The 288,358-nt window shown below is 39.6% G+C and overlaps 3 protein-coding genes across 5 annotated transcripts; 2 read left to right on the forward strand and 1 right to left on the reverse strand.

Annotated features, from left to right (window-relative positions):
* Positions 1–12,420: 12,420 nt before the first annotated feature.
* On the forward strand, positions 12,421–130,569 carry FAM184A (family with sequence similarity 184 member A). Its single transcript, XM_058566377.1, has 18 exons — positions 12,421–13,017; positions 66,382–67,236; positions 67,947–68,082; positions 69,494–69,675; positions 71,958–72,155; positions 75,576–75,698; positions 84,240–84,401; positions 87,511–87,629; positions 88,297–88,447; positions 108,070–108,282; positions 110,593–110,746; positions 114,883–115,010; positions 116,408–116,592; positions 117,033–117,179; positions 123,366–123,483; positions 125,784–125,888; positions 128,428–128,630; positions 130,221–130,569. The coding sequence occupies exons 1-18, from the start codon at positions 12,850–12,852 to the stop codon at positions 130,300–130,302; spliced, it is 3,429 nt and encodes a 1,142-aa protein (XP_058422360.1). The 5' UTR covers positions 12,421–12,849; the 3' UTR covers positions 130,303–130,569.
* Positions 130,570–151,720: 21,151 nt separating this feature from the next.
* MCM9 (minichromosome maintenance 9 homologous recombination repair factor) lies at positions 151,721–238,240 on the forward strand. Of its 3 annotated transcripts, XM_058566378.1 has the most exons (13): positions 151,721–151,960; positions 154,546–154,864; positions 159,009–159,325; positions 160,540–160,621; positions 165,929–166,129; positions 170,661–170,786; positions 172,250–172,369; positions 205,926–206,100; positions 227,281–227,483; positions 228,111–228,314; positions 229,708–229,790; positions 230,272–230,417; positions 234,638–238,240. In XM_058566378.1, exons 2-13 carry the CDS (start codon positions 154,561–154,563, stop codon positions 236,109–236,111), a joined length of 3,435 nt encoding a protein of 1,144 aa, XP_058422361.1. In that variant the 5' UTR covers positions 151,721–151,960; positions 154,546–154,560; the 3' UTR covers positions 236,112–238,240. The 3 variants fall into 3 exon arrangements, with proteins under 3 accessions (XP_058422361.1, XP_058422362.1, XP_058422363.1); XM_058566379.1 differs by lacking the exons at positions 227,281–227,483; positions 228,111–228,314; positions 229,708–229,790; positions 230,272–230,417; positions 234,638–238,240 and adding an exon at positions 212,542–212,923 and having other exon boundaries at positions 151,722–151,960; XM_058566380.1 differs by lacking the exons at positions 227,281–227,483; positions 228,111–228,314; positions 229,708–229,790; positions 230,272–230,417; positions 234,638–238,240 and adding an exon at positions 218,237–219,019 and having other exon boundaries at positions 151,723–151,960.
* ASF1A (anti-silencing function 1A histone chaperone) lies at positions 176,162–189,103 on the reverse strand. Its single transcript, XM_058566381.1, has 4 exons — positions 188,690–189,103; positions 182,370–182,485; positions 177,932–178,108; positions 176,162–176,622 (listed from the first exon to the last, which is right to left on the reverse strand). The coding sequence occupies exons 1-4, from the start codon at positions 188,796–188,798 to the stop codon at positions 176,410–176,412; spliced, it is 615 nt and encodes a 204-aa protein (XP_058422364.1). The 5' UTR covers positions 188,799–189,103; the 3' UTR covers positions 176,162–176,409.
* Positions 238,241–288,358: the final 50,118 nt, after the last annotated feature.

Below are 288,358 nucleotides of genomic sequence, written 5' to 3' on the forward strand. Positions count from 1 at the left end.
CCAAGAATAGGGTAGGACCTGAGAGGAGCAAGTGTAGGGCTGTAAGTGAAGGGGGCCAAAGGGGGGAGGGAGGAGATAGACATGTATCCAAACATTTATCCAAAGCACTGTCATTCCCACACTGAATCTCAGCCCAGTAAAAGATGACATTAATAATACTCTGTAGCATTGTCCTTTGCTTTCTTCCTGTTCTTCCCATTCTCTGGAGGGATGGAAGTTGTACCAGAAGTTCACAGAAGAATAGAAAAACCTTTATTATTTCTCATCTAGATATTTTAATATATTCTCTGGGACAGACCTTCCCAGAAAGCGCCATGAAAAGTAAAGCAAAGTTCTATCTCCTGAGCATCAGATTTTGGAGCCAGGATCGAGGGATTGGACAACTGAGAATTTGCTTCAGCTTTTCCCCCAATAACTTAACACAGGTTAAAACACACACACACACACACACACACACACACACACTCACCTGATAGAAAACACAAAAACACAACTCCTCTTCCTAGGATCTTTTCTAACTTCAGCACTAACTTTATAAAATTCCCGTGGATTGTTTCTTCTCTCACTCAGTGCATTTGAGGAGACAAAGGTTATTCCAGTAAGAATGGATAGGGTTTATAAATTAGGGTTCTTAACAGGGAAGAAATGGGAACATTTAATTAGAGGAGACCATTTACTGGGATATGGGACTGGCTTTGCTGATGAAGCAGATGCTCTTAGTAACCTGTGCTACATCCACTCAGCCACCTTGGATTTTTGCTGCAGCTATCGTGGGCTTTCCCACGCATGCCAACAGAGTCCCATTGCCAGTGCCCTCTTCATCTCTCTGACTTTCTTTCCCAAGTCCTTCTCTGAAGCAGTGGGAGCTTATACAGCTGTATGTAGGATAAGCCCAACGTGTAGGGAAGAAATACCTGCAGGCATCCCTCAACCAATGGAGCATGGGAGCCAGGGGATAAATTCTTCAGCCTCCCATTCTTTAGAGGGACGGTTCTGATGTGTGTTCTACATGGTTCCTCACAGGATCCTCAGGAGACTTGAGCCCCATTGCCCTCCACGGTAGTTAGCTCCATAACATACCTTTTACTGACTTTTCCATCTTCCTTCTCTCAATAAGCTCCCTTCCTCCCTCCCACCTTCCGGAGTCAACTTGCAACTAAGTTATGTAAACTCAAGTCCTTACCTCAGGTCTGCTTTTGAGAGGACCCAAACTAAGACAGTAATACCAGAAATAACCCTAAAAAAGTGGACCCTCAAGACAGTATTCTGGAAATGGTTTACTTATCAGTCAGATGGAAACAAAAACTCCATTGTTGGTAGTAATTGTAGTGTCCATACCTCTGGCATAAATACCAAACTCTCAACTGCAGTGGACAGGATGTGGGGGTAGGGGAAGCTTTGCTTATCCAGTATTTCTATTACTGGAATGAAAAGAGGCAATGATAATTATATGCGTAGTGGAATTGGCTGGCTTTTGTAAACTGCCTTAGAAACCTTGAAGAATGCCTTAGAGAGACAAGTTCAGTTCAGTCAACTATCAACTCAAGACATTCTGTGAAAGTCAGAAGTCCTCCATGACAGAAAGTAAGAGACCTTGTAGCAAAAGGGCAGGCTATGCTAAAAATCAGGTTCAGAATTTAATCTTAGGAGTAGCAGAATGGCAAAGGAGACTGAACACGCAGGTCTCCTATGTTAAACATCTATGCTCACGTCATGGCTTTAACAGAGAAAGACTGGGACTCCAAGACTTGGGATGAAAGCGTCTGTGAGGATATGTATGGGGACCTTAAACCATGGATGCTCTTGAATCATGGAGGCTGCAGAAGCCAGTCTCTCTCCCTCACTAGAGGACAGCTGTCTTCCCTCACCTGGAGAGGATGAACACCTCCCTGAGTTGAATGCCTTGCAAGATGACGCTTGTCCTCCTTGGGATCCCCTCCACTGACTCCCCTAATTGCTTGAAGATTGGTAATGAGAGTCAGGTCCTAGAATGGCACAAGAGGGGAGATACAGTCTCTGCTATGGGGAGAAATAACTTACTTAAAGAATTACAGGATCTGGTAGTACGTACTGACAGGAAAGAGGGAAAGATCTAGGGGAATAGATTTGAAGGTGTTAAATAGAATATGGTGAGTGGGATATAAGGCTGGATAAGGGGGGAGTTTATTAGAATACATAACATGACTCAGGGTTGAACATCCTGTCAAGGACACCTGACACCTGCAGCTTGTCCCAACACACTGCTAAGACGGTGCCTTGAAGCTTGGACATGACAATGATGTAGAGATGCCAGAACTGCCTTCTCAGAGTATTAAGGAACAGGTCAGAAGGCACAAGGAATTAGGAATATTAGAATGAGGTTTTTATGTGAGACCCACTGCCTGACTGTTTTCCCAGGATACTCCCTTCACTAGGTCAATAAGAAATGCACTAGCGTTTTTTAGAAGCACAGTGGCAATGTCTCTATGAACCAGGGTTCATAAGAAGAAAATGCTGCCATAGAATTGGGTTCCCTAGGATCACTGGGAATGAAAGGATTCCATGATACTAGAGGCCGGGTAGCTGCACTTAAACATCAAAGGCATAATTACGGTAATAGGCAACAAGACTGGAGGGGTAACCAGGGTGTCTGGACCCCAGGGGTTTGGAGTAATGGCTAGTAGGTCTTAGTGTTCTAGAGATAAGATGGACAGGCAGCCTGTGAAAGTATTATTTGATTTTCATAATCAGAAAAAAATCAAAAGCAGGTGAGCAGCAGGCTAGGGTCAGCAAGCACATAGGAAATCGCAAATCGCAATCCTTTGTTGAGTTTCCAGATCTGAGACAGTTCTCAGACTCAGGGCCCAGTGACTGAAAGGGAAGCTCGATCCCCTCCAGGAAAGACCATGCAACACCATCGTAAATGTATACATTAACTCTTCAATTCTTCCCCCAAAGGAACCTATAGCTATTTATCCAGACCTTTCAAGGGCTGTTAGATACAGAATCTAAGGTGACACTCACAACAGGGGACCCAAATGCCATCATGGCCCCATCAATAAAGTGGGGGCTTAAGGAGGTCAGGGGATAAATGGAGTCCTGGTACAAGGCATCTCCAGTGGGTTTGCAGGCCATCTTGAGATCACTGTCCCAAACCCAAGTGCATAACTAGGATGGATATACTTCATTATTGAACTTTGCATTCCTAACCTTTTGAAAGAAGTACACACAAATTTGGTCTCTTTATTTTTAGAGGAAGCAGATACCACACAAGGGATACTGCTCCAAACCATTTACTGAGTGACTCAAACATTTTCCAATTTCAAGTGGGGCCCAAAGCAAAACAAGACTCTGCAGCAGGTTCAGGCAATGGTACAAGCTTCATTGTTGCTAGGACTGTATGACCCAACAGATTCAGTGGTGCTAGAAGTATTCAACAGAGAGTGGCAACTCAAAGCTCCAGGATTCTGAGTCAAGGTATGCCTCTTGCTACAAAGAACCACCTACTGCTTGAAAAGCGGTTTCTGGTATACTACAGGGTCCTAGTAGAGACCGAGCACTTGACCATGTGGCATCAAGTGACTGCAACCAGGAGAGTATTGTCAAATCATCTAAGTTATAAGGTGAACTTGCACAACAGCAATCCATTGTATGATGGTAATGATATATGCAGGATCAGGTCTGAAAAAGTCCAGAGGGCACAAGTAAACTTTATAAACAGGTGACCAGACTCCCATGTCACCACCCTCTGTTACATTAGTGATTCTCTATCAGTCTACCCCATGGCCTCACGAGCTGTTCCCTGTGACCAATTGACAAAGGAGAAAAAAATTCAAGCCTGTTTTAAAGATGGCTTGGCTCAATGTGTTGGTAGAAGTGAAAATGATCTGCTGTTGCACTATATACCGTTCATAGGTAGCCCTAAAAGACAGTGGTAAGGAGAAACTCTCATAGTGGGCAGAGCTTGGAACAGGCACTTGGTGCATGGAGGAAGACCTAGTGTGATATAAGGACATATTTATGCTCTCCTGTGAGTGGTGAATTACTTGGCTGATTGGTCAGGGGCCTAGGATGAGTGAGATTATAATCAAGTATAAAGAGGTTTGAGGGAGAAGCATATGGAAATACCTATAGGATTAGAAACAAATATGCACATCTTAATATTTCACATCAATGTCTACCAGAGAGTATCCATCACTAAGGATGCTCTTAACAACCAGGTAGACAGGATTCTCCTTGGGTAAATGTCAGCCAGCCTCTATTACTGACACCCCATTGCTAATGCAATGGACCCATGCACACAGCAGCCTTGTTGGCAAGTATGAAGGCCATGCATGGCCCTAGTAGTATTAGCTCCTTCTCACCAAACTGACGTAGCTACTGCTTCTGTAGAAGTTCTGACTCAGCAGCAGCAAAGACATACTGAGCATTTGATATGGTACCAATCCTCAAGGACAACAGCCAGGCACTTAGTAGCAAGCTGGTTATGTCAGACCCTTCAACACCCTCCCCCCCACCTCTGGAGGAAAAAGTGATTCATCCTTACAGGAAGCATCTCCTATTCTGGGTATGTGCTTAGCTTCCTTGCCCATAGTATCTCCTTCAGGATTATTATCTGAGGGCTTACAGAATGATTTGTTTACTGACATGGTATCCTGCATAACATCACTTTGGACCAAAGGACCCATAATGAAGGAGATATAACAATAAGACAACAATGGACACAAGACCATAGGATCCACTGTTCCTACCACATACTACATTATCCAGAAGAAGCTGGTCTGATAGAATTTTGGAATGGACTGCTAAGGGCTCTGTTAGTTTGAGGACAACACCCTGCAAGGTTGGGAGTTGTCCTACAGTATGTGGTATATGCATTGAGCTAATGACAAATATACGGCTCAGAATACATGAGTCTGGAAACTAAGGTGGGAAAGTAGGAATGGGTCCTCTCACCGTCATACCCAGTGAACCGCTTGCAGAATTTGTGCTTCCTATTCCCATGTCCTTAGGCTCTGTTTGATTATAGGTTTTCGTTACCGTTGGCGGTGGGAGGGAGCAAATCACTTCTAGCAGGGGACACAGCAAGAGTCTCACAAAACTTACCGCTATGACTACCGCCTGCTCACTTTGGCTCTTTATGCTAGAGGACTTGCAGATAAAGAAAGGCATATTTTATACTGGCAAGGTAATTGATCAGATTATCATGAACATCTGGGAGAGTTGCTAAATAATGGAGGAAAAGAGGAGTATTTCTAGATCTCAAAAGATTCACTGGATTCCCCTTGTTTTTCCATGCCTGGTGATAGCATTGAAAAAAAATTGTAGCAACCTCAGCCTGACCAAGAGTCTAAGCCCTTGGTTGGCTTAGGCCCAAGAATGAAGGTCTGGGTCTCCCTACCAAGCAAATAACAGACTAGCTGAAATGCTTGCCAAGAGCAAGAAAAATCTAGAATGGGTGGTGGAGAAGGGACCTGATGAATATCAATTATGGTCTTTGGACGAGTTGCAGCAAGGGACATCTTCTTGCTACACTAACTGTCTTGCCTTAAGTCACTTTTAGAATTAGCAGCTGGCCATGACCTTAAAGAATTTATGACAGAATGAATCCTATATAGGGCAAAAATGGATCTGAAAAGTGAAAGCAATAGACTGTAGCAGATACTTTTGGTGTCCCATGTCACTTCCTCTGATTTCAGCTGCAGAGGTGTTGGACAGTTCCTATGCATGCCACAGCTCCCCCTCAAGTGCCCACTGCATCTCTCAGTCTTCCTGACTCACAGTTCTCTACGAAGCCATAGGAACTCACTAAACCTACACTGAATGACCAGACACACAGGGGATTTGATTCCCCTGGAAGCCACCATCAACCAATGAGTGAAGGGAGTCAGTGGATAAATGCATCAACCTTTCATAGTTGGGTGAGAAAATTCTAAGACACATTCTATACATTTCCTCAGAAAGTCCCTAGTGGGATTGAGTCCCAATTGATCAAAGTGGTAGCCAGCTCAATGAAGTATCCTCAAATGGCTTTTCCTTCTTTCTCTCTCAGTTTCTCTGCTTCCCACGTAAACTACCTCATTCAGTCTCTGCTTTCAGAGGAACCCAAACAAAGTAGATGGATAAACCAGTTAGCTGCTGGTTGGTGAGGATATTTATAGAAAGAGTTGGCTTTGTTAATAAAGGAAAAGCTAATAATAGTTTTGGCGGAGAAAGTGAAGTTAACTAAAATTTGGAAACAAACATTTATTGAGCATTTTTATGTATCAAGCATTTTAGAAGGTATCCAATACTATTTTCAATTGATTGATGTGACAGAGATGAGTTTTCTGAACTCATGGGGAAGGAACAAAAAAAAGAGGAACAAAAAAAAAGGAGCACATACCAAGACATCAGTGAATGACAGTCAAATTCTTTTACAGTGATGTCTACCATCTTGCAGCATTCTGGATTTATCATTTATCTAGACAGATCTACAACTTACTTGAGATTACACTGTGTACCATGCTTTGGGTGTTTTAGGAGGTGAAAGTCAGGGTTGGGACATGACTGATTTGTGGTATATCCAAATAAATATAACAAAATTATGTTCTAAAAATCTGAAATAATTCAACATTTAATACATGAGAAATATAGGAAACCCTCAAGATCATTTAGCCCAATGTCCTAGCTTTACACGTGAAGAAAAAGAGGTGGCTTAGTGATAGAATCGGGCCTGGAATATCAGGATTCTGATACTCTTTCCGTTATACTTAGAGACTTGCACCAAGGGAATAATTTTCATTTGGAAAATGTTTCTCACAAGATATTTTCTGTATTTGTGTGAAGTCTTACACAGATCTAGTGTGTTGATTGACTCCAGTGGAGTTCAGTTGCTTGTACAGAGTCTACTGATTCTGAGTCCCTTATGCTATTAAGCCTTGTTGCATGATCTTAGATTAAGTCTCATTCAAGTATTGAATGTTCCTAAGAGGCTTAACAGTGTGATGGAGAAGAGAGCTAGAAGGTTCCTTGGAGATCACCTGGCCAACCACACCGGTCAGGCATTTTTGTATGTATTTAGTATCATTCTCAATTGACTGTCTGATTTGAACCCTATGACTCTTCTGGCCCAAATGAGAAGGAGGGGAAAAGAAAAATGGAGAAAGAATGACATTTCCTCACCTCTTCCTTCTTTCAAACTTCATATCCAGATATCCTCTATAGTTAACCACAACCTGGAGCAGGAAATGACTGTTCAACCTCCACAAGGGAAGCATTCAACAAATACTTGTTGGTTGATGGAACAGCATTTTCCAATTATCTGTTCTCTGGAATGGTTTTCCTGTAAGTAGCGAGGGTATCTTTCATTGAAATCAGTGTCCATTTTTTTTTATTGTGGTAAAATATACATAACAAGAAATTCACCATTTTAACCATTTTTAAGAGTACAACTCAGTGCATTAAGTACAGTCACATTGCTGTACCTCCAGAAATTTTTCATCTTCCCAAACTGAAACTCCATGCCTATTAAATAATAATTCCTCTTTCCCACCTCCCTCCAAACCACCATCCTACTTTCTGTATCTGAATTTGACTACTCCAGGTTCCTCATATAAGTGGAATAATAAAGTATTTGTCCTTCTGTGACTGGTTTATTTCTTAGCATTTCTTAGACTTAGCATAACGTCTTCAAGGTTCATCCATGTTGTAGCATGTGTAAGAATTTCCTTTCCTTGTAAGACTGAATAATATGCTATTGTATGTATATACCACATTTTGTTTATCCATTCATCTGTTGATGGACACCTCGGTGACTTCTACATTTTGGCTATGTTGATAATGCTCCTATGAACATTGGTGTACAATATGTATAAATATCTCTTTTGAGTCTTTGCTTTCAATTCTTTTGAGTACATACCCAGAAGTGGGATTACTGGATCATATGGTAACACAATGTTTAATTTTTTGAGGAACTGCCATACGGTTTTCCACAGTGGTTATACCATTTTACTTTCCTACCAGCAATGTACAAGGGCCTCAATTTCTCCAGATAACACTTGTTATTTTCTGTTTCATTTAGTTTGTTTTTATAATAGCCATTCCGATGGGTATAAAGTAGTATCTCACTGTGGTTTTGATTTGCATTTCCCTAATGATTCATGATGTTGAGCATCTTTTCATGTGCTTATTGGCCATTTGTATATGCTCTTTGGAGAAATGTCTATTTAAGTCCTTTGCCCATTTTTTAATCTGATTGTTTTTTGGTTGGTGAGTTGTAACAGTTCTTTATAAATTCTGGATATTAATCTCTTAACAGATATATAATTTGCAAATATTTTCTCCCATTCCATGGGTTGCTTTTTCACTCTGTTGATAATGTCCTTCAATGCACAAAAGTTTTTAATTTTGATGAAGTTCAATTTATCTATTTTTTCTTTTGTTGCCTGTGCTCTTGGTCCACTAACTTTTGAGCTCACATTTCAATCCTAATTTTAATTCTTGACTTGAGGTACTGCTGCCTGGGGTTAATCTAGCTTTTTGGGGGCCTGAAGTATATACAATTTGGGAGGCTTAAGAGAAAAATACACACAACATTATTTTTATAAATCTTTACTAAATTTTATGACCATGTTATCACTAGTTAGGATGCCTCCTGGATGTGTAAGCTTCATTAGCTTCATCATTAATCATTCTTTACAGCCACCACGACCACTTTCTTCTTCCCTCCTCCTACCATTTCTAACAATTCAGAAAGCGTATAGGGAATCTGAGAGCCTGTGAGATATCATTCCAAATATAAATCATAATTGAAATATCAGTGTAAGAAAGTATTAGTATAAAAAATTTCTAGTCAAAGAATATCAGAACAGAGATTCTCCTATAAATAGCTTCAAACTATTGTTTAGTAAACCAGAAAGAACTGGGGTTTAAAATTGGTTTTGAAAATCTGTGCAGCTCAACCTCTCTGATCTTCAATATGTATAAAATAAGAGGTTTGGACTTGAAGTTCTGTTCCAGCTCCAATAGTCAATAATTCTTTTTACTTCCAGCTCATTCCTCTACCTGCTTTTAGTGACTATTCCTTGTACCAGCTTCTACCCCTGCTGTGCCAAAATTCTGCCTTAATATTTCTCAAGTATCATTCCCTTGGGCCTGATGCTTCCATCCATGGGTCATGACTCCTCCTCAGGGAGAAGTTCTAGGATGTCACAGATGACAAACTGCATGGACAGATGCTTCTTTTCACATACTGATAGCTTCTGGTCTCCTTTTGGAAGCAGTATTTACCTTCTCCTGTTGTATTCAGATTTGATGACTGTATTACCTCTCCTATTCTATGTTCAATGGCAACTGAACATCCCCACTTAGATGTCCCGCAGGTATCTCAAAGGTAACATGTTCTACACTGAACTTCCCACCTGCCCCTCCTCCTATAGTCCCTGTCTTGGGGGGAGCCCTTGACTGCTTTCTCTTCCTCAGCCTCAAAGTCCTATCTGTTTTACCTTATGGCTGTTTCAGATTCATCCATTTCTTTCTATTCTCACTGGCATATTTTAGGTCAGTGGTCCATCCTCTCTCACCTAATAAGTGTAATAGCCTCTTAACTAACTAGTCTCCTCATCTATAAAGTTGCCCCTGTAATCCATTTTTCCAGTCACAAGAATTATGTTTTAAGGTGCAAATCTGATTATTTCATTCACCTGCTTAAAGCCCTTCAGTGGCTCATCATTGCTTTCACAATAAAGTCCCAACCCCTTATCAAGACAAATAAGCATCCCTCCCCGTGAATAGTCTTGATACCTGCTCTACCTCATATTTTGACATCCCATCAAACTCTGCTCCAGCCACACTGTACCCCTTGCTGTTCCTTAAACGGGTTCTGTTCTCCCTCATCTTCAGGGCTTCCCCCTTGCTATCCTCAGAGCCTGTGGCCCACCTTCCCTACCCCTCTTTATCTGAAAATCTCATCCTTCAGAAGTCTGCTCAATTATTACCTCTTTTTGTGTGTGAAGTCTGACATTCCGAGGCTAGCTTAAGTGCCCCACTTGTGAGTTCCTTTAACAATTACCACACTGTGTTGCACCTTCTTCTTCTTCTTTTTTTTTTGTGAGGAAGATTAGCTCTGAGCTAACATCTGTTGCCAATCCTCCTATTTTTGCTGAGGAAGACTGACCCTGGGCTAACATCTGTGACTATCTTCCCCTACTTTATATGTGGGATGCCTGCCACAGCATGGCTTCACATGCGGTGCGTAGGTCCTTGCTCGGGATCCGAACCTGTGAACCCAGGGCTGCTGAAACGGAGCACGCGAACTTAACCACTATGCTACTGGGCCAGCCCCTGTTGCACCTTAATCTTTGTCTCTCTTTTCCACTGGACTGCTAACTTCTTGAGGACAGAGACTGACTCTTAGTCATCACTGCAGCCTCAGCACCTAACACAGCACCTGCCACACAACAGGCGTTAGATAAATATTTCTGCATAAACCATCTCATGAGAGAAACAGATACTAAATAAAGATTTCTTGCCTAACTAGCTTCTCCCGTTTTTCTCTCCTAGGGTCCACCTTCTTGACTGGATTTTTAAAAAGTGAGATTCTAGGTGATGGGATTATGGATGTATTATGTTATTCTTTACGTTTCTATGTATTATTTATAATTAAATCGAATTCTATATCAGATGACTTGTTTCATCCCATTGTGGTAGGGCAAAAATATTAAATTCATGGAATGACACTGGGTGTCTTTTGAGCATAGCATTTAGGAAAAGGCTCCTCTTGCGCTATGCTATATAGTGATGGCAGGAACTCATGTGACGGGGTTCAGAGTGAACCACCAGTGGACCAGAGCCACAGCCTCTAACTCTCAAGTTATGGTGGGAAGAGACTGGTAACACTGGCCCCTTTCAGAGGAGGCACCTGAGGGGTGAAGAGGTTCAGTGACTCAGCTGATGCTACACATTGGTGTCCTTATTTCCAGTCCTATACTTTTTTCACTAAGACAAAAACAAAAACACCTCCTTTGTCCTAGCAAGACGTAGCTACAAAAATTTGGGGAAACACACGGAGCCTTTTGAGCACCCACTTCTGCTTAGAATATAAAGGACGTGAGAGTTCTAAAATGATTGTGAATCTTCCATGCCTAGAATTTGATGAAATAACACTAGCTCCTAATTCTCTTTAATTTCATTTAATCATTAGAGCTTAAGAAAGGAGCATAATATTTGTTTCTGGCCATCTGCTCTATTCAGAACCTTGGAACTAGACAACTTATTTTCTGGAAGGTCTATAGTGGGGAATGGGGTAGGCTGAGTACCTAGCATCTGGGAAAAGATGTAGCCAATTTCAGGCTTCCTTTCTCGAATTCCAACAGTTCTGGAAGTATTTCAATTTCAAATTTCTATTCAGTCTTCTACCTTGTTGGTTTAGATTTTGTCACAATCAGGCATTTTATGTCAATTTGGCCCCCAATAGGATTTGTTAATAATCTCAGATTTATATGATGTTTAGCTGCATGCTAAAGAGAAATCACCTCTTATCATGGGGGGGAATTCAGTTCTCCAAAAATGCATGGAGAACAGATTTTTTTTAAATAGGCACAATTCTACATTTTTAAAGTTTGTGTTAAGATTGTCCTAAAATGACTTATTTACTTCAACACAGGATACACGTTAAAAAAAAAAAAATCATTTGACCTGCAGGAGTAGACATGTTAGGAGAAAATCAGGAAGAAATAACGCACTTAGGAAGGTGAAAATGCACAAGTAATGATACATTTTGCCCAACCCCAAATCCCTAAGGAACTCACATCTTGTTCCATCTTCTATATTTTCCCTTTACTTCCAGCCAACTAGATTTCATATATAAATGTCTGGCTCCATTAGACCAGGAAAAAGCAGTGCAGTGTTATCCCTATCGACTGATGACGTGTGCTCTCTCCACACACGGACACTTGGCGATGAAGGAGGGACAGTGCCTGGCACGTAGTAGGTCGACCTAAGACACTGTAACAATCCTATATGTGTGAGCTCGGAAGGAAGGGGCAAGGCAGGGCTTATCGGATTGCCTGCTCCTTCACTACTCAAGTCTCGGGTGCGGAGGCCAGCGTGGCTGCACGCGAGCTGGCCGCGCTTCTTGGGAAGAGCCACGGGGCCCAGCGCACGCGACGGTGCACGTGGCAAGGCTCAGTAAACCCGCAGGCGTTCTGCAAACCGAAGGCGACAGGGCCCCATCTCCCGCGGCCGGACTTTTGTCGTGGAGCCGCACGCGCCGCACACTGCTGACTCGCCCGGCCGGGACTCGGGCTGCGGCAGGACGGGAAGCACCTGCGGGGTCCCGCGCGCCCTTCGCGAGGCGCCCGCACGGGCCGCGGGGCGGCGGCGGGGCGGGGTTTGGCTGCGGGGAAATGACGTCGCCGTCCCCGCGCGCTCCGCGGGCCGCGCGCCCTGGTAACGGCGGCCCGGCGGCTCCCGCGTGCCCTCCGCGTCCCCGCCTCCTCCCGCGGCAGCCCGGCCGGTCGTCTTCCCTCCGCAGCCCCCGCGGCGGCCGGCTCGCTGGGGCCCTGGTGCCAGGTGGGAGCGGGACCTGCGGGCCGCGCTGCCCACGACGCCCCCGCCAGGCGCGAGCTGAAGGGCCGGCGAGAGCGGGCCGGGCCCCGGGCATCTGCCCCGCGTCGGTGTCGCCCGCGGCCTCGGGCCGGTGGGGCCGCCCGGTCCCCGGACGGGGGTGACCGGGGGGTCGCGGGCGCGAGGGCGCCTGCGGCCGCGGCTGCTGGGCGCCGGGTGTCGGGTCGGGAAGCGGCCGGCCCGGCTCTTGCCTCCCGGACGCCGTCGCTCCGCGGCCGCCCCCGCGCGCGGGGACAGGTGCCCCGGCCGGGGTCTGTCGGGAAGATGGCGACCCCGGGGATGAGCTGGCAGCAGCACTATTACGGCGGCTCGGCGGCCGGGGCGGCCAAATTCGCGCCCTCACCGGCCGCCGCGCAGCAGGCGGGGCACAGCCTGGACTACAGCCAGGACCTGCACCTGAAAATGAGCAAGAAAATCGCCCAGCTCACCAAGGTAAGGGCGCGGCCGGGGGGTCCCTGCGTGCGGGCTCCCCGGGGTCGCCTGCCTGGCGGGGAGCCTGTGCGCCCTGCGCCCGGGGCGAGTTGCAGGGGGCTGCTCTGGGGAAGCAACAGCCCGAGACTTACCTCGAAGAACCTTTGAAACTTCGGGGAACGCTGGCTAGGTTAATTTCAGCTAGACAGCTCCACAGCACGGCTGGGGTTATGGGACTTGCACCCTGCTGACCCTTAGGGGTAAGCCTGCGTAGAACAAATTTAAGGATCTACTTTCTTTATTGCACAATAAATAAATCCCTTTAGTTTTGCTCTCCTGCGCGTGCCAAGGCTCCACGAGGCATTACACTCCGGTACTGTATGAAGTACAGTACCGTATTTACCCAACGTGACCCGGAATCTTCGGAATTCATCAGTATCATTTATTGACTATGTAGTTAAGGGGAGAAGAAATCTTCTGAGCAGTGTAGGAGGGTAAAACATACCTGGCGTGCCATTTTGGGGATTTAATGAGTCATTCCTTATCCTGACAAAATATCAAACAAGGCTTATTAGATGAATAATGTGCCTGCGTTTAGTTGTGTTTCAGTCTATCAAAAGATAATTTTCAAAGTGCGAATAGTCTGCAAATTTGGCCAACTGTAGTTTAGGATGGTACTTGCGTGGTGAGCTTTTTTCTAGTTTGGGAAATGTTGATAATGAGAAAGAGTTGGTATCTCTGTGAAGCAAGAGCAATTCAGATGGATTATACTGCTCTGGTTAGATCTCAAGAGCAATCTTTCAATACTCATTAAGTGAGAAGAAGCGATTTGTGGTTTCTGAAAGTGAGTAGAGGTGATAGACCTTAATGTGTTTAAGCTGAGTGGGCTAACCACTTGTTAGTGTTGGTAGCTGAAGAGAGGTAGGTGTTGTGGGGGCTTACTACCAGATAACCTCTGAAGTCTGACTCTTTCAGCTCCAAAATTCCGGTTATATGATTTCATTACTAGTTGGCACTGTTGAGAGAGTGAAGTAAGACACAGTTGGAAGAGGAAAAGAAGGAAATGGGAGTGAAAAGGATGAAAAGAGGGTAAAAAGATTTTGGCGAAGAAATGTGATTGAGGATAGCAAGAAAAATAATATGAAAGGACTAAAGAATGAGGGGGCAAATGCAAGAATGGAGGAGAAGGTGTGAGTGCATTGACCGTAAACCTCAGCTGTGCCATGCGAGGCAGCATCTCGTGAAGTTCTGTTTTTGTTTTATGTCGGCAGTGTTTTGGAGGTTGCTATGGGTCTAGTTTTTACTGTTTCCTCTTGTGGCAGAGGGTCCCCAAATTCAGAGAATACAAGGTCTAAGAAGGAACACAGTAGTATGCCATCAGAGCATTTATACATTGGGAGCTAGAAGCCAGGCTTGCTGAAATCGTGTTTGTTCTTCAGAATGCTGATGTCCAGAATGAAGCCTGTTAGTATTTATTTATTCTGATTTTCTTTTATGGTCTGTCCACAACATCCGTTGTTCTTATTTTAGGTTGTAACCTTCTGGAGCCTTGCTCTAAGTAATAGAAACACTCAGTAAGTTGGTAGTGGAACTGTGTACAGTTTAATAAAAGAAATTTCTCATCTCTTCAGTAAACTACTTTTCCTTTTCCTTTTGCTTTTTCAATTTTCTGTTCTTGTGTCAGAAAAAAAAAAAAATCCAGCATAGCTGTTCTGGGTGGGAGTACTGAGTAGGAGTGGCTGTCGTTTTCTGTCTTTACTCCCACCTCAAATCTACTGAGGCGGGAGGCTGCCTCCACGCCTGAGCTCCCATTACGGCTTCAGTGCTACACCTACTCTTTCCTGAGTGTTACTTGGACTCATTGATTTAGTGTTTATAGTTACAATCTCTTAGCACTCGTGCCATCCCCTCTGCCAAGTGCCTCAGACATTTAATCCCTATACTAGGGTTTCTCAACCTCGGCACTGTTGACATTTTGGACTGGATAATTCCTTGTTGGGAATGGGGCGGGGCGGGGGGCTGTTCTGTGCATTACAGGATGTTTAGCAGCATCCCTGGTGCTACTTGTTAGGTTCCAGTAGCAACCCACCACACACACACGGTTGTGACAATGAACATGTCTCCAGACATTGCCTAATATTCCGTGGGTGGGAGTGGGGGGATCATCCCAGGTTGAGAACCACTGACTTTATACTGAAATATCTAGGGTTTCTCCCACCCCGGTCTCTTTCCTTTATTACTAAGATAAGGCCTGAGAATGAAACAGTCTGATAATAGGACTCTGTTGCAGCCAAAACCCTTCAGTTTCTGAAACTTACAATAAGACCTGCTTCCCTTATGTACCATTTTGGAAAGTGTCAAATTTTGTAGTCACATCCACTTATTGTAAATACCATACGGTAAGAATGACGTCGTGAGTAATATATTGACTGTTAGACGGAAACTTTACTGGTATCTGCTATTAGAATGTTCACTTATGAAGAGTTTATTAATAAATTCATATCAGCGGAGGTATGTTAATAGAACTATGGTGGGGACTTGACAAGAGGTTATATTTGAAAATTAGACATTATAAAGATAACCGTTAAAATAGCATTTTATTTCTTTTGGAATGAGTCAGTGGAACTTAACTCTTCGGCATTATAGTTAGCGTGGCGTGGGAATCGGACATACTGTCTTGAGTTAAAACTCCGGCTCTATCACTTACTGGCCCTATGACCTTGAGCAAGTTAACCTCTGAGTCTCAGATTCTTAATCTTTAAAATAGGGATGATGACACTGTAACTCTCTAAGATAGTAGGCTCCTAATTCAGGCTGTCACTGAAAAGAGATGTTATATGCCAACAAACAAAGTATTAGTAAAATACTAGATAATATATTTTTTAAATGATCCTCTCTTTTTAAAATAAACCATTCTGTATTTAATAGCATTATGTGATATTGGATTTCTCTTGAGGGTTTTCTGCTAAACTCTTTAAAGATGTATGTAGTGCTTCTTCTTCTTTTGAATGTCAGAGTTTAAAGTTTCACATTTGTTCTGCATTGTAGTAGTATATTGAAAATACAGTATGCGTAAAGATGAAAATAATCTATATTATAATTTTGCACATAGTAAGACTCTATATATTTTTAACTCAGTAAATAGTCTCCGCTGTGGACGTATTTGTTCAGATTCTGTTTCCTGAGAACCTGCCATAGCAGCCATCTCATGGGAAGAACAGCAGTTCTTAAGCATCTTGTATGTAAGGTGAGGGGCCCTTTGCTAAGGGTTAGCGATACAGCAGGGAGCAAGACAGAGCCTCTGCCTTTTAAAGTTAGTATTATATTTAGGTTGCTCATGTCAAATTTTAAGAATTACTTGATTCTTAATTCAGTAAGATTCTTGAGTCATGTTGTGGCAAATTTCTGGAATTATTAATGACTGAACCATCTCAGGATAGGCAGAGAAGCTGGGTGTGTTGAGTTACGTGTTATACGACCACTTTTGTGTCCTCCTCTACTCTTCACTGTGTTGACTCTTGAGTGCATTTGGTCGAAAAGCAGGACTTGTGGGATATAATTATAAAACAGCTTAATTTTTCTCACTCACCGTCTTTTTCGGTTTACCCTGTGAGACTGGCTCCTCCCCTGCCCTGGATAAAACTTGACTTTTCGGGTTGCTTTTTGCTAATGCAAGTTGTCCTTCAGTAACTAAGTCGCAAAAATCAACTTGATGATTAAAATGTCCAGTACCAAAAAATAAAAACCCCAAACCAAACTTGAGTTAAAGATGAAGCTTCTCTCCCGTGCTCTCTCCCTCGCTCTGCCTGTTGCACGGGGTGGGGAGCCTGAATCGGGGAAGGGGGCATCCTTGACTGTTTTCTTCTGATTTGGCTTTTCTGCTTCTGCTTTGTCTTGCCCATCCTGGTTTCAGACCCCAGCCAAGCTGGACAAGGAAGAAGGGAAGACAGGAAAGATGAGCTCCAGACTTTATTTGATTAGTGCGTGGTGATCTAGCTTCAGTGCTGTTGTCTACTTGGCAGATGTTTCAAGCTCGTTCTTTCACTTGTGGATCCTCCACCTTCCACCTCAGCTCAAGCTGCTTGACCATCAGAATGCATCTCTGTTCTGGCTGGTTGCCTGCTCCTTCCTCAGCCTCTGGGATCTGGCAGGACCTTCATGTCCTTTTGCTGAGTGAGGTCTGTTCAAGCTCCAGGTAACCCTCTCGGATGGACCCAGGTGACCCACACCAGCTTTGTCTCTGTCCCATAGGACCCTTCTTGGTCCATAGGGAACACTCATTCTTTTTCCAGACAGACTCTGGAAATGGTCCCAATTCAGCCATCTCTCTTTTGCTCTCATATGCCTCTTCGTCCATCCTTTAGATTTTCCAGGGATGAATCAGTTGCTGGTTCACTACGTTCTAAAGTGCTTAAGACACGTATCAAGCTCTTCAGGTTGTCCCATCAAAGCCTTTTCCGCTGGGCTTCAGGTGAGGGTCAAACATCCACCTCCACCTTCCCCCTTGAAGGCAAGGGCACTTGTTCCTGTAGCTCTTTCCAAGGAAACCTCCTCCAAACTCCCCTCTGTAACCCTCTTTGAGGCTTCTCTCACTAGTGTTGGGGATAGGAGGTAATATACCTCAACATTCCTCTCTGTAGACTGCCTCTTCTGGAAATTTTGAGAATATTCTGGCACCTTCTTTGGAATGTCGATTGTCTTTGGTTCTCGATAGAAACTTCCCTTTGAATATCCTGTTATATTGGCTGCTCATCCATTGCCTCCTTAGTTGATTGCACTTTTGATACAGTTCAGTCCCATTATTACTTACAGACATAACTAGTATAAGGTAGGGTATAATGTTCCAAAGAGCAGGAATAGTTTCTCCCTGTTCTCTGTGCTTAACATCAAGTCCTTAAACATCTTCTTTCAATACCCAGCTTATGTCCCTCCTCCCGAAAACTGCCCTGACCAACCTAGGCCTTACTAGGTTTGCCTTACTTTGATTTACTATAACATTTATTGTCTGTACTTCTTATTTGATACTTAATAATACAAATTTGCAAAATAATGTTTGTTGTGTTTATAAATATATCTTGTTTATCTAATTTGACTGTAAGTTCCTCAGCTGTGGAGACTGTATCTTATATTTCATGTAACCTTAATATGAATGTTTTATACATAGTATAAAAGCTTAATAAATATTTATTGAAGATGATGATGGTGGTGGTGGTGGTGATGATCCTGTACCAAGTAATTTTGTTATACAGTAGAAAAAGTCAGTAAATATTTCTGAGGAATTGTATCTGCGATTCTTCTGGGCTAATGCTAGATCATTTCATCTGCATTAAATTACTTTTAAATATTTATTGGCTTCCCCTTAAACTGCTTCAAAACACTATATTATTTCATAGTACACTTATTTTTGATGCAAAAATAAAAATATAAAGTACTCTGTCTAAAATATAAATATCTGTCATTTCAAAAGGTAGGTAATTGATATACCAGATTCTTACCAAATAAAAAAAATAGTCTTATGATCAGTCATTTAGTACTAACTCTGCCTTTACTCTATCCAAAACCAGACTATGTTTATCTAATACCAAAACCAGTGAAATTTTCAAACAATTCCGTTTTCTGTACATTAAATATAACTGATTTTTTACTAGCTGGTTTGTTTGAATTACCTAGATACTGTTTCATAATAATATTCAGTTTTGGTTATGACTGGTTTCAGCTTAGCACATACCATATGCTGCATCTTTTTTTCTTTACTCCTTTGTTACGTTGCAGCTTTGCCATTCTGTTATGCAGTAGCTTGGGTATAATCTTTTAGTTGTACAGGAGTGGTTTGAATTAATTTCTTGTATTTTACTAATGGTCACAAAAGCATGATCTACTATTTATCAATTGTCCAAGAACTTATAAAGGGGCTACCTTTAGAGTTAAAAGGGTTAGAGCTGGAAGAAACCATAGATTCTGGCCTAACCCTCTCATTTTATAGATGTGGAAGTTAAGGGCCCAAAGTCGTTTGAAGATGACATAGCTTGTCACTGGCAGAACACGAACAGGAACCTGGGTCTCGATGGTCTAGGAGAGGGGCAGCTGCTACTCATTCAGTTCCTAAGAGGCCACAGAGTTGCTGTTGGTGGTGGTTTTTTACCCCATGTTGGGCCGTGTTTTGCTTACCACCTGAAGCACAGACTTTTGGTGAGCATGAACCAATGTGCCTCTCCCATAGATTGTTGACCAACCTCTGCATTTATAGGTTGTATCGTTTGTAACTGTGGCTTTGGTAAATTTGTAACAGAGCTATTTTTTTTTTGTATCCTCAGATAAATGTCATAATATTTTCATGTTTTCATGAACAGCGTTAGTCATTCCAGACTTAAAAAATTTTTTAATTACTTCAATTTGGAGACTGTCCTACTTGGTGTCCAAGTTACTACTATGTGGTTGTTTGAACTGTTTTTCCTTTGACTGCCTGCTTTCTTAATTGCCTTGGTGCTGAGGCCTCATTCCTGAAGGCAGTAAGTGGGAAGTTTTTCAGTTTTTCTCCCCCTAGCCCTCTCTCTGTTTCGTTTGCGTGTTTGTTTATGAAAATCCTTTGCTGTCTTCTAATTGGCAGCCTCTTAAGAAGTGGTATGAAGGATAAAGGTTCAGCAAAATGTGATTGAAGCCATCTATTCATTTTGAGTTCATAAGTAAATTCCTATGCTTTAATTGTTAAAATTATGAGTATTTCTGAAAATTTTGTATCTCTTAAATTGGAGATGAGAATGAAGAGTACCCTGGATCTGTAAAGCCTATAAGCTTCTGAATGACACTAGGAAGTAGTGGGGGTGAGGAGGAGAGGTAAAATACTGATATTCTGCTCTTTCAGTTTATCTTATGAGACTTAAAAAATGTCTTATCTGTGAGCATTCACGTAAAATCGAATATTATGCTGTGAAATGGGATTTATATGAATAATGGAAATTCGTATTGCCACAGAAAGTTTCTATCCTGCAGACCACTTACGAGTGACAAGGACATTAAGTCTGTCAGAATTGGTGTCCACTAGCCCTTTTTGGAGATAAACACCTGAAGAGAGGCGGGAGACAATTGCTAACTGAACTCAGGATTTTTTTTTTTTGTAAATAAAAACAGTGTTATAAATGGTAGTTTTACGTGGAGGAAATATTACTATCAAATTTATGTTTTATATTTCAAGTGTGATCTGAGCCATAGAGGCTTTTTTAGATTGACCTGGGAACTTAATGGCCCTTTAAAATGTTATTGGAAAATAGTCTCTGACTGCCAGTCAATTAATATATAAAAATGAAGTTGAGAAACACCAGTCTTTGCAGGTTGGGGATCGACAGTTGTAGTCAGTATTTTGGTATACTTAACATTTGAGACCAAAGCAAATATTTTAGAAAATAAACCTTTTTGAATGAACTGTTTTTTTATTGAAGTATAATTGACATTACAAAATCCTATTAGTTTCACGTGTTCATCATAGTGATTTGATATTTATATACGTTACAAAAATGATCACCAGGATACGTCCAGTAATAACCATCTGTCACCATACAAGGAGGGATTGTGATTTTTTTAAAATTATTTTATTGAGGTCATATTGGCTTATAACATTGTGTAAATTTCAGGTGTACATTATTCAGTTTCTGTATAGACTGCATCACGTTCACCACCAGTAGTCTAGTTTTAATCCGTCACCGTACATATGTGCCCCTTTACCGCTTTCGCCCTCCCCTGACCGCATTCCTCTCTGGTAACCACCAATCTGTTCTCCTTATCCATATGTTTGTTTATCTTCCACATGTGAGTGAAATCACACCGTATTTGTCTTTCTCTGTCTGACTTATTTTGCTTAGCATAATACCCTCAAGGTCCATCCATGTTGTCGCAAATGGTATGATTTCATCCTTTTCACTGGCTGAGTAGCATTTCGTTGTGTGTGTGTGTATATATGTAATATCTTCTTTATCCGTTCATCTGTTAATGGACACTTGGGTTGCTTCCAAGTCTTGGCTGTTGTGAATAGTGCTGCGATGAACACAGGGGTGTATAAATCTTTTTGAATTGTTGATTTCATGTTCTTTGGATAAGTACCCACCAATGGGATATCTGGATCATATGGTATTTCTATTTTTCGTTTTTTGAGGAATCTCCATACTGTTTTCCATAGTGGCTGCACCCAGTTTGCATTCTCACCCGCAGTGTATGAGGGTGCCCTTTTTGCCACATCCTCTCCAACACTTGTTGTTTCTTGTCTCGTTAATCATAGCCATTCTGATGAGTGTGAGGTGATATCTCATTGTAATTTTGATCGGCATTTTCCTAATAATTAGTGATGTTGAACATCTTTTCATGTGGCTTTGGCCCTCTGCATATCTTCTTTGGAAAAATGTCTGTTCATTTCCTATGCCCATTTTTTGATCAGATTGTTCATTTTTTTTGTTGCTGAGTTGTATGAGTTCTTTATATATTTTAGAAATTAACCCCATGTCGGATATATGATTTGCAAATATTTTCCCCAGGTGGTGGGTTGTCTTTTCATTTTGTTCGTTTCCATTGCCTTATAGACAAGCTTTTTAGTTTGATGTCATCCCATTTGTTTATTTTTTCTTTTATTTCCCTTGCCTTAGTAGACATGGTATTGGAAAAGATACTGCTAAGACTGATGTCAAAGAGTGTACTGCCTATGTTTTCTTCTAGGAGTTTTATGGTTTCAGGTCTTACATTCAAGTCTTTAATCCATTTTGAGTTAATTTTTGTGTATGATGTTAGATAATGTCTACTTTCATTCTTTTGCATGTGGCTGTCCAGTTTTCCCAGCACCATTTATTGAAGAGACTTTCCTTTCTCCATTGTATGTTCTTGGCTCCTTTTTTGAAGATTATCTGTGCATAGATGTGTGGTTTTATTTCTGGACTCTCAATTCTTTTGCATCGATCTGCGTGTCTGTTCTTTTGTGCCAGTACCATGCTGTTTGATTATTATAGCTTTGTAGTATATTTTGAATTTGGAGAGTATGATACCTCCTGCTTTGTTCTGTTTTCTCAGGCTTGCTGTGGCTATTCAGGGTCTTTTGTCATTTCATATAAATTTTAGGATTCATTGTTCTATTTCTATGAAGAATGTCATTGGGATTCTGATTGGGATTGAGTCTGCAGATTACTTTAGGTAATGTGGACATTTTAATTATGTTTATTCTTCCAATCTATGAGCATTGAATATCTTTCCATTTCTTTATGTCTTCTTCAATTTCCTTCAGTAATGTCGTATAGTTTTCAGTGTATACGTCTTTCACCTCCTTGGTTAAATTGATTCCTAGATATTTTATTCTTTTTGTTGTGGTTGTAAATAGGATTGTATTCTTGACTTCTCTTTCTGCTAGTTCGTTCCCAGTGTATGGAAATACAATTGATTTTTGTATGTCTGTTTTGTACCCTGCAGCTCTACTGTATTCATTGATTATTTCTAATAGTTTTTTTGGTGGATTCTTTAGGGTTTTCTGTATATAGAATCATGTCATCTGCAGACAGTGACAGTTTTACTTCTTCCTTTCCAATTTGGATCCCTTTTATTTCTTTTTCTTGCCTATTTGCTCTGGCTAAAACTTCCAGTACTATGTTAAATAAGAGTGGTGAGAGTGGGCGTCCATGTCTTCTTCCTGTTCTCAGAGGAATAGCTTTCAGTTTTTCACTGTTGAGTATGATGCTGGCTGTGGGTTTGTCATATGTGGCCTTTATTATGTTGAGGTATTTTCCTTCTATACCCATTTTATTGAGTTTTTATCATAAATGGATGTTGGATTTTGTCAGATGCTTTCTCTGCATCTATTGAGATGATCATGTGATTTTTATTCTTCATTTTGTTAATGTGGTGTATCATGTTGATTGATTTGCGGATGTTGAACCATCCCTGCGTCCCTGGACTAAATCCCTCTTGATCATGGTGTATGATCCTTTTAATGTATTGTTGTCTTCGATTTGCTAATATTTTGTTGAGGATTTTTGCATCTCTGTTCATCAGTGATACTGGCCTGTAATTTTCCTTTTCTGTGTTGTCCCTATCTGGTTTTGGTATCAGGGTACTGTGGGCTCATAAAATGAGTTAGGAAGTGTTCTGTCCTTTCAATTTTTCAGAAGAGTTTGATAAGGATAGGTATTAAATCTTGTTTGAATGTTTGGTAGAGTTCACCAGAGAAGCTGTCTGGTCCTGGACTTTTGTTTTTTGGAGGTTTTTGGTTACTGTTTCAATCTCTTTACTTGTGGTTGGTCTATTCAGATTCTCTATTTCTTCTTGATTCAGTTTTGGGATATTGTAGGATTCTAAGAATTTATCTGTTTCTTCTAGGTTGTCAAGCTTGTTGGTGTATAGCTTTTCACAGTATTCTCTTATAATCCTTTGTATTTCTGTGGTATCTGTTGTGATTTCCCCCTTTCATTTCTAATTTTGAGTCTTCTCTCTTTTTCCTTAGTGAGTCTGGCTAAGAGTTTGTCAATTGGCTTATCCTCTCAAAGAACCAGCTCTTAGTTTCATTGATCCTTTCTATTGTTCTTTTAGTTTCTGTTATGTTTATTTCTGCTCTTATTTTTTTAAATTTCCTTTCTTCTCCTGACTTTGGGCTTTGTTTGTTCTTCTTTTTCTAGTTCTTTTGGGTATAGTGTAAAATTGTTTACTTGAAATTTTTCTTGTTTCTTGAGGTAGGCTTCTTTCAGTATATATTTCCCTCTTAGTACTGCTTTGCTGCATCCCATAAGTTTTGGTATGTCGTGTTATCATTTTCATTTGTCTGCGGGTATTTTTTGACTTCTCCTTTGATTTCTTCATTGATCCAATGGTTGTTCAGTAGCGTGTTGTTTAGTCTCCACATATTTGTGACTTTCCCAGCTTTTTTCTTGTAGTTGATTTCTAGTTTTATAGCATTGTGTTTGGAAAAGATGCTTGATTTGATTTAAATCTTATTAAATTTTTTGAGACTTGCTTTGTTTTCCTACACATGGTCTATCTTTGAGAATGTTCCACGTGCACTTGAGAAGAATGTATATATTCTGCTGTTTTTGGGTGGAAACTTCTATACATATCTATTAAGTTTTCTAGTCTAGTGTTTCATTTAATGCCACTATTTCCTCAGTGATTTTCTGTCTGGATGATCTATCCATTGGTGTAAGTGGGGTGTTAAGGTCCCCTACTATTAATGTGTTGCTGTCAGTTTCTCACTTTAGGTCTGTTATTAGATGCTTCATATACATTGGTGCTCCTGTGTTAGGTGCATATATATTCATAAGTGTTATGTCCTCTTGGTGGAATGTCCCTTTTGTCATTATATAATTCCCATCTTTGTCTCTTGTTATTTTTTTTGTCTTGAAGTCTGTTCGTCTGATATAAGTATGGCTACACTCACTTTCTTTTGCTGGCCATTTGCTTGGAGTATCCTCTTCCATTCCTTCACTCTGAGCCTGTGTTTGTTTTTAGAGCTAAGATGTGTTTCCTAGAGGCAGCATATTGTTGGGCCTTGTTTTTTAATCCATCCACCCACTCTGTGTCTTTTGATTGGTGAATTCAATCCATTTACATTTAGACTGATCATTGACACATGAAGGCTTAGTACTGCCATTTTATCTTTTGTTTTCCAGTTATTCTATATTTCCATTGTTTCTTTTTCCTTTATTTCTGTCTGCCACTTCAGTTTGGTGGTTTTCTGTTTTCTCTTTATTTGATTTGTGACTCTGCTCTGATTTTTTGTTTAGTGGTTACCATGAGGTTTGTATAAAAGACCTCATAGATGAGATAGTCCTTTTCCTGATAGCCTCTTATCTCCATTAGCCTGTGCTTTCCTTTTTCCTGTCTTCGTTTTTGTTGTCACAAATTATTCTGTTATGTGTTGTGAGTTTGTGACCAAATTGAAGTGTTTATAGTTATTTTTGATGCTTTCTTTCCCTTTATCTTTTATGTTGTAATTAAGTGTTTACTAACTTATTCTGATATAAAGCTGCTATTTTCTGGTTCTATTTGTCTTCTTGCTCAAGGCATTGTAAACCTTTGCATTTGTGTTTCAGGTAGGAGGACTCCTTTCAGCATTTCCTGTAAGGCACATCTGGTGGTGATGCACTCCCCCAGCATTTGTTTGTCTGGGAAAGCTTATATTTGTCCATCATATCTGAAGGATAATTTCACTGGAGAGATTATTCTTGGCTGAAAGTTTCTGTCTTTCAGTATTTTGAATATATCATTCCACTCTCTCCTAGCCTGTGGGGTTTCTGCTGAGAAATCCACTGAAAGCCTGATGAGGGTTCCTTTGTAGGTTATTTCTTCCCTTTGCTGTTCTTAATGTTGTTTCTTTGTCATTGACTTTTCACAGTTTTAATATTATATCCCTTGGAGAAGGTCTTTTTGCATTGAGGTGATTAGGAGTTCTATTAGCTTCTTGTACTTGCATCTCCAGTTCCTTAGTCAGGCTTGGGAAGTTCTTGGCTATTATTCCTTTGAGTTAGCTCTCTGCTCCTTTGTTCCTCTCTTCTCCTTCTGGGATACTGATTATCCTTATGTTACTTTACTTTTCCTAATTGACTCAGATATTTCTTGAAGAATTTCTTCATTTTTTAAAAATCTTAGTCTCCAGTGTTTCTGGGGTTCTATCTTCATGCTCACTAATTCTCTCCTCCATATCGTCTGCTCTGTTTTTAATGCTTTCTACATTATTTTTTTATCTCATTACTTGTGTTCTTCATCTCCATAATTTCCTTGTGGTTTTTTTTTTTTTTTTTAGAGTTTCAGTCTCTTTGTTGAAGTATTCCTTCTGTTAATTAATTTTATGCCTGAACTCATTGAACTGTCTCTCTGAGTTTTCTTGTAACTTGTTGAGTTTCTTTACGACAGCTATTTTGAATTCTCTGTCAGTTAGATTGTAGTATTCTGTGACTTCAAGTTTGGTTTCTGGAGAGTTGTCATTCTCTTTCTGTTCTGCCTTCTTATTGTAGTTCTTTATGGTAGTTGATGAGTTGATCCTCTGCCAGAGCATTTGTGGTAGTACCCTTTCTTATTTGATTAGTTTGGTTTTGAGCTGCTTCTGGTTGTATTTGAGAGCCTGCACTTTCCACCCTCCACTGCCTCTCCTAGAGGCATCATCAGTGCCCTCCTTGTGTTGCTTGTGCCTCTAAAGTTACTGGCACCTTGCTGCATATAATGTCATTGCAGTCTCTGGAGTTGCCACCAGACTGTGAACACTTCTGCTGCTTCCAGCGTCGCCTGGGTCTTTTGTTCCTTTGCTGGCTCTCCATGGGCTTGGACGCTGCACCTCCTGCTTGGGGTTGCTGGTTGCACTGCTGCCAGGGATGCTGGATTCATGGTTGTCGCTGTTGCTGCTGCGGGCCCGGGGATCCGGGGACTTGTATGCAGCCCCTGCTTCTGGTGGGGCTCATGTCAGGGGTGCTGCCACTGGGGACTGGGTCACTGGTTCTGCTGTGGTTCCTGAAGCCTCTGGTCTGAATTTCCACCTGCCGCTGCTGGAGGGGAGCAGGGCCTAAGCAGGGAGAGGTTGTTGTCACTGCTTGCTGTGCAGCCTCTGGTCTCTGCCACTGGCTAGTGTGTTTTGAAAACTCTGGTCAGGGCACCCCACCCCTGTTTGGAAAATCTCAGTTTTTTATACTGTCCCCACTGTTGGAAAGACCTGGCCACTTCTGGGGGAGGGGGTGCGCTTGCTGGATCCACTGGTAGACGGGCAGGGAGCAAGCTGCACCTGTTTTTTCGCCCCCCCCCCACTTGCACTTGTGCGAGCTGGGGCACCCTCTGTTTCTGCCCCACTCGCAGTCGCGGGAGCCACCTGCTGTTTCTGCCTCTCTCACAGTTGTGTGAGCCACAGCACCTGCTGTTTCTGTTTTGCTTGCAGCGACTGCTCGCAGGTGCATGCGTTGGCATGAGGGTCTGCACCCTGGATCACTGCTGCTGGGGGATGGGAGGGGGCTGCTCCCCTAGTTCCACTGCCTCCCAGGGGGCAAGTCCACCCCCCTTCAGATGTATACATGCATGGATCTTATGTGTCCTCTTGTGCTGTGTAGGGAACCCTCTGTTGGTCAGTGGATGTCCGATTGATTGTAACTTAGTGGGGGAGAGACAAAAGGAATAACTCACTCCGCGTAATGTCGATGTCCTAGAAAATAAACCTTTTATTCTTAGCTTTCTATTAGACTACAGCAGTGAGTACTATCATTTGTAGGCTTCTAACATTTCATTTATGATTATTCTTTGTTTCCTACCAAAATTTTAACAAGAATGTGTAAGAAGTAATAAAGTTGCATATGTACATTTTTTGTCCTGTATTTTTTACTGCTGTCATTTTGAGATATAAAGGGAGGTTGAAACTACCAAAGGACCTATAGTAGATGGAAAGACAGAATAAGTGATCAACCATAATACTTGGGATTTGGTTATTTCAGAGTCAGCTACTATGTGCCACCTTATTTATTACAAAGGAGATAGTATTTTTAATGACTTACAAAAATTACTAATTTGTATTTCCTTATTTATGTGTACCATCTCTATTTTGAGGTTTAAGATGGTTTGAAAATGAACATTTGGTTCATAAAGTACATTGCTAATAGTTAAATTATCAATAACATTGATAATTTTAGTAAAATATTAAGATAAATGCCTATTTATTTGAAATTGTTAGAGAACAAGTAATTTTAGTTAACTAGAAGTTTACCGTAGGGATTAATAATTTTCTGCCTTCCAAAATAATATACTTACATTTAAACCATACCGTTCATAAATTACATGGAGTCTTTTATTACCTCCAGATCACTGTTACGATCATTAGTATATGCACAGGTGATTAGGCTAAACCTATACTAATCCCATGGCAAATGCTGAAATTATATTTCTAAGTGAATTGTTACTTCTTTTTTTACTTGCCATGTCTCTCTTTCTTTTATAAAATGAAGTGCAAAGTTTGAATATGCACAAATTCTAGACATTGACTTTCTGGTTGGGAAGATTTATTCTGCTGAATGTGTGTCTGTGTGTTCACAGGTATTTGCATTTTTCATCCTGTTCCTCCTGAAGCACAGTCTTAACAGAATCTCATTTCTTTCAGGAAACATTTCATAACCAAAATGCTAAATAGTATTCCATTCTTATTCTTAGATGTTTTGCCTAGTAAAACACTATATAAACAAAATATGTGAAATTTTGAGGGGAAGTTTTGTGTGTGTCTGTGTGTGTTTAACGTAATGGTCTACTCAGAGTAACAAAAGAAGATATACTTAAATGTGACTAAAACAGAGCATATAGAGCCATATGGTTGGTAAACTTTTATTGAATGCTTAATCCATGGAAGGTACTATGCTAAGCACTATTAATTATTTAATGCTGTTAATTCACTGTTCCATTTTTATACTATTTTTTTTCTCATTTTTTCCAATAGACTTTTGAGAAAACGTGACCAGAGTAAAATAGGTGAACATTTTAATCAATGGATTAATTTAATCTGACAAATTTTAAATGTTTAATTATGGGCAACTTTTTCTGTTTGGCTAGTTTATTTTGGGCAGAATTTATATATCCAATTTTGTTAGATAAAGAAACTGCGCTAGTGCCTTCCAATTTCTTCTTTAGTAAGATTTCTAAGAATAATTTAAAGAATAATGTCGACACGTTTTCTGGTTACAAATCTCTGTAACATATTTGTCCAGCGGGTAGAGGAGGTAAAGGGAAATTTCAGTCTTCTGAAACCCAGGAGTTAATGGATCTGTGTTGGTTTAGGTCTCTCCTGGGCAAGCCAGAGAGCCGCAGTTCGAGAGCCATATATGCCCAGTGAGGCAGCAGTGCCCATCATACAGTCAGAGGTGTGGTTCAGTGGTCTAGACCCCAGTTTGAATTTCAGCTCCACCAGTTACTAGTGTGTGACCTTTAGTGCTTTAACCTCTCAGAGCTTCAGTCTCTCCTCATGTGTACAATGAAAATAACAAAGCCTATCTCCTAGAATTATTATAAAGATTAAAAGAGATAATTTGTGTGGGAGAGGAGGTCAGTAAATGTCAGTTTCTACCCACTCTCCAGGCCGCTCCCCCTTGGTTCACCCTCTGCTGACGTAGTCTCTAACAATTAAGTATGTTTTTGTATATATTGTGTCTTTTGATGGAGATTTATACTACATTATTAGGCACCACAGCTATCAAAAGTAAAGGTTCAAGGGGCCAGCCTGGTGGTGTAGTGTTTAAGTTCGCACGCTCCACTTCGGCAGCCCGGGATTTGTGGGTTCCAATCCTGGGCTCGGACCTACGCACTGCTCATGAAGCCATTCTGTGGCAGGCATCCCAGACATAAAGTAGAGGAAGATGGGCACGGATGTTAGCCCAGGGCCAATCTTCCTCAACAAAAAGAGGAGGATTGGCAACAGATGTTAGCTCAGGGCTAATCTTCCTCACCAAAAAACAAAAAAAACCAAAAAAGTAAAGGCTGAACAGCAAATAAAATGTAGTCGATTCTCATTTTTTGAAGCAGTTATGTTCTAGGGGAAATAAAGGGTTACGTTCCTGACACCTTCTGGTCACATTTTCATCATCTGATCGATACGTAACTTTGTTTTAGGTGTGTTTCTGTTTAACGATACCTTATATAACACCTATTGTTGATTCATTAACAGTGAACTCATGGCCAACAGTACTATAACTCACGCCTGAATGAAGCTTATCTAACTCACTGTGAGTGTTAGATTTTGAGATTACATATAAATTTTAGCAGATGGGCGAATTTGGAAATAAGGAATCTGTGAATAATGAGGATCTACTGTATCTAAAAATGGATGCCAAACTTTGCATCTGCTGTTTACTTAGCCCCTGCTCTGGGTTGTCAGCTGTTGTCATGGGCCTGTGTGACTGTGACTCTTATTACCACCCTAAACACCCTCACACGAGTGTGACTTAGACTCTTGTTATCTCCCTAAACACCCTCAGATGAGAGGAGTGGGAGGGATAATGGGGTCGGGAATACTCATCTTTTGTGTGAGTTGCCAATCGCCTGGCGCGGCCACTCTGCAGTCGTAAACATGGGATAAAATTACAGTCAGATTCTCTCCTTGTATGTAAATTGTAATCTTCATAATCTGAACTTGAATCTACCACGTTGCCCTAAGTCAGAAAAAGGAATAAAATGTATAAATTATTCCATGGCATGGAATGAAATCTTTAAAAATATAATGTTAACTTATTTTAATTTAATTTAAATAAAGTCTTATTTTTTATATTCATCATTTGCTTAAAGTATATTTGCAGTTACTTTCTTCCAGCACAGACTGTCAGTATGGGAGTTGGTTTTGTTAAAAACCTTTGTCTAGGTACCTAAAGATAACTAGAAATCATACTCTCTGAGACTACAGCACATTTGGTTGGATATTTCTGAATTAACTTTATGCAATATACAGAAAACTTTTAAAAAAACTATTCAAATATAGAAGGTCTTTGACATATAATTAGTCTTAGTGGTTTCCATCCTAATATAAACCTTCATTAAATGACCTAGAAGAATGTGCTCTTTTAAATGTTGTTAATTGTGGAGTATGTTCATATCTGTCCACACTTTGTCTCAATCTCCTGCTAATTATCAGAAGATACTGGTGAAAAAGGAGCCCAGATGAGAGCACTCTGTGGTCATGAAGGAATTAGCAAAATTAAGTGGCCTAGAAAAAAATAAGAATTTGATCTGAGGCCAAGCCTATCACTTTAATATTGCTCTCTTTAGGACCCTACATGTCTTTCACCTTCAGTCCTGAAGCACCCTTGCTATTTGTTTTCTCTATTGCTACTTCTGGATTGTGAAGCATTGCTAGAGAAAATTATGGGACTGGTCTGTGGCAGAATAATCCCCCCCAAGATGTCCACGCTCCTAATCCCTAGAACCTGTGAATATGTTACCTTACATTTGCAAGTATGGTTAGGTTAAGGATCTTGAGATGGAGAGATTATCCTTGATTATTTGGATGGGGCAGTATAATCACAAGGATCCTTCTGAGTGAAAGAGGGAGGCAGGAGAGTCAATATCAGAGTGATGGGATGTGAGAAAGACTAGCCCAGATATCACTGGCTCTGAAGATGGAAGGGACCGTGAACTAAGGAATGCAGGAGGTCTCTAGAAGCTGGAAAAGGCAAGGAAATGAATTCTCCCCAAGAGCCTCCAGATTTTAGCCCAAACTCTTTTTAGACTTCTGACCTCCAGAATTATAAGATTAATAGATTTGTGTTGCTTTAAGCCACTAACTTTGTGATAAATTGTTATAGTAGCAATGGGAAATGGATGCATGGACTTACATGGCTCTTTACAACATCGTGTAATGCAATTTTATCTGATCACTCAGTATTGCTGCACTGTCATGTTACTGTCTCTGAATTGTCCGCAGGTGTTTCCTCTCTTCTTTCTGTATACACATTGGGTAGGTAAACTACTTTCTATTTTACTAAAACTATCAAGACTATCAAGCTTAAGTTACTTGTCTACAAAGATTATAGGGTCATTCATTCCTTGGGAGAACTTTCTCCTGGTCTGCCACCTTAACTCTTATGTGTATGCTGTTTCTCTATGTCTTAAATAGATCACTCTTGACAGGGCAGGTGGGAATCAAGGAAAGTAATTGGGAGTCTATTGTAATATAGTATTGGTGAGAATTTTGAGGGCATGCATTAGGACTATGGTAGTAGAGGGAGAGAGAGCAGATTTGAGAAATCTCAAATCTGAGGGGCAGATTTGAGAAACATTTTGGGGATAAACTTGTGAAGACTTTGTGATAATTCATTGTAGGGAAGATTGAGAATAACAGGTCTCTGTCACATAGTAGGTACTCAAATATTGGTTAAATGAATGAATGAGTTACTAGGTGGACTTTAATGTCAACTGAGATAGGAATATAGGAAGGACATCCATTGTGTAACAAAATACCCCCAAATTGAGCAGCTTAAAATAACAAACATTTATTATCTCACCCAGTTTCTGAGGTTCAGGAACCCAGGTATCACTTAGCTGGGTGGTTCTAGCTCAGGACTTCTGATGAGGCTACAGTTAAGATGAGGACTTGACTGGGGCTGGAGGCTCCGCTGTTGAGTTTACTTATATGGCTGTTAGTGGGAGACTTTAGTTCTTCGCCACCTGGGCCTCTCTGTGGCAAGTGATTTGAGGGGGAGAGAGAGACCAAGAGTGAAGCCTTAGTCTTTTCATAACATAATCTTAGAGTGACATATCATCACCTTTGCTGTATTCTGTTGGTTACACAGACCAACCGTGGTAGGAATGATGAGGTGACTACACAAAGATTTGAATACCAGGAGACAGAGGTCATTGGGGGCCATTTTGGAGGCTGGTCACCCCAAGTGAGAAGCAGAATTGATAAGAGAGAGATAATGAACTCAAAGAGTTTGAGATGGCTATGTATAGCCAGGTATCCAAAATATTTAGCAAACGTTTGGATATGTATCTTAAAACCAAAGGGAGAGATCAACTAGAAATAAAAATTTAAAAGTCATTAGCATTTAGGTGGTTATTAAAATCGTGAGTGGTTGGGGCCTTAAGCAGAGTAGAGAACATTTAGAATAGTTGCTGGGGAAAGGAGGAGAAAATAGCTGACCAGAGACAAATGAAAGGATCAGTGAGACATGTGATGTCTCAAGAGGAAATTAGACATGATGTTTGTTATCAATTTGAATGCTTCACAGTTTTCTACAAAATCCTATACAGTCTTTTGGAGTGGACCGTTGTTCACCAAATGTAAGAGAGAAGACAGCATGTTATTAAAGCATTAATCTAGAGTCTGAGTTTTGCCTGAAGGTATAGCAGAAGAACTGGGGTTTGAGAGTTAAAAAACTTCGATAGAGAGTAGTTCGGTTAATCTACCATTAGTTATGTGCTGCATGGGGAAGGAAGTGAGGCTAGGATGGAGCTAATAGAGTAAGGAAGATTTAGGAATTGAGAGGACCATTGGTGTGTATATAGATAATGCTCAGAGGTTGAGGGATGACGGCAAGGAGCTGTAGCATGAGAAGGGGCTGTATTAAGACTTCTGAGGTGGAATAAGTTTTAACAAGATCCAGGGTACAGTCTTGAGAATGTTTATAAGGGAGTAAAGATTATTAGAATTAGGAATCCCAAAGAACTGTAAGTCTGGTTCATGCATCTTTGAAATCTCCAAAGATAATGGCAGGAATAGGAGGGAAATTTATGAATTCCAGGCCTAAACCTACACTGAATGTGGGCAGTGGCTTGGAGGCTGGTTTATTACTGTGATGAGGCAGGTTGAGTGATAAAGCTAAATAATAGGACAAGTCATAAAGCAAGAGGCATTTTTTATTATGGGTGAAGAATAGTGATTTGGAACAATAACAGTAAATACTATTTTTAAGCAACAATTACCTGCTGTTTTCTTATGATAGTTTATTCTTACCATAGCCCCATGAGGTTGATATTAGACTTTATGAGGGAGCTGAGTATTAAAGGGGTTAAATGCCTTGCTCTAGGCCTTGCTGCTAGAAGAGCTGGCATTTGAACCTTGGTTTGTCTGACTGTGCCACGTTGCCCTTTTTAGAAGACAACATTGGGCAGCTAGGTGAATGCCCACATCAATTCTAGATCCCATGATGAGTTTGGGGCTGTATAAACTATGGCTCCTGTTGGAAGAGAATCCATATCTTTGGCTGAGAGGGGTAGAAATGGGTTCTTAGGATGTAAGGAATTAATTTTATTTGTGTGGTTGGGGGTGGGTGTGGGTGTTTGGTTTGGCATTTAAATATTGGCTCAGGGATTGCAGAGAGTACAGTAAGAAGGAGGGGTCAATGGTGGAGGAACCAGAGGATGAAGATGGATATTGGAATTTAACTTGCAGCCATTCTGCAGTCATGTGGCTAAATAATGTGGAATATATATATGATCTTAGAATGCAGAATCTTACTATGCTTAAGTTTTTTTTAATAGCAACTAGAAAATTATAGGTATTTAATAAATGTTAAACAAGAGAATTTTTAAGAAAAATGAGATGTACTTACGTGATTTATTTGATCAAACTGTCTTTTCTAACTTGATTATTAATTTGTTTATACAAAATTTCTGCATAGTTTGTCATCCTAAAAATACTGAATAACAAATAAAAACAACAATATTCTCCTATTTAGTAGGTGTATGGGATTCTTTTTTTAGGTTGTCACCTTTTTGTTGGTTGGTACTTAATCTTAAATCTGAAAATGAGATTTTATAAAATCTAAACATCTTTTAGAAAACTAGCATAGAAGTTATTTAACAAAAGAAGAGCTATTGTGTCAAATATAGCCTCTGAAATTAACATCCCTGTGGAATGGAACTTTGCCTGTTTTACTGTATTCCTATATGGATAATCATTCAGCAGTCATTTTGAGTAGCTAATAAATAGTAGACACTGTGGGGGACACAAATAAGTTGAGGAGCGTGTCCCTCAGGAGCTTGCAATCTAACAAATGTACAAGACAGAAAATACCTGAGACAAAGCAGTGTTAGGTAAACCTCTTAATGTGTAGCGTTACCTGAGTGAAACTCGGGTCGGTTCAGTGAGAGCGTTCTGAGTCCTTTCATCGCCTCTGCTGAGCACAGCTGCTCTTACCACAGGAGGGGAGGCAGTGGAGCTACCAGGCTTGTCCCTTGTGTACCATATCAATAACAAAAACAATTAAACCAAAAAGTGTATTGTGCACTACCGAGTATCAGGCCTTGTGTCAGGCACTTCACATACATTATGTTGTTTCATCATCATAACTTTGTGAAGTAGATATTAGTCTCTTCACTTTACAGAAAAAACCTGAGGCTTAGAGATGTTTAAAGTAACTTTCTCATAGTTGTACAGTTGTAAGTAAGAAGGCTAACCCTGGTCACCTCTCTCTAAGGTGTATGGAATCCTGTGTAAAAGCCACAGTCTGCTATGTTCAAAATGGTAAGACCAGAAGCTTCCACATCTTGGAAGCTTTGGACCAGCTCATTCTGTCTCGCCTCCTGTCTCTGTCGTCGACCCCGGCTCCAAATGCAGGCCCCTGGGTCATGTAGCTTCTCCTCAGGCGGTCGTGTGCTTCCTTTTCCTGGACACTCATTGGGGTTTTACACTTGCTCTCTAGAACTCTTATCCCATGCTGAACAAATGTCTCTGCAGCCACATCTCTTCATAAAATACTCTGTCTGCTTACTGTAATTGAAAACCTGGCTCTCTCCCCAGGGTACTGCTTTTTCTGCTGCCTTTGCAGGTGACCCCTGCTCATTTTCACACATTTCATCAACCAAAGGTGCCAGAGATGATATCTCTTTCTTCTAGACCTCATTGCAACTTGTAATCCATCACTTCGAGACTCTTATGTAAATATAGTTCTTGAGGTTCAGGCCAACGGGCTCTTCTGCCTGCACCTTGCTCCTTCCCACACTCCACAGAGAGTCACTGTCCGTTGGTGGCCGCTCTGACATCCTGGTTTCATGGTTCGTGACCTTTTGGAATTCTGTGATCTTTACCTTTCCTCAAGCTACTTGCACACATTTTCCTCTCAGCCTTAACCTCCAGAATAACTATGGAAGATACTCGGTAAATATTTTTTGGTTAAATGAGTGAACTTCTTGACCTGTCAGCTCTCCCTTCCTTTTTCAGATTTTGCCCATTCTCCAGTCCCTTTGGATCTTTTTTCCCTTCACTCTCTCTCTGTCCATCAGCCCTCCCTTCTTCACTTCGTTCTTTGTCCGTCCTAGAAACCTTGGGCTATTACTCCAGCCACTGTCTTGCCAATGCCTTTAGCTGCCTTGCTCAGTTTTTTTCTACAACACCTTCCAGAACAAGCAAGAGGATAATATTGACCAGATGTACAGCTTGTTCACCCTTAATATATGTCACTAAAAAGCGGACTCTCCGTGCGACACCCCTGGAAGGGCACAGCTGAGCAGGGTGAAAGTAGAAGCGACACTAGGTGGGGAGATCCTTGGATGCGAGAGAGTTCCAGGAGGCAGCTCTGAATTATAACTGAGATGATGATATCTGATTTTAACTGAGTATCTTCTGAGAAGTCTAAACTTTCATTTAGAAGTGACTAAACAATTAGAAGCAACAGGATTAAGTTTTTCTCTGTCAAGTAGTTAACAGACTCGTAAAGAAAAGGAAGTTCTGTCAGGAGAATGAAGAGCTTGATTTTTTTATGCTATGATTTGTGAGGGACCAATTTATACCTATTGAATATAGTAGCAAGTTATAACATAGACTATATTTATAAAAATGCAATGGTTTGAAGAGTTTAAGATTATATATCAAACAAGAATAGTCGTTTTGTTGAAAACAGTAAAATGTGCTTTTCTGGCAAAATAATACTTGTGGATGAGAGTAGATATAAAAGTCAGTATAGTCAACTCTCATTAATAAAGCATTTATAATGATAGACATCTGAAGTACTGGTATAAAACTTTGTTTACAATAAGTGCTGAATAATTCTTATGCCTGACAGAATATTTACTTATCATGGTTATAGCTGGGTACACAGCTTCTTGCTTCAAGTAATTAAGTCTTTAGTCATGACCTAATTCAAACATAGATTGGAATAAAAGGGTGAAGAAAACTGAAATAATTCCAGTAAGTGGAGAGGGTATTAGAAAGAATCTTTTAAAACAAATAAGCTGGAAACCAAACCCCAGGAAATGGTTTTATTGGATGTGATTGTTTCTAAAGTTGAACTGTCGAAATAAATGTAGAAATTAACAGTAGACATTTGACATTGGCAAAAAAAAATTTATTTGGGAATGAATGTTTCAGTAAAGGAGAAGAAAAATGTGGAATATGGTCATTAAAGTGAGGGAATGGCCATGTTACCCAAATATACATTCCAGTCATCTATTGCTGCCTTTCACGACATCCGAAAATGTTGTATAAAACAGCAATGATTTTGTTCTCACAAATTCTTGAGTCAGGGATTCAGAGAAGAGACAGTGGAGATGGTTTGTCTGCTCCACGATGCCTGGGTTTTCAGATGGGTAGACTAGAATGGCTGCGTGTGACTCGATCAGCTGGGAGTTGAAACAGCGGGTTAGAGAATCTGTTTCCAATATAACTTCTTTACTCATTTGGTGCCTGGACTGGGATGGCTTGAAGGCTGGGCTCAGCTGGGGCAGTTGACTAGAGGACGTACGTGTCCTCTCCACGTAGCTTCAGCTTTTCACAGTATGAGGGCATCTGAAGACTGAGTCTTCCAGTGACTGAGAAAGAAGCAGCAAGGCTCGAAAGTCGTTTGGATTCAGCATCACTTTTGCCACATTCTGTTGGTTACAAGTGAATCATTAAGGCCGGCCTAGATCTGAGAGGAGGAGAATTGGACTCTACTTCTTGATGGGGAGTGGCAAGGTCACTTTGCAGAAGAGCATGTGGGGTGGGAAATATTGTGACCATTTTGGGAAAATACAGTCTGCCTAAACATACACTTTCTGAGAATAGGGAAAAAAATTAACCCACATTTACAGGTTTCCAGTGATTAGCCAGAAACTTTTGTGGGAAAACACCAACAACAAAAGAGATGGTAACCTAATATGCGTTATTAGGAAAGAGCTCTTCCTGCCATTTTAAACACAAGTATAGAATCTCCAGATTAGCAGAGATGCTTTCCCTCAGCATTTAACAAAGATATTATTAGATTTAAGGGAATATATGGTAATGAGAAAGGCTTTTTTATTATAAGCATAGCAGAAAAGTAGAACTCACACGTTGGAGATAGTCATCGCTTAGCCACTTGCCAGTCTTTTACCTATTGGGACAGTAAACAAGAGGACTGTAATTTCAAGGCCTTTGGAGATTACTTCCAAGATTTTTGATCTTTGCTTCGGGTGGTAATAGTGTATTGGTGCATATTTGGGCAGCCGCCTTTATTGGCTTCAAGTTATGCTACATTAATTTTTAACCATATTTTCGAAGAAATTTCTCCATCTGATTAAGCTCTTATTTCTATCCTCTCAGGCCCTTGGAGAGGGGGCAGATGGTGACATAAGTAGTGGTTGTGTCAGGAAGGAAGAAACCCAAATCTTCAGCACCCTGGTGAGTGCCCACCAGACCAGGCTTATATAGGACATAGTCCCATCTAGGGGGATTTACAGGGGTTAGTGATCTTGTGGTTGGAATATTGAATATTTATGATAGTTGAGCTCTTCCGATTTTGTCTCTTGGCTTCATTTTATCATAATGTAAATGCTCAGCATGTGTGAGTGCCCAAATTTATATCACTTTTGAAAGGATATAGTTCTTAGTTGATTATATGATAGCTTTAGTTTGGGAGATATTTGAATATTTTAGTGATGGAGCTGATAAACTAAATGCATGGTAGGACCGTGATTTAGTAGCCAGTTATTTTGATGCCCAATGCCAAGTGATGACCTTGAATAAGACAAGAGATATATTCTTGAGCATAAAATGGAGCAGTGGGATGGTAGAACTCTAAATTAATTTTAGGAAGCTTTTGTCCATTTCATCTTTTAAGACTGTCATCTGTACCTGGATGTCTGCCATCACCTCAAATCCCACATGTCTGAAATTGAATTAATCATCTTCTCCATCAGACATCTCCCACATGCCGAAGAATAAAGAAAGCAACCAAAAAAACCTAGTTTCCTGTCTCAACTCTAGCATTTCTGTCTGACCATACCCTCCTTTTATTTTTATTTATTTATTTATTTTTATAATTTTATTTTATTTTTTTCCCCCCAAAGCTCCAGTAGATAGTTGTATGTCATAGCTGCACATCATTCTAGTTGCTGTATGTGGGACGCGGCCTCAGCATGGCCGGAGAAGCGGTGCGTTGGTGTGCGCCCAGGATCCGAACCCAGGCTGCCAGCAGCGGAGCGCGCTCACTTAATCGCTAAGCCACGGGGCCGGCCCACCCTCCTTTTAGAGTGGAACTTTGGAATTAAATTTTCCTTGTCTCTCTTTTTTCTTTTAAATATTTTTGTTTCCTTCACATTTTCCTTTTCATTTGCATTCCCCCAGGTAGGAATTAATGTAGACCTTGTTTTTGTAGTCTCCTGACTTTCGTATTCTCCCTATTTTGATTTGTCTTGCTTAGTGCTATGGTACTATTAATAAATGTAATCCCCTGTGTAAGTTCTCATTCTCTCTTTGTTGTTCACTAGACCAAATCTAAACTCCTCTGCATGTTTTTTGCTTGTTTGCCTCTTTGTTTGTGGGGTTAAGGGGCTTCCAGAGCTTAAGCACCTATATTAGTCAGGGTTCTCCAGAGTAACAGAGCCAAAAGGAACTATGTCTGTGTGTGTGTGTGTGTGTATATGTATATGTAGATATGTAGATATGATATATATTTATGTATGTTAGATATATAATATATTTATGTATGTTAGATACATATTAGATATATATATTTTTAAATCAATTAAATGAAGAGGCCATTAGATGGAGGTGGCTCTAATGCCGTGGTGGCCTACAATGAGCAAACCAAAAATCTAACCCCGTAAATGCCTCAAGGTTACGAAATCTAAACCTGAGGACAGCCAATCACAAACAGCCAACCAGGCTTTAAGCTGTAGCCAATCAATAACTTTCTTTCTTTGCTTCCACCTCTTCTCTGTAAAAGTCTCTCCCCAGCTCCTGTTGGTGGAGTGCTCCCAACCACCTCCAGTTTGCACTGCCCAATTCAAATCGATTTTTACTCAAACTCTTAAAATTTTAAATATGCCTCAGTTTATCTTTAGTAATGTATAAGAGGATATATAAATATGATTTACCGTAAGGTATTGGCTCACATGATTATGGAGGCTGAGAAGTCCGAAGATCTGCAGTCAACAATCTGGAGAGCTGGGAGAGCTGATGGTGTAGTTCCAGTTCCAGGGCAGGAGAAGACCAGTGTTCCAGCTCAAGCAAGACAAAGAAGTTACCTCTTACTCCGCTTTTTGTTCTGTTTAGGTCTTCACTTGATTGGATGAGGCCCACCCACATTAGGGAAGGCAATCTGCTTTACTCGGTCTGCCAATTCAGATGTTCATCTTGTGCAGAAACACCATCACAGACACACCTAGAATAATGTTTGACCAAGTATCTGGGTACCACACTGGGGCCCAGCCCAGCTGACGCATAAAATGAACCATCACAGCACTGCAACTGCAAAGGTTTTCTTCCATCATTACCTTTACTTATTTATAAATCAAATGGCAGACAGACTCCAGATTATAGGGAGAAACTGGGGAGTAGAGAAAGAGAATGGCATAACACTTAATAATGCCAAGGAGAAAGGACAAGTGAAGGACTAGGTCTGTAGGGCTTGTAGCCTAAAGCGTATTAGGAGAGACGGACATGTAGAGGACCAGAGGGGCACATAAAGGAGGCTGGAGTTAAAGGGAGGGGTGGTTTGGAATGTGGAAAAATTAGGAAAGACTTTAGAAATGTGGAATATGAGACTGGGAAACAGAAGGGGGAATTGAGAGACAGAGAATAACTAAAGTCTACAGAGGTGGGGCTGACAGAGGCTACTGGGGTGAGACCAGGGCTGTGTGAGCTGAATATGTGTTGTCAGGGTGGGAGCAGGAACATGATAAAGACCAGGCCTCAGAGAAGAAGTGGAGACTACAGATTGTAGGAGGAAGAAGAGAGAAGGGTTATTAGGCAAAGGGTGTGGCTTTTGGCGAGGTAACCAAGACAGGAGCTGAAAGGGTAGAAGGAGCCCATAATAAGCCACACCCACTGCAGAGAGTAGCAGAGGGAAAAAAAGCATATCATAATGCCCAAAGAAATGCAATGTATGAGATTCGACACCAGAGATATGTATTGTCTGAACCATGCATACTTTCAAAGAATAAGGTTGCCATCGCTAGTCATTAGGTAAATGCAAGTCAAAACCACAATGAGATATCACTTCACACCCACTTGGGTGGCTATAATAAAAATAATGGACAATAGAGCGTTGGTGAAGATGTGGAGAAATTGAAACCTCATACTTTACTGGTGGGATTGTAAAATGATGTAGTCACTTTGGAAAATAGTTTTTCACTTTCTCATTAAGTTAACAGACATGGAGTTACCATCATTTCTACTCTTAGGTATATACTGAAGACAGTTGAAAATATTTCCACACAAAAACTTGTACATGAATGTTCATACCAGCATTACTTATAATAGCTAAAAAGTGGAAACAACCCAAATGTCCATCAACTGATGAATGGGTAAACAAAATGCAGTATATCCATATAATGGAATATTATTTAGCCAGTAAAAAGGAATGAAGTACTGATATGTGCTGAAGCAGGGATGAACCTTGAAAACAGAAGTGAAAGAAGCCTGACACAAAAGACCACATATCGTATGATTCCATTTCTCTGAAATGTACAGAATAGGCAAATCCATAGAGGTAGAAGGTAGATTAGCTGTTGCCAGGGGTTGGGGGAAGGAGGGGGCGGGAGTAACTACTAATGGTTATGGATTTCTTTTTAGAATGATGATGATGTTCTGGAATTAGATAGTGGTATTGGTTGTACAACCTTGTGAATACACTCAAAACCACTGACTTGCACACTTTTAAAAGGGTGAATTTTATGGTATGTGAATTATATCTCAAAGCTGTTATTTAAGGAAAAAAAAAAGAACTGTCACAATGTTCAGTTACTCAAGGCTCAAAACAAAAGCATTCCTGAGGATAGGGCCTATAAGACAAGGAGTCTGTGTGAATTCCTCTGCTTGCTTTAGTCTTATCCTAAACAATAATATATGATTTCACAGATTTGATGAGCCACTTGTGTTATTTCTAGTGACCTTTAAAATAAATATGTTGATTATTTAAAGTCATCTCCTGTGGCACATTTAGGAAAAAGCTGGATTATTGTATGTAATTGCCAAGCTAGCATGCTTTATTTTATTGTAATTTACTCGTTTACCTTGGCTTCCTTTTCAGGGTTGCATAAAGTATTTTCTTAAAACATTTTTGTAAAAAAAAGTGGAGATGGGATAGTAGAAAGAGGAATATTTGTGTGTTTTTTTTGTTTTTGTTCATTAAATTAAATACGAATTTTTTTCTCTAAAAAATTTGAATATTGACAACTTTAAAGCTCTTTCCTAAAATTTCATTACTTTTCTTATCATCAGATCCTTTCAGAATGGCACTGAGATTCTCTCAGTGGGAGAGCATTATAATATTCGTCTCATTAAACTGTATGTAGTTCCTGCTGAGAAGTAGATTGAGACCTGAAAATGTTTATCACCATAGGAAACAACAGAAAAAATATTTCAAAAACACAGTAACTTCTCTTAGAATTCAATTTGGGATACTACTGTTATATTTCAGAATTTTTATTATAAAATGAGATGGCATAGTATTTCATCTTTTTAATTACTGCATTAATTTTATAGGTCCTTGTCTTTGCATTTAGTAAAGCAGTAGGTGGTTCTCAATCTTTTTCCACTCAGTCACTCCCCTTGGTGGGTGTGAGGATGGCCATCAGAAAGGGGGAGGGGAATGAATGTCTAGTTTTGTAGAAGGCCAGTTGGTGATTCTGATACTATGTCTTACCCTTACATCAAAATGAGAATGTCTGCCATAGTGATCAAAAGCTATTAATGGGAGTATAATATCCCCTTGGTTGTTGGGCAGAAAAATGGGTAAGCACAATTAGCCTTAGAGAAGGCTAAAGAAATTTGTGGTGGTGTGTTTTTAGGAGTGCCTGCTCTGCTGGGAAGATAGAAGCTAAAAACAGAACTGTAGACCTGAGAGTCAGAGGGTCCTCAGTAATATCCCATTCCAGCCCAGGTCTATGTGAAACAGCAGGTCACCGGCAGGGGGACGACATGTGAGTAATCTCAGTTAGTAGGTGTACACATCCCCTGTAACGCATAAGGTATGAGCCCTGGTTGAAGATAGGATGAAATTTGTAGAGATACATAACCTCCTTGACAGACTGTACAACTGGGAGAGGCTCTCTGTCCTCCCACTTTGAGTAACCACCAGATTCCTTTCTGTGTATGGCCTCCTAGACAGCGCTTCCATCAGGTCTCATCGCCCCCCACCACGGTTTGTGTTAGGAACCTCAGGCTGTTTCCTAAGTTATTTTGATGCGCTTTGACTGTTCTTCAGTCTCACCCCATCCAGTGTATCCTCCACAACGCAACCAGAATTTTAATTTCTAAAATGCAAGTGGGATCAAGTTATTTCTCTGCTTAAAACCCTTAATTGGTTCTCCATTACCTGCAAAGAAAGGTGTGTTTGTTGAATTCCGTAAAAGATGTGGGTACCTTGACCTTTGATTGATTCATTATATCGGAGTACTTCCTTTAAGAAAACTCAATATATAGACATTCAGATGCCCCATGAGTGTCGCACAAAGCCTCTCTCAGCACAGCCTGTGTGCTCCTGTCCTCTCTGGTGGGATGTTTGTTGATTTGTTTGGTGGAAGTGGCTTTAAGCTTAGCTCAGGAGCAGGGACCAGATCAGGTACAATTTTAAAAGCCACAAAAAGTATTTTGGCTTTTTTTCCTGTATGCATGTGATGGAAAACTATTAGAGGGTTGTAAGCAAGGGTCATGTGATGATTTATATTTTGAGACGACCAGTTTGGCTGTTGCGTGAGGACTGGGTTGCAGCACAGCATAAGTGGAAGCAGGGAGACCAGTTGGGAGACCACCGCAGTGGTCCTGGCCCTAGAGCCAGAGGTGATGGTGGCTTGCTCTAGGGTAGTCGCAGTGGATATGGAGAGAAGTGCAGAGATTCGTGATACAATTTGGAAGGAGAACTGATAGTACCTAATAATGGCTTCATGTGGGGGGTGAGGAAAGAGTAGAAGGAAGAACTCTTAGATGACACATTTGTATATTTTCATTCTTTAACAGCATATTTAGGTGTAAAAGGAGGTAATGAGAAAATCAGAATATAGGTGTCTATTTCCAAAACAGATCATTAAAATTATTTTAAGTCCTTGAATTATGCTTGAGTTAGGTAGCTATTGTTAGGGGTTGGAGGGGAATATGTGACACGGAGAACATAAGGGCTAGTCAGGGGCTGACATAGTAGAGGCCACCATCTGCAAGACTGCAGTTGTACCTCAAGAGATGCTCAGGGAGTCCACCTCTCAGCTCAGGACCTGAGTCTCATGCTTAGATACTGGTATCTGGGGACTCAGGCCTCTAGTGGCCATTGGCTCTGAAGGCTCTGACTTTTCAAGGAGGGTATCTCACCAAATTCAACCAGATTCTACAGAGCTTAGTGTATGTTGCATAGAATAGACTTATCCCAGTCCTCTCTGACTCACCTCATTAAATTTTGCCGACATCCAAGCTCTTATTCAGAAGCCTATTTATTTGAGTCTGTGATCAGACAAGATAACACTTCATAGACCTCCCATTCTAACTCCACCTCTCAGTCAAATGGTGGGATATTCTTACCAATAAAGATTCTTAGTCTTGGGATCCTCTGATGTACCAGATAATTGTCGTAGTGACATTTGCTCTTCTTAATACCTGTTCTGCATTTGTGGCCATTCAGAGGCACAGTTTTGGGGTATGAAAGAGCAGGGCTGGGGTCTGATATGGCCTCTCCCAAATACTGGAGAAATGCCAGTCATAATGGCTTCACTTACTTTATATGGGGCACAGGGACTTCATGCTTTTGATGTACTTGCCTCTCGAAGTCAGAGGCAGGAAAGTCATAGAAGAATCGGCTCCCTGCGTGGGCCTGCTGAAAAGAAGGCACCAGTCAGCTGCTGGAACGTTACGTTGGCTCCACCTTCCTTCTTTCTGGTTGAGGACACTTTATTCTCCATCCTGTTTCAACAGCATAGGGTCTTTGGACTATTATTACCCTCCTATTTTGTTTATCTGATATAGAACCTTCTAAGGCATGAGTAAAAATGTTGGTTGACAATTCACTAATACTGCCCAATACATATTTACATGTAAGACATCTTATATATCCAGTTATTGCAAAGACACCAAATACAGGATATAACATATATATATATGTATATGTATATGGGAATGGAATGTGTTATGTCATGTTAAATAAGTACCATAGTAGAGATATTATAGGAACGCACATATGTGGGTCTCCGTAGGGTTCAAATGCTGGTTGGAATAGAGATGATGTTATAGTAGATTTTAAAAATATTTTTACGTGGTCTTACAGTTTCACTTTTGCAGTATTGATCAGTGTAATTATATATTATGCCTCTTTCTGGCTGAATTTCCTTTAAGAAGAAAAATAGAAATGGAGAATAGCAATAATACTGACAGGAAATTTGATGGGTATGATAAAAGGTAGGGTGCATATTTGGGTAGTTTTTTATTTGATGGGCATAACAATTACTACAAAATTGTCTGTTCATTTAAAGGATCAACATGGTGCAATTACCTTTCCAAAGTATACCTTTTCCATCATGGACACAACTGTTTTTCTGACTTCTCAGATTACAAATATTGGTGTGATTTTTAATTCTTCTTTGTACTTTGTTCTCTATATCCAATTATTAAATTCCATTATAATGAGAGAGGCAAAAGAAAAAGAATAACAGTTGTAATCAGGTAAAGGGTGACATACTTTTTCCTTTTTTGTTTTTATCTGTTTTCCAAAGTTTCTACAAAGAGCAAGGATTACTTTAGTAATCAGAAAATATGTACAACATACAACTCTTTTTGAAGATAGTTTTTGATAACTGAATATGACAAAAGGAGGACATTCCAGGGAGAACACTAGTATTGGCAAAGGTGCAGAGAAACAAAAAGCATAATTAGTTGTGAAATATTTATCTACTTCGCTAATCCAGATTTTTGCAGTATAAACGTTTTAAAAAACAATTGTCTTCATTGTATTTGAGAAGATAGTTTGTCTGAGTTGAACATGAAAATATAGGAAATCTTCATTATTGCAGCTTTGAATATTTGCCGCTCTCATTACTGAATTCCTTGTGGTGCCTTATGCATCAGCTGTGAGTGAGGATGGCAGGCGCCTTGTCTCTTGAGCCATTCTTGTAGCCTACTCCACGTTCCCTCTCCACTACTGTTCTGCCTCCTCCAACTCGGAGGTGCAGTCACCAAGAACAGAAGTCTCCTGTTTGGTTAAGTCACTGCTCCACTGTTGCTTTGTGGGTGATTCTTCTACTGAAGAGATAGGACATGGAGGGGAAGGGAGTATTGCCAGAGTGACTTTTTAAGGGGCCTGCATGTGGCCTGAGCCAGAGCCAGCCCTAGGAGATGCTCATGTCAGCTGCTCAGCAGCTAGGAGGAGGAGGGAAAACTAGAAGCCAGTAAGTGTTTAACAAAAAAAGACTAGCTCCTATTAGGGTCCCTCTCCTTGATATGATTAGAAGAATAGAATGACAAAAAGCAAAGAGGTTTTCAGAAACTCACGGGCAGTTATAGCATTTTGTTTCGGTGGGTGGGAAATAGGAACAAGTCTTCCTTTTCTCTTAATTTGTTTTTATCAACATAGCAAGAGTTTCCCAGCTTCTTTGTACTTAGGATTCTAATTCTAATTTTCTTTTCCAAAGGTCTTTGATATCGTTCTTTGACCATAAGGCCATGGACTAGATGAGTAGATGAAGGAAGGAATGTCACTTCTGGTGTCACTTCCCTTCTGCCTGAGAATATCAGCAATTCTTGGAATGGATGGAGGGGCAGGAATTGGTTGGAGAACCCACAGGGCTTTGAAAGCAAGCAGTTGTCGTCATAGTATTTCAGATTAGAAGAGATCGTTAGAATTGTGGTCCTCGTGAACCCCTCTTGTATCTCAGCATGCGTGATGGATGATGTTCACCTGTGTCAGGTACCTCAGTGTACAGAGAGCCAAGTTCAGATCAACCCCGTTAAATTTTGAGAGAAAATAAAGCATTTTAATTCCAAATCACTACACACATTAAAGATATCAGTGGCTGTCCCTCTCTAGAAATTGTAGCATAGATGAGATAAACTAAGAATTATACACAGTTCCCAGAGTATGGACCATAAAGCTTTCTTTTTCTTTACATTTGCAAACTTCAGACTCTCAACTGTTAATATTAAATGATTTGGGGCATGCAAGTCCCATCTCTAGGACCTATGTAAATGGGATTGTCTTCTTAATTTCCTTTTCAGATTGTTCATTGCTGGTTCACAACTGATTCTGTGTATTAATCTTATATTCTGCAGATTTGCTGAATTAATTTATTAGCTCTAATAGTTTTTTGTGGATTCTTTGGTACTTTTCTACCTATAGAATTGGGTCATTTGTGAACAATGGTAGTTTTACTTCTTCCTTTCCAAGTTAAATGCCTTATATTTCTTTTTCTTGCCTAATTGTTCTGGCTGGACTTCTAGTACAATGTTGAATAGCAGTGGTGAAAATGGACTTCCCTAAGGTTTGTCAATGTTGTTGATCATTTCAAAGAACCAACTTCTTTTTTTGTGAGGAAGATTGACCCTGGGCTAACATCCATTGCCAGTCTTCCTCTTTTTGCTGTGGAAGATTAGCCCTGAGCTAACATCTGTGCCCATCTTCCTCTCTTTTGTATGTGGGAGGCTGCCACAGCATGGCTTGATAAGTGGTGTGTAGGTCTGCACCCGGGATCCGAACCAGCAAACCCCAGGCCGCTGAAGCAGAGTGTGTGAACTTAACCACTACTCCACCAGGTCAGCCCCTCAAAGAACCAACTTTTGATTTTGTTGATCTTCTCTATTGTTTTCTATTCTCTATTTCATTTATCTCCACTCCAATATTTCCTTCCATCTGCTAGCTTTGGGTTTAGTTTGCATTCTTTTTCTGGTTCTTTCAGATGTGAATTTAGGTTATTGCTTTGAGATCTTTCTTCTTTTTCAATGTGGTTTATAGCAACTCCTCATCTCTACCGTTATAGTGCGAAAGCAGTTATAGACGATATGTAAATAAATGGGCATGGCTGAGTTTCTTTGTAAAAACAGGCTTCAAAACTAGTTTATCAACCCATTTCAGCTGCATCCCACAAGTTTTGATATGTTTCATTTTCATTTTCGTTCAGTGGCATCCTGCCCCTTCCCCAAAGGGCTTCCCTCTTTTTCTGTTCCCCTAGCCTCAATTGGTTATTACCTGTGCCCTGGTGGGATAGGGAGGTGGGGTGGGGTGGGAAACAAGGTTTGTTGCCCTTACCCCAGTAGTTATGGCTTTTGTTCCTTAGGTGAGAAGATCTGGGTAGAGTTTTGTGCTTTTTCTGTGAGGCTGGCTGGCCTGTCGCACTGAAGGAGGCTTTCTCTAGTCTCCTGCTCTGTCTCCCGTCTTTCTTGTGGTCACCCACTGAGGTCATGGCAAAGAGCCTGTGAGCATGCTCATTCCTCTATGTCTGCAGCAACCATGGGTTCTATATTTTCCATGCTTGCCCATTGTTGTGACTTTGTTAAATTGACATTTGTTAAGTAGAGCCTTGGGGTGATGGATAGTTCAGTAAAAGACCACAAGGGAACTGAAATAGAGTTGATTACTCACAGGTGCTGGAGGAGGTACACGGCACTTCTCAAGGTTGCCACAAAGGGAGGTCAAGGCAGGGAGCAGGCAAAGAGATTGAGGCAAGGCTTGGGGTGCATGCCTCTGTTAGGGTCTAGCAGTTCTTTGGGGTTCCCAGGCTAAGGCCAGATTGGTCAATTCCAACCAAAAAGAGCAGAGGTTTTGGTTGGCTTCTCGGGGGACTTATCTAAGGGGCACAAGGAGAAGGCCCTGGGAGGCGGGGGAGACTGATGATCACAGGGCAGTCAGGGGAGTCATATCAGGAACTTTTCATTTCCTTGTGACTCTGAGGACTATCATTTAGGGCATGCATGCTCCATGGAGGGGCTCGTGTCGGTTCAAGGCCCCTGCAGCCTACTTGGCCACACAAAACTGATGCTGAGGCAGCAGTTTTATGGGGTAGTTTAACTAAACGCATGCTCTACTTTTAACAGTTTGTTATAAATTTTAGCTGAATTCTTCTTACCCACTTGTATGACATCCTCATCTTCCTACTGTACTCTGCCATAGGTGAGCCAGTGCTTGTGTCCTGTGTCCTTGGAGGCTTGTCTTAGATTAAAAGATTGCGTTGTGATCCCACCTCTCTGACAGGTTCAAGAAAACATTGCTCCTTCCATCTTTCTACGTCCTAGGTGGGAACTGGAAGCCCATCAGCTGATTTTTTTAATTGATCATACCCAAATGTCAGTATGACTAGGTCTTTTCTTTGAGTGGTTCATTTCCTCCAGAGGAATCTTTAATTTGCTGTCAGGGATCTAGAAACCTGACTCCTGGCATTTGGAATCTGGGCAGGGGAGGGGATCTGGGAACTCATTGTTCAGGATGCAGATTTTTTTTTTAATAGACTGTATATTTTAGAGCAGTTTTAGGTTCACAGAAAAATTGAGCAGAAAGTGCAAAATTCCCATACACCCCAGCTCCCCAAAAGACACAGCCTCCCCTCCCCCACCATCAACATCCTGCACTAGAGAGGTACATTTGTTCCATTGATGAACCTACAATGACCCATCATAATCAACCAAAGTCCATAATTTACATTAGGGTTCACTCTTGGTGTTGTACATTCTATAGATTTTGACAAATGTGTAATGACATGTATCCACCATTAGAGTATCATACACATTACTTTCACTGACTTAAAAATCATTTGTCCTCCACCTGTTCATCCCTTCCTCCTCCCTGGCAGCCACTGATCTTTTTACTGTCTACATAGTTTTGCCTTTTCCAGATGTCTTATACATACAGTAGGTATCCTTTTCAGATTGGCTTCTTTTACTTAGCAGTATACATTTAAAGTTCTTCCATGTCTTTTCATGGTTGGATAGCTCATTTCCTTTCAGTGCTGAATAATATCCCATTGTCTGGACCCACCACAATTTATTTATTTATTCACCTACTGAAGGCCAACTTGGTTGCTTCGAAGTTTTGGCAATTATGAATAAAGCTGCTATAAACGTATGTGTGCAAGTTTTTGTGTGGACATAACTTTCCACCTCATTTGGGTAAATACCAAAGAGCAAGGTTGCTGGATCATATGGTAAGAGTGTATTTAGTTTTGTAAGAAACTGCTAAACTGTCTTTTAAAGTGGCTGTACCATTGTGCATTCCCACTAACAGTGAGTGAGAGTTCCTGTTGCTCCACATCCTCATCAGCATTTGTGAGTGTTCTGGATTTTTGCTATTCTACCAGGTATTTAGTGGTATCTCATTGTTTAATTTGCAATTCCCTAATGACAAGATTTTGAGCATCTTTTCATATGCTTATTTACTGTCTGCGTATCTTCTTTGGTGAGGCATCTGTTCAGATCTTTTGCCCATTTTTTAATGAGGTTATTCATTTTCTTATTGTTGAGTTTTAAGAGTTCTTTGTATATTTTGGATAACAATCCTTTATCAGATATGTTCTTTGCGAATATTGTCTCCCGATCTGTGGTTTGTTAGATTTTTCACTGAATCTTCTGCTCTTAGTCTCATGCCTCCTCCCTGCCTCTGTGCCCAGTGTCCCCTTGCCTAGATCTGCCCCAGCTCACTTTTTCCATCACTATTTTTTACCAGCATAAGGGAGAGTTAACTGTTTGTCAGCTTGATCCAGTGATGACCTGGTTGCTTACCTGTTCTTGACAAACGTGGAAACAGCCTCCTTATCATCAGCCTCTGATTTTACCCTGTGCTTTCCAGCGCTCTGCTAGACAAATCATTGCTTCTCAGTGGGATTTCTCTCTCTCAACTCTTAGGTTTTACAACTTCTACTCTGACAAAACAATTTATTCTAGTCTGACAAACGTTTGCTTTCTATCCTCTGGTCTCTCTGGTTTGAACTCTTCTCTGTAAGGACTGAATTTAGACATGTCCTTGCCCCTTCCTGCTGTAGACCACCTGGTCTCTTCTGTTCCTTGTGAGCAAGAGGTTCAGACAATTTTCTGTAGAGTTGAGAAATGATTATGTTCTACTTTAAACATAAAACACTTTACTCATCTTTTCTTCCTAATGGCCTCATAGCACTCTTGGTTCATAGTATAGTGGGTGATTTTTAAGATGCGTCATTATTTTATGTATCATAAGGGAAAAAAAATGCTGTCAAACTATGAAAGACAATTGATTGTAAGATTCATCCTGATTTAAGAAATGTTTAAATGTGAAAAAATGTATGTCTTAGAGTCGTTGTCCACCACCATTGTGAGCATACAAACAAAAAAATATGTAGAGATTCTAAATCCCCTAAAATTTCTAGAGAGACCCATTTCCGATTAAATTTCAGGGACAAAATTAATCCCTGGGATCTTTTCAACTTTAACTGGCTTTCCCTGGCACTTACCTTTCTCTCTGTTCAGAATTATCTGACCACACAAGCAACCAAAAACATTCCTGTCTTGTGCCTAAGCTCAGGTGGCTTTCCTCATAGTTCTCTATGACTGCCTTTGCCCTTTCAAGTCTGTTTACTGCAGTCTTGAAATCTAGTTCATCCTCTGAGAACTTGTTACACTGTATACAGTATTCTATACTCTACAGCTTGACATTTAATATATATTATCTAAAATTGTCTGCCATTGTTTTGTGTGTATTTTATTTTATTATTTTTGTGTGTGTGTGAGGAAGATCAGCCCTGAGCTAACATCCATGCCAATCCTCCTCTTTTTGCTGAGGAAGACTGGCCCTGAGCTAACACGCGTGTCAATCTTCCTCCACTTTATGTGGGATGCCACCACAGCATGGCCTGACAAGTGGTGTGTCGGTGCGTGCCCGGGATCCGAACCTGGGCTGCCAGCAGCAGAATGCTTGCACTTAACCGCCCCTGTGTATATTTTATTTTAAGCAGTTCTTTTGAAGTAAGATTAAGAAGAACATTTATACTTTTCTTTGCCAGAATGCCTATAAAAAAATACTGAGTGATCAGTGATGTCAGCATCATGGCAGAGTGAGTTGTTTCCTTTCTCTCTCTCCTCTAAATTAACCACCACACAGACATTCATTGACCAACAGAGGATTCCCTACACAGCATAGGAGGATACCTAAGAGATCCATACAGCTATACATCAGAAGGTGGGTAGACTGGGCCCCTAGGAAGCAGTGGAACTAGGGGAGCAGCCCCCTCCCCCTCCCCTGGTGGCAGTGATCCAGGGTGTGGATCCTCATGCAGCAGCCTGCATTACTGTGAGTGGAGACGAGGGCAGTGCAGCCCTGTACACACGTGAACGCCCACGGAGCAGTGGCAGAAGTGCGGTGGCCCTGCCTACATGATGGTTGGTGGAGCAGCGGCAGTGGTGGTGGTCGACCTGCACAACTGCAAGCAGATGGGGCAGGAGCAGAAAAAACAGAGCCTGCCCTCTCCACAGCGGTGGCAGGTGGAACCTGCAAGCAGAATCATTGGGAACCACAGTAGAACCAGTGACCCAACCCCCAGTGGTGGCACCCACAGTACCAGCCCACCAGCAGCAGGGGCTGCGTATAAGTTCCTGGGCCTCTGCCAGCAACAGCCGTTAACCCAGCAACCCTGGCAGCGGTGCACCAGCACTCCCAAATAACTTGGGAACAACAGCACAGGTGGCACACAGGACAGCAGCATCTGAGCCTGCAGAGACTCAGTGGAGGAACATGAGACCCAGGTGACCCCGGAAGCAGCAGAAGTGCTCGCAACCTAAGTGACCCTGGTGGCGTCACCTGAGATTGCAATGACATTTAAGCAGCAAGTCACCAACAACGCCAGAAGCACAAGTGGCACAAGGACAGCACTGACAACACTTCTGGCAGAGGCTGTGGAGTGTGGAAAGTGTAGGCTCTCAAATATAGTAAGAGTAGCTCAGAACCAGAGTAACCAAAGCCATACCCAAATAAGAAAAGGTGATTACTACCACAAATGCTGCAGCAGAGGATCAATTTTTCAAACACCATGAAGAACTACAGTAACAAAGCAGAAGGAAAATGATAAATCTCCAGAAACCAAACCTGAAGTCACAGAAGATTACAGTCTAACTGACAGAGAATTCAAAATAGCTGTCATAAAGAAACTCAGAAAGTTACAAGAAAACTCGGAAAGACAGTTCAGTGAGCTCAGGAATAAAATTAATGAATGGAAGGAATACTTCACCAAGGAGATTGAAGCTTTAAAGAAAAACCAAACAGAAATTCTGGATATGAAGAACACAGTTAATGAGATAAAAAATAAGGTAGAAAGCATTAAAAATAGAATTGGCGTATGGAGGAGAGAATTAGTGAGCTCAAAGATAGAAACATAGAAATGATTCAGGTGGAGGAGGAGAGAGAACTAAGATTTTTAAAAAGTGAAGAAATTCTTCAAGAAATATCTGATTCAATTGGGAAAAGTAACATAAGGATTATAGGTATCCCAGAGAGTGAAGAGAGGGAGAAAGGAGCAGAGAGCTTATTAAAACAAATAATAGTTGAGAACTTTCCAAACCTGAGGAAGGAACTGGACATGCCAGTACATGAAGCTAATAGAACTCCCAATTGCATCAATGCAAAAAGACCTTCTCCAAGGCATATAAAATTAAAACTGTCAAAAGTCAATGACAAAGAAAAAATGTTAAGAGAAGCAAGAGAGAAGAAAATAACCTACAAAGAAACCCCTATCAGGCTTTCAGTGGATTTCTCAGCAGAAACCTTACAGACTAAGAGAGAGTGGAATGATGTACTCAAAATACTGAAAGACAAAAACTATCAGCCAAGAATACTCTATCCAGTGAAATTATCCTTCAGATATGGTGGAGAAATTAAGCCTTTCTCAGACAAACAAAAGCTGAGGGAGTTCATCACCACTAGACCTACTCTACAAGAAATGTTGAAGGGAGCCCTCCTACCTGAAACAAAAAGGCAAAGGTTTACAGTGCTTTGAGCAAGGAGATAAATAGACAAAATCAGAAAATTGGAGCTCTCTATCAGAATAGGTTAGCAAAGAATTATACAGGATAAAGGGAAAGAAAGCTTCAAAAATAACTATAAATACTTCAATTTGGTCACAAACTCACAACAAAAAATAATTTGTGAGGACGAAAACATGGAAGGTGAGAGGAAAGAGATGGAACATGCATAGGCTAATGGAGATAAGAGGCTATCAGAAAATGGACTATCTTATATATGAGATCTTTTATACAAACCTCATGGTACCCATTACACAAAAAATCAGAGCAGAGTCACAAAGCATAAATAAAGAGAAAACTGAGAAAACCATCACAGAAAACCACCAAACTGAAGTGGCAGACAGAAATACAAGGAAAAAGAAACAATGGAAATATAGAACAACTGAAAAACAAAAGATAAAATGGCTTTATTAAACCCTCATATATCAATAATCACTCTAAATGTAAATGGATTGAATTCACCAATCGAAAGACAGAGTGGCTGGGTGGATTAAAAAACAAGACCCAACGTTATGCTGCCTCCAGGAAACACATGTCAGCTCTAAAGACAAACATAGGCTCAGAGCAAAGGGATGGAAGATGATACTCCAAGCAAATTGCAAGCAAAAGAAAGTGGGTATAGCCATTCTTATATCAGACAAAGCAGACTTTAAGATAAAAAAGATAGCAAGAGACAAAGATGGGCATTATATAATGATAAAAGGGACATTCCATCAAGAAGACATAAGATTTATTAATATATATGCACCTAACACAGGGGCACCAAAGTATATAAAGCAACTATTAACAGGCCTAAAGGGAGAAATTGACAGCAACACAAAAATAGTAGGGGACCTTAACACCTCACTTACATCAATGGATAGATTATTCAGACAAAAAGTCAACAAGGAAAGAGTGGCCTTAAATGAAACACTAGATCAGATGGTCTTATACATATATATAGAACTTCTGCCCAAAAACAGCAGAATACACATTCTTAAGTGCACGTAGAACATTCTCAAAGTTAGACCATATGTTGGGAAACAAAGCAAGCCTCAATAAATTTAAGATTGAAATTGTATCAAGTATCTTTTCCAATGACAATGCTAGGAAACTAGAAATCAATTATAAGAAAAAAGCTGGGAAAGTCACAAATATGTGAAGACTAAAGAACATGCTACTGAACAACTATTGGATCAATGGAGAAATCAAAGGAGAAATAAAAAAGTACTGGGAGACAAATGAAAATGAAAATACAACATACCAACTCTCATGGGATGCAGCAAAAGCGGTACTAAGAGGGAAATTTGTAGCAATATAGGCCTACCTCAACAAACAAGAAAAATTTCAAATAAACAAGCTTACACTATACCTGAAAGAATTGGAAAATGAAGAGCAAACAAAGCCCAAAGTCAGTAGAAGGAAGGAAATAATAAAAATCAGAGCAGAAATAAATAAAATGGAGACTAAGAAAACAATAGAAAGGATCAATGAAACTAAGAGCTAGTTCCTTGAGAAGATAAACAAAATTGACAAGCGCTTAGCCAGACTCACTAAGAAAAAAAGAGAGAAGTCTCAAATAAATGAAATCAGAAATGAAAGGGGAGACATGATACCATAGAAATACAAAGGATTATAAAGGAATACTTTGAAAAGCTATATGCCAACAAACTTGACAATCTAGAAGAAATGGATAAATTCTTAGAATCATACAACCTCCCAAAACTGAGTCAAGAAAGAGAGAATCTGAATAGACTAATCACAAGCAAAGAGATTGAAACAGTGACCAAAAACCTCCCCCCCCAAAAAAGTCCAGGACCAGACACCTTCCCTGGTGAATTCTATCAAACATTCAAACAACATTTAATACCTATCCTTCTCAAACTCTTCAGAAAAAGTGAAGAGGACGGGATGCTCCCTAACTCATTTTACAAGGCCAACGTTACCCTGATACCAAAACTAGACAAGGATGACACAAAAAAAGGAGAATTACAGACCAATATCACTGATGAACATAGATGCAAAAATCCTCAACAAAATATTAGCAAATCGAAGACAACAATATATTAAAAGGATCATACACCACGATCAAGTGGGATTTATTCTAGGGATGCAGGGATGGTTCAACATCTTCAAATCAATCAGTGTGATACACCACATTAACAAAATGAAGAATAAGAACCACATGATCATCTCAATAGATGCAGAGAAAGCATTTGACAAGATCCAATATCCATTTATGATAAAAACTCTCAATAAAATGGGTGTAGGAGGAAAATACCTCAACATAATAAAGGCCATATATGACAGACCCACAGCCAACATCATACTCAGTGGTGAAAAACCGAAAGCTATTCCTCTGAGAACAGGAAGAAGACAAGTGTCAGGGATCAGAATTGGCCATCCCAAAATGTGTCTCTTTGCCTTGATTATTTTTAAGAACAAAAGACTCTAAAAGAAACTTTGACCTTCCCCCTCACTGCCTAAAAGAATTTAAGATAAAAGGCCTGTCCTGAGGATAGGCCCATCACCATAGATAACTCTTAAGTATGGATAGACTGGGAGGGTCCTTGCTAAGTCCATTCTTACCAATCTCTGAAAACCAAGTAAAAGTAGAAGTTATCCTTTGTAAGAGACATTTTACGTTTGTAAGGAAAATCTCCATTTGTAAAGGTATCTCCCTCTCTGTACCAGGAAGAAGTGGGGATGTGGAAGGCAAGGACTTAAATCTGCCTGGTAACCTTACTCTTGTTCACTGTGCTTTTCTGGTAATCTCCCATAACTGACTCCCCTCACCGCCAGCATCCTCCTTGGTCTTTAGCTGAATATGGTATTTAACCTGGCAGCTCCACAATTTTGTCAAGTTGCTCAGTTTTTCCTGATTTTCTCCCATGTATAAATGTTATTAAACTTTGTTTTATTTTCTCCTGCTAATCTGCCTTTTAAATTATTTGACCAGCCATAAGAACCTTAAGGGAAGGGGTGAGGCGGCAGGGTGGGGATTCTCCCTCTTCCCCAACACAAGGATGCCCACTCTCACCACTCTTATTCTACATAGTACTGGAAGTTTTAGCTAGAGCAGTTAGGTGAGAAAAAGACATAAAAGGGATCCAAATTGGAAAGGAAGAAGTCAAACTGTCACTGTTTGCAGATGACATGATTCTATATATAGAAAACCCTAAAGAATCCACCAGAAAACTATTATAAATAATCAGCAACTACAGCCAAATTGCAGCGTAGAAAATCAGCTTAGAAAAATGAGTTGCATTTCTGTACAATAATAACAAACCAGCAGAAAGAGAAGTGAAGAATACAGTCCATTTACAATCTCAAGAAAAAGAGTAAAATATCTAGGAATAAATTTAACTAAGGAGGTGAAAGATTTATACACTGAAAACTATAAGACATTATTGAAAGTAATTGAAGAAGACATAAGGAAATGGAAAGATATTCCATGCTCATAGATTGGAAGAATAAACATAGTTAAAATGTCCGTATTACCTAAAGCAATCTACAGATCCAATGGAATCCCAATCAGAATCCCAAGGACATTTTTCACGGAAATAGAACAAAGAATCCTAAAATTTATATGGAACAACAAAAGACCCCAAATAGTCAAAGCAATCCTGAGAAAAAAGAACAAAGCTGGAAGTATCACACTCTTTGAATTCAAACTACACTGCAAAGCTATAGTAATCAAAACAGCATGGTCCTGGCAGAAAAATAGACATAGACATTGGTGGAACAGAATTGAGAATCCAGAAATAAAACCACACATCTGTGGACAGCTAATCTTCAACAAAGGAGCCAGGAATATACAATGGAGAAAGGAAAGTCTGCTTAATAAATGATCTTGGGAAAACTGGACAGCCATGGCCAAAGAATGAAAGTAGACCATTATCTTACTCCATACACAAAAATTAACTCAAAATGGATTAAAGACTTGAATGTAAGACCTGAAACCATAAAAGTCCTAGAAGAAAATATAGGCAATACACTCTTTGACATCGGTCTTAGCAGTATATTTTCAAATACTGTGTCTACTCAGGCAAGGGAAATAAAAGAAAAATATAAACAAATGGGAGTACGTCAGACTAAAAAGCTTCTGCACGCCAAGGGAAACCATCAACAAAATGAAAAGAGAAACCATCAACTGGGTTAAAATATTTGCAGATCGTATATCCAACAAGGGGTTAATTTCCAAAATATATAAAGAAGTCGTACAACTCAGCAACAAAAAATGAACAACCCGATCAAAAAATGGGCAGAGGATATGAACAGATATTTTTCCAAAGAAGATATACAGATGGCCAACAGGCACTTGAAAAGATGTTCAACATCACTAATTATTAGGGAAATGCAAATCAAAACGACAATGAGATATCACCTCACACCCATCAGAATGGCTATAATTAACAAGACAAGAAATAACAAGTGTGGGAGATGATGTGGAGAAAAGGGAACCAGCATACACTGCTGGTGAGAATGCAAACTGGTGCAGCCACTATGGAAAACAGTATGGAGACTTCTCAAAAAACTAAAAATAGAAATACCATATGATTCAGCTATCCTATTGGTGGGTATTTATCTAAGGAACATGAAATCAACAATTCAAAGAGATTTATTCATCCCTGTGTTCATCGCAGCATTGTTCACCATAGCCAAGATGTGGAAGCAACCCAAGTGTCCATCAACGGTTGAATGGATAAAGAAGATGTGGTGTATATATACAGTGGAATACTACTCAGCCATAAAAATAGACAAAATTGTGCCATTCGCGACAACATGGATGGACTTTGAAGGTATTATGCTAAGCAAAATAAGTCAGACAGAGAAAGACAAATATCGTATGATTTCACTCATATGTAGAAGATAAAAAAGCAAACCCATAGATAAGGAGAACAGATTGGTGGTTACCAGAGGGGAAGGAGGTAGAGAGAGGACAAGGAATAAATGGGCATATGTGTATGGTGATGGATAAAAACTAGACTGTTGGTGGTGAACACGACGCACTCTATACAGAAACCGAAATATAATAATGTACACCTGAAATTTACAGAATGCTATAAGCCAAAATGACCTCAATAAAAAAACAAAAGTACTGAGCACAAAGTAAGGCATTCACTAAAAGTTTGTAGATTGATTTTTTTGGTTAAAGTTTGGTAGCACAGATCCCGTTGCATAGATTCTAAATAATAAGCCTTATAATAAGACTTCTGTTTGCTATTTCAGAAGTCAAGTTAAATCTTCTGGGGAAACAGTTGTAGTCTCCATTACCGTAGAGGAAAATACCTCCAGTGTTATTAGACTTTATAAATATTTTTGAAATGACTTTTCCAACAATAATTATAGAAGCTCATAGAAAGCAAACATATCTTTAAAGGTGATTCTTTCCCAAAGCAATTGGAGTTTAAAGCTCTCTTTAAATTAGGGTTTTATAGTGCCCTTGGCTTAAATAAATCCAAATGAGCTTTTTTGTTAACTGCCTTGCAGATGGCTCATTTGGACATAAGTCTATTGCTGGAATTAATTTGATTATATAATGTATGAAGAACAGCCTTTGTTTTTTAATTTTTCTTTCTAACTTATAACAAAGGAACTGGACCAAGGAAAGAAAAAAATGGAAGTAATTTGTTGCCAGGATTAAACTACTCTATATGTGTGGCATCTGCTCCCCTTCCATTCACCTTGAACTACAGATCTTCAGAGCATCTCCCTAGTAGATCCACTTCTACAATTATTAATGGCAAGTGAATATGTGGCTGAATATTTTGTGAGAATATGGGTTAAAAGGGCTTCAAACATATTGCAAAAGACTGTAAAAATCCTGCTTAAATATCTAGCCTGTGAGTTGCCTTGTTTCTTCACCATTCTCACAGCTGCTCAAAAGAAATTCCCTCCGTAGTTATGAGCAGTTTAAGCCTGGCCTTTGGACAAGTAGCCCACAGGGACAGCTGTTACTGTTCAGGCCAGCCCCCTTGAAGATTTTACTTATAAGGCTGGTCTGGGAGGTACAGAGCTATGGTCTGTGCTGTTGCTCTAGAACAGATTGAATAGACCGTACATGGCAGGGTCAGTGACCCACCGTTTTTGAGCAATTTGAGAGACTCTTGAGTATTCTTTAACTTTGGTGCCTTAAGGCCGAAGTAACATTTTGGTAACTAGCTCAACTAGAAGAACTGAGGGTTGAACAATAAAAACAGAATAATAAAAACATATTCTTCATTTGTTTAAAATGTCCCACATCTTTTTTAAAAAAAATTATTGAACCAGAGATTGCTCCTTTATTACTTTGTAAGTTCCCTTGAGCCTCATGTAGAGCTTATGGGCTCTGAGGGTGAGTCCTCTCTCTCTCCCTTTCTCTCCACTGTTGGTCTGTCTGTCTGTCTGTCTCTGGCATTGATTAGAAAAGGAAAGTGAACAAACATCCAGAATTTTCAAATAAGCAAAAAATAAAGATTGAGAGTGGCAGGAAACACGTCACTGGAGGAGCAGGGGTGAGAAGGGTCTGCTCGTGGGTGCTGTGTGGTTGAGTCTGTTGTGAGTCAGTCATACTGGGAAGGCTGGGGCTGGCCTCACCAGGGTTAGTAGCATCGTTTATGGGCAGAGAGAAGCTGCTGATGGCTCCTGCAATCTAAGAAGACGAGCTCTTCTCCCTGTTGTGGAGGAGTATGAAGCAATCGGATAGGAGTTGCCCGTCTTCCTTCCCCACCTCAAAGCTCGTCTTCATCCTCGCTTTCTTGGGAGGAACTTTTCCCTACTCTGAGCCAACACCAGTCTTTCCACCTGTGTTAGGCAATCCTCGCCTCCAAATTTCTCCATGACTTTGGTGCAACAGTGAACCCTTCCTTGGATTACATTTTCAGTCCCCCTTAAAAAAAAAAAAGCTCTCCCTGGACTCTGCTGCCTCCTAAGCCATCATCCTAGTTGTTTCCTTCCTTTTACCAACCATTTCTTGGAGTTTTTCTCTACCAGCTGACTGCCTCTATTCACCCACCATCCACTGATCCACTTTTGTCACTTGTCCTCTAGCTTCTACGCTCACCACTCTGCTGAATGTGCTCTCAAAGGTGACTTCTGAGATTTAGATTCTGCATGCAGGGGCTTCGAGTCTTCATTTTTCTTGATATTCGTGCAGCCTTTGAGATGATCCACTGCCCATCCCTCGCATTTTGGACCTTGATGCCCCGCCTCCATTCCACTCTTGCTCATCTCTCTCAGCACGTTGCCTCTGTCTGTGGGTCCTCATACACCTCCCTGCCCCCAGCCCCCAGCCCGCTCCTCCTTTTTCACTCTTCCTCTGTAGTTTCTCCCTTCTAGATCTCGTCTAGCCCAGCAGCTACGAGTATCTCTGCGGTGTGGACCACGCCCACCTTTCTAGCTCCGGAGCCACCTTTCCCCTTACAGAGTCCTGAACTTTCCCATCTTTGTGCCTTTTGCTCTTACTGTTCTTTTAGACTGGCATTTTCGCTCTCTAGCTTTCCCCTTAACATTTCGACTAAGTTAAGAGATTCAATTAAGATAGAGTAAGCATTTTACTCAGAATAAGGGAAAACTAGTACAGTACCACCCTCTCTCTGACTCCCTGCAAAGACTCATTTTGTATTTGGATTGTGTTGTATACAGCATTGTGTGATTGCCTGCAAAGACTCCTTTGTAAGACTTATCAAAATTTTACTTTGACTAATTGAGTAAATATTTCTGTAAGTCTTCAGTCTCCACTAAGCTGTCTGAGAATAGACGCTACATCTATGCATCTAGTTCATTATTGGTTTTCGGTGCCAATTATAGGTGTTGGCATGTAGCAGGTGTGCAGTAAATTTTTGTTGAAGGGAAGAATGTATGAAGTAGGAATTGACCATTAAAGGTTTGCTAGTAAGCTATCAAATTTTATCTAGGTAATTGGATTTTTTACATTTTCCTCAAACTATATGTTCTTTCTTAAAAGTGTAATGATCAATATTCAATATTCTTGAAAAAGTTTAAGTATAATTTTTATAAATCAGTTATATTTCTTTTTAAGGAAACTTGCAGGGTATCTCTTGGTAATTCATGGATGTTCCTTTAATGTTCTCTCTCTAGTTTCATTGTTATATTTTTCTAAAGCTAAGGCATTTTGAGTATCGATTGATTCTCTTAGCACTGTTAATGTTAATCTTTTAAAGGGGTTTAATGTTTTCTGATTTTAACAGTAGCATATATTCCTTATAGAACGTTTAGAAATACTGAATATCCTCAGTTAAAATTTGGTTTATTTCTTTACACACTTTTAAATATGTATCTGCACACACATGCACATTCACTTTTCCCCTCTATGAGATTGGATCCTGTTGTATATAGCATAGTGTATTTGCTTTATATTACAAGCTTTTTCTTATATTACAAAATATTGTCCTAAATGAGATGTGCTTTTTAATAGTTTCATGGTATTGCATTGTGTGAGTGTACCATCATTTTATTCAGCTGTTCCCTTATCTTAGCAGTGTTAAACCTGTTGGTATAATATGCAACAGTTGAGGTCCACGTAAAATATTTTAAGCTAATATAACACATACTTTTCAGTCAATGTACTTTATTACTAATGAGTTAGATTTTAGTGGGAACATATTTATATTGCCAATGTATTAACTCAGTCTACCATAACAAAATACCATAGACCTTTTCACTGTGTCTCTTCTTATAAAGGCACTAATCCCATCATGAGGGCCCCACCCTCATGACCTTGTCCAAACTTAATTACCTCCCAAAGGCCCATCTCCACATACTATCATGTTGAGGGTTAGGGCTTCAATATATGAATTAGGTGATACAGGGGAGACACAATTCAGTCCATAGCAGCCAACAAAGAGAACTATTTCAGAAACTATTTGTTTTTACCTAAGTAGCATTTTTAAAACTAGAATCTAGAATTGTTCTCACTTTATCTATGGGAAAGATTATCTGAAAATCTTCATAGAAAAAATAAAAATTACTATTGCTTATTCATCATGGAATACATAGTTAAATTATGCATTATTGGCATGAAATGGAACTGTGAAATTGCATGAAATTGCTGAAATGATTGTACTATCCCATTCCATGAATGTTCATAGTTCTAGAAAAACTGCAAATGGCTCAGTCTTTTACAATAGTTGATGAAAAGAGACATTAGAGAGTTTCCTTTTTCTATGTGGAAAATAATAGCCAGTTTTGTGGATGATTATGATCACTTACTGAAGTTTCTTTTAAAATTAGCCTCATTCTCTCCGTAAATAAATGATACAACTGATAAGGAAGGCTTACCATCTTATAGGCTTTATATTTTTAAAAAATCTTTATATAACATCATTTTTAAAAATGTCAATGGTAGGTTGATCTTATAACAATGATGTCTCTAGGGGAGAATTAATATGATCTCTATTCAATATTGAGAAACCTGAAGCTTGGAGAAATTATTTTACCTAAGGTCAAAAATCCAGTTTGGTTCCATTCAGCTACTTCAAATCCTATCTTCTATGTGTTCAAAGAACAGAACATTTATATTACCCCAAGAAATAGTAATCAGAGAAAGATACTAATAAATGGTTATCTTTTGTAATTATGTGGAAAAGTGAATAGTTAGAGAATACTACATGTACTTAAAGTCAACTTAGAAATTCATATATAGCATTCTCATTTAAAAATAATATAATTAAATAGTGATGTATTTCAAATGGTCATTTATAAGAGCACTATTAATTTGTTACTATGCTTGGCATTCTTTTGTTGTTCCTTTTTAAGTTTTTAGAACTTTATTGTAACATTGCTTTCCTGGAAAATGATAATATATGGTCAGTATGCTATTGTATATTTTTGATATAATATACTTTCAGAATCATGTAATTGGTTTTCTCGGTGTGCAAGTTGTTGTGGTAAGAAGCCTGGACTATTTAGTAGAGAGTAAACGAAACTAGTGCAGATTCAGATACTTTTTGTCTTTGGCTGCCGATTTTGGCTGATTGAGATGGCTTGTCTACAGATTAGAACAGGAGTCAGTAATAAGGTCTGTAAAACAACTACTCAGCTCTCTTGCTGTCGTGGGAAAGCAGCTGTAGACAGTACATAAATGAACCGGCATAGCTGCGCTCCAATAAAACTTTCTTTACAAAGGCAAGCAGCAGCCATATTTGGCCTGCAGGCTGTGGTTAGCTGCCCCCTGGATTAGAACTGTAAGGTGAAGTGCAGCTCCTCACCACAACATTTGCCTATTATTTGTCAGATGTTTTGTTTACTTTTCTTAAATTCTATTCTTTCTAACTTTGCTTTAATTTCTACCTCTGTCCCCTTTAATTTCACCTCTTTATTCACATTTTTGTGTGCTACTGTGCTTTTATATCTTATGCTGGTTTTCTAGGCTCTCTAACATTCTCACACAGCCTTCCAACCTTGTTGACAAGACCTCCAAAATTTAATCGGTCTAACATTTACTGAGTTTCAGGAATGAGTGGTGTTAAGGAAATGGAGGTACTGGGTATAAAGACAAGATAGACTCCCATGAATTTGGGTGGTCTTGGAAAACTTATCAAAGGAGGCAGAACTTGAGCTGACTCTTCAAAGAATGGAGGGAAATTAAATATTAGAAAAAAGAGGAGAATATTTGAACAAATTATTGATGAGGGGAAGCTCACGCATTGCTTCCTTCCCGCCAAATCATCCCCAATTGTATGGAATCCCACTGTGGACAGGTCCTTTGCAAGAGCGTTTCCTGAGCAAAGTGCTAAAGATGTGACTTATTTTTCTCTGGGGATTCCATCTCTTTGGATTATCTCTTTTCCTCCGGTGCTTAGTAAGATAAAGATGAGATGCACGCAGACCTGCCCTGGGAAGGCCTGAGACCTGTGGCCTAGACCGGCTCTGCTCTAGGCACTCTAGCAAATGGGCCTCTCTCCTGCTGCTTGGCACGTTTTTCCTTAGTGCCCTTCCAGTCTTTTCTGGCCACCCACATGGTAGGCAGGTATGATCCGAGGAGAAGAGAACAGGAAGCCACCCAGTTTTCTTGGGTTATAAGCTACCTTTAAACTTAAATGTGCAAATGAAAGGAATCCTCCATGGGAAATCTGTGTAGCTCAGTAGGGCCATAACTTGAGATTTGGGATTAGGGTTATTTTAAAAAAAGAGAGAGAGACTGTGAATAAGCATTTATTTCCCTTCTGTGCACATATTTTCCTTTGGACCTTGTGAGAGAAGGGATGGCTGTCTCAAGACAGTTGGGGTCCTGCCATCTCTGTCTTTTTTCCTTTGATATGATTACATCTCACAAATAGTTACAGCAGACCAAGCACGTATATGGACAGGGGACTGGGTCTGGAACGCAAAGCCCTGTGTGGGGAGAGAAGCCCCTGCAGGCTCCTAGGCCTCCAATGTGTATTCTTCCTTCTGCAAGTGGGGCTGCAGGCTTAGCCGAGACAACGTAGATTTGGCAGTAGGCTCTGGAATTACCCGGATATCTCTGGATATGCGGAGAGCCAGGTAGTCTGTCTCAATTGCCTCAGGCTGCATAAACAAGTTCTCTACAAAAACGGCAACTTTTGCATCTTAATTGCAGTTTTCTAATGTTTGGGGCGGGAATTTATTTCTAAAGCCAAAATAAGATCACATTAAATGAGCAAAGTTCCAGGACACTGATTTTTAGCTTCTGGATTGTTGGATTGTATAGTGTTCACTTCTTTTTACTTCTGAAGAAAATGGGCGCATCTCTAAGCCTTAAGTAACAGTCATGAATATTGCACTGTTTGACCACAGTGGTGTGATGGAGGGTGTCAAGGAACATAAAAGAAGGGGAGTGTTACTATAAAAGGAATGGTTGTCAGGTGGAATTAAGGTTGGGGAATCTCAGTGGGATCATTAAAACTCAAGGACTAAAATGAAAATAAAGACTTGTCCCCAGGACACTCTGGGTCTAAGAATCCAGCCTGCTTGGAGGTAGAGGACAAATTAGGCAATGAGTAAAACTACAGCATTTGATGTGTGAGGAGAAAGTACTAACTGGATTTTGTAAGAAGACCATTAGGAACTTAGGAGAGAAGAGGATCAGCTTTACAGACAGACCACAGGGGAATTAGAAAAGGAAATTTCTAAATTTAAAATAGACTGGACATTAAACAGATGAAAGAGGCCTTTGAGAAGACTTAGGGCCTAGAGCTTCCACGCATGCAAAGCCTCTCTTATCCCTTTGATACCAGTGTAGGGCAGACTGACTGTGAGGCTTTCCTCCTGATCCCCACCGCAGCCCCCAGTGAGCTAGACTGGACCATATGGAAGACTCCTTTCTTGTAGGCCAAGTGGCCTCCTCTGTCTCTTTCTTCCTATTTCATTTGTAGTAAAACATTCTTAATTCTGAATGCTTTAAAACCTTAATTAAAAAGTCTTCAAATGCAAATTTTGAGATTATGCTAAGGTACAAACTTGCTAAGTAAATCAATCTCTGAATACGAAAACAACACATGAAGTTTCAATATTTAATATTTACCATAGCCAGTATTATGTACATAGAAAACTGTCAATCCAAATGAAAGAATGACCTTCAAGTTGGAAAAGAGTATGGTGTACTGAATTCTTCTCCCTTCTTTAAAATCATGCAGGTAATCTATGCTTTGAACACTAAAAATGATGAGCATGAATCTGCAATTCAGGCCCTCAAAGATGCTCATGAAGAAGAAATCCAACAAATTCTTGCAGAAACAAGAGAAAAAATATTGCAGTATAAAAGCAAAGTAACAGAGGAGTTAGACCTCAAGAGAAAGATTCAAGTTTTGGAAGCGTCGTTAGAAGATCACATAAAAATGAAGCAGCAGGCTTTGACAGAATTTGAAGCTTATAAGCACCGAGTTGAGGACATGCAACTTTGTGCAGAAGCCCAGCATGTCCAACGCATAGTAACCATGTCGAGAGAGGTTGAAGAGATTAGAAGGAAATTTGAGGAAAGATTACGGAGTTTTGGACAACTCCAAGTACAGTTTGAAAAGGACAAAAGGTTGGCATTGGAAGATTTGCGAACTGCTCACAGACGGGAGATCCAAGAGCTGTTGAAGTCACAGCAGGATCACAGTGCCTCGGTCAACAAAGGGCAGGAGAAGGCGGAGGAGCTGCACCGAAGGGAGGTGGAGACCTTAAACAAAACGCTTGAGGAGCTGAGACTGGAGCGCAAGCAGCTCATTGAGGATTATGAAGGCAGGTTGAACAAAGCTCAGTGCTTTTATGAACACGAGCTGGATACTTTGAAAAGGTCGCAGCTTTTTACAGCGGAAAGCCTACAGGCTAGCAAAGACAAGGAAGCTGATCTCAGAAGAGAATTTCAGGGACAAGAAGCAATTTTACGAAAAACCATAGGAAAACTAAAGACCGAGTTACAGATGGTACAGGATGAAGCTGGAAGTCTTCGTGACAAATGCCAGAAGCTTCAGATAGCGCTTGTTACAGCAGAGAACACTGTTCAGGTAAGTCAAGAAGGTTACATTCAACACATGGGTGTTTTTTTCAGTTTTCTCTTTTTCTTTTCAGTTAGGTCACTTTAACTTTTTTTGTCCCCCATTTTGCTTTTTCCTACTTCGTAAGAAAATCAGTGAAGGGGTAGTTTTTACTACTCTAGTTGTTATTTCCTACCAGAATTTCGGATATTAAAGCCCCCAAAAGATAACTTAAAATCTTGCTCACTGTTTATGAAAGGGTTTTATTTAAATAACATGTTAATATTTTCCATAGGTGGTTTGGGAGGGTTAAAATATCGGGCTTTGGGTTTAATTTTGTTTTTTCCTTTCCTTTCATTAATAATGTCTGCCTGTCAGTTGATATCCAGACAATGAACAAAAGATCGATTGCTTTATAAACCTGTGAATTAAATAGGGAAATGGCACAAGTTTGAAAACAAGTCCCTACAAGTTTTGTTTTATTGGCATAGAAAATTTCATAGCTGGGTTTTTAATATCTGTGCAGCATTTGAGTGGATTAGAAAGGATAAAATAGCCTTTCATGGTTGGGTCATATGTTTTAGGAAGGTAACATAAGTTACAAGTGTCACCAAAACAGATTTGACTAGGTATTGTTAAGTGACTTTTGAATAAGAGAACGTTGATGCTTGTAATTTAAATGGATTATTTAGCTTAGCATCATTCTTGCATATTAAGAATGGCTGTTTGATCTTTCTTAGGTTCTTCAAAAACAGCTTGATGATGCCAAGGAGGGCGAGATGGTCTTGTTAAGCAAGCACAAGGAAGTGGAGAGCGAGCTGGCAGCGGCCAGGGAGCGGTTACAACAGCAGGCTTCAGATCTCGTCCTCAAAGCAAGTATGTCTGACCACAGTTCTTGCTATATTCCTTAGCTAACACCAATGCTAAATGTTAACTCGACAAAATTTCTCTTTTCTTCTCATATTTTAAAATTATTTAGACTCTAATGTCAAAGGACGCTAATATCTTATCAGTTAATCATAAGATAAGCCAATGATAACTTATTTTTAGGAGCATAGTCTCATAGAAAATTTAAGAGTTATAGATAATATAGCACCAATAAATCATTCACTGCAAGAAGACCCAGTCACTCTTTCTAGGAGGCTTTGTCCTGTAAAGACGTGCATTTTAAAGTATGTAAATTAGTGGAAGTGTGTGTAAATTATAGCACCTCATTGCATTTGGCTTGTTTTTAAGGAACGTTTTACATTAAAAGCTCACCCTGACCTGGCTGACGAGCTCATTTCATAGCCCATACCAGAGTAGGTAGGAGACCCATGTCAGTTCTCAAGTTCCATTTTGCCTGAGTGCTTAGTGTGCCAGGTGAAGCCATTTGAACTAGTTCTTTGAGGGTGTCATCTGATTTGGTTGGCTCACCAGTGAATGCCAAATTACCTTTCCCCTAAAATAGTAGTTTTTTGCCTTTAGTGTGTATGAGAATCACCTGGAGGGCTTGTGCAACCACAGATGCTGGGCCCCAGCCCCAGAGCTTCTGATTCAGGAGGTCTGGGGGAGCTTCATTGCCAACTAGAGTTCCCAGGCGCTGCTGTTCCAGGGCGCTCTGAGAACCACTGCCCTGACGCACACTTTCTGAGACCTTGTTCTCACATTCACTTTTCATCTCTGTCTCCCTTCATTCCCACCCCCCCTCCTTTTTTGCTATTTTCATTTATTTTATTCTTTAATAACCTGCTGTCCTTATCTGTCTGTTACCCCACCTTTGTTCTTTATCAGGTCTCTTGTGTAAAACAAATACAGTTTCGACCAAACTGCTGCTTGCCATCTTTACTCCCTGCATACAGATTTCTTCTTTATGTTAGAATTTGAAGGAAAAGAGATTAGAAAAGAACAAATTACTTATTTTTGCACCATATATTAGTCAGTGCATTCTCTCTTACTTTGTTTTACGCCCAGGACTTTTATCCACACCCCTAAGGAGTTGCTTCTACTTCAACTTGTATAGCTTGCCATCTTTAAAAAAAAAACTAGAATGGTCCTGGGTTCGGGGAGCAACATCAGTGATGTGAAAATGGACTTCTTTCTAATTTAAATTATTCTACTTGGGTAAGGAGTATTCCCATGGTGAATGTTTCTGTTTTATACAGTGAGGAAACCAAAGAACTATTTGTACATGCAGACCATTTATTTTACTGAGGTGTTACGTACACTTGTGTCATTAAATATAAACTGTTTTAGACCACAGTGCAACAAATTTTAAATTGAAGTGGTTTTCTTTTCGGGGGGGTAGGTCACATTGGAATGCTTCAAGCAACTCAAATGACCCAGGAGGTGACAATTCAAGATCTAGAGTCAGAAAAATCAAGGGCCAATGAGAGATTATCTCAGCTTGAAGAAGAAAGAGCTTTTTTGCAAAGCAAAACTCAGAGTCTGGATGAAGAGCAGAAGCAGCAGATTCTGGAACTGGAGAAGGTGAAAAGCAGTGGAGGACCCCTTCCCCACCCCCACCAGGAGAGGAAAGGAAGAAAAGTGCAGTTTTCTTCTTTTTCAGATTGTATTTAGAGTGTTTATTCCTATTCCACAGTAACAGTCTATTTCTTAACTCTAATTTTTTGTTTTTATTTTGAGGAAAAAAGATATAAAGCCAGATTATCCCATAGTGTGTATATATATCTTCAAAATATTGTTGATAACAATTTATAATGTAAAAACTTAAGACATTTCAACTTATTTCAAGCCAGAAACTGAATAACCTTTTATTTCAATGGAATGTACATTTATAGCTACTCAGGTTTGTTTTTCTGTTGATGAAATGTATTATTGCATATACACCTAGGAAATTTCTATAAAACTGAAAAAGATGACAAGCATCAAGCTCTTAAAATTCATACACCAACATACTGAATTTCTAGATTGAACAAATAAGACATATCATTTGTAGAGTAATTGCTGAATATTCCAATTTTTCAGATATCTGCAATACCAAGTGGGAGTTGTGGACACCCTTTCTCCTTCCCTCAGCAACCAAGCTGGTTGAAAAATGTCTCTTCTCCTTGCCCCTTGCTCACCTCCCATTCGCTCCTTACCCAGGTGCATTCTGGGTTCCCTTACCACCACTCCACAGGATCGGCGTTTGCCTCAGCCGCCAGTGATGTCCTGGTTGCTGAGCTTGGTGGATCTTGTCTCCCTGTGGTACTTACTCCTCTCTGATTTACAACGTCTCTCTTTTGGTATTTCACGTTCTCTCCTGTTTTCGTCCTGTCTCCCCGGCCTCGCAGTCTTGTTTGTGAGTTTCCCTCCTCCACCTGTTCCCTCACCATTGATGTTCCCCAGCGTTTTCATCTCGTTGCACACACTCCTCCAGTGCAGTAACGTGAGCTGTCGCTTGTTCGGTAATAGCTCCCAAATCTGTCAGTCTAGGCCAGATCTTTTCCCTGAACTTGAGTCCTATGTATCTAACTCCCAGTAGATACCTCTTTCTCACAAGAATGTCTAATCAGCATGCCTAGAACTTTCTCTCCTCAAAAGTACTGTATTTCCATTACTCCTTTTTCAACCAGTAGCGCTACAGTCTGTGTAGTTTGGTAAATCAATGGGAGTCCTTCTTGATTTCTGTTTCTTTAACCCCTTTATCTGTTACCAAGTGCTATTGGTTGTCTGCTCTGTTAATATATTTTTATTCCATCCCCTCCTCTCCATACCCCTTCACAGATCCTAGGTTTAGGAACCTGTCATTTTTTGCCTGGATTACAGTTACAACTCCCTAACTGCTCTGTTTGCCTTCGGTCCACTCACTACCCTACTGCCAAGATGATTGTTTTTAAAAATATGTCATTTACTTAAATTTCAGTGATTTCTCATTCCCATCAGGATAAAATCCAGACTCCTTAGCATAAAAACCCCTTCTCATCATTTGACTCCTGCCTACCTCTGAGCCTCATCCCTCACCACTCCCAACCTGTATCTTATGTTCTGTCCACACTGCTTAGCTGCATGGACTTCCTGTTTACCTAAACTTCGCCACTGGTTAACTACCTCTCATCCTTCAAAATGCTGGAAATAGTTATGAGTGCAGGCTTTTGACATCAGATCTAGGTTTGAAATGTTCTCATCTCTCATTTCTTGAAGGACTTGTGAGAATTAAATGAGAGAATGTGTCAGCAGCAGCAGCTCAGATGTTTTCTCTTCTGGAAAGCCTTCTCTGAGCTCTCTCTCTCCCTCTCTTACACACACACACACACACACACACACACACACACACACACACATCCTTTCCCACCCCATCCAGGTTAGGCTCCTTTCCTGTATACACTACTTTCAAAGAACTTATAAAATTATATTGCCACTCTCTTTTGAGTTTTTTTCATCATTAGACTGTGTATGCTTAAAAAGTGTATAATTGGCACTCAGTAAAATTGTATGGAGTCATACCATTTGCAGGGGTAAACTGGTCAGCTGTTTTGTGTGTCCCTTTGATGTCCAGGAAGCTGTACTTCGTTAAGCTCGCAGATGCGCTCACACTTGGTTCTAATGTAATCATAGTCTATTTTATCACTTGCTTTAAGATTACTCATTTTGCCTGTGCCACCCTGTCATTTTCTGAGAATACCAATAATGTATTCTCGTGTTCCATAGTCTAAATCCCCTAGCACTCAGTTCATTTGAGTTTATGTATTTACTGAGTATTCAAAATACTAATAGCAGTAATGGAAAACCAGGTGCCAATTATTGAACTTTATTTGTTTTAATTTTAGAAAGTAAGTGAAGCAAAGAAAGCTCAGCAAGAATATTATGAGATGGAGCTAAAAAACCTGCAAAATCGATTGGAAGGGGAGGTGGCTCAATTAAATGAGGCCCATTCTAAGACTTTGGAAGAATTAGCTTGGAAGCACCATATGGCAATTGAAGCTATCCACAGTAACGCAATTAGGGATAAGAAAAAACTGCAAATGGTGAGTAAAAATCCACTTAGCGTTGCACTGTAAATTGGTTGGGTTTCTGTAATGATCTAGTGTGACCTATGTTGTGGAGTAATGACTTGCTTCATTTTCATGGCTGCTGTCTTGTAATCACCTTAAATCGTGGTTCAAAGAGTAACATACATAGAAGTTCTTGATATGGGATGTAGTTTATTAAATTACACGAGCCATTTCTCCTCTCTATAAGCCATAAAGGAAACACTGCCTTGATCTCGAGCCATCTCTTTGTGAGACAACAGCATAGGTGCGCCCGTCGGGAGTCCTCGCCTGGGTGAAGCACTTATTCTCCTGTAGACAGTTTCCTTCCCTGAGAAAATGATTTGTTTGTGGTGTTTTTTCCCCCTCAATTAAGTAATCAGCTTGCTAATAGTAATATGTGACAGACAGTATTGCATAGTAGAAACAGCAAAGCATCGGACAGATTTGGGCCCTGCCTTGAGCTCTTTGCTTGCTAGCTGCCTAATCTTCGGCCCCAAAAGCTATGCCTCACATTCCTCACGTGACTGACGAAGATAAGATCCATCTTGTAAAGTTCCTGTGAGGGTTAAGTGAGAGGAAGTGTTGAGAACCCAGACATGCCCTAGCATATAGTGATAAATAATTGTTAGTTATTAGTATTTCTTACTGTGTGCCAGACATTGCAGTGATGTTTCACATTTATTTTTTCATTTAATCCTTATAACACTGCTATTGGTTTGATTGTTATACCCATTTTACTGAAGACGAGATGGAAACACAGAGAGGTTAAACACTTGGTCAGGCACATGCAACTAGTAAGCATTGGTCAGGCCTTGAACTCAGGTCTTAGATTATCAAACCTCAAGGCGTCTAACCACCACATCATGTAGGCATGTATTAATGATGGCTGTCCTATGTTTTATATAATAGCACTTTACAGTTTACTAAAAATTTTTTTTATATATTCCTTGTTACCTAAGATTTGGAGATTACTGTCATTTTTATTATATAGATGATGAAATAGGTTTAGTAAACCTAAAGGATTTACTCAGCCACAAACCTAGTAAATAGAAGAGGTAGGATGTGAATTGAGATCTTCTGCCTCTGTGCCCCTTCCTTTTGTGACACAACTAGTTGGAAAAAATATTCAATACCTAAACTTAATTAAAAATTCAAACAAAACTTCCTGTTAGAATGTTATTTCTGTCTAAACTTACTCTTGTATGTTTATGTAGCCAGAAACAGAACTTAATGACGTTATTTCTCAAAATTGTGGTTGTCGTTTTCTCTGTGCCTGCTGACTTTTCCAGGACCCATCTGTACAGCTTTAATTACGTGGTGCATGTGTGTGCTTACCAACTCTGGATGTCTGTATCGCGTGTTCCAGGCCTTATAGTAAAGTATTTAGTGGTAGCTGCTTCAGTAATCTCTTGAATAGCTATTTTTTGTTATACTTTTCATTTCTACATCCGTTTTTCACCTTAGCCTTCTCCTCTCTTATTGGAATATTTAAATTGCAGGTGTCCTGCCTTTTGCCTCTCTGTATTCCTCTATATAAAGCTCTAAGTGCCAGAATCAAGGCATCTTTCATCAGTACAATTTTTGCCTCATTACTTACCTCCCAGTCATCCCCTCACCCACTGAATTTCAGTTTCTGAGCCACCTAAAAATCTGCTTTAAGCCACTTACATTTCTTACAATCTTTCTTTAAAGCATAGTTGCCATTAGACAGATGATATGAATTTCCTGGATGTGAACGTAGTCAGAACCTCTTATGATAGCCTTATCTGTACCCTTCTCTTCTCTCAAAAGAACTTGTTTGTCACTTGTTGCTTTTCCTTTCTTGCCTGGCTAGCTCATGTCTGAGCCTGAGCTAAAACCAGCCTCCTTCCAGAACAGTCTTTCTCCAATGTCAAATTATCTTTTAAAGAACATTTAGCTAAAAGTGACTTCTCCATTCCTTATTACTTAGTTATCAAAAAGGATTATATTTTCCTTCATAACTCAAGCTCACTCACTGCATTTGAAAGTGGATACACAGAGAATCCGTGCAGAAAACAGTTAACATAGCAGGCCTGAAACTGCCTTCCTTAGCAAAGCATGGTGCAAAGTTGGCTCTTGACTCTTACCTGGGAACTTGAATGTCGGGAGGGTTCCCACCTTTCCGTGATAAGAATGACTCACTGTGCTAAACTGTTAATGTAAACAATATGGTTTTTGCTGAACATCTGCTTTCCTTCTTGGAGTCTGGAATTTTGGTACATTCTAGTCAGGGGGGTACCTGCATGACCAGCCCCCAATAAAAGACCTGCGCACTGTGTCTCTCATGAGCATTCCTAGTAGACAGCGTTTCACATGTGCTGTCACAGCTTGCTGGAGAGTCCTGTGTCAGAGGACTCCTGGGAGCCCGAGCCTGGTTTCCTGCAGACTTGGCCCCACGCGCCTTTTCCCTTGGCTGATTGTGCCTTGTTTCCTTTGCTGTAATAAGTCATTGCTGTGAGCATGACTGTCTGCTGAGTCCTATGAGTCAGCCCAGCAAATCATCACACCTGGAGTTTGTCCTGGGGACTCCCAACACAGAACCCTATTCATTACTCTTCTCACCTTACACCATGTATAAAAATATTGAACTTCTTGTAACATGCCATGCTTTTTTGTACCGCCAGGTTTTTTTTGCACATGCTTTTTCTTCTGCCTAGAATGTTGTATTTCCCTCTTGCTTCACCATCTTTTCTTACTGGTGCACTCCTTCAAACTATACCCAGGAATTGCTTCTCTGTGAAGGTTTCTCTACCAAGCTAGAACTACCAGTTCCTCGTCCGTCAACTCCTGTACTCCCCATGTGCATCTGATTTTAATCACAAATTCTTGAATTGCTTGATACCCTGAGCTTATTAAGGGCAGGCACCGTGTCTTATTGCCTTTGTATCCCAAGTACTAAGTAGCGTACCTGGGAAATAGTAGGTGTTCTTCACTAAGTATCAGTTTTACTGGTATTGCTCTTTAGATGCCTTAATTTTGTACTTGTTAATTCTTGACTGTGTTCTAGTGCTAGACCACTGAGTTCCAGAAGTTTACGGGATTTTGTTTTTTTATAGAATTCTGACTTAAGAGATAGTTAGAATTTTGCTTTATCTCACCAGATTATCATTGGTATCACACATTTCTGTGTTTTGACTACAGGTTGATCTAGACCAAATATTCTTACCACTTAAAAAAATTGTGTAACCACTACATCGTAAGTGATTCAGAATGATAGAATCTCAGCTGCTAGGATTAATTAGATTTGCTGTTAACACTGATATTATTAATTAAGGGTAAGGCTAATTTAAGAGCAAAGTATCAAAATATAAAACAGAATAGTCTTTTTCTTGGAGCCTTCAAAGTATACAATGTTTGCAATTTTGTTAATTTTTAAAAATTTCTTTTCCTTAGGAATTGGAGGAACAATATGAAAAGGAGAAACTAAGCCTGGAAGAGGATAAAAATCAGCTTCAACAAGAACTAGAAAACCTGAAGGAAGAATTGGAAGACAAGCTGAATACAGCCAATCAAGAGGCAAGAATTCTTAAGCCTATCACCTATGTCATTTATGTCTTAATGATGACATCTGATTTGGTAACCTTGTATAAGTAGGTGAGCCTCAGTGAAGGTAACATATCTAGAGTAAAAATAATCAATAAACTTTCATTGATGCTGAATTTTTCATAATATGTTGGTTATATCTCACCAGGTAAACATTAACCACCAAAAACATCAGACCAAGGTGCTTTTGTGGGGAAAAGCAAAACCAAGGAGAAGATCACCATATAGGAAAGAAAACAAAAGCGATTTCTCTATCCTTTTGCAAAACATTAACTTAGTATTGTCTACACTGTATCTCCACTTAAGAAAGAGAGACTGGGGGCCGGCCCGGTGGCGTAGTGGTTAAGTTCACATGTTCTGCCTCAGCAGCCCGGGGTTCACAGGTTTGAATCCCAGGCATGGACCTACACACCACTTATCAAGCCATGCTGTGACAGGCACCCCACATATAAAGTAGAGGAAGATGGGCATGGACGTTAGCCCAGGGCCAATCTTCCTCAGCAAAAAGAGGAGGATTGGCAACAGATGTCAGCTCGGCTAATCTTCCTCACAAAAAAAACAAAGAGAGGCTGTACAGGTCCTAGATAGTGACATCTAAAATAATTTTAAAATTCTATATGAAAATAGTACTGTTTAGCCTGGAAAAGAAAATACTAAGAATAGAATAGAAAAAAAGTGTCATAAATCAAAGAGTTGTGAATAAAATAAATGTAAAGACAATTTAAAAACCCTAATACTGTTTTTCCATCCCTTTCTCTCTTTTGCCCTGGTTCAGCTCTGCCCTAGAACAGCCTCCCCGCTGTCCTCTTTTCCTTCCAATCCTTCCATCCTTCCTGTGACTTGTAGAGTGATCTTCCTAAAACAGGCTCGTCTTGACACTTGTCATCTTGTCAGCTGTTCCTACCTCACGAGCGTCATCTTCCCCAACAGTCTCTAAGTCCTGCTCTCTCGTCACTCTGCTGCTCACAGAAACCACACCAAAACACACGAGTGCACCTGGGCAGGCTAACAATTTGCACTCAGTATTCAATTTCCATTGTCTTTAAACTTTTATCCAGAGAAGGTACGATGCTCTACATTTGAGAATGATAGAGAATTAAGATTGTTATTGGTATTAGCTCAGCCTCTCTTCTGTTGTCCAAGATAATCTGTCCCTGGCTCCAAATTTGCACACCTCTCTCGGCAGAACACGATCCTTATAGTTACGGTGTCCTGCTCTCATTAGAGGGAAGTTTAGTGACCGTCTGTGTCTCACGCCACTCCCCTGGGGTTCTACTTTCAGTTCTGTATGGTTTAAGTATTCTTCCTACCTATGTGCTGTAATCTCACTGAGAAGAGTTCCAATAAATATGTAATTGATTTTCCTTCTGGATACATTCTCAGTTACGTTTTCCCACCCTGGTAATGTTTTGGTTCCACATCAGAATGGCTCCCTAGGAATCTGCCTGGCTCATCCTCTGTATGCACCTGCCTTCCCCTTAGCCTGGGACATCTTTTTTCTTGTCCTGCTTTCTGGCTAGGCTCTCCAGAGATAATAAGCATTCTTGTTTTGGTTCCTGCTCTTAAAATGAAGGATGTCAACATATCACAGTTAATTATGATGCTTCCTAAAATTTTGTTTTGTAAGTCCTCTTTATCAGGTTTAGGAAATTCTCTTGTAATTCTAGTTTCCTAATTTTAAAAAAATCACAAATTGATGTTGATTTTTCTGTGTCTATTGAGATCATACTTTTTTTTCCTAAATTTGTTAATGTGGTACCTTATGTTAATCAATTTTCTAATATTAAATCAACCTTGGTTTTCTAGACTAAGTCCTAGTTAGTCGTGATAGGTTATGTGTATATATATATATATATATATATATATATATATAAAATCTTTTTTATATAATACTAGATTCAGTTTGCTAATACTCATTTTAGGGTTTCTGAGCCTAGGTTTGTGTAAGATTGCTTTGTACTTTTCCTTTTTTATCCCATCCTTTTCTGATTTTGGAATCAAGGTTATACTAGCCTCATAAAGTGAAATAGGACTTATTTCCTTTTCTGTTCTCTGGAAGAGTTGTGTGAGAGTGAAATGCTTTTTTAACCTTAGAGTCATCATGGTTAGAACTTGTGGTTTGCATGAAAACAGTTTTTGAAACTTGTTCAGACTAGCGTTGTGACCTAGCGCATGAAAGAAATTTAATGTTCTGGGTGCATCCAGTTGTTTAATGTAATGTAGTCTATATGCTTGTCCATTAAATCAAGATTTTAAGCTGTTTTGTTCAAATATTCTGCATTCTTTTTGACTTTTATCTTCTTCATCTATCAGTTACTAAAAACTGATACTATGATGGTTGATTTGCTTCTTCTTACATTCTGTCAATTTTATTTGGAGGCTTTGTTATGTTCTTATAGATATAAAACTGGTTTAGCTACTTAATGAATCATACTTTTTGGCTTAGTCTGTATTGTCTGACATTGTATATCCAGCTTTCTTTTAGTTTGATATGACTGGTATATCTTTTCCCATCCACTGACTTTCTGTTTTTCTGCATCTTTATGTTAATGTGTGCCTCTTGCCAACCACATATAGCTGCATTTTTTAAAATATCTAGTGTGAAGTTTTTGCCTTTTAAATAGAGAGTTTATTCTGTTTACATTTATTGGATGGAAAATAGATACGTCTATGGAAAAACAGGAAGAAAGAATTAGAGAATACTTCATAAAGACTGAAAATGATTGTTTTAGAAAAAATTAAAGAATGTACTGTGTTTTAAAGTTGATAGATCTTGATACCCTTACAAGTGAGATAGCCTAAAAATATGACTAGGTCAACTGTAGATTTAGATGATAAATTCGTGAATGCCAGAATCATAATGGGATATTAAGGGAAGCTTGTGAGCCTAAGATCTCAGGTGGAGGGTAACCCTGTTATCCTATGAAATGTTATTTGGGCTCACCTTCAAAGATAAAATGCTAGGCTAAATGGTCAATATATCGGACTATTATGGTCTTTTTAAATGTTCTTGTAACATTTAAGTTGTAGATTTTCTTCTGGACATAAGCTTTTTAAGCATATATATAGTTCAGTATTTTGTTAAAATGAAAATCATTTGCATTTGTTTGTTACAAAATGTTATATCACAGTTTATGTACTGCCTGACACGTGGTAGGAGATTAGTAAACATTTGTGAATGGAGTATTTGTTGAATGATTAAAACTCATCATTGAAAATTAAATCAACTTCCTATAAATAAGAGTATTGGTTTTCTATTGCTGTGTAACAAATTACCACAGAACTTACTGGCTTAAAACAACACATGTTTATTATCTCACAGTTTTGTGGGTCAGGAGTCCAAGTATGGATCCTCTGCTCAGCATCTCACAAGACTGAAATCAAGGCAACGTCCAAGACATTGCAGCATCTCTAGGATTCTGTGTGAGATGCAGGGTCTTCTCTCAAGCTTACTGGTTGTTGTCAGAATTCATTTCCTTGTGGGCTGTATGACTCAGGTCCTCACTTTTTTGCTAACTGTTGGCCAGAAACGGCTCTTAACTCCTAGAGCCCCCCAGAGCCAGAGTCTTTACTACATGTCCGCATCCTCTCATAACATAGCAGTTTACTCTTTCAAGGCTCCCAGGTAAACTTCTGTGGCTTCTAATTTTTCTGACTTTTAAGGACTTATCTGATTAGGTCAGGCCCACCTAGAATAGTCTACCTTTTGATTACGTTAAAGTGAACTACTCAAGGATCTGTAAGATCTCTTTCGGTAAATAACGTAACACAATCATGGGAGTGCAATCTCATCGTATTCATAGGTTCCAGGGAAAGTGAGGGTCGCACAGGGATTATTTTAGAATTCTGCCCACTACAGCAAGCAAACAACTCATTTCTCTGGCTCCTTTAGTGGGTGTGTACCTACAGGAGGGTGGAAGTGCCTCACAATGTCAGAGTGATTAGGAGTCAGAATATGAGGCCTGAAAAGGTTAGGCAATCAAGAGTTCTCTGAGGACCTTTCTACAATTTCAGTATAAATGTAGGATAGAAGCTAGAGTTCACAGGTTTCGTCTGAATCATAGTTGTTGACACTGCTCTTTTAAGACTATATGTAAATGGAAAAGGAGAGAAAAATGAAGTTAGATTCCTTCTTCAACCTCGTACCAAAAAACTTCCAGATGGGGCTAAGGGTTAGAAAAAAAGTGACAAACCTTAGGACAAAGAAGGCCTTTTGAAACATGATGACAATGTCATGAATTAAAAGCACAAGATATTTGTACAGTTAAAGCTAAAATTTCTGTATATCAAAACACAATGTAAGTAAAATTATGAGAGAGGAGAAACTGAGAGGGGTGGAATAAATGGTTGGCAAATTGTATGAGTAACAAAAATTCATGTCTTTAACAACTTAAGAGTGTTTACAAAACAATGAGAAATATACAGACACCCTAATTTTTTTTAATGGGCTGAAGAAGAACATGAAAAACAATTTTAACATCACTGTAACTTAAAAACTGGAAATTAAATCAATGAGATGCCATTTCCATTACCATAAAATTAATGATGATAAAAAATTAAGTGAGCCCATGCCATGTTGATAAGGGTAAAGAAATAAGCACTCAAAAGCTGCTGATGGGAATATAGAACCGTCTCATTTTCCTGGAAAGGAATTTAGCAGCAGGTATAAAAGCCTTCAAGATGGGCATGTCCTTTGACTCATACATTTCTCTGTATTTAACCTAAGCAAATAATTAAGGATTATTGACAGAATTTTGGTGCCGTTTATCGTAGAATAAATTTAGAAGTAACTTAAGTTGCCACAGAACACTATCTGCTTGAAGAAGGGGGGTCTTTTTCTAATTCACACAGAAGCGTTTTTTGTTCCTCTTTCCATGTTCTGGAGCTGCTTCCAGAGCTGTGGGGGGATTGCCTTTTTCTGCTTAGAAGTGTCACATGGCCTAGCAGCCACCCTGGTACAATACGAGGTACCAGGCATTGAGGGTCCTTTTAGGAGTTAAATACCTACAGCTTGAGATGGTAAAGAGATTTTATTTATTCTTAATTGCTAGTAAGTATATGTGAACTTTTTCTGTTCTTAACTCATTCATTTATTCAATAAATGAATGTCTTTTGGCACCAAAAGCACTGTGTTAGGCACTGTGGGGACAGTGGTGGATAAGTCAGATATGGTCCCTACCAGCATCGAGAAACAGATACAGACACAAGTAATTACAAGTGTGACCCATACTGCAAAATGGTGGTAAACAATTAACAGGTTTGCCAGAAGAATAAACTGAGGAAAGCTTATGCAAAGGCCCTCAGGCATGAGAAGTTTCTAGGAATTGGAGGGATACCAGTATAGGTGGAATGTGATAGCAACAATAATAATAATTAATATTTATTTAGTTCTTACTGGGTCCCAGGCATTGTTTTATATAGTCTCTCCTTCATACTGTTCAGTCCTTTCATTTTCACAATAACCCTATGCAGTAAATATTAGTTACTGAGTCACACAAAGTTTATGTAACTTGCCCAAGTCACTTAGTAAGTGGGTAACACCAGAATTTCAATCCAGGAGGTATGACTTCAGAACTCAGTTCTTCACCACAGTACCACTCGTCTTCCCAATGAGTATAAAGACCAAGGAGGAGAGTTGCCGCGCTGAGGCTGGAGAGTTAGGCAGGGGCTCTGCCGTGGAGGCCTTGTAAACCGCATGAAAGATTTTGGATGTTATCTTGAGGGAAACAGGAAGCATTTGGAAGATTCTAAGTACAAATATGTGGATGCCTGGATGGGGGCGGGATCTACACTGGTGTCCATGTTTGTAATTTACAAAAAATTGACTCGGGTTGCAAGGAGAATGGACTAGAGAAGAGCAAGCATGGATAGATATTCCAGAAAGGAGGTTTCTACTTAACGGTGTTCCCTCAATAATGCATGCTATCAACAAGAATCTGAGTTGATCTCTATTGCAAATGACAGAAATCCCAACTCAGACTGTCCTAAGGAAATTATTGCATCATGTGACTAAAAAGTCCAGGGTAATGTTCGCATCAGACCTGACCAGATTCAGAATTGAAATTGGTGATGCTGGAACTCAGTTTCTCTTTTTCTGTTGAGTTGGATTTGCTCTCTTTGTGTTGACTTCATGCTTTAGTTATATATTCCCTTAGTACATGTGCAACTGGAAAAGAAACTTTTTTAGGAACTCCTTAAGAAGTCCTGAGATCATTGTGAGTAGATAAGCTTAAACTGTGTGCATGCCCTGATCCAGTTCCCACGGATGACAAAATGAGACGACCTTATTGGTTCACACTTCGATGAAGCGCTTCAGTCCTGAAGTTCGGGTTGAAGCCCTGGTGAGACCACGTGGACTGATAGGGAAGAAGGGGAGATTCCCCAGATGACTAAAGGAGATTTTGATATTGGCAGACAACAGATGTCTTACACATGTATACATTTTTATTATATTTTAGAAAACAAACTTTAATTGCTATGTTTATCACTTTTTTGCTTATTATATTTAATTGTGCAGAATTTTAAAGTTTTTGCCTGTTAAAACGTATTCCTTCTGTTTCTAGAGTCTTAGTTTCTTGAACAGATCCTTTCTTTTAATTCTTTATGTAGTAACTAGAATATCGTTCTAATTTTTTTCATGTATAGCATTTGTATATGTAACTCTTATTCATCTGAAAATTTTCTGGATTGTGGAAGAAAATTCTCTATGTTGATAAATATGGTTATCCCTTTCTTATTGATTGGTACCTGATATTTGTATGTTCCTTTCTAGTTAAAGAATCTTTTCCCATATATCCTTGAAATTAATTATTATAATAACTCTGTGAGGTAGGTATTATTACTCCTATTTTATAGTGGCAGACCAGGAACCTAAAACTAGATTTTCTGCTAAGTTCAGTACTCTTTCAGCTCTGTTACAGCTGCTTTTGGTTACATTCATTCATTCATTCATCACTATAGTACACATTTATGGCAAGCCAGATCAACACAAAAAGTAGAGAAGATACAAGTAAGCAATATAGAATAGCGATAGGGGACATAAATACAGTGACAGAGAAAATTATAAACATTTTAAATGAATACTATATACAAATACACCAGTACATTTTAAAAATTAGAAAAAAGATATCTTCGTATGAAAATTTAAATTTCTAAAATGACTTGAAGTACTTGAAAAACCTGACCAAACCAATTATAACCATGAAAGAAATTAAACAGTCCAACATGTATCTAGAAATGCACTAGGCCCACAGGTTTTTAATGGATGAATTTTACTAAACTTTCAAGAAACTGATAAATCTTTTGCTATGAAAATATTTCTATGCACAGAAAAAATGGGGGGCTCCCGACTCATTTTGTAAGGTTAATTTAGCATCCCTTTAAAGATACTAACAAGATAAGTGCTACCATTATCAGACTTGATCAGCATATACCTGCATGGAGAGGGGATAGGAAGGTCCTGGTGGGGGCTGGGGGAGGATTGTGGGTCAGAGAGGGGGTTGGAGAATTTGCATAGTTTTCTTGGTGATGTCTGTATTTACAATGAGAAATATTCAGATTTTTTTTTTTTTAATTTTTATTTATTTATTTTTTCCCCCAAAGCCCCAGTAGATAGTTGTATGTCATAGTTGCACAGCCTTCTAGTTGCTGTATGTGGGACGCGGCCTCAGCATGGCCAGAGAAGCAGTGCGTCGGCAGTGCGCACCCGGGATCCGAACCCGGGCCGCCAGCAGCGCAGCGCATGCACTTAACCGCTAAGCCACGGGGCCGGCCCCAGATATTATTTTTAAATTAACAGTTTTCATTTTGTAGAGTTTTGATAGGCTTGGCCATTTTATAAAAATGAGATTTGTACTTCATAGCGTTTTCCTAGATAATTTAAAGTATTTCATTTATAGATTTTAGTTCTCATAATTTGAGGATGTGGATCTGCTTAATCAACAAATTGTCTATTAGCTTCTAATTTCAAGAGTGTATAAATTTAACTCTTAACAATTTCATGAAACAAATTTTATGGAAACACAGAAATCACAACTTTAATTTATGATGCATTTACCAGTTTATCAATATTGGCTGAAATTTATCACCTTTATAAATAGCAGGAGGACTGGGCTCAAATGACATATAAGTAATTCACTTAAAGAACAGTTTTAAAAATATTTTTACTTAAAAAATACATTTTTTCCTCGGTCTTTGATGTAATCTTTACCTTGCTTCAGTTCCTTTTTATAGGTATTTGATGATATGATAGAACTAGGAATTCTCTTTGTTAAATGGGGAGCTTGAGGTATATCTATTTATTTACATGGTTGTCATGAAAAAGGAAAATCATAAATATGGAGGTTTTTTTCAAAAAGCAACAGATGAAGGCTATCACGAGTGAATGCTTCTTCCAAATTCATCAAGAAAGATCCATTCAGTAAAATTACAACTAAAGAAAAGACTTTAAGAAGAAAAACGTGACTGTTCGCTGGTCAGTTAACGAGGTGTGTTAAGTCCTCTACTTACTTACAGATTGGCCGCCTCCAGGATCTGGTGAGGAAGAGCGAACAAGGTCTTGGCTCTGCGGAAGGACTCATTGCTAGTCTTCAGGACTCCCAGGAAAGACTTCAGAATGAGCTTGACTTGACTAAAGGCAGGCTGAAGGAGACCAAGGATGCTCTCTTAAATGTTGAGGTAATTTCATAATTCTGCTACAATCTAAACAGCAGCAGGGTAAAAATATAATGTAGTCACTTTGCTTGAAGGTGATTGTAATCACCACATTGTGTATAATTAATGTATTATTTTCCTAGGGCTTCCATAACAAAGTACTACAAAGTAGGTGGCTTAAAACATCAGGAATTTATTTTCTCACAGTTCTGAAGGCTGAAGGTCCAAGATCAAGGTGTTGTCAGGGCCATTCTCCCTCTTAAACCTCTGAGGATCCTTCCTGGCCTTTTCCAGCTCATGGTAGACCCCAGCATTCCTTGGCTTGTGGCAGCATAACTTCCCTCTCTCCCTCTGTCTTTTCATGGCATCCTTTCTGTGTCTTCACATCTTCTTATAAGGACACCAGTCACATTGGATTAAGGGCTCACTCTACTCCAGGATGACTTCCTCTTAACTAATCACAGCTGCTCTGACCCTATTTCCAAATAAGGTCACATTCTGAGGTACTAGGGGGTTGGGACTTCCACATGTATTTTGAGGGACACAGTTCAGCCCATAACAATTAGTATGCACAATTCTTTTATTGGTAAGAGCTGCTCATATATGGCAACTAAGTGATTCTCTGAGACCTACAAATTTCAGAAAGGCTCTGTCTTTCCCTTTCCCTTCTCATGGAGCAGAGCAAATATTTCGACTGCCTTAGACAGTAGAGAAAAGAATCCGTAAAAACGGGAGTAGTAGCCAGGAGTTCTTACTTTTTCTTTCAGACAGGTGATTATAACGTGGGCTCTGAAGTCAGACTGGTTGGGTGTGCATTCTGGATCCACAACTTGGTGTGTAACTATTCATCTGAACAATGCAGGAGGGGTGGGGGATAATAATACACTTTATACCACAATTGTAATAATTCAGTGAGATAAAACATTTCAGCACAGTGCTAGCAAAATAAACACTCAGTATTTGTTGCCTTTTATTTTTAATATTATTTTAAATTTTATTTTTTTAGCTTAGAATTGACATTTCAAAAGCATGTAAACAAGGGCACTTTAGTGGAGGTACCTTGTGTGTATGGTGCATATATAATGCCACTTATATTTTAGCTAAGATATAATTATATTCTCTCTCTCTCTATATATATATACACCTTGAATACTAATTACATTGTTTTTAAATTCTGTAACAAAAGAAACAGATTATTTCATTCTCTTTGAATCTTCTTTTCCTTCTGTGTACCTGTCTCTAGTTGCTATGTGATATGACAATGTTAATATGTAACAAGGAATAGGTTGGAATTTAGAACTGGTATAATACACAACTTGATATATTTAATTTATGTGATGCCAAACACATCGACTATAATCTCAGTGTTAGCATTCTGTGGCATGAAGGTGAACTATATGACTAAACTGTGTTAAGAGGTGTTTTTTCCATTGTCCAAAATAACAGGAAAATGATATTTTAAGGTAGAAAAATGTATTTAAAAATAAGCAGTTGAGGGCCGGCTTGGTGGCGCAAGCGGTTGAGTGCGCGCGCTCCGCTGCAGTGGCCCGGGGTTCGCCAGTTCAGATCCCGGGCGTGCACCAATGCACCGCTTGTCGGGCCATGCTGTGGCGGCGTCCCATATGGAGTGGAGGAGGATGGGCACGGGTGTTGGCCCAGGGCCAGTCTTCCTCAGCAAAAAGAGGAGGATTGACAGATGTTAGCTTGGGGCTGATCTTCCTCACAAAAAACAAAAAAAACAGTTGAGATGTTTCTAGCGAATGTTGGTAGAATATAGGTGGTTGTGATATGGTGTCCTGGAGGGAGGGTCTGCATCCCTCACCGGGGTGCATACCCACCTCCTGCCTTCAGGTGTTTTATCCAGGTTGCTGCCACCCCACCCCATCCTGGCACTGAGAATTAGACTTATGGATTCAGTTTCATTTCTTCAAGATCCATGCTCGTATTTACATTGTTCTTCTGTCAAATAGCAGAACGTAATAAAAATTTGAAGCCAAACCTTATAACTGTTCATTTTCTGTTCTGCTAGACAGTTTTAATTGAGAAAGTATGGGTGCTGCGTCACAGTTTACCCCAACTTTGGGTAAGCTCCTTAAGAGCACGTGTTTTCTTTACGTTTTCCTGCCCCAATAATGTCTAATAAAGGGCTTGGCATTCAGTAAAAGAAGTACTTTTTAAGTAATTCTACTCCATTTAATGTTGCCTTTGGTGGAAAACGTAATTCCTAGTGGCAGAATACTTAGAGAAAAGGACAGTTGGCTAAGATGGTTGAATTCAGTTTTCGGTACTTACTGCCTAATGGCTGGGTCAGCCATGTAGGATGACAGTTTCAACACTGCCTTGCTTCTTCTCCACTAACCTGGATACGCCCCTCGGCAACTGCTACAACACCTGCTGTTAGCAGGGGAGTGAGCCAGGAAGGTCACCGGGTGACAGAAGGATGGACCATCATCTGTTCCTCTTCTCTTGTACCCGCAGAGCTGCTGTGCTGCTGGCAGGGACCGATGGTTGTCAGTGCTGCCCAAACAGGTCACCTCTAGCCCCAGGCTCCATAGAGCCACTTGATTTATGCCAATTTACAGGGATTTCATATGTATCATATGATATTACTATAACAATAAACATATGGACCACTGATTTGAAGTTACATAATACAAATAGACTAAATTTCTTATAATTATTTCAATCATGTCAGTGGGGTACAGCTATACAGCTTAAGCTCTGAATAAATAGCATACTTTTAAATAAGAATATGAATGAAATTGCATAACATATCTGTCTATGAAATGTGTGTACCTGTGAAGATAATTGAATAATCAATATATTGTTAGATACCTGTGATATGGAAGGTTTAGTTAAGATGATTAATTATGCTGACTTCAAACTATATTTTATTAAGGCTTATAATTTTACAAATTATTTTAAATAGTTTAGACAAAGACATTTAAAATATAAAATGTGTTCCATGTATTTTATGGTCAGAAAATCTCAAGCAATTGTCATTCCCAGCACTATTAATTATTGTGCTGTAAGAATTTAAACGTTAAAATGCAAGCATTCTACTTATTTGAAATAACCAGCAGTGACTTTGCTTTTGATGATTAGTCTTCATTGAAAAGTTTTTGTTCTTCAGGGTGAGCTAGAACAAGAAAGGCAACAGCATGAAGAAACACTTGCTGCCATGAAAGAAGAGAAGCTCAGAGTGGACAGAATGGCCCACGACTTAGAAATAAAGTGGACTGAAAATCTTAGGTACGTTTTTCACTCTGTAGTGTAATCTTACCAATAGAGATATGCAACAAATGTTGTTCTGTTATATGGCTCATATTGTCTTATTATTAAAGCAGATTAGCAAAAGTTCATTAAATATAATGAATTTTTCCTGTGATTAGATGCAGAGAAATTAGAACTCTTTTAGTCTGCTTAAATATAGATTTACTTTTTTCTGATTTCGTTTCCTTGACTATAAAATAGGCCAAGTAGTAACCTGAAGTGAGAAGACTTATTTGTTCTAGTACCTATTCTGCCATTGATAAATTGATAAATCAGTGATCTTGGGTTAGTTACCAATTTACCTTATAGTCCTTAACTATAAAATAATCTACTCTTACTCGGAGTCACAGACTTTTGAGGAGGGTTAATTAAATGCTTAGAATACGTGCCTAACAACAGGGATATGTTCTGAAAAATGCGTCATTAGGTGATTTCGTCATTGTGGGAACAGCATAGAGGGTACTTACACAAACCTAGATGGTATAGCCTACTACACATCTAGTCTCCATGGCACTAATCTTATGGGACCACTGTCGTCTATGTGTACCGTCGTTAACCAAAACATTGTTACATGGTGCGTGACTGTATTACAATTATTGAGAGGAATAATTCTCTTTACAAAGTAAATGCATTTGTTTTATTTTAGACAAGAGTGTTCTAAACTTCGTGAAGAGTTAAGACTTCAACATGAAGAGGATAAGAAGTCAGCAATGTCTCAACTTTTGCAGTTAAAAGAGCGAGAGAAAAATGCAGCCAGGGATTCATGGCAGAAGAAAGTGGAAGATCTCTTAAACCAGGTAATTACTAGTCAGTACTTTATGAAGGTTCATTTTCCTTGACATTTCTAGCTAGGGAAATATTGTGAAACACTGTATGTTAATTCACTGTATTTGGTATTTTTCATAGGGCAAACTTAAAATTTTAAAATGTATAAAATCAAGGAGACATATTTATAAACTTAGGAAACATTGTGCTAAATAATTATGTTACATATGCAGTCCTAAATACTGAGAAGAATTTACAGTTTTTTAGTTTAATATTTGAACTGAGCACATTAGAGGTTTTAAATGGAAATGTTACCTATTTTTTGAAAGTATAAAATCTTTTTTCAAGCCATTAGATACCATTTTGGCAATGGAAGGCAAAATTTATTAAATGTATCATGATTGCCTAAAACCACTTATGAGAAATGAGCAATTTACTTCTTTTTCACCAATAGGATGTTACCTGTTATGCTTCAGAATGATATAAACGAAAGGGGGTGGTAGTCCTAATCTGTCTTCTTATGTCATGCTCCCTTATTTCCATAGCATTTATAACTATAATTAAAAGAATATGCACATTTTCACAACTTCTAAATTTATGCATTCTCAGCATTCTCCTTCCAAGCCAGTAATTAAATAGGACTGACTGCGTGAGTCACCAGTTGATAAGCAAGCGCAGAACTCAGCTAAGAAGCAGCTCAGTAATTTAGTGCTCGGAATCCGCTGTTATCTTTGTATTTGTGATCACGGTGAATTTCAAAATAAACAGGATAGGCTTTTTGTAAGATGATTTGTTACATAGGTACATACATGCAGTGACTTTTAAGAGTACTTGGGGCCTGCCAATTTGTGTCTGGTATTTCATAATTTATAATGTAACTCTGAAAGGGGAGTATACATACATGTATATATGAGTTTTTGTGAATAAATTTGAAACCTTTGAAACTCTGACAAAAATAAGAACAAGGAAACAATGCTAACCATGTTAGCATTGCTTATTAGTTACCTTCTGTATACTTATTTTACATTCCTACTTAGGGACCTAGAATGACAGACTTCACTGGGTGGAGTGGTGCTACTCCTCTAGGATATTTTGTACTTAGAAAGATTTAATTAGGTCGATTATATGATAAAAACGAAAAACATCCCTAAAAGTCTGCTTTGTTTTTCAGTAAGACAGTATTGAACATAGATAATTTTTGGCTAGATTCAGCAGTGTAAAGAGAGCCCACCACTTCTCCCACTTATTTTCTGTTAAATTATTTTATTCGTTATTCATTTAATCTCTCTTGTATTAAATTGTCAGATGTCATCCATGCTTCTCTGTTATTCTTTTCTTTCTTTTTTTGGATGTCTATTCTGCATTGTTCATTCCTGAGAGAACGTAATGCTTTACATCTTGTAGTTCTATGTATTATAAAATAATTTATTACATATTGGGTCCAATTTCTGCCAGCTTTTTAATCAGTTTTCAAAGCAGTTTAACCATAAATATCAAGATAACCAGGAATTAACTGCCTCCAAAGGTAAAACTATCTGTGATGCTTTGGGCCATCAGGCCATTTCCAAAATTACAGTATCTTCCTTTCTCCCCACTTCTAAGGTGTATAGAGCTTACACATTACTGTACATAAGCTGGCAAATGGAGGTTGCACTCCTAGATGATCTGTGCCCAAAAAAAGTTAGGAAAACTAAACAAAGGATTCCATATTAAAGTGAAAGTGGGTATTATGTTATCAAGGTTTCACTCTTTCCAGACATATGAGATGACAAGAAGTTATAGCAGGCCCAGCGGACTTTGTAATGGCACTTTGTCCTGGACACGGGACGCCTCCGTATTGGCCCTTTGGGTCTTGTTCTCTGGACTCTTTGGGATGGACTCCTAGAGCCTGTGCTCTGACGCCCATGCCACCACCCTCCACTTGCCTGACTCCTGCTGAGCCCAGTTCCTCATGGCCTCTGCCCCCCACCCTGACCCTACAACATTTCACTCTCCTTACTGCTGCTGGCCTCGCGCATCCCCCGACCAGCACAGCCAGCCCCCTCCGCACTGGGGGAAAACAGACCTGGCTTGGGGTTTGTGATATTAAAGGAGTAAGGGGGGGGATGGAATTGGAACAGCCAGGGTTTAGGCAGAAGCATATATTATGAAAAGTGTCAAAGGATCTGTGTTTTCACATATTTTAACTATTTCTGAGTGAACTGAACACGAGTTTATTTTTGTGCCTTAGCTCCCTTGTATTTCATCCTACTTAGAGCAAAGACAAAATAAAATTTGTCTTCATGTGAATTTAAACTCTTGCGAGTTAAATTTGATTTAAACTAGCCCTCATGGCCTACCTATCAAAAAATGGGCATAGAAAATCATAAGAATTTTACTTTTCTTGAATCAGATGTTGTTCACCTTAAGAAATTTTCCAGGGGCCGGCCCCGTGGCTTAGCGGTTAAGTGCACGCGCTCCACTACTGGCGGCCCAGGTTCGGATCCCGGGCGCGCACCGACGCACCACTTCTCCGGCCATGCTGAGGCCGCGTCCCACATACAGCAACTAGAAGGATGTGCAACTATGACATAACAACCATCTAATGGGGCTTTGGGGGGAAAAAAAAAGGAGGAAGATTGGCAATAGATGTTAGCTCAGAGCCGATCTTCCTCAGCAAAAAGAGGAGGATTAGCATATTTTCATTATCTGCTCCAATCAGAGTCTGATTTCATACTTTTTAATTTTCTTTGACTATCTCATTGTATTCTTTTATCTTTCCAATGATTACACTTTAGTCCAAGACTAATTATTCTTCCTGAGCTAATCGAATTCCTTTATAGCAAAAGAACTACCCTCTTATTCTTCAATTCTGTCTAAAGAAGAGTGATCATATGGAATCCTCTGTGATCATATTTTTTATTTGTGATCCTAAAATGCCATCATATATTCCTTTACTTCACCTTTTTCAAGGCACATTTTATTTTGGGTCCAATATGACTTCATATTCCAATGCCCTCATTCAGAGCAGTGGACTGAGAAATTTGGGAGACACACAGATCATTCAGACATAGAACTGTGGAATTTTATAGTTTGGGTCTGACTCTCCATTTTGAACTTGGAGGCCCCAAGGACATGTAGCTGGTTATAGCCATGTGTATGACACAATTTTTACCCTCCACAAATCTAAAATCTAATAGGAGGAAGATTTGTATACAGATGTCTACAATAAAAGTCAGTGTGTAGTAAGTGACTTTGTAAATGGTCTGGACAGTTGCACTGTAGGAGCAATGGTGTACTGGAACTGCCTCCTACCAGGTCACAACCGCTGATTGTGCGCATGTCTCCCCAACTGCATATTCAGGGACATCATGTTGGTGACTTGCAATCATCCATGGTGGAAGTCTTTACACCACAGATATCAGCAAATGCTACAAACCAGGGCTTTATTTTTCAGAGAGCTGTCAAACATTCACCAACATTCCACTGGTAGGAGTATGGAGTGGAGAAAGAGTAATATAGCCAGTGTGATTGGGAAAGATTTCACTGAAGAGGTCAGCTTTAGTGTGACTCTTGAATAGGGTGAAGGATGAACACAAATATTTTTATTCACTCAACAAACATTTTATTGAATATTCTCTTACTTCCCAGGCACTATGAGGAATACAGAAAAACAAGAGGTGGAGACAGTTGGGGAGAGAGGTCATTGTGAAAAACTTTGACTTCCAGGCTTAGGAGTTCAGAGTTTACTCAGTAAGCTGTGAGATTGTGTCAAAGGGTTATGGATAGGGGAGTAACATGCTGATAGTTTTATTTTAAGAAGCTTAATATGGCTGTGATACTGAAGTGACAATGAAATGGAGACATCTCAATATAAATATCTAAATTCAAATGTTAGAACTCCTGAATACACACCACACCCCTCCATCACCCCTCAACCTAAGCCAGACTGTTCCTCCCAGATGCTGCCACCGTTTACTGCTCAGCTGTCTGACTCCTCTCTCTCTCACTGCACAGCCAGTCCATCAGCATTTCCTACTGCTCTCTTCAGAGTACATCCAGGATCTGCTCATTTCTCACCACTTCCTCCACTACCACCCTAGTCCACGCCACTTGCGGTTCTCTCCTGTACTGCAGCTGGAACCTACATTTGGTCTCCCTGCCTCTATTCATGCCCACCTACAAATTATTTTCCAACCAGCCAAAGTGATGTTCTTAAAATATTAAGTTGGATCATGTTACTCTCCTGCTTCAGACCCTCCAGTGGCTTTCTATCACCTTTAGAATACAATCCACACTCTTACTGTGGTCTGCAGGAGCCTCATGATTTGGCCTCTGGGTGCATTGCCAACATAATCTCCTGCCACTCTCTCCCTTCCTTTTTTACAGTGATACTGGACTATTGGAGTTCCTGGAACACACACGCCAAGCTTAATCCATCTCAGGGCTTTTGCATCTGCCAATCTCTGCCCATGGAACCCACTCGCCCCAGATCTACATGGCTTGTTCCTTCACTTTGTTCAGTTCTCTGCTCAGATCTTAACTCTTCAAAAAAATCTTTCTTGACCACTTTCTCTAAATAGCACCCTCCATCACTCTCTGTCCCCTTATGCTGTTTTGTGTTTCTTCAAAACATGTATTACTACATGGCATCACGTTGATTCTCTTCCCTATTAGAATGTAGTTCCATGAGAGCTGGATCTTTATCTGTGGTGTTCAGTGTTGCGTCCCCAGCAGTTTAAGTAGGCACTCAATAGTTGTTGAATAGAGTGAACAAAAAGTGAGGTGCAGCAACCAAAGAGGAAGTTGTCAAATATATGAAGTACAAATAATTCTGCCCAATTAGGACCTGAATTAAGTTTATTTCTCTGAGAATACAAGAGAAACCATAAAGGAACAAATCATGTAATTTGATGGAATACTTTGGTAAAGGAGAAGGAAATGTTAACGTTGCCTCGAGATTTAAAGCCAGGATAATGAAAAGCAGATCATCATCTGAGACAGGAAAGTCACAGTGAGCCTCTTAATTGAGGGGGTGAGATGGTAAGTTTGGTTTTAGATGTATTGATTTTGCAATCACAAGATATTTTAGAAATTTTCACACTCAGTAGGACAGAGCAAGGACATGAGTAAGAAATAGAGCATTAAAATAAATGCTCTCCATTGACAGCAGGTGAAAAGCCAGTTTCTTAAGGCTGTTGTGGACCACTTTCTGATCTCTAGACCAGTGCTGTCTAATATGGTAGCTCCTAGCCACATATGACTATTGAGCACTTGAAATGAGGTTCATCCAAATTGAGATGTCAGTGTAAGATATACACTGGGTTTCAAAAACTTAGTACCAAAAAAGAATATGGAATGTCTCACTAGTATTTTTTATATATTTACATGTTGAGATGATAATGTTTTGGATATATTGGGTTAAATATATGACTAAAAATAATTTTACCTTTCCTTTTTTTTTTTAATACGGCTACTAAAACATTTAAAATTACACATGTGGCTCTCAGTTACAGCTCAGTTAGACAGCACTGGTCTAGACTGTTTAGATCACAAAGCTTCTGAGTAAATTTGGCACTAGAGCCCAGCACTCATTCTGCCACCTCCACCTCTTAACTCCTAAATTAGGAAGTTTTATGTCAGTAAGGAAGGAATTCTCTCTCTTTACAAACTGTATTGCTGCCTGTTAAAAAAAGATTATATTTTCATCAGTTTTTATGCCTGTTTTAAGTGAATAACAATACTACCTTTTAATGGAAGAATAGATGGGAGCGGATTCTGAGGTAAAGGGAATAGAAAGGGACCTGCAATAATCATCTCTTCCCGGCTCAGACAGAGACCTTGACAGAAGCTCTGAGCCGCGACAGCTCAGTGAAGCTGACCCTGAAGGTGCGAATCCTCTCTCTAGAAATGAGGAGGACACGACACTATGTCGAACAGACATCAGAGACCCAGCCTTAACCCTGGCAAAAAGATGACTAGAGTAAGGAAAAGGGAAGTCAAAGGAAGAAGGAGAAAGAGTGAGGGGTAATAACATGAAGAAAAGGGAAAAGCCAGCGAAAACAGAGAGTGGGAATAGCAGGTGTAACGCAACTTTGCTTTCTCAGAAGATGCAGAAGAGAATTCAAGTCTACCAAAAACCAACCAATGTCCGTTATTCTTCATTCTTCCTACTTCAGTTCCTGGATTCAAAGTTAATTTGCAGTATTTGCCTTGGTAAATAGGGAAGTTTGTTTTTAATTTCTCTTCAGTCAAAAAAATTAATGACATTATTACTTTAACTATATTATATTCTCTTTTATCAGACTTACGTTGTTAGTATTCTTCCTCTTGAGATTTTTTTTCTTCTAAGATAAACAGTACTAAATTGTTTCCTGAATTAATTTGCAAATCTAAAAATATTTAATTTTCTTTTCCTTACCAAAACCTCCCTTTTTAGAATTTAAGTCTATCCAGTTCTTAAATTGGCACCTTTAGGAGAAGAGAGTGAAGAGATGGAACTATGATATCTATACCTAGCTTTGAAAGAGATGTTTAAAATACTGGGTAGTTATTAATGTGTGCTGAGCATGTATCTGTTCTGCAAAATCCTATAGTAAGACCTGTGATGAAATACAGACAACAGTGTGTGCCTTCAGAGGTACTAGGGCCCAGAACACACCTGAAAAATACTTAAGAACATGTAGATAGCATTGTAGTAACAAATCAACTAATCCATTCCTGTTTCATATGACAAGATCCTAAAAATAAAGGATTTTAGGTCTGAAAGTGTTCAAGGGATGTATGATTATAAAGTTATTTAAGACTGAATCTCGGAGAAAAGTGATAAGAATTACTTAACACATTAGCTTGTTTCCACCTGAAATTCATTTATATGCCTATTATTACTACTTTAGTTTAGATATTGAACAATTGTTCATGACTTTTTCTTCTATTTTTTGCTTCAGGAGAATTATTAAAGCTGTGACTCTTACTTCTAAATCTTAAGTTTGTTAGTTGATTTTCTCTAGATATTAATATACTTGAAATTAATATTAGAAGAAGACTTTATATAATTTGCTTTAAGAAATTACAGTATTATATATTAAATATTGAATTTTAGAATATTTTATTAAGCTTCAACATTTTTTACTTCAATTGCAATGTAAGATTAGTGTAGATATTGTTTCAAGGAAGTTAGAAATTTAATAAATGATGTTTCTTTTGTTAGCAATGAGAATTTTATTCTATCTGTTGATATTTGACATTTTGACATCTGTCAGAAACTTAGTGCTTCTGATATGCCAGGCACTGTGCCAGACCAGTAATGGGTCACAATGATCTCTGCCTTCCTAGTGCTTACAATCGAGAAAGGAAGGCAAATAGAAATAACAGTGTGACACATTAGTTCATTACAGCCATGGTACACAAGTGTGTGCAGTCTGGGTGACTTAGTCTGGGAACTTGGAGAAGGCTTCTCTGAGTCTGGGATCCTTTACCTGAGACCTGGAAGAGAAGCAGGAGTCAGGCCAAGAGGGGAAGGAAAACAGCATTCTGAGCAGAGGGGGCAGTATGTGCAAAGGCCCTCAGGCAGCCCCCAAACACCTATGTTCTGGAGAGTAGAGAGCTAGGAAGCTGGGGAGGGAGGCAGGGCCAGATCCTGTGGGGCCTTGTTTGCCTTGTTGGGACTTTATTTAAAGAGCCATGAGGAGCTACTGAAAGGTTTTAATCAGGAGTGTGAAATATTCAAGTATTGTAATTTCAAAACTCTGGCTGCAGCATGGAGAATAAGATAGAGTGGGACAAGATAGGTGCCGGTCAATGAATATTGCTTCCCTCCTGGCAGTCTTTCTTTGTTCAGATTGATATTTTCTGGACAAATATTTAGTGTATTTAGTATACTCATTAGTTCATTTTTCTGAGAGGATACATTTCTAAGTCTTAGAATCTGTTGGCTTTGAGAAGATTTTTGCACAATATGTATATTTTTTCTAAATAGCTTTTTTCTTTTTTAGTTATCTAGAATTTTCTCTTTACTGCTTCTGTTATTGTGGGAGAAGTAAGGTAGAGAGTAGCAAAAACTAACTCGATAATAAAAGTCCGTATCATTCATTTAGTCTTTTAATAAATATTTATTGATCATTTACTCTTTGCCAGGTACCAAATTAGGCACTTTGGATATAAAATATGACTAAGACAGGGTCTTCATCCTCTAAAAGCTTAAAAGTCAGTGGATTTCAATATTTATATTCCAATACGTTTGCAAATTGCAAATCCATAAAACTTTGTGCTATTTTCTAAATGAATAAACTGAGGTTTAGAACAATGAGATTACGCCTAAGAGCATAGTTTCTTATGTACAAAGCTCTAAATTTCTAATTAAGTGCAGCAACTTTTTTAGTTTTAGCTTGTCTGAAAGTCTAATTATATTTATCCTTCAAGAACAGAAATCTGAAATACATTCAGTAAGCCTTCTGTGTTGAAGAATCTGAGTGTTCCCAGTCAGTTGAAGAGGATCTCATGAGGCCCTTTCCAATCATCGCAAAAATTAACAAAAAACTTAAGATGCTTTGAAACAAATTGACTGTTATATAGGGCATCAGTTTTTATTAACATGGATCTTGCTCATGTAGAATGCTTGCCAAACAATATTTTTGCATACAAATTTTAGTTCATCCAATGTTCTTTCAAGCAGACACTTACTTGGGTGATCTCATTCAGTCTTGTGGCTTAAACACCATCCATATGCCAGTGACTTCCAGAGTTACATCTCCAGCCTTGCTGTCTTCACCCGAACTCACAGTCACTTGGTTGGCTATAGGCATCTCAAACTTAGCATGTCTGACTCAGAAGTATTGATTCCCAATCCTCACCCCCATCATATCATCTTCATTTCTTGGCACTGCTTATTGCTCAAAACAAAAACGGAAGAGTCATCCTTTGATTTCTCTCTTTCCTTTCTCTCTCGTGTAATCTGTCAGTCCTGTTTATTCCACCTCCAAAACATACCCCAGCTCCGTCTGCTTCCATCTCCCCTAGTAAACACTAGTCCAGGCCACCATTACAATAGCCTCCTATCTGGCCTCCTAATTTCACTGCCCTTCACAGCACTCTCAGTGATCTTCTACGATGTAAATCAGATCATGCCATTCCCCTGCTTCACATTCTCTCAGGGCACCCCATCGAATTAAAGCTCTTGTTCTGACTCCTTCATTGTCCTCCAAGACCTTAAGCCATCTGGCCCCTGCAGAGATATCTCCCATCTCATTTCAGCCTCAAAAACACCCCCCATACACACTACACGCAGTCACTCCTAGCTCACTTGCACCTCAGGGCCTTTGTGCAAGCTGATCCATTTGCCCGTGCACTCTCCCCCCAAGATCATCTCATTTCGTGGCTGGCTTCTTCATTGAGTCAAAGTTTAAATGTCACTTCTTCTAAAAGATCTTTCCTTACCATCAACCCAGTATAACCTCCAATCATTTCCTATCACAGCAGCCTTTTGTTTTATCATAATATTTATCATGAACTCTTTCTAATTTTTTATTTGTTTTTTGTATGTTTGTTTTACTATCTTATTCAATTCCGTGTCTCACTCTGTACTTAATAATTCCTGGAATGTAGTCGTACTCTAATAAATATTTTTTAAATGGAAAAATAAACCTTACTTCATTTATGTGGTAACCAATAAGGGCATTGCTACTCAGCAGCACTGGTTGTGCCTATCCTGGTTGCGTAGCCAGGTCTGTGACGTAAGCCACCCCAGGTCACAGCTTAGCGACCATGCCTTTTGGTTTAGATATTTCCATGGCCTGACAAAGGTATGTTGACAGAGGTAGTGACCATATGAGATTAGATTCCAAATGTTCAAATGTACTTCTGTCGTATAAAATCTAAATCTAGAATTCCTAAGGGAAGACCTAGCAGGCCACTGTCTGATCTGTTATATTGGTCTAGTTTATTAATTAGTTCAGGAATCCTAAATAACATAGGTATTTTTGTTTGATGATACCTTAAAGAGTGAAAAGTAAAATCAACTTCACTTTTTATTTCATTAATTTTTTATTGAGGTAACACTGGTTTATAACATTATATAAATTTCAGGTGTACATCATGTTTCAGCTTCTGTGTAGACTACATCATGTTCACCACCAAAAGTCCAGTTGCCATCCGTCACTGAACACGTGTGCTCTTTTACCCTTCCCTCCCTCCCCACTACACATTTTAGATTAACTTCTGGTACTAGGACAGCAGTTCTGAGAAATACAAAGAGGTTAAAAAAAAACTACAGCTAAAAATTCCTCAGATTTTCACAAGTTTTCTGAAGTCTAGAGAAGTTAATTGTCTCATTAGTATATAAAGAATATTGTGTATGAGAACGCATAAAGAAAAAAGTAAAAAGTAAAATTAACTAATATATATAAAAGTATGAGAAAGTTTAAACTGAGAAGTTATGGAATAATCAAATAGAAAGTTAATCTTTTTTCCCTCAGCTTGTTTTTTCAACTCTAGTAAACTGTATCCTAAACTATATCCTTTATTAGTCTAAGTTATTAGTAAAAAATTGTTTACCAAATAAAAACTAGCTTTAGTTTATGACATGCCAAGGAATAATCACATCATGAAAAAAAAGATAATTATGTTCTGTCTGAAAATTTGATTAGAGTTCAAAGTAAAAACCATTTTACAGGAACTTTCCTATTCAAATTAATAATACAAATTTAAAATACTTTTTTATATTTTTGGAAGACAAAAAAGTGAGGCAATTGAAAATGAAATCATGTTTTTCCCCATATTTGAGGGGAGGAAGTGTGTAGGTTTTTGCAATGGCAATTTCCAATGGAAATAGGATTGAAAAGATATGAAGGCACTTCTTCTTCCTTTCCCCCAAGTACAAAACCAGGTTATTATTAAATCCTCACATTTTCAGTGATTATCTCATTTTTATTTCTGGCCCCCAAATTAGGAGTCAATCAAGTTAGTGTTTCAGTTCTCATCTGCTGATTTCTCCTCAGAGAAATCCTTCATGAACCTACACCAGTACGGAGTGTAATGCTTTGAAGCATTATAGTGTAGGTTTCTGGGCGGAACGTAGAACGGTAATATTCTTCTAGGTCCTTCAATAACCGTTATCTTTTAACTGAACTCTGATTTATATGTTCTAGCCTTTGGTATTTTGCATAGGTAAGTCTGCCAGCCCTCAAACATTGGACCCTGTATTAAGGGACTACAGATAATTTAGACTGTGTGTCTTAAGTTTCTTTTTGTCTGATTTCTTTCTCAGAACTGTTTTCAACTTATTTTTTCTTAAAGATATTATAATTAATGTTCTGTGTTTTACTCTCCTTTTTATCCTCTTTCTTTCACCAAGTTGATTTCTGAATGTTTCCCTTTATTCTTGTGATTCTGTCTTCATAGCGGCACTCTCTGGGGGAAGCTTTGCATAAATCTATCAACAATGTAAGTGAGCGGCACTTACAGTTCATACAAGGGCATGTTGCACTTTTGATTTTGCATAAACATCATCACCGCTTTAAAGCTTTAACTTTTGCCATAAAAAACACACTCTGGCGTTCAATAAGCTATATTTTGTGTATGGGTAACAAAAGCTTCTAACTTTCAGCCATTCATTTGTGTATGTGCATACGTCTACCATGTTGCTATTATAAAGCTAAACAAGATTTTACTTCTCAAACATAAAATTCATTGTTTTAATGTTTCCTTTGAAAGATAGTGATATTTTTGAAAAACTATTAATTAGTTGACAGTCATAAACTTGGAAATAAGTGTAAATGTATTTCTTCTTTTGTTAAACTAGTTTATTTTTTGAAAAAGTAGTATCAATAGACTTATTTAAAAGTATTAGATAGTTGTGAAGGTTCATGAGATTCAGGACATATTTTATATTTTAATGTTATAATTTTTAAAAGATTTAAAGAGAAATGGAGTAAATTCCTTTCCTAAGAATTGGTAAAGCTCTTGTTTTTCCTTAAGTACGCTCAAGTATGCAGAAATTAAGCTTCAAAGTATTATTCCATTTAAACATTCATTTAAAAATTTTTTCTTTATATGTGAAGAGAAAAAATGAGATTTATTTTCATATCAAACCCATACCCAACTTGTTCTTTAAAATAAGATAACAGGGAGCTGAACATCTTTGAATATTTTTCTCGATATCCTAGGGCAGAGGTCAGCAAACTTTTCCTGTTAAGAGCCAGATAGTAAATACGTTTGGCTTTGGGGGCCGGGCAGTTTCGGTGGCAGCTACTGGACTCTGCCGTTGCAGTGCGACAGCAGCCCCAGACGATACGTGAACGAGTCCATGTGCTGCGTGCCCGTAAAGCAATTTACAGAAACACGCTGCACTTTGCCTTTCCTGTCCTAGAGGAATCAAAGCTTGAGTCTAGAGATGTCCTGTGAAATTTTGATACTTCTAGAGTGAAACTATTTCCTCATAACTCCCTAATTTCTATTATTCAAGAAAAGAAAAATTTCATCTACCTTTCGTATTCAACTGTGCTTTCTACATAAAAAATAATTAGAAATACATGAATACATTTAACATCATTTTCTTTAATATATTTAAAAGTAAGCAACAAAGATATTAAGCTCAATGTTGGTGAAATAAAGCTACATGTAGAAATTCTTTTAAGAGTCATGTGGAACATAGTAAGAATTTGGGCATGGTCACTATATTAATCCAGACTTTTTGACATATGAACTAATTGGGATAGAAATAAGAACCAAATAAGATATGATTATTATTAAAATTAATTGACTTGTACTTCAAAATACTTTTGACAACATAGTTACTTTTTCCTAAATAGTTATAAATGAAAACGTGTTTATTAAAATAAAAACAACATTACTGAACTTAAATCTATTAGTAAGTGGAATGGGAATGCCTTGATTCATTCCCTACAAAAAAAAGTACAAGTGGTTGGTAACACGATGAAATCCCCATTAATTCTCTTTGTAACATCACAGTCATTGAGGATCAACTCTTCACTCTGTCACCTCCAAACAAAATATGACCTTGTCAGAGTGTTGCTCAGCAGGGTGAGCATCTACCCAGCCCCTCCTCACATTGTCTTTACCCAGCCTTCCATGCAAGAAGTTTTCCACTATACACCATCTTGTTCTACAAAACATGTGACTATTGATACCTCTGTCCTTTACAAAAGCTTTCTAATATTTTTCAACTAAGAATGAGAATACTATTGGGGATATATTCCATAAATATCTTAAGGACATTAAATATCTTAAGGACATAAAATAATTTGTGGTTCTTAATAAACTCAGTTTTAGGTCTTCTTAGGAAATAACCAAAAAATTATGAACAATTCAGAATTTTTTCAGAATGGTCATAATTTCACAAGCTTAAATTTACTTTTCTTAGGTAGACTCTTCAAAAATAGCAAATTAGTGGTTAAGAAAATAAAGCTAAAAAAGCCATAGAAAGAATTAAAATATTCAAGCACTTGCAAACATTATGAGTATTTACATAAGTTGTTGACATAGTAATAAATTATCCTTACTCTCGTCTACTAAGCCTTCATTAGCAATTTTAATGTTGCTTTATATATTTGAAAGTATTGAACTGAATATTAATATCATATAATTTAGATTATAAAATAGCACATCCTATTTTCCAAATTTTTTCTTACTAATTTTTTTGTTTTTACAAAAATGAATGAACCTTCTCATTCAAAACCCCTATCCTAAAAAGCAAATCATTTTATAAAAATCATGATTTACGTACAGCCTTCTTCAAAAAACATACTGTATCCTATTTGCCTTCAGATTTACTCACAGAAGCACAGTGATAAACAGTTCACCAATATCTTGATAAACAGATAAAAGCCATGGTAGGAGAGGCCATAGGTGATATTACTTGAGGAAAATTATATTTCATTTTGTTTCCCTCTTTGATCTCATAAGATGAACTGAGAGCAGAGGACAAGTAAAAGGCGAGGGCTTCAAAGACTTTTCTAGACATTGCCTTTAAGATTATCATTAAAGATGTTGACTACTTCTCTTGTATTATGAATTCCAGCAATTTATCATGGTGTAGAGTGGTGGTTCTCGACTGTGACTGTGTGTTAAAGTCATCTATGAAACTTTTTAAAAAGAGATGTGTGCAGCCTTCCCAATAGACTCACATGTGTGCACGTTCAGACCTTTTGTTTTTTGTTTTGTGATTTTTTTTTGCAATGTTTGTAATAGCAAAACTAGGTGAGACAATCTAAATTTCCATTAGGAAGGATTAAAGTAATTATAGTGCATTTATATTTTGGAATTATTTCTGTTAGGATGCATTTGGCTATAAGCAACAGAATACCCACCCAGTTAACAGTGGCTTAAGCTGTCAAGATACTTAATTAAGTACTCAGGTACTTTCTGTACTTCTTCTTTGCCATGCGCAACGTGTTACCGTTTTGACCTTAGGTTTGTCATGTCATAGTTGCAACATGGCTGCCACAGCTCCAGCTATCATGTTCTTGAATAACTATGCTAATGCAAGAGGCTCTCCCTTAAGCATTTTTGCTTTTGTCAGGAAGTAAAATCTTTTCCCCTAATTTCCTCACATACTTCCTTTTAGCTTATTAACTAACACAGGATGACATGTCCTTAGACTAGATTACTGTGACTTTCTTATCCCTGTCATAATTCATCCCATGGTGCTAGGAGAAGAGGCTACCTTATCTAGGATAGGGATTTCCATTCAGTCCCTGAACAAACTCAAGAGTTCAGCTAACTGGGAAGAAGGGAAAGGGAGAGATCGGCTATTGGGGAGCAAGGAACAGTGCCTGTGTTAGGAAGTCTATGTAGTCATAGAAAAGAATGGGGCGTACCTAAATATCATGGATATGTGCACCCTATAAATACCACTATGAAGGGAAAAACAAACCTATAAAAAACACAAACTCATTGGCCTCCCCAATGGAAAAATCATTAACCATCGTGAAGTAAATCCATGGGTATACTCATCTTGGAGGAAGCTACATGGAGTTGTGTGAGTGAAAAGCTACTCCATCCCATATCAACAGGGATGTCAGGACACCCTCATGGTTTCATGTTTGAAGTGGGGTTTATCCCTCTGTCCGAGACATAAGGAATGTCTGTCCCAGTCAGCAGCCCCATGGGTCCTTGTTTCAGCTCCTTTGGACATTAAGCACTGATCTGAGGTGCATCCTGGGGCCCCCAAGAAACTTGTGTGTGTAAGACACGGCCAACATTTGGTAGATCGTGGCAGATGTACTCTCTGCTGAAAATCGTTCAGCCATTTACACATGGCTGTAGTAAAAAAAACAAAAGAAAACAAAACAGGCAATTATATTGAGAGAGATAAGTCATAAGAGTCTGAGGAGATACCAGGGTGTTATACCACGTACCCTGAGGGATTGGGATTTGGCAAGGAAAGGGAATGAAGGAAACTTTCCCTTTTATTTTATAAACCCCTATAATTTAAAAAAAATTTCACAATGAACACTTATTGGTTTGGTAATTTGAAATAAAAATATATTAAGTGGCCTGGGCCCAATTCCAGATGTATTAAATCAGAATATCAAGGGATCAGGGCCTGGGCAAGTATATTTATTAAAATCTACAGAGATGATTCTGATATACAGCCAGGTTTGAGAACCACAGATTGCATTTATTATCTCAAGAAATGCTTTGTTTTGAGGACAAATGATGTTTATACTTTTCATATTCTTTCATTTCTGTAACAAGACTCTGATATTTTGGCAGAGGGGGACACCAACAGTGTATCAAAAACCAAAGGTTGTAGGTACACAATCAATACATGTCCCATGTTGACATGCTGTCATATCCAGTACCTTAGATCTGAGGTTTCAGTTTCTATTTTGAGGGAGTTCTTCTTCAAGCATCATGGTCGAGGTATAGGATCCTTGTGAAACAGCTCTGTAGGAAATAGGTAAAGCTTTCCTTTTCTTCAGAAAAATGTATCCATATGTTTTTAATTTTCTCCTTTTGAAATTTTTACACTTTATTTTCAAAAAGACAATAGTATTTTAAGTGATAGAGATCAGAAGGTGGCAATTACTATCAGTGCAGTTTGGCCTTTAAAATTGTTTTCAAAGTATCTGGTATCTATTGATCAGTAGAATATATTATATAATTCATATCTAAAGTGCTGGGGTAAGAATTTTTTAAATGAAGGTTAAAATTTTTTTCTGAAATAAGAACTCTCTTTGGTTTATTTAAAATCAACAAAATAAAAAGCATTAAAATTTAAAATTTACAAATGTATAGGAACTAATACCATAGACTACATAATTTGAATATAATATATAATTTGAAGCAACCACTGTTTCTCATTTATTTATTCAACAAATGCCCTTCTGTAATTCTGTAATAAAAGTACTGATCAAAGTTGCCCAAACTATTTAATGCAATGTCTATCTTTATTCTCTTTTATTTTGAATTAATGAAGTTTTATATTAATAGGTATTTCCATAAAGTATACTAAACTCAGCTGCTTAAATTACAGCTATAACACATTAGTTGATTTTACATTGCTTTGCTCATTATTTCTGTCTTTTAAAGTGCCATGTAATTTTCATGCTGAATAAAAGCTGACAATTTAATGCAATTCTACTAATTAATTTATAAAAGGAAAAAATAAGTTTTAATGCTGCATTGCATGATAAAGGCTTTCTGCATATAATTCATGTTACTTGTCTTGAGCATGAATCCAAAGATTTTAGATAGCCTTAATATTATTTTGCTGTGCTTTCAAAGTTAAGAATAGAAAATATCTAAACTATGTATATTTGAACACTAAATTGCATGATAATGTCTTCTTGCATATACTTTATATTTTCTTGAGTACAGATACAAAGATTAATCATATATCCTAAAATGAAAAATATTACTTTGGAGTTCTTTCAAGGTAAAGTATATTATGATGTAAAATATTTAAGTGTATTTTATTTAAGCTGGAGAGGTTTGAAAGTGTGCTTAGATTTTAAGTGTATAACTATTATATCACTGTGGTACTTTATTCATTTTAAATGTTATATTTCTTCATAAGTTTCATCCTTAAACAGTTCAAATGTGAGTCAAACTGTAGTCAAATTAACATATGGGAGCTCTTTGGATGCAGTGGACTTTTGAAGCAGATATTGCAGAAATAAGATACACTGCTGAACTGATTGGCTTCTTACTAACCTAAGTGCACACTTAACTGGAGGAGGGGATCCAGGTCCACTGCTAGCCCATATGGTGCCTGCATGCAAATCAGAAACACACGCCCGTTTTCTTTGGGTGGCCACAGATGCGTACTGGGGCAGACAGCTTCATGAGCAGTTCATTTGCTGAATGGATTTTAGTCCTCACTTGGCCAGGGGCCAAATAATAGCTTTGACAATGTCAATCATTATTCTACATGTAACACAGTCTTTTCCTAATGTTTCCATGTATGTTCTAACAAATTGTCACTGGAGACAAGACAGTCACATGAATCCCCATGCTGGGTCTGGAACTAGGGTCTTGGGTAGAGAGTGTGTAGGTGCCTTCCCTACTTCAAGAACCAGCTATCTGGGGAGAAAATGACTGTACCAATTACACATCAGTATTCACAAAGACAGAATTTTGTGGCCTGTTACCCTTTATGACCTATTTTTTCTTTATGGGCTGTCCTTAATATTCATTTCATCCTAATTTGCTGTGCCTAGATGATGAGAAGTCACATGCTGTAATTCGTCTTGGGCTCCTACTCCACAATTACTGCCCTAGCTGTTGCTGTGACATTCTCCTGCAATTTTCACCCTTGCAGGGTTTCTTTCAGTGCATAAAGCATGGGTGCTGCTGCCATTTAGAGGGGTGGGGAGTTGCATTGCCTGGAGTCAGAGCGTTGCAGTTCACCGTGCCTTCAAACATATAAAATAACCTCTGAAACCGTAGGTTTTGTGTAGAAATTAATAAGCAGAACTCATGTCACTTTCAATAGGTAGAGTCACTTTTTTGGAAATACATTAAAACAGATTGAACATCTGTGTCACTTGTATCATTTTTCAGCTGTGCTTGACTGTCTCCATTAAGGCGTGTGCTAACCTTTACAGCTAATCCTGATTTATAGCTGTCCAGAACCCTTCTACACAGCTAGCCATCCACCCTAACCTCAGTGCAGTCTCTGACTGTGTCCTGCTGCTTGCCTCTCACCTTTCCTGTCTGCCCGCTCCTCCTTTCTTATTTTTCTTTCTTATTTTGCATTTCTGCTGATTCTCCACCCTTTGTCTTTCTTTCCCAGGTACCTTCCTTTGTGAGACTTTTGAGGCAGCCTATATCTGCCTTCCAACAATCAAAAAAAAAAGTCTTTTCCCGTTTACAAAAACTCACTTTCAAGTTTTCTTTTTCCATTAGCTTTCTTGGCCACATACACTTTCTTAATTTGCTTAATAGAACACATTTGACAACTTTTTTACCTGGTTCCCATTAGAAGATGGTTGAGTTATCCAGTTTCAAGATACAGTTTCCTGTATATGAGAAGACAAGTGGATCAAATTAAATGGTTTCATCAAATGTATATATGAATATATATGTACATGTACACGTGTTTTGTGCTTTTTTTCTTAGAAAAGGACTTAATTTTAAAACACCTAGAAACAATGCAGACATAGTAAGGGTGACATTGTCTGTTTTCAGAAGGAGTGACAAATCAGTTGTCCATAGTGAAAGTACAAGGAACACTCCTGTCATTATTATAAGAATATAACTAGAGGATTGTGGGAGGTTTGTGATTTTTAAAAAGCTTAAAGGTTTGCAAGTCCTTTGAATTAAATCAGAATTTAAAAATATCTTTATTTATTTATTTATTTATTTTTTGCTGAGGAAGATTGGCGCTGGGCTAACATCTGTGCCCGTCTTCCTCTACTTTTTTGGAGCGCGGCCACAGTATGGCTTTGATAAGCAGCGTGTAGGTCCGCACCCGGGATCCAAACCCACGAACCCCAGGCTGCCAAAGCAGAGCATGTGAACTTAACCACTACGCCACTGGGCCAGCCCCTAAAATATCTTTTTTTTAGCTCAAGGATTCTAAATTATAAGCTGATAAATCTTTTAAAGAATAGTTTTTAATCCTCAAATAATCTTAGCTAACATTTATTGAGCACTTACTGTATGCCAGGGGTTGTTCTGAGTGAACTACGTGTAGTAACACATTTCATTCTCACACAGCTGGATGAGGAGTTGATTCCGGCAGGTGGCAGAGCTAGGATTCTAACTCGGAGCCCACAGTCTTAACTACTCAACTTTATTGCCCCACAGATAAGCGGTTTAACTTTTCATACTGTCTCCTTAAAGTGACTATAACCTAATAAACACATTAGTTGTCTTCTGTTTTTATTTCATATTATGAATTTTTATTGCAATGCAACAAAGGTGTTCATTGTATTTCTAAATGTGGGCTGCAGTGTTCTTTAGAGAGTCTACAAACTTAATGCCACCAAAGCACTCTTTTTTTAGGGTAATTACTGAAAATAGAATTAAAAATGGTAATATCTAAAGATTATATATCTGTGATATATTGTAAAACATTTTAAGTGGATACTTTCTTACAGCAATTATTTTGCTATAGTTAATATCTTTGAAATGCTTTTTTTCCTTAGATTGGCAATTTGTGAAATATGCCTTGTATTTATTCTTCATTGTGTACCGTTCTGTGGCATAGATTTCCTTGCTGAAACAGAATCTGGAGATGCAGCTTTCCCAGTCTCAGACTTCTTTGCAGCAGCTGCAAGCCCAGTTTACAGAAGAACGACAGCGACTTACACAAGAGCTTGAAGAATTAGAGGAACAGCATCAACAAAGACATAAATCTTTAAAAGAAGCACATGTTCTTGCATTTCAGACTATGGAAGAAGAAAAGGAAAAAGAACAAAGAGTAAGTTTAACGTGACATATTCAAATGTAATGCAACAGCCTAATCCTTCAAATTCTTAAGAATGTATTTTTTGGCTCCAAAAAATTATGTATTGCTTTATTTTAGTGTGTTTTCTAGGATATGACTTCTTGCATGGGTCACAGTGATTAAACATATACACTAGTTACACGCTATAGCAGACAAACTGGTCCAGGCCAACATCTTATTTCTGTTTCCCATATAATGCCAAGTTCATGATGAGACTAATACACCATCTGGTTTGTCCTTTAGTTAACAGTGATTAGTAAACTTAGCATGGTCCTACTGAGGAGTACCCACTGTAATTACTTAATACTACCTTGAACTTATAATAGTCTTTCATCAAATTGTTAATTTTTTCTTTCAGGCTAGATCTACAAAAGATACATGTATCCAAGGAATTTATATATTTTCTAATCCCACTTTTTTTCTCACATTTCTTTTCTTATGTATAGAATTCACAATGAAATGAAATTGGAGGCATTTTAAAATAGTACAGTTCCCTATATGTAGCCCCAAAGGCTATATGAAAAGTAGTGATAGAACAAATCCCTCGGAAGAGACTTAAATCAAATAGATACATTATTGGATTAATCATATTATATGCCAGAATCTTCCCATATCCATTACTTAGTTCTGTGTTAAAATGTTAGTTTGACATAATCTTGGTGTGATTAATTTGGGTTTATTTCATTTCTTAACACTGTATTTTTTAATTTCTTCTAAGGACCTTATAAGATAAAGATTTGATAGAAAAACAGTTTTACTAACAATAATTTTCACCATATATAGTCTTTACAGATATAGCTTGTTTTTAATCCTTTATTTGGGTGCAGACACTATTTTAAGAAGTGGTATGTTATAAAGAAATTGTTAAAACAAAAAAGGCATATTCCTTTAAAGGCAGTTAACTTGCCTATACAATAAGTTGTACTCTATTGATCCTGTCCAGAAAGTCAAGGAAGTTCCTTTGGTTAAAAACTAGGCCTGATTGCATTGCTAAACAATCTATTCATTGGATACCATTTGTGAATTGGAATAACACATGAGCTGTCATATCAGTACTTTAATTTTACACATTTGATCTTTCTGGAACTTCAATCAATTTTCAGAGGAAATCAGAACCTGGAATTTTATTGTCCATCATTAAGTCGCCAAGCTACCTAAGTAATGTTGTCTAAAGGAAAAGTCTCTTATTTCACCTATATTCAAAGAAATCTACGCTTTATTTTTCAGAAATAAAACACTTTTAAAACAGTGAACATAAGTAGCCGAATACTAATTTTCAAAAACAGCAGTTTAAAGAAATAAAGCCCGCATTAATCTTTCTCAGAAACCTTTCGGGTTATAGATTATAGTAAGAAAAACCCTTCCCAGCACAGTTCAGTCTCTAAGCGTGAAGTAGCCCGGGCTCTCTTTTTTCTCCTGTGGCCACGTATCTTCTCTTAGTCTCAGCCATATGTAGTCTGTTCTCTCTGGCTAGGCTTTTTTTTTTGTGAGGAAGATCAGCTCTGAGCTAACATCTGCCAATCCTCCTCCTTTTTTGCTGAGGAAGACTGGCCCTGGGCTAACATCCGTGCCCATCTTCCTCCACTTTATATGGGACGCCGTCACAGCATGGCTTGCCAAGCAGTGCATCGGTGTGCGCCTGGGATCTGAACCGGCGAACCCCGGGCCGCCCCAGCGGAGTGCTCGCACTTAACCACTAGGCTTTTAAAATAATCACACACACAAAAACCTAATCATGTGAGAGGCCTGTTGACTTTTCCAGCTACCTACTCACAGAGCTTTTGCTTCTGTTCACAAATGCAGGAGCAAAAAAAAAAGAATGCCTGTAGAAAGTAGCTACAAAATATTCGATGGGGTTGGAGTTGTAAAAGCCCTAGTCTCTCTTCCCTAATCTCTTTTCCTAATTCTTGTTAATGCCCTCCTCCTTTCTTTCCTAAGTCTGTGCACACAGAGGAATTATTCATTAATTTAGGTGGTTTCCACCCCTTAGCAATTTTAGAAAATGACTTTATTTGAAAACTGCCTTAGGTAGAGGGTCCATATCCCAATTCACACACAATATATTGCATCAAACTGGTTTCATGATGATTCGTTTATTCTCTTGAAGTGACCCTACTGATTTATTTTCTAATAGTGATTATGTTATATCTAATTTTCTTGAAAATGAATGGAAAACATCTTGTTTTTCTTAAATAATAACTCAGTTTTAGTAATTTCTATTTTGTTTGCATTTTCCTTCTTCTGTTCTAGCATAATAATTTGAATATATTTCTCCTGTTCTAGGCTCTTGAAAATCATTTACAACAAAAACATTCTGCAGAGCTTCAGTCATTAAAAGATGCCCACAGAGAGTCAATGGAGGGCTTCAGGATAGAAATGGAGCAGGAACTTCAGACTCTTCGGTTTGAGTTAGAAGATGAAGGAAAGGCTATGCTTGGTATTTTGGAAGGATTATAATCTTGTCATATTTATTTGTACATTCTTCTCTAAAATTCAACATAAAATCACCAAGTTTTATTTTTAATTTTTGAAACATCAAAATGAATATCTCAGTGTTTTGCATATTTGATTTGAAGTCACCAGATGAAGAGGCGAGCGTGGTGGAGTAGAATGGGTAGGACACCAACAGTAAAGTAAGGTCCTCTCAGCTCTCTCCTTACTCTGCTCTGTGAGCAGCAGCCACTGGTGCTTCCCTCTGTCATCCAGAGACTAGATGGAGTCGGGACATTCAGGCTCCCACTCTCCAGTGACTGAAAGGCATAGACAGGCAGGGAGCCACGCGCCCTTAGACTAGAGAGTCATATTGGTGTTTTTTCACTTCAGGATTTTGTTTTAATGAGAAAAGTCATGTTTAGGTCTGACTTTCTGTGTAGGTATTTTTCAGGTTTTTTTAATGGGATTTTTATCTTTGAGGTGTTGAAATCACTACTCTTTTTATGAGGGGATCAGTTGAGTTTTGAAGAAAAACTGGATATATATTTAAAGGGTTTTTTTTTAGTGTCATTCAATAATTTTTAATCCGTACCATCTTGTTTTCCTTCTATTTGTTTTTTTCCCAAATTCTCCTAATATTTTTAATGTGTATTGCCACGCTTCAATGGTACCTTCCTTCCAAGTAGAAATTGGGAACAGAAGACCAAAGGGTTGTGAATATTTTGGGCCTCAAAGGGAAAGCCATTTCATCCAGTTTGTCATCTCTACTATTGTTGGGAGTCCTAGGCCAAGTCTCTATAGCTCTCTCCTCTTCCTCCTGAAAAAGCCACTGTGGTAGCTAGGATGAAAATCACATTAAGCGTGAACATTTATGAGACATTTGTGGAATACCTATTTACGTGCTAGAGACTCTGCTAAGCAAGGAGAATTCAAAAATGAACTGCTGCTGTCTTTGCATTCAAGTAGCTTACAGTCAGATGCAGAGGTAGCCTTTGTAGAATCATGGCTCAAGGGGAGCACACACTTTTCACAGCTGTGTAAAGAGAGGTAAAAATGGGCCATTAGCTGTTGGAACTATTGCTTTTTAATCCATTGAAACATGATTTAAATATCTCTTTGTTGACAAAAGGACTTTTTGTGATTTTTTAAAATTAAACATTTTATTTTGAGATAATGGTAGATTCACATGAGGTTGTAAGAAGTGATACAGAGAGATCCTCTGAACTCTTTACCCAGTTTCCCCCAATGGTAACATCTTTTACAACTGGAGTTCATATCTCAGCCAAGATATTGACATTGATACTGTCAAGACACAGAACATTCCCATCACCATGAGACTCCCTGTTGCCCATTTATAGCCACACCTACTTCCCTCTCCTCCCTATGTTTAATTCCTGGCAACCATTAATCTTTTCTCCATTTATATAATTTTAAAAGTATTATAAATGGAATCATACAATATGTAAACTTTGGGAATTGGCTTTTTTTCACTTAGCTTAATTCTTTGGAGATTCATCCAGGCTGTTGTATCAATAGTTGGTCTCTTGATTGCTGAGTAGTATTCCATGGTGTTGATGTACCATGCTTATTGTCCTTCACCCGCTGAAGGACATCGGGGTGTTTGCAGTTTTGTGTAAACATAAGTTTTCATTTCTCTGGGATAAATGCCCAGGAGTGGAGTTGCTGGGTCATATGATAATTGTATGTTTCATGTTTTTTTTAAGAAACTGCCAAACTGTTTTCCAGAGTAGCTGTACCATTTTATGTCTACACCAGCAATGTATGAGTGACTCAGTTTCTTTACATTATCACCAGCATTTGATGTGGTCACCATCTTGTAGTTTAGCCATTCTGATAGGAATGTAGTGATATCTCATTGTGAATTTTACTTTGCATTTCCCTAATGGTTAATGATTTTGAACATTTTTTCATGTGTTCATTTGCCATCTGTATATTTTCTTTTCTAATTGGGTTATTTTTATTTTTACTGTTGAGTTTTCAGAGTTCTTCATATATTCTAGATACTAGTCATTTGTCAGGATTCCTCACCTCTACATTTTGCCTCTATTATTTCATTGAAATTACTCTCCCTGAGGTCACTATTAAACTTTGAAATTCCAAATCCAAAGTATTCTCACTTACCAGCTCTCATCTTATTTGACCCTGTCTGTATCATTTGACCCCTTTGACCTTCTTGAATCTTTTTTCCTCTTGGTTCCCATGATAATATACTGTACTCACTGTACTCCTACTTTTCTGGCCTCTGCTCTTTAATCTCCTTCACCAGTCCTGTTTTTCTGTGCATCAGTTAAACATTGCTCTTTCCCAAGATTCAGTCCCCAGCCTTCCAGTCTGATTCTTAGTATTCAGGCTTTTTCTGGTTGATCAGATTCACATCCGTGGCTTCACTTACCATCTATTGTGCTAATGACTCCAAATATGTATTTCTAGACCAAATGGCTTTCCTTGTGAATTGGATTTATATTTCTTTTTGCCTATTGGAGAGTTAGATTCTAACTTATACTCTACAGTTTTAAAAATGAGCTCACTGTCTCCCTCAGGTCCAAAATGTGTTTCCATTCCTGTACCTCCCACTTTAATTAAAGGTATCCCTGTTTCCCTAGTTGCCAAAACCAGGAATCTGGGAAACACAGTCAACATTTTTTCTTTTGCTTCCACATCCTGTTAGTTCCTCCTCTTAAATACTCCCTGTATTTTTCCCTCTTCTTTAGTCCTTCCACCATACTCATACCATTTCTCACCTAGATTACTGCTGTAAACTTCGCAGTGATCTCCCTTCGCGCAGTCCATTCTCCAGACTCCAGGGAGGTTAATCTTCGTAAGGCTCCAATCTCACCATGTGACTCCCCAACTTTAAATCCTTCCGTGATTCCCCTTGTCCTCCCTCAGTGCCTGTCAAGTTTTCCACTGAAGAGAGTGAAGACCACACTAGAGGAGACTGAACTTACACCCTACCTGGAGGACTCAGGAGGAGCCTAAATTGACTAGCTATAAGCACAGCATTTCTTTGAAGTCTCACATTTTCGCTTTAAAATGTATAATTTGTATTTTACTCACATATCTTTTGTATTAATATAAAAATAATGGCTTTACCAGAAATCTTCAGGTAAAATTCATGTCTCAGAAGATGATCGTGTGGACTCTACAAGTCCTCAAGCATACTGCCACACATGATATTTGAGAACTATGAGTCTAAGCATAAAGTTAAAGCATTTTGTACTAAAACGTTCTCAGATTGGGCTCCATTTTCTTGCCAATATGACCGCATGCACTGTGGGCTCCCGCCACACCAAACCTGTTAAAGTTGGCAGATGGATCAGGCTCTTTCTGCTTTTGCATGTTATCCCTTTTTCCCGAACACTCTTCTCTTCCTCCACTTGGAGAAAGACTGAGTTACTGTGACAATTCCTCTGTGATAACATCTCCAATTTCCCTCTTCTAGGAAATTTCGGTGTTTCCACCACTATGCCTTCATTATACCTAATATTCATCTCTGATATCCCACTTAATTTCCTGGCATGATGCTGTCCCTTCTAGCCTGTGCAGTTATAAAGACAGGGTCCTATTTTATTTTCCCTTAGTATAGGACCTGGCATTCAATAAAGGTGGATTGTATGAAATAATCAATCTTAAATTCAGATGAAAATGATGACTTCCACATCACCCTCCACCGCATTCACCGCATCATCACCGCATTCACCCTCCAGTGCTTAATATTTTTCAGGGATATTTTGGAAAAATTCTTACCTGGGTGGCAAGTTGCCTCCTATAAATATATGTTATGGTAGCATTTAACTCTAAAATTTTTATGATTCTAATAGTGAATGAGAAGAGTTAAAAACATTTCATCTCCTTTAGCACCTTACTTGCAAACTAAAATCATGTATAGAAATACCTTGATCTGTTTGAGCAGCTGAAAATTCTTATCCTCATCAAAGCTAGAAGACTTCTAAATTCATGATATTCTATGATAGTCTGTAATATTTTAAGGATGATATATTAATGGGTATATCCAAGTGTCCTAATTTAAAAAACCATATTCTGTGACTTACAATTTTTACCTAAAGTGTTGATAATAGTTTTTAAATATGGTTAACCTCTTTTTCCCTTGGATTCCAGCTTCCTTACGCTCAGAACTAAATCATCAACATGCAGCTGCAATTGATGTGTTACGGCATAACCATCATCAAGAATTGGCAGCTGCTAAAATGGAATTAGAGAGAAGTATAGACATCAGCAGAAGACAGGTAAAGAAGAACATTCTGTTCTTTGATGATTTCTTCAATGTGAACAGATTTGAATGTTCACAATTTTCTCAAAATTATTTTGTAATAACTAGTGTTCTCACTAGTTATTACTCACTACTTATACTAAAGAATTTTATTTTTAAAGGGAAAAAGGTAATTTGACTTTAGTATACTGGTCATAACATTAAATTTTATTTTATGAAATTTTAATTGAATATTTTGAATTTTACTTCCGTCTTGAGAAAGTGAACAATGAAATATAAATAATATAAAGAGTGAAGACAGAATATTATAAAACAGCACTGTTCAGTAGAACTTTCCATGATGGTGGACCTGTTCTATATCCGTGCTATCCATATGGTAGTCAATAGCCACATGGGCCAAATATGTCTAGTCCTAATGACGACCTAAATTTTCAGTTTTATTTAATTTTAATGAATTACAACAGCTATATTAGATAGCATAGCTATAGACATAGCAGGTCCTCGAGAAGAAAAAAGATAATTTATATTTGCACATCACTAGCACAGCTACTATTTACGCTTTTTAAATTTTGATCTTTGGCCAAGTGTACTTCTTTTAATGAGACAGTTTGTGATCTTGAATTTATGTATGTCTGGATGGATGGATTTTTAGGCATAGTGCAATGAAGGCTATTATTTATTAGTTTATTAGACTTATGACTTTCACTTTGTTAGTCTTCAGCTGTATTAAATGATCAGTCCAAATTTTCTCTTCATTACTAAGAAGTTTTAAATGAGCCACCTTATAACCATGGAAGGAAGTTATATTCTTTTCAAGTAGGGTGACACTGAAATTGACAATGTCTAGGCCTGCAGAACTTGAAGAAATCAGTGACTTCTAGGAAGATGGAAGGGAGCACATCTGTCAAACAAGATAACTGCTAGACCAGCGCTAAGCATGAAGCCTACTTTCTAAGCCCTGGGATGTATGTGTGTGTTGGGATGGCCTCCAGAGATGCAGGTCCTTTTTAGATGAAAGGAAATGGTGCCAGCATTTTATTGCAAGACCATATAACTTACTGAGTATGTAAGAGCCCTATGTTCTAATCCCAGCTCTGCCATTGACTTATAGGTCATCCTTGGACAGATCATCTCTTGGGTATTAGTCTCCTCCTCTGTAAAATGAGAGAGATGTGCTTTTATGGTCTTTTGGGTCCCTTGTAGCCGTGACATTATTGAAGCTATATCAGTATAAACTCTTCTTAGATATATGGAAAGAGAAGAGGCCTTGAGGTTTTCTCATTTCAGCAGTTTGCTTTTGAAGCCATGTCAGAGTTATTCCATTTGACATTCCAGTATGTCATTTTCTTTCCCTTGGATTAACACAGAAAGCAAATTTGTAGAAAACTGTTAAGCATGATTTGTATTTTGCAGAGTAAGGAGCACATGTGTAGAATAACAGATCTACAAGAGGAGTTAAGGCACCGAGAGCATCACATCTCAGACTTGGATAAGGAGGTACAGCACCTTCATGAAAATATAAGTGCCCTAACCAAAGAATTGGAATTTAAGGGGAAAGAAATTCTCAGAATACGAAGTGAATCTAACCAACAGATGAGGTACGCCATTAACTACAACAGGAGGAATATGCAGTGTTATCTGAAAGACTGTTGCAATGGTATTTAGCAATATGTGCCTTTTTTGATGACCAGACTGCCTTCTAATAAGATATTGAAGACCACTTTTTACTTTATTTGTTGACTATGTTATAATCTAGAACGTAGAGGAGATGTTTATATTTTGAATGATGTATATGCATGCATTAACTTTGGAAATTGTGTATAATTAAAATCTTCTAGAAATGTTATTTTAAAAAGCATTAAAGGAGACAACTTTAACAAGCTCAAAGATTAGAGCAAAGTAAGTAACTTATTTTAGGCTGTTTCCATTAATTTTCTATATATTATACCTAAAACCATTTCAAATCTGGTAGAATATAGAAAGTTTTGAAAGCTTGAATTCAGAATAACATTTTCTTAACTGAAAATAAATTAAACAGGTTGCATGAACAAGATTTAAACAAGAGACTTGAAAAAGAGCTGGATGTCATGACAGCAGACCACCTCAGAGAGAAAAATGTCATGCGGGCAGATTTTAATAAGACTAACGAGCTACTCAAGGAAATAAATGCAGCTTTACAAGTGTCGTAAGTCATATTATATTAAAGAAAATTCATATGTAGATGATAAACGGGGGAGCACTGTGTCTAACCTCAGATTAGCTACTCTTTTGAATCTAATTAAATGATACTTAAAAAAGAAAACTTAAGTGCTTTATTACAGATGGTAATTGTAATGTGATATATTCTTTAATTAGGATAAGGCAGTTGAATGATTATGTTTCATCAGCTGCTACTGCCATAGCTCTACTAGGACAATACTTGTCCACAGACTGTCCCTAAGGATCATGAAGGATCATGCCATGGTGAAACCTCAAAAGATGTCCGTTATATAATGTTAAGTAAAAAGAGCATATTGTGACCAATAAGAATATTATGATCCTATACATACGCTAATAATACATATTTTATAAAAATATCAAAAGGTCTTAAAAAACAAATACAAAATTTTAATGATAGTAGTTCCCTCTAGGGAGTGGATTAGGAGGTATTGGGGGTGGGAAAGAGCAAAGACTTCCTTTTTATTTTATATACTCTACTTAGATATTGTTTGCATTCCTACAACAGGCATTTAATTGTTTTGTGATTTTAAAAATCAATAAAGGTAAAACATCACAAATAAAGTTACCATTCATGCATAGTAACTTCAATATTGTTAAAACCAAAACTTCTAGTTGTTTAATGTTTTAAAACAATATTTAATAGCCCTTCTCTTTCCTAGACACACACCTGTAAACTGCTGTAGCCAACACAGCTAGCATTCACTTCATCTCTGTGGCCTAAACCCTAGTCCAATTTAAGTTATCTGAAACTTAATCTACTCTAAGCCACTACAAATGGTTTATTCACCTTCTGTCTCTCCTCTTGCAAATTAAAAAAGCTTCATGAAAAATATATAACTCTTTAAAAAGCCTCATAAAAAATATCTAACTGTCTTCACATACTTCAATAAAGTCACAATTGCGACCAATCTCATTACCCTCAGTCTCAAAGTCAAACTGAAACTCTTAGCTCCAGTGTCTGTGCCATATCCTGCCTCATCAAACAGCCACCTTATCTGCTGTCTGCTGCCTCTGTGTCAGCTACACTGGCCTTGGTTTCCTTCTAAGATTGTCCAGTGTTGTCCTCTACAGTCTAGAGTAACCTCTTAACATCATTACTATCTAATTACCTTCCCCCCATCTAAAATTCATCTCCTCACATTTCATCCCATTAATCAATTAGGTCTCACAGTAAGTATTGTTACATATGTTCACTTAAGCTGAAGCAAAAAACAGACCCCCAGTCATTAGCATTTACTTCAGTGGCCTCTGAGGTGAGGTGCTCTTTCTAATGGACATATACACAATTTTTTGGAAGGAATTTTTTGAGGATTCTCTATAATATTTACCACTTCATCAAGTTAGCCTTGAAATGGTGAGGAGACTCATGAGATCATCTCCCCAGTCACAGCGATTTTTGGTGTTTGCAGGTAATTTTTAAATCCTTTGAGCCACGGTAAGAGCTCAGGTAACTGCCATGTGGTGGAAGGGCTCATAACCTCGGGCATTTTGTAAAAATGAGTTACAATAAACCCCAGTGCCTTGGCTTTGTCGTCTCCTGGCCTCAGTTTTATTCATTGGGCAGAGGCTGAAATCCTGGCATCCTCCACTTCATACTCTAAAAACACATGCTCACAAAAAGAATAACCCCTGTCTGTCCTGTGTCCTGTCTCTTTAGGAAAGTTAATTTACAAAGAGTAAAGGTTATGTCTTTGTTTTTACTTTATTCTGTTTTATATGGTTTTAGACATTATGAATTTTCAATAGATAGTAAATAATAACTTAGTTTTTCTATATTATGATCATTTTTAACAATTGAAGAATTAGTATTACTCATAAGTCAAATATTTTATCGCTTTTCTAGATCTACCATTTGTTTTATACTTCACTTGGGTCAACGCTAACCAACTGTATTTCTTTTTCACCAGAAACCTGCTGCCGTCATATAATTAGCCTCTAGCTTTAGGCATTTACTCTTTTAGTTAAAAACAAATACACATACAAATGTATTTTAAACCAGTGCTGTCCAGTAGGTTTTTCTGTGATAACGAAAGTGTCCTATATCTTCTCTGTCCAGTACAGTCACTACTAGCCACAGTAGCACTTGAACTGTGGCTAGTGTGACCAAGGAATTGAATTTTTACTTTCATTTAATTTTAATTAATTTAAATATAAATACCCACATGTGGGCTAGTAGCTACCATATTGGAAAGCACAGTTTTAGACTATTGGATATTTCTGGCCCATATCTTTAAATGCAGCTTGCTTGGATCTGCTGAATGAAATGGATTTAGACAGGTGGTAAGCAAGGAGAGTCCATTCCAGCTTCAGGAGCTGGGGAGGGGAACATTTGAACTATTCTCAGCCTGTTCCAAAGGCCTGAGGGTACCCTATTGAAGTTCCTATTCAACTACATGGTGATTTTAAAGCTTCAAAATCAGAAAAACGCTGTGGATTCTTGGAAGTGGGTGGCAGCGAGGGACTGGAGAAACATGGGTCAGCCTGCCAGGCTGAAGCCTAGAGCCAAGGGGCCTCTGGAACAGCTGGAAGCTTCTTGCTTCTGTTCCTGCCCCAAATCCTGTTGGACTTCAGGGAAGAAGGGGCAAGAAATTTAAAGGATGGAAAGTACCCTCTAAACATTGTAGAAATGCTGGGAAGAGTTCTGTATCTCCTATGAGATGATTACTAGAAATTCTCTTCCCTAGTGCTGGGTGTTGAAGTCTTCTTAGATTTTCAGATATTCTATAGAAATTTTATTTTCTTGAGTGATATAGTGTCTTAGTAAAAAACCTTGTATCTAATAAAAATGTCATGGTTTTTTTTTGCTTTAGAAACAAATGAGAGAATGGGCCATTTTAAAGAACTTTGTTTAAGCTCAAGGTAAACATACACTAGAACTTGGGGTCATGGCAGATCTTTATTATGCAAAAAAGGTGGTTCAGAGATTATTGTTTAGGTTTACTTTACATTAACTTCTCACTGTACTGAAGCAAAAAGATAATTTCTTATTGAGGGAAATACTGAGTTTCTGTTCTTGGACTGTAACTGGGTCAGTAATCCCTCATTGAAAAGAAGCACTTCAGCACACCAGAATTACTTATTCTTTACAAGTTGTTTGAGTTCTTTTATATGTAATACCCTAATCATTTTTTGTTGTTGTCATTTGATTTTTAGATTACCATTCAGGTTATTTTCATACACTTTGTGAGATAAGGATGTAGTAGCCCTATTGTCCCAAGTCAGGGTCTATACCCATAATTTATGGGGAAAAAAAGTTCAACATTAAACTGCTTCAGTTACTCTATGTCCTTTCTTTAGGCTGTAGAGAAGGATGATATAATAGAGTTCTTGCCTCTTTATACAATTAAAATTCTAAAATATATGTGTGTCTAATAATACTGTTGTTTGGCTCTAAAATTTCAATTTACTGATTTTGTTTTGTCAGTTATTTTAAAAAAACAGCATAGGAGGACTGTCTACTTGGAAACTTTTTAATACAGATTTTTAGGCATTCGTATTTTAGATTTGTGTTGTCCATGAATCATAGACATTGACCTATATACTCTGAGAGCCAAAAAATGTCAGAGCATGCATGCCTGGGAAGAATCCAACAGTGACCCTGATTAGTAATTTTATATGTTCTACTTCTCTCTTTGCATTACTTTTTATCCAAATCTGTATTTTGAGTCAAAGGCTATCTGTCCTTTTGTGGTTCCCTCAAGGCAGTGCATCCCAGGCTTTAATTCCTATACACCTTTGGGAATTTCGTCATTTCTGGCTACCTATGACATTATTTTCTTAATATTTTTAATTGACTCATTTTAACTTAAAAATTTAACAGAAAACTCTATTGTCTCTGCAGTAAAACCATTATCACTACTGAAAAATCTTATCAATTATTCTAACTGGAACATCAGCTGTAATTATATAAATGTAGATTCTGTGAAAATAAAACAATATTAGAGTCTAGCTAACATTGATGCTCAAGGCCTGCCCGAGTGCTGTGAAATAGGGTAATAAGCATATGTTATGAAGGCCATTTAAGATACAGAGAACCAAACTGAGACTTTCCCCTTCTTGTGATGAGAAAGATTAAAGGAGAAGAAACTAAAAATCGTCTCCTGTATCACTGATGGTTCCCGGTAGCCTTTGGCAAGCAGTGCTGGCTTAGAGAGCTGTGTGGGGCAACCCAAGAAAGGGAAAGTTGACTAGTGTTGGCCAGAAGTGGTTTGGAATAGTACTAAGTGCTCTTCCTGTGAGAATTTCAGAAGACTAATAATCCTGGAAATATATTTACAAGTTAAATCTATATCATATCACTTGTTCTCTCCTTTAATGCTTTCCCATTTGTGTTTACATGGATTCTGTTTCTTCAACTTCATCAATTATTTTTTTCCCTTTAATATCCAGGTATCCTTTTTGTTAAATTTTTTTGGTGATGTAAAGATATTTTGTGGAGAGGATTAACTGGTAATAATTTTGTAGGTAAAGAATGTTTAAGCTAAATGAAAACATACATGATAATTTAGGTTCAGAGCAGACCTTTATTGTGCAAAAAGGCTGTTCAGGGATTGTAACTGATTATTTTAGACTCATCTTACCTTCTTATTGTGCTAGACCAAAAAGATAGAAATAATGATTTTACACAAAGCTATAAATTTAGTTTTCTAACAACCATTTACTACCAAGTATTCTTGTTCCTGCAGGAACCAGTTCAAAAATCTTGTGCCTTGCTTTTAATGATAAAGTACTACTCCAGTGACACCTTGTGGCTACTCCAGAACTGAACCCAGATGCCTTTTCCTTGACTACAACACGATTTCTCAAGCTTCTTAAAACCTTTGCCCATAAAATAAAGCTTTGCCCAAAAAATGCCATATAGTTATAAAATGCAAGGTCACTTGATCTGTCTGAGCTCAATGAATCACATTATTTTTCACTCCATCTGCATTGTCACAAAAGAACAAAAGTAAGGATAGTGACACCAACCCTACACTGAACTGACAAAGTCCCAACTGATCTGAGACAGTCACTTCCTAACGCCACACTTCTGGTCACCTCATACCTCCCTACCCCCAGATTAGAACTCTAGCCATGGGACTGGGTAGGGAGCCAAATATGTTACCTCCAGATCTTTAGCTTGGGCTGAGTTAGTGGAGCAGTTTACTAAAATTACTGAAATACACAGAGATTCTGGTACCTCTCTGGGATTGAGGGGTGGGCATGGATCACTGATTCCTAGAAGATAGATCATTTAGAAGTTACACAAAATTTGTTGAGTGAATAAGTTTTTCTGTGAATCTTCATTAACCATAATTTTATTGAGCTTTAGTTCTTTCCTTTATATTCTAAAAACAAAAAGATTTTTTTAATTGTCATAATTATTTAAATTTTCTAAAATTGAAAATGCATTTTTTTTCAAACTAAGCCAGCATTTTCCATCTGCATCCTCTTCATTCTGCACTGTCCTATATTCTTAGACTCTGCAGGGTCCATGTCACCTCTGCTCATACAAAGTGACTTTTGTCTGGAGTCTTCAGTGGCATTCAGTCCTATCACCTTCTCATCTCATTCAGGGTAGAATAGGCCTAGAAAGAAATATACTTCTCTCTTACCTGATGAACTTTTTTTTTTTCCAATTTATATGTATTAGCTGATAATAGAGAATTTTTAAACTGCATTTCCCATAAACCAGGAAAGAATGATGTCATATATGTGTGTCCTTTGTTCTCCTTTCCTTTCTTTTCTTGTCCCTTTTATATATGTTACCAAGCCTTATGTCATCAGTTTTGTATTTGCGGTAAGTTCTCCTAATAGTAAGCCAACATTTCCAGATCAGACCTGTGTTTGCTGGGTTAGTATCATTCCGCATATCATTTCTCCTACAGAGCTTACCTCACCTCATCCCCATATGCTCTTGAGTGGCATAAAAGGAGTGAATTCTTCAAAAAGTAATCTACAAAGCCTTTTAATAACATCATCTATCCCTGGAGAGCCTTCAATAACACTACAGCTCTTGAGGCAATCACATCATTATGCTCAAAAGTTTTCAGGAAAAAAGTTTGGTTTTAAATTTTTGTGTATGTTCAACTGGACTAATTTGAAAAATGTAGGTATTACAAGAGAATGTGTCTGAATCATATCAGTGAGCTAAAGATTTTCTTGTTTTCAGACTAGAAGAAATGGAAGAAAAATATCTAATGAGAGAATCAAAACCAGAAGATATACAGATGATTGCAGAATTAAAAGCCATGCTTACAGAAAGAGACCAGGTCATAAAGAAGCTAATTGTAAGATATTTTGTTTTTGGTGTAACCATGTAGTAATCAATAGATGTTGGTTGGGAAAATATTTTTAACTAATGCTAAACGAAAATTGAAATTACAAAGTATGTGCATTGTGACTGAAAGTTTATTAAAATGTTTTTGAATGAGGATAAGAAATACAAAGTAATTTAAAATTTTAAATTTGGTATTAGGGTAAGGGAATTGTGCCTCTTTTTTAGTATTTTTTAAAAGGAAAGTCTTTTAACAAAATCGTCCCATTTGCAACAACATGGATGGGCCTGGAGCGTATTATGTTAAGTGAAATAAGCCAGAAAGAGAAAGACAAACACTGTATGATCTCACTCATATGTGGAATATAAACCAACACATGGACAGAGAAAACTGGACTGTGGTTACCAGGGCAGTGGGGGTGGGGGGTGGGCACAAGGGGTGAAGGGAGTCATATATGTGGTGATGGACAAACAAAAATGTACAACCCAAAATTTCACAATGTTAGAAACCATTAAAACATCAATTAAAAAAAAAAAAGAAATACATATTGAATGTTTAATAATATGTCATTGCCATTGTACAGTTAATATACTATTAAAGTGTGTGTATCGTCCATGTAGAATTAGAGTGGGATAGGAAAGAACAGTCAGCACGTGCATGCATTAGCCTGCATCATACACTTCCAGGGTAGTCATGTGAATTTCCTGAAGCTTGTTCCATGGAACCCTGATCCAAAGAGATACTCCAGGGAGAAAGGGTTCCATGATCTAGCCTAAGGCAAGCTACAGGCTCTCTCTTGGAGAGTCTCAGTCCACACTGAGGTATTAGGGGCTCTGAGAAGTCCATCCAGGAAGAAAATACAGATTTAACAATAAATACATTGCCTTCATTAAAGCCATTATTCTTCAAGAATAAAAAACACACAAATGTTTTAAAATTCATAAGATATTTCAAGGTCTTCTAAAATTCTATGTCGTGATCGATAATTAAAACATTGCATTTTACTGCCACTATCAAATGAAAATCTTTCAGAGTAAAACTAGAAATAGAATGCTAATCACTCTATTTGCTCCCTGATTTTTTTCAACTGAAAACTTTGGCCATTAGCATGCAAAGAGAGCCTTTATAAGAACATTTATTTCTGAAGTCCTTTTTCCTTAACGTATCTCTTTTAGCATTTAGGAAAGCCATCCTGTTGTTTGGGGCTTGAAGTTCCTGCCGAAAGCAATAGGTAGTAGATTGGAGTTCATAGATGGAACCCAGGAGCATTGGAAAGATAGTGTGTGCTGCTTCAGTCTACTGACCACACAGTTTTCCAAGCACTGCGAACATGAGCACGGGCCTCATAGATTGCTCTATCTGATAGCAGTGGACTCGTGGAAAATTACCTTAGATCCCACACATGAAATTAGCAAATGCATTATGGTCCATAGAAATAGCTAGTGATTTTCTAGTTTTTACTAAGCAGGTGTTAGAGATATATAATTGTATTTTTTCCTTATATCAGGATAGGTATTAGACTTCAAAGAGTGATGTAACTTTCCAAAGCAACACAGGTAATAAGTGATAGGGCCAAGAATCTAGCCAACGGTTGTTCCACACTTTTTCCACTACGCCGATTCTGTGGAATGTGAGGCACATGGGCTGAGATTAAGGGTGCAAATTATAGTCAATGGTAACTAAGAGGGGGGTGAAGAATCTCATTCTACTAGAGCATAACTGTGCATTGCACACACTGTTCCATTTACTTATATGTTTACTTCCTATAGTCTGGTTATTCAGTGAGCACATGTTGTTGGTGAAGCCAAAGGCAAAGAGTTTATCCCTGCATGGGGTATTCAGTTTTTCTCTGTTCTGTGATTATCATTGCTGTAATACATTGATGTCTCAGAGAGAAGATTAGGCAAGGTCAAATATATTTCTAGTACTCGAGAATAATGATATATCATAGTGTCATCTTCATACATGGAAACAACTCAGCCATGCACACAGCCCATGAATGCAAGTTAAGCCTGCTCAAACTGTACGGTCTGCCCTTTGGAGCAGAGATGGAACCAAATAAAACATTTAGATCCAGTCTCAAAGGGAAAAGGTAGAGAAGGGTCCCAGAGCAAAGGGTTTGAAAGTGTTGAAAACTTACCCACCAGTGGTCTTTAAGACACTGGCAGTCAGGTCTAGAAATCTTTGAACAAGGTATATCAGTCGTCATTCAGGTTTTATATTAAATTTTGAATGAAATTGCATTTATACAATTAAGTTTTTAAATATTCAATAGAAAATGTTTAAGAGATGTTTGTAATTCTTTTGCATAGGAGGATAATAAATTTTATCAGCTGGAATTAGTCAATCGAGAAACTAACTTCAACAAAGTGTTTAACTCAAGCCCTACTGTTGGTGTTATTAATCCATTGGCTAAGGTATGTGCTGTAAACACTGTAAAATAGGGATGTGGTTTAAAACTCGATTAAAATTTTTATAAAATATTTAGAGCAGCATAGAATAAAGCTTCCAAAAAATGTTTTCTTAAATTTAGTAATCTAGGACTAAAATCTATGAATTCCTTATTCATTTTCAGAATGAGACTCTGATAATATTCATTTGTTAATTCGTACTCCTTAAAATAATATTTTATTAATATTACAAAACCTTGGTTCTACCATTTTGTTTTTCACATATGTAAAGAAAACTAACTTCTAAGTCTCCTCAAGATAATTCCTTGTCATTTCTAGTATTCACTATCCTCCATGGGGTCCTGAAGGACACTCCAGCCCTGCATACCCAACAGCTCTCCCTAGCTTAAGGCCTGCCATCTTAACGGACCTTGGGTTGAACATGTATTTTGTCGCCGACCAGTCTTCAGAGAAGGGCTTTACTTCTCTCAGTCTTATGACCTTTCTTGACAATTAAAACTGAACATGACCTCTTCTGATACTTTGCTACTCTCTTAGGACAGATAGAAGAGCCTTGTAGACAAATGAAAGGGACATGGTTAAGTCTTCTACATCTTTGTACCCCAGCTTCCTGGGGCTGCCATCACAGTGCCTTGGGTATAGTGGGTATTCAATAAATATTTGTTCAGTTGCAAAATTTCATCAGATTTTCTATAAGCCACCACATATTATTCTAGTGAATAAAGCAAGTAATAAATAATTATGTATATTGGCTTCATAGGGATTACATATCTTTTGGCAGAAATCAGTAGTAAAGATAAAAGTGCTAGTGCTAAAGCTGTTTTTTTTAATTCAGATTTAATTAATTTGCACATCATGCCTAATTTCTATTAGGCCTTTAGTCAGAAATTTTTGCTTTCAAAGCTTATAAAACTTCTCTGTTAAGAACATGAAATCTATTTTTCTTTCACAGGTTCAAGTGCTGCAAACTTTAAACTAATTATTTTATAAAGTAGAATGACTAAAGTAGGCAGGCCCACTGCTGTATCTCCAGAGCCTGCAGTACTGCCGGGCACATAGAAGGCTCTCAATAAACAATTGGTGAATGAATGAATATAGTTTTAGTTTTTAAATTCATAATTTACAGTGAAATAAGCTTTTAATTATAAAGCAAGATTATGAGACTTATTGAAACAAAATATACTATAAATATTTTCCTTTTATTTATTATTTATTTTATTGGAATTACATTTTTAGCTACAAAACCATTACTTTAGAACTTTACCAAAGATACTCTGATTTCTTACAATAGAAGCCTTAAGTAAGTTTAATTATGCCCTCTGGTGACTAGAACAAGAAAATGCAAAAGATACACCTCTGTAAGAACTTTCAAACTACTTTTGACTCCTGATAGTGACTTCAATTTTCACAAATAGTTTTGAAGAACACCTTATTCTTCCTTTCTTTTTTCAGTAATACTAAAATAGGCTCCTTGTCAGAGACTCCCTGATTCACAGACTATGACATAGAAGACAACGTCTGGATAGTGAGATCGTTACTTTATAAGGAAAGGAAAAGGGCCATCTTGTCTATTAATAGTATTTTTTTCCAAACTCTGGAGTCATTTTGCAAAAAATTATTTCATAAATTTAATTACCATATGTTTGAATAGTAAAATATGAGAATATTCAAAATATTTACATGTTAATTTTTATTCTTCATAGCAAGATTGATGCTCATTGAATCTAGAGGTGTGAATAAAATAGACTAAAGTTAATGATTTGCAAGCTGATAGATTTTGATAATCTGCAATTGTATTTTTCTTCTCATCTATTCATTTTAAAGACCAATTAAAAAATAAAAAACATTGACCACCTTTGTTTTAAAACCTTTAAATTTTTTAAAACATTGTGAGCCAATTAATGATACTACCAATTAATTGGGAAATGAGACTTCATTATGCAGATTTAATTTTCTCTCTTCAGAAAGATGGTACAGTGAATTTAAAACCAAATTATTTCTGTAAGTCAGCTTTATGTCTTAAGTAGAAATGTGAGATTTGTGTCAAACTACTTTGCCAAGCATTTTCTCATTCCTTTTTTTTCCAGGCAAGGACTGCCTCCCTTTGACAGACGGCTAAAGTTCACGGACCTCTCTTTTAAAATTATATTTAACTTTATGCCTTCGCCTAATTTTAGCCTAAATCCATTTAACCTAGTGGTATCTGCAAGATCTACTCTTTCCCCCTCTTTTCCCTTTTCCTTCCATTATTCTTTACCTGTTGGCATTCTTTTCACCTCCTCCTCCCCTCCCCATGAGCCATTCCTAAACGTTTCTTCCTCATTCTATCCGTCCTAGCAGCATGTCTGTGAGGATTCCATGTAGATAAAGAACACCTCCAAAGATCCCCAGACCACACTTTGGGTAACACTGGTTCATTTTAACATCCCAGCTTAACAGAAAGCTTCCAAAATTTTCCCATGCCAAATTTATATCTTCCACTATTCCTATTTTCTCATGTGTCCTCATGCAAGGACTGTCCTCACATGTATTATTTTTAATGCAGCAAAAGAAGAAGAATGATAAATCACCAACAAACAGGTTTGTGAGTGTTCCCAATCTGAGTGCTCTGGAATCTGGTGGAGTGGGCAATGGACATCCCAACCGCCTGGAGCCCATCCCTAATTCTCCAGTCCACGACGTTGAGTTCAACAGCAGCAAACCGCTTCCACAGCCAGTGCCACTCAAAGAGCCCAAGACCTTTTTGAGGTGAGCCCTGTCTCACCAGGCATTTTTTTCCTTTTCTCTTCTTTTTTAACTTGAGAAATTACCTTCTTACATTACAGAAATCCACTACTTTAAGAACAGACTAGGAAAAGAAATATTACTGTGAAATATTTTCAAAATATATTTATCACCTCTAGAGAACTCCTTTTTGACTATTAAAAAGATTTTTTAAAATTTCTTATCAATTTTCTAAATGCTTAAAGAGGTGCTAATGTAATTCATATGCTTAGAATTTTAATATTTATGGACTGTTGCTTCATTTTTATTATTGTCACCAATTTTTCATTAATAATCCATCCTCATTACAGAACTTAAAAAAAATTTTAATTAAGTAGCTTTTGTTTCTGTTTCTTATATGTTTATTTTTTTCTCTTTCTTATTTACCATGCTTATTGCCAAAATAAAAATATGTAATCTCTGGGAACTTAATGATATATATAAACAAAAAATAAATTTAGAAAAAATAATTTTATAATTGACATTTCAATTTTAAGTTATCTCAGAGTTGATTAAATGTATTAAGTAAAATTTGAATGAAAGCCAGTTTAAATAAAGTCAGAAAATATTGTCCTTATGCTTACCTTACTGTTTTGTGCTGCTTTAAGTTTATTTATTTTTAATTTATTCTTACTGAATCTCTAGTCACTAGTAATCGTCTTACAGGTAGACTATCTTTTTCTAGGCTCAGTGGTTAATGACATATTTAATGACTAATTATTTCAAGTAGAAATAGATAGCAAGAATGGAAAATAGTCACATACACCTTTGAATGTGTCTCCTGCTAAATCTTTTGTGTTGCTTGTCTTCCCTTGTGCATGGGTACGTTCAGGTATCAGTAGGATGCATGTGCATGAGCTCAAGGAACGTGACTACTGGAGTTCCCATTACACATTGTTGCGTGCCTTGTAATTTCCCCCAGAGACGGTAGGGATTCTCTTATTTTTTCAACTAGCCCAAAGAATCTTTAGTTAGAATTAAATACATATAAATTGCATAACTTTGAAGATGGAGGGGAAATTGGCTTTTTAATGTACTCCTTTTCCCCTAGAGTATTTGCTTATGGAATTACAAAAGTTTACTGTAAATATACATATGGTAAAATACTGTACCATGGTTTAGTTACTTAATTTAGTTATAGTTAAGGACATATCTGAAAGAATCAAATGCTTGTGTCAGATTCTGAAATTTTAATTAACTGCAAGAGAAAAGGTGCTAAAAGAGGAATGATGTCTTGTTCTCTCCTATTTCCCACAATTCCTCCTAAATTTTTTTATTCAAAGAAAGTGACATTATTTTTCTCAACTGTTTGATTTTGTTTTTTGTAACTGTTGCAATGTGGCTTCTCCTTAATTGACTTCATCTGAGCTGCTGATGCGCTCTTGTGCTCTCATGGAGTGCGTGCTCTCATGGAGTGGAGAACCAAACCGAGCGCAGAGGAAGTAGCAAAGCTTTAGAACACATCTTCTAGTATAGGGAACCAGTTGCGGCCCTCCACGCTGATGTTTTATGTGCTTTGCCCTTCTGCAAAACAGCTTAATGCTGGGTTACATGTCTCTCTCTTTATGAATTCAGTCCCCCTCAGAGTGAAGCTTCCCCGGTGGCTTCTCCAGATCCCCAGCGCCAGGAGTGGTTTGCCCGGTACTTCACATTCTGAAAGAATTGTGTTGGCACAGCTCTGTGTGGACTGGTACTAAGAGCATGACCTATACAGATCATTATGTGAACAGGCTTTCCTATGTCAAACACTGTGAATGAGAAAGTATTTGTCTCTCCAATTTGAAAATGCACTGTATTTCCTGTGATATTTATTGGAATCACTCTAGAAGGTACTATATTATGTGTGTAATCATAACAGTTATTTTTATTTGAGATAGAAGAGTCTTTAACCTTTGTAATTACTGCATAATAAATTTTGTTAGAACAAAAATAATGCTTTTCATTTTTTTCTAGTAAGTTTTTTTAAATTTTGAAATACTTTTTAATTCCAGGTAAGACTTGCCAAGAAAGTTTTATTGCATAATAATCATAAAATATCAAATAATTTGACTTCAGTAATCATAAGAAAATAAGCATAGAAAAATACATTATAATCTATTAATTTGTTCCATTACCATGTGTAACTATAACTAAACTGTGTTCTTTAAATTTACAAGGCTAGCATGAAAACCCTTGTGGAAATTGTGAACTTGCAAGTATATAAAATACTGCTGATTTATTATTGTGTTTTTTTAATTATTCTGATAATTGAGGATGAACTTCTAGTACAGTTAGTTATCTATGATTAATATTATGCTTTATGGCCAAAAGTTATTGGGTGAAGAGACAGTCAGTTCTATCTTAATTTATTTTAATAGCAAGTTAGTTTTCTAAGTAGGCAATTTAGTATTGACACATGAACATGGACTCAACTAATCACTACCACATGTTAATAAGACCTTGTATTCCTTTAAGCTTTCGGTCCATCTTGGCAGGCTACTATTCTGTGGCCTGAAAGAGTGCATCCATTTCTGTTGCACCAAATTTAGTTGATTTAGTAATGTAGATTTTAGAGGAATCTGGGTGAACAAGATAAATGAAAATACATGATCTATGAATAATTATAATAATGTTAAAGATCAACTTTTTAAGTGGTTATTATGGGTCAGTCACTGTGCTAAGGGGGCAAGAGAAAGATGATCTCATTGAATCCTCACAAAATCTTCAAGGAATAAACCACTGCATATGAGTATGCACAGTTGGTAGCATGTTCTTTAAGTTATCCTGAAAAAAAGTTTCTACAAAATACTTGTTCTGAATTTTTTTCCTTTAACTAAGAGATTGAAATTTTCAAGAAAAATGAGTAATGCTTATTTCAGAAAATACAGTTATAAGCACATTTTTTTTTGCCCCTAGTTTATACATATCTCATAATTTGGACATTTACCTACCAAGTATCTGATGATTAGTACTCACGCAGGTGATGGTTTTAGATACGGGTGTATGAAGATGACGAACACCTGTCCTCAAGGAGCTCACCATATATTTGCTGAAATAGTCCAGAACCAAACTTTTTTTTTTTTCAGCAATAACAGAAGAGCCACAAATAATATTTATGGAGTGTACAGTGAGAGCAGAGAGGAGTAAGTGATAAGTGTGGCTACCTACCTAAGGTGTCAAGCCACCTAAGCTTGACATGGAAGTGCTACCCAAGTATAATATTGAAAGATGAGTAGGAATTAACCAGACAGGCCGAAGGCGGGGCTGTTCCAGGCACAAGCTGAAACAAGAATCAGGATAGAGCAGGCCAGCTGCCTCCAGAGAACTCAGTGCAGGCCTGCAGGACCAATGTGGCATAAGAGAGCAGCCATTTCTTGAGTAGCTGCCTTGTTTTAGATAGCACAATTTTAACATTTTTAACCCTTCCACAATTCAGATGAAGAAACTGAACACTCCCTCAACACACACACACAATCATACAACTGGTAAAGGTTGAAGCCTGTGCTCTTCCCATTATGTTACAAACGGCCTGGAATGCTTAGTAAGGAATTCAACTTGATCCTCTAGAATTTTGAGCAGGGAATACGTCATGATTATATTAAAAAAATTTTAATTACTAAATTGGCTACAGTTTGTTCAGAAAAGATGGAGACCGTCATGACTAACAGCAAGACCAGTTTGAGACTTACAGAATTCATTCAGATGAGGAGTGAACCGAAGAATTGTTAATGGGAATGGAGATGAGGGGATAAAGAGTGAAAATGTAGAATTGGTGAGAGTTGGTGACAAATATGTGTGGAACATGAAAGAAAATGAAGTATGGGCAAAAGATGAAGTTTGACTTGAGATATGTTGAAATTAAAGTTTCTCTGGCATAATAGGCAGTTAAATGCAAGGATCTGGAGCATGGCATATATGAGATCGATAAAGCCAAGGGTGTGGATGCAAACAACAGGGAATGGGGTTCTGGATAGAACTTTGGGGGACACCAACATTTGAGGGGCAGGCAGGGCTTGAATGAGAATGAGAAGTAGAGTTACAGGTCCACAGAAGCATGATGTTGTGCAAGAAGAACATTTCAAAGAGAGAAGCCAACTGAGAATGTCAGGTGCTGTAGGGATCAGGCAAGGGAAATAATGAAAATGTCCACTGGCTTTGACAACTAGAAAATGGTCTTAGCAAAAGCAGACTCGGGGTAATGGCAGCAGCCAACACTAGATCCCAGAGAAGTGAGGTGGGAGGAAGTTGAGACAGTGAGCAAAAACCCCTCTTTGAAGGAACTTGGCTATACATGGAAGGGGAAAGAGAAGGTGAAGGTGATTGTTAGTGAGACTGAGATGCAAGGTCAAAGTGGGTTTTGTTTGTGTTTTACCATATTTCTGTGGTGAGGAGAGAGACAAGGAGATGGATTAAGAGAAAGAGAAGAGACCAGCAAAAATTTTACACAACAGCCTTGAACTGTCACTGGGTTATATGTAATAACATTACAGAGACGGTCAAAAATGTTGTATATAAGTGGTTAACATTGTGATTGAAGAAAAAATGAAGTTTCAGCAAGCCATTTATATTGGTAGAATATAAAAAGCAAGATGGAATCTTAGAGGCTTTAAAGGCCGTCTTTTCTAATCTCCCACAGAAAGCTTGAATCGCTTCTATCCCATCCCTGACTGAACTTGAATACTGCAGTGATAAGAAGCTCACTTCCTCTGAGACTCCCTAGTACTGGCTCTGCCACCAAGTATCATAACCTCTGTGACTCAGTCTCCTGGGCCATGTAATGAAAGGACACCCTTTACCCTACCTTCCCACAAAGATAATATGAGATAGTTTAGGAAAAGTATAAGTTACTATAGGTGGGTAAACAGTTGTCTTGGAAAGTAGAAGAGCAAATATCCCAGAGGAGTGTAAAAGGATGTCAGGCAGTGATTGAGATCTGAGGACATATATTGAAACCCATCAGCATGACTGTGCTCTTTGGCCATCTTCAGCTACTCGGATGCAGGTTTATAGGAAAGGATGGTTATATTTAACCAGGATTAGGATTTTGTTAGGTAAGTACAACAGAAGGAGGGAGGTCAGCAGAGCAAGAGTGTTTGCAGCGAAGTGATGATAATGGTAAAAATGCTATATATCATTTTTAACACCTTTGTTATTTTTATGCTAGGATTTTAGAAGTAAAACCATGGTAGACAGACACTATCAATTGCCTTACGAAAGGGTCTGATCACCAATTTCCAGTGTGTGTCAGGGGAAGCGGGATCCCCACAGCACTAAGCAATTCTCAGATACCAGCTGGGTGTCCTACAATTTCTGACACTGTCTACTGGGAGATAGCATCAGATCCCACAGGTTAAGGGCTCAGTCCTACCAGACTTCCCTCCAGATGCCATTCACAAGCCCAGGTTGTTACCTGTGCTTTTGACTACCTGGCTATAAATCAGAGATTACCACGACCTCCTCCTTGGGTTTGATTAATGTGCTAGAGTGGCTCACAGAACTCAGGAAACCCTTTTACTCACTAGATTACCAATTTATTACAAAGGATATTACAAAAGACATTAAAGGGTACAAATCAATGACCAGATGAAAACATAGATGGGTGGGGTCCCAAACAAAGGAGCTTCTTTCCTTGTGGAGTTTGGGGCTCGGCACAGTGGCACGTGAAAGCGTTCTGCTTCCCCAACCTGGAAGCTCTCCGAACCCAGCCCTTTTGGGTTTTTATGGAGGCTTCATTACGTAGGCATGAATAAATCATTGGCCATTGGTGATTGAACTCAGTCTCCAGCCCCTGTCCCCTTCCTTACGCATCCTTAGGTGGGGTCCAAAAATCACCTCATTAACATAACAAAAGACACCTTTATCACTTAGGAAATTCCAATGGTTTTAGGAGAAGCCCTGTGCCAGAAACTGCAGGAAGACCAAATATATATTACTTACTATAAATCACAGTATCACTCTTACCTTAGAAGATGTCAAACTGATTTTTACATCTAGGTCAAGATGTTTTGTTCTTACCTCATTCTGTCACCTTCATAACCAGTCATATGTAGGTATGATTAAAACTCTAGTAGTTTTTATTCTTAACACCATATCAAAATATTTACTTAAGGCCTTTCATCATCATCAAACAGTAAGTTTCTCACTTGTAGCTTTTCCCCAAACACTGTGATTTTAAATCTAGGATGAAGAGATGGGTCCTAAGGGGAGAACTGTAGGGAATATTTTCTTTGCATATATGGCACTGTGAACTAGAGCTAGGACAGAAAAAGTGCTTCTTGAACAGCTGAACCATGATTGGTTTGTTTTGCTGCATCTTTCATCATGTATCAATATGGATTAGGGGGTGGAGAAGGAAAAATTTATAACATGCTTGGAAATGCTTCATTCATGTCCACAGGAACCATATGCAAAAGTTTGTCAAAAAGCAATACAGGGGCCGGCCCCGTGGCGTAGTGGTTAAGTTCCATGCACTCTGCTTCAGCGGCCCAGGTTTCACAGATTTGGATCCCAGGCATGGACCTACACCATTCATCAAGCCATGCTGTGGTGGTGACCCACATACAAAATAGAGGAAGATTGGCACGGTTGTTAGTTCAGGGCTAATCTTCCTCAAGCAAAAAAAAAGAGGAAGATTGGCAACAGATGTTAGCTCAGAGCGAATCTTCCTCACCAAAAAAAAAGAAAAAAGCAATACAAATGAGATATTTGGAAATATAACCGAAACAAGTTTCTTAGTTAAGTATTCAGATTCCAAAAATGTATTAATGATAAAAGCATATGAAAATATTTTGAGAGCAGTATCTTGCTTTGGACCCAGCTAAAAATCCATATGAAGTCTCTTAAGTATTAATTTATTTTCATATGTGAGATGGAGAACATATCTTTCTAATAAAAGATCAACAACATAATTGATAGAATTATATTCCAGGAATATAACATCTCTGTAATTTTCTGAATGTAGCTATATTTAATTTTAACAATAATTTTAATTTACTTTTATTAGTAGTCAGAATCTGTTTGAAATAGAATAGATAGCCCAGAAATTAACTCTCACATATATGGTCAAATGATTTTTGACAAGGGTGCCAAGATCATTCAATTGGGAAAGGACAGTCTTTTCAACAAATGGTGCTAGGAAACTGGATATCCACATGCAAAAGAATGAAGGTGGACCCTCAGCTTAGACCATATACAAAAACTAACTCAAAATGGATCAAAGATCTAAACATAAGAGCTAAAACTATAAAACTCTTAGAAGAAAAGGTAAACCTTCATGCTATTGGATTTAGCAATGATTTCTTGGCTATGACACCACAAGCACAGACAACAAAGAACAAATAGATAAATTGGACTTCGTCAAAATTAAAAACCTTCGTGCATTAAAGGACACTATCAACAGAGTGAAAAGGCAACTCCCGAAAAATGGGAGACAATGTTTACAAAGCACATATCTGACAAGGGATTGATATCCAGAATATATAAAAAACTACTAAAACGCAACAACAACAAAAAAACCAATTCAAAACTGGGCAAAGGACTTAGACATTTCTCCAAAGAAGATATATAAATGGCCAATAAGCACATGAAAAGATGCTCAACATCACTAGTCATTAGAAAAAAGTAAGTCAAAACCACAATGAGTTACCACTTCACACCCATTAGGATGGCTTTTATTAAAAAAACAAACAAAAAACTGGGAAATAACAAGTGCTGGCAAGGATGTGGAAAGATTGGAGCCCTTGTGTACCGCTGGTGGGAATGTAAAATGGTACAGCCACTGTGGAAAACAGTTTGGCAGTTCCTCAAAAAGTTAAACATAGAATTACCATATGATCCAGCAATTCCACTCCTAGGTATATAACCAGAACAGAATTCAAAGCAGGAACTCGAACAGATGGTTGTACACCAATGGCCATAGCAGCATTATTCACAATAGCCAAAAGGTAGAAACAATCCAAATGTCCACCAACAGATGAATGGATAAACAAAATGAAAAACCCAGTCTTTCCCTCCTGTTGTAGGGGAAAACCTCAGTTCAGTCTTATCTCCTGTGTGTCTCCTTTACTCCTCATACAGAACACTTCATTTCTGACACTCTGGTCACCAAATGTGTGAGGGTTTCTCCCCACAACAACAAGCAGGTCCTCGACACCAGCTGGGTGTCCTACAATCTAACTCAATTCTGGCACTATCTACGTGAAGATGGCATCAGATCCCACAGATTAAGGGCTCAGTCCCACAAGACTGCCCCTCACACACACCCATACTTCAGATGCCAGTCACAAGCCCAGCTTATCACCTGTGCTTCTGAACTGGCTATAGACCAGAGGTTCTAATGATCCCCTCCTTGGGCTCAATTAATTTGCTAGAGCGGCTCACAGAACTCAAGGAAACACTTATGTCTACCAGTTTATTCAAAGATATGATAAAGGATACAGATGAATAGTCACAAGAAGAAATACATAGGGTGAAGTCTGGGAGGGTCCCGAGCACAGGAACCTCTGTTCTCATGGAGTCGGGGTGTGTTACCCTTCCAATGTGGATGGGTTTGCCAACCTGGAAGCTCCCCAAACCCTGTATTTTTGGGATTTAATGGAGGCTTCCTCACATAGGCATGACTGATCATTAACTCCATTTTCAGCCCTTCTCCCTTCTCAAGAGAATTGGGGGTGGGGCTGAAAATTCCAAGCTTCTACTCATGGCTTGCTCTTTCTGGTGACCAGTCCCCATCCAGGAGCCACCCAGAGTCTCCTCAATAGAACAAAAGATGCTCCTAGTGCTCTTATGGCTTAGGAATTTACAAGGATTTTAGGAACCCTGTGTCAGGGACAGGGTCAAAGACAAATATGAGAACAAAATTGCTCCTAGTGTACTTATCACTTAGAAAATTACAAGAGTTTGGAGCTTTGTGCCAGGAACTGGGAGCAGAGACCAATATATATATTTTTTATTATCTCACAATAACAATGTGGTATGTACATACAAATGGAACATTTAATTCAACCTTAAAAGGAATGAAATTCTGATATAGGCTACAACATGGATGAATCCGGAAAATATGCTAAGTGAAATACGCCAGACAAGAGAACAAATACTGCACGATTTCACTTGTGTGAGGTACCTAGAATAGACAAATTCAAAAGACAGAAGAATAGAGGTTGGCAGGAACTGAGGGAAGGAAGTAAAGGGGAATCCTTGTTTAATGGATACAGAGTTTCTGTTTCGGATGATAAAAAATTCCGGAGATGGATAATGGTGATGGTTGCACAACACTGTGAATGTACTTAATGCCACTGAATTGTACACTTAAAAATGGTTAAAATGATAAATTTTATGTTACATTTTACCACAATAAAAAAAAAGCAACAAAAGCAAAAATAAGCTAGTGGAACTACATCAAACTAAAAAGCTTCTGCCCAGCAAAAGAAACCATCAAGAAATGAAAAGGCAAACTACTTAATGGGAGAAAATATTTGCAAATCATATATCTGATAAAGGATTAATATCCAGAATATATAAAGAACTCATACAACCCAATAGTAAAAAACCAAACAATTCAATTAAAAAATGGGAGAGGATCTGAATACACATTTTTCCAAAAAGACATACAAATGGCCAACAGGCATGTGAAAAGATGCTCAACATCACTAATAATCAGGGAAATGCAAATCAAAACCATAGTGAGAGATCACCTCAGACCTGTTAGAATGGCTATTATCAAAAAGACAAGAAATAAGTGTTGGTGAGGATGTGGAGAAAAGGGAACCCTTTGCACCATTGGTGGCAATGTAAATTGGTGCAGCCAGTATGGAAAACAGTATGGAGTTTCCTCAAAAAATCAAAAATAGAGCTACCCTATGATCCAGCAATACCACTTCTGGGTATTTATCCAAAGAAAACGAAAACACTAACTCAGAAAGATATCTGTACCCCCATGGTAATTGTAGCATTATTTACAATAGCCAAGACATGGAAACAACCTAAATGCCCATCAACAGATGAATGGATAAAGAAAATATGGTGTATATATACAATGAAATATTACTCAGCCATAAAAAAAGAAGGAAATCTTGCCATTTGCAACAACATGGATCGACCTTGAAGGCATAATGCTAAGTGAAATAAGTCAGATAGAGAAAGACAAATACCGTATGATCTTATTTATATGTGGAATCTTAAAAAAACCAAGCTTATAAATACAGAGAACAGATGAGTGGTTGCCAGAGGTGGGGTGTAGCGGGTGGGAGAAATGGGTGAAGGGGATAAAAAGGTACAAACTTCCAGTTATAAAATAAATAAGTCATGGGAATTTAATGTACAGCATGGTGACTATAGTTAATAATACTGTACTGCATATTTGAAAGTTGCCAAAAGAGTACATCTTAAAAGTTCTCATCACAAGAAAAAAAAATTTTTTTTGTAACTATTTAAGGTGACAAATGTTAGTTAGACTTACTGTGGTGATCATTTTGCAATGTATACAAAACTGAATCATTAGGTTGTACACCTGCAACTAATATAATGTTATATGTCAATTATATCTCAATTTAAAAAATAAACTAATTTTTAAAAAAAGCAAGACTAAGTAGCAGAGTTCTATCCCAGTGACTGCATTGTTTTCTGAATAAAAATATTTAAATTATATTATAAATTACTATATTTGCAGATTATTTAAGGTGAAATCTCTTCTGATTAACAAGATTCGTTCCTTTTGCTTTTTTTTACATGCCATTTTCTACATGAATGTTCTGCTATTTGGTACCTCAGCATACGTTTAAGTCTCAGTATCTGAACAGAAGATGCTTGGAGTATACAGTCAGAGATATGGAGAGGAATGACTGAAGATTACCTCAGGTGCTAGGAGAATGCCACGTGCAGACCAACTCATGGGTTCCACCTTGAGTATTACCAAGGCATTTACCCTTCTGATCTCTGAGTTTTCTGGGTTTATGCATGAAATACCTTTCTGTTGCCACCTCGTATACTCGCTTGTCATCTCTGTGAAGGCTTTTTCCACACCCTCACACTGAATTAGACATTCCTTTCTAGGTGCACCTATAGCACTTATATTACAATTATTCAGTCACTCAACAAATATTTATTGAGTGCCTACTATGTGCTAGGTATTACTGAAGGTGGCTGGGATAAATATGTCATTGAGCAAAACAGACAAATATCCTTGTCTTCATGGAACTTAGACTAGAAGCAGAAGAGACAATAAAAAATAAACATAATAAATACATTGAATGTTAGAAAGTGATAAGTGCTGTAGAAAAAAGAAAAACGATGGTAGGGTAAGAGTGCAGGGGTGAGAGGGATGGGCATGATGCAGCATTAAATAGAATGGTCCACGTTAGCCTCATTAAAAGGTGATACAGGAGCAAAGATTTGTTTTCTGTCTCCCCAAATGGTCTGAAAGTCAATTACCACATACAGATGGTCCCTGATTTTCTATGGCTCAACTTACAATTTTTCAACTTTACAATGGTGCAAAAGTGATACTCATTCAGTAGAAACTGTAATCTGAATTCTAAATTTTGATCTTTTCCTGGGCTAGCAATATGTGGTAGGATACTCTTTGGATAGTTGTTCACAATGCTGGGCAGTGGCAGCGAGCTACGGCTCTCACTCAGCCACGTGATCAGGAGGGTGAACGACCAATACACTTACACCCATTCTGTACCCATACAACCATTCTGTTTTTCACTTTCAGTATAGTAGTCAATAAATTATATGAGATATTCAACACTTTATTATAAAATGGGCTCTGAGTTAGATGATTTTGCCCAACTGTAGGCTAATGTTAAGTGTTCTGAGCACGTTTAAAGCAGCTAGCCTAAGCTATAATGTTCGTGGGTAGAAGTATTAAATGCATTTTCAACTTATGATATTTTCAACTTATGATGGGTTTATCAGGACGCAACCCTATCATAAGTTGAGAAAATCTGTAATTTATCTTTCAGCTTTCCCTTCTAGTACAATGTCTGACTCCTAGTAGGTTATTGGATGAACTGAATGAAATAGATCTGTAGCTTTAAGAGAAACTGACTCCATGTGTGTCCATATGTTCACGCACCTGTGAGTGTATGATTGTGCACATACATACAAATTCTTTTGCATTCTAAATTCACTGCCATTTTATATTTATATATATACATTAATATATACACATTGCTTCATTCAAAAAGCATGAGAAGTGATGACAAAGAAGACATACAATAAAAATATATATTCTTTATTGAAGCTACTAATTAATAGTAGTGGAAAATTAGGACTACTTGAAAGGAGAATACAAACATGTAATTGAAGGCCAACATAACTGGGTTTAAACTTCCGCGTCTGCCCAATGCCTCTTTGAGCTAGGGTGAAAAGATGCATGCTTACATGATTCTTAATATCAGAAAAGAGGAAGCCTTCTCAGGAGGAGAAAAAGCTTTCCTAGCCCTGAATTCTAGAAGGAATTCCTCATAGAACTTCATTATAGGAGACAATTGGATAGAGTACTGAATGGTGTTCTCAATTATTTTTACGAAACAGGTGAATTTCACAAAGCTTTTTTCTTGAAGTAACCTTTGATAAAAAGGGAAGTTATAGCATTTAAGAATAACTCAGTGTAAGAAATTCTGCAAAAAATGCCAGAATACTAAGTAGTAGCTGTCTAGTGTCTAACCTGACCCTAGGACAGAAATGAGAATAAAGGAGTGAAAACGCCCTTGGACAGCCTTTCTTAAATATCATTTCTCAGCCAGGCTCTTCGCTATAGCTCTGATGAGCTACTAATGGCAAGACCTCGAATGCTGCTATTTTATGTTTTGAACCAATGATAGAACCATATGCTTTGGAAATGGCAGAATTGACATCAAATTATGAAATCTGAGATAACCTATGTTATGGCCATCTCCTCTGACCATTGCATTTCAAGCAAAATGAAAATTTTCTCAGAAAGCTGCGTTTAATTGAATCTATTTTAGTTTTTAAGATCACTCTTGACTAGAGTCCCAGAGCTGCATGTCATAAAGCAGAGCTGAAATTATTTGGGCTGGAACACTTTCAGAGCAGCTGTTGCTATCACCCCCAATGGCCCAAGAACAGCCTCGGTCATGCATCCTTAAAGCATCTCTTTAGAGCTGCGTGACTTCCTGGTGTATGACTTAGCTGCAAAATGTCCTTCCAAAAAACTAAAGTTAAATTTTCTGAGTAGCAATATTACAAACCAATTACATATTGTAGAAAAGTCACTGAATAGCCAGTCACTGAATAGCCATTATGTGCCAGTTACTGTTCAAAATACATTTGTAGTTATGTTAAGCCACTTTTTTCTACTAATAATTTTAAAATAGGACCACATGGGCCGGCCCCGTGGCTTGGCGGTTGGGTACGCGTGCTCTGCTGCTGGCGGCCCGGGTTCAGAACCCCGGGCCCGCACCGACGGACCGCTTCTCCGGCCATGCTGGGGCCGCGTCCCACGTGCATCAACTGGAAGGATGTGCAGCTATGACATACAACTATCTACTGGGGCTTTGGGGGGAAAAAATAAATAAATAAAATCTTTAAAAATAAATAAATAAATAAAATAAAATAAAATAGGACCACAATTCATGTTTCTTAAAGAAACGTTATCAGCAATAGGGGAAATTTGTCCTTCTATCTATTGACTATGACAGCTAGGCATGTATCAGGTTAATATCCATCCACAAAGATAATCTAGCAATCAGAACAGGCTTTAAAGTGTCCTGGTAATAAAAGATCTTTACTCTGTAATTTACTCAAGTTAGATGTTTAATAAAATTAGTTATGGCAAGAGGAGTTCTGGGCCCCAGTACTGGGTGGGTTTGTAGGCCCCACAAAATTACAGGCATTTGGGGCCTCCTGAGAATTAACAGGGGTCTGTGCCCAGTGAATGAATCAGCAACACTTCTGTTTTCTCTAAAAACTCCCCCTAACAAACACCCCTTGATCCACTGGGCTGGTCCCTGGCAGTCGTGTTTAACTATATGACCTGGCTGACCTGGCTACAGCTAATTGGACCAAAGATCAGCACAGAGCTCTAACTGGGCACATCTGATTCTCCCACTAAGCATTTGGAATTGGGTGCAAAGTAAGTTGAGTCAGTTTCACCATATAGCTGTACCTGTAACATGTAAGCCTTGGAGCTGCGAGTTCACCTAAACTGAAGAGATGGCAACCCACAGAAAGAAAACTATGGAGCACATAAGTGTAGAAGAAGAGACCAAAGATGCAGAGATCCCCGATGGCTTTCGGTTCCTTGGTTAAGCCCTTCCCTGAGGCTTGGCTACATCCCTCCTCTTTAGCTCCATAAGATACTCAGCATCCTTACGGCGATGTTGCTTAAGCTATTTTGAGTTAGTTTCCGTTACTTGCAACCAGGAACTCCTTAAAAACACATACACTGGGAAATATTATCCACAGATTTATTTTTATTAATCCAGCCAAGTCTGTGTTCTCTTAATGGCATTTATTTTACTTGTTATGCTGAAGCTAAGAAGTTTGTATTAAGATTTAAACTTACATTCATGAATAATCTCTATCAAATTCACTTTTGTATATTGTCTTGCTGACTTAGCCAGGTGTCTTTTCATTTCCCAGCGGTTTTAGGTAACCTAGAAGCTAAAACAATGTGATATTCCCATTTGCACAAGCATATGACAAACAGATTGATTTCTTTCTGTCAACATTTTAGTAGGAGATGAAGAGGGAAATTTTTTCATGGGAAATTGGGAGTGTTCAAAAAGAGCTACAGACAGTGGCCTTCATGTTAGTTTTTTATAATACCCTAATTTCACCAATATAGTTACCAATGGGCTCAGGAATTGTTATGTTGAAAGTTAAGATTGAGGGGAAATAATTCAACACCATCTAACAGTGGTTCTTAAATTTTGGTGTGCATGAGTCACCTAGGTTGCTTGTTTAAAATACTGACTTCTGGGTCCCCCCCCAAGAGATTCGTATTCTGTGGGTCTCAGCTGAGCCAAGGAATCAGCCTTTAATAAGTACCCCCTGGAGAGTTTGATTCACACAGTCGACTACAAAGATGGTAGAAAATAAGGAGAGGCTAACTTTTCCATAGATTTTCACCCTAGTCCCTAGAGCAATGTTTTTTATCACACACTCATAGTAAAATGTTTGTGAGCACACAACCCCAATATATATATATATATATATAATAATATATAGATGCATATATTATTGTACTAATAGAAACATTATATACAAAAAGAAACCATCGCTATGGTGATGGCATTTATACTTCGCCGCATTAGGCATAGTTCATGGCTAATGATAGTGGATGATGATATAATAATTAAATTTAGAAATACATAATCTGTAGAGTGACTTAATAATAAATATCTGAATAATATAATTATACATTAATAATATATTAATGTTCTATTAATTAGTAATTATAATAATGTTATCTGGATAATACATAATCTATAGGGACAATATACAAACTGCAAAATATTCATGACAGAAAACAAAGAAATTGAGTTATAGTGTTACTGCCTGACCCTCCAACTGTAGACCACCCACTCTCCCCTCAGGAGAACTCAAGAACTGTACCTGTCAAGCATCTGTCTGACACAGACATAATAAGGAGCTAGTGGCAATTTTTACAATAAATCCTTAAATGTATTATTTTTAGACTCAAAAATAAATAGAATAAATATAAATAGCAGTTCTAATAAATGTCTCTGCATCACAGAGGTTCCTCATGCACACCCCCTGAGGTTGAACACTGCTGCCTCAGAGTACAAATAAAAGTTTCCCCAGGACTTCTACTATAACTTGTTCTTCCAAATAATAGATTATAAATTATTGGAGCCTGAAATTTTCTCTTTGATTCATTGAAGAGTGATCCATGGAAAAATAATTCTTCCAAACCATATTGTCTCTATGAAGGATTTAGCAACACCATCACCTAAACTGGCACTGAGATTGTCAGAGAAAAATGTGTATTTCATGTGTTGAATTCAGAGCAGGCATCAAAACAATGTGCTCTCTGGAAGGAAGGACATAAACATTAGGAATATTAAATATCCTTGTTAGGAAGCCAAATCTAGACAGAATGAGTCTGTGCGTTCAGCATGCTCCTCTTAACACTCCCTGAGCTTAATGAGGCCTATCCATTTCTGAGGAGGGGACTGGAATCTATTAGGGGGCACAGTTTGAGTTTACAGAGCAGGAAACACTGAAAAGAGGTCCTGTGAATCTTGCGAACTAGTTTCACAATAAAAAATGTAAAAAGTCAAAGGGTGAAGTAAACTTTTAAAAACTTACAGTCATGTAAAGACAGTAATATTTCCAACATTTATTGCACACCTACAATGTGTCAAGGACTGTGTTAGGACTAGGGATATGACAGTGGGAAAAAAAAAACCCACAAAAATCCCTGCTCTGTGTGCTCTGTGGAGCTTATATTCTTGTAGGAGGATAAAAAATTCATACACATATATATATATATACACACACACACACAATAGATAAAAATAAGTAAAAAGCACAGATACGTATTGTCAGACAGTGGTAGTGATAAATACAATGGAGAAAAATAAGGGAGGGAAGACGAGGAGTAAAAAGCAGGGAGTGGGTGAGGAGGAGGCTATGAGGGGAATGAATCAGGTAGATAACTGGGGCATGAGCATTCCAGGCAGCAGTGACAGCCAATGCAAAGTGCTAAGGCCAAAGAGAACCAGGAATGTCAGAGGAACAGCACTGTTGCTGTACTGGAGTGAGCAGAGGAAGAGAGAAATGGGATATGCAATAAATTGATGAGAGTTTTAAAAGCTTAAAAAGATATTTAAAAACTAAAAATCATAAAAACATTTTAGTGATATGACAGAAATTAAATTCAACAAACATTACTTGGCATCTGCTTTGTGAAGTGCACTCTTTTAGGAGCTTCAAAACCAACAAAAATTCCTGCTCACATTTTAGCAGAATGTAAATTGTGAGGTAAAATAGAATAAAAGAATACAAAATAGGATGAAAATAGAAATTAATTATTCTAATACAGTAAAACAATTTTAAACTACACAACTAAAAATTTATAGAAATAAAACAAGATAAATGATTCAAAACTACATAATTAACAATATGAAAGATTAAGTGGTAGAGGAACATGTTAAGTACAGACATGATAGAAAAGATTTTTTTTAAAAGACCCAAATCTAACTTCAAGATATGAAAACTATAGTGGCTGAGATGTAACATATGCTGAATAGGATTAATAGCAGATTAGACACTGCAGAAGAAAAGATTAGTAAATTTGTAGACATAGCAATAAAAACTATCCAAAATGAAACAGAGAAAGTGCAAAAAATTCAACAGAATATCAGTAAATTCTGTAAGACAATGTCAAGTAGCATAATATATGTTTAGTTGGAGTCCCCAAAGGACAGGGGTGAGGGAAGCAGAAAAAATAAAAGCCAAAATATTTTCCAAATTTGATGAAAACTACAAACCCATAGACCCAAGAAACTCAATGAATCCAAAGCACACGAATTATAAGGAAAAATATATCAAGGCAAATCATAAACTGTTCAGACCAGTGATAAAGAGAAACATGTGCATGGAAGAGTACTGGAAATTGCAACTACATGAGTAAACATTCATGATTATTTTCTTATTTAAATCTCTTTAAAAGATAATTGAGGCTTCCAGTTTCCGGCACGTAAGAAGCCTGAAAGTCACTGCTCCATTACAACAACAAGTAAAAACCAGAAACACTAAAAAATCAACAACTCTTCTTAGATCCATAAGGGAAGTGAGGTCACAGGGCAAACTACTGCCCCCCAGTTGGGAAGACAACAGGCTAAGACAGAGAATCACAACTTACCAGAGCAGAAACTCATGAGCTGAAAACTTCCACAGGAACTGGTGCCGGGATAGGGAAGCCAGAACTGTAATTGACAAATTAATGGAGGCTCTCAGTGTGGGCAAGTCTGAAAAGATGAACTCCAGAGTGACCAGTCACACTTTTGTGTCTTACCTCCAGGAGCTCACCACGTCCTCACAGTGAATATTGGAGAAAAATGCCTTTGTGCCTCTGGCAGGGCTTAGGGAAAGGGAACCATTTTGAAATACACCAAGGCATTCTTAACATGTTCTTAACATGTTCTTCTTAACATGGTCTGCCCTCAGGTGAAACTATTTAAGCAGAGTCTAACCTGCTGGGGTTTTATCAGAGCCTAACTGACCTGGGGGAAGGGAAATATCCAACTCCAGCTTGTTCTAGCCTCACACATGAAGGAAGGGAAATAAACAACTCCAACTTCCTTTAGCCTTCCACGTGGGAGAAGACAAATATCCAATTCCAGCCCACTCTAACCATCCTGTCGCACCTAAGGGGGACAGGGACTGAGAAAAACGTGAGGTTCACAGTCTAGAGCAAAGACTCACTAAAAGACAGAGACATAATCATAGGACTACAGAACACTTCCCCTCCCCCGACATCCTACCACCACATTACTAAAGGCCTATTTACACCACTTTGACCCAGTACATCATGTCCATCTTTCAACAAAAAATTACAAGACATACTAAAAGGAAAAAAAAATAAAGTTTGAAGAAACAGAGCAAACATCAGAACCAGACTCAGATATGGCAGGAATGTTGGAATTATCAGACTGAGAATTTAAAACAGCTGTGATTAATATGCTAAAGGCTCTAATGGATAAAATAGACAGCATGCAAGAACAGATGGGCAATGTACGTAAGAATGGAAATTCTAAGAAAGAACAAAAAATAAATACTAGAGACTAAAAACACTAACAGAAATGAAGAATGCCTTTTGTGGGCTCATTAGTAGAGTGCACACAGCTGAGGAAAGAATCTCTGAGCTTGAGGATATATAGCAGAAACCTCCAAAACTGAAAAGAGAAAAAAGACTAAAAATTTTTTAAAAAGAACAGAATATCCAAGAACTGTGGGGTAATTACAAAAGGTATAACATACACATAATGGGACTACAGAAAGGAGGAGAAACAGACAAAAAAACAGAAGAAATATTTAAAGCAATAATGACTGAGAACTCCCACAAATTAATGTCAGACACTAAAGGAAGGATCCAGAAAGCTCAGAGAACACCAAGCAAGATAAATGCCAAAAAACTACACCTAGGCATATCAGTTTCAAACTACAGAAAATCAAAGATAAAGAAAAAATCCTGAAAGAAGTTAGAGGGGAATAAACACCTATACAGGAGCAAAGATGAGAATTATATTTGACTTCCCCTCAGAAACCAAGCAAGGCAGAAGAGAGTGGAGTGATATATTTAAAGCAGTGAGAGAAAAAACCCACCAACCTAGAATTCTGTACCCTGCAAAATTATCCTTCAAAAGTGAAGTAGACATAAAGACTTTCCAGACAAACAAAAATTGAGAGAATTTGTTGCCAGCAGACCTGCCTTGCAATAAATGTTAAAAGAAGTTCTTGGGAGAGAAGGAAAATGATGAAGGCCAGAAACTCAAATCTACATAAAATAAGGAAGCGCACCGAAGCAGGCCTAAGTGAAGGTAAAATAAAAACTTTTATTTTTCTTTTCTTTTTTTTTGTTTTTTTTTTTTGTGTGTGAGGAGATCAGCCCTGTGCTAACATCCGCCAATCCTCCTCTTTTTTTGCTGAGGAAGACGGCCCTGGGCTAACATCCGTGCCCATCTTCCTCGACTTTATATGGGACGCCGCCACAGCATGGCTCGCCAAGCAGCGCGTCGGTGCGCGCCCGGGATCCGAACCAGCGAACCCCGGGCCGCCGCAGCGGAGCGCGCGCACCTAACTGCTTGCGCCACCGGGCCGGCCCCCTTTTATTTTTCTTATTCTTGATCCAACAGACAAAAGTTTCTTCAAAATAATAATAGCAACCATATATTCATTACGTATGCTTATGTCTTACAAGCTTATATAAGCACAATGAATGACAGCAATGATACAAGGAACGGGAGGGAAGAATTAGGGTTACTTTGTTACTATAAGGTACTTGCACTACCCTGAAGTAGTATAGTGTTATTTGAAAATGAACTTGGATAGCTATAAACATATCTTGCAAACTCTAGAGCAACCAATAAAAAAAGTAAAAAACAAAAGAAGCATAATTTATATGTTAAGAAAGGAGAGAAAATGGAATCATATAAGATGCTCAGAACCATACAAGGCAGAAAAAGTATGGAAGACAAAAATAGGAACAAAGAACAAGGGCAACAAATTATAAAAGACTAACAAATATAGTAAATACTAACCCAACTATATTAATAATCACTTTGAATGTCAATGGTCTTAGTACTCCAATTAAAAGACAGAGATTGTCACAATGGATAAAAAAACAAGACCACCACAACTATATGTTATCTACAAGAAACTCACTTTAAATATAAAGATATATAGATTAAAAGTAAAGTAATGGAGAAAGATATTCCATACTAACATTAATCCAAAAAAAGCAGGAGAAGCTATATTAATTTCAGACAGAACAGACTTCAAAGCAAGGAAAATTATCAGGGGCATCACATAATGATAAAGGGGTCAACACTCCAAGAAGACAGTACAATCCTTAATGTGCCTCAGAATACGTGAGGCAAAAACTGATGGAACTGCAGGGAGAAACAGATGTACCCACTATTATAGTTGGAGACTTAAGCACCCCTCTACAGAAATGGACAGATCCAGCCAGCAGCAAATGAGTAAGGCCAAGTTGAACTCAACACCACCAACAATCAACTGGATGTAACAGACATCTGTAGACTACTACATCCAACAACAGCAGATTACATTCTTCTCAAACTCCCATGGAACATTCACCAAGACTGACCACATTCTGGACAATAAAACACATCTTAACAAATTTAAAAGAAAAGAAATCATACAATGTCTGCTCTCAGACCACAAGAAAGTGAACTAGAAATCAGTAACAGAAGGAAGGCTGGAAAATCACGAAATACTTGGAAATGTTCAACACACTTCTAAATAACACCAGTCAAAGAAGAAATCTCAAGGGAAATTTTTAAAATATTTTGAACTAAATGAACATAAAAGCACAACTAATCAAAATGTGTGGGATGCAGCAAAAACAGTGCTTTGAGAAAAATTTATAGCACTGAATGCATATATTAGAAAAGAAGAATGATCTAAAATCAATCATCTAAGCTTTCACCTTAGGTCACTAGAAAAAGAAGAGCAAATTAAGTCCAAAGCAAATGACAGAAAATAAATCATAAGAATTAAAGCAGAAATCAATGAAACTGAAAAGAGGAAATCAACAAAGAAAATCAACAAAACCAAAAGCTGGTTCTTGGAAAGATCAGTAAAATTGACAAGCCTCTAGCCAGGCTAACTAAGAAAAAAAGAGAGAAGACACAGATTGCTAATATCAGAAATGAAAGAGGGGGTATCACTATAGATTCCATAGACATTAAAAGGATAATAAGGAAATCCTCTCTGTTTTTAGCAGCTTTATCTATAACTGGCAAAACGTGGAAGCAACAAAGATGTCCCTCAGTAGGTGAATGGATAATTAAAGTGTGGTACATCCAGATAATGGAATATTATTCAGCACCAAAATGAAATGAGCTATCAAGCCATGAAAAGACATGGAAGAACCTTAAATGTATATTACTAAGTGAAAGAAGCCAATCTGAAAAGGCTACATAACATATGATTTCAACTATATGACATTCTGGAAAAGGCAAAACTATGGAGACAATAAAAAGATCAGTTGTTAAGAGTTAGCTGGGAGGGACGGATGAATAGACAGAGCACAGAAGATTTTTAGGGCAGTGAAACTATTCTTTATGATATTACAATGGTAGATACAGGTTAATTACACATCTGTCAAAACCCGTAGAATGTACAACACCAGGAGTGAACCCTACTGTAAACCATGGGCTTTGGGTGATGATGATGTGTTAACGTAGGTTCATCAATTGTAACAAATGCACCACCACTCTGGTAAGGGGATGCTGATAGTGGGGGAGGTTGGGAGTGTGTGGGGACAGGAGGTATATGGGAACTCTGTACTTTCTGCTCCATTTTTCTGTGAACCTAAAACTGCTCTAAAAAAATAAAATTTAAAAACTCAATTGTATTTCTACATACTAGAAAGAAACAATCAGAAACTGAAATTGAAAATATCACTTACATAGCATCAAAAAGTATGATTCCACCCTCCCCCATGATTTTAGGGATAAATCTGAGTTACAGATGGATTTGACAAAAGATCAAACACTGTTGAGAGAAATAGTTCAATATTTAAATAAATGGTGAGGTTTACTTTGTTCAAGGGTCATATGACTCAACATATTAACACATAAATTCTTCCCATATTGATTTATAGAGTCTATGCAACCCCAACAAAAATCGCAGCTTTTTAACAGAAAGTGACAAACCGATTTTGAAATTCATGTGGGAACACAAGAGTCCAAACAACTTTGAAAGAACAAAATTGGATGCCAAACATTATCTGATTTCAAGACTCATTATAAAGCTACAGTAATCAAGATACTGTGGTATTTCTGTAAAGACAACAAATAGATCTGGCAACAGAACAGAAAGTCTTAGACCTACACACATAAGGACAACTGATTTTTTTTTAAGGACAACTGATTTTTGACATAAGCGCAAAGGCTATTAAGTGGAAAAAGGGCAGCTCTTTCAGCAAACGATGCTAGATATCTTTACTCAAAAAAAGTTACCTAAGATCCACACTTCGCACCACATACAAAAATTAGCTCAAAATGGATCAAAGACCTAAACATAAAATCTTCGTTCTAAAACTCCTAGAAGAAAACATAAGAGAAAATCCTTGCGGCCTTGGGGTTGGCAGAGTTCCTAAACCAAAACCAGGATCCCTACAAGCCCTCTGAGCCACCACACAGCCGCCCCCTTCCCTTTCCACCTGGGGCCGCCTGCTGCGCCCGGCCCCGCCCTGGGACTCTTCGCGCGGCCCGGACTCTCCGCCCCGCCCCGCCCCTCGCGTCCCGCGGCGCCTGGCGGGGCGCGCGCCCGCCAGCTTCTCCACCCGGAAGAGCCGTCCGAGCCGCCAAGTTGAGGCGCTGCGCGGCCCGGCGTCCGTCGGGAGCGCGGGCCGGGCCGAGCCGCCCGCCTGGCGCCTATTTCGCCCTGGCGCAAGGCGGGCCCGCCGAGCCTGCGCGCCCCCGCGGCCGACGGCGCCTCCGACGGCCCCGCGCCAGCGCCCCGCCCCGCCCCCACCGGCCTCCTCGTGCCCCTGGGGCCGCAGCGCGCCCCCGCCGCCCGGCCCGAGCTCTCCGCGCCCCTCGGCCTCGGGAGCAGCGCGCCCCCGGTGACTTGACACTGCGCCTCCGCCAGTAAGTGACAGCCGCTGCCACGTTTCACTGCTATTTATTTTACTCTCCCGCCATTCGTCCCAAGTCTCGCCCACATCGGGTCAGTTCAAAAACTGTTCCACTGCGGGACCGGCCCGGCGCCGGAGCCGCCCGGGGGCCTAGCCCGGGCAGTGTCAGAGACCTGCGGGGTGTGAGGGCAGGGCCTGCGTCCAGAGTCGGAAGTTTGGAAAGCAGTCCTCCGAGCGCGCCTGGCTCCTGCTGTGCCAGCGCCCGCGGGGGACCGACCGGGCGGGAGGGGCGCCGAGGGGACGCGGCGGCGGGCGAGAGGGGCGGGGCAGGGGCGGGGCTTGCACGGGGCGCCCCTGGGCCGCCAGGAGGGGGCGGGGCTCCTGGCTGGTGCGGCGGCGGCTGGGCGCGAGGCGACTCCCTGGGGTGCAGCTGGAACTCCTCGCTCATCCACCCTCCTCCCTTTTCTTGTGGGCGTTTCAGTTTGATCTCAAGTAGCTCCAAGTGATTTTATTTTGACCTCAGCTATTCAATAAGAAAAAGGAAGGGGCGCTTGAAAGTTATAGGGTTAGGTTAGCAAACTGCTCAGAAGCAGTTGATCAGTTTTGCGCAGATATTCAAAGTGAATTCTGTTTTTAAAAAAGATGCTATTTCAGCTAAGACCAGGTCAAATTTAATTTGACCTTGATTTGAACCATGAATTCTGCAGCTGCCCCTTTCCTGCCCTGTGTGGAGCTGACTTTTAAATTGCTGAACTTGTGGCTCCAAATTTAATATGCATTTATGGAATCTTAGAGCTTCTCTTGTAGCCGCTCTTGCTTGGGAGTGCAATTTTTTTTTTTTTTTTAGCAAAGGCCACGTTGTGGAAATACTGTATGATTAGTTTCATCCCAAGTGCTTTTTCTGCTTTACACTTGGCTGAACTTGTATTACTTAACCAAAACAAATCACTTAACGTGCAGTGGCCATAGTGATGTTCGCTCATTCTCACCGATATACAGATACACACTGGCATCCTGTAGTTGTCAGGACTCTCGGCCTCACTGTGGTATACCCCAGTTACTCCTTTCACACCTTCCGGAATAGTCATTCCCAGAGAAGGCAAATTGTTGCTAATAAATAGTATGCGTGACACACATTTAGGATGCTAACTGGGAGCTGCATAACAGACTTCTTTAATCATCTTTCTGTTTGTCAAGCCTAGTGCAATGAATGTTGGTTGAATGAAATAAGTCAGATTAAAGTACACTTGTCCTCCAGTGCCCTCTCTGTTTCCAAACCAAGTAAGAGTTTCTTAGATGATGGATTTGGACAGTTTGTTGTAACTGCCCATTGCCATCTCTGGGATGGTCACCCCATTTAAATGTAATCCTCTCCTTTGTGGTCCTATTCGTATTGCATTTTACCACTGATGGAGCTCTATTTCATTTCATCTGTCCTTGATTTCTCTGAAGGCATAGAGGACTTTTTATTGTGCTTTTCATTTCCCAACATAATACCTTTTATGTGTTATCTGCGGGTATATGTGAAGAAGAATGAGGGTAGGCCCTTTTAATCTGTAGATACAAATTTTTAAAAAAATATTGCCAGGGGAATGAGATAGGTGAAGTAATATATACTGTACTTATTTTTGATCCTAGTTATTTATCATTTGAAGCCCAATTTTCCTTTCCTCCCCTCAGTTTAATTATCTGTTTTCTTCACACTCTTGACAGCTGTTTTTGCTGAAGCCAATAGTTTTCCTAGGTTAGGAAGAGAAAGTAGGAAACAAATTCCCCTCCAAATGTAGATTTCTAAAGCCAGTCTTAACTATTTAAGTCAGAACTGGCTAACTATCTGAAACTAGTAGTGTGCGTTCCATTTATGTAGCAGAATACACAGGAATATGTGTGTGTGTAACAAGAAAGAATGAATGGAGAGAAAGATTTGTTCTTTATGTGAATAAAACCTAGAACCAGGGCACTTGCAAAGAACTCTACCAGGAGAAACTTTAGCCAAAAGACTGGCATTTAAGATTTTATACTTGATAGCATGTGTGTGTATGGAAATGTGGTTATAGAGAAGGCAAGGGCCTTTTACATACTATATCATATGGTTAATGAGGACGAAATTTTGGGAAAAGATATGGGAAAGGCATTGGACCATTTTGGATTTCAATAGTCAGTACCAACATAATTCTTTGACTGAGATTTAACCTCACTCACTTAAAAAATACATTTACTGGGGACAGCCTGGTGGTGTAGTGGTTAAGTTTGTGTGCTCCACTTTGATGGCTTGGGGTTCACAGGTTCAGATCCCGGGTGCGGACCTACACACTGCTTATCCAGCCATGCTGTGGCAGTGTCCCATATATAAAGTAGAGGAAGATGGGCATGGATGTTAGCCCAGGGCCAATCTTCCTCAGCAAAAAAAACCAAATGCATTTACTAGGTGACTATAACAGATAATTCAGATCTAATTAAGATTTGAATTCAGATAATATTTTGAGATTATAGTGTGACTCAAAGTCAGGATGATTTGCAACTAAACAGTCTTTTTTGTTAACTTCTGTCTAAGTCTACAATACCAAAGGTGTAATATGGTCCTTTCTTTTTCTTTAGTTACCTGGATTCAAGATGAATGTTGATCAAGTTACACTGGTTGGTCAAGTGTTTGAGTCGTATGTTTCGGAGTACCATAAGAATGATATTCTTCTAATCTTGAAGGAAAGAGATGAAGATGCTCATTACCCAGTTGTGGTTAACGCAATGACACTTTTTGAGACGAACATGGAAATTGGGGAATATTTCAACGCATTCCCCAATGAAGTACTAACTGTTTTTGACAGTGCTCTGCAGAGATCAGCCCTGACAGTTCTCCAGTCCCTTTCTCAGCCTGAGGGTGTCTCTATGAAGCAGAATCTTCATGCCAGGATATCAGGTGAATCACTTAAGGATTTTACTGCCATAGTATTCTCTAGGAGAATTTTGAGACATCCTAATACATATTGAATTCTGAGCACTAAGAAATAATTGACAATGACACTTAAAAATATACCCGTTGTGTAGTTGATGGTCACTGTTAGAGCAGAAGAGTGATTTTATACTTTTTTCTCTGGACATTTGGAAGGCTGGGGTACCAGCCGTGCCAGCTGAGGGGAGGGAGAATGTGTGGAGACAACTGTATATTTGTGTGCACATATACCCACATGTAGGTATAAAATTGTAATTCAAAGCAGCTTTATGAGCTTTTGTGACTACTAGAATTGATAATACAAAGAACTAGAAAAGTGGTAGATGCTACCCAGTCATCTTCAAAACTATTGTAGGAAATTCATTATTTTTATATCTCAAGTTTAGCATTGTGCTGGCCACCTATTAGGCACTCAATAACTTTTTGTTGAATGAATGACAGATCAGGCATCTTAATTTTTAAGAAACTGCAGTGGAGCAATCAACTTGTGGTGGCAAAGCTGTGTCTTTGAATTTCTGCAGTCTGTAATTAAGTTGGAGAACACATGTACCATTTTGTTTAAAAATAAATATCTTATAGTACATTTCAGAATGGTGGGGATTTGTTATTAACAAAACACTTGCTATGATTCTGCAGGGGAGGAAAAAATTTTCCTCTACCCTTCTTGGTTCTTTGGCTGGCCTAATAATTAAATTGACATAAGGCAGATTAACAGGAGAAAAACAAATTTAATTACATACGTACAGGAGCCCCTTAAGAAGATGAGACCCAAGGACCTGAAGTAATTGATATGGACATATCTCTATTTCAAAAATTTCTTTGTTCTTTTATCCGTGAATGAATCAGAAAATGATAAAGATTTTGTGTTCAGCGCTAATGGTGGCTTAGTGTCTGATGTACCTCGTGCTTCACTGGGATAGTTGAAGAACATACTAGTAATATGTATAGTAAGACAGAAAGGTTAAAATAAACTGACATTTCTATCAAAACTCTTTCTCTTAGCCTTTTTTAGTACTCGGATTTCGATTGTATATGGTCAGTTTTGCTTAACATTATGTTGCCTTTATCTTTGTCTTATGAGTTTATTTAAAAATCCTAGGGGCTGGCCCGGTGGCACAAGCAGTTAAGTGCATGAGCTCCGCTGTGGCAGCCCGGGATTCGCCTGTTTGGATCCTGGGCGCACACCGACGCATTGCTTGTCGAGCCATGCTGTGGCAGTGTCCCATATAAAATAGAGCAAGATGGGCATGGATGTTAGCTCAGGGCCAGTCTTCCTCAGAAAAAAGAGGAGGATTGGCATCAGATGTTAGCTCAGGGCTGATGTTCCTCACACACACACACAAAAATCCTAATAATATGAAATGAAAAAAAGAATCTGAAGATCCAGAAATGTACTCACCTCTATTAACCTTTTCTTAAAATAATATAGTTACTTTACTATACAAAATAAACCACTTTTTCTGTCATGTTTTAGACTAATTTGCTCAATGCTAAAAAAAAATTTATCCTAACAGGTACCACATACATGAGTCAGGAAGATGTAAACTGCTCTTTTGTTTCTAATTTGAGAACATTAAGGATGACATATTGCCCTGTTCCGTAAAAGTATAGAAGATAATTAAAAGCTAATTTTCTTAGGAAAATTGGTTGTAATTGCATTAGACATAGGACCCTTGCTGGGAGTGAGCAGCAGGGAATTCACTCGTCCTGGCCATACTTCTAGAGGAACAGTGAGGGGTGGTGAGCATTTGAGGGACCTTGGAACTGAGTCGTGCCTTCTTCCGCCTGCCACTGGCCTTCTTCCCAAGAGAGTAATCTCTCTCCAGCACATCTCCGTATGCAGATTGAAATAAAACCAGTTTTATGTAGACTTGTCATGAGCCAGCATACATAGGCCTGGGTCATCATTTGCAAGGAAACAAAGGTGTCCCTGGAACCAAGGAGTGCCTTTTTACTCTTCCTGGCAGAAGATTCCTCCAGATATAAAAGGCATCATTTATGCAATGGTGCATTCATTTGACCATTTTGCTTAGCTATTCCATTTGTTTATGTGTGTGGGTGCTAGCCTGGACTTAGGGAAGTTTTCTTGCAGAAGGGAAAACTTGAGTGCGCTCTTCCTGGCCGAGTGAACTGAGGAGAGTTCTCCAGACAAAGCAGAGAGAGTGCCTAAGGAGAGGTACAGAGATGAGGAGCCCCATGACATGCACAGAAAAATTCAAGCATTTTGTTCTGGACTGGGAGATTGGAGGCCAGATATGGTAAAGGTGAGGCTAGAGAGAGAGGGAAAGCCCATTCCCCCTTATCTTTTATTCACTAATTTTCTCCTTATCTGAAAGTGCTTAATAAAACACTGGGCTGGGCACAGAGGGGCATGAGAAGGATTTCAAGAAGTGACCCTACCCTCCAGATATAAAATGGTTAAGGAGCAATGCAAAGCAATATATGACTAAGGCCCTAGATGAGTGATATAGGCAGAAAGTGATTATGAATGTCCCTGTCATGTTATCATAGCATTGGAGGAGGTCTTGTGGCATGTGATCTAAGACCAGAGGCATGAGTCAGCGATAAGAGAGTTTAGGGCATTACTATTAAATGAGAGGAGGGCATGGGAGATTTGGCGACTGCTCCCAAAATGTAAGTCCCTTCTATTCTTAGAGGTGATGATATACAAATCAATAGAACTATGGGACTGAGGATTAAATAAGTGGTTCTTCTGGGTTATATGTTGGGAAAGTTATGGTATGCAGAAAATGCAGGTATGTGTATATACATAAATTTTTGCCTGAATTTCAAGAGGTTTGGGGCTTTCCTAAAGCCCAGCCAAGGCCTCTAATCAAGAACCTTGATTTAGATGAAACATTAACCTGCATCCTGAGGTCAGTGAGGATGGAGTAAGTGTCCAGGTAGGGAGATGGGTAAGCCATGAACTGAGTGAGGTAGTCAATCAGTGAATGTCTGTTGAAAGAATAAATAAGGAAATACCATTTTCAGATGGAGAGGGGCAGAGAGAGTGGAGGGAAATCATGACGACACTTTTTGATACACTAAGTTTGCAAGAAGATATCTAGTTTGAGACATGTGATAGACAAGAGGATATTTAGCTATAGAGCTTGAGAGACAGATTCTGGCTAAAAAAAAAAAAAAACAGAGTTGGCACTTGTTGCTGTATATGTGGCAGCTGAAGCCTAGGATGGAGGCCACCCCATCAGGAAGAGAATGCGGGATCCAGGAGAAGAAACTTAAAGTATAATCATACCAATTATGGTTATTTCTCATGAGCTTGGCAAATCTGATAGATTTGTCTTCAGCGTGCACACTTATCAGGTTTCGGAGCTACTAAATTCTAAGGACAATACAATAGACCATGGGACATGAACCAGCGTAACAAACGCTACCTCTATAAACCTGTTAGGAGGCAGCCTGTGACCATTCCAGCCGGCATCTCTCTACTCTAGTGGTGCATTGTAGCCAAACATGAAAAAGAGGGCATTTCTGCATAAGAATTTTGCTTGGCATTTTGCACCTTTTAAGTTGCCTCTTTATTAACTGTGAAAAACACAAGGTTTTTAAAGGATCAAGTGATGCTTTGGGTAAACCTCTAGGTAATTCAAGGCTTGAAAACACTGTCAGATTTATGTATTAATAAATCCTGAACCTACCAAAAAAAGCACTAGCCTTCTAGCACTGTGGGACTCTATGGTCATTATGCTACCATCTCTTTATCACTCAGCTTTGTGGTTTACTCAAAGAGACATCAATTGATTTTATGTGTGGCACATGGCAGTATGTTCTTCAGTGTGGTTACAATTATATACTGTATTTCGATCCTACTGAGATAGACCTCTTATGAGAATCAATCCTTTTTTTAATCCTGATCATTATATCATCTAGATATGTACTTTTAAAAAGAGTCCATTGATAATTGTTATTCAAAATAATTCTTTTCTGTTTTCTTAATTGAGTTGATCTGATTTTTTCCAAAGTAAAACACAAAGATTTTTTTTCCTGAAATTATACTTTCTCCCCCAGGAAATATGAAAAGAATATATTCCATAGAGTCAAATCCCAGGGTATAAGTTGATGTGGTTTTTTTTTGTTTTTTCTCCATCAGGTTTGCCCGTCTGTCCTGAGCTGGTGAGGGAGCACATCCCTAAAACCAAGGATGTGGGACACTTTTTATCTGTCACTGGGACAGTGATTCGAACAAGTCTGGTGAAGGTGCTGGAGTTTGAGCGGGATTACATGTGTAACAAGTGCAAGCACGTGTTTGTGGTCAAGGCTGACTTTGAGCAGTATTATACCTTCTGCCGGCCGTCCTCATGCCCCAGCTTGGAGAGCTGTGATTCTTCAAAATTCACTTGCCTCTCAGGCTTGTCTTCATCTCCAACCAGGTGTAGAGATTATCAGGAAATCAAAATTCAGGAACAGGTATATAAATCAAATAAATTAGAAAATTAACAAATTTGAAGAAGTGTTTTTCAGCTATGGGGAAATTGCGTAGGACTAGGGAACACAAAACGGCTTACAGATGGAACTTGTGTTATCACTTTGTGGAAGATCACACGTGAAACTGTTGCACATATATCAGTATAGTTTTTAGAGACCATGAAATAATCATCTTTTTATATAGAGCATTGGCAAGAGGGTTGTGGAATAACAATAATTATGTGAAAATTAGAGAAATGAATATTTAAGTAGTTCAAAGTAGCTGTTCTTAATTAATGGATAGGAGAAAATTAAGCAGGTTTAACTGGTTGTTAAACATTGGAGTGGGCAGGATTTGGGGTTTTGGCCCAATTTTATTTGCTGTGTCAAATGAGGTATACGTAAACACTTCAACAAATGAGAGTGAGCCTGATTGCCTTTACTTGCAGCTTAAACACAAAGGTTTACTCTTTCATCTAAAATAAGTAGGAGATACGCAGTCCAAGGCTAGCGTGTAGGTTCCTCAGTGTTGAGGACTCAGACTCCTTCTGTCTTTCTACACCATTCTGAACCCATGGCTTCTATTCTTATGGTTGTCTGTGGTCCAGGATGATAGCTCCAACTGCATCACATCTATCCCAGTCAGAGAACAGGAAAAAGGGATGCCATCTAACCCAAGTCTCTGTTTAAGCACTCTCCCTCGAAGTCTCCTACAGCATGTCTGCTTATATCTCATTGGCCAAAACTTAGTCATATGACCACACCTAGCTGCAAGGGAGCCTGGGAGAGATAGTCTTTTTACTTGGCACATGTCCACATGGAATAAAACCAGGGTTCTGTTACTAAGGAATATCAAAGGAACTGAGTGATTTGTTCTGGGTATTGTGACTAGAGATCAGGAAAGAACTGCCTCTCTTTTCTAGGTAAGTAACTTTGTTATCGTGTTTAGTATTTGGAGCATTTGTTTATTTTGACCATCCACAGGTAGATTATATTTGGGAATATTTTCCATATTGATGTTTCTATTGTACTCTAGTTTTAGTGAATTCTTAAATTGATAATAGGCACAATTTTTAAGAAAATTCCATAAATCCCCATCATAATTAAATTGTATGATAATACCAGAGAAATGGAAACTAATTTTAAGAACTGCTAGGCTTCGGAATACTTAGCATGTATTTAAGCATACTCAGTATTTGTTTTCTTTTCCTTGCTAGGTTCAAAGGCTCTCTGTTGGAAGTATTCCACGATCTATGAAGGTTATCCTGGAAGATGACTTAGTGGATAGTTGCAAATCTGGTAAGAATGAACTTTTGTTAGCTTCTGTAGGAGGTCCTAAAGTATTTCTTAGGAAAAGCCACTTTTGCTTGTGTTATAGATGAAGGACCTGACTTGCCCAAGGTCACTTGGAGAGTTAAGTGGCAGAACGGGAACCTGAACCCAGATCCACTGACTTCTCGTCCATGACCCTCGTCAGTGCACCATAGCTTAACAGCATTGTATAAAATGCATCAGAGGATGTGCTTCTGTCAAATGCTACTGCATTCTGATTGGTGTCTAGAAGACAGGAGGTGATTGTTTCTCTCTGCTCTGTGCCGGTGACACCACTGCAGGAGTCACATTGATTTGGGGTCCTCAGTGTTTCCATTGGCAAATTGCCTGAATTGGGAGGGAACTTGAAACCATACTGAAAGAACTGTGGGTTTTTAGCATGGAGAAGCCTCAGGAAGGAAATGACAGAAAACTTTCATTAGTTGGAAGATTGTGATATAGACGTGGAATTGTAATTACAGAAGATACTGTTGGGTTTCAGTGGGCTGAAGCTACAGTAAGAGATCTTGACTTAGTATCTAATAATCAGAGGCATCCAACATGGGCCTTGCATGATGGTGAGTTTCTTTTCTTGGAGACAGTCAAGCAGGGGATGTACAGCACCTTGTTAGTGATTTAGTCCTCATGATGGCAGTTGCTCTGGATGATCTACAATGTTCCAGGCAAATCAAAGACTCTCTGAGCCTCAGAGCTGTTCTGGAAATCTGAGGGCTCCAGAAGCCTGGTTGTTGCGATGTCATTCTGAGTTATGCTTTGATCTTTAGGCCAACCAGGCACCTCCTAAGCTCTCCTCTGCCCCTCTGAACTTACCTTATCCCCTCTTACTCTTCATGAGGGAGCCTGGGAACAAATCAAACTTGGAAGTATTTGTTGAAGGGTAAGGATTAGTATCAGCCCACATCTATAGAATGGAAGTGTTCTACACTGAATTTTAAAATTATTGTTTTTACAAAGAAAACAGTAGGGAAATATTTTGTTTAAAAAATTAAGATATTAGGAGGTTTTGTAAATCAGCAGTGTAGCCCAAGAGGGTAAATACTATTCTCTCTTCTGCAGTAACCACATTTAAATGTAAGAGATTTTCTTTTTTCTTTTTTTTTTTTTTTTGTGAGGAAGATCAGCCCTGAGCTAACATCCGTGCTAATCCTCCTCTTTTTGCTGAGGAAGACCGGCTCTGAGCTAACATCTATTGCCAATCCTCCTCCTTTTTTTCCCCCCCCAAAGCCCCAGTAGATAGTTGTATGTCATAGTTGCACATCCTTCTAGTTGCTGTATGTGGGACGCGGCCTCAGCATGGCCGGAGAAGCGGTGCGTCGGTGCGCGCCCAGGATCTGAACCCGGGCCGCCAGCAGCAGAACGCACGCACTTAACCGCTAAGCTACCGGGCTGGCCCTTTAAGAGATTTTCTTAATAAAATTTGGTATGTTTTTGAAATGGATCTGTTGGTGATATTTGCATATATAATGCAAAATGAAAGAGAATGAGAGAATAAAGGGTGCTTTCTTCAGCTGTTGGTAGAGGGTAGGGCTATAAAATTTACATGCACTGGTCAGCTAAGGGTGACGATCTCAGACAGAAGCAGACTGCCTTCAAAGTGATCATCTAAAAGTTTTAATCAAAAATTTTTTTTCTGGGGTCCGCCTGGTGGTGTAGTGGTTAAGTTCACATGCTCCCCTTCGGCAGCCCGGGTTCGCAGGTTCAGATCCCGGGCATGGACCTACACCACTGATCAAGCCATGCTGTGGTGGTGACCCACATACAAAATAGAGGAAGACGGGCACAGATGTTAGTTCAGGGACACTCTTCCTCAAGAAAAAAGAGGAAGATTGGCAACAGGTATTAGCTCAGGGCCACTTTTCCTCACCAAAAAAAAAAATTTTTTTTCTATCCAAAGTACTTGACGTTTTCCACATTTCAACACAGGTATCCTCATCCATCCTTCGTCTCCCTCACTGTAGTCTTAATAGAACTGACAGGCAGTGAAGACTCTAGTATAGAGTTTAACAATCTTTTGGATTTACAGACTTTCAATCTCAAACAAGGTTGTCCTCAGAGCTGCAAAACTTTCATCAGCTTCTCTGACACTACTATTTCCAGCCCAAGAAAAGGTGAATGGAAACTTGTTCCCCTAAAGCCAGCATCTCCTGCTCCCTACACATATTCCCAGGCCTTGACCAGACCTTTGTCTCCGAGGAGGATATAAGAGATTATCCTTTCTCTTTCCTCCTCTTATTCCAAATAACTTAAAAACTCTTCTTTTACCATTTGCCTAGCAATTTCCACTTGCTATCCAACATTTAAGTTAAATAGAAGGTGGGTCAGAAAATGGAAATGATTGCTAAACCTTAGCTGAATTTGTCAAGAGCTGCCTTTCAGTTCACCTCAACATCCCCTGCTTTAAATATTTTCCCTTCTCACTCAAACACCCTTAATCTCTATAAAAAACAGACAGCACAAGTGTGTCCCCTGGGCAGTAACAGGTATGTCTGATCTCTTATTCCACATCCCAGTTGTCCCCTCCTGGGCAGATCAAAAGTACTTTATTTCTGCAAATTTTGTCATTTCCCTTTTGTTAACCCTAGACTTTTCCAAATGCCTCAGTTATAAAATATTTACTGAGCTGACATTTCAAAAAACGATGAGGCAAACACTCTATGGAAATAAAAGAGTTCAGTATCTAGAGTCAAGAATAATTCTTTATCAAAGGACTCCCCGTATCCACCCAAGAATCTCCAACCCATAGTTTGAAATTTATGTCAAATACATTAACAGTTTATAGTTGTCAAAACAGTGCACCAGGAACTAACACCTTTGATCATGGATTGCCTGCTAAATGGACAAGGCTATGTCAGAGTACTTGTTCGTATAGCACTCTAGATTTTAACCCAAATCTGTCATATCTGGATCAGCAAAGCAGTGCTTGTATGATCTTAGCCCGAACATGAAAATATCATTTGATAAAGAATAAGATGTTTTCATGCAGTTCATCTAACCTAAATTTTTTCTGCACTGAAAAAAAATCTTAAGCTATTTTTCTTTCACGTGTCACTAATAATAAAGAATGGGTGGATGCAGTCTGTCAACAGCTATTTTTCATTTATCCATAGCTACAAATCTCTGTGGGAATCAAAAGACATAAATGGCATAATCCTGCCCTTCGGGAATTTACAGTCTAGTTAGGAACTCCAGTCTGACGTGCAGAGTAATAAAGTTGGGGGTTGTGTGCTGATAACTCTCAGTGCAGCAGGAGCTCAGAGATGGGTCTAACTGGGGATGGCTGCAGTGGTAAATATGCTTACGAAGATAGAGCAGCACAAGAAACTGGATTGTATAAAAGTAAGAATTTTAGCTTCCTGGAAATAACATTGTCTGTAATCACTTTTACTATAGAATTTGGACTACCATATATACCTCACAGTTATTCTGATGATCACATGAATCTGCCATTCAGTAAATATTTGAGTAAATAAAAACCTGTATGTATTAAAAGCTTTTTAAAGGTATTAGTTGCTCTACAAATGTAAGGTAGGTTTAGTATAATAGCTAATATTTATTGAGCACTTATTAAATTCTAGATACTGTATTAAGTAATTTATAAACATTACCTGAGTTAATTCTCACTATAGTCCTATGATGTAAGTATAATTATTCGCATTTTGTAGGTCAAGACATAGCCCTAGTAAAGTTCGATAACTTGCCCAAGGTCACAGAGCCAGTGAGTGGGGGAGCTGGGATTTGAATCCAAATCTGATGAGTCCATGTTCTTGGCCGTTCTTCAGTCCTCTGCGTTTTCCAATTATCACTGCTTATTGAAGTCAGATTCCTACTAGTGGGTACTATATCTAAAAGTTAAGTTCCTCCTTTGACTAATTTAGAAACAACCTAAATATAACCCATTAAAATGGCCATACTAGAGGACTGTTCCAAGAGCTCATAGAGAGTTGCCCCAGTCATTTTCGTCTAAAAAACTGGGGGCAGACAGTATAGTAAATGCTCATTATTCTTGATTGGGTTTGAAAACCATCCAAGCAGTGGCTTAGGAAGGACCTTGAAAACATGTGTAAAGCAACTTTTTAAGCTGTTTGTCGTCATTTACGATGAAGTTGCCTTGGGCTAGAAATATGCTTTCTGTTCTGTGAATTGCTGCCACTTCCATGCATTTAGCATTTACAGAACACTTTTCTTGAAAATCAAAAGCTTTGCAGATTACGCATTACACACTGAAATTTAGAGAGTGAAAAGCATTTTGCATCAGCAAATATATATTTGACACAGGCTTGGAAATGAAGATTTGCTTGTTCAGTTCAGAGACAATATTTTTTGTGCAAAATATAAATACCAGGATTGGGTTTGGGGTATGTCCAACATCCTTTGTTCAACAAGATTGAAATCTTTGGGGACTAGGATTATGTCTTTTCTCTTTTGGCCCCCCTTTTCTCCAGTAAAATATTGAATGCCAAGCATCCATAATACTTGTTAATTGATGCATTAAATTGTATGTAATAATAAGCATAGATGTCAGCGTTTGGAGAATGTGCCTATAAACTACCCAAGGCCTCTTAGGAAAATCTGTAAAAGTTTAATATTCTGCCCACCAGGAATGGGAGAGTTTCCTCAGGTGGGAAGGAACCGACCAAGAAGAAACAAACAAGAGTTGTATCTTGTGCTTTCATAGTTTATGGAAGGAGCTTTGAACTAGAACAGGTATTCAGTGATTTCTTAGTTTGTTCATTCTTTTGTTCATTAAAAAAGGCAGCGAGTAAAATGTTAATTAATTATATTAATTAATATATAAGAAAATTAATATATAAGAAACTAAAACTAGCATCAGTCATCACAAGATATTCTCTTTTCCTGACACCAAATTGATTATAGTTTAACCTTCTGGCTGCAATTCCCACCTCTTATTTAAATGAGAACTATATGGTTAGAGATTCTGAGAGGACGAACATTTCACCCAATATAACAACAATGAATAAACCATCCAGTAAACCATTTTCCCAGGGAACGGTGATAATTTGGTGTGATTATCAAGTGGCAGATAAAGAAAAATAAAAATGCTGACTTTCGCGTTTAGCTGTGCAGATACAAGTGCCTTTAAAAAAAAAAGTTGGGAATTATTCTTTTGCCCCCAGATTGCTTTCTGGATGAGTGTAGACCACTCTAAACCCTGATGTGAGAGTGGTTTATTTCTCATTTCTGGTCCCTTGTCATGTGAGTCTGTGCCCAGCAGGCAGAATGCTACCGCTGGACTCACTTGGTGCTTTTTCCCAGGCGATGACCTCACTATTTATGGGGTCGTAATGCAACGGTGGAAGCCCTTCCAGCAAGATGTGCGCTGTGAAGTGGAGATAGTCCTGAAAGCCAATTATGTCCAAGTAAATAATGAGCAATCTGCAGGGATCATCATGGATGAGGAGGTCCGAAAGGAATTTGAAGATTTTTGGGAATACCATAAGACCGATCCTTTTGCAGGTTTGTGACTAAAGGTATAAAACTGATAGTTAATGGCATTTCATTCAATAATAGTTAAATATGATGTCTGTGATTGGGGGCAGCTTACATGCTGCATAACTCAGTGACTGAGGTCAAAGGGTAGTAGCATTAGACAGTACCTAGCCATAGTCTCCCTTTGAGGCCCTTTTCTGGCATACTCTTTTCTGTTTAGAGATCTTACTGGAAACTTAGGCTGAATGTCAAGAGATTTTCCATTTCTAACTTTTTTTTTTTTTTGTGAGGAAGACTAGCCCTGAGCTAACATCTGATGCCAGTCCTCCTCTTTGCTGAGGAAGATTGGCCCTGGGCTAACATCCGTGCCCATCTTCCTCTACTTTATATGGGATGCCGCCACAGCATGGCTTGACAAGCGGTGCGTTGGTGAGCGCCTGGGATCCGAACCTGTGAACTCTGGGCCACCGAAGCGGAGCGCGTGCACTTAACCGCTGCGCCACTGGGCTGGCCCCTCTAAGTATTATTTTAACATCTCTAATACTGCAAAAATAGTTTCAGAGTTTTCTACCTTCTTTACCAGTCAAATATACAGTTCCTCCTTATATAAGCAAAACTCATCCTATTATGAAACGTCATCCTGTTAAAGCCATATGTCTTTTCTGGTAGACCTTAGATAATAAAGACAGCTTCACACTATTTTAGCTGAAGATTTAAAAATATGGAATAAGTAGGAAAGAGATGATGAGAGTTACAAAGATGCAAAAAATAAGCTTTGTTATTGCAGCAAAAATTTTTGAGTGACACTAAGAGATAATGTCACAGATTAAAACATCACAGCCTTTGGGTTCAGAGTATTTTTATTTAAAAATCCCAATTGTATAAACACCAATTAAATCTTTAAATGTCTGTTTTCATTCTTCCTTGGAGGCATCTTCTGAGAAGAATGAACTGAAGCTAGTAATAGACTATTTCTAATAAACTTCACCTCAAATCTAATACATAGTGATTACTTATTTTTAAATCACATGCTGAACTGGACAGATACCATTTCACAAAATAAGGCTTTCACTTGCCTAAATGTAGGTAGTTTGCTTTTGCTTTGTAGAATGATTTTCTTTTTGCTTATGTGTGTAGCACATATGTAGTGGTTCCTGATCATTCTTTTATCTGATCTATACAGAAAGAACCAAAGATCTCTACATTGTGACTTTATTAAGCAAGCCCTTTAAAAATCACATATATATAGGGGCTGGCCCAGTGGTGCAGTGGTTAAGTGCGTTCCGCTTCGGTGGCCTGGGGTTCGCAGGTTCGGATCCTGGGTACACACTGATGCACCGCGTGTCAAGCCATGCTGTGGCAGCATCCCATATAAAGTAGAGGAAGATGGGCACAGATGTTAGCCCAGGGCCGGTTCCTCAGCAAAAAAGAGGAGGATTGGCATCGGATGTTAGCTCAGGGCTGATCTTCCTCACAAAAAAATAAAATAAAATAAATCATATATATATATATATTTTTTTTTTTGCTGAGTAAGAGTCACCCTGAGCTAATATCCGTGCCAACTCTCTTCTATTTTTTTGTACATGGGACACCTCCACAGCATGGCTGGTGAGTGGAGTAAGTCTGCACCTGGGATCTGAACCTGGGCCCCCGAAGTGGAGTGCACAGAACTCGAACCACTTAGCCATGGGGCCAGGCCTGAAAAATCATAAATATTTTTAAATGAATTTTTTTACCTAAAATTGTTTCATAGGATCAGGTCCTTACAAAAATCTATAACTCTTCCTTGGACCATGGTCATTCCTTATTAATTGCAGTGCCACAGCCCAACTCTGCCTACTAACAGCGAAGGAAGGGCGTCATACAGTGCTGTAAGCAGACCATCAGAAGTGCTTTGTGCTGGCGATGAGAGAGTCCATCTTGTTTTAATTAGAAGGCTATAGCTGTACAACTCATTTACTGGATAATAGGAAGAAACAAATATAATAACCGTGTGAGAAATATAAGTAGGAAGACAGGCAGAAAACGAGGCAACATTTTTCTTTTTAGTATGAAAGGATTCTGCTTTCTTAGTTTCCTAAGTACCCAGTACTTAGTGTGTGTGTGTGTGTGTTAGGGATGGGGTGAGGCGGGTGAAGGTAGGGAGCTGTATCCAACAAGTTGTCTTACTTTTGCTAGTGTAAAGACAGAGATGACTTCACTGCTCAGCTCTTGGAGGCTGACCTGCATCATTAAGACCTGATACTGTGGGTACTGACTAGGAGGAGCCACAGGTTTTATTCTGATCTACAGTGACCTCAGGGATCCCTTGACCCTGGTGCTTAGATGCTGGATAGAAACCCAGACGTAGGAGTTGGGGTCTGTTGGGCCATCTGAATGAACTCTGGGGTGACTCAGTTATCTTAGATCTAAGAAGTTCTCTTCATTGGGTAACTGAGGGCTGTGCCACAAGAATGGATTACTGGGCCATAGCCACACTATTAACATGGTCTAGAACCAGAAATTTGGGAGGGAGGGAAGGATGGGGGGAGTAGTCACTCTAATGCATTCTCTTCCCCAGTATAGCCAAGGGAACTTCTATTGCCACGACCCAAGGAACTTGAGTTTCTCAATTTTAGAAAACAAATTTAGGGGAATGGCCGTTCCCCTTTGCTTTTCTCTCATACCTTAGACCTGCCTTCATAGTATATCTTTTGTGTTGATTACAATGTGTGGAAATTGAGATCAGAAATAAGCACAAGTAATATAGGTAATGTAATAGTTAACATTTACGTAGCTCCTACTGTGTGCCAGGTATTGTATGTTCTGTGTGCTGTACACTTATTAACTCCTTGATCCTCAACAATTCTATGCGATACCATTATCATCTCCATTTTACAGATAAGGAAATAGAGACAGAGAGGTTAAGAAACTTGCCCTCAGTCAGACAGCTATTAAGTAGTAGCACTGGGACTTGAATCCAGGCCACTGACACGCGCCTGTGGTCTTTACCACTGAGATATGCTTCCTGTCAGCACATTAGTCACTGAATCCACCTTTACTCAACAATGCTAGCTCTGGAAGTTTTGGCTTGGACGTCTCCCAGGTCAGTTTGCCTACTGGTAAACCTACTTGTTGAGGCTATACCTTCTTTCTTTGTATGTGTAAGCTCTAGATTCTGATCAGAATTTACCCACCTGCTATCAGGTCTTCTTATCTGCTTAGATCCTAGAACTTTCTTCATCTTTTTCCTCTGAGTTTTCTATCTCAGGAAAGGGAAGGATTCCCTCTGGCAGTTAATGACCTGCCTTCCAGGATTTACTAATTCTTCTTGATGGTCCCCTTTGTACTAAAATGTTTTCTTTCCCCACCATTTCTGCCATCCCAGATCACAGCACCATGGTTTAGTTGCCACTCAGTCAATTTTGATTCATTACAAAAAGTAGCCTTTGTGTATAGAGCCATAAATTGTGGAGGAAGGCCCTTTGCTTTCAAGCCCTTGATGGTTTGCCAGAAAAGCTTCTAGAACTGAAATCATCAGCTAAAGTAGTATTTGTACAATTATTTTCCTCCTGAAAAGAGTTGTCCCTGAAACATGAGTACCGACTCAGAGATAAATCTAAGTCTTGAACCATACAACTTAGTTACCAGCATGTGGATGTTAATTTCTGGTAATAGCAATGTAGACATACAGAGTACCATCAGAGTAGTGAATTGCATATAAGTTAAGACTTGTTATGGGAGGGAAGGCTTGTTAGAACCTCATAGGTTCTGAGAGCCTCTGTTGGTTGATTAGGCCAGTGACTGAATGAAACACCTACTTTTGTCATGGATGAGATAGGCAGATTCTCAGATTTGGTGTTTTGACATTTCTGAAAACAGAACCTAAAATACTGATATTCTCTTATTTAAAGCACATGATCAGAAGAATCTAGACCTCTAGCTTGGATTGCTAGAGTTGTAGTTTATAATGATCTTCTTAATACCCTGATACCCTGGTAACTTATTCTAATAAAAGAGAGTTTACCAAACTGCTCAGAGCAAATGCTGAATTGCCTCGCAAAGGGTGTTGACCTTATTTCTCTTACACCTCTGGAGAAGCTCCATGAGCTCCAAGTACCTCTTGTGTTAACGGTTACTGGCTCCTACAGTCTGACTTGTTTCTGAGATCAAGCACTTTCCTTTTATTTAGGCAGTGGAGTACTTTTACTGAAATTACTGTATAAAGTACAGCCTCTGTACTTTATAAAAAAAAAAAAATTATTTTTGAGGGATAATGTGGGCCTAATGAGGGAGACAAGGAGATTCCTTTCTGTTCCTTCTGAAGTATGATAAACTTATAGAAACTTAAGCAGGTAGCACCCGTGAATAAAAAACAGACTTTTCATCTCATGGCATTAATAAGAAAAGGACTTTTAGGAGCAAACTAAAGTTATTTACTCCTTTTAGTCATTTGGAAATGGTCCTATTGATCATTTTAGGTGGCAGTGTGTTTATAGGAAGATAGGATAAGAAGGGACGTTTCAGTTAGGATTTCTTGAAAATTATTGCTAACTTCTGATCTTTCTGCCCTTCCTAGGAAGGAATGAAATATTGGCCAGCTTGTGCCCTCAAGTTTTTGGGATGTATCTGGTCAAGCTTGCTGTGGCCATGGTGCTGGCTGGTGGGATTCAAAGGACTGATGCTACAGGAACACGGGTCAGAGGTTAGTACCTCTTTAAAAATTTTGAGAAATATTAACACATACAAGGAGAGAAGCTAGAATTCTTCTTTCCTGAATAAAAATTGCTTAGTGAGCTTTAGTCTCCAAATGTAATCTTTTAAAGCTGAAAGTTGTCTGACTATCTAATACTTAGTCCAGCATCAGGAGCTATTTTCTAGAATTGCAGTCTTTCCAAAGACTGAAAGAAATCCTAAGTTTTTCAGTGAGTATGTATTTGTGCTCCAGCATATAAAGGTGCCACAAAATACAATCTTTACATTTCTATTGCTGTCTGTGTTTTTCATTGGATCCCCAGTCTCTCTTCAAGAGGAAAAGATTAGAAATAGTGCTTTTTAATGTCTCCAAGTCAGCGTCTCTCCATCTGTGACTGTCAGTGTGTCTCTCTCAGACGGCTGCTCTGTTACCTGCCTGCTGGTTACCGTTCTGCTGGTAGGTAGCAAATGTGCCATCTGCCATGAGGTGCGGCCGTAGGTCATGCATTCAAGCAAAGATTACACTAAGTGTGTAATTATGTCCAACTGGCAGAAAGCTTTTTTGCGGCTAACACACAACTGACCTGAATCTGGCATAACGTAGGTTTATTATGGCCCTCATGTGGCCTATGATAACCAAAGTCTAAACCAAAAGACTAAAAGAACATTACTGTAAATCAGGCTGTTAGGAGAGACTTTAAAACCAAAATATAGTACAGTATAGAATAGTAAGTATAATAAAGTTTATGCGTATTGTATGTTTTGATCACCTACTGCTTGCAAGGCACTCTGCTAAATGTTGAGCTTAAAGAGGTGTTTCCTATTAATATATTTAGAAGATACTCAAATATTACTTAAGAAATTTGTTTGATCAGTGAGATAATACATACCACAGGATATTCATGTGTTCATTTATGTTACATTTGAAAATTAAGAGTACTTTAAGATAGATATTTCATTAAACTACAAAAGTTTCATAAAATGAAAAGGTGTTCACTTAACTGTTGGAATCATAAGTGATTTGATATTTATAAAGCACTTAAAAAATCCCGAACACTTAAAAGTGCTTAAATAAAAATATAATAAAATACTTATATGTCTTGTATGGAAAGATATAATCACAGTAGTTTGGTATTGAAAAATATATTAAAGTCAGGAACTTTATAAGCGAAAATTTTTTAAAATGTTAAACATAGGCCCAAACATCTGGAAATAGCAAAAAAATCTATTAAAAGAATTTAGATTTTAAATGTCACATTCAGAAATCAATTGAAGATTGTTATTTATGATGACAGTTAACTTTTCTAAAGATATTCTAGTTAAATCCTTCCTCAAATGACCTTAAGCAAAAGCAGTATATAAATATAAATTGTGTTGGCCTTCCAAGTGGACCATTTTCTTTTTGATTAATTACACTTATTCATGAGTCTTTTCATAGAAATTTCAAACTTTACATTATTTACTTTTTTCTAGGTGAATCTCATCTTCTATTGGTTGGGGATCCTGGCACAGGGAAATCTCAATTCCTCAAATATGCAGCAAAGATCACACCAAGATCTGTGCTCACCACAGGAATTGGATCTACTAGTGCAGGTATTTGATGTGACAATTTCAATTAAGTTAACATTACTACAGAAGCTAACACAATGTTTTTTTCTTATGAAAAAGTACCTATGATAGGATAAATTTCAGCTGGTTTTTGAGTTACTGCCAAAAATTGAAGGGAATATGTAGCATTACTTTTGTAGCTCTAAGAAAATATTTTAAAAGCTCCACAAAGTTATTTTCCAAAAACTTATCCCATATATCTGTTGCATCTATTTGCATCTTGAACAATCCTATTCGATTTTCTCATTCTCCAGTGATTGATTACCTTCATACATACGTATGCAGGAAAAAGTATTAATCATCTGGCATTTTATGAAGAGCCAGCAAACAGAACGTCGAAAGAAATTAAATAGGGGGAAAATCTCACTTTACAAAAGTAGATAGAAAGTGTAGAGCTTAAAGCTTTTTCATGCTCACAGATGGCATGGGCAACAGTAGCTCCTACTGAAAATTCTTAGGTAGAAAGTTTGTCTCAGTATGTGGAAGGTGTACTTTCATCCTCGCAATATGGAGCTTCATTCATACATTATAATGATTCTTCAGTAAGTACATTTGAAAGCCTTTGCAGATAGAACGTCAAGATTTGATTAAGAAGTGATTTTGGGAAAAAATTATTTAAAAAAACATGTTTTGATGCCATTTTGTATTTTTACATCGTTTTGATTGGGGAAATATTTCTCCTGGTCTTCTCTACTAGGCCTTTGGTTTCACACATGTAAAACGTTATTTGCTACTTGTTAGGGATGCCTAACGTCCACGGCCTGTGCTCAGATTTCTTATGAGAAGCTTATAGTTTAAAACTTATCAGAAAGCGTCAAATGTTCCATTAATGGTCCTACATGATGAGAAGCCCTGTTGTAAGGGGTTGTCACGTTTTGAAGTATAACTAAACAGTACATTAAGCACTGACGAGAAGGGATTTATGGATTGAGAGGAGTGAACAAGCTTTAGGATACTGGAAGGGAAGTAGGCAAGAACATATATAAGAATACTTCATGTGCATTTTAAAATTCTTATGACCCACTGTTAGAGTTCTGTATAAAAATGATAACAACAAATAAAGGTTCCCAAGTAATTATGTGAAATGCTTCCTAAGTTAATTATATGGAGTGCCAGGAAATGACTCCTAGCTAATTTGTGGGTTACTAGTAATTTCAGAATACTTGGACAGTTTTAAAGTGAATGGCTGCTGATTCACTGTATTAGCACTTTTCTCTCTTTTTTAATGCCAAGATCATAATCCAGATATGAGAGAAAAGACAGGTAGAGGGAGTATAAATTTTATAACTGTAGAAAAGTTATTGCTACTTCTCGTCTACCCAAACGGCCAGACTTTCTTCAAACTGTGTTTTACAACCCATCAGAATCATAAAAGTCAATTCAGTGAGTCAAAACCAGCACTTTCAAAGAAAATACAATAAAAGATATCAGAATATAGTGCATACAGTAAAGATGCACTATAAGGTGCATTTTCATGAAAATTGTTAATATAAATAATTATTTGCGTTAAGGGGTCATACTTTACTTTTTAAAAAAAATTTTTTTTCTATGGATTACGGTAAAAAGTTTTGAAAACTGCTGCTGTAGACTTTCTTGATAAAACTAGAAACCCCAAATCTTAAAACCAGAGGGTAAGACTGCATGGAAGCCTAGGGTTATATAAGGTTATAAATGAATAAATGCATGCATGCTTCTCAGACTTCCTGCACGTGTTCTCAGCTCAAATGACATCCTCACTTCCTCGACCTACTCACCTATCCTTCCGTGGTCTGAGTAATTTGTTCATGTTTACTTCTCAGAACACAGCTATTTACTATGGTCAAAAAGGGGAAAAACAGTTTTAAACCCTTTAGCTGTAATTCAGATAGTGTCTGTAAATGAGGATAAACAGGAAAAAAGAAAAATATGTGCTACAATTTCTTAGTTCGTGATGTTTGAATTCTACATCTTTCTATTTTAATTTTAAATTTTAAAAATTATCTTATAGAGGGGCTGGCCTGGTGGTGTAGTGATTAAGTTAGCAAGCTCCACTTTGGTGGCTCAGGGTTTGCAGGTTCAGATCCCAGGGGCAGACCTACACACCGCTTATCAAGCCATGCTGTGGCAGGCGTCCCACATATAAAGTAGAGGAAGATGAGCATGGATGTTAGCCCAGGGCCAATCTTCCTCAGCAAAGAGAGGAGGATAGGTAACAGATGTTAGCTCAGGGCTAATTTTCCTCACCAAAAAAAATAAATAATCTTATAGAAGCATAAAAATTTAAAATGAGATAACAGTTTTTAAGTCTCAAACGTCTGTGAAAATTGGCTGTCCATTTACAAATTGATGGAAAAACCTAATCCTTTGATGTCAATACAAACCAATCATTGTAATTAATCAGAATAAAACTCAGCAGTGAATTGCTTTATTTGGTAATTTGGCTTATATATGCTTTATTTCTAACAAGCACATATCTTGTTCCTATTATATAATCACTGAGCTCTTTGTTGGAAAGTTTTATTTTCATTTTAATATTTTAACATTTCTTTTAAATGCAATTAGACAAAAATGAAATTTTCTTCGTATAGTTTTAACAGTCGTACGTATTTTACTTTTAAAGTCAATGAACTAGTTAGTGGACAGTATTTTAATAATCTGGTATATTAAATTTCCAAGTTGAACATTTAGCAAAATTTTGCTTCACAAATTCACTTTTTTAGAATGACAGGAAATATATACAACTTAGAATCCATATTCAGACAAATGCCCTTTTCCTTTCCTCAAAATAAAAGCTTTAAAAAGTGCAGTATAAAAGTTTTAGATATGAAGGCACTGCATAACTCTGCATCATATGGCTGATGTCTTGCTTAGCAGCAAGAGTAATGAGAATATTCTACACCTAATTTAACAGAGCATAAGAAACTTTTTGAGGAAGGACCTAGCTCTCATCAAAGAAAAAGAACCTTTTGGTCCATTTAGTTAAATGCATTCCTTTCCAAGATTGCTTTCAAAAAACATACCTGGAAAGGCTAGCTAGAATATGTCAACCACAAATATGCTTAATCTTATTTTGCATGAGTGTCACGGGATATGGAGAAAAGTACATGTGTGAAAATATATCTATTTCCAAAATAGTAACTTATCTATTATGAGAAAGCTAAATATCTTTCCAAATACACTGTTTTTATATAAATTCTGCCAACAACAGATGATCTGTCAAAACAGTTTTAAAGAGTTAAGTTCATAGTGTTTTATATAAATCTAATGAACAGATCTAAGTCATTATAATCTCCTATTCTAAACTTAGGGACTTTGAATCTGCTCTTGACCTGTTGAATTCACTGGGTAATAATGATGTATGATTTAGGGAGTGTTCTGATGTCCTAAACTGTTATAAAAACAAAAACCATAGCCAGAGGACCTTATAAACAAGTAACCACATTTGTTATTATCTTAGAAACCAAAGTGAATGCTAACATTACAGGAACTGTAATAGCAGCCATAAGAGGCTTCAAGGTGGCCTGGAAAATCAGATCCTGAAGTTCTTGGTAGCATACAGTTGACTTCAAATCCCTTCTTTAGGGAAATGCCAAAAGAATGGAAATTTACCCCTTAAATTAGACCAAACTATATGTTGTCACAGGAGGAAACATGATAGTTGAAGTGAAGTTTGTTCTTTCAAAGGCCAGTAGTGGTCCAACGATTATTGTCCAAGAGGCTAAGACATCTTGACAACCTGGTCTAATGATTCATATTTTTCTTTATAAGTGCTTTAATTACATATAAAGGAGAAGAAAATAATATATATGTTTTAATCAGAGTAGTTTTGAACAAATAAAATAACACATTAGAGAAAAAAATTACTTAAAAATAGTTGTATTTATATTCCACAATTTGCTCAAATACTGGTTTTCTTATAAACTTTCTACAGGATGTTTTTTTAAACAAATTCTTCACATTGTGTCTTGACTATGTACTTACGGAATTTCAGGGAAATAGTTCTGGTGTTTTTATAGCTTAATTTGTACTAAAGGGATGGCAGGTGGTCACATGCAGTCCATGTGGGATTCTAACATGACATTGAGTGAGTTTTCTGATGTGGACCATCCCTTTGATGCTGAAGGTAATGCATCTGTTGAAAGAAGTGATTGTAGATTTGGATTACTGCTCTCTGCATCTTCCAGTTTTTCTGTGTTATCTTCCCAATTAATGTGGAATCTTGTGACTCTGGGATTAGATGCCAGAATGTTCCTTTGAAGCTAGAGGAAGAAGGAAATATATAAATGGTAAACACTAAGCAAGTTAGATCACCATATACAAATAGGAGCTTCATAGAGTAGTTCTTTATATTAGTACTCCTAAAGGGCTACATTCATTTACAAAGGTATAATAAGTCAACTAAAGCACCTTAATCATAACTAATAAACAAGGACTAGGGCTGCAGCAAAGAAATTATTTTAGCCTAATGGAAACAAGATATGGAGAATCGGAGGGAATTCAACCAGATCTTTTACTAACCAACAAAATACACCTAACTCCTCTATATTTCTATTTCCTAAAAGGGAGAGAATCTCTTCTTTTTTGAAAGTCAGTGCTTCAGAGGATACTTTATTTAACAAACCACTATGCTCTTTAGATTGATGTGGTGTCTCTTCAGTAATATTTTCAAGGAAAATGAAAAATTTCCCCCAATATAACCTCTCATTATTAGTGGTTTCCTACCTTTTATTATGTCATTCTTAGAAAGAGTATTCTAGTTTCTTCTCTTTTCACTATACAAGGTGTGCCATACAGGTAAATGGTAAATTGGATCAATGGACGATCCCACACCAGAAAAAAAAACATTCCAGCCTTATTATCAGAAAGGAGAACATTCCATTCTACTCTCATGTAAATTTTCTTTCATGGCAGATAGAGTACTGTGTTCATCTCACAAAAATCACTAGTTACTAAACTGTTACAGTTCCCAATGGAAAATCATAAACTACTAAGTATTTTTGAGAATACTGAATCATGGATGTCAGCTTCTCATTCAGGAGCTAAGCTGTTTTCCATCACCAGAAGTATTCAAGACCGTTAGTTTAACCTCTAAGAATAGCAGATAAGGCAAGGTATACAGGTGTTCTGAGACAACAATGTTCATATGAAAAACAAACACAAAACCTCCCCCTACAATTTGGGGAAGAGTTATAGACAAAAATATTATTGAATAATCAGTACAACAAACATGAATTTGAAATCCTAACGGATGAAGTGAACAGAATCACGATGTGTGGGAAATGCCATACAGATAGCCATAAGCAAAGGCCTGTTGCTTACAAGAGGTGCTTACAATTTTCTAAATCACTGCCGACTCCCAAGGTGCCTGACCCACATTAATTACTAATGACTCACCTGAAGTTAGGGTTTGAGGTCATCCACGGTGACAGAACGATTAGTTTGCCCAGTGGGCACAAGGAGCTCAAATTTATTTTGTCTCAAAGCCATTTTCGTAGTATACCATGAAACGGCAATTGCTTAAAAAACTATATAGTAAAAATAATGAAAAAGGAACAGTCAGAACATTACCTTAGAAAAGTCTGGTTTTACTGGCGGATTTTCCCTTAATTCTGTCTCGGTATATTCATTATTTACATAGTAGCCAACTCTAATAAATTCTTGACCTCGATAGGTGCATGTAATTAGCACAACTGTTACACCTACGGCATCTGCATCTGGAATGAGTCCTGGATTAGGTGCATCGGCCTAGAATAATTTAGAAAGAAAAGAAACATCACAAAAGGCTGTTAACAGCAAGTAAGACTGACATTTTGGCTACCTTGAGCACCATCAGTTAAGGGCACAGCAACAAAATTTGGAAATCATACTGAGAAGGCAAATGCTCATTTTTGAGACTGACTTATAGGCAGAAAATATAGTTCCTGTGTTTCTCCACAGTATACCCACGTACCTTGGGCACTTGAAAGCATCCCTGCTTCTAGAGAAAAATAAATCTGCCTACAGCATGTGGTAGTTCATGAGCGAGTTTGCAATATTCAATTATAAAACCTTTTTATAAAATATAGTAAACAATTAAATCAGTAATCTTATTGATTCTAACCTTTTCCAGTCATAATTTCCAGACCTAAATTAGTAAATATTCAATTATTTTCACATAGCCTGTTGGCAGCAGATGTTTACTATACCAGTTTCCCTCTTCTGCCCAGGACACACATTCTCATACCCAGTCACCCACCCTTCACAGATATTCTAATAGTAAATTAATACAACTAAAAATGGAATGGAAATAGCTATACAGATTTCCAAAAAATATTAACAATCCTCTGTTGTGAATAATGACTTTGCTAGGCACTAAAATACAGTGTGCTGTTTAAACCACACATACTATGCAAAGTCAATGAAGGTAAAGATTGTTTTAGGCAGATGTAATCAATGACTTGGTTTTGAATCAGCTGCTGTAAGCTGAACCTTGAGGAATGCAGAAAGCAAAGCAAGTGAGCTAGAGGAGGCTGAGTGTGAGCGAAGGCTAGGGCCCTGTCCACGGCAGTGTGCAGCACAGTACGGAGACTGGCTGGAAGGAGTCATGGACTGAGAGGATGGGCGGTGATGGTGAGGCATCTGAGTGTGACCTGAGGCAGCCATTCTGAGTGATAAGTGGATGAAGTCCCAGCGGATTAGCTTACTCCTGCCAGGACACTAAGGAACGTCCCTGGGCCTGGGGGAACACTTCAGCCAATGCCTTAGCTTGGGAATACCCCTGGCTGGCATTCTCAGTCAGGCCATTATCATCAAAGACTAATGAATACTGTATACCTACCACATGTAGATGACACGAAAAGGCATAAAATATCTACCTACCTCATCACCTAGGCTAAAAACCTCAGTCACCCTCAGCTTCCCTACCTCGCACATCTAGTCAGTCTCAGCATTTCTCATCTCTGAAGGCTGAATTTGTGTCTTCATCTCTTATCTGGAACATTGCTAAAACTTTTTAACTGGTCTCCCTCAGCTCTAGCCTGTTATTTGCACTGCTGCCAGCCTAAGCTATCTAAGCACAGATCCAGTCCTATCCCTTCACCAGGTTTTAAAACTTCAGATGATTACTACATTGCTACGAGATAAAAATCTCAGTTCTTTAACTTCATTTATAAGGCCCTTCACAATTTGTTTCCAACCAACATCTCCATTCAATCCCTTTGACTCCACACCTCTCACTCTTGTTCAGCAATTACACAGGTTCTTTAAAACGTAGTGATAATCTTTCATGTCTCTGTGCCTTGCATACACTGTCCCCTTGGCCTGAAAGGTCCTTCCCTAACATCCTCAAAATTTGTCTTTTGAAGTTTGCATCACATGTATCCCCTTCTTAGAAGCCCTTTCTAATTCAGAAAGTAGAATTGATAGCACTCTTTTTTTATTGATAGCACTCTATTTTATAGCACTCATATTACTTGACACAAATCCTCTACTAGTGTATGTCCACCAATGTAAATAAATATTTACCCTTAGTCTTCCCTGCAGTTCTAAGCTTCATCCTTGGCAAGAATCCCATCCAGTTTATCTTTATAATCTCATGCCTGGCACAGCTCTGGGCACACAGTATATACTTAGTATTTTGAAATTCATTCATAACTTAGTTCCTGCCTTGAAGTGGTTTATGATCTCTTTGGAGAGATACTAGAATGGGGACAGAGGGCCTGTCCTGAGAATATGCTATTTGTCTTAGAGATCCTGTGCACCCCTCCCCAGAGGGGTCAGGTTACCTCCAGGGTACCCAAAAGGATTCTAATGTACCCTGCAGTGGGTGGAGAGAGGAAATAGAGGTATTCAGTACTGCTGTGGGAACTTTTCCCCTATATTGCTTCCCATCCCCTCAGCAAATTGACTATAGACGTGTTTGTGTTTTAAAATTTGTTTGCCAAAGGATTCAGCTTGAGCAAATTCAGGCAGAGAAACCTCCAGGCCTCAGATCATTTAGGATGGAAAAGTGATAGACAGAGATCTGACTCCAACCAGCAATACTTGGCAGATGTCTCAACATCTTCCTGCTAGCCCTTGACACACTCATGAGAAAGCCATGTTTATTCTGAGGCAAAATCATGGCAGACCAGGAGAATACTATGGCAGTTTGTTTAAAGCACAAAACAAAAACTGTATTGTAGTTTCTCTCTACTGATAATGTGAATTTTGTGAACTGCAGAGGCTGACCATAAGTTCTAAATGGCACTGTGCTTCCTCTGTGCTCTTTGGCAATACAGGCACTGACACCAAGGTAAAACCACTGGAAAATCACTAGAGAGAAATATCTTTGAATAAAATTTTTCCTACAACACTCTAAGCCAAAAGCTTAGGAGTGTTCTTAACAACACAAACAAATAGAAAACTTTTAAAGTTTTTATAGTAGCATAAAAAGGTACATCACTACATGTCAAACCAAGGTTCTTACTACATCATGAATTATCATCAGTGAAGTTCTCCAGGCTTGTGAGTCAAAGCAAATACTACCTTCTCATAAAACAATTTGGAGAAGCTAAGAGAATAAAACTTAAAAGTTCTAATTACAGAAATAGAGCACTGTTTGTCAGTGATTGTACTCAACTGCTTTATTCCTCACGACTCTCTTATGAGGTGGGATGTTATCCACATTTCACAGATGACTAGAGTGACTGAGGGAGGTTAGGGAGCCTGTCTAAGGTGGCACGTGCCTAATAAGCAGTGGAGCGGGATCTGAACCAGGTCTCCACACGCAGTCTCCGGTACCCACGTCTCTCACCAAGGTTATGCACACAAAACTCAGGGAAACAGCACTTTTAATTAACATATTTGAGCTTTTCTTAACCATTGGTTTAGATATAGTAAATTATTTGTTGCTTTTTAGTAAAAAGCACTAAGGCTAGGAGACCAAGACTCTGAATTCTCTATTTAAGAGAGAAGGAGGGACAGGTAGCGGCTCTAGAGACACCACATGTGTGAGTGATTCTTGGCCCACCTCTGATGGGATTATCTGACCAACAGGATTCACTTAAATTGGTCCCATCGGTGAGATGAGGAGAAGGGGAGATCAAGGATAGGAAGAGTTAATTTTCTTTCTGGACGAAGTCTTTTCAGTGGATTCTACTTAACTGATGGGACTTTGTTGTGTAGAAATACTTGTAATGAAATTAATAATAGTTTTTTAAAAATCAATGGCTACTTACTCTTTGGACTATTATAAGTATCTCCCTCTAATAAGCATGGATAATTGGGAAGTGACTGAATAGTTTTATACAACAATTTAACATGGATTAAAAGAAGTAACACTTTTGAATACAGAAGACAATGTCTGAAGCCTTGGCACAGACCCAAAGACTGTCTGTAGTATCCGAGCATGTCATTTATATTAGTAGAATTTCCCCTCACAAATAATAGAGTACTAGATTTGTAACAGTAATCTTCTATAAAATGTGTAGATTAGATGCTTTAGTAAACCACTGGACTTCAATTCCAGTGACCCCAAGATCATGCAGTAGATCTCTATCTACACACGTGCCTGTTAACCTAGTTCAATTACTGATTATGCTGTAGTAGTTGTTGGTATATCATCATCACTCCCAGCCGCTGAAACCATCAACTGAAGGTGCATATTACTAACTATATCAGTTAGTAGTATGCATTTTGAATCCGTCTTTTGGGCTGCTGGACAGCCACCATGAAAGTCTGATACTAAGGGACCATTCACAGGAAGAGCCCAAAATTAACCACCATGTATACCATGACCCAGTGTAAGGTTTACTGCACACACACTGTGCAAACCCTGAAGTAAACATCACATTAACATCTCTCAGCACACAAAATCAAGGTGGCGTTCCTTTATGACACGAAGATTTCATAAAACATAATAGAAGCAGATAAAAAGTGAACGCAGCAGAAGCAGAGTGACTTAACCCAAAGGAAAGGGATATGGACCATGAGATATAGTCTATTTAGAAACATATTTGGCATACATATTTACCAAGAATAATCTTACCTGAAATACAAACATATGCCTTCCTGCAGGAACAGGGCCCACTAAAACAGAGTCTAAAACTTGATCATATTCTTCACTTTCTGCAGAGCCCACATAGATAATTTTCCATTCCAAGTCTAGGGTTAGAAACCAAAACATTATTTCACATTCAGTAATTACATTACGAGATGACATCAAAGACCCTTTTAATGTCCGCTTAACCGTTTACTGGCTTCTAAAATTGGCTTCTCATAGTGGAAAATCCAGAAAGGCACTAAAGTGCTCCTTGTAAAATTCTTACATTTCATACCAGAGTTTCTCAAAATGCCCTTTTGTCCAACACTGGTCCCTAGGCAGGGCTCCTCACAAACAAACCAAAAACTGGGGAAATGCTACATTCTTGTCTTGAGGATTCATGAAGCACACTGGCAGAGTCAGTGTTCTGAGACATCCTTCAGTAAAGGACACCGGTGACGATAATCCAGCGTTTCCCAAATTTACTTAGCTATAGAATCCCTCCACCGTTTTTTCATATGTCATCTTTTAACAACCTACCACACACACTTTGGAAGGGCTGCCCCATACTATGTTGCACAGATCTAAATCATCAGAGAGCTCCAAAATGGAAAAATCATTATTAGCAAACTTCCTTCCTGCCTCAGAAGTCAGGGGCTTCAGCTCATCCACTGTTCAAGGACCACAGTCAGGTTTTTTCCTCATCGCACTGCTTCATGTCATACAATCTTTAAATCAGGAAGGGGAAACCAAGGATCCTTATACCACTTGACAGAACAGAGTATATACAGTGGGAACAGGCACAGGGAGGAACAAGACACTCTAAACTGCAACCCAAGACCTTCTGTGTAATTCAGTCATTCTGTATAATTCAGATTTTATTGAGCACCTTTTACTTGTGCTCTTCAAAATGAACCAGAGGTGAGGAAAATGACTGCTCTTGTGAAGGAGCCTTCTCTTTAGTAGGGGAGGAAGACAACTCCACAAATACAAATCATCTCTGAGACCTCCTGGGCCCCTTAGAGTATTGAGCACTGTGTGGCCTGCCTCTTGGATTCACTTCCCTGAGACTACATCCACACTCCTAGGGGGGTGTTTCTGGGTCACTCGTTGAGAAGCTACTTAGTGCCACCATGTGTTGCCATTTTTGTGTAATTGTGTAGATATTTTTGTTCTCTAAATAGATAATAGAAATAGTATAGGTACTTCTTATTCATACTATATTCTAAACTGCAATTTATTGAACTAAAAGATCCTTTAGGTTTATACTTTCTCTTATTAAGCCAGTAGTCATTTTCTGAGGACCCAATATGTATGTCATGGCTCTGTCCCAGACCACTCATATTTCCAGCTTCTAACATATTTCCAGATGCAGGGTCTTGCATTTGACATCTCACGAGATCATCTATTTGTTGATGAAGATTGAGAGGAAAGAAGCAGTCTGAATGTCTAATCAGAAGGAACAGCAAATGCAAGGTCTCAGAGGTAGGAGCATGCTTGGCATGCTCAAGAAAAAGCAAGGAGGCCACGGCTGGTGCAGACTGAGCAAAGGGAAAATAATGGACCCTGAGATGGGGGGTGAGGGGCACGGCCAGATTATGCAAGGCTGTGAAGGCCATCGTAAAGACTTTTGGCCTTTAGACTGAGTGGCATGGGAAGCCATTGGAGGATTTGAGCGGAGGAGTGACATGATCTGACTTTCAGTTTAGAGGGATCATTTTGGCTGCTGCGTTCAGTATAGACTAAGAGGGCAAGGGAAGAAACAGGAGGCTATTTCAACAATTGAGGCAAGAAATTATGTTTGCGGGCCGGCCCCGTGGCTTAGCGGTTAAGTGCGCGTGCTCCGCTGCTGGCGGCCCAGGTTCGGATCCCGGGCGAGCACCGACGCACCGCTTCTCCGGCCATGCTGAGGCCGCGTCCCACATACAGCAACTAGAATGGTTGTGCAACTGCGACATACAACTATCTACCGGGGCTTTGGGGGAAAAATAAATAAATAAAATCTTTAAAAAAAAAAAAAAAATTATGTTCGCTTGGACCATGTGTAGCCATGGGGTTGAGAAGCAATCACATTCTGGATAAATTTTGAAGATAGAGGCAGCAAGAGTCACTTCTTTTGCTGGGGGTAGAGGATGGAAACAATCAGGAGTTAGTTTTGGACATGTTAAGTTTGAGATATGTACTAGATATCTAAGTGGAGATAATGAATAGGTCTGGTAAAAACTTGGTAACTGTCAATGTTTAAAGCCTTAAAAATAGGTGGGATTCCTAGGGAGTGAGCCTTGGGGCTCTCCCAAGTTAAGAGGTCAGGAAGATGAGGAAGAATGAATAAAGGGAGGTTATACAACTAGTAGCCAATGAGGTAGGTAACCCAAAAGCCAAGTGGAGAAACTATTTTAAGAAAGGATAGTGAAAACTACCAAACTAGCCAAGTGAGGACAAGACTGGGAATTGTCACATGGAGGTTTTCATATTTTGTTCATTTATATGATTTTATACTGCTATGTATAGTGCTCTTCGCCTCCTAATCGGTGTAAGTTAAGTTGGCATTTGTGATCTGGCATAGGAACATAGTCATGATTTGTAAACCTACTTTGGTAATATTTTTTTTTTCTTTTTGGTGAGGATGATTGGCCCTGAGCTAACATCTGTTGCCAATCTTCCTCTTTTTGCTTGAGGAAGATTGTCACTGAGCTAACATCTGTGCCAGTATTCCTCTATTTTGCATGTGGGATGCTGCCACAGTATGGCTTGATGAGCAGTGTGTAGGTCTGCGCCTGGGATCCAAACCCAAGAACCCAGGGCCACCAAAGCGGAGCATGCGAACTTAACTACTATGCCACTGGGCCGGCCCCTGTAAACCTCCTTTTATGAAATACCTACTATGTGCTAGGCATTGGTCTTGCCAATTCACACCTGTTGTTTAAACCTCAACAGCTTTATCATATGGATTTAATTATACCTATTATGCAAATAAGAAAGTTGAGGCTCTGAGAGGCTAAGTAATCTACCCAGATTTACACAGCTAGTCAATCGAAGAATCAGAACCCAAGCTATGCCTCTGCAATTCCAAAGCCTGGGCTCTTTCCAAACCATACCTAGGGAGATAGAATCTAGCCTTAACGAGTACAGGCTGTAACTCAGGGAACACCTGTACCTTAGTTTTTATGCTTCTGGGATGCTTGCTCTAGCTACTGAGTTAAAAATGCTCAGTACTTATTTATAAATTAGCATCAGTTGTTGTCTTAAATTTTTTTTAGATCCAGCTTTCATTCCCCTGCCCCCCGTATTCGAACGAGGAAGGGGTAGGGTCAGATGCTTTCCACAGGTATCAGTTGAAGGAGTTTATTCATTTATTTTAAAAGTTAACTAATTGGTTCATTTAATCATGATAATCCCAGCCTGCAAGTATCTCCATTTGTGGTGGGAGCGAGGGAAGTCACCAAGGGAATTTTTAACTAATTATACTACTTGCGAAGACCTGTGGTCTAGTGGAAAGTATGTAATCTTTGGGAATTAGAACAAGCCTGAAGTTTGCAAGTATGAAGCACCATGCTCCATTCTGGTACATTGTAAGTATTCACCTGACAGCAGCAATAATTATTGATATTGATCAACTTAAAAACAAAAAACAAAAAAACACAGCTCCATTCAATAGAGAAGCAGAGAATCACCAATCCACAGAAGGCAAAACAAAGGTAGAGGAAGGTCAATCAAAGCTTGTACAGGCTTGGTGACCATCAGATCAAACACATCCAAGGTCTCATATCTCCCAGATGACAGGATAGCCTCTGCTTAACTCAGTGGATGGGACAGCAGTCCACTGATATAAGCATTATATTAGAAAGAACTAAATTATCTTAAGAGCAAATACTCAAGGCTTTTTCTGAAGCAAAGCTACTGTGCCACTTTTTAAAGGAAAGTAAAATATTTGGGGGCTGTTGACAAGTATGAAAAATGGTCGCCAACTTCTCGCTTGGGACTTGAGACAAAATTATCAAGTGAAAATTTCTCTTCAGAATGTTCTGTAGTTTCATCTCAAGAATAGATTTTTTTTTTTCCTTAAGAACTGCAATACGAAAGTATGGAACCTGTAAGAAGCCTTTGCTAAGTAAACTCAATTTTCTTAATCCACACAGCCTCTAGGTGGAGTACACAAGCACAGCTCCTTTTTGAAAGATTCCTTTGCAGCTTCGGTATGACTCAGCTTAAACTCTTTGAAAAAATATTAAATAAATGCCAAGTATAGATGCCCAGGAAAGTGAGGTGTACAAGCAGAAGTAGGTATATTCTTGACATTAGTATTGTAAAAACTCTGATGTGATTCAGCTGAGTTCTGAATAGATCCCAGTTAAGAATGGAGCATAGTTGTGCTTCCATGAATGGCGGGTTTCAGCCATCCAATGTTTAAGCCCTGTAACAACATCCTGAATCATCTATCATCCTTGTCAGAACTAGCTCCTAAAATGGAAGGCATCACTTGAGAAATATCTGTAATTTGAAGAACTTCTAATGTCTAAAACACTATAGTATATGTTGGAATGGACTGATCAATGGTTTCTGTTGCATTCACTCATTTTTACATGCAGATGGCAATAAAAAGGAAAAGTTAGTGCCTGTTAGGTATGAAAAATGGGCCTGGTAGCTGAAATGCTTATAGTAGTACTCCAGGAAAGTAATCAAATGGTTTCAGAGTGATACGAAAAATCATCTTTAATTTTTATTATCAATGGCCTATTTAAAAATTAGTTTAATAAATGAATCATCTTTCAAAATGTGACACATATATGTGTATACAGGCTTTATATATGTATTAAAACTGTATGGGAAGAGCACAGATTAAAGTGTTAATTATGGTTACACACAGGAGTGAGTTGGGTGAAGGCACTGCATACAGAGGACTGTTTATATGTCTGTACAACTTTTAAAAGTTTATTACAATGAGCATGTATTGCTTTTATAATTTAAAAAGTTAACACCCTACACAAAATACATTTTATAGAGATTAAAAATTAATTTTTAAAGTGAAAATGCTTTACATGCCATTAGAATAATTTTAAATGCATTTTGTTAAGTATACTTGTAAGTCCAAAGAAGTATGTCTGTCTAATTGTAAAATTACCATTGATGAAGTTAAAAAGTTTTTCCCCTCAAATTTTGAAAATGAAGCACTGGACTATTTTAACAAAATCTAAGAAAAGCAAAGATAAGACCTTGGCAAGTTTTAGCTTTCTAAATGTTACTGCACATATTAAAAATATTTCTCTTTTTGAAGACCTTAAAATGAACTTAGAAAAAATAGTAAAAATTTTTGTATTGCCATCAGGACTTTACCTTTTATTTCCTAGCCCACTTTTGTGTTTTATGTTCAGGGTGTTTGGATGTGGAGTTATTTTAATTAGGTTTCAACACGTTCTTGAAGCAAGTCTTCTTTCAGACTACTTAGAAGCCAGTGATTACATTTAAGTATTTTACTTATTTCTGCTCTTGGGTTAAATGTAACTTTCTAGCTTAGCAATATTTTTCTTCCTGAGAGAGAGGAGAGAAGATTTAGTCATTACGGAAAAGGAGTCCACGCAGCCCGGGGCGAGCCTGCGCGCCAGCATCCCGGGCGCCCCGAGCATCCCGGGCGCCGGCCGGGCGGCAGCGGCCGGGAGCCCCCGCGGCCCCGGGGAGCGGGCCCGAGCCTGCGCCCGCCTCCCCCGCTGGTTGGTCGAGGGAGCCCGAGATCCGCGCGAGGACAGCCTGGCTCCCCGCGGCGCGGCCGGGCACGGCCACCCAGGAGAACGGCAGCCCGGCGTCAGCTCTAAAAATGGATCTGCCTGGCGCTCGGGGGCAGGAAGGTGGGCAGGCGCCGCGCCGCGCTCGTCACCCGCGGAGAGGAGGCGTCGTGACGCCGGGGTCGGTGGCCCAATTCTCTCCTCCCGGTAAGATGGCTCCGCTGCTCACTCGCCGGCGCGACCACACACGAGCCTGTCCCTCCCCGGTCTCCTCGCCGGGGCCGCCGAGGCCGTTGGCGGCTCGGGGCCAGCCCGGCGCGACCCCCGGCCCCGCGACCCGCCCGCCCGCCAGACAAAGCTGACAACATGGCTCCCTCCGCTCGCACAAGTTCCTCGCAAGTTGAGCCGCGGCGGGCTTCCCGGCTGCGGCCGACCCGCGCGCGCCTCGCGCCGGCGCCCATCAACTTCAAGTTTCCCTCCGCCGAGCCGAGCCCGCCGGGCGCCGAGCCGCGGCCGCCCGCCCGCCCGCGCGAGGCCGGGCCCGGGAAACTTTCAACGTCTGCAGCCCGCAACTGACAGCCCGGCGGCGGGCGGGCGCCCACTCACCTTCAGACAGGTCCTCGATGCACTCGAAGGTGATCTCGAACTGGAACGGGTTGTAGAAAGGAGAAGGGTTATCCAGCACCACTACATTGTTCACCTGAACCTTTGCCATATTTTGAAAACACACAAACAATGGGGCCGGGGCTTGTTGCGGCACAATAAAGTCCAGCGCGCGGCCGCTCGGGAGAGCGCAGACCCCCGCCCCGGCGCCGGCCCGACGTCGTGCAGCGGCGACTTGAGAAACTTTTTTTTCCTCTTTTTATTTACACGGGAACACTCCACAGTGTTTTGCAGCTTTCCTATTTCACTAAACTACAGCCCATTCTGCTCTGATAACTAGCAGCGTTGCCCGCGATTGGCTGCACCCGAGCTCTGACCCTCCTCCTCCAGCGAGGGCCGCGGCGGCGAGCAAGATGGGCTCCCGCTCCCGGAATGGACTCGGAAACTTTAACTGCGGCTCCACCTGCTGGTGTGGATTAGGACAAAGGCGGAGAACAAAGTGAGTGGAATACGGGCTGGGAGGCCCGCGCGGAAGCCGCCGGCTGCGGCGGCGGCGGCGGCGGCGGCGGGGGGGGGGGAGGGGCGGCGCAGGCCCCGCCCCCCGGGCCCGCGGCTCCCGCGCGTCACGTCGGGCGGGGCCCCGGCGGGGCGGGGCCGCGGCCGAGGCGGCGGGGGGCGTGGCCGCGGCGGGAGGCGTGCTTGCGGCAGGCACGGCGGCGGGAGGGCGCGATCTTCGGCGACACCCGCCCCTCCGGTTTGCTTCGTGTGGTTTCTTTTAACGCTGTTTTTACATCAGTCCAACGGCTGTGCCGGCTCTGTACTGAATTTAGCAGATGTGATTCGGTTGTCCACACTAGGTTGGCTTCAGCTATCTATGCATTGAGTAGTATTTGGGGTAGAGAGAAGAGTTGGTTGCAGTGGAAATAAATTGCATTTTATAGACCGATACCAGCTCGAAAGGAGCAAAGCCATTTTGGAAATCTTGTTCTCGGCCAATATCTGCGTTTGGGCGCCACAGCGCCGTTAGTTAAATATACAAAATGAAGAGCGAGGAGGCGCTTTTCCACACACGCTTTGCTTGGAAAATCTGAATAGGTAATATTTGGGCTCCACCTGGCTCTTCTTCCTCCCATTCCCATCTGCAAAGTCCTAGAATAAGAGGAAGAGATGTGATCAGTTACACCGGAGGTTTCTGCCTTTTGGTAGGCAGAGCGGAAAAAAAGAAAATGGAAGTGTCAGGAGACCAAAGGGCGGCAGATGAGAAAGGAAAAGGAGAGTAGAGAACACACAGGCTTACCAACACAGTGATTTTCAAAAAACTCATGACCTAAATCGTTAGTAAGTAAAAACTTAGGGCACCACAAGCAAGTCTGGAGGAGGCTTTGCTTAATTCATCAGCCCTTAGTGTCGATTCGTGTATGCTGCTTGACTACCGTTGTGGGGAGAGGGAGAGCTTTTAACACACGTGTGAGGTGGTTGAACTGTTTCTGTTTACCATAAGTAAGAGTGGTATAAAGGTTTGCTTTATTCCCTGCTGTTCATAAACCGTCATTTTTCGCTTCAGTGTTGTGAATGAAACCACTAAACTTGGCTAATTAAATTCAGAGAGAAAGTTATTTCTTAAGTGTCATCTATGCTAGAAGAGTTTTCTCTGAGTATAGTGCCCAGAATTTTGAGTTGACATTTTTTGGGCGTTGTTCATACTTAAGTAGGTTGCTTTTGATGCAGCTCTTCATCTGATGGTCTTTTGCAAGTTACTATGGGACAGCTAATACCAGGCCTCCCCTCATTTAGGAAAACTACTTAGAGCAGGGGTCCCATTTTATTGTCAGTGGATTAAATAGTCAATAGAACCTACCAGAAAAGATTTCCTCAAGCCCAGTTGTTTGTGTACATTAGAGTACAAGAGTCATATTGTGGTGATAGACACAGATTACTATGACTGATAAACTATATTCTCTGATCATTCCTATTAGTACTGGTCCTAACACTAGCTAAGATAAAGTATAAATTGCCATATGCTGTAAGACACACTGAATATGTAAGATAAATGACCATTTGAAGATTAAAACATGACTCCCTTGAGAATCATGTATGCAGTTCTCTGATTATTGCAGGCACTCTTAAGAGAAGATACTAATTCACTTGCTTTGTGAAAATGACATTATGAGCTTGGTAAAATGAAGTACATTTTGCAATCTGACCATAGGTGTGTCGTAATAAGGTTCGTCTTACTGTAAAACTCACTTTTGGTGAATATGCTGTATCAAGAACTGAGATGATCTACCTGGATACCACCAGTTTGGGTTATTTTATTTGAAATCTTTTGTTTAACATGTCATATACAACAGTATTTAAGGGGGAAAAAAAAAACCTCCCTGATATTTTGCTGGAAACCACAAGAATTGGCTCCAGTTCTCTCATATTGCCATATTGTCTTAACTCTTTTATTACTACTCCTCAAAAATATTGGAGAGCCTTTGAGCACTCTCTCCAATAATTTCCTCACCAGTGACAATACTTTACAGGAAAGACCAAAGGGATTCCCAGATGTGCCCTGGCATATTTCTAAATTAACTGGCATGCTGTAGGGGGAAAAAATTATAAAAGCATCATTCTGGTTTTCGAGGCAATCTATAGGATCTGTTGTTGAACAACTTTTTGGTGACTCTCAAACAGCTAACCATATTGCAACAGATGGGTCACCATGAAAGACTTCATGTATTGAGTACCCAAGGGGGACCCCATGATGCTTAGAGGGCTACATGGAAAGTAATCCCCAAATCTCTTCTCTCTGTTCAGATTACTTGGGAGAAGGATGGCTGAAAGAGGTCGTTTGGCTCTAAGATGAACAAAGCTGGAATTAGTGCCTAGGACAAAGATACATGAACGTAGTTAGCTGTTGTTAATGTGCTGAATTGTAGCGCCCCCCCCCCCCCAAATTCCTATGTTGGAACACTAAACCCCAGTATCTCAGAATGTGACTGTATTTGGTGATAGGGCTGTTAAAAGAGGTGGTTAAATTAAAATGAGTCCCTTGGGGTAGGCCCTAATATAATCTAACTGGTATCCTTATACGAGGAGGAAATTTGGACATACGAGACACCAAGGACGCTGTATGCACAGAGGAAAGACCATGTGAGGACGCAGCAAGATGGCGGCCATTTGCAAGCCAAGGAGCGAAGCCTCAACAGAAGCCAACCCTGCTGACACTTTGATCTTGTACTTCTAGCCTACAGAGCTGTGAGAAAAGATGTTTCTGTTGCTTAAGCCAGCCAATCTGGTATTTTGTTATGGCGGCACAAACAACCTAATACAGCTATGATTGTTTTCCCTCAGAATTAAGCTTATTTGATAATCTAGGTTTATTTAGTCTAATTATGGATCAGTTATGGAGTGCTTTCTGTGCTGTGAAATGAAGCGTGGTTGAGCCATGCGGGTAGGCTGTGCAGTGGTGTGCTGTAGCTGTTGTTCAGAGGAGGTACCCCCTGTTGGGCATGCGGCTTAAATTCTGAAGAGACAAGATGCAGCCTGCTTCTGGGATCCACAGCTTCTCTGCAGCGGGCTTCTGAGAATCTTAACCTTGAAGTTAATTTGAAGTCACACACAAAACAAGATCAAAGAGTGAATCAAAATGTACTAGAATTAAATGGGATTAAATTAAAGTATACTGAGTTAAAATGTATTAGAACTAAGAATTAAATCAAGTCTCAGTCCCTCCCTGCTGCAGAAGTTATCATAGGAATGGAAGTGTTAACCTCTTGCCTTTGTTCAAATCCTAGATTCCACCTGGGATAATTAGGTATCACTGTGTTGAATTCTCTTTCAAGAGACATTTGCATTATTGTCCTCATCCTTAAAAAAAATTCTCATTTAAGGCTTGTTGTAATATGATCCTTAGTTAGTTTAAAGGGCTCCCTGTTATTAGTTATAGGATGTTAAAATTTAATGATAGTTTTAAATGAAATTTTCTGTATAAATGTAGAATGTAGGGATTTGCTGGAGTTTACAGACATTTCTAAAAGGAATAAATCCTACAGTAAGAATTTTAATAATAATTCATTATATATATAGAGAGAGAGCATTTATTATGTGAAATTATTGTGCTAGGCTCTGTGGAACATTCCACACTCTGTGGAACATAGATATTATCCTCAACAACCTTATGGCCTAGTAGGAAAGATAACTCTGTAATCAAGTCAGTATGATACAGAATAGAAAGTGTTAGATGCAACTTTAACCAATTATGATTCAAGTTCTGCGGGAGGCAAAATATGGTATCACAATAAAGACTGTGTGTGTGTGTGTGTGTGTGTGTGTGTGTGTGTGTGTGTATGGAACGTGTATATATATATGGTATGATCTTTTCTTTACCATCTGTAAAGAACTTTTAAATAACCTGTTTTTGAGCTTTGCAACATCCTGGCATGGTAAGAGGGTAACGTTTTATCATCCCCATGTAACAAATGAGGACCCTGGTGCTCAGAAACCCACTCCTTTATTTGCTGGCCTAGTGTTTGTCTAGTTTTTCTCCACTGTGTTAGATAATAGTTGTAGTGGACTTATGTGTGGAAAAAGAAATTGGTATCGTTTCCTGGAAGAACTCACAGGCTGGCAGACAGTGTAGTAATGCCTTGATAATGACCTCTTGAAGAGCAAAGCTCCATGAATGAGGTTGGCCCAGTATATACTGGGAGTGAGAGGAGGCCCCAGCCAAGGCAAAGCTGTGAGAGTCTCCCCATGGAGCCCCTACAGATGTCAAACCTCTTGTTGCAGAAGGGATGATTGGCAGATGGGGGAGGATGGAGCTACACAGGCTGGAATGCATCCTTATACTTTTGGAAGGTTTCCATATTTGTTACATGAAGTGCCCCCTCCCCCATTCTCTGTTCCACTTCATTAATAAGGTTTCACTGTTTTGTGTTGGTTGCTGCTCACCGTTAGGTTACAGGTTTCTTGAAGATATAAGCTGTGTCTGATCTCTTATCCATGGCTGGACTATACTGTGAAATACCTTTGGAGAGCTATCAATGATATCAATCAGCTTTCTGAAGTAATTATGTTTGTTGTTGACAAATTGTTGATGTTAATGTCATTGTATTGTTTCTGACCAGAAGAATATGAATGGAAATGCTTAATAATTATTTTCTGTTTCTTGTTTCTAGTTTTGTACCATGTGTTCTTAGTCCTCTTATAAATGAAGCTCCTTCTCAACTCCTTTCATCTTGAACTCAGTCTCCACTTGCAGTCCATCTTCCTTCATGTTTTACATTCCGTCTTTTTCTCTCTGACCCTCCACCGCTCCTGTTCGTCAGAAGCTCTCTCCTTTTCCTGATACCAGGAGAAATGTGGTGATAAGTAGAGAACTCAAATCTTTAAAACATCTCTAGCTTAGACCACTGCTTGCACAAAACCACTGCTAAGCAAGCAGCTTTTTTAGTTGGTTACTATAGAGACAAATGACATTAGATAGAGTCACGCTTGACAGAAGCTAGGCAAGTAAGCTTCTTGAGATTGGAGGCCTTGTATTCAGGGTTATTTAGAAAAGGTCAAAAACTAGCAAGGATAGGAAGGGAAAGAGTTTCACAGATGAGCTAATAGGTTATTAATTGATAGGTTTTAGGTTGGTAGAATTTGTGCCTGCTAAGGCCTTGAATCCAGCATACAAAGAATCCACCTCCAAGTACCCCCTGGTATGATTACACAGTGATTTTTTTTTTTTAATAACAGCTATGCTGCTATGGACATTTGTGTATAAATTTTTGTGTGGGACCTGTTTTCATTTCTCTGGGTATATGCTTAAGAGTGGAATTGCTGGGTTGTATGGTAACTCCTTATGAAGAACTACCAGACTGTTTTCCAAAGTGGATGCACCACTTTACATTCCCACCAGCAATGTATGAGGTTCCGTTTTCTCCGCATCCCCACCCACGCTTGTTATTACGTCTTTGTGTGTGTGTGTGTGTGTGTGTGTGTGTGTGGAAGATCGGCCCTGAGCTAACATCTCATGCCAATTCTCCTCTTTTTTCTGAGGAACACTGGCCCTGAGCTAACATCCGTGCCCATCTTCCTTTATATGGGGCGCCACCACAGCATGGCTCGCCAAGCCATGCGTCGGTGCACACCCAGGATCCGAACCGGCGAACCCCGGGCCACCGCAGCGGAGCACGCACAATTAACCACTTGTGCTACCGGGCCGGCCCCTATTACATCTTTTTGATTATAGCCATGGGTGGTGTGTGAAGTGGTATCTCCTTGTGGTTTTGATTTACATTTCCCTGATGGCTAAAGATGTTGAGCATTTTTCATTTGCTTATTGGCCCTTTGTATATCTTCTGTGGAGAAATATCTATTCAGATCTCTTGGGTTATTTGTCCTTTTATTATTGAGTTTTAAGAGTTCTTTATATATTCTAAATACAAGTCTTTTATCAGAGACTTGTGTTTATCAGGCTTGGAAAAATTTTCTCCCATTCTGCAGGTTATCTTTTCCTCTTCTCGGGGATATCATTTGCAGCACAAAAGCTTTTAATTTTGATGAAGTCCAATTTATCTATTTTTGTCTTTTTTTGCTTGTGCTTTTGGTGTCATTTCTCAAAAACATTGCCTTATCAAGGGCCATGAAGATTTATGTCTGTTTTCCTGTAAGCGTTTTATACTCTTAGCACCTTACATTTAAGTCTTTGATCCAGTTTGAATTATTATCCAGTGTGAAGTAGAGGTCCAGATTTATATTTTTGCATGTAGATGTCCAGTTGCCCAGCAGCATCTTTTGAAAAGACTATTCTTTCCCCAATGAATTGTCTTGGAACCCTTATCAAAAATGAATTGACCGTAAATGTATAGGTTTATTTCTAGATAATCAATTCTGTTCTGTTGTTCTGTATCCTTATGCTGTTACCACATTTTCTTGATTATTGGAGCTTTGTAGTAAATTTTGACATCAGAAGTGTGAGTCCTCCAACTTTGGGTGTTTTCAAGATTGTGTTGGCTATTCAGGATTCCTTGAATTTCCTTATGAATTTTAGGATCACTTTGTCAATTTTTGCAAAGAAGCCAACTGAGGTTTTGATAGGGATTGCATCGAATCTGTAGATCTCTTGGGAGAATATTGCCATCTTAACGATGTTAAGTCTTCCAGTCAGTGAACATGGAATGTCTTTTCATTTAGTTGTCATTTTTAATTTCTTTCAACAATGTTTTGTAGTTTTCAGAGTATAAGTTTTGTACTTCTTTTTTTAAATTTATTCTAAGTATTTTATTCTTTTTGATGCTATTATAAATGGAATTATTTTCTTAATTATATTTTTGTATTCTTCATTGCAAGTGTATAGACATATGACTGATTTTTTTCTTTATTGTGAAATTTTTGTTGTACATTATTGTTTGTTAGTCACCATATAAATGTATCCGTTCACCCCTGGTGCCCATCCCCCACCCTCCTTGCCCCTGGTAACCGCCAGTCAGTTCTCTCTGTCCGTGTGTTAGTTTATCTTCCACTTATGAGTGAAATCATGCGGTGTTTGTCTTTCTCTTTCTGGCTTATTTCGCTTAACAGTATACTTTCCATGTTGCTGTTGTTGCAAATGGGACAGTTTTGTCTTTTTTTATGGCTGAATATATTCCATTATATATATATTACACATCTTCTTTATCCACTCATCAGTCGAGGAACACTTGGGTTGCTTCCATGTCTTGGCTGTAGTGAATAATGCTGCAATGAACACAGGGGTGCATAAGCCTCTTTGGATTGTTGATTTCAGGTTTGTTGGATAGATACCCAGTAGTGGGATAGATGGATCATAAGGTATTCCTATTTTTAATTTTTTGAGGAATTTCTATACAGTTTTCCATAGAGGCTGTGCCAGTTTGCATTCCCACCAGCAATGAATTAGGGTTCCCGTTTCTCCACAGCCTCTCCAGCATTTGTTGTTTTTTGTCTTGGTGATTATAGCAATTCAAACGGGTGTAAGATGACATCTTAGTGTAGTTTTTATTACATTTCCCTGATGATTAGTGATGTATAACATCTTTTCATGTGCCTATTGCCATCTGTATATCTTCTTTGGAGAAGTGTCTGTTCATTTCCTCTGCCCACTTTTTGATCGGGTTGTTTGTTTTTTTGTTGTTCAGTTGTGTGAGTTCTTTATATATTATGGAGATTAATCCCTTGTTGGATATATGGTTTGCAAATATCTTTTCCCAGCTGGTGGGTTGCCTCTTCATTTTGATCCTGGTTTCATTTGCCTTGTAGAAGCTCTTTAATCTGATGAAGTCCCACTTGTTTATTTTTTCTTTTGTTTCCCTTGTCCAATTATACATGGAATTCGAAAAGATCCCTTTATGACTGATGACAAATAGTGTACTGCCTGTATTTTCTTCCAGGAGTTTTATACTTTCAGGTCTCACCTTCAGGTCTTTGATCCATTTTGAGTTAATTTTTGTGTATGGCGACAGAAGATGGTCTACTTTCATTCTTTTGCAAGTGGCTGTCCAGTTTTCCCAGCACCATTTATTGAAGAGACTTTCCTTTCTTCATTGTATGTTCTTAGCTCCTTTGTCGAAGATTAGCTGCCCATAGATGTGAGGTTTTATTTCTGGGCTTTCAATTCTATTCCATTGATCTGTGTGTCTGTTTTTGTACCAGTACCGTGCTGTTTTGATTACTGTCTCTTTGTAATATCTTTTGAAGTCAGGGATTGTGATGCCTCCAGCTTTGTTCTTTTTTCTCAGGATTGCTTTAGCTATTCAAGGTCTTTTATTGCCCCATATGAATTTTTGTATTCTTTGTTCTATTTCCGTGAAGAATGTCCTTGGGATTCTGATTGGGAGTGCATTGAATCTGTAGATTGCTTTAGGTAGTATAGACATTTTAACTATGTTTATTCTTCCAATCCATGTGCATGGAATATTTTTCCATTTCTTTATGTCATCATTGATTTCACTCAATAATGTCTTATAGTTTTCATTGTAAAGGCCCTTCACCTCCTTGGTTAAATTTATTCCTAGATATATTATTCTTTTTGTTGCAGTTGTAAATGGGATTTTCTTCTTGAGTTCTCTTTCTGTTAGTTCGTTGTTGGTGTATAGAAATGCAACTGATTTCTGTAAGCTGATTTTTGTACCGTGCAACTTTGCTGTAGTTATTGATTATTTCTAATAGTTTTCCAGTGGATTCTTTAGGGTTTTCTATATAGAAGATTATGTCATCTGCAGACAGCGAGTGTTTCACTTCTTCGTTGCTTATTTGTATTCCTTTTATTCCCTTTTATTGCCTAATTGCTCTGGCCAGAACCTCCAGTACTGTGTTGAATAAGAGGAGTAAGAGTGGACACCCTTGTCTTGTTCCTCTTTTCAGAGGGATGACTTTCAGTTTTTCCCCATTGAGTATGATGTTAGCTATGAGTTTGTAATATATGGCCTTTATTATGTTAAGGTACTTTCCTTCTATACCCATTTTATCATAAATAGATGTTGGATCTTGTCAGATGCCTTCTCTGCATCTATTGAGATGATCATGTGGTTTTTATTCCTTGTTTTATTAATGTGGTATATCACATTGATTGATTTGCATATGTTCAACCATCCCTGTGTCTCTGGTATAAATCCCATTTGATAATGGTGTAAGATCTTTTTAATGTTTTGCTATATTCGGTTTGCCAATATTTTCTTCAAGATTTTTGCATCTATGTTCATCAGGGATATTGGTCTGTAGTTTTCCTTCTTAGTATTGTCCTTCTCGGGCTTTGGTATCAGGATGATGTTGGCCTCATAGAATGTGTTGGGAAGTGTTCCATCTCCCTCTATTTTTTGGAATAGTTTGAGAAGCGTAGGTATTAAATCTTCTTTGGATGTTTGGTAGAATTCTCCAGAGAAGCCATCTAGTCCTGGACTTTTTATTTTTGGGGAGGTTTTCAATTACTCTTTCAATCTCTTTACTTGGATTGGTCTGTTCAGATTCTCTATTTCTTCTTGATTCAGTTTTGGGAGGTTGTATGAGTCTAAGAATTTATCTATTTCTTCTAGATTGTCCAATTTGTTGGCATATAGTTTTCCATAGTATTCTCTTATAATCCTTTGTATTTCTGAGGTATCTGATGTAATTCCTCCTTTTTCATTTCTAATTTTGTTTATTTGAGTCTTCTCTCTCTTTTTCTTGATGAGTCTGGCTAAAGGTTTGTCAATTTTGTTTATCATCTCAAAGAACCAGGTCTTTGTTTCATTGATCCTTTCTACTGTTTTTTTATTTTCGATTTCATTTATTTCTGCTCTGACTTTTATTATTTCCCTCCTTCTGCTGATTTGAGGCTTTGTTTCTTCTTCTTTTTCTAATTCTATTAGGCGTAGTTTGAGGTTGCTTATCTGGGCTTTTTCTTGTTTGTTAAGGTGGTCCTGTATTGCTGTGAATTTCCGTCTCAGGACCACTTTTGCTGTATCCCATATGAGCTGGTATGGTGTATTTTCATTTTCATTTGTCTCCAGGTATGTTTTGATTTCTCCTTTAATTTCATCAGTGATCCATTGGTTGTTCAGGAGCATGTTGTTTAGTTTCCACATCTTTGTCACTTTCCCAGTTTTTTTCTTGTAGTTGATTTCTAGCTTCATGACATTATGGTTGGAAAAGATGCTTGTTATGATTTCAGTCTTCTTAAATTTATAGAGGCGTGCCTTGTTTACCAACATATGGTCTATTCTTGAGACTGTTCCATGCGCGCTTGATAAGAATGTATAATCTGCTGTGTTTGGATGGAGTGCTCTATATATATCTGTTAAGTCCATCTCGTCAAGTTTTTCATTTAAGTCCATTATTTCCTTATTGACTTTCTGTCTGGGTGATCTATCCATTGATGTAAGTGGGGTGTTAAGATCCCCTACTATTGGGAATGCAAACTGGTGCAGCCTCTATGGAAAACAGTATGGAGATTCCTCAAAAAATTAAAAATAGAAGCACCTTTTGATCCAGCTATCCCACTACTGGGTATCTACCCAACGAACCTGAAATCAACAATCCAAACTGGCTTATGCACCCCTATGTTCATTGCAGCATGATTCACTGTAGCCAAGATATGGAAGCAACCCAAGTGTCCCTCAACTGATGATTGGATAAAAAAGATGTGGTATATATATGCCCTGGAATACTACTCAGCCCTAAAAAAGGCAAAATCGTCCCATTTGCAACAACATGGATGGTCCTGGAGGGTATTATGTTAAGTGAAATAAGCCAGAAAGAGAAAGACAGACAGTTTATGATTTCACTCGTATGTGGAAGATAAACCAACACACAGACACATAGAACTGATTGGTGGTTACCAGGGGCAAAAGGGGTGGGAAATGGGCACAAGGGGTGGAGGGATGCATTTATATGGTGACTGGTAAACAATAATGTACAACAAAAATTTCACAATAAAAAACACACACAGACACACACAAAAAGATCCCCTACTATTATTGTGTTGTTGTTAATATCTCCTTTTAGGTTTGAGAGTAGTTGCTTCACGTACTTTGGTGCTCCTGTTTTGGGTGCATATATATTTATAAGTGATATGTCTTCCTGATGGAATGTCCCTTTTCTCATTATATATTGCCTCTCTTTGTCTCTCATAACCTGTTCTATCTTGAAGTCAACTTTAAACATATGATTTTGTATCTTTCAACCTTGCTGAACTTGTTTAGTAGTTGTAACAAGATTTTTAGTGGATTCCTTAGGATTTTCTATATGCAAGATCATGCCGTCTACAAATAGGGATAGTTTTACTTCTCCCTTTCCCTTCTGGATGCCTGTTACTTCATTTTTTGCCTAATTGCCCTTCCCAGAACCTCCAGTACAATGCTGAATAGAAGTAGTGAGAGCGAACATCCTTGTCTTGTTTCTGATCTTAGCAGGAAAACATTCGGTCTTATACCATTAAGAATCACGTTAGCTCAGGGTTTTTTGTATCAGGTTGAAGAAGTTCTCTTTTGTTCCTAGTCTGTTGAGTGTTTTTTCATGAAGGAGTGTTGAATTTTGTCAAATGCTTTTCCTGCCTCTGTTGATATGATCATGTGCCTTTTGTCCCTTATTCTGTTAATATGGGGATAGTACATTAATTGATTTCCAGATGTTACACCCATCTTGCGTACCTGAGATGAATCCCACTTGGTCATGGTGTATAATCTTTGTTTTATATTGCTGGATTTGGTTTGCTAGGGTATTGTTGAAGATTTTTGCATCTATAGTCGTAAGAGATATTAGTCTTTAGTTTCTTGTGGTGTCTTTCTCTGATTTTTGGAAGGTGGGTGATACTGTTCTCATAGAATGAATTAGGAAGGGTTCCCTCCTCTTCTATTTCTAAAGAAGAGTTTTTGAAGAACTGGTATTTGATTCTTTAAATGTTTGGTAGAATTCACCAGTGAAGCTATGTGTGTGTGTATTTTTCTTTGTGGGTAGTTTTTAAATAACTAATTTAATTTCTTTACTTCTTGTAGGTCTGTTCAGATTTTTTTTCTTCTTGATTCAGTTTTGGTATTGTCTTTTTAGAATTTTATCTATTTCATCTAAGTTAACTAATCAGTTGACATACAGTTATTCACTGTGTTCTCTTACAATCCTTTGTATTTCTGTAAAGTCAGTAATAATGTCCCATCTTTGATTCCTGATTGATTTTGATTTTGAAGAATTTTATTCTTCTCTCTTTTTGGTTTGGTCAATCTAGCTAAAAGTTTGTCAATTTTTGGTTTCATTAATTTTCTCTATTATTTTTATATTCTCTATTTCAGTAGTTTCTGCTGTAATATTTATTTCCTTCCTTCTGTTTGCTTTGGGTTTAATTTGCTCTTTTTTTCCGGTGTCTTAAGGTGGAAGCAGAGATTACTGGTTTGAGATCTTTCTTCTTTTTTGATGTAGGCATTTATTGCTCTGTGTTCTCTAAGCACTGCTTTAGCTGCATCCTGTAAGTTGTGGTATCTTGTGTCTGCATTTTCTTTCATCTCAGTGTTTTCTAATTTCTCTTTTGTCCAGCCACCTATTCATTGCATGAATTCCTTTTTACACTCTCTCTTCAAGTGGACTTCCACTTTTGCTTAAATAGTTACCTTGATGAAAAGTTCACGACTTTGTAAAGTAGCCCATTCCTTTTAAACACCTCATGGTTTCCAGCAGCTCCCTATAAAATTCTATGTGTTGGTCTCAGTTATTTCTTTTGGAGCTGCCCCAAATTTGTCTAATTCCTCTTCCGTAGGATAGTTCTCTAAATACACAAAAATTACTTTCTCTTCTCTAGATCTTTCTTTCAGGCTAATCATACCCCATTCTATAAACTATTCTTTAAATGGTATTATTTCCATGTCCTTCATTATCTGTTTACCCTTCTTTTTTTATTAGTATTTCTTTTAAAGTTTGATGTCTCATAGTAGAGATTAACACTCGAGAGCAGGAGTCAGCAACCTTTTTCTGTAAAGAGCCAGATATAAATATTTTAGATTTTGAGGGCCATTCAGTGTCTGTCACAACTACTTAACTCTGCCATTGTAGTGTGAAAACAGCCATAGACAATATGTAAATGATGAGCATGACTGTGTTCCAAAAAAACTATTTTTACAAAACAGGTGGCCAGCCCAAATTTTGCCCACAGATCACAGTTTGCTGCCTCCTGCTCTAGAAATTATCTAACCAGTGTGGAACCTAGCGTGATTATATCTTCACTTGTGAATGCTATTCTTGCTTTAACGTATCTTTAAGATTGTATTAAAATATTCTGAGGAGGAGTTGGATATAATTCTCATCTTTGCCCTTCTGTGGGTAAGGTGGTGTTTCCTCCAGCTTCTTTCAGGATTTTTTCTTGATCTTTGATTTTCTGAAGTTTAAATATGATATGCCTAGGTGTAGTTTTGCTGAGCATTTTTCCTGATGTATGTTCTCTGAGTTTTCTGGATCTGTGGTTTATTGTCTGATATTAATTTGGGGAATTTTTCAGTCATTATTGCTTTAAATATTGCTCCCCTCCTTCTCTCTCTCTTCTGGTATTCCCATTACATACATTACATGTAAGTTACACCTTTTGTAGTTGTTCCACAGTTCTTGGATACATATTCTGTTCTGTTATTTTCCATGGCTTTTCAGTTTTGCAAGTTTCTATTGACTATCCTTACTCTCAGAGACTCTCAGAGATTCTTTCCTCACCCATGTCCAGTCTACTAATGAGCCCATCAAAGCATCCTTCATTTCTTTCACAGTGTTTTTGGTCTCTAGAATTTCTTTTTGATTCTTCCTTAGACTTTCCATCTCTCTCCTTACAGTGTCAGAGAAAAATTGTTGATATTCAATGTGAGAATCTGGTAGAGCTCCTATAAGTAAGACTCACAAGTATGGGGACCCCCCTGCAACTGGGTTCCTCTGGAGATTTTAATTTTCAGAGTTGTCCACACTGAGCCTCCAGCAGTTTGTCAATTACAGTTCAGGTTTTCCTATCCCTGTACTGGTTCCCGTGGAGGTTTCTGCTCTGGTAAGTTGTGATTCTCTGCCTTTATGTCTTTTGAATTTTGGGGGCAGTGGTTTGCAGTGACTTCATTTCTCTGATGGATCTTAGAAGAATTGTTGATTTTTCAGTTTATTCAGGTTTTTACTTGTTGTTAGGATGGAGTGGCAACTTCTAAGCTCCCGAAATGCTGGACCAGAAACCAGAAGAACTTACATAGCTTTCCTCCTATGTTTTCTTCTATAAGTTTTACATTTTTCATTTAGGTCTTTAATTCATTATGAGTTAATTTTTGTATCAGATGTGAGATACGGATCAAGAATGATTTTTTTTCTTTTTGCGTAAGGATATCCAGTTATTCCAGCACCATTTGTGGAACAGATTATCCTTTCTCCATTGAATTGCTTTTGCATTTTTAGCAAAATTTACTTGACCATATATGTGTGGGCCAATTTTTGGACTCTCTTCTGTTCTATTCTGTCTATGCCCTTTCTCCAATACCACACTGAATTGATTACTGTAGCTTTGTAGTAAATCTGGAAATCAGGTCATGTGCGACCTCCTACTTTGTTTTTTGGTTTGACTCTTCTATTTTCTTTGCTTCTCCATATAAATTTTAGAATCACCTTGTCAATTTCTATAAAAAGACAAATCCCATGAGGATTTTGTTTGGCATTACATTGAATCTGTAGAACAGTTTGGGGAGAATTATAGCACAATTTGGGAAAACATCTTAAAAATATTGAGTTTTTCAATTGATTCCATGAACATAGAATATCTCTTAATTTGATTGTCTTCCTTGATTTCCTTTATCAATGTTTTGTAGTTTTTCATATACATCTTTCACATCTTTAAGATTTATACTCAAGTGTTTCATATTTTTGGGTGCTATTATAAATGTATTATTTTTAAATTGCAATTTCTAATTGTTTTCTAATATATAGAAATATGATTGATTTTTGTATGTTGACTTACATCCTGCAATCTTGCTACACTCACTTATTAGTTCTAGTAGCTTTTTTGTAAATTATTTGTAATTTTCTGCATAATCATATTGTCTGCAAATATAAACAATTTTTGTTTCTTTTCAATCTGTGTGTTGTTTATTTTTTTCCTTGCTTTACTTCACTGGCTAGAACCTCCAGGATGATTTTTAATAAGAGTGATGAGAGCAGATCTCCTTGCCTTGTTCTGATCTTGCAGGGGGTGAGGGTGTGTATGGGGGTAAACATTCAGACTTTTATCATGAAGTATATTAGCTGTAGGATTTTTGTAAATACCCTTTATCAGATAGAAGAAGTTCCCTCTATTCCTAATTTTCTGAGAGTTTTTTTAATCAGGAATGATTGTTGAGTTTCTTCAAATGTTTTTTCTGTATCTATCGAGGTGGTCATTTGCTTTTTCTTCCTTAGTTTGTTGATATGGTGAATTGCATTAATTAAGTGTTGAATGCTCAATTAGCCTTGTATTCCTAATTAAACCCTACTTAGTTATGATCTGTTAGCATTTTATGTATTGTTTGATTTGCTTTTATTTTTCGAGGATTTTTGCATCTATGTGTATGAGGGATACTGATCTGTGATTTTCTTTTAATATATCTTGATCTGTTTTTTGGTATCATAATGCTGGCTTCACTAAATGAGTTCGGAAATGTTCCTTGTTTTTCTATATTTTTGAAAATTTAGTATAGAATTGGTATTATTTCTTCCATAAATATTTGGTAGAATTCACCATGAAGTCATCCCAACCTGTAGATTTCTGTGTTGCAAGGTTTTTAACTACATAGTCAGTTTTCAAAGTAGATATAGGATTGTGCACGTTATCTATTCCTTTTTAGATAAACTTTGGTAGTTTATATATTTCAAAGAATTTGACCATTTCATCTAAGTTATCAAACTTAGCACATAGAGTTTTTCATTGTATTTCCTTAGTATTGGTTCAGTGTCTATGGGGTCTATAGTGGTGTTCCCTCTTTCATTTCTGATATTGGTAACTTGTGTCTCCTCATATTTTACCTTGATCAGTCTAGCCAGAGGTTTATCAATTTTTATCAACAATAGTTATTATAAGTACTCATTATGTATCATATACCTTTTAAAGAGCTTCATTTATATTCTATTTGAATATCAAGAATTTGTGAAATATTTTCTATTGTTATCCCCTTTTACAGATGAATAAACTGAGGCCTGGGTATATTAGGAAACTTGCCTACAATATGACAGCCAGAATGACAGATCCAGGATTCAAATCCGAGTCTAGGTGACTTCAGAGCCTTTGCTTTTGACCACACTGCTTTATTCACTGGTATAAAGGATGAATCAAAATCAGAAAAGAAATATGAAGGGAATCCTCTCCCTCACACTGTGACTGGGAGCAAATTTTTCATTTTCATCACTGGATTGTAATATCAATTTTCTCTTGGCCCCTTCTCTGTAAACAGGGTATAGTACAGAACCACTTGTCATAAGATCCCTGGAGAGCTGCTTGCTCCCTCTCAAAGTTTAGACCACTCAGTGAGGATGACCTGCCAAGGAGAGACAGAAAATTTGGGAAATTCTGTTTTGCCACAAAATACTCAATAACACATATTAGATTTTCAGAACATAGGATCTTCTGAGACCTTCCAGTGACTGGATAGTTGTCCTGATGCTATCTGTTCTTGGTAGACTAGAAATAAAGCCCTTGACTCTATGTCCTTCCCTTTAAAATGTAGGTATTTATTTCCCTTCATAGATATAAGAAATGCTTTTGAAAATAAAAGCTGACATGGCTCACTTGTTTCCTTAGGTCTGACGGTGACTGCTGTAAAAGACTCAGGAGAATGGAATTTGGAGGCTGGGGCCTTAGTCCTTGCAGATGCAGGCCTCTGCTGTATCGATGAGTTTAATAGCCTCAAAGAACATGACAGAACCAGTATCCATGAAGCAATGGAGCAACAAACCATAAGTGTTGCTAAGGCTGGGTAAGAGTTTCTTTTCTTCAAAATCTATGAGAATAGTAAGATTAGTTAGTGTATGATTATGGAAAGATGTGAACCTTATTGAACTGCTAAGTATGTTTGGTCCTCTTAGGTATTAAGTTATTACCCTTTAAGACACACATTAGTTTTCCCATGGAGGTGTGTGAGGAAGTAAAAATGAGTTGTTGGGAAAACTAAAGTATAAATGTTAGTTGACTTAATTCATGGAGGGGACTTATGAAGAGCTTTCAATATAGGATTCAGCTCATTCTCTCAATCAGTAATTGTGCGTCTACTCTGGGCATATTACTGTGTTAGGAGTTTTGTTAGACTCAAAAAGGAAAAAAACATTATTTCTGCTTTCAATGGCATTCTCCCTATATATCCTAATGGAAGGTTGATCACAGCATATGAAAAACTAAATAATAATATATGTTAGCATAAGATGAAGTACCTGTTGTGACTCAAGGAGGCTCAGGGGTTGAGGTGTATGAGTCCCTGTACACATGACCAATGAAGAGGATAAAGAGGCAGGTTCGGGTAGAAATCCATATACCCAGGCCCTGAGGTGGTTATGGGAAGCTTATCTGGCTACAAAGGCTGACCATCACGCAGGCCAGGTCATCCAAACAAAGGACAGAGCTAGAACTATCTCAGCCCTAATGCTTCTGTTACAGGTGTGAGGCCAGCTGATCAGGCAGATAGGGCTGCTAGCAGAGTCTTCAAACAGTAGTGGGTGCTTGGGAGCCAGACAGATACTGGTGTGTATAGATTCTGTGAGATCTATTTATATACACTCACCAAAAAGGAAGACGGGGGCAGGTAAGAGCAGGATATAGCCCAGAGGAAAAAGATACAAGAAAAAATTAGGCAAAACCATTATCCAATCTGTTCATTTCACTCCATATGTATTCATTTGGAGCTGCTATATGCCAGGCACTGTGCTAGACACTGAGAGGTACAGAGATGAATACAACACTGTCCTTATGTGTTCGCTATTTTGTTGGGAAGGATAGACAAAAGAGCAGCAGAGTGGTGAGTCCTTAATGGACGTGTTATGAGAGAACATACTTTAAAATAATTATTGCTTCTGTATTGCTTCTGAACTGTTTATCAGGGGAAATGAGAGATATACTTTACTAAGTGTCTTCAAGGCTACTTTCTCTTCTCATTATGTCTCCATTTAATTAGCACCTTTCCTGGTTGGTAGAATCTTATAGTGATATGGTTTATTTTGATATGCCTTTTACAGAGGAAATATGGACATTTTGAAAGTTTCCTGGATAATTAATCCTTAGATCAGAGAAACTTGGGATAAATGCTAAGAATCTTATTTTATAAAGGAAGGAAATTAGCAGTACTAGATGATGGGCTACTAATACATCATTAGGAGTGAGAATATTTTAACCACACCTATTGTCTTACCCTCTGCTAAGTGGGAGTTAGTATGAACCTTTTGTGCTATCCGCAGGTATGTCATCAGTTTCAAAAGAAATGTTCGTGTAGCTAAACAGTTCACTTATGGCATCCGGAGGTTGGACAGTCTTGTCATAACCATACCTACTTTGTGCACTGGAACAGTGCTTTCCACACTGTTTGTGGTGAAGGACCAGTTTTATTGTTTGTTCCGATCCATCACAGAGCAATATTTTTGTAAAATATATAATAAGAATTATTTTAAAAAAGGAAATAAAAAAGCAAAGACAGAAAATATAAGCCTAAGTTCTTTTTCCACTTAGGATGTAGAAAGCTGTAAGAGCGTGTCACTCCCATCCCAACAAGAAAAATCCAGATAGCCCACAAAGATCATAACTTTCCAAATCTATCAGAGAGCTGAGTTTACCAGGAAATCAGTAGAACTTAATCCCGAAGTGTGACAAGCCCCTCCCAGGAGAGATGAGGCACACAAACTGTTCACCTTTGACAGAACGTGAGAGGAAGAGGTGGCTGCCGGTGAAGCAAATCAGAAGAAATAACAAAAATTTTTTGAACTGCCTGCAGTCCAAGCATGGGCTAGCATATCAGTCTAGAATAACCAGGAGCTCCAAGCACAAGGGGAGTTCTCACTTGCAAACCCTTCTCTGTGGATCTCCACCAGGTACTCAGAAGAGAAGTTGGTCAGGGCAGAAGACTCAAGAGACCTCCCCCCCCTCAACTCTCATGCAGGCCTGAGAGGTGACTGCTGCTGGGGAACAGACACAAAAGCCTGCTGCTTCCCCAGACACAGTTCTCATCTGAAGCAGAAACCTTAAATCCCTGGGGACAGGACAATAGTGCTCTCATCCCCAGGGCCTCTGGGGGAAGGGTAGAGGCAAACACGCCTTTCTGCTTCAGGAGGAGGTTAGAGAATCTTCCTTCCCTCCCACAGGAGCCAGGCAGAAAGTGCTGCTTCCAGGAGAAGGGTAGAAGCAAAACCATCTTCCACCAAGGAAAGGGCCATAAACGCCCTTGGGTCCAGGATCCTGAACCAACACAAAACAGAGGTCTGTACCATTGGGAAAGGGACAGAAAAACCCTTCCTGCCCGAGAACCACCACAGATACCTGGCAGGGTTCAGCTGCCACAGGTGGGAGGGACAGAAAGGCTCACAACTCTTCAGACCGTCTCCTCCAAGAGTGGGCACTCAGACCCTGCCTAAGACCAGGGGACCAAGAACCAACCCGGCCCCCAAGTAAGCCTCTGAATAACAAGCAACAGCAGTCTGCAGCTGGGAGAGGTGCCAGAGTGTGAAAGAGACCCCCTCTGCAGTGCAGGTGTGCAGTGACTGCTAAAGCAGAGCAGCAACACTGAGAAGCATCTTCCAGCTCGGCAGTACAACCCCACACTAGGCACAAGGGGGTGGCAGCTCGACAGTGAAAGAATTTGGAGTCTGTGGTGCGCTGAGGGTAAAGATAACAACAATGCCACTACCTGGATCAACTGTGATAGCCTTAGACTCTACATGAAAGGGTATAATATTATTTGAAGATTAACTATGATAAGTTACATATGTAAACTCTAAAACAACCACTAGAAAATAAAAGAGGCGTAATTAAAAAGCTAGTTATAGAGATAAAATGGGATCATAAAAAATAATACAAAAGAAGGCAGGAAAAGAAGAAAAAGGGAACAAGATGAGAGATTTAAATTCAACCATATCAATAATCATATTAATAATAAATCATGTAAACAATTAAAAGGCAGAGATTGTAAGAGTGGATAGAAAAGCAAGACCCAACTAAATACTCCCCTCAGGAAACTGACTTTAAATTCAAACACACAGGTAAGTTAAAAGTAAAAAAATGAGAAAATATTCTATGGACACTCCAAAACCCGAGCAAAACATTACAGGAAAGTAAAACTACAGACCGATATCCCCCATGAACAGAGACATGAAAATTCTTAACAATACTTTAGTGAATTAAACCCAGCAGTAGATTAAAAAGATATACACTGTAATCAAGTGGGACTCATTCCAAGAATGCAGAGTTGGTGTAACATTTGAAATCAATCATTGTAATCAACAATATTAACAGAATCAAAAAGAAAAAACATATCATCCCAATAGATGTAGAAAAAATATTGGACAAAATTAAACACCCATTAGTGATAAAAATTCTCAGCAAACCAGAAGAAAAGTCCCTCCACCTGTTTAAATGGCATCTATGAAAAACCTACAAGAAACATCTCCTATTTAATGGTGAAAGACTGAACGTTTTCCACTTAAGATTGGGAGCAAGTCCAGGATGTCCAATCTTACCACTTCTGATCAATATTGTACTGGAAGTCCTGGTCAGTTTAGTAAGGCAAGAGAAAGAAATAAAAGACATTCAATTTGGAAAGGAAGAACTTAAAACTGTCTGTATTTTATATGATATAGTGTCTACATAGAAAATCTCAAAGAATCAAAAAGGTATTAGAACTAGTAAACTAATAAACTTTAAAAAGTCATAGAATACCAGGTTTCTGTATTAAAACCAGTTGTATTTCTGTATGGTAACGATGAACAATTGAAATTGAAGTAAAATACATCACATAATAGTATCCACAAACTCGAAATATCTCGGGATAAATCTAGCAAAATGTTCTAGATTTTGACAATAAAAATGCAAAACATTGATGAAAGAAATTAAAGAAGACCTAAATAAATGGAGAGCTACCAAGTTTCATTGATCAGAAGACTTAATATTGTTAAGATGTAAGTTCTCCCCAAAGTGATCTATAGAATCAATGCCATTTCAATCAACATCCCAACAGAGTTTTTTTGTAGAAATTGACAGGCTGATTTTAACTTTTATGTTGAAAAGCACAGGATCTAGAATAGCCAAAATGACTTTGGAAAAGAAAAATTTAGAAGGCTTAATTTACTTCAAGATTTACTATAAAACTACAGTAATCAAGACAGTGTAGCATTGGTGTAAGGAGAGATATAGGTCAGTGGAAGACAATACAGGTTCAGAAACAGACCGACAGATATAAAGTTAATTGATTTTTAGGAACGATACCAAGATAATTCAATGGAGAAGGGATAGTCATTTCAAAAAAATGGTACTGGAACACTTGGCCATCCATTTACGAAAAATGACCCTTACTTATTAAATGCTTATAACAGCTTTATTCATAATCACCCAAGGTTGAAAATAACCCAGAAATCCATCAACTGGTGAATGGACATTTTGGTACATCGTGCAATGGAATACTACTAGCAATATAAAGGAACAAACTATTGATACATGCAACAACATGATTGAATCTTCAAAGCACCATGTGAAATGAAAGATGCCAGGCACAAAAGACTACATAATTTATGATTCTGTTGATATGAAATTCTAGAAAAGGCAAAATTATAAGGAGAGAAATCAGATCAGTGGTTGCCAGGGGTTGGGGGTCACGGGAGGGAATTGACTGCAGAGGAGCACCTAAAAAAGTTGAATTTTACTGTACGTAAATTATACCACAATAACCCTTAATTTAAAAAATTATAAACCCATATATTTTATTTTTAGATTCAACACACATGAAATCACTGTCAAATTGCTATTGAAGTTTCTAAACACTTACTCTTTATATACTTATCTCCTCCCTGACTGATAACAGTGTCTGAACAGGTACAAGTCCACAGCCCAAGCTTTCACCCTGATGGTGGACTTGCCTGTAAGACACCACCTAAGGATAGATGGGAAGGGGATGGAAAGGATCACAGTGCCAGGGGAGAGGTTACATTTATCATCAGTGAAACCCTTTTTTAAATTGGAGTGATATCTCCCAAAGGAAATAAATTTTTAGTGTGTGTGTGAGGAATATTGGCCCAGAGCTAACATCTGTGCCCCTCTTGCACCATTTTGTATGTGGGATGCCGCCACAGCACGGCTTGACTAGCAGTGTCTGAGTCCGTGCCCAGGATTCGAACCTGTGCCACTGGGCTGGCCCCTCAAAGGAAATAATTTTAAAGAATAATTTTCAGATTGGATTTTTTTTTGTTTATTGGGAAAGGAGAATATATAGAGCTAGAAGACTAGAGACTTGAATTTTATTTTGCTACTCATATTTACAGTCAATTTTTCATTGTTTCTAATTTAAACCATTTGTTAAATGTATAATATGTGTTGAAAGGAGTTTTCCCTGAGAAGCACTTTGAATGCTTTGATTTAATGAACTTTTCTGAAGGGCTTACTTTTTAGACCAATGCACCACGGCAGGCATTGATATTATGGTTGTTATTATGGTAGACATTTGTATGATTATCTTTTCAAGATAAAATTCTTCAAATGTTTCTCTGTTTTCTTGGCTACTACCCAGAGTTTTAATACTTCTTTGAACTGTAGCATAGATCACGACTAGTATGTTAGCCTTCCAACTTCTTTTTATTTATGTAAGAATTTTTACTTTTCAAAACATTTTAGCATATATATTTCATTTAAAAATTACTGTAATTTACTGCATTCCAGGAATTCTAGGATCTTTGTTCTTCTCTAGTTATTATCATTACACCAAGTCTTATCCATTGACTGTCTGGTATAGATGCTAGTGGCATTCCGATTTGTTCCTCCCCCGACATAACTATTTCTGGATTCATAAAGACATTTATACTATTTATTTTTATCATGCATTTTTAAATACACAGTTCCTAAACATTGCATAACTGTATTATTATGCAGTGACCTTCAGTGATTTGCTCCTTTTCTCTCTCCATCTTGAAAGGGTTTCTTGTTCAATTTTGTGACAATATTGTTTAATTACCTTGTAACAACAGAGCTTGGTCTCTGTGGTCTCTGAACTTACTGAACAGTCGCCTTCCAGCCTGTTGCGGGGGTGACAAGGCCACAACATGCTGACGAGCATCTAGTAGTAGCTGCTTTTGCTTCTGAACGTAGTGTTTCCAATGCCTGCTGGCCTGAAAATGTGTTTCAACCAAACGTCACATTTCTTACAGTGTTCAAAAATTTAAACTTTATTTTAAAACAGAGCAGGCATACAACTAGGATTTGAATCTCTTCTACCTTGAGTTGTTATCCTCGATTTCCACACAGAGGCTGTGGCCTGAAACAAGAACCCTCAGGAAGAGCATGTTGCTGTCGAAGAGACCAAACACTTCTCTGGAATGATCTTCCTCTTTGTGAATTCTCGGTAAAATTACCTAAAACTGCCACCATCGCTACTCAGTAACAACAAATATCTAACAATGACAAAAGGAGTGAATATCCCTTCATTTAAAATAAAGCATGCTGTTTTGAAATCAGGGAGTGTGATGCCTCCAGCTTTGTTCATTTTTCTCGGGATTGCTTTGGCTGTTCGGAGTCTTCTGTTGTTCCATATAAATTTTAGGATTCTTTGTTCTATTTCTGTTATAAACCAATGTTACCTCAATAAAAAAAATTAATTAAAAATACATTTACTAATATAAAAATAAAGCAAAACTAAATTGTTAATATTCATTAACAACACAGTTAATTGTAAATTACTAAATTGTTGAAAAGACAATGTGGTTGTGGTGGAAAGAGAATAAGCCTTGGGGTCAGAGAGACCCGGAGTCAATTCCAGCTTCTATTACTACTTTCTGATCTTGTGCGAGATAATTGTCATTTCTTAGCCTCAGTTTATTCGTCTGTGAAATGAAAATAGCAATGTCTTTCTTCCAAAGGTGTTCTCAACTTACTGTTAATATTTTCAACTTAGCGTTAATATATGTCAGTGTCCTGGCTCAGTGCCTGCCATATGGTAAAATACACATAATATGAAACTTACCATCTTAACCATTTTTAAGCATACAGTTCAGTAGTGTTAAGTACATTCACATTGTTGTGCAACTATTTATGTACTTTTTCTAAGACTGTATTTGCTGGCCAGTATCCTCTTAGGCCACAGTGAGAAGATACTTAGGACTCTCCAAAATTATTTTATTTCATATGTATATGAAGGTGTTCAGGACTCTGTGTTTCTGAACTCATTTGCGTCTCCAAAATAGTTTCAGAATTAGTAGACCAACTGCATTGCTAATAACAACCACCACCAAAAAACTGAGTAATATTCAAGCCTTCTTTGCAGTTCTTTCTGTGCTTAGAATATATTTAACTAAGGTTGTCTGTGGTCAGAGTGCGTGTTCAAAAGTTAATTGAATTAATTATTTTCTTTGTGTGGTCATATTACTGATTTGATATACAGTTAGGAAACAGGTTTTTAAACTTATGTTTGTGTTTACTTTTCAAATTTGCTTATTTCAATCTTTTTGGTTTAATTTTATTTTCTGAATTTGTAAAACATGTTTCAAAAGTCAAAACTGTATAAAAAGATATATCAAAGAAATCACAGTCAGATCCCTACTCTTTCCATTATATTGTCTCCTATCCCTTACAGATATGTTTTTCATTGGTTTCTGATTTATCCTTCCTATGTTTCTTTTTTTTTTACAAAAATAAGCAAAAAACACACGGGGGTGGGAGTATGTGTACATGTGTATGCATCTCTCCTCTTTATTATGCAAAAGATAGCATAATGTATGTACTCTTTGGCACTGATTCGGTGTTATCCCATAATTATTGTATGCAGTGTTCTCATTGTCAATTCTTTATATATTTTTTAGAAATTCTGCAATTCTGGCTTGTACGTCTGCTTTATCCCAAGAGTTGTTTTTAAAAAGAGTTTTTTAATCTCTAGGTAGAAGGACCTTTTTTTATTTATTTGTTTTTTGATGTTGTTATTAATTTCTAGTTTTATTGCATTGTGGTCAGAGAATGTTGCTTGTATTATTTCTACTTTAAGGAACTTCATGAGGTTTTTTTCTTTGTGGCTTAATATAAAGCCAGTTTCATGACTGGCCCATGAATGCTTGAGTAGTTATATTCTCTATAATCAGAAGGTAATTCACACACACACACACACACACACACACACACACACAAACTGTACCTTATGAATGATGTTGTTTAGGTCTTTTGTATCTTTACTTACCCTTTGTATGTTTGATGTGTCTTAGACTGAGAGTGGTATGTTAAAGTCTCTTATTATTATTGTGTGTCTGTCGGTTTCTCTTGGCATCTCTCGTAATTTCTGCTTTATGAAAGTAGTTGCTGTGGCTTTAGCATTTGCGCTTCTTTGTCTAAATGCTTTATGGCCTGAATTTTACCTTGCCTAGTATCAAAATTGCAACTCCTGATTTCATATTATTTGTGTTTCCTAATATATCTTTTCTCATTCCTTTATGTTTAGGCTTTTGATTTCAGTTTGTTCTCTTGTATACAGCATAGACATGGTTTTATTTTATTTTGCTTTCCTTTACAAATAACCTGAAAATCTTTTTCTTTTAATGTGTGAGTTAAGCACATTTACATTTGTTGGTATTACCAATATGCTTGGTGTCAACTGTCTCAGTTTTTAAACTTACTATGTTTCTTTCCCTGTGTTCAGCATTTAGAAAGGTTTGCATTTTTCTTATACATTAGGGGTTGGCAAACTTTTTCTATAAAGATGCAGATAGGGGCCAGCCCTGTGGCATAGTGGTTAAGTCTGGTTCATTCCGCTTCGGTGGCCTGGGTTTGCAGGTTCGCATCCTGGGTGTGGACCTACGCCACTCATCAGCCATGCTGCAGTGGCAGCTCGAATGTAAAGTAGAGGAAGATTGGCACAGATGTTAGCTCAGGGCTAATCTTCCTCAGCAAAAAAAAAAGGGGGGGGGAGGATCATAAAAAAAAAAAAATCTAGATGGTACACATTTTAGGCTTTGTGGGCCATACAGTCTCTGTTGCAACTACTCACCTCTGCTGATATAGACAATATGACTGCATCAATGTGTCTATGATGCAGACAGAACAAAAGAAGCTATAGACAATATGTAAATGAATGGGTGTGGCTGTGTGCCAGTGAAACTGTATTTACAAAAACAGATGGTGAGCTGGATGTCACCTGCCAGCTGGGTGTAGTTTGACAACACCTGTTCTAGGACTTACCTTTAAAAAATACCCTTAATACTCAGTGGTGTAGTGGTTATATTCATGTGCTCTGCTTCGGCAGCCCAGGGTTCACGGGTTCAGATCCTGGGTGTGGACCTACACATCACTCATCAAGCCATGCTGTGGTAGTGTCCCACATACAAAATGGAGGAGGATTGGCACAGATGTTAGCTTAGGGTCAATCTTCCTCACCAAAAAAAAAAAAAAAAAATACCCTTTATAATTTCTGCTGCCCCTTTATCTTCTCTAGGGAGCTTTAAATAATAGCCTTTGACTTTGTTCCCCATGTCGTAACCAATGACTTGTTCTACTTCCTCCTTTCTCCCTTCTCTTTTCTATTTAAAAAATGGCTGTATTGTTTATACTTTGTCAGGACAAACAGCACTTATATACTCTTCTTCCATTTGTATCCCTTCCTTTGTTTTGGTCTTAGATCTGAAGTTAAGTGTGTTCAGTGCCCACCATCAGTCCTCTTGCTGGAGCAGCGCCGTCGTCTCTTGGTTGAGTGAAGCTCGTCCTCTGACAGATTCCTTGGGAAGGGTTCCTGAGCACTGTACTGAGTTTGTGCATGTTTCAAACTGTTTTTCATCACTTTGATACTTGAAGGACAGCTTGGCTGGATATAAAGGCCTAGCCTTACACTTTCTTTCCTGCAGTCTTGCCTTGTATGTTGCTGTTGGCCATTCTGATGCACTTTGTTTTGTAGGTAATTTGATTTTCTTGCCTGAAGGCCTAAAAGGATGTTTTTCTTTATATTTTAAATGTGTAATGTTTTTCTAGGCTATGTCTCAATTGATTATTCTTGGTCAGTTTTTCTAGATGTTAGTGAGCCCTTTGAAATGTAGAAGTCTTCTTTTCTTTCTGGAAAATTTTCTTGATTATAGTTACTTTTCTTGAACTATATATTAGTTCTGTTCTTTGTTTTGTTTTTTTCCAGAAATTCTACTTACGTGTATGTTAGGTCTTCTTTGCCTAGGGTCTTTAGCAACCAATTTTTTTCTTAGTCTTTTTAGCTCTTTTGTATTTGTTTTTATTCTCTTGGCATTTTTATTCCTCTCCTTAGCTCCCTTTATTATATTTTCAGTCCTGTCTGTTCTCTCTTTGGCGCCTCAGATTTGAATGTTCATTTCTGAAATTATTTTGTCTTGCTCCCTCTCCCCATTTTCTTCCCTGAATCATCTCTAGATATACATCTTTCTTGTTTTCATGCTTTTCTATTCTGAGTTTTTGAATTTCTGGTTTGGAGTGGTTTTTCACATATGCAAATGTTCGTTTAAGGATATTTAATTCAAGTGAGGGTATTATATACAGATTTCTTCTACTTTGTGGGTTTTTTTGGGGGGGGAGAGTGGGATAGGGGGTTTTATCAACTGAGGTATTTTCACTTTTGTAGTAGTTTTATATGGATCTTGCATGTTATTTCCATTCATTTTGAAGTGTCCTATCTTTTCCTGAGTCATTAATAATAGGTAGTCTATTAAGGTGATGGTGAGAGGTTTGGATGGTATGCTAGCTTTTAGTTCAGAGTAATCTTAGCTGAGTGCATTTTACTTAACAGATAGTGTTTTTTCTAAGGTTTAAGGGAGATGGTTGATGTGTCTTCTGAATTTGTGTTTCTCATTTGTTTCATCATATCCACTGCTTGTCTCCTTCTTCCCGTGATCACCAAGACTCCAAGGGACTCCTGCCCCTTGTAGGTCACCTCCATCTACTCCAGGACCCTTCCCAAAGCTGCCACCTGGAGTCCCAGGAACTGTCAGGTCACTGCTTTGATTCATGGGGTCTCAGTATTTCCGCATCCCGTGTGGGCCTCTCTCATTCTAGGGCTGGCTTTATCTATGTTCCACCATCGTGAGGAGCCCACCGCTCTCGCCTCCTTTTCATGAGTCTCTACTGATCTTTCTCTCCCAGTACGGATTCTAGATTCGCCTTGTCTGTTTGTCTGTATACATGTAAAATGAAGTTTGTTGGATTCTCTCTCACACTGTTATTTTTTGTTTTGTTTTATGGGCTTATTTGCTCTCCTTGTTTATCTGTAAGGTCTCTGGAGGATACGTTGAGAGATTTGGATATAAGCAGCTGCCATTATCCTATGGAAACCTGGAAATCAACATTTTGTTTTTTAAGTTATTCGTTTTTGTTGTTTAACTCATAATACCAACTTTTACTGTATATTTTTAAAACATAACCCATGTTTTCCTTGAACCATTTCTAGAAAAATTACTTTTTCTAGAAATGAAAAGAGATAATTATCTACAGTTATTTCAAAGGGCTCAGCTATAAGGGAATTAGACTTGTTCTGTATCCTTTAGAATCAATGGCTAGAAAGTTCAGGGAAGCATATTTAGAATCAGTGCAAGGAAGACTTCTTAGTGGTCAGAGCTACCTAGAGATCAAGTAGGCTGCCTACAGGGTTACAGAGATCTTCAAGTTTAGACTAGAAAATATGTATATAAGGAATTCAAGCATCTAATGAGTAAATGAATAACCTATAAGGTGCCCTTGGGCTGGCCCACAAACTCAGCTGTGACAAACAAATTCAGCTGCTGGCTGGTTATGAAACCTCCTAGCAATGTCTGAGACAGCACCCTGTAATCAAGCACTTTATTTCTACGGTGAAACTTATGAATTCTCACACTAAATGGGTTAAAGAGTCACGTCAATTTAGGTCAGATTTTGCTGCCAAATTAATTATGAAAAACTTGCTTTTTCAGAGCTTTTTGGATTTTGAAATTGTGATAAGTGAATATGGCCCATCATCATCGTCGTCATCATCATCATCATCATCATCATCAGGCTCCTGCATCCATCTAGGAACCCTGAGCAGTCAGCCAAAGCAGGATTCTGCTCCAGATGAAGTAGTGAATGCTACAGGGTGGATAACTATAAAGGCTTTTTGAAGTTATAATGAGACTATCTCAAGTTACCTGAAGTAGACCTTAAGCCAGGCCTGCTGTACACGGGATAGCCAAAGCTGCGTCTTTTGGTGACTGGAACATAATTTGGGGGATAGGAGTTTGTTCAAAGTAGATATAAAATAGCAGCTGTATATTCTCTTGCCACTTTAGCATCAGAAATGTATTCATCTTCAAACCCGCTCTCCCATTGTTGTGAGGCAGATACTTTCTGTGTCACTGATTTTTTTGTGTTTGTGGGTCTTTTAGACTCATTCAGCTCTCCCTCTTGTGTCCATTTCAAATACCCCCACGAGAGGCGCAGTTAGATACTACCATCCCTATTAGAAGATTTACGTAAGACCAGCTCAGAGGCCTCTGGCCAGTTTATGGATTGACTGCTCTCGGGTCAGGTTCCAGTCTCTGTTCCGATCAGCTGCTCCTGTATGGCAGTTTACATAGAAGGGATTGTGGGGTTATGTGTGTGGTGGGCATGCCAGTGGTTGGCCTATCCAGGACTATAATGAGGACAAAAGAATCACTTAAGGAATATACCAAAGAACAAGTCACGCAACAATTGTCAGTGCTGGTAGATTTGTCATTGCTGGGAAACAGTCCCATTGCTGGGACAGATTGAATGGCTTTGTGAATCAGCCTAAAAAGGAGGTAGCTCCTTCTGAGAAAAGTCTTGAGCTCAGTAGGTTTCAAAGAGACAGACAAAAAAGATGGCAGGGTTTTTAAAGACAGTACTTAGTCGCCTGTACATAGTGAGCTATAGACTCTTGGTCAAGCTCTGTAGTATTTACAATTTCTCCCCAGATCATAGTCACCACCAGTTATATGATCTTTTTTCCTCTATCCATGTTGTCCTTTTAAATTTTTTTCAGTTTCTAACTTTTATTTTGACATAATATCACTGAGAGAAAAGTGCAAGAATGGTACATGTTGGTTTTGCTCTCGGGCCAGCAGTTAAGTGTGCCCTCCGTCAACAGGTACATCTGTCATCTGCTTGGTGGTAGGAACCAATGAAAACACTCTTGGAGTTCCACTTTAGCTCATGTGTTCATTTTTCATAGCACTTACTCTGTGTGTCACTCTACAATTAAGAAAAAGTTGGATCTGCCTCCAACAGTAGCTCATCTAATTTTTTGGCTAACAGCCTTCAGAATATTAAGTTCATTCTCCCTAAGTAGAAGCCTGTTAATCATCCTGATGCAAAGAATATAGTCTATTGCCAAATGCAGGACTCTTGAGGAAATGTCACTAGAGACGTAAAGCATATCAAGATGTTAATTAATAGTAGATGAGAAGGGTTAAGTGTAAAAAAGGAATACTTAATCACGTATTCTACCAAAATAAAATAAAGATACTCTGAATTTTACCCTTAAAACACCTTACCTGCTCCTCACTCTCCAGTTCAAAGACTTTTCCTTTGGCTAGCAATACAAAAGCTTCTACAGTCTTTTGTCCATTAACGTCGGGGATGCGTTCTGAGAAATGCGTCGTTAGGTGATTTTGTTGTTGTGGCAACATCATAGAGTATCCTTACACAAACCTAGATGGTATAGCCTGCTACACAACCAAGCTCTATGATACTAATCTTACGAGACCACTCTAATATATGCAGTCCGTCATTGACTGAAACGTCATTATGCAGGCACATGACTATATACCCTAGAATAGAAGTGTTTCGCTGAGCTATCATCGTCCACATCTTCTCCAGATTTTCCTTTGAGATGCTTCATACTTTGCAACATCATTTTTAGGAACTCTTGAATATATCTGCTTTTACTTTCTCTCTCTCATGTCTCGGGTGACTAAAGTCTGATTGATTTGTGAAGGAGTTTTGATTTGAGTTATAATGTCCTTAAGGATTTAGTGTGAACTACTGGATCAGAATTTCTGGCTGGTCTTGAAGGGTGCAGGGAATTTCTCAGAGATTTTTTTTCAATGTGTCACTTTATATAAAATGCAGAGAGTTAGAGAATTCTTTTAAAGAATAAGAACAGCACACTTAATTGTTCATATAACTGTGCCAGTTCCACAGATTGGTTTTTGAATTGAGGTTAAACTTTATGGGCATATCCCTTATGGCATGTTATAAGCCGTACACCCACCACTCAAATGCACACGTGGCTAGGAGGGAACGAGTCGGTATGATTTCTGCGGTGTAAAAGCTTATTATGGGTAGTCAGAAAAAAATGCTAAAACACTCAGGATGCCTAGAGTCTACTAAAATGTAACTTATAGTGTCGTAACCAAAATATAGATCTTATTGAATCAGTACATGTTTGAGAAGACCAATAATTTTGTTGACCTTGGCTTATGTTATTTAAATCTGAACGCATTTTAAAGTTTGGGAGTTTAATACCTTACATTTTGTCCTGTGTGCTTAATGAAATAGAGGAGGAAACCAAGAAGCAAATGATGCAGTATGAGCTTAAAAAATATTTGAATTCACCTGTTTTTAAACTCTGCAAATCGCTCTGTGTGCCTGGTAAATGGCAGCACAATGCCGCACGACAGTGTGAAGTCGTGTGAGAGAGCTTTCTGTGATGATGATCTTTAAGGCTGTAGAATGCTAAACTAAATCAGGATTTGGGAAAGATAATGTTTCATTATTTTCAAGGTTCTTTTCAAACTTAACTGGGATAGCATCTCATCAAGGGTGGGGTATCAGTAGATTCTTAAATAATAGAGGATATCCTCTCTATTTGCTGAAGACACGTTTTAGGAGAAAATTTGACCTTGCAATTATGTAGTTGGCGCCACTAAATTATACTCACATGCTGAGGTAGGAAGTACAGTCTAAAATTTGAAAATAGCAAGATGGCAATTTATTGTTTTGCTCAATAGCACTAAGCAATGTCATGCTCTCTGCTAGCTACTAATACCACAAAGATGACAAGACAAGGCCTTGATTCTCAAGATGCTCACAACCCTGTAGCGGGACAGACAAGTAAACATTTACTGTACACTGCGATTTTAACAGCCATAGATCCCCACTCGGCTGGTGTTCAGATTTCTAGCCCACACCAGGCTTACCGATCAGAATCTCAGGTAGAACTGGGAGTCTGTATTGTTAAAGCCCACCGCGGTTCTCATTGCCGAGCCAGGCATAGGAACCCCTGCGCCAGGGTAAGATTGCTTCATGCCCTGGCACCATTTGCCTCTTGCTCCCAGGATCTTGTGAAGCTGCATCTCTGATGGCGTCCTTCACAGACTCGCCTCAGGTTAGAGGGAAAGGCGGGGAGAGGAGGGAGCAAGTCCTTCTACCCAACCCCACTGAGAGGGCTCTGACCCCTCCGGGACTGAAGGGCTGTGGCACAGGTTGAGAAGTGTTCCTTAGAGGCATCCAGGCTTGCCACCAAGGTGTGAAAGTGTGAGTTCAGATCACGCCCTTAGAGAATTTTCTGTTCTTTCTAGATAATATATACCAACAATACTTTCACCCCTTCCTCTTTCCTATTCCTACTGCTTGTAAATCTCTTGTAACCACTCATTGAGTTAACCTAGATGTGAAAGGTAGTTTGTCAACTTGATCAACCTTGAAAAATGAGGGAGGGTGTGTGTACCTAGCATTTAAGATTACCCAAAACTGTAAAATGTATTGTGAGAATATCATTAATAAGCTTTTATTTTGTATAATTTTGTGGGGTTTTTCACTCCATTTTTTGGGTGGATTTCTTTAGGGGGTCAAAGATTGTTTTTTACAAGCATATCATTTATTTTGATCCTTTCCTCTAACTGACTTTTCTTCATAACAGCTTTGAGATATAATTCACATACCACATAAAATCCATCTTTTAAAGTCTACAATTCCAAGGTTTTCAGTATATTCATAGAGGTGTACAACATGACCACTGTCTAATTCCTGTGCATTTTCATCACACCAGAGAGAAACCCCGTAGCCTTTAGCTGTCACTCCCCATTGCATTCTCTCCCAAGTCCCTGGCAGCTGCTAATCTACTTTATGTCTCTATAAATCTGCCTCTCCTGGACATTTCATATAAATGAAATCATACAAGATGTGACTCTTTTGTATCTGGAAACTTTTACTTGGCATAATGTTTTCAAAGTTCACCCAGGTTGTTGCATGTATCAATAATTTGTTCCTTTTTATGGCCGCTTCCTGGCTTGTAGATAGCTCCTTCTCTCTGTGTGCTTGCATGGCCTTTCCCGGGTGCATGCAGATGGAGAGAGTGAGCTCTGGTCTCTCTTTCTTTTATAAGCACATTAGTCCCGTTTTGGGGGACTCTACCCTCATGATCCCATCTAAACCTCTTACTTTCCTAAGGCCCCAACTCATAATATCATCACACTGGGATGAGGACTTCAACCTGGGAATTTTAGAGGAACACGAATATTCAGTCCATAATAGCCACCATTACTTTTTTTTCAGTATGGCAAAAAAACATAAAATATATCATCCTAGTTATTTCTTTTTTTTTGGTAAGGAAGATTGGCCTTGCGCTAACACCTGTTGCCAATCTTCCTCTTTTTGCTTGAGGAAGATTCGCCCTGAGCTAACATCTGTGCCAATCTTCCTCTTTTTGCTTGAGGAAGATTCACCCTCAGCTAACATCTGTGCCAGTCTTCCTCTATTTTGTACGTGGTCGCCAGTACAGCATGGCTTGATGAGCAGTGTGTAGGTCTACGCCTGGGATCCAAACTTACAAACCCCAGGCCGCCTAAGCAGAGCACACTGAACTTAACCACTGTGCCACCAGGCCGGCTTCATCCTAAGTATTTCTAAGTGTGCAGTAGTGTTAGGTATAATCACATCGTTGTACAACCAATCTTCAGAACTCTTTTCATCTTGCAAAAGTGAAGCTCGATACCCATTAAACAACAACTCTCCATTCTCCCCTCTCCCAGTCCCTGGCAGCCACCATCTTACTTTCTGTTTCTATGAATTTGACTACTCTAGGTACCTCATATAAGTGGAATCATACAGTGTTTATCTTTTGTGACTGACTTATTTCACTTATTGTAATGTCCTCAAAGTTCAATATATACCACATTTTGTTTTCCATTCGTTCATCCATGGACGCTTGTGTTGCTTCCACCTCTGGGCTATTGTGAAATAGTGAACATGGGTATGGCCTCTATTCCTCTTTTATTCAACTTAATGGTGGCTACCTTGAGGCCATCTAAAGCTGAAGGCTTCACCCTTAATCTGGGTCACTTTATACAACTGAGAAAATTTACTAGGCCTTTGTTGTTTCAAAGACCTTTTCAGTCTTGCCTCTTAACTATCTGGGGTCTAGAAGCAATTGTTTTTCCAACCCTTCAAAGCCTCGAATTTCTGAGCTGTCTATTCTCTTTCATTAATCCTTGAAAACGGTCATTTCTTTCCTATGCTCATCTCTTTCCTGCAATATTTTGTCAAAGGAAGTTTTTCTTGCTTATATCACAAGCTGATGTGGGTTGAGGGTAGGTTGCTCTGCCCCACACCATCATTCAGGGCCCAGGCTCCCTCCCTCAGGTGGCTCTCTGATTCTAGGACCTTATCCTCGTCTATACTCTGGTAGCAAAGACAGAGAAAACCGGGAAGGTTGCACAGGAAGGGTTTAGGTGCCCACCTGGAAGGGGCATATGTTGTTCTACCCCCATTCCATTGGTGAGACTTGTTAACACAGTCCAACTTAACTGTAAAGGAGGATGGGAAATATCATCTTGCTCTGTTCCCAGGGAGAAAGGAAAACAAAGTTTGGTGAACACATAGCAACCACTGCCACAGGCTAGAGCTAAATTTGGAAATGCCAGCATATAGATGGTGATTAAAGCCATGAGTGAAGACGGGGCTCACCTGTAAAGGATGTAATGAGAGTAATGGGAGACCATCACAAAGACAAGGGCACTTTCAGGAGGGCCTGTACTGGTAAAAATAATTTATGTAACCTAACTTTACAATGTTAAGAAAAATTACTGCTATGTTTGTAGGAAAGTTTAAACAAGTGGATTAAAAATGGAACAGTAGCTTTTTCAAAAACTGGAATGTTATCACTCCTTGAAGTTAATGCAAAAAATATATATATTAGCATGATTATTTTATAACTGTTGAAGCCTGTGAGTATGAAATAACTCTGAATTTTAGAAATACTGAACTGAGGTAAAGATTTATTTTTTATTTATCAATTATTTAGTGAACATTTCCTGAGCATTTCCTGTGTGACAGGCAGTGTGAGGATAACAATAAGTCACAGTCCCTCAAGGAGGGTCAAATTCAGTAGGAAAAATAAGGCAAGTCAGTGAATACCTAAAGCATCAGGCAGAATCTTTAAGATCCCAGGAGCTGTTTAAATGTTACGCGGCGGGGTGGCAGTTGAGGTGAAAGAGCACTGGTTTTGGAGCTTAGCAGATCTGGGTTTGGATCGCAGCTCTGCTGTTCTCTGTGTAGCCTTGGGGAAGCTATTAACATCTCTGAATTTCTAGTTTCCTTATTTCTAAGTTGATGATAATATCTACCTTTCAGGCTGTTGTGAAGATTAGGGATAATATGTATACCTAAAGACTAACACAGTGCTTAGTATGACAAATGTGGTAGTTATCTTCATTATTATTAGTGAAGAAGGTGAAGTTCATATTGGATTGGAAAAACGACCATTGCCTTACACTAATTCGTGAGTTCATTCATTCAGTCGTTGTTTAGTGAGCCATTACTATACACAAACTACTTAGAATTAGACTGTGTGCACATATCGTGTTTTCTAAAGCCCCATTCAGTTTTTAATGCCGTACTGTTTGTAGCACAGGTCTGCAACCACCAGGCTTATATACTGCCTTCCCCTCTTTCAAATGACCAGAGACCACTCTGTCCCTCCTGGCAGCGTCCTCATCTCTCTTCTTGGCTGCCGGGAGCTGCCTGACTTAATACCCCACACAGTCTCCTCTTCGCCTGCCTGCCCCTCTATTGTTCGTGGCTCACATTTCCGCTAACCGCCCCTCAGGCAGCCTTTTTTCTTCACGTGTAGATCTTCCTTAGTCCCCTTCCTTAAGCTTATTCTTTTCATTTTTTTTCCAGTTACCTCAGGAATAATTCACTACCTTCTGTTTTTGCTTGTTCATTTTCCTTCTCACAGCATGGATAGCCTTAAGATTACATACCTTGTAGATGTCCCGCACTCTCCACAGAAGTTTCTCTTTGCTGATATTCACGCCATCATCCATTGCACACGTGCTGTCTGGCAGGCGCTGAGTCCCCCCACCCTCCAGCAGTTCTGTTGTTAACTAGTTGAAGGCAGAATTCAGCTTTCTGAATTCTCAGTGCGATCCTTTGCAGACAAGAAATGGCTTATAAATATTTGTTAATCAGAGAGAGAAAAAACAATTTTACCTCACCTTGAAAATAATTTTTAAAAAATTATTTCATATGCACTTGTATTTTGTTCCATTGCTTACAAGGAATACTTAGAGCAGTATTCCTTTTTTATGATAAATGCAAACAGCCTCACTTCAGTATGGATTAAATGTGCTTTTGTGGGATTAGTTAGGAACCATTTATTACATTGTTTTTGTGGCAAACTGGATTCTGAGTTCTAAACAACTACCTTTACAAAGCTATTTTGGCACATAAATTATAAGATATGGACTGTCTATTCAGAATTTTTTCATTTCAGTGATTTTTTTAAAAAGGAGATTTAGTTTTCAGTGAAAGTGACTTGTTTGTCTTTCCCTTCTTTAATGAGTGTCTTCTTGTGCCGTTTACCACAAATAAAGATGCTCAAACTTTTTTAGTCTCAGGGCATGAGGTAATTGCTAGAGCTGACTGGAAATAGATTAGGGATTAACAAAGGTGGCACATGTTTGCTGATGTCATGGGGCTGTGACTGCTGAGAGGCAGACATGCCACTATAACCGAAAACAGTCGTCAAGTGGAGAGCATACAAATTTACTGACAAAAATTTTACATTGGCTGTTGTCAGTGAATATGCCATATTATTTTGAGGACTTGCCCATCATTGATAAGTTTAAAAACAATATCTAGGTTATGTCACATCCATACATGTCCTGCCAGTGGTCTGTTTGGGACTCTCTTGCCTCTCCCTGGACCATTGCCCTCAGCTCCTCCATGTGTCCCATCCACAGTCAGTCCCCATCTAACGCCCACACCCCTTCAGCCTTGCCTTTACTGTTGCTCCTCAAAAACTTGGTGCTAATCAATCCTTATTTTTCGTGATTTCCTTTCCCTCCCTCCCTCCCTACCTCCCTCGTCTCCTTTCTCTCTCTCTTTCATTTCTTTCACTTTTATAAAAATCAAACTAAGTGAACACACAGAAAGTTTTTGCTTCAACCACTCACCATTCTCCGAAGTCACCCTCACCCCCCCACCTTCACTTCCTCCACAAATATGTATCTCTCTCTGCTTAAAAAAGTCCAGATGTCATGAAGGGCCCAGTTCAAAAGCTCCTTCGTGATGTTTGTCTGATCATTTCTTCCACCCACATAGATGAATACACATCATCTTCTCTTCCCCTGAGAACTTTGTACTTCTAGAACTTCTAGAACTTACCATATTCTGCCTTGTTTTACCGTTATCAGTAGTGGATTGAGAGCTCCGTAAGAGCAGTATCCATGTTTGGTTTAATTTTGTGTACCTCTTAGCGCCCAGCAGAGGGCTCTGCTCATAGTAGGGGCATAAGAAGTGTTTATTGAACACTTACTTCTTCAAGATAGGCTTCTGTAAATGTACTTGGTTGAACTTGGTGTTTGTGATACCTCCTTGTATCATTCCACATTCTCTTTCACACGAGTTTCTCCAGATTTGCAAGGCATAAGAGCAGCCCCTTTTTATTAACAAGTTTAATTTTGCTTTTTATGTGAATCTAACAGTCAGTGAATTGTACCCTCTCTTTCGGTAGCCTCGTGTGCAAGCTGAACACAAGGACCACCATCCTGGCAGCAACCAACCCCAAAGGCCAGTACGACCCCCGCGAGTCCGTGTCTGTGAACATCGCCCTGGGCAGCCCACTCTTAAGTCGATTTGACCTGATCCTGGTTTTGCTTGATACCAAGAATGAAGACTGGGATCGTATAATTTCCTCCTTTATCTTAGAAAACAAAGGTATGTGGAGGCAAACAAATCATTCAAATGGACAAAGAAAGAGTGGACATAACCAAATGAAATTCTCTTTGAAGAAAATTAAATACCGAAGGTACCCTACCTAATGGGCAATAGAGATGCTTAGACAGAAAGCAGTGAGAAAAGCCAGTTAGTAGAGCCCAGAATAATGAGCAGAAGGAGAAGGGCCTTTCTCTCCCTGCCGTTGATGAGATCGTAGCTGATAAATACATCCTTTGTGATGAAAGGGGGCAACCTTATGATATAGAATGACCACTCACCTCTTGCATGCAAAGAAAACTGGACTGAATTATGAAACAGAAATCTCTAAATGTGGGCTTCTCTTTCAATTAAATTAGATTTACTCAAGTACTATTTATTACAATAGGGCAGACCAGAATAGTTCTGAATCATTTTAACCCCTGTAGGAAGCTTATCTTTATTAAGTTTAGATCCTAAGACTGCTTATTCTCAAACTATATGCTATGCAGAATTAGGTCTAGGTTTCAGTGACCACAAAACCTGAAAGTTACCTTTTTAAAAATTAGTACAAGAACTTTATCAAAACCCTTAAAATGAAATGTTTGCCTGTTCTTAGAAATTACTGACCTCCACACCTGATCTATACAGGTTACCCAAGCAAATCAGAGAAGCTCTGGAGCATGGAAAAAATGAAAACCTACTTCTGCCTCATCAGGACTCTGCAGCCCACACTATCTGACGTGGGTAATCAGGTTCTTCTCCGCTACTACCAGATGCAGAGGCAGAGCGATTCCCGGAATGCTGCCCGGACAACCATCCGCCTGCTGGAAAGCTTGATCCGATTAGCAGAAGGTTTATTTCATTCAACAAATAATACTTTCATTGGGGGCCCAATAGGTGCAGGGCACGGGGCTTGGCACCATGAATTCAAAGATGAGAAGGATAGTCCCTACTCTAAGGTGCTCACAGTCACTTAAAAAGTAAAGGCTCTGGGGCCAGCCCCGTGGCTTAGTGGTTAAGTGCGCACGCTCCGCTACTGGCAGCCCGGGTTCCGATCCTGGGCGCGCACCTATGCACTGCTTGTCCAGCCATGCTGAGGCAGCGTCTCACGTACAGCCACTAGAAGTATGTGCAACTATGACATACAACTATCTACTGGGGCTTTGGGGGAAAAAAGGAGGAGGATTGACAATAGATGTTAGCTCAGAGCCGGTCTTCCTCAGCAAAAAGAGGAGGATTGGCATGGATGTTGGCTCAGGGCTCATCTTCTTCACAAAAAAAAAAAGAGAGAGAGAGAAGTTATAAAAAGTAAAGGCTCTGAGCTATGAAACCCCCTCTTCTGGGGACAGGTTATGGGTGTTGAGCGAAATGTAGTGTCATTAAGAAAGAGGAATCTTCGTGGTATCTCAAGACGTCCTACAATTTGACATCGTTCGTTTCAGAAGGCTTACTTAATGATGTTTTGTTTCTCACTGGCAGTTCTACCAGCATTTTGGGTGGGATGCTTCCTTGTTTGGAATTGTTTCCTATATAGCAGCCCACCACTAAGGTAACAACACCGAATTAATAATACCATGCCTTATTCCACCCCCAAGGCATGAGATTTACCTGCGGACATAGAGTTCACATGCATCTCAAGAGGTTTTTTTCTAACATTGGCTTTTACATTTAGCCTTTGTTTAAATAATTCTAAAAAAAAATTCATGTGACGTGACTATCATATCATGATATATGCTTAATAAAAAGTTCTATAAAACAAATACACTTCAGTTTTTCAAGGATTTATAGCTAATATTAGGACAAGAAATACCCAAAATTCGGGTTTGCGAGTTTGGTAGTTTTGAAAAGCTCATGGATAAAGAGAGGTGTCAGAGATGAGAAATGCGTTTTAATTTCGTGTATTTCTATAATAGACTAGAAAGTGAAGATTAAAAATTGTTGACTATTAAATATATGCTTATATAGCTCCCTTCTTTGCTGGGGCCCAGGGTACTTTTCCATATAAAAATACGTACACAGAATTGCCATGGGCTGTGCAGAAGAATTAGGCCGATGATTAGAGAAACAACCTTAAAGCTAGTTGAACTTAGACTTTTGTGCTTCTTCTAGTAAAATTAATTTGTTATTTGTAGCTCATTTATAAAATACGATTTGGGGGGATCAGGTAGAGTATTACATTTATCACCTCAAATACTCTTTAAAAAATTCCTATCTTCATAATTCCAAATGCATCTTATTTTCTTAGCTCATGCTCGCCTGATGTTTCGTGACACTGTGACTCTGGAAGATGCTATTACGGTGGTGTCAGTAATGGAGTCCTCAATGCAGGTAAGGATATTTTGTGCCTCGTATTTGAACCCTAATTACAAGCATTAAAAAAAAGGTAATTTATGGCATATCAGGAGTTATAAAAATGATCATATTCTAGACCTAATAATTCTTAGAAATGCCCAAAGGAAACCATTTTTAAAAAGGGAACAAATTGTCATGGGAACATTCTCTGCATTAGTAGCATTGCTTTTGCCCATCGGTGTAAAGTAGTGGGTCTCAATCCTTTTTCTCCTCAACACACCTGAGGGATGCTCATGGTCCCACTGGTGACAGCGTGTCTTCCTAGAACAATGCTTGCCACCAGGAATTGGGGGAGAGGACAGTTGAAATTTGAAAAAGCTCCCAAGTGGTTCCAATACCCAAGATGGGTAGAGGGCTGGTCTTAGCCATCTGGGTCAGTGGTCCACAGTGTGTACTTCCTCTCTGCAGGCTGGCTTGGTGACTCTCCCTGGTATTTTCCATTTTCTCACTCCTTCAGGGAGGTGCACTGCTGGGAGGTGTGAATGCACTCCACACTTCCTTTCCTGAAAACCCCCTGGAGCAGTACCAGAGGCAGTGTGAACTTATTCTAGAGAAGCTGGAGCTGCACAACCTCTTGAGTGAAGAGCTAAGAAGACTTGAAAGGTGAGAAAAGAAAGTCGAGAAAGGCATATAATGGAAAATCCTTGCTTGGCATTTAGTGAAACACAGAAAGTGTAACTTAAGTGGAAAATCTGTCTGTTCTGTAGGGGATTGTTTCAGTTATGATTGCTATATAATCAACTACCCCAGAGCTCAACGGCTTAAAAAAAAAAAACCCACCACCATTTTGGTGCTCACTTTTCTGGGAGTCAGAAATTCAGGAGGGCTCGGTGGGGATGGCTTATCTCTGCTCCACATGGTGTCTGCTGGGGTGACTCATACACCTGCGTTTAGCTGGGAGCTCATCTGGAGTTGGAACATCTAAGATGGCTTCCATCACATGTGTGGTGCCTTAGCTGGAGTGGCTTAAATGGTTGGGGTTGGCTGGGCTGTCTCTACTGTAGGGTAGTCGGAATTCTGACCTGGTAGCTTAGGGCTCCAACAGAGCAAAAGTGAGAGTTGCCATGCCTCTTACGGGGTGGGCCAGAACTGGTGCAGCATCACTTCTGTCACATTTTATAGATCAGAGCAAGTAACGGGGCTAGCCCACATGCAAGATAAAGGGAAATAGACACCCCCTCTTGATGGGAGGAGTGGCATAGACATACAGGGATGGAGGAATTGATGGCTGCCATCTTGGGAGACTGCCTTCCACACTGCATTTCCTTGGCTTGCTGGTTTGGTGAGCCTCAGGGAGAACACTGACTAGTCCTTCACTATGCATAATGAGCTATATATAAATTTACTATGTAGTAAGTTTGTACCACTGGGTCCTGATTACATGAGAAGTGCCAATGTAGGCCACCCACAGTTTACACCCAAGACACACAGTTTCCATGGCATCAAGAAACCTGGGTGAGTGGGCTTTACCTGTTTACTACCACCACTTCCTCCTCTTCTCTTTCTTTGGCTCAATATAAGAAGTAGAGCAGTGCTATTTGGAGAGGTGGCTGGGACTGCTGTTAAGAAAGAGGAAATTGGGCTCCAGGAGAGTGATCTATCCCAGGCCAGACCCAGGCACAAAATACTTTAATAACTTGGCTTTATCATTTTTCCTCACCAGGAGGGGACATGTGCAAGGGAGTTTACACAAAGAATTGTAGTCTTTATTAATATTTTAATTTTATTCTTATTGTTTTTAAAGCTTTCTTCCAAGCATAATAAATATTGATCAATAGTCTTTATATAACCCTGGTGACAGAAAATCACAGGTAGAAGACAGGCCCAGGCTGCTTTCAGTCCAGCCTAAACTAGAAGCTGGGAAAGTGATGGATTGATTAGAGGTTAACTAGGACCGACTTTCACCCCAGCAAGGCCCTGCTGGTTCATTAGCAGCAGCTTTGACCCTCCTTCAGCATCCTGATTTTCCTTCTCTACATGCCCAAATTCATGACTTTTAAAAATTTGCATATTTAACGGACTAAAAAAAATCCCCAGTGAGAGTGATGTATTTTATGTTAAAGAGGGAAATTTGTTTTTCATCCTCCAGGGTAACAGCTCAGGAATGACAAAAGCAATGTTTCACAGCTCACTTTTCTAATGACTTGTTAAAACGTGGACACATGGGAAGGACCGTGTCACATGCGTTACCTGAAGAATTTTTGCCTGAACTTTAATGTTTGCACGCTCCCCAAATACATGAGCTTCTAAAAAGCTAGACTTGAAGTCTGTCCCTGTGAGATAGGAATGAGGAATGGCAAGTGTATCCGTTCGGGTATCTTCCTGATCAGTGTGAGTGGCCTGATGATTGACCCGAGCCTGGTTATGGGTGTTGCTCTCAGCGCCGGGGTCTGGGGAACAGAGGGCACGTGGAAGTGGAGCAGCTGCAGGAGAACTCGGGGACCGTGTTAGGACCCATGACTGTATTAAGTAAAACCTTGAGAATTCTTTTCCTGGTGTTTCTCTCCTGTTCGCTCACTCCATTCGTCCAGCAGCATTCTCTTTCTAATTTGTCAAACCTCAGCACAGCCTTCCTGGGGAAGTGTGGGGACTGCTTTGTCCTGCTAATACCCAGGTGCCAGCCTGCAGTAAACTTGCACTTGGTGTAAAATCAGCCCCCACTTCTTTTGGTCTCCTGGCTTTTTAATGATCCAGAGCGTGGTGCTAAGATCAGAGCTGTTCCTTTGGTTCTTTTATGCAGCTGATCCTTTTCAGGCCTGCTCTGGGCTTGGCTTTGCTTTTGGAGAGGCTGCTCATTTTGACTGTCCAGAAGCTGGCCATTTTGACTACCAGAAACTGACATGCTCGATTCAGGAAGGGAAGGAATGTGCAGCTCAAAATCAGTGTTATGTGATAGAAAAACAGCAATTGGACTTACCAGTTCAAAATGACCCTCTTGGAAGGAAAGAAGGGAAAAAAAAAAAGAGTAGGTGATGATCTAAAAGATAGGATTCTGCCTTAAAATATTCCCTTCTTCTGGTGTTTCTTTGTAATGCAGGGGCATGTTGCAGTGTTGATCCTCAAAGCAACAAAACCAGTGCCCTGCAAATGAAAGTAAATTACCTCCAAAACACAAAAAGCTAATCTTACCAAGTGAGAAAACCCCAGCAGCCTGTGGGTTTATCCCCCTAGGAAGGAGTTCTCTATTCCTGAAAGAGATCACATGTTAATAATAAAACTATTTGTGTTTTTATCATACTTTTATTCTGGAAAATGCTTTACTAGTGACAGCCTGCCTCAAATGGTGGCTATTCTACCCACCTCAAAACAGAGTGCTGCAAAGATGCTTTTAGGTAGGTGTAGTAAAACTATACATTTTATGTAGGGGAACATTTAATTCCCCAAGTCAGAATTAGACAAAGATACTAGAACTAAATTATTCTACACCTTAAAATTCCCCATCTTTTAGGACATTGTTAAGGAGCTTTAACAATTGTGAATGTCCCTGATCTCAATTTGATGCTGGAAGTATACTCGATAGTAGTCATTTTGAAAGCTATTTGGTTTTTTTGGTTTGGTTGTGACTACAATGAACATGGATTTTGCTGTATGATGTTTCCAAGTCTACTGTGAGTGAATATAACCCAATATTTTTGCAGTAATTTTTTGTGGGTCTTTTTTCCTGATTATAAGAGGTAATACATGTTCTTTATAGAGTGTTTTGAAAAGTAACAGTAATGAATTAATAAAAAACAAAAATCACATACAATCTTCTTTCCCAGAGAGATCTACCATTAATATTTTAATGTATTTAAAATATTTAAATTTAAAATAAATTTAAATTTAATGTATTTTCTCTTATTCCTTTTTTGTATGATTTCTCATGATTTTTAGAGTAATTTACTCATCTGCTTTTTGGTGTAGTTCCTTTTCAGATTTAGTGCGTGGGAAGCAGGGTCATATTGCCACTTACCTTGAAAAGGGGCTTCTAGGTTGTTAGGAAGAGCTTTCTAAAGGACTTCCTTTTGAGAAACTACAATCCTTGTTAGAAATTGGTCCTCTGGCATTATTTCAGTTTCCAATACGCCCAAAATTTGAAATTAATATCACTGATCAGATCCTTCATTCTGGGAGAGTCAGTAGGTTTCAACTCTGTATCACCTTTGATGGAGAGTAGCTGCCCAGAGCACGTGTTGAAACATGGCTGGGTTTTGCATGAAAGATGTCGCAATTGCCTGGGGTAGGTCTGCCGCGAGTGTGAATGCCGGAGGGGACAGTGGGAGCCACCATACAGAGGAGTCAGTCTCTTACTCCTGAAGATGGTGACTTATTAGATACACTAAAATTCAGTACCTCATTTAGGTAAAGAGATGTGAGAGATCATAATTTCTAGTTTTTCCCTTTGGTTCTGATCTGCAAACTGACTACCAAATAGCTAGAGCCACTTTCCTGCTCAGCAGTCAGCCACTGTGCACATAGCTACCAGGCTGTCTTGTAGTTGAACATTTAATATGAGAGATAAGACACATTTTATGCTGACCTTCAAACAATCTTAAATGAATTAGACTTTCAGAGAGATCTAAAAATGTAACAAACCTGCTACTTCATTTTATTTATTTTACTACAGTTTTAGACTAAATTAGAATGATTATCAGAGCACTTAAATTATATACTCATGAAAGGATAATTTCCTCTTGCTGCTCTAAGGGCCTGTGTTTGGTATTAACTTGGAATTATGCGGGACATAAACCTTTAGAGGGTGCCTCAGAGACTAAAGAAATGAGAAGGTTACAGCAAGTTCTCTTCCCTTCAATACATGTTTTCCTTATGTACCTCTGCTGCAGGTTACAGAACCAGACTGCGCACCAATCCCAGCCACGAGCAGTGGAGACAGAGACTGCTCTAGCATCCTCAAGAAATGATCCAGGGGGAGAACCCAGGTTCAGAACATCCCCACAGCAGGAAATGCATTGTGACATGCATACCCCCTGTACGGGAGGCAGTCTCCCAGGAAGCCCACTTCTCTGTCCCCCGTCCCATCTGGAGCCTAATAGATCAGCAAGAAGAAAGCATTCAGCTGAGCACAAAAATAGCAGAGATGACAGTTTGGACTGGTTTGACTCCATGGCAACTCATCAGACTGAACCTAAAAACACTGTTCCTGTGTCTCCCAGTCCCAAAACAACCAGGGAAAAAATGGCTTTAAAAATCTCCAACAACAAATCTCAGGGTAAGGAAAAGAGTGAGCCAGGCCAAGGGAGCAAATTGGAAACTGAACCCCTTCCAGCACCAGGAGAGAAAGACGCTCCATTGAGGGCAGACAACGTTGAGGGTGAAAAGGCAAAAAAGGCAGCGCTGGTTTCTGAAGCAGCAGCGTCTGCTGATGAAGCAGATTCAGTACTGACTCATCACGTCCCCAGGAAGCTGCACAGGCAGCGCAAGGCGAGGGCCCAGGCCCTGTGCAGAAACCCCTCCAGGGCACCTACACGGCCCGAAAGCCCTTCGGGTCCTCAGTCCGTTGCTGTCCATAGCCCAGGAAGAACGCTGGAAACTCCCAAAAGAAAGAGACAGAAGTCCCTTGCTCAACTGGAAGAACCTGAACTTGAAAGTGTTGAGAGTCCGGGTCCCCCACTGGCCAAACTGGCAAAATTTACTTTCAAACAGAAGTCAAAACTGACCCACTCCCCTGAGGACCACAACCGTGTGTCTCCTGGCACAGCTCAGCTAGCAGTTCAGAGTCCTCAAATTGCCCAACTCAAAACAAGAAGAGGAGCAGCTCAGCCTATGAAGGGTCCAGAAAAGTTGGCTTCCACCTCAGGAAACAGAAGCTCAGATCAGCTGCAGGGTAAGACAAAGGAGGTATCACAGCAGCCACCAGAGAAAGACGGATCAGGAGAGAAGAGGGAATGTGCCCCTGAAAAGAGAGTTCCTCAGCCTGAATTAGGGCTTGGGAACGAGACTGGGCGTTTTCATCTTAGTTGTGAGAGAGACAAAAAGGAAGAGGTTTTGTGCAATAATAGAAGCAGCAAGGTTCATGCTTGCACGTTAGCCAGATTGGCAGACTTCTCCTTTACTTCCTCCTCTGAATCCAAATCAGAATCCCCTCCTCCTCCTGGAAGAAAGAACTGGACTGAGCGAGGCCCGAGCCCTGCTCCTACAACCACAGCTACACTGCTCGGCAGGAGAAGGAAAACATTTCAGCTGGCGGGGTCCACTGAAAGATTGTGTCTTCCCCAAAACTCTCTCTTCACTTTACCAGAACTAGAGGATGACACATTAGATTTTGATTGGGATGAAGAAATGAGAAAAAAGCCGTAATCACGAAAAGCTTTCTGGTCAAATTTTATCCTCCCCAACTCAACACAGCGCCTCCATGACATCATCGTGGTGTTTATGTATGTCCAGAACCCTCGGCCATATTGAGTGCCATTCTGAATATCGGCTTCTCCATCAGGTTTATAATTTCAGGTTTATCTTCATGACTTGGAAAGTTGTATAATCAGTGTAGGACAGTGTGACAGCAACACCTGAGTCGAGTTAATTGACATGGTGCTTAAGTTTGCAAACAGAGTACCTGTATTCCCGAAGACGTTTCGGTTTGGTTTGGTTTGGTTTGGTTTGGCTTTTTTTAAAGGGGAGGGTCTTCCCGAGGTCCCGTCCTTCATCCACGCAGGGGCAGATGCCAGGAAGGTGGTGCTCATAAAGCTAACACGGCAGGTGAACTCTTTTCCTATTTTTTTCCTGTGTTTTCTTTTTCATCCAAAATGTGCTGAGTATGGTGAATATTTATTATGATTTGCCAAAATTATGTGATTTTTCTAAAATTTTTTTGTGTTTATTCTCAAGTGTCAGATTAAATGTGACTATTGCTTTTTTTTCCTGGAAAGGCGTTCTCACTATTTCATGGTGAGATTCCTAAAGATCTGGCAACTGATCAAATAGTAGCTTTCTGAAGTTTTGCCCTTTTGAGTTTTCCTTTCTTTCTTGAGCCAACATTTTGTGCTTCAAATTCTTTTTCTCTTTTGGGGACCTCCCTTCAACACTTAAGTCCTGTGGTTGGAAGGAGAGAGTGTGCAGTAGTCTCAGTCATGTATCATGGCATCCACCTGGGTGGTTAATATGGAAACGTGATTCCTACTAAGTTATGATTCATTTGTCTTTAAAACCAAGCAAATAACTGTTTGGGAGGAAGAGATGACTCAAGCTTCGTCTTTCTTAAGTCCTTTTAAAATCTCTTCTTTCTTTAGATTCTAGCAGGGGCTGTTAGGATTCCATAATTACAGACTTTTTCTTCTAAAGTATGAATTTGTAAAATAATAATTTTATTTTCTTTCGTTGTCTGAGGGACTTTTAGACATGAAGAATACTCAAAACTATGTGTACTTTGTTTAATGATCACTTCATTAAATTCATATAGAGAAAAAAACAATTTTTCTTGAGGATTTAAACATTAATTCCCAAATTAAATTTTCTAATTAAATTTTCTGAAAAATTGCAAACTATGAGTACAAATTTAGTATAGATGAGTCTTTTGAAATCCACAAACACCGTACACATCTGATAAAAGATATACATAAGCAAGGATTGTAAAATTTATTGTTGCACGTTTACTTAAACATTACACATCAAGAGTATGGTTTAATTTAGGTAATTTCATTATTTCTGTACTTAGTAACTTCCCAGTGTAGAATGATTCTTAAAGTGATATATTCCTAATCTTTCAATGTTAGTACTTTCCTGGGTCTCAGTATTCTTACTAGAACTAAAGGGAAGGAAAGGATCTGGGTTATTGACCAGCTGATTCTTGGTGTGAACATGATCTTATTGTGTAGACAAGGGTAATTCAGACCTGAGCCACAGTGTTGAGATGACTGGGTTTTTTTTTGTAAACTTTTAAGTCCCTTTCTTATGAACTTTTGTCTTTGAAACTTGGTATCTTTTGCCATAAAGATATGTTAAGCTTTGCCTGTACCTAACCTATTGGCTTGTCATTAAGGCATTTTGATCCGTTCTGTTTTTATCATTTAAAATGGTTGTATTCCTTGTTGGGAATCTTGATTCTAGAGCTTTCATTTCTTAGTAACGAGAGATTTAGTTTATGTAGTTAACTTGTCTCTTCAGGACATTGAGTAATTCATATTTTAAATTGCAGCGTTGAATTGTCTCTCTTCCTTAGTTATTGTGTATGACCACCTATGCCACCTTCTACCTGGTTATTATTTGTGCTCATCATACATCCTATTATTTGTGCTAATAAATCCACCCTATTTTTAACCTTCTGCCAAGATCATTTGGTCAAGTAACAAGTTCCATGTGTATATTCTTCAATGCTTACCCAGATAGGAATAACTATATATGTAAATATTATGAACAGACATAATTATTAGAAGAAATAAAATACTCAATATGAACACTCCCCTACTTATTAAAAAAATTAAACTTCTGTCAGAGCCTACTTTTGTGTTATGACTCCTTGCTGTGCTTGTATTTGATGCTCAGAGTCTCACAACTCAGTCAGTAGGAAGTGCCTTGATGTTAACACCAATGTACTTTTAGGACTCTGACATTTCTGAAAGCATTCACGCTATCTGAAAACAACTGCATCTTCGAGGCCCATTCTGATTTTTTTTCCTGCCCCAAGTCATAGAATCCGCTACCCCTAAGGCACTCTACTTCCTTGAGAGGCAACTAGTATTAGAGACTGAACTCGGGATCTCAGGGTTGATGGGGGTCAGCAATGGGCAAAAGTACTACCACTGCTATTGATTCCCTTGTCATAGTTTCAGGGCTGGGAAATGTTTTCTGTCCTGAGGTCACCCTTATCCTACTGCGTCCTACTTTTCTTACAGTGTGTGATTTCATGATGACCAAGACTTTCCCTATTTGGTCTTTAATGTGTGTACCAAGAAAGCACATAGAGGGGAAGTTTCAGAAATCACATTTCTGGTCAATAAAGGAAAGCGTAAAAAATACCTTTCATTCTGAAGCAACATGTCAGAATATTTTTATGTCAGGCCAGTGGACTTCTTGAAAACATTTTAATACTGTAGAATTATTTAAACACAATAAATGCTATACCTAATTTTGTTGGTGAGAGGACCAAACCAGAATTTTAATTCTAACTATATAAAAGAATTGAGTTTTCTGACACTGTGAAAGATATACTCTTCAGTGTGTATGTGGTATCCTAAAATTTATAATAGAGATTTTATTGTAATTTTTAGTGTTTCTTAAAAATACAGACAAAACAAACATATTCTGATATCTTTAACTCTTTGGATTAATTCACCCAAACTTGAAACTTTTTCTGAAGGTTTACCAAAACTTTAATAATAGAGATCTATTCTTGGTTGACAAATTTTAATTCTAACAAACCTGCATATTCTTTATGTGTATATTGTACTTGATTTCTATGCCTTCTCCAAATGCTAAACCTGCCCAGCTGGTGGAATTACTGGAAGACCAATTCTAGAGAAAATCTCAGGTCAACCACAGAGGATCCGTAGAGCTCGCTTTTAGCCAGTCCACAACATTTGAGAGTTCAGAACCAACCCACCCTGAAAGTCCAGGCCATCTGGGACCAGGTTAGCCTTTCAGATGCAGCTGATCAAACAGCCTAGTTCCAAATCTAACCACCTCACAGTGTGGAAGGCCAGGCCAGTGCATATTGCTCAGTGTTGAGAATAAAGTCTTCCATGTCTGCTTTCTGTATTGTTAACATTCAAGAAAGATTAAAAAAGGCTGGCTCGCAAGAGGGGTTTTGCTGTCTGTGTCCCATCTTGGAGGTGGTGTAGCCCCTGGGTATATGGGGAGCCGTTACCCACACACATCCCCTCCACTGTCACTCAGAGGATGTACACAGGAAGCTGGGGTAACCGCTCTCTATGACACATTCTTCTGTTCTTATATCAGTTCCACTGTCTTCCCTCTTAAAGGCTTAAAAATGCATCTAAAGATAATATTTGTAAAAGTGAACTTGACGGAAATGTTAAATTTGGCTTTACTAAATTGTTGATGTGCCTATGTAAACACTCTGATGCAAGATATGGACCAAGAAGGCAATGGATATACACGGCTGGGCCTGATCTCATCAAGAGGTAGGGTGTAAGTTATTTATTTTGTGAACACAAATGGTTTTTAAGCCACTCTTCTTCTTGGAACCTTAAGCCTTGACCAAGTTGGACCACCAGAAAGCAAGCATTTGTATTGAGTGCATTTTTATGTGGGGACAAACTTGGTTTAAGTTAAGGCTTTCCTAATAAACCAAGCCAGTGTTGGAATATTCCTAATATTTCTGATCTAACTCTTTCAGGGCCCACTGATAACATAAAGAAGACCAGGTAGCACAGCAAAATTGGGAATCAGGAGAATTCGGTTCTAGAACCGACTGATCCTAAGCCAGCAGTGTGACCTTGCTGTCTTCAATGATCTCGTCCATAAGAGCAGAGGATTAGGCGTTTCTGAGACAGGCGTTGTTGATCACGAAAAAGGAAAACCTTGGAGGCTAGCTGAAACACAAGTGGGTTTGCTGTAAGGATACAGCAGGGAGTCTCGTTAAGGACAGGAAACAAAGTCTACCCAGGCTACATGGGCCTAGAACTGGAAAGTTCTCTCAGCCTCTCCTGGGCCCTCCAGTTCCCCCGGTGCTGCCTCTCTCGGTGAGTGTGTCCCGTTTACTGGCCCCTCCGCAGCCCTGCCTTCTCTGCTCACTCGGGGCTTCTCCGCTCCAGGCACCTTGTAGTTCTTGATCTGCTTTGGGACCTGGCTCCTGCTGTGCCTTTCTCTGACCTTCCTAGGTGATGCACCTCCCCTTCATCCTACTGATTCAGGCTGTGTTCACCTTGGTTCAAGAGGAAGTGGGTGGTGACGGGGCAAGTGGCCACCTGGTGCACACACAGCAGCCAGAGCTGTGGGTGGAGACAGAGTCTCCAAGAGGGTGGGCTGGGAGGTGGTTATTGGCAGGTCTACCACACTTCCGTCTTCACAGGGATTTGGTTACAGCTTCCAAAATTCTACAACCTTGATTGTTTCTAGTACAGTTACCAAGTTGAGAGATCATGCCTCTAAAGGCCCTGGGATCATCTTTCCCAAGGGAGCCATGTGAATTCCCAACCTGACAGCAACTGGGTGTTTTTCAGAGATCGTAAACCGCTTTGGGCAGGGTTGACAGGGCAGCTTATGCTGAAGGCTGCAGAGGGAGCTGTTGATTGTGTCACTGGTTATCAAGCTTCCATTTCCCGGTGCATAAACTGCTTGTCATAACTACATCATAACTTATCTTGAATAAAAGTCAAAGTAGATGGAAAATATGAAGGATATTACTCTGAAATATACCGTAGGGAGTAATCTCTGCAGTTATATTTTAACCTTTTCCAGATTTTCAATGTTATAATTGCCAACAAAGCAGAGACTAGATCCACTGTGAGGAGAGGAAATACTCAAGTATCTTAGGCCTACTTTAATCCTTTTTAGAATTACAGAGAAATGATAGTCCAGAATAATTTTGAACTGATGAGTAATGCAATATTGATCTTTAATGATCTTTATCGTTGTTAGGAAATGAAACTGCATTTTAAGGAGGGGAACCCAAAGCTGGCTTGTGGGATCTAGCATATCAGAGACCTTGGTTTGCTGCCTTTGAGGGGACCTGATGTGAATGGGAAGCGATGCTGGTGTCTGGGCCACAATTAATCCCCGGAGAGACTCCGTGTCTGTATCCTTGCCCCTAAGAACTCGTAAAGGTGGAAAATGAAAGTATCTGTACACCATGACCCATCCTTCAGTGGGAAAGTACCTACCAGACTCTGTCCAGTCGGTTTTCTTCCCAATATCGTTATGTGTTCATGAAGGTTGCAAAAGCAATGAAATATTAATTTCATTATAATTAGGTATATGGATATTATAATACTTTTCTCCAAAAATGATAAGCTGAGTTTCAAAGAAACTTGAGCTGAAATTAAGTTCACAGTAATTGAAACTTTTCTAAACTGATTTTAAGTACTTACACCAATGAAATTTTTTTTTTTTTTACAAGGAAGATCAGCCCTGAGATAACATCCGATGCCAATCCTCCTCTTTTTTTCTGAGGAAGATTGGCCCTGGGCTAACATCCGTGCCCATTTTCCTCTACTTTCTATGGGATGCCGCCACAGCATGGCTGGACAAGCGGTGCGTCGGTGCACGCCCAGGATCCGAACCTGTGAACTCCGGGCAGGCGAAGCAGAGTGCGCGCACTTAACTGCTGCGCCACCGGCGGGCCCCTACCCCGATGAAATTTCAGTTACAACGTAACAATAAGGTGGATCATCGTGATATTAGTACTTAGTTTTCAAAACATATTTAATCCATGGCAACATTTGATTTTCACAACAGCTAGTAATATTCATAATTCAGGGTATACCCCGTTTCACAAATGAGGAAAAAGCTCAAACGTTTAAGTGAATTTTTAAAAAATGTCTTTTACATACCTTATTTGAAAGAAGATTATGTTCTGGAACAAATACTTCTCAACTCCTTCCCTCACTTTTTATTGCTCCATTAAAAATAATATCTATTGATAAAGGGTAAAAGTTATCTACTTAGATTGCCTACTATGTGCTAGTTATTCTTTAAGCATTTTTCAAGTATTAACTCATTTAATCCTCCCAACAATCTATAATATAGTAGTATTATCCTCATTTTACAAATAAGGTAACTGTGGCTTAGAAATACTAAATAACTTGACCAAAGTTACTTTAATATATTAATTCACAAAATGAGAGAGAAAAGGATTACCTTCCAGAAACTCCTCACTTGGCCCTGCTCCTGGTCCACTGTGCATACCCGGACCTGCACCACGTGTCCTGCCTTGTCTCCAAGACCAGAGATGGACCAGCCGTGTTGCTGTTGAAGAAAGCCCTGCCCCTGTGTGCTAGATCCCATCCCCTCTTGCCCGCTGCAGCACAAGGTTCCAGCAATTCTCCCCTCACTCCTTTATCAGTTTACCCCTGCCTACCTTCCAGGCACCGTTTCCACCAGCATATAGACATCCTGGTATCTGCCCCATCTTAAAAGAACAACAACAAAACAAAACAATAATAGAACAGTCCTCTACCCAACTTCCCTCTCTGTTTCTCTGTTCTAGCAAATTTTTTTTACAGAGCTGTCTATTCTCCAGTCTCCAGTTCCCATCCGCTTTTCTGGCCACGTCAGGTAAGCTTTTGCCCTTACCACTGTGTTGAAGCTCTCTTGTCAAGGTCACTAATGACCTTCACTGCTCATTCTCAGTCCTCGTCTTACTTGATTCAACACAGTTGATCACTCTCCCCTCCCTGAAATCTTTAGATGTTGGCCTTCAGGATGCCACCTGCCTGTGGTTTTCCTTACTAACCTCTTCGGGCCTCCTCGGCTTTTCTGCTGCCTACCTGGTTTCTCCTCCTCTCCTGGACCTTTAATCGTTGAGTGACCCAGGGTTCTTTTCTATCCCCACCCTCTCCCTGTTACTCTCTCTGAGTCTTAGGACTGTCAAAACCCATCTATTAGTTGATGATTCCTTCCCTGAACCCCAGACTCTTATATCCAATTCCTGTTCGATATCTCTCTTTGCGTATCTAAAGGATATCTCAACACCACTGTATTCCAAATTATACTTGTGATTTCCGCCCCCCAAACTTGCTGCTCCTTTCCCTTTACCAAGATTTATCCATCTTGGTAAATTACATGGAGACTCCATCCTTCCAATTGTTTAGGCCAAAAACTTCAGAGTCGTCCCTGACAATTTACTTTCTCTTCTACCTCACATTCTGTTAGCAAATCATGTGGAATGTCTATTTAATATATACCCAGAATCTGGCCACTTATCCCCACTTTTTTGCTCTCCCACTGGACCAAGCTGCTATTCTCTCTTGCCTTGTTATCCTCCTCGCCTCCCTACAGGCTGTTCTCAGCACAGTAATCAGAGTGATCCTGCTAATAAGTAAAGTCAGATCATGTTACTTCTTACCTCAAGTCCTCCAGTGGCTCCTCATTCTGGGTAAAAGCCAACGTCCTTATAATAATGATCTCAAAGGCCCCACACATCTGGCCATCTGCTACTTCTTTGACACAGCACACCAACCTGACTGTACCTGTAATTCTCCAGACGTGGCCCAGCCTCAGGGCCTTTTCACTTGCTGTTCCATCCATATGAAGTGCTCTTCTTCTGAAGGTGATCACTCCCTCACCTTCTTCAAGATTTTGCTCAACTGTCCCTTTCAGTGAAGGCTACACTAACCTGTTAGAAATTGCAGAACATTTCTCCCCTTACCCAATTTTTCCATAGCATTTTCATCATCCAATATCCTATAAAATTTACCCCTTTATTTTATTGTCTGTCACAGGAACTAACCAAGAGTGAGGGAAACCTAGAATGAGTAGTAAAGGAGAGAGACCGTAAGTACCAGTTGCTGCCTCCAGAGCAGCTGCTGTGGTGGGGGCTGTGGCTGGTACCACATCTGGCACAACCGCTGCCATTGCCGCCACGAGTTGATGGAGCTTGGGGCATTCTGCTGACTTCTTCCAGGATCTGTCTAGCTTTTGTAGAGGCCAGACTGATGAATGAAATGGAGGTTTGATGGGGATCACCACTCTGCTTCCTCTGGGTCTTTAAGGGTGGCACTAATTTCTGCTGTTCGCCCCGGGATGTTTGTAATTTGCAGTCTTGCCCAGAGGACGGGTGTAGGGGCATCTTCAGAGGCTCTCACTTGTCCTTCCCCACTATGATAGCTTTAATTCAGAGGCCAAGGAACCAGCGTGGGCATATGGGTGTTCTGCCAACTTCCAAGTATTGTCTCTTTCAATTATACATTCAAGGACCGGGGACATAACCACTGGGTCAGTCCCTGGACCAACTAGAGCCACTGTGAAGTGGGCCTGGGCCAGGATTCCATTTATTACCTGGCCCCATGCATATCCACTCTACCGGGGGACCATGTTTTGTGTCATGCTGGGTATCATCGTGAACTCAGATTTTGTGTCCAATCTCAAAATGTTGGGCTATTTCCTTTCCCGAGTAAATATCTGTCAGTGCCTTTGGGGAAGGACTGGGGAAATCGTCATGTAGACCTGCCAAGGTGTTGCAGGGTACTTCTTCCTGAGGACCTCAGCTTTTCTTTAATCGGTGGGCTCTGAGTCCAAAAATTGGTTTGGGTCCAGAAGCTGGTCAAAGAATTCTGACCTTTTTTTGGCACAGCTGCCCTTAGCCTCCTCATAATCCTTTCTTTTGACTGTACAGATCAGTGCATCAGTCACCTGGAGGCCTCATTAAAATACAGATTGCTGGGCCCTACCCCTAGAGTTTCTAATTGAGGAGGTCTGAGCTGGGGCCTGATAATTGGTGTTTCTAACAATTTTCCAGGTGCTGCCGATGCTGCTGGTCGGGGGACCACACTTTGAGAACCACTAGTATAGACTGGTCTTGCCTCTAGGGACTCCAGCCATGTCCATAGCTCTCTGTGCCTCAGTCTCCCTGCCTGTTGCTCTGGCCTTGCTGCTCAGTGCAATATTTGCTCCCACCTTGCTTCTGACAGATAAGCATTGTCATCTGGCCCCTAGCGTTCTGGGATTTTCTCTCTCCACATTGATCAATCATTGGATGTAGGCTGCCTCTGGGGAGAGGGCATGACCTTGGGCTAGGGCTCTGGAAGGCTGAGGCAATCTCTGGGTGGCGGGGATTCTGCTGTGAGCTGTCAGCTGTCAACGCTCTCAGCAGCGGAGAATAAGTGTGCATGTGTTTGAAGGGGAATGTGGGCGGTGCACTTCACACCCTACCATGCATCTGCCAGCATCTGTCTCATGGCTGGGACTAGGTTGAGGGGAGTGAGATTTGCCTTGGGTACAAAACTTAAGGGGATACCAAAAAATTAAATAATCAAGATAAATATTTTGGTGTAATATTTTTAAAAATCAAAATACAAAAAAAAAAAATCTACGATGGTCAAATATCAACTTTTTAAATAAGGGCAGGGTCAGAGTTACTGATGTCTCTTTGTGCCTCAATCTCCAATACAGTTTAGGAGGGCACCATCTGTCTTCCCTCACTAGAATGTAAGCTCCATGAGGGCAGGCAGTTTGTCTGTTTCACTCGCCGACATAGCCCCAAGATTTAGAAGAGTACCTGGCACCTGGTAGATGCTCAGTAAATATTTGTTGAATGAGACATTTAAGACATTTGAGGGAAGAAGGACCATTTATCTACATTTCCCCCATTTCTCTCTCTCTTTTCTTTTTCCAGTATTCCTCCGTGAATGTTGACTGTACACTAGAGGCATCCTTCACCATGGAACCAGGAGACTTCGAGGGAGCTGTGCGGACTTAGGAAATGCACCTGACAAAAACAGGATGTATTCTATTACAAAGGTCGATTTTGAGGTGTATGTGTTTAAAAATATTTTCTTAACTGATTTCATCATCAGATTTAAGGGATATATGCAGTGTATGTCATTGTACTAACCACAGCTGTTAGTCATCAGCTCATATAATTATGAGAAACAGTCTGGAGAACTGCTTTGTTGATCCTAAAAAATCGCCCTGCCCCACAAATGTCCATAGATTTAGAATCGCAGACCAAAACTGGAACAGAAGGCCCTGATGCAGAGCGGAGAGTGTAAGGGTCAGTGGGCTGCTCACCTCCCCTGCTTTCTGTCTCGGTGAGACTGACGAGAATCCCGAGGGGAGCTCGAAGAGTGATGTCAGTACATGGAGGGACCACTTTCTGGGTGTGGGCTAGATGGCAGCGTCTTTGCAGGTGATGCTGGAAGAGGATGTGGCCAGAGCTGCCAGGCACTGACGTGAGTAAGCCCCCTCCTTACTGGAGGGCCTGTTGTCACCACGCCCTACCCTTTTTTGCACCCGCAACCAATTCTAACTTTTTTTGTAGCCAGTAAAGAGAACTTGCAAGTCTCTGGGTCAGATAAGAATCTCAGTGGGTTAAAGACAGCTCCCCTTCACTATAGAAAAATGACGTTGTTTGTGTCCTGCCAAGGCTAGAGTCCAGAAGGAATCCCAAGCATCAGATCTCCAATGTCATTTCAAAACAAAACACAAACCTGCCGAGTAAAAAATAGTTTGACCTGAGAAATTGCAGAAGCAGGTGAACCGAGACTGGTTGTCTTGCCTCCCTCTGTGGAGTGAGAGCCATGTATGAAGACGGCAGCGGTGTTGATGGAGTTCTGCCTCGTGATGTGTACGGACTGCCGTCCTCCCAGCTCGGAGAGATCTGAGGAGAGTGGATGATTGTGAAGGCATGGGGGGATGAAGGAACTGACCGATATTGAGCACCTTCTCTGTCTAAGGCATCATATTAGATGGTTTATATCTGTGTGTCTACACATATCAGAGATATATATAGGAGACAGATAGATGGATAGACAGATATTTAGTTCTTGATACCAAACCTCTTAATCTCAAGTTCGTGTGCCCAATGCCCAGCAAGCCAAACACTGAGACATGGGTGCTTGGAGATGAGAAAGGTTTATTCAAATTGGCCAAAACGAGTAGGTGGGAGCCTGGGTTCACTCAAAGCCACTTCCCCTAGAACAGAAAGCAGGAGGGTTTTATAGAGCTAAGGGGCGTGGCAGGAGGGGCTTCAGGGAAACAAAGGGGCTTATTGCCCGATAAGCCTCTGGGCAACCTGACTTCTGGGCTTCAGCAGCTGCTGAGGGCCAGCCACCCATCTGGTGATGGGCCATCTGGCCATCCAGTGATTGCAACCTCCCCGAAGGCATTCTCTTTCTCCTGCAAAACAGGCTCACAAATCCTCAAGACCCCTGAGTCACCCCTCAAGTTAAACAGGAAAAATAGAAATTGGTTTAATATCTACAGTGCCCCTCAGGTACCCGGCTTCATTCACACAGCAGTTCTGTAAGAAAGGTATCATTAACCCTGTTTACAGATGAAAACATGATCAGAGGGGTTGATTTTTCAAAGTCACACAGCTAGCAAATGGCCTCTGGTAGAGGAGGAACTGTTTGATTCCAAAGCCAGTGCTCCGTCAACTCTATCAGGAGAGCTCCCAAAAGAAATGTGACCGTGTCAGGGCAAGGCCAAAGTCATAAGGGTCTTGGCTCATCTCCCGTTCGGTCATGGTGTGCTTCCAGAAAGAAAAGTGTGAGGCAGCCCTCTCCTGATGGTCACGAAGCCAGGCCAACAGTGCCGGGCTGAGGGCCGGTCTCCTTTCCTCTACTAGCAGACCTCGGCAGCTGCTCCGTGGTCCAAAGCAGGGCACTCCTCAATGCCTTGGCGTCTCAGTTCAGCACCTGAGACAGTGCAGTAATCCCACGGGGCGGCTGCACCGCACCAGGCGGGCCCATCACATTGTGTGGGGCTCCAGGCACTGTCCATGTGGAACCCACTGAGGATGCTGCCCCTGAGGATGGCGAGGTGCAGGCCTGCCCAAGTTCCCTTTTAATTTTCCACCAAATGTGTGCAAATACTTTTTTCACGGAGAATTTTTCCTGGGTAAAAAGTTTCCAGTTGCTGGACCCTAGATAACCCCCTCCTGAAGGGGTTTTTGTTTATTTGTTTCCTGTGCTCACTTGTCTTGAACAATGAGTCCTCTAACAAGTGAATAGTCCACCGTGGAAAGGAATCTAGGTCAGCGCATCCTTTCTGCTGCTCACACCACTAGGGGGCATGAAGTGACTCTGGTAGAGGAACTAAAAAGGCTGGAATGCGTAAATTGACCAGCAAAAGCTGGAATCTTGCCTGCATTCAACTCGCATGATGAAAACATTTCTGCCAAAACCAGTCTCATTTGGCCAGCTTAGGAGTGAGTCAGGAGACCGGCGAGGGCGCCCAGGAGGCATGCCATCTGATCATCATGGAAAAACTGCTCCATCTTCTGAAGACTTTGCAAATGCCCACCTCAACAGCCGGCTGCCACAGGGTTTTGAACCCTCTGAGCCATGAGGTCAGAATCCACTTTACAGAAGCCTATAATCTAAAAGAATATACACATAATAATGTGACTCCTTTTGTAGGTGGGGGGCGGGGAGCAGTCAGATTCCAATTCTGCAAGGTCCTCAGAGAGATTTTGTTAATCAGAAGCTTAAAAATATTCCCAGAATCTCACACAAGCAATAGCCAGCATTATTTTTTCCTGAGATATAATTGACATGTAACATTGTGTAAGTTTAAGGTGTACAGTGTGTTGATTTGATACATTTATATATTGCAGTATGATTACCACTGTGGCACTAACTGACACCTCCATCACGTCACATAATTATCATTTCTTTTTTGTGGTGAGAACAGTTATCTACTCTCTTAGCAACTTTCAAGTATATAATATAGTATTATTAACTATAATCACCATGCTGTGCATTCGATCTCCAAAACTTACTCACCTTCTAACTGCAAGTTTGTACCATTTGACCAACATCTCCCCAATTCCCCACCTCCCAGCCCCTGGTAACCACCACTCTACTCTCTGTTTCTGCGAGTTCAGCTTTTTTAGATTCCACAAGATGTGATAGCATTACATTTTTTGTCTTTCTCTGTCTGGCTTATCTCACTTAGCATAATGCCCTCAAGATCCATCCATGTTGTTGCAAGTGGCAGAGTGTTCTTTCTTGTGGCTGAATACTATTCCATATCTATACACAACATCTTCTTTATCCATGACTCTGTTGACAGACAGATTGTCTTGGCTATTGTGAACAATGCTGCAATGGACATGGGGGTACAGATATCCCTTCAAGATTCTGTTTTCATTTCCTTTGGGTAAATACCCAGAGGTGGGATAGCTGGATCATGTGATAGTTCTGTTTTTAAGTTTTTGAGGAACTTCCATATAATGGCTGCACCAATTTACATTTCCACCAACAGTGCACAAGGGTTCCCTTTTCTCCACGTTGTCACCAACACTGGTCACTTCTTGTCTTTCTGATAACAGCCATTCTAACAGGTGTGAGGTGCTATCTCATTGCGGTTTTGGTTTACATTTCCCTGATGATTAGTGATGTGAGCATCTTTTCGTGTACCCTTTGGCCATTTGGATGTCTTCTTTGGAAAATGTCTACTTAGGTCCTCTACTCATTTTTTAAAAGGATTGTTTGGTTTTTGCTATTGAATCGTATGAGTTCTTTATATATTTTGGATATTAACCTTTTATCAGATATATGATTTGCAAATATTTTCTCCCATTCCATAGGTTGCCATTCATTTTGTTGACTGTTTCCTTTGCTGCACAGAAGCTTTTTAGTTTGATGTAGTCCCACTTGTTTATTTTTGCTTCTGTTGCCTTTGCTTTTGGTGTCAAATCCAAAAAATTATTGCCAAGGCTGTTGTCAAGGAGCTTACCCCCTATGTTTTCTTCTAGGAGTTTTACAGAAGGTGTGGGTTTGGCATTCAGGGTGTTGGGGGCCCCCGTGGACCGTTGGTGGATCCTCTGGTGAGTTTTTCTCAGCAGCTCATGAGCGGGCTTCCTGCTAGAGTCTAGAACAGTCAGCAGGAACCGTGTCCCTTTACTGCCTTCTGATATTCTGATCTGCCCCTTTCCTGATCTCCTCCCTCTGCCTGGTCATGGAGCTCTCTTTTACTGCTCTGGATGCTGTGGGAGAGACATGGATTTCTTTAGCGGCGTCCTGCACAGCTAGGGTAGCTGGGTGCTCACTCACCACTCTCCTTGTCCCCCATGGGAGAGATTCCTGGCCTCCCCTTTCTCTAAGCTGGGCCACCTTGAGGGGAGGGGTCGTGCTGGCAAAGTTCCTCTTGCCCACTCCAATACATCCAAACTCGTATTTTTTTTTTTCCCAACAGAGTGCTGGAATTTGGTCTTCTACAAAGGCTCTCTCGTCCGTGGGTATCTGCCCAAGTTAGCATTTTCTAGGTGTTCCTGGGCTGCAGCCGAGAGTGGTTGGAGCCGGTTCATAGGCTCCTGCCGGCTCCACAGCCCAGAGCAGGGTCACCTAGTACCCAATTCACAGAGGGGCGAGACCCTCCCAGGTCCCTTGGCGTATGATTCTAGATCCCACAACTCTTGCAGAGGCACTTTTGTTCATGGATAGATGCCAGATTTTAGATGTTAAAGAGGAACAAAAATGAGGAACGTCTTGTGCTGCCATGATGCTGATGTCACTCATCCCAGTAGCCTGCATATTGGCGATCCATATTATAGCATCCGTACAGGTGTGATGATAGAGAGAACATGGGATTGGGTGCTGGACAGAGCAGCTACTCAGTAGCTTTATGACTGCCAGAAGTACTTAATCTGATCATCAACAAAATGGCCCAATATCTCCTTTGTAGGATTGTTCAACACCAACAAGTATTTATCCAGGACCTACTGTGTGCCAGGCACTGTGCTAGGCCCTGGGGATACAATAAATGATAAGACAGACATAGTTGGTCCCTGCCTCTTGTACATGACATTCTAGTGAGGATCATGCCAACAGTAAGGACATCTCTAATGTGCTGGCACAGTGCCTGCCATGTCACGGACACTTAACACATGTTAGTTCCTTTCTCCCATCCTTTACCTCCTTGTTTTGTTCTCCTCAAAAATATGGATTGTAGGGCCAGGTCAAGATTCCCTTGGCAAAGCCAAGTTTAACTTGAGTTTCTGGAAACACTATTACAGGAGATTCATTCATACTTTATTTTTTATCTGCCTTTACTTAGCACTCACTGTTTGCCAGGCTGTGCCAAGCCTGAGGGATCTATAATGGATACTTGTCATTTTTCTAGCCACCCTTATCTGAATCACCTTCCTTATTTGAGGAATTCCGTCACCTTCTCTGACCAGGTTGAAACATCAGCTACCTACCTTCCTGGTGTCTCTTGCATTCAGTGTATGGGCATGTGGAGGCTTAGCCAATCAGATGCACACATCCCAGTGCGATTTGGGAGCCAGAGAGGCCAGGAAGTAGGGAGGGTGGATAATCCACCGGGGTGGAGGACTGTGACAGATGCTGCACTACCTCTAGGTTCCAGGGACAGCTGGCGGTGCCAGTGGGAAGGCAGTGCTTTCTGGGTGTCAGGTGGCCAGGTTTGGTGGTGTGATTTTTAATGTGGCCCTGGCTGCTTTTAGTTTGCTTTTTTCACACCTGTTTTCAAGCCCAACTTTCTGATCTTCCCACTGGTTCAGTGAGCTACTCAATTCCTTTTAGCAAAATCCTTGTGTAACTTCAATGAACACAGATAGGTTTTATTTCTTGCAGCTAAGAACCCTGATTGACACAGGAAGAAAAACTATTATGACTCTGACCCCTGTCCCTTAGGAGCTCGGCACACAGATGATTTCGATATAGTCCGTATAATGGAGGAAAGACAGGACACTTTTGGAGCATCTACTGTGCTGGACAGTGAGATTCAGTAATGAACATGCAAGGAACTCAATCTACTGGGAGAGTCAGATACATCAACAGATAATCGTATAGCAATGTCACAAAAACAGTGCCAGAGACGTGTGCGGGGAGTGATGGAAGCACTGAGGAGGAACACAACCCAGCTAAGCTGAGGCGGGGATGCTAATGCAAGAAGGCTTTGGACAGGGGGATGTGATGTGTGAGCCAAGTCCTAAAAGAGGAGAACAGTAAGTCAAACAAAGGTGGAGGAGCCTAGAGGAAAAGAAGGCATCCTCTGTGCAAGGGCGAATGCCCAGAGGAGAGACACAGCATAGTGCATGTGGAATTACACAGTCTAGTGTTGCGACAACCACTGTGGTCCTGGTGGGAATAAGAAAGTCGTCATGGGCCACGAGGGAGAAGTGTGGTTTGACTGCAGGACTTGAATGCAAAGGTAAGAGTTGGGAATAGCTGCCTGTGAGAATGGGAGATGGTGTGGACCAGGAATAAGGAGAAAGATTCAGTGGTGCAGAGGGCCCAGGAGAGGCTGGAGACCATGATATTTTAGTGAAACTGCCTACATGGTTATCGGATTTTCTCCAGAAATACTTAGCTACCAGTGCATAGCAGTAAAGAACAACATTGGTCCAGAGTTAGGGTTTTGTTGTGAAAATGAAGGCAGGCATCTGAATTTGCAGCCCCTGATCTTGGACCAGGTTTGCTCAGATAGAACTAGGCACACAATTCAGACCTGCTTTGGGGTCAGATGCGGGAGAAGATGTAGGACTGGGGTGAGGAGGGTGGCAGGGTGTAGTCTTGACTGTAGTCTGCCAAAATGGCCCCAATCCATTTCATGCTCTAGCGCAAGGGTCATTATATGTTTTGAGTATAAAAAAAAATTGTGAATATAAAAGAAAGTTAAAAAATAATCACCTCAATCCACTACACCATGAGGATCAAGATGTTCTTCACATTTTTATAATATGTTGACACACATCGTTCATGTCCCCTATGAGAAAAAATATGTAAGCATTCTTTAAGCATTTTAAGGGAAAAGCTTGAAATAATTATAGCAAATACATATAGAGGGCTTTCTATGTATAAAGTACTTATTTAATCTTCATAAAAGCCCCCTGGGGTAGGCATCATTATTAACCCATTTTACAGATGAAGGAATTAAAGGGCAGAGAACTGAAGTGACTTGCCCAAGGTCACATAGGTGGCAAGTGAGAAAGCTGAGATCTGAACCCAGGTGGTCTGGCTCCGGAGCTGGTTCCCTTAACCATACGCTCTACTGCCTCTCCGTGGAAATGTCACCCTTTCTCCACTGTTACGGGCTGAGTCATGTCCCCTCAAGAATTCCTATATTGAAGGCCTAACCCCCAGTACCTCAGAATGTGACTGTCTTTGGAGAAAGGGTCTCTAAAGACGTGATTATGTTAAAATGAGGCTGTTAGGGCCCCTAATCCAGTCTAACTGGTGTCCTCATAAGAAGAGGACATTTGGACACAGACGCGTACAGAGGGAAGAGAATGTGAGGACACAGGGAGAAGATGGTTTTCTTCAAGCCAAGGAGAGAGGCCTCAGAAGAAACCAACCCTGTCAACACCTTGATCTCAGACTTCTAGCCTCCAGAACTTCAAGAAAATAAATTTCTGTTGTTTCAGCCTCCCTCTGTAGTATTTTGTTACAGCAGCCCTAGAAAACTAATACCCTCCTAGACCATCAGTTAAGAAGGAGCAGGAGAAGGAGGAGGCAAAAAAGAAATTAATGTTTTAAGTGAATTCCCCTCCACACTTCAAATACAAAATATGTGCATCTCATTAGATAAGTGAAGCTTAATTGGATCATATTTTAAAAGAAATAGTCTGGAATTCAGTTTTATAATGGGAGTAAAATAAAGTAGGAATAGTATCCATTTATATTCAAGTCGGATCCTAGACAAGAAAGGCAGCTTAATTAAGGCCAAAGTGTGTTTGTTAATTAGCTGTCATCCTCTCCAGTGACCTACCAGGGGCTGCCATAAACCGTTAGAGAGCGTGGATTTATTGACGGAAAGATGAGGTAAGCTGAGCATTAAGTGCACTGTTTGCTTAGAGGGCGGCAGCACCTTCATTAATAATGAATGCTGTCTTTCCTCATGTCTTCTGAGTTTCCCACTGATACCGGCATTGTTGGTGTGAAACATGAGGCCTTCCAGCGATTATAGGCAATTGAGAGATTCTTAGAAAGTGCGATAGTATATTCCGGGGGAAAAAGAATTCCCGGCATACTTATTTTTCCTTAATGAGTTTTTTTCCTCTAACTTATTTTTTCTCAAATGAATTTCCACCCACGTGTGTTTAGTACTGACGGCCTGCAGGGCGGTGTGGTACTGGCTCTGCAGGTGTCACTGTGTTCTGGATTCTAGAAGTCCTCACAGCCTGAGACCTGAGGAGGTCTGTGTTCTGACTGTTCAAGAGAAATAAATTAGAGAGGGTTCCAGTCACAGGTCTGAATCATTTTAAGATCGAAAAGCCTTGTCTGTAGATTTGAAAAAATTCAGACTCTGACTGGCTTATCACATTTTCAGTTCCTGTTCCCTGCTTTATAGACTTGTGTGTTTCATGTTTGAGAAAGTTTAAAATCAGGCAGTTTAATTCAATGTTTCATTTTTACAGAAATTATTGTCTCGTTTTTCTCTATCTCCGAGAACTTGGGTTCTCCTGTTACCAACTTATTTCTTTCTAGCCTTGAAGGGCATCGACGTTCTGTGTAGACAGGGTTGACATGTTGGACATCCCTAGAAAACTTCATCCTGGGTCGGGGAAATGGTACCAAGAGCATTTTTTTTCTCAAGGGCACTGACCTTTGAAAGTAAGATCAGTTGACGTACCTGCATGCAAAAGCTACTTGACTGAGAGTTGGCGGGAGGGGGAATTTTATTAATTCTTAGAGACAATATGTAGTGGTTGGCACTCAATCCAACTTTGAGTAAATGAATAGGAAGAAAAGGAAGAGAAAGGTTGGGAAAAAGAGGCAAAAACAGAGGAGACAGAAATAGACAAATAGAAAGAGACAGATGGTTTAAAAGAGAAGTGATGCAGAGACAAAAGCAGAGAAAGAGGTACCCAGGCCCGGAGACATACAGGCGGAAATACCTATTTTAGGAAGAAATGTGCAGAATCCTGGTGGGGTCGTGTACCCCAACTTTCATGACATCCCACACCTCGTCTTTAAGATACTATTACTTTAAAAACTGTGTCGCATTTTACACACCAAAACAAAAACAAAAAGCCCAAATTAAAAACAAACAAAAAATAAAAAATAAACCTTGTCCACAAGCCAAAATAAAATAATGCTGAAGGCCAAATCTGATTGGGCTGGGGATTTCTCACTTCTACATTTTTGCCACATGCGAGTGTGTGTTTTTGAGTAATGAGAGAATCTACTGTTCTGCCAATCAAACCACCGGATGGCTTGGCAAAGCCAGGCAGAGTGAGGACACTTGCAGTGGTGGTGATTTACATCAGCCAAAACGGAAGGTCAGCAGCTGGCCGGGCTGACAGGGCTGCAAACTGGTTGGTTTGATTGTATGCAGAAGTAGCCAGAGGCTGTTGGTAAACAGATTCAAACCTGCACTCATTCTTGATCTTCTCTTCTTCCCTTTTAGGAACCTTCCTTGGGTGTGCCCTCGCGGGCCACGCTTCTCCCCTCCCTTGGTCTCGTTGTGGTTCTCTCCATTATGCTCCCTCACTGTTCAGGAGGCCACGGCTACCAGGCCTGAACAGAATTGGAACAGTTGAGAAATAAGAAACATCCCACCAGGAGGAGGAGGATTTTCACATTTTTTGCCATTCACTGGGCCTTCTTGATTAGCCTCAGGGATTTGAATCAATCCAGTTATTCCCATGTGCCAATATTTTTCATTTCTCTACCACTCGGAACCATCTCTCTATTTCTCTTATATTCTCTGGTCTTTTGCATCTCTGCCTCTCCAAATGGCTTCTTAACTATATAATTTTTGCCTACTCAACTCTGCTGATAGTTCAAACTAACAGCGAGCTATTGAACTCTGATATATTTTAGTGTATTTACCCTGGGCATTATCCTGAAGGCAACAATGAATAAGAATTCTGCTGGGAAAATGCAGTGGTATTGCCAACTGGTAGTGAGGGTGAATTTGTAAACACACTCTTGTTTTCAAATCTTCCATGCCCCAAGGCATTCCCAGAGCTGAGGAGTTTGGTGAATTCTGGGAAGATAGAGGAGTTTGAAAATGTACGAGTTGGTAGCTCATTTAGTGGGTGTTCCGCCACTGGCTCGCAGACCACAGGGAATTTCACAGCCAGTACATATGTGGCAGCACGTGCCAGGCGACTGAAAATGAAAGTGAATTGTAGATTTTTCTATCTTTTCATTCAGCTTCTTTTCAAATGCTCTTCCCCTTTCAAGAATCATCCAAATGCCTTTCCTTTAAAGTTAACACTGAAAGGAATTGAAGTCTCATTTCCTGGAAGTACAGGACTGGACAGCAGCCATCCCTCAAATGAGCCCCCATGGAGAAGACGTGGAGACGTGAGCTCCCAACTCAGGTTTCCGGAGGATGCCTATTAACCCCCTGGACTGGGAGCTGAGGTCATGGATTACTTTCTCATTGCCGTCAAGGGTCAGTTCAACTTATACTTCCTGTCTTAGATCATGCATGACTCAGTCCTTCCTAGTCCATTTCCTCACACGCGGATTTCTAATCAGCTGTGGAAAAATACCATCAATATCACTACATTCAAGAAGAGGGGCTAATGGGAAAAGGGCTGAGGAAGTGCTGCGGATTGGCAATAACAGGGGTCAAATAAAATAGGGCAGTAAATCAGGGAATAAGGGTACTCATTTGAGGAAAGGAAGTTAAGCAGATTGGCCAACATGACCACTAAAATGTTTCGTGTTTTCCTCTGATTTTGTTTGCATAATTGAGGTGGCATGAGGTTGTGGCGAGAGGAGCGTGAGCTTTTTTTTTTTATTATTGAATAAATTTGACATGTAACATTGTGTCAGTTTAAGGTGTACAGCATGTTACTTTGATACATTTATGTATTGTAATATGATTGCCAATCTAGCGATATTTACCACATTACATAATTACAGTACAATATTATTGTCTATATTCATTATACTGGGCATTAGCTTGCTATGGCTTATTTACTACTCGTTGCAAGCTTGTACCCTTAAATACCATCCCTCTTATCCTTCCCCCACCCCCTGGTAACCACTGTGTTACCCTCTATTTTTTACAGGTTTAACTTTTTAGATTTCACACATAAGTGATGTCATGCAGTACTTGTCTTTCTCTGTCTGACTTATCTCGCTTAGCATAATGTGCTCAAGATCCACCCATGTTATCACAGATGGAAGGATATTCTCCTTTCTCAAAGGATATCTCTCTTTTCTCTGGTTAACATTCCATTCTTTTTTATCCATTCATCCATTGATGGGCATCTGCGTTGTATCCATATCTTGGCTATTGTGAATAATGCTGTGATAAACATGAGAATGCATATAGCTTGTTGAAATCCTGTTTCTACCAGATAAATACATGTAGGAACTTGCCTCTCTCACTAGGCGCTGTGATATTGGGCAAGTTTCTTAACCCTTCTCAGCCTCAGGACAGGGATAATTCCAAACTTTCAAAACTGTTGCAAGAGGGGCTGGCCCAGTGGCACAGCAGTTAAGTGTGCACACTCCACTTTGGTGGCCCAGGGCTCACAGGTTGGGATCCTGGGCGCATACCAATGCGCCGCTCATCAAGCCATGCTGTGGCAGCGTCCCATATAGAGTAGAAGAAGATGGGCACAGATATTGGCCCATGGCCAATCTTCCTCAGCAAAAAGAGAAGGATTGGCATTGGATGTTAGCTCAGGGCTAGTCTTCCTCACCAAAAAAAAAAAAAAATACTGTTGCAAGAAACAGAGATCATGTGTTGAGGAGCGGTTGGTACATAGAGGCACTCACTACAGGGTAGAACTATTGCTAATAATAACAAAGTGTGTGCATAGCAATGCACTGGTCTGATGCTTGCTTTGATGGGGGCAAGGAAAGAGTCAAGATAACCCACAAGCTAGCAGGACCCTGTCAAGAGCAACAGTAAACTTGATACCAAACCTCTTAATCTCAAGTTCTTGAGCCCAATGCGCACTAAGCCAATCATTGAGACATCTGGTACTTGGAGATGGAAAAAAGTTTATTCAAATTGGCCAAAATGAGAAGGCAGAAGTCAGGATGATAGGATCTCTCAAATCCACCTCAACTAAAGAAGAAAGCAAGGATTTTTATAGAGCTAAGGGGCTTGGCAGGAGGAGTTTCAGAGAAATGAAGGGGAAATCCATGTTCCTTTCACTCCAGATACGCCCTTGGGCAGTCTGACTCCTGGGCTTCAACAGCAGCTGGGGGCTGGTTATCAGGTGATCATAACTTCCTTGAAGGCATTGTTTTTTTTTCTGCAAAACAAGCTCATAAATCCTTGTGACCCTTGAGTCACCCCTCAGGTTAAACAAGAAAACAGCAAATTAACAAGATTAACTTCTTTTCATCTGTGTCCACACATTGAAGGATAATCTCGTTCTTATTGAATATTTACAGTGACCCACAGGTACCCAGCTTCAAACTCACATTAGCCACTTAATTTGCCTTTGTTTTCCTTATCACATTTTTACCATCATTTCCCCCACCTCCGAGTTAAATGATGACCCAAAAAGATGGCAAGACAATATAATGTCAAGAACTGTGAAGGGTCCAAGTTTTTACTCTGCTTACAAGCTAACAAGTTAGCCAATCACAACTTCACGGGTGCTGGCAGAAGACATGAGACCCCTGGTCAGAGACAAAGGACTTGATTCTTCAGCACAGCAGCAGCATGAGTTACATGTTCTTACAGGTTCCTCCTGGGCCTCAAATCCCATCGAGTGGTGCAGAGGCGGGCCCAGGTGGATGCTGTGCACACAGTGGATTTATGTCACAGCTGAGGAACCGCAAGCTTAGGAAACCCCCAATCTCACAGCGGGCTGTTAGCAAATCTGCCCAACCTTCGCCCCAGAGAGACATTGTCTTTTTATCCTGGCTGGGTAACAAATCTGCCCTCTGCCCCAGAAACGGACTGTCTTCCAAGGCTGTTTTGTATACAAATGTCCTTGAAAAGACAGTCTGGGTGAAGAACTGTCACAAGACATGTAGAAACACCACAGGGAATTGCGTCGCCCCCCCCCCGCCCAACAAATGAGACACAGCCAGAGTCAGAACTCAAAAGGAGATACTGTGATTAGATGAGATGTCTCAAAAAATTTATTTAATCAATAAAAGTGGTGACCTCACCTGGAATCTTAAATAACATAGCTCTTGTAGTTGCCTGAGACTGTAGGGAAAGACGATTATTGCTCCATTATATGCTTGTTTGGAAGCCACTGCCTGCACCTAGTCACAGCACCTCAGCCGTGGGACTCAGTGCCTCCTGCTCTCATCGCTGCCAAAGGTCTGTAGTGATATTTTGCTTCACGCAATTTCCAATTAGCCTGGAATTGGAACTTTAGCCCATTGAAAGGAAATATGTTAGGGATTTTTTACCTAGTTAATGAAAAGGAAAGAAATAAGAAGCTTTGTTCCTTGCTTTCTTTGGACTTTATGAGATTAAAAATGGTTTTGGAAAAAGAATTCTTTCAGAGGCTACATGTGGAGATTATAGAATCATGAGATTTATCCAGATCAATCTTCTTATTAATGTGCCTTTATGAGGAGATATAGTTCTCCTGATGACTTGAGGACCTAGAACGCACACCACCACAGAGCTTCTAGAATTTTGGATCCCATAATGGAGCACACCCTTGGAGTCCTAAAAGCAGAACCATCTTGAGGACCTTACCCCCTCAGGCACAGCCCTGCCCCATTGTCAGGCCGCACAGGAATCTGTGTCCCAAGTCTTGGTTCAAAAAATATATTCATTATATGTGGCAAAATGAAGTAATTATCATAGAAAGGAATTCAGGGACTGCCTTGTTTGAGTTTGGCGACAAAGCAGCCCAAGGTGGGGACAGGTGGGTGACTCAGGCGATGTCATCCTTGTCTCCACTTCTGAGAGAAGGACACATGCCCTACAGTTGCCAGAGCCAGAAATCTGGCTGTCGGCCCTAACCCTGCCTTCTGCCCTGCTTTCCGCATCGAATCAGTCACAAAGTGCTGTTGATGCTCCTAATGTTTCTCAGATCTGCCCAGAGTCTCCTCTTTACTGAGAAGTTCTCTTTTTTATTCCTTTGTGGTTTAATTTTTTTTACATACAAAACATCCATCTGAAATTTTTTGTTTTTGTTGTTGCATTCTGTAAGGTAGAAATCTGATTGGATTTTTCTTGAGCTCCCAAGAAGAATTGGCAATGCTTCCTTACTACTCCCTTGTAACTCCCCACCCCCATCACAGCATACCCAAGACACACACACACACAAACGGGAGACACTCTTACTTTCGTTCCATGCAAATTCTTTCCCTTTGCCCAGAACTCAGTTACTTCCATCATCTCTAGGTGCCAGCCAAGAGAAGGCCTGCAAGTCTGGATTTGCAGCCCAGAGACAGGGGCTTGGCTGGCCTAGCGAAACTGGGATGCATGGTGGTCCTGCTTCCTCTGCCCAGTGCCGAGGCCCCAGTGAAGGCCCAGCCAAGCCTGAGATCTCCCACCTTTCGGTGCCAGGTCCCCAGCCGAGCCCACTCTTCCCAGCGGGCTGCAGCCCTGTGCGCTGACCTAATGGGCAGAGCGGAGTCCTCCTCCCCCAGCATTCCCATTCCTGAGGAAGGAGAATTGCCCTCTGTGATTTTACGTGGGATCTGCCAGCAAGAGCCGCCTGAGAGAACAGACAATGGGGCTCTCTGTGTCACCGCAGAAAAGAAGAACAAAATGCTAAGATTTCAGTGACTACATTTGGATCTACAGTTGCCCTGGGGCATCCCAAAGATCACTTAATAGATGAGTCTTACCCTTTTTTCAGAGCTTAAATTAGCTTTCACATATCTAAACGGTTACAGAATATATCATTTAATTAGAGGGAAACCTAGCTACCTTCTCCATTCCCATAAAGCACTGATGTGTGTCTGTGCGTGTGTGTGGACGCCTGTGTGTGTGTTTTACTTTGGATTTTTTGCATAGATGTTGCAATGCTGGGAGCTGTAAATAGCTACAGGCTTTGTGTCCTCTCCATACAGTGACCACGCATTAGCACAGTTATTTCAAATATTCTGTTTGAGTATCGGGACTCAGCACAGTGCCTCGCACAGAATACTGATGTTATGGCCTTATACATTCTGGAATTCTGCTAAGAAATATGGATACACAGAAAACCCATTCGGTAAATATTCCTGAATTCTCCCTCCGTGAAACAGAAACTCCGACATCGCCAGCACCTCTTCACACGCAGTCTAGCGGGGGTCTCACTCGTCAGCAGAGATGAACCGTGTGGTTGCTGCCCTGAGGTCCCATGTTTGCAAATGTCACTGCTTCGCACATTCGCAGCAGACTCTCTCCTTACCCACTGTGGGAAGCTGCATCTTAAAGAAGTAGGGCTGGCCTGGTGGTGTAGGGGTTAAGTTCTCATGCCCTGCTTGGGCGGCCCAGGGTTCACAGGTTCGAATCCCGCATGCAGACAGACCTACTGCTCATCGAGCCATGCTGTGGCGGCGTCCCACATATAAAATAGAGGAAGATGGGCATGGATGTTAGCTCAGGGACACTCTTCCCCCCCCCCCCCAAAAAAAAGAAGAACCGAAGCAAAATTATATTTGTCAAATGTCAAGAACAAAGTGCATTTTTGTAAGTCAGTAGTCTTGTTTATAATCAGTTCCATTTCCTGAATATTCAAAATTCAATGATCCGGCTGTAGGTTTCTGGCTCATTTACACAAATTAATAAAGCTTCATAAAGCTCAGAAATGACTTCCAGCTATGTCTTCACACTGTGAGTCCGTCAGACTGAGGAATTACAAAAGTGGGTTTGTCGACCCTCTTGAAGATGCACGGGGACGCCTGGAAGGCCCAGCCAACCATGGGCAGTTGTGGTTTGCCGGCCTGAGCACACCCCCCAGCTCAGGTGTGTGAACCTCCCAGGTGTTTAGTCTGCGACTGAAGACCAGTTTAGTCTGGACCTCAAGCCCAGTTCATTGTCCCGCAGGTCACATTAACTAGACTAATGCCAGGTCCCAGCTTGAGCCCCCAGGATTCCGACTTGCATTTCAAATCGAGGGGGTAGGACCACAAGAGTTTGAATTGCATGATGGTTTTTGGCTGAAGAAGAAAGGAAGAACTTTTTATTTTTAATTTTTGCACATACATCTGGGAGAAAAATTAAGATGAAGAGGACTTGTATCTCAGACACCAGTTCCTTGGTCAATCCTAGAGAGCAGGGGACCAGGACAGGAGATGTTTAGAGCACATGAAGACCATGATGCGCGCAGAGATATCGGCTTTCCCCAGGACACCAGTGGCAGTTATGGAGGATAGGGGCTGCCTCCCTCTGACTTGATGAGCAGCCAGTATCATAATGATTAGAATTCATGGTTACAAAGGCGATAACATCCAGAACTCTTAGAAAGAATCTGTGAGTTGAGGAAGGGGCTGAAGCCCTTCATGAAGAGGTGAGTTAAAAGCCAGTGAAACTTGAGCTATTACTGTTGTAGGGAAAAAAAATCCCAGTGTCCTCGGCCCAGTCTTCTCCTACAGTGTCACTATCAGAGAACACAGACCAGCCATCAAAAGAAAATTAATTCTAGCCTTTACTTGTATCTTTCAAGTGACATTCAAAAGGAAATAGAGTTAATCTCCAGTCTCAACGTTAAATCTCTTTTCCCCTTCTTTCTGGACTCCCACACTCTCACGCTCTGCAGCTCATTCAGGCCTCCTCTCCCAGCCTCCCTGTCACAGCCTTTTCTGACACAAACTTTCCATCTCAATGGTGCTCCTTGCAGAGATTAATCTGATTTGAAAGGCAGGTGTGAGTTTTGATCAGGATGGGGGTGAAGTGGTACAGAACGCTAAGCAGGAAACACCAGCATTTTCCTCTGGGGGTAAGGGAAAGGAAAGGTGTGAATACTTACACAGTCATAATTCCTGTCCCCATACATTGTGGATGGGGCCCTCGTTGTCTCCCAGGCCACAGAGGACTGGGGAAACTTTAGTTATATGAAATGATGAAGTTTGTATTTAGTTCTCCAGCTTCCTTTTTCCACATATTTTCCCCAGCATGCAATTGCTCATACATTTAAAAAGCACTTCTGGAATGCCTCCTCTATGCGGGTAGTTCAGAAAGAAAGACATATTCTAGAGAAGGAGACAGAGAAGTAAGCAAATAATTACATTAGTGTAATAACACTATGATAGAGTCATAAAAGTATAACAGAAAAACAATGATTGCCTTCGCGCCTCTCCCTTCCCCAAATTCCATGGCTTTAAGGAGAAAGAAGTTTATTTCTCTCTTACACAACAGTCCAAGTGTAAGTAGCCAAAGGATGCTGTGGAGGTCCCATTGTGGCAGGGACTGAGGCTGCTTCTCGCCCGTAGCCCATTCATCCGCTGGGAGGTTGCCCTGGTCCGCGTATTCACAGATAACTCACCATCATATCTGCTGGATCAGTGTCCTGGCCAGCAGGAAGAGGAAAAAGAGAAAGTGCTTCCTTTAAGGAGATGACTTGGAACTTGGATTCTGCTGTTATCTCATCGGTAAGAATTTACTCATTTAATCACTTCTAGCTGCAAAGAAGGCTGGGAAATGCAATCTTTAACTGGAAAGTCATGTGCCAACACAAGCTGGGGTTGTGTATTTCCTAAATGAAGAAGGGGAAGATGGATAAGGGGGAACAACCTGTGGTCTCTGCTACAATCGATAACTAATTCACTATTTCCTAAGACCGTGTTGGCCAAGCAAAATACTTTGTTCTCAGCAGCAATGGCTTCTAACCTTCCAGTTTCCCTACAGCCCTGAACATGACCACAGACGCAGCCAAAATATGGAAAAACCATGAGACACTCAAAGGGAAAGAAGACAGAAGATCCTTCCAGTATAGGCAACACAAGGTATTTGCCAAACAGTTCAAGGCTCTAAGCTACGGCATCTGGTGGCAGATACCATTTGGCTCTCCTCCCAGCACAGAGGTTCCACTTGTTGATAATGAAAAAGGAGAGACCACCTGGAAATATGCAAAGTTTGAGAATTTATGAACACGTAGCATTCCAGCCATCTATTCCCATCCGTGTGGGTGCGCTTCATTTTCAGTGGGTCCTTACAGTCCCCCTAAATTGCTCTTCATCTTACATTTCACAGGCAACCTTAATGGTGTACTGACAACCTGGTGGAAGAAGTACCAAAACTCCTGTGAGGACCAAGACCTAGAGGAAGGGCATGGACCAGGAGTGTGTTCAGAAGAGCTCAGCTCCCTACTCAGAAGGGTGCGTACCAGGTCACTTGGATGCTGCCATTTCAATACAGATGCTTTGATGTGGTCATTTTGACCAGAATAAAACCAAACCATTAACTTTGCTTTTTATTTTCCAAAATGAAAACCTCTTTATTATATTTCCACCTGATGACAATAAATGCCCATTTTAAAAGACTCAGACAACACCAAAAATTATAACATAAAACACATCCAATACAAAATCCTCAGTGGATATTTTTTCTAGAATTTGTTCACTGACATGTATAAAAATCACTGGCTGGGTTTTCTGGAGGGCAGAATCTGAGATGGAGTTTTTGTGCAGGACGTTTCTTAAGGATTGTCCTTGGGGTCAACACCTGTGGAGAGAAGGGGAAGAAAGCAGAATTGGGTAGAGGGAGAAATTGAGCTGTGCTGCAGGCCTGACGACAGCCTCAGCTGACCCCACAAGGAGCTTTGGAGTGAAAATGGCGCATCAGAGTTATTCTCTAAATTGAAATGACTCGGCCTTGTACTCTCCCGCCTCCATCAGGATGTGCCCACTCGCCCTGCTCAGGAGGCAGGACGTTGGGAGGGGAGGCTGGAGGCTCCGCAGCTGGGGCAGTTCCTGAAGGGGCTGACCGCTGAGCAACAAGCCTTTCTTTGAAAGGGGATCTGGGCAGTGCATCTTCATGCACATGCACACGCATATATACACACACAGTATCATTTTAAACAAAAATGTGATCATATCATCTACGCCCTATGACACTGCTATTTGTTACCTGGCAACATAATGTAAACGTTTCCCTCATGACCCCAAATATAGATCACCTTCACTTTTAATTACTGCAGATAGTGTATTGAATAGATGTACAATACTTACTCAAATCCCTGTTGATGGACTGTTTTTTTGCCTTTACAAATAACTCAGCAATGAACATCCTAACATATATATCTTTTCACACATACCTAATTGTTACCATAAAGTAATTTTCAAAAATGGAATTACTGGGCCAAAATATGCATATTTAGTTTTTGAAGTATAGTGCCAAATTACCCCCCGGAAGGCTGTACTAATTTACGTGAGCACTGAGGTTAATACACATCAGTCTTCTTAGTCTTTGCTAATCCCATAGGTGAAAAATAGCTCATTGCTTTCTTAGTAACACTTATTAATTAGTAGCCAGGTTAAATGCTGTTTCAAATGTTGACAGATCATATTTCTTCATTTTGTGAATTATCTGTACCCGTCCTTCGGCCATTCTTCTCTGGTTTGTAAGTGTCTGTTATATTAAGGGTAGTAAACCCATTTGGTATGTATGATATAATGTTATTTCCTAATATATCATCTGTGTCTTATTTTTTTTCTTTTTCTTTTTCTTTTTTTTACTAACCAAATCCATCTATCATGTCTTTTAGAGTTCCTGGTTTGGGTGTTATTCCTAACAATTTTCTCTCCATCCAACTCTACAGAGATGATGATATTCTCTTGAATTTTCTTCTGGTACTTTTATAAATCCTCACACTTTCAAGTTTTCTATGAGTGAGTAATGTAAAAAAAATAGACATTCTCTCCCTAGCCCACTCCTTAATCTTATTTAATTCTTCAACCACACTGAATTATCTGGTACTGACAAGAGTTATGAAGAAAACACAGTTTTTACATTTCAAAACGATCATTTTGATGCAACCGTATCAAGTTGGCTGCGGTAATAGTCTTCCCCCTGTCAGAAATGCCCCTGGATGGTCAGAACTTTCCGTTTCTGGTCCACAGAAGCCCTGCCTCTACCTGCAACAGGAGGCTGAGCCAGGAGGCAGTGTCCTTTTGCCCTCCAGCATGCTAACCTCAGGGGACCCACCTGGGCACGGGCTCTGGACAATATAAGGTGAACAAAATAATGTTCCAAACAGCAGCCCCTGTCCTAGCATTTGTCCTGCTCACCCCTGTCCCTACCACACGATCCCGTTTCCTCCCACTCGGGCTTCCTAGCTCTGTACTGGGATTTACATGGGTTATCCACTCTGCTTTTCCCTCCAGTTGTTTTTTCAAACAATGTTGTTGAGGTATAATTTACATACCACAAATTCATCCATTTTAAATGTACATTGCAACAATTTTTTTGTAAATTTACCGAGTTGCGCAACAATCACCACAATCCAGTTTTAGGACATTTTCATCACCCAATAAGATCCTTCATGCCCATCTACAGTCAATTCCCACTCCCACCCGCAGCCCCAGATAACCACTAATCTACTTTCTGTCTCTATAGAGTTGCCTTTTCTGGACACATCAGATAAGTGGAATCATATACCCCTCTAGTTTTGACATTGCCTCTTACCTCCTAGGAGAAATTCCGGATTCAACCTCAGCTCTGTGGAAACTGACCAGCCAGACACAGGTTCGCATAGCTAGTAAATGACAGAGCTCTGACTCAGGTCCAAGTCTTGTGATTCCAAATTCTTTCTACTCCCTCCTGCTCTCCTGATCTGGATAGATTTTCAATGGTGAATGGAAAATTTAGTGATGGCTATTTTAAAAAGCCTCAAACATCACTGGCCTTCTGGGTCCAGAAACTGAGTTTGTGACTCTTCTGGGCCACCAGAGGGTGCCCCAAAGATCTATCTTTGCATTGGTTTTCACTTGTCACAGTTGGGCATCTTAAGAGAGAGAATGTGAATTGTGACCCGAGTATATTCTGGGTGGGATTTTCCTCAACATACATTTCCTCTCTGAGTAATTACAGATATCAATGGAGAATAAAAGCTAGATGCTGTTTTTGGTGTACCTTGAAAGTTTCTCTTCAGGCTTCTCAGACCAGGATTTTTTTTTTAATATAACAAAAAAGGGAAAATACAGACTCGATTTAGGAGGCTGGTGAAGAGTTCTTTTTTTTTTTTTTTTTTGTGGGGAGGACCAGCCCTGAGCTAACATCCGTTGCCAATCCTCCTCTTTTTTGCTGAGGAAGACTGTCCCTGGGCTAACATCCATGCCCATCTTCCTCCACTTTATATGGGACGCCGCCACAGCATGGCTTAACAAGCGGTGCGTCGGTGCGCGCTCAGGATCCGAACCGGCAAACCCCGCGCCGCCGCAGCGGAGCACACGCACTCAACCCCTTGCACCACCGGCCGGCTCCTGAAGAGTTCTTAAGTTATGACAATTCAGCATGACAGACATCAACTAATCATAATATTAAGGTGATTTTGCAAATCTTCTGCATTTTTGCATAACTAAATCGATCCTTTGAGGGAGAAGGGAAATGGAAATATGTTTTTAAAATAAATTACCCAAATCTAGTATCTGTGTAGCTAGAATTAAAAGGATAATAATTCAAAATGACAATGGAATTTATCTTTTGAGATATAATTTTATTGCGATATCTCCCCAGCTATCTGGACTAGAAATGACTGAAGTTGGTTGTCCATTCTGACTTTAAGAGGACCTCAGTAGTCACCAGGATCCAGAGGGCAGATGTGCCCTTGGCCTCCTCCTACTGAATACCCCCTACACCCCCTCCATTATGGATGGATGGTTGGATGGATGGATGGATGCATGGATGGATGGATGGATAGATAGATGGGGGCTGCTTAGTAGCCAGGATGGGTGCTCCTGGGAGCATCTTCAGGGGATCTTGATGAATTGTGCTGAACGCCACACCTGCCGGTTGTCAAAGTCGCTGGAGCCATATGTCTGCTGGTGCTGTGTCCCTGTTCCCTCCATGGACTGCATGATCCCCAGAATCCTGGCTGCAGCTGTGGAACCAGCACTAGACCAGAGTCATAAGACATGTGTTTTAGGACCGACTCTTCCCATGCCTAGCTATGGTCATTTATCCTTTCTGTATCTCATTATTTCTATCTGTAAAATGGCAATAATAGTATTTGCCTTAACCACCCTCTGCCTCACAGGTTGTTTCAAGGAACAAATGGGAAGAAAAGAATGCTTGGCAAACGCAAAGTATGACTCTTGTAGCACTGTGCCTGCGTGAGAAAGAGAGAAAAGAGGCCGAGGCAAAGACTCAAAGACAGAGAAACAGAGAGAAGAAAGAAACTTGGAGAAGGGGAGGGAGAGAAGATACTCACAGTTCCACAGGCAAGCTGACTGTTCCACTGTTGCCTCTTCCCCTGGCCAGTCAGCTCTTCCTGCAAACACCCAAAGGTATATAAAGACATCTTTCTCCATCTTTATTCTAGCCACTCTCCTCAGAAAAATAGAAAATAATCCATTCCAATTTGATGAGCCGATTTTACCAATATTATTCTAGCATCGGAAGTCCAAAAACATTCTTATGCTTTTCCAGGAGGACTGATTTGCTTTTAAAATATAAATGTCCCAATCAAATCCCAGGATTGGATGATGCCAGTTAAAACCTCACGTTGCCTGGAATGAGAGGTCAGAACGGACTCAGTAGAAGTGGGCAGATGTGCCTTTTACGCCTACCCTTCACTCGACAACTAAGCTATTCATGGAAACGCTGCCTTTAAGTGATGACATTGAAAGGAAGGTGCTTAGAATTTCCAAAAATGGCAAACTTTCAAGTACTTTTGAAGCATCTAATTCTGTGCAATTAATTAACATGCTATTGAGGAAGCACAGCCTCCTGGTCACCTCAGTAGGGTCCTTGCTCCCTGTGGAAAGCAACATTTTTCTACAGCTTTCTATTCCCAAATGGCAGGCCATTAAAACTTGTGCCACCTAATATTCCCTGACTGGAAAATATTGTGTCTATATAAACTGATGAAACCATAATGTTGAAATAGCACTTTTTTTATTGTGGTAAAATATACATAACATAAAATTTACCGTTTTAACCATTTTTAAGTGTACGACTCACTGGCCTTAAGTACATTCACAACATTGTGTAAACACCGCCATTATCCATTTCCAGAACTTTTTCACCATCCTAAACAGAAGCTGTACTATTAAACAATAACTCCCCACTCTCCAGCCCCTGGTAACTAAGCAATATCACTTTTATAAGCATATTCATTTAGTGTGTCTTGGAGTGAGAAAGTCATTTTACAGAAAGGAAAAGTGGGAGTTGAAAAATGGTAAAACTCTGCAAGTCATTGTCGTGAAAATCACAAATCTGGCCATCTTTTCCTAACACAGAATGAACATCAGAGTCAGCTAGTGATCTGAGATGTCCCTGTGCACAGAAAGTAAAGATGACATCCAATCCAAGATGTGTTTGCTGAGCACTGAGGAAGCTTCCACAAAGTAAAGAAGTCAGACTCTCCTGAGAATCCAGAAGGAGCCCAGGCCAGGCTCGAAGGTGTGGGGCCTGCCTGGAGGCAGCAGCAGGGGCAAAGCCGAGGTCTCAACCAAAAACTTCATGCTAATCATCATCTGAACCCTAAACATTTTTCGAAAACTAAAAATTTAATTACTACCCAAGGGGATATTGTTTTAGAATTTGAAACACCTACAAAATTACCTCTTAAATAAAATTCAATCTCTAAACCAATCAATATTCATACTTTTAAAAAATTGTATACAGAAAAACAATGTTAAAGAAGATGTTAATGGTAATAATGATCTATCTTTAGTTTGGACTCGTGAAGTCTCTTCTTTTCTGCTTTTTTTAGTCTTAGGCACATACTCCAACTGGCCTCTTTCCAGGCCCTGCTGCTTCTGAAAGCACATGGATTTCATTGTGAAGGAAATATCTACACTTACAGCCTTTCTAGGCTCCCTTCCCCCAAGGCGTTTTGCTAATTTGTACCAGAACCTTCTTGAAAGGAGAAAAAAAGAGAAAGAAATGCTTTGTGAAGAGAAGGCTCTGCCTTTGGGTGCTTCTAGTACAACTGCCTCCTATTAATCTGCAACCTAGTTAAGAGAACCGGAAATAATGTATGATGTGTGGTGCTTTCTGTAATGACAGCCGACATCCATATGAACACTTACTGTATGCTGGGCACTGCGCTACATTCTTTCCATGGATAAGCACTACTACCCGATAAGGCAGGAATCATTTTCATGAATGTTACAGAGATTGCAGAAGCTGAAGCTTAAAGACTTAAAGCCACTGGCCCAGAATCACACAGCAAGTAACTGATTGAGCCAGAATTTGAATCCTATGTACTCTCACTCCGGGGGCGTCACTGAATTAAACTACACTGATTTAATTCATGGAAAATCTCTAGGAGATATAAATGTTTACTTATATTTTACAGATGAGAAAACTGGAGTTTAGAGTGGTAATTGATTGGCCCAAGATTGCAGCCATGACGTGATCAAGCAGAGAATCAGGCCTGGTGTATTGGACCCTCAAGCTGTTGTTCTTTCCATTAAACACACGTCTGCGAGCTGCTCCTGTTCCCCGAGGCCACTTTGAAAACCGAAGGGAAACTGAATTGACGCACAGCGAGAGCAGTTTAGTGGCAGTTCGTCATTCTAACCAACCGTTTACCTCTAGGAAGGCTCCAGGGTCTGATAAATCTTTGCGTATATTCTCTGCCTCTCCCTGCAGTCTCTCAAATGGCGCTTGACACAAATGAGATAATCGAAGATCAGTTACTGAAGGGGATGAAAATAATACAAAATTTAAGGTTTGCTTACATGCTGTCTGGCGTGATAGGAACTGCCAACCGACAGATGTTGTGGGTCCAGATGAAAGAACAGAGAACACGAGATAATAAATTTACGAGTGTTTTCTGGAATGCTTAGGGCCTCTTGCCCTCAAGCATTTGTTTTTTCTCTCAGGAAAAAGCCACTCCAATCATCTAAATGCTGTAATTTAGAACAGGAGCATTTCTTTACACTCCATGAAGTCCCTGCAAACTTAAAGTTATGACTCAAGCTTCTCTCCAAACCAAAAGGTGATGCCAAATTTGGACTGAGAGAAAAGCCCTATAAATTTAATTTTTATCCTAGAATGTTAATTTTTATCCACGTGACTGTCAGAAGAAAAGAACTATTATAATCATCTGAAAATGAACATTACTCTCAGTCAGGGAGCTGGTCAACTAGTAATTATGGAAAACCTGTGTTCAGTAAGTTTTAAAGGTACCCTATTGAAACCGGCAAACAGTTCGCCATTGATGATTAACCAGCTAGTACCTATGGGGGATCAGAATTGATCCCGACTCCCACTAACTAACCAGAGGAGTGTGGGATGGGAGGCCTGCCCCCAGAACAGGACATCACCATTAGAGGTCTCCGGTATCTGGGTGGGTTGTGCTATGCCTATTCTCATTTCTGCTTACCCTTTATAAGAGACATTTACATTTGTAAAGAAAATCTCCATCTGTAAATGTATCTTCTTCCCTGTACCCGGAAGAAGGGGAGGATGGCCTTTCCTAGAAACTTATCAGAATGGAAGGCGAGGACTTATATCTACATGATAAACTCACCCATTGTTAACTGTGCTGTTCTGACTCCCACTAGGTTCCTATAGGTAACATGCCCCTGGAGCCAGGGTCACCACAGTAATGGGTGTTTGAGTTATTTTTTCAGGAACTGAACCCCTTGTCCACTTCAGGCCAGATTGAGACCACCAACCCATCAATTGGGCCCATGCAGACAAGTGTCCCATAAGCGACATTTTGACGGCAAGAGGTTGGAACTCCACCCTCAGGGCATGCTAACGCCGCTATTCTGTGAACAAGCGTCCTGCCTCGGGACGCCTGACGCTTGCCCAGATCATCAATTACCTCGTCTCTCCTGACCTCCAATCATTTCAGACCACCTTGCTCCTACCCCATAAATATCCCTGAGTCCCTATTTTCAGAGAAGCAGATTTGAGATTCATTCTCCTGTTTCCACACTTGGCTGCCTGTGATTAAACCCTCTCTCTCTGCAATGTCGTCGTCTCTGTGATTGGCTTTCTGGGCGGCCGGCAAAAATGGACCTGGTCTGGTAACACTGTGGTGATACCATTTAAAATGAGCAACTACTTTGGCAAATGTGAATAATCGATTCAATGCTTATTTATCACTTTTAAAAATTATTTTTCTTTCATTAATTTAATTTTTAAAATTGATATAATTGACATATGACATTATATTACTTTCAGGTATACAACATGATTCGATATATGTCTATACTATGAAATGATCACCACACTAAACCTAGTTAACATCCATCACCACACATAGTTACAATTTTTTTCTTGTGATGAAGACTTTCAAGATATACTCTCTTAGCAACTTTCAAAGATACAGTACAGTAGCATTTGTTTCAGACTGAGGTGGAAAGGCTGTGAAATGTGAAACAAAACAGAGTCACTTATGTCTAAGGGCTTTAAAATGGAGCCAAGAGGAGGATGTTGAGAAAGCAAGTTGATTACCCAAACTGGATTAGAAAAGATGGTTCTAGAACAGGGACCTGCAGAGTTGGAAGCTCAGCTTTTTTTCTTTCTTTCTTTGTTTACTAAGGGCGAGAAAAGACAGATAGGAGACTGAAAGCTTAGAACTCCGTAGGGCACCTAGAGCTTTCTTTTGAAGGAGCAGTAAGCAGACAACAGCTGACAGTGTGTCCTTATCAGGAGCTGCTGTAAGGAAATGCTTTCTTCTCATCACACATGTCACCTAAGCCAGCCGTTTCCAATTGCCTCCCCTGCAAGTTTCCACTGGTCTCATTCAGAGAGAGCTCCCTTGGGCTTTGTAGGAGGGAAATGAAGACAACCAGAAGTGGGTCAGAAAACTGCCTCAGCCCACTTGCTGCATGGGGCAATTCTTTTGTCCTCTGGTTTACTGTCTTCATTCTTTCCTGCCTCTGTCTTTCTTTCATACTCTGGGGTTTGTGCTCTTGAAACCACCCACTCAGACATCACCCACGATGTTGTTTCCATCTCATTCTTTCTCTTTGACATTTCTGCTCTATTTGAAAGTTGCTAAGAGAGTAAATCTTAAAAGTTCTCATCACAAGAAAAAAAAAATTGTAACCATGTGAAGTGATGGATGTTAACTAGACTTAGTGCTGCCAATTGCTGTTTTATTCTACAATGCAGGTGGATCCCCAAAGCATCTGCCAGGAAGCTCGTTGCCAAATGGGAAGAGTTTCCAAAGGCTGGCCTTTAGAGAGAATACAAAAGGTCAGGGGTCAGGTTCAGGGCCAGGAAGTCAGAGTGTTGGAATAGACAAAGTGGGAACAGGGAGTGGAAAGTTGGAAATAACAGGAGGCTCACTCACTGGAGACCACACATGCCCCGGGATAAATCAGTGCCCAAAGGGAAGTCACTAGAACAAGAGGGAGTGGGGATAGGGGGCAGAGTGGCACTATAGATGAGACACAGCAAAGAGGCCCTGACTCTAGCTGGTAGGACCAGAAGGGCTTTGTAGCTGGAGGCTGGAGCTCTGGATCTCCCACCATGGTTCTTAGGGTGACGGAAATCCTGCTGAGCAAGACCCAGGGGCAGTTCTGATGCCTCATCCTACCCATCAGAACTTGCCTTTTTTTTTTTTCTTTTTTTGTGAGGAAGACCAGCCCTGAGCTAATATCCATTGCCAATCCTCCTCTTTTTGCTGAGGAAGATTGGCCCTGGGCTAACATCAGTGCCCATCTTCCTCTACTTTATGTGGGATGCCTCCACAGCATGGCTTGACAAGTGTGTCGGTCTGCACCCGGGATCCAAACCTGCAAACCCTGGGCTCCCGAAGCGGAGTGCGAAAACTTAACCACTATGCCACCGAGCCGGCCCAGAACTTGCCTTTTTCTTTAGTTTCTGTACCTTATATTTATTATTTTCTCATCCTACCCCTTTGACCTTTGGCCTTCTTTATCTCGATGATCTCTCTTCCTCATCCTAACTTCACCTTTTGTTTTTCCCTGTGGGACCTCTGTCCCCAGAGAGCTCCTGCTGTCCTTATTCACTGTGTCCTGGTGCCTCTGCACACCTTCTCTCCAGCCCCATTTGGTGCCTACATTCCACTTCTCTGGCTTGAACAGCCTCCCAGACCAGGCTGCTGGATGTTCCATTGTCACTTCGTTGGTCCACCCTGGACGGTCAGCTCTCACAGCAGAAGCTTACAACAGGGGAGCCGCGATCTGGCTGAAACATGGTGCCATTCTCCTGTTCCCGTGCTCCTGATTCAGGGATGGGGTTTTTCTGGTCCATGTTCCGGAGGCTTATGGTTCTTTTAACTCAGAATACAATCACTATGTTGGGACCAGCACTTCTCTTAAGGGATTCTGAGTCCTAGGGAATTGTGGGCCACTGCAGTCACTCACCTAGAGCAAGCAGAGCAGAGCTGCTCAGTTCTGGGACGTCTGGGGGCGGTCAAGGTCACCTGCCCAGCAGTCCCCGCCCACTAGGTTGGCATGAGCACATAAAGTGCAAATAAATTCTTTGAAATTCTGCATCTTGAACACACAGGTGGGGCCTTCACAGACTGATCAGTTATCATCTATCCCCAAATCCCCTGGGCCCTTCTTCTTTGCCTAACATAGGACTTGGGAATTTCTTTATCCCCTTCCGGCATCAGCTCTTTTCCACAGAATTCTTTTAGCACAGCCATCTAAAAAGGTTTTGCACATTTTCTCTTTGAAGTCTACACAAGAAATGTTACTTCTAAGACACTGGGAAAAATCTTCCAGAAAGAGTGAAATATTTATATCAATATTTATCTGGCCTTTGATGTGGAAGGAAGACTGTCTTGTTTGCCTAGTACAGTGCTTTCTCCCATCTGCTTTCTTTTTCAATCAACTTGAATTCCCTTGTAGCTTCTTATTTGCCTTAATATCCGAACTTGGGAAAGGTTTGTGATTTTGAAACGCACGGTCTTTCTGAGCATAGGATGAAGATATTACAATTTTACAACTTGTCTTAGAAAATAAAGGGTTAGGAAAATAGAAGAAATGTGAGGAGTGATTCTTATATGAGCTTTGAATCCGGGGTTGTGTGGATTGGTGCACTTTGGGAAGGATGGTGACCAGCACTGAAAAAAAACTGATGGCTCACTGAATTATTTTGATACTAACAGAAATTACCTCAGGAATCTCTAATACATTGGTTATTCTATTTCTCACTAATTATAGGCCTCAAAAGTTTGCAGTTCAAGCTCTATAAGCTTTGATGTGTGGTGATTGGAGTAAGCCATGGTGGACTTGATGCTTCTTATAAAGTAATGAAATGCTATAGCATTGTGCCTTTAGAGAAGTCTTAGAATATTATTATTATCTAAAATAATTAGTATTAATGAAACACTTCACATTTTACATTATAGATGGAGTTGAGGCCCCTGATACCATTTCCCTCCTTTCTTCCCCAGAAATAAACACTATAATGAATTTGATATTTAACATTCCCATGGATGGTTTACATTTGTACTATATGTTAATTCATCTATAAACAATATATAATATTATTTTCCATGTTTTGAAATTCTATCTAAATGTAACATACTGTGTGAATCCTCTTGCGACTTGCAGTTTTTTGCTCAACATTCTTTTAAGATTTAGTCTGTTGATTCATGTAACTCCAGTTTATTTATTTAAATTTCTGTATATGATTCTTTTGTATGATTTGACCTCAAATTATTTATCCATATTTTCTGTTGATGAATATTCAGATCGTTTTGATGTTTCTCATCATTAAAAACAGTGTTGCAATGAACATCTCTGGACATGTTTTCTTGTGCATATTTGCGAGGATTATTTAGGGTATATACCTAGGAGTGGAATTCCTGGATCTTAAGCTTTTCTGTAACTTTACTAGACACCTGTTCTCTCTGTCAGTAAAGCTTTTGGTTACAGATTACAGAAAAGCTCACTAACAGTTCTTTCAGCAATAAAATTTTAATTATCTTTCTTTGTCAACCAAGGATCCAGCCACTTTCCATCCTTCAGCTCTTGCTACCTTAGTGTGATGGCTTTGGTCCTCTTGCTTGTCCCCTTATGATCACAAAATGGCTTCCACAACTCCAGGCATCACAGTCTCATTCCAGTGTCCCAAACAAGAAAGAAGAGTATGTGGAAAAGGGGTTTTCTTTTTTTTAGGGAGGAAAAAACCTTCCTGTTTCTAGGGGTAGCCTGCTTCTGACTTAGGATGAGGATATGGTTGAGGAATGGAGGGTCCCCTCCCCGTGATCTAGCCCCCCCACTCCCTCCCTTGGAGACTTTCATGTCCTAGCAACCAGAAGTTCTTTATCAGAGTTCTCTTTACATTCCATTGGCCAGAATGGAGTTACAACCCCTTGGTGTCAAGGAAGCAGAAAAACAGGTATCTGGCAAAAGATCACGGGATGGTTATCACTGGCTTAAACCAGACGTGGTTCACACACCAAGCTGAAGGATGCTGCTCCCCTAAAAATATTGGGGTTTGGTAAACAAGGAAGAAGAGTGGAATGTCTAATTTTTAGGCAGTTCGCATCCACTTCCATACTTTCTCGAGGTTGTGCCAGTTGACGTTCCCAAGAACAGTATGTGAGCATTCCTGTTGTGCCATATCCTTGGTAACACTGGGTATTATTTTTATTTCAGCTTTCTTGAGGTATAATTGACAAATAAAATTGTAAGATACTTAAAGTATACATCATGGTGATTTGATATACATATGCCTTGTGAAAGGATGCCCCCATCTAGTTAATTAACACATCCATCACCTCCTATATTTATCACATATTTATCTTTTTTTTTTTTGATGAGAACATTTAAGTTCTATGCTCTTGCAGATTTCAATTATACAAGACGGTGTTATCAACTATAGTCACTATGTTTTATATTAGATCCTCAGACCTTATTCATCTTATAACTCAAAATTTTTACCCTTTTACCAACCTCTCTTTATTTCCTTCACTCCTCAATCCTGGCAACCACTTTCTGCTCTCTGTTTTTATGAGTTTTGACTTTTCTTTTTAGAGTCCACATATAGGTGATACCATGCAGTATTTGGCTTATTCTGTTTGGCTTATTTCACTTAGCATAATGCCCTTCAGCTTCATCCATGTTGTCCCAAATAGCAGGATTTCCTTCTTGCTCATGGATGAATAATATTCCATTGTGTATATATACCACATCTGTTATATAATCATCTGTTGATGGGCACTTTGTTTCCATATCTTGGCTATTATGAATAACGCTACAGTGAACACGGAAGTGCAGATATTTCTTCCATATCCTGTTTTCATTTCCTTTGGAGATATACCCAGAGGTGGGATTGCTGGATCATGTGGTAGTTCTACTTTTAATTTTGGGGGGAACCTCCATACTGTTTTCCATAGTGGCTGCACCAATTTACATTCCCACCAACAGTGCACAAGGATTCCCGTTTCTCCACATCCTTGCCAACACTTGTTAACTCTGGTCTTTTTGGTGATGACCATTCTAATGGGTGTGGGGTGATATCTAGTTGTGGTTTTGATTTGCATTTCCCTGATGATTAGTGATGTTGAGCACCTTTTCGTGTACCTGTTGGCCATCTGTACATCTTCTTTGGAAAAATGTCTATTCAAGCCCTCTGCCCATTTTTTAATCAGATTGTTTTTTTTGCTATTGAGTTGTATGAGTTCTTTATATATTTTGGATATTATCCCCTTATCAGTCAACACTTGGTATTATCAGCCTTTTTTTGCCAAAATGATGGGTATGAAATAGTCATTTTTTTCTGTTAACTTGGGATTTTGAGCATTTTGTCATGTTGGGTTTTTAGTCCACTTGGAATTTATTTTTATCTATGGCATGTGGTCAGGATTCAATTTATCCCTCCTCCTACCACAGGGTAATTTGCTTATTTAATATTGGGTTTATCTCTTCCTTGAAAATCTGAGTAGAACTTACCTTTAAAAGTATTTGGGCTGTGTGTTTCTTTTTGAGATATATACGTTATAAACTATATATAAGCGCACACACACTCACATATATATGTATATATAAGGTAAGTTTTTGTTTATTATGTAGACTATACACATATAGTCTATATTATTTGGTAAATTATATTTTGCTAAGTCTGAATACTTAGCATGAAGTTTTTCATTGTATTTTCAAATTTTTTTATCTGCTACATCTGTAGTTATACAGATAATATTTTCATTACAAACATTATTTATGCTGTCTCTCTTTTTCCTGGATCAATATTGCCAGAGATTTGTTATGTTATTACTTTTCAAAGAAACATCTTTTATTGATTATCTTTGTTTTCTGTTTTGTTAGTTTCTGCACATATCTTTGTTAATTCTTTCCTCCTGTTTTCTTACGGTATATTTTGTCGTTCTCCCTCTAACCTTTCTAATGGGAAGTTTAACTCATTAATTTTCTGTGTTTTCTTCTAATGTAGATATTTAAGGCTATAAATTTCCTAAGGGAAAGACTTTCACTTCCTAACTTATGTAATTCTTTTCTTACTTATGCATTTTCTTACTGTAGGTATATATTATTTTTACAATCACAAAAACAGTTAAACCCCATATTTTGGGAAAAAAAGAGAAAACTTTAAATTCACAGATAACAGATCCCAATGGAGACACTGGCATTGCTGGGAGGCAATATTTGCTTTGAGGTTGTTGATGTTAAGTGCAGCCAGGCTCTCCTATGTGTCCCCTAGTGTCCCTGCCAGGCATATGCCACAAAGGATGGAAAGATGTCTGGCCAAGTGTGTCAGTTTTTATGTTCCTGGGATACTTAGTGTTGCTACGTTCTCTATCATTGGCGTATTCGTCAGCACCATCTCTTCCTTTTTTCCTTCCTTTATTGGTTCCTTTAGACTCCAAGCCTCAGTTATTAAAAGAGAATGAATTATCTCCAATTCATTTCAACACTTGAGAGGAGTCAGGATCCTCTTATAGACTTCCTTCATTAGCATCATAATTCATACCCTCTTCTCAGGGTTTTTGGCATTGAGTCTTCACGTTCTTCAGTTCAGGACAACAAGCTCATGTGAAACAGGCGCCATGTGGAGGAAAGGTAGGGGTACAAGGATGAAGAAGGCATTGTTATGGGATGAACTGTGTCCTCTCAAAATTCATATGTTGAAGTCCTTATCCCTAGTATATCAGAATGTGGCTGTATTTGGAGACATTGTTTTTAAAGAAGTGACTAAGTTAATGAAGTCATTAATGTGGGCCCCAATGCAATATGACTGATGTCCTCATGAGAAGAGGAGACTAGGACACAGACACAGTACAGAGAGACTATGTGAGGACAGAGAGAAGGTAGCCATCTATAAGCCAAGGAAAGAGAGCCTCAGAAGAAACCAACCCTGCTGACTCCTTGGACTTGGGCTTCCAGCCTCCAGAACTGTGAAGAAATAAATTCCTATTGTTTAAGCCTCAGTCTGTGCTACTTGTTATAGTAACCCTAGCAAACTCATGCAGGCATATTCTCTACTATGAAGGCTTTTACATTCAGTAAGGAAGAGGGCACACTCAGGAATAATCACAGTGCAATGGCAGAGGGTGGGTAACCACTATTTGAGAGGGATAAAGATGGCACAAGGGAAGGAGAGGTCCTTGCAGCTGTGGAAAGGTGGAACAGCTCCATGTGGGGGTTGGTCTTTGAGTGGAGCCCTTACAGACGACATGGGAGAGATGGACATTCCAGGGGGAGGAAGTAACACGAGTGGGGCCCAGAGGAAAGCCCAGAGCCTTTTAGAAGAAAAGAATATCCTATAGCAAATTTTGTCTCAGTTTAGCTGCAGCTCAAAAAAGTTAGAATCAAAGGAATTGATGACACATATTTGTTTGTTTCAAAGTAAAGCTCTAGAAGCCAGGCCTGATGGTCTAGTGGTTAAGATTGGGTGCTTTTACCACTGTGGCCCGGGTTCGTTTGCTGGTCAGGAAACCACATCACCCGTCCGTCGGTTGTCATTCTGCAGCAGCTGTGTGTTGCTATGTTGCTGAAAGCTATGCCACCAGGATTTCAAATACCAGCAGGGTCACCCACAGTAGATAGGTTTCAGTGGAGCTTCCAAACTAAGACAGACTAGGAAGAAGGATCTGGCCACTCACTTCTAAAAAAATTGGCCATGAATAGCAGCAGAGCATTGTCTGATAGAGCCTGGAAGAGGGGAGGGTGAGAAGATGGTGCAAAAAGGCCAGGCAGGGTTCCACTCTGCTGTCCACAGGGTTGCTAGGAGTCAGAATCAACTCCTCAGTGCTACCAACAAACACTTCTCTTCTATATTTGCCTCTTAAAAGGGCAACCATGCTTCCTAGCCCATCTACATTTTTTGATCATTTCCGTGTGTAAGTAAAAAATTTTTGAGCATTTCCTCCCAATATATGTACATTTTTATTCATAAACTGTGGGTCTCTAGGAGTCAGGATTGACTAGATGACAACAAAGAGTTCTAGACCACCCTCATAGGACTTTAAAAGGACGTTGGCAAAAGCCAATTTTGCATCCTTTGGCACCTTACACCATTGGAGGATATACAAAAGATTAGCATTTACGTACAAGAGATTATTGTTTACAAGAGATTAGAAATCTGACAGATAATTTCTCAGGAGAAAGTTGTGGGAATCTGTGACAGTTTCCTTTCTTTCTCTTTGGAAGTATTTCCTTTCCTCTTGAGTCAATTGAAAGGGAGATTTAAGTATACCACTCAGAGATGTGGACCTACATCCACTGGATTCTGTAAGGACAAGAGACTGCCACTGGACCCACGACTGGAAAATTCTAAAATCAAGAGTCTTCGAGTGAATAATTGCATAAGGAATGGAGGTTGCTGGAACAAAGGATACTTGAGTGCTTTTTCCATGGGCCAGAGGTGGCCACAGCAGAGAGAGAGAGAGCCTGCCCAAGAGCCTTGTCTGGAGTGGACTGTGACCTTAATAGAAGGAGTGGACTCCCAGGTCCTAGGGGCTGAGGAAGGGCATTGAACAGAGGAAAAGGCATCCCTTGTATCAGGGGAAATGCAGGCACATATTCCAGATGGAGCCTCCATAGATCCACAAATACACTCCAAGAGAAATATCAGCTTTCAGCCTCTTCCACCTGGAGGAAACCAGTGCCAGGTCCTCTGGCTGCCATCAAGGTAGAACCTTTCCTGCTCCTACCCTTGCTTCTCCCTGGTGTCCTCCTCTGAGAGAATCCAGGAGTAGCCTTGTGAGCAGAGGACAGATAGAAGCACAGTCAGAAGTTCAGACATAGCACAAAATGAAGAAGCTGACCATGCCCTCTTTCCCAACAGCATCAGCCTGGAGCAGCCTAAATTGGGGGAGCGAGGCTTTGAGTGACATTTGGAGTTCCGACTATTACATGTGACTCAATAATTTACTGCAATGAGGCTATTCTTAGGACTTATATTGGCTAGAGAACATTTTATTATCCATGACTGAGCAGATAAGCTATGCGACCTGCCTGAAACTTCCTTGAGGACAACGATGAGGGCCCCAGAGCAGGTTGAATGGGCCACAAGGGGAAAGAACTAGGTTGTTTTCTGATTGTGTCCTATGAATCCTGCTCGGCTAGATTAGCTTAATTTGGCATAAGGAGCAAAAGGAGGAACAATGGAAAATACTACTTTAAAGGTAGTAAGACCTTGTAGTGCTCTCTACATAATTTAGAGTTTATTCTGAAGACCACAGGAAAAATTAAAGATGGGGTGAAAAGAGGGTGAAATGTCAGAGCTTCAGGCAGGCTAACGTGGAGATACGCCACGTGAGCTTAGAAGAGGAAATGCAGAGCAGCCCATCCCCTGACCATTTTCCTGCCAGATGCCCCAACTCCGTGTTCCCAGGACTCATTCATGACCTTCTGTACTGACGGCCCCAAAGGGGAAGCTGTAGCCAGATTACAACCCAGAGAATCTGTCCAGCTGATCTCCTCGTGGTGGCAAAACCATCTCCTCCATACATAGCTAGGCTTGTGTTTTACTTCAAGTCCAAAACACAACTTCAGTTTGTCAAAAGTGAACACTATCTTGTTTAAGATTATACACACACATATTTACTTTTATGTGTATATAGGTATCTATCTAACCTACGTAGGTGTATATGCGAAAAATTGTACAGCAAAGCCAAAGAATGATTAGTTTAAAAGTCAGTATAGTTACCTCTGGGAAGAAGGGAGGGGACCACAGTTGGGGAGGGGTGATGTTAAAGATGAAGTGAGATATGTCAGTAGAACAAGGTATTAGATGTAAGAGAATCAAGGCCCAAGTGAAAGAGCTAACCTTTGAGATAAGCAGGGAAACTTTATTAATAAGGATGGAAAAGATGTCTTAAAAATTGGGAATGTAAGGGAGAAGATTGAAGCAATTCACATCCATCATGACAGTAAAGTAGAGCAAAGGTCATCTACCAAGAGTCCGGGGAGTAGTTGGGGGTTGGGTGTCAGGCTTCAGGGTTCTGGAACGCGGTTGTTGCTCAATAAATGCGTGTTGAGTGAATGCTGAATAAGAGTTTTTAAAAAGTTGGAATAAACTCTGTTGGTCTTTTGCTAGGAAATAAGCCATGAAAGAATAGAAGGATAAAAGAATACTTGGACAGCTCTGGAGGCTCAGATGAGGTTAGGTAGCATGAATCTATTGTAGTAAAGCCAACTGGCAACCTAAGAGTTCTCGAGAAGAAAGAAAATGGTAGGCTTGAGAAGGAAGAAATAACAGAAGGGAGGCATTCTAGGGGGTTGGTAAAAGCATAATAGAAACAGCCAGTCATGGGACCAGGCTGGCTAAAGAGGGAAGTGAAGCAAGGAGGGAAATGAAAGCAGCCTGGGAGAGAAGAGAAAGGTTGAGGGACTATAGTTTCCTTCTACTGAAGTTTCTCTCTCCACTGGCTCAGGCCCATCACCATACAAACTTGCTGTTATTTCTCTCATCTTCAAACAAAACAAACAAAGCCCTACTCTTGGCCTCAAATACTGTAGCCCCATTTCTCTGCTCTACTTTGCAGCGGATGTCCGGGAAAGAGTTCCCTATACTCACCGTGTCAGATTTCCCTCCTCCCAGTCTCTCCTAAACCCACTCCAATGAGGCTTCTCTCCACTGACGCTGCTCTGGTCCAGGTCCCCAGTGACCTCCATTTTGCTGAATACAATGATCAGTTCTCAGTTCTCATTGTACCAGCACTAGCAGCAGCATTAGATACAGCTGATGGCTTCCTCCTGCTTGACTCAGTTTCTTCACTTAGCTTCTAGGGCACCATCCTCTTAGTTTCTCTCCTGCCTCTCTGGTTGCTCCTTCCTCCCTCTCCTTGGCTGGTCCTCTTCTTCTCCCTGACCTGTTCACCTTGGAGTATCCTAAAGTTGAAGCCTTGTTCTTTTTCTCTTCACTATCTACACTCCCTCCTTGGCTTTACTATCCTGTCCTGAGGCTTTACATGCCAGCTCTACCTCTCAAATCTACATCTGGAGGCCAGAACTTTATCCTAAAATTCAGACTCATATGCCCATCTCCTACTCAACATAATAGATATTTCAAGCTCAGTTTGTCCAGAACAGAGATTCTGATTGTCCCTCCCTCCCTGCTGCTGCATCTGGCCCGCTCATAGTTGTCCATTTCTCAGTTGATGTCAACTCTCTCCTTTCATTGGCTCAAACCAATAGTTTTAGGGTCAGCCATTACTCCTTTCTCTGACACTGCATGTCCAGTCAATTGGCACTCCTGTAGGTGCTTTCAAAATATATCTAGAATCCAACCATTTCTCACTACACCCATTACTGTCCCTCTGAGCCATCATATTTCACCTAGATGAGAGAATAGACTACCTAGAATAGTTTCACCTTGCTTAAACTTTTTCACTTCCTGTCAATACCCAACTCAATCTATTTTCAACATAGCAGTCAAAGTGGCCTTTTAAAAGTACATTAGATCCTGACATTCTCTGTTTTAAAACCTCCAATAGCTTCCCATCACACTCAGAGTAAAAGCTCAAGCCCCTCCAATGGCCTATAAGGTCCTCCACCATCTGCTCTCAAGATACCCCACTGAGCTCATCCTGACTGCTATCTCTCTCTCTCTCTCAGTTCCCCAACTCTGCCCACTGTACCTATTATTCCTAAGACACATGTGGCCTGCTCCTCCTTGGGCCTTGGCAGTGGCTGTTCCATGGCCTCAAATGCCCTTCTCCTAGATCCCACAAGGCTAACTCCCTCACCTCATTCATGTCTTTGCTCCAATGTCAATGTTTGATTTAAAATCACACTGGTGGAATGCTGGTAAATGTTTATCTGCTGTCTATCTGGGTAAAAAGGAGCGGCACTTCGTATCATTTGCAAATTTCCATGGTGCAAATATTGGGCGATTTCAAGTTACCAGCGTGATGTCACTGAATTGATGTTGCTGAACCTGGAGTTGGGGAAGAGGTGCCACAGTCAGCTCTTGGGAGCTGATGCAAGATGGCTGCAGCACACCCCTGATTGCGACCTACCCCCAGCCCCCTGATCTCTCTTAGTATGCCCTGTTTTCTCCAGAGCACATATCATCTTCTCACCTAACACATTACTTACTATTTTATGTATTGTTTATTACTACTTCCTCCTCCACTATACCCCCAGGGATTTTCATCTGTTTTATTCATTGATGTACTGTAAGCACAATGCCTGGCACAGAGTAGGCTCTCAATATATTACTAAATGAATGAATGAATTTCCTAATATGGGTGATATAGTGCAGATATGGTAATGATGATTGACAAGAAGGTACAGAGCAGAGAGCTGTGGTCATATTGAAGATCTGAGTGGACAGGACAGGTGTGGCCATGATGAAGAAGAGCTGACGTGGAGTGAAATGGAATCGATGCCCTTGGAGCTGAGACCACCGTGAGGCTGGGGGGTTCTGAGGAGCCATCACCTTTATGTGGTTTCAGAATCAATCTCTTTCCTTAGCAGTGATGTCTGGAAACATGATTAGAAACTCAAGGCTGTCTGAGCTTGAATAGCAGTGCTTTGTTTTGAAGTTCTACATTTAACATGAAGAACATTATTTCAGAAGATGTCATTATTATTGGTTTGTATAAAAAGAGTAAGGTGCGTTGAAAGTGAACCAAGGGAATTTATAGGTGTGCACTTACTAAAGAGAGAACATTCTTGATAGTTTTAGGAAATTCTTTGCTGTTGCTTTTCCTTGAATAGTCTGCCCTGGAGACTTTCTTTTATTCAGTGAACGTGTCAATGTGACACATTCTTCACATTCTGAGCCAGGGCCTTGAACATCTGGATTTTTCTCCTTTCACAAATATATTCCCTCTTACGATTTAGCAATTCCATTTACACTGAAACTTCTGATAAAACTTTTTTCCTAATGTACCACAGGAATCCATTTCTTCCTTATATATTCAGTGACACAGGACCAGGCCAGTGAGAGTGTCATTTTTATGAGTTTGAAGCCTAACCATCAATTAATCATCCTACCTTCCTGGAAATGTCTCTCTGTTCTCACACTTGGATATAAACAGCCTCTGCCTACCCTGCCCTCAATCTGAAAGCTACTTAGCCCGTTAACAGCAGGCTCCAGTCTTTATAGGCACCTTTCCCATGGCAAGTGGTTCTCATTTGTCCAGTTTCTCCAAAGGATATCTTTCATGAATAACACAAAGGTGGAGTGCCATTTAACATTCTCCTCCGACATATTGCTGGATTTGCTGTTTAGGCCCAGGGCAGTCAAGATGGAAAATATTGATGTTATGCTTATTTAATTTTATCTACTTAAAAGTTTTAAAAATTTCATAGCCAATGTGAATTTGCAAAATCAGAGATGAAAGAAAGATCAGAATACAGAGGATAATGTGAGTGCTGGTTCTTGGCAGGCACAATGAGCACAGACCTCCATTAGCATCTCCAGAAGGACAGTACATTCGAGATCTGGAGAATCATTTTCTGCAGCTGTTTCTTTTGGCCTCGAGAGACCTTCGGCATGCTGAGTGTGGCCTGCGGTGGGGTGGCTGCTGTCAGCAATGTGGCTGCTGTGAATTCCTTCCCTGACTTGGAATTCTCCTCACCCAGAGCTAGGCCATGGCAGGGTCCACTCTGTTCATCCAGGAGGCAGGTCTTGCTCTCTGAGCAGGTTATCCTCTGCCCTTCATCCCAATGGATGCTAGATGTTGCCATGTTGCCGCCCACCTCACATGCCCCTACACTGCTGGACCTACCTGATGGTTCCTAACACTCTTTCCATCTAGGGACTCTGCCAATCTGAGCCAGGCTGATGAGACCCAGCCCACAACCTCGTCTCTGCCTGATGATTCCACATTGCCTCTGGCCAGTCACCACCGCAGTACTTATCTTTGCCACAATAGGGGCCAAGCCACAGAAGCCACTGGAGCAACCCAAACTAATTCCCCCACACCCTTTCCTAGGGAAAAAACCTTAAAGTCTTTGCTTTCGTGATAAATTCGTTTAACAAATATTAATTTGATCACCTCATTCTGGTATCTGCCCTCATGAAGCTTATGTGGGGAGTCAGGAAATTAATAGTAAAAAAACAAGTTGTAGAGAGTCCTAAATGCTGTAAAGAAATATGGTAAGGAGAGAGTGTAACTGGGAGAGGGACGACTCTCAGAGAACATGAACATGGTAGTCAGGGGTTCAGTTAGAATACAGGGTCCCCGTATTTAAATGCAATGTACTCCTGGAAACCAAGAATGACAACCATTCTTGATATAGTGAAATCCTACTGCATGTACTTGAGGCTTTTGTTCATGAAAACAGCCAAATGAGAAGATGGAAATGGTGAGAGGTAAAGTACAAGGTAAGTTTTAAATGAGGACGAGCCAAAGGGACACACTAAATTCTAAGGCGAAACAGATATGAAAACCCACAGCTTCAGGTTAGGGAAACTCCAAGCCTCACCGTTTCCTCCCAGTGAGGTGATTGTAAGAATTCCCAACCATACCAGGCATATCTCTGCCGTTATCTGTGTAGGAACAGAGTGTGCATGGTGTGGTGTCTGCTTGCCCAGGGAAGCTGTCCTGCTCCCAGCCCCTAGGCTATGCTCTGCAGGAGTGGTCATGCTCTATGTCACTTGACTCTGTTACACTCAGAAACAGGAGCCAGGAGTATGCACCTGATCCTAGGACAACCAATCCAGAGGCTGACCGAGACCTGTGAGCTGGCCCAGAGTGATAACCTCTGCACCAACAAGGACAATGATAAGACGAGCTTATCAATCTGATTCTTTCTCATGCTCTCTCTTTCTGGACTTACAACTAGGAAATATGTTAGCCTGAGGAAAAGCAAGAAAGCGGAGACAAAGAGAGCGGCTGAAGCATGGTAATGCTGAGCCCTGGAGGGCAGACCACCGGGAAGCATCCTTCCTCTGCTGCTGGCAAGGGGTAGCACGTACCAGCAGTATCTGCCCACTCCTCACCTCCCCCATCTCCCCCGGCCTTTCAGTGGCTCTGGGTGACTCTAGCCACCAGTATCTGTATCTCTGAGTCTAAAGGCCTTATTTCCAGAAACTACAGCAGGGCAGGGTAGAAGTAACTGGGGAATTAGCACCACTCGGGAGCAGCCCTCAATCCATGGCTCACAGGAATTGACCTATAAATACGGCCCTAGCTCCCTCGCCCCTTGGGTGGGATAATTCTGAATTTTGTTTTGCACCATTTCCTTGAGTTTCCCTGTGAGATGAAGCTTCAGTCGCCCTCTGTGATAGTGGCTGAATCACGCATGCTTTGTTGTCTGCCTCCTACTCTATTCTATTCCCTACTCCTCAACAAGTATTTCCTCCACCTCCCAAATAAAGTATTTGTACATGAATTCTTGCCTCAGACTCTCCTTCCCTTGGGAGGCAAGAAAACAACTTAGACCTGAAGCCACTTGGATCTTGAACATCAGTTGTCAAGCCACTCCTGGGGGCTGTGATTGGGGTCCTGGGAGGTTGTTGCCTTTTCCTTTCAGCAGGTCTATCCTTACTCAGCAAGTGTCCATTATTAGTAACTAAAAGGAGCCTAAATTTTCAAGCCGGAAAACAGGTGTTTGGGGAAGGAGGAAATTTATGGTTTCTTACAGATAGAACGTTATCCTCCTGTA

Source organism: Diceros bicornis, chromosome 23, assembly GCF_020826845.1.
Source record: "Diceros bicornis minor isolate mBicDic1 chromosome 23, mDicBic1.mat.cur, whole genome shotgun sequence".
Classification (NCBI taxonomy): Eukaryota; Metazoa; Chordata; class Mammalia; order Perissodactyla; family Rhinocerotidae; genus Diceros; species Diceros bicornis.

Coding starts and splice junctions, on each gene's coding strand:
- FAM184A (XM_058566377.1), top strand. CDS start 12,850: ATGGCGACCCCGGGGATGAGCTGGCAGCAGCACTATTACGGCGGCTCG. Junction 84,402..87,510: donor ATGCTCTCTTAAATGTTGAG/GTAATTTCATAA, acceptor TTTGTTCTTCAG/GGTGAGCTAGAACAAGAAAG. Junction 125,889..128,427: donor TTATTAATCCATTGGCTAAG/GTATGTGCTGTA, acceptor TTTTTAATGCAG/CAAAAGAAGAAGAATGATAA.
- MCM9 (XM_058566378.1), top strand. CDS start 154,561: ATGAATGTTGATCAAGTTACACTGGTTGGTCAAGTGTTTGAGTCGTAT. Junction 227,484..228,110: donor CTTTATCTTAGAAAACAAAG/GTATGTGGAGGC, acceptor TGATCTATACAG/GTTACCCAAGCAAATCAGAG. Junction 228,315..229,707: donor CTTGATCCGATTAGCAGAAG/GTTTATTTCATT, acceptor TTATTTTCTTAG/CTCATGCTCGCCTGATGTTT.
- ASF1A (XM_058566381.1), bottom strand. CDS start 188,798: ATGGCAAAGGTTCAGGTGAACAATGTAGTGGTGCTGGATAACCCTTCT. Junction 182,486..188,689: donor CATCGAGGACCTGTCTGAAG/GTGAGTGGGCGC, acceptor TTCTAACCCTAG/ACTTGGAATGGAAAATTATC. Junction 178,109..182,369: donor GGCATATGTTTGTATTTCAG/GTAAGATTATTC, acceptor AAATTATTCTAG/GCCGATGCACCTAATCCAGG.